Genomic DNA, 273,267 nt, shown 5'->3' with positions numbered 1-273,267 from the left:
TTAGTTTGTTCTCACAGGAATTGGTAGTAGAAAAAATTCAGCTAGTGGGTTCATCCATGTGATAAGTGTTGAATGTTCCCAAGGATAAACTTAACTGCAAGTTACAGAAATTTTTTAAATATATTGCCAATGTGTTTGTTCGGAATTCAGCAAGTCTGATTGTTTTTGGACTTAACACATCATTGTGGAGATGAGAAAATTCCCCTTTAATGAGCTGTTACATTGAATTCCTGGAGAGAAGTCCCTGCCACTTTAAGGTCAGTTGCCAATATGCAGATTCTGGTAATGTAATTACCATGCCATGGACAGAGTTTTCAAGTGCTCCTTCAACATGTCCATCACCCCTAGATACTCTCTAAAACATCATACTGCAGCATTTTTGAAAACTGTAAATGTACAGGCAAGTTGCATTTGTCTCATGTTAGTTTATCTTTTTATGGTGCAGCATATAGACATCATATGTTTTCACTGCAATAGCCATTGAAGCTAATGAGAATTTACAATTTAGCTCCTGATGAAAAAAAAGATATATGTATTGATTCCAGGTGTTTCCATGATTTAGGCTCACAGAATTGGCAGTGGACATGAAAAATATTAACAAATTGTGATCTGCCAGTGGATATACCACGGAATTTCTCAATTCGTATGTTTTAGGTGAAAAGAAATCCTTTTTTGTTACATTTCTTATCCCATGGCATCTGGCTCAAGGAGCAAATCAGTTTTTTCTGAGGAATGCAACAATAATGAATGCAGCTATAATAAAAACCTATTGAAAAAATAGTTTTGTTGCACATGTCATGCTTTGCACTCATATTATCTTCATTTCACATGCTAAAATTTGTTTAGACATTAATTAAGAAGCTATACTAATGGAATAATTGACTACTTAAGTACTATTTATGACAAAGGAGTAACTAAGAAAATGTATGTTCCTTATTAATTTTCTCAGTACACATTTCTGTCTAAGAAAATTCATTTTGACAATTTGTGAATGAAGACTGATAGGCAATGATAATTCTTTCGGTGGTTATAACATTATAACTTGTGAACTATTCATTTTAGTAAAAAATTGTAATCAAGGTTTTGGCACATTTAAAACTTTAGGGTCTAATGTTGCAAAATACTGGGGATTCCAGGGGATCGAGATGGTGCGGGGGCTAACGTACTGGCTTCCCACCCTGAGGGCGCGGGTTCAAATCCCGGCGGTGTTGAATATTTTTCAGAGGTATCTCGATCCCTACTTGAGGTGCTTTGTGGAGGGCACTTTGAGGGAGTACGCCGTCCGTCGGATGGGACGTTAAACTGCGGACCCCTTGGCGCCTTTCGTAAAGAGTAGGCTAATGCCGACGCCGGGTTTCTCTCCACCCTTCATCCTTTCCTGTCCATCCCCTATGGCGCAAATGACCTTAGCTGTCGGTCGCCTCCCCTCAAAACTACTACTACTGGGGATTCCATTTCCTAAAGAATTAGCCTAATTATTGAGTTAAGAGATATTTAGTGCAGTGTACCAGGAATGTATTTAAGAGAACTCTCTCCTTAAGTATAGAGCCAATGTCTACACTCACAAGCAAGTGAAGTTACTGCAATTTGAAGAATATTATTATGACTGGATGTGATTTCTTTTTTGAATGCAGTTGAAATTTGTGCCGTGCTTCTGGTGTTAATTTGCCAGCAGCACATTTTTATCAAAAGTGTTCATTTTTTCTATTCCATTAGACTGGATGTGTTTTCCTCTTCAGATTCTGCCCATATTGTACTTCATGAATACCTCTTTTTGGCCTATATTGACTTCTGTCTATCAGGCACTCTTAGCCACAAGTTCTCTCTAATATTGCAAAATAGGTACCCATCCATTTATTTCTTGTTGCAATTTTGAAAGTGTCTTGAGTGAGAATTATGGTTGAAATACACTTGGATATAAATTAAACAACCTTAGGAAAGTTTATCACCCTTTTTTTTCATTTCATTGTTATGTTTGCTTGTCTTCGTGTTGTCTAAAAAGCCTACTCTCTTGCTTCCACTACCTTACTTACCAACTTTTGCCCTTTTGTCATGGCCTTCAACATACCACTACCTTTCAATGTTTCCTCCACCCACTTCCTCTGCCTTTTCTGTATTTCCCCCAGCCCCTTCCTTTCTTTGCCCACCCGATTCAAAACATTGGCGTTTGTCCTCCTCTCTGTTCTTTGCCACACCCATTTCTAATAAGCCTCCATTCTGTTCATCCTCTTACCTCAATATTAATATCTGTAAAGTTGACCCCGTTTTTCCTTACATTTACAAATTGGAATACCAGCATTTTATTCATATTTTCAATCTAAAATTCAGGCACTCTGCAAGATTTCACATTTCTCTTAAAATTTCTCTCCAGTGTGTAACACTGAATCTGAACCATCTTTACTTTGGAGGTGACATTGTGTGCAAACAGATAAAAAATAGAAATCCCAGCATTTGGCTCAAGTATTGGTAGAAGTTGATACAAGATTTTTTTAAATCTATGCATCCAAAAGTAGTTTTAACCTCAGCTGAGCTAAAATAATGTCGTTTTTCTAGTATCTTTTCATGATGCTGTTGGACAATGTTTCCCTTCTGCTATCTGATACTGATGAACAATTCCATGTAGTTATCATAGAACTGCATGCTTGTCTCTTGAAGAAGTTCTCATAGGAGAGTTGCATCCCAGTGAATCTGCAGTGCACTTTCATTTAGACTTAAAGCCATCTAGAAGTCCCATCTTTTCAGTAAGCATTGAATTCGATCAATTTTCTTTTCTGCAGACCACACACCCAAACAATGTATGACAAAAAAATTCATGATTGGCTTCTTAGAAGTTTTACAGTGGCTACAGTGTTATGGCTTGATATCTATTCTGGTTGCTGTGTTATATCCAATTTTCAACCATGTTTTTCCAGCATTGCAGTCAACCTCTTCACTTATTGTAGTTTGAAAAATTGCAGCTTCAAGGCCCAAAGATGCCAGCTATAATCTTTTCAGTTTCAAAGAAAACTTTAAAGTACTGTTGAAATCCAAAATAAAATACGAAGCTAGTTTCTTAAAATGGTCAAAATAGAACAGTTAGGTTATCAGTGCAATAATCAATGTAATGATGAATATATAAAAATCAGATAACTCAGAAAAAATCACAAAAGCTGCACAAAAAAGATGCACACAAGTAAAAACGAATGGTAGGAAATGTTTAATAGTGTTATCACATTGTTTCTTAGTAAAGAATCAAACAAGCGTCATCAGCACTCGAGGTGTACTGCTGGAGTAGTTCATTATAAAAAGGAGACATCTGATTATTAGTATATTTTCCTCTCAATTTCAATGTCAGGTGTTTTAATGAAGGTTTGCCTGTTATATTTGGATGACACTTGAGTCTAATGCAAGTGGACAACAGCTCTACATTTAAAGTAATTTAGATTGATGATCATTTTCTTTTATGATGGCGTATCAAATTCAGGGTTGAATCAAGGTACAGGTCCTGTATATATTTTACATTTTGTTAAGATTTTTTTACTTTCTTGCATTTACACCTCTGAAGAGAGATCTTGTATGGCCAATTTTTGTGAACCTGTATCATATTACCTGTAGGTAATGAAAACATTGTTTTTCTATTTAACATATATTATTTTTATGTTATGCCTGTCAATGAATGTATCTACGTACATATAGCAGGCCTATATATTTTTAATGGCTTGTTTTTAAGTATCCAGTAACAAGTGCGATATATTTTGTTTGGAATCCTGAATGCCTTTTACCTTACATTAGAATTAATCTCACTACTTGCTGGTATTGAAAAAAGAACTGGTAATTTTTTCCATTCTCCAATATTAAATATTATTTGCTTAGTGGCTGAACTTTTAATATGGAAACCCTACCTAATACCATTGTAGACATCGCCTCTTCAATAATTCATTGTATCTAATATTACAATTACATAATTGATATTTATTTACCCCTCTCTAAGACATTGGTTTACAACTACATTGATAATAATCAGGTTGCCTTCTCAAACAGGAAATTAAAAATTTCCAGCATTGTCATGTCTGTGGTCTTGAATTTTCAGCTTCGTTATTATTTGAATGATGTATACAAGGTTAGACCTGTGCCTTTTATGATGAGCAGTTAGGATGTCTCTCAGAAATAGTAACAATAATATTGTGTGGAAGGAACTTATTTGCAATTATCATCTCACCTCATTAAGCTAACTGGTAGTATAATTTAGGGAAAGTAGTAGCATAGTATCTAGGGCATTTGGATACTGACTGGAGGGTCTTGGGATCAAATTCGAATGGATACCTTTGCACAATCCCATCTGTAAATTCTGTGCAATTTTGAGGTTATTACAACTCCATAGTGATACAGGAAATACCCCCATGAACAATGAATTTGTTCCACCTTGAGGCTTTGCCTTCAGGGTGGCCTCTACTCTCACCCATTAATACCTTCCTTTAGTTTGACTAATGTGGATTATTCATGCCTTACTTTGCACTTTAATTAATATAACAGGGTAATAATACTGAGCAAGTATTCTGTAATTTGACTAGTGACCAGTAATTGGAAATATTGCTAAAACTTTGAAACCGGAGACAATTGGTCCTGTTCTCTACCACTTAAAGGAGTAGAACACCCCATGCTTCAATCAATATTTGTATTGGTTCCTATATTCATTATTTGAAAAAGATAAGAGCGCGATTTTCATCAAAAATTCTGCCATTGAATGAATCATTTAATGAATTAGCATTTGCAAAATGTCCTAATATGAAAATATGGCGTGAGAAATATCTGTAACATAGGAGATAATGGTTTATTGTTGAATCTGAGACTGTTGGGAACATTCAGTTATGTGCTTGATCAATTTTGACAGCTTTTTTTAGTCGCAATGAAATATTCAATTCTGCCTGACAACTTTTAATGTCAGTGTCTTCACAGAGCTGTTTGTATAAAGTTAATATTTTATATATGTACTCTACATATTATATTTTAATCTTATTTATGAAGAAAACTTTTAGAATATGCAAATTAAATGCCAATGACTTTCAGAATCATAGCTGCAGTTGCAGGTTCTAATATACTTAGGTTTTTTGGATGACTGCATGAATATTCCACCCAGATCGAGTGGTGACTCAAGTTATTTGTAAGGCCTAATGCTATTTCTATCTTTGTAGTAATTTTTGAGAGTAAAACTCAGGCAAGAAATAGCAGTATTGTGGCTGTCTCCAGGCCACAGTTGCACGTAAGAATTGGAACAGAAACTAACCCCTCTATGATGTTATTTGAATCAGAAGTAATCAGTTCACAATCATCCAGTCTATAATTTTTTCCATAGTTCAGTTTGGTGCCTTTAGAAGATAGTGACTCATTTTTTATTATTAACTTTGTGTTTAATGTGTTCTAAAAATGCAGCTGGATGTATACAGAATTTTATAATAATCAAGTAGGCGGAAAAGATTCATGCAACAATTCCTACTAATAATTGTTTTATGGGTGTCATTAAAAACGTTCTTGCAACAGTGGCATAACAAATGAACTCTTAAGTTATATATGTAATGTTCACAATGTAAATTTTTGCACAGTGATAAAATATACGCGGAAGAAAAATGGTATGGGAAAAAATGGAGGTGGGGCTTCCATTTCTGAGACTTTATATAGGTATTAGGGTACTTGTAAACATACTAAATACCCATGTGTCTTTGCCCATTATTATGAGGTTTCCCTCCCAAGTTAAAAAAAAGCATACTTTGTTCCTTAACCCATGATAATTTATTCTTAGAATGTATTATTATCTCAATCCACATGCCAATATGAAAGTTTTATTACTCAGCATTTTGATAACTTAATGGTGCATTTGAATTGATCCTTTCACTGTGATGTTTCAGCACATTGTATTAATAATCAAGAATATATATTACGATCTCAATTGTAAATGAAGGGTTCTGCCGCACCTTGTTAGTAGATATGCTATTTAATTATAAAATTGGCACCTTGATGAAACAATCACTGTTCAGATGAGATTTTAGAAAATGTTTTATATGATATAGCCAGAAAATGTGCCCTAGGATAATTGTGACTGAGCCCTTCATTACTTTTTTCTCTGCTCAGATATGTATAGTTTGATCTCATATGACGATTTGTGCTCAACATAAATGGAATATTTTATTCATTATGAAAATTGTAGAAACTTATATGTTAATAAATGTGATGTAAATATTCCCATTTAATATCATCTTGTAGCACATAAATGCAATGATCTGTGGACATATTTACCTATTAAATTTTAATGCAAAAACATTGTTTTGTAATATAATTAGTGGTGCTTGCATTGATCAAAGAGTGTAAATCCTGCTGTAATTGTCATTTGTTATGTCTTCACTTTTTAGGTTTTAATAAAATTATTTACAAAAATATTGCTGTCGAAATTTGTCACAATTTAATATTTATTTTCTCCTATTTTCAATTGTAAAATTAGGCTGTATGGGTAAAATAAATTCCATGTAGTCAGTTCATCCATTTCTTACTTTGTATTTTCCTAGTATTGGCTCTTATGACTTTACAGATTGCGGCGGAGATTAACTGCAACTCAAATTTAGACATAAATATAGTATCCATTTATTCTGAGTACCTTATAAAGGCTAATTAAATTTCGATTTATCGTCGCACGCAAAGTCGTGCTATGCAACAGCTGGTTCACATCTGGCTGTTGGTGAGGTGCACCACCATCCGTGTTCGTTCACCTGTAAACCCTAGATTCCCATACTGTTACGCACCACAACGCATATCACATTATTTCAGTTGCCATCAACAAAACTCCTAGGGCAACCTTCACTGACACTTGGGAAATTATTTCATGAATATCATGAAATATTTCGATTCACTATAATTTTCTTAGTATTTACAATGCGAAGGCTACCATGTGGAATCAAAATTTGCCACTATCTAATAAATCCTTAGCTTCGTTGATTTTTGCCGCCATCAAAGGCGATCCTCCTCTGTCTGGATGATTCAATGCCATCAATCTTTTATGGGCTTCCTGCAATTGGTGATGCAATTGAATTAGCACTATTGCGTAATTAAAAACCATAAATAACGAATTTAAAGGACTCACTTTTATCTTTGTTTTACTGGCACTAGGAGAGATACCGAGTATAAGACATGCCTCCCTCTTCGTCATTTTCGGTTCAAACCCTCCTTTGTAATACCTACTGTTGGCGAAAGACTACACCAAGCATTTGTTAATTATCTTTCTAATGATCACACCTCGAAATACCAAAATTAATCTACCTGTGGATCCATTTTCGGCAGAGATTTCATGGCTTCATTCATTTTCTCAGTCATTTTTGGTAGCATTCGAACAACCTGCCTCCCAACGACTCCTACTGCAACAAGGCCGAGGCCCACTACAACTGCGGTACTTGCCTAACAGAAAGTTTAAGCGACACATTTACGACAATTTTAAGTGTATAATACAGGCTTATAAGAAATCTAATAGCATTAATAATTCATATTTACCATACGCCCAAATAAGAAAACCCCCGGCGGAGTCTCGCGATGAAAATTGAACGACTGGTTGTGCCCATATGACGTAAATTATCGCTAATCAAAACTCCTTTGTTTATTTTAGTTTCCAATATCACCGATAAAACATGAAGCGCTAGTCGGTCTACGCTGTTTTCCCGCCGTTTTGATGAGAATTAGAGCCTACCGTTGGTGGTTGTTGTAATCGGAGTAATTAAACGATAATATCGATTTGAATCGCGGAGTTAGCATTTGAAGAAAAGATCAATTCCATATACAATGTCGGGAAAAGATTATGCTGTGGAGAAAGGTAACGCAGAGAATATTGTAATGTATTCAATGTATCTTATACCCCCGTGCAATGTACCAAAGAATGTTATAATAATTAGCAAAGAATTTGCATTCTTTATTCTGTTTTGAATTTTTGCTATTTTGAGTGAGATGATTTTTTCGGCAAATACCAGATATTATAATTAAAGTTTTTATTGCAGAGAAGTTACATCAATTTCTCGTTGAGTATTACACTACAGGTGATGATGGGAAGAAAGATTTTAAATACGCACGACAGTTGGTCAAGCTTGCCCATAGAGAACAGGTATTTGTATTTTCAAATAATCACATGCATTTACGATCAATGAATGTAATAATTATAAAGCCACGATAATTTAGGTCGCCTTATGCATCGAGTTAGATGACATGTCTAATTTTGACTCTGACCTTGCGGAATCTGTGGTGGAAAACACCCGGCGATATACCGCTTTGATGTCAGACGTCGTGCACGGAGCTCTGCCCGATTTCAAGCACAGTGAGGTTGGTAACTTGAGGATCTACTTATAGTTATTTTATGATTAAATTTTCAAATAAATATCTTACCACCTTCTGTTGAAGATTATAACCCTATTAAATAATATTTGTCGCAGGTTATTGCCAAAGATACTCTCGATATATACATTGAGCACAGACTTCTAATGGAACAAAGAATGAGACAACCTGGAGAAACAAGAGACCCACATAACCGGTATCCATCGGAACTTATGAGGCGATTGTAAGTAAATCAGGGAGTTGTAATTATTGTTGTAACTGCCATACAACTATTACATGAATATGTAAATTATTTTGAATGCCACAAAATCATTTTTTCCACACTATTTCCTAAAAATCTCATTGTCTACCAATAAATCTAAATGAGTGCATGCATAAAGTATTATGCTCAAATTATTATAAGCTAATCTATTAGTTAAGGTAGGTTTATGGATGGACACAACTACAAAATAAATATTTTGTCATTCCTAACAAAACAAAATCTAGCAACCTACTCTACATCAGGTCCCTCTTCATCTCCAAGTACTTCCAAGTCATACAAAGCTACGCTCCGTATCAAAGTTTTCACGAGTCTTTTCTTAATATCCTTACTCAACGTCCCTCTCATCAACTCCCCCCTCCCTGTGAAAGCCTCTTTTCCTAGCGCAGTTCTTCTCCATATGTCCCTACTACTTTGACCGTGTTGGTTCAGAACACTTCCGAGATACGTTAACTGTTCTACCTGCTCTAGTTTTTGCCCTCCTATTTTAATGTTTAGCTTAGCCTTTAGAAAATTGCATAACCTTTGTTTTATTAACATTGATTCTCATCCCATACCTGTCGCACTGAATTTCCAATTCACTAAGCAATGCTTGCAGCCCCTTGGCTGACTGACAAACTAAAGCTTGGTCATCACCAAACCTAACTGATTTTACGAATTCCCCGCCCACTTTCATTCCTACCTCCAGTTCTTCCCATGCCTCTTTAATCATTTCCTCTGCATACAGATTGAACAGCAACGGTGATTAGGGGCAACCCTGCCTTATGCCTCTTCCTAACACTGCCCATCTGGACTCCCCGTTCCCCACTCGCACCTTAGTAGTCTGAGACATGTACAGGTTGTGGATTAACCTCCTGTCCCTCCAATTTATTCCTATTTTCTGCAATACGCTCATTTGTTTTTCTCAATTCTCTCTATCAAACGCTTTTTCGAAATATTTGAAACAAGCAAATACTTCCTGGCTGTATTCTATTATCCTATTGATTAATAATCTCATTACTGCAATGGCATCACGTGTACGTCTCCCCTTCCTAAACCCAAACTGTTCATCCCCTATGTAACAATTTGCCCTACTCTCTGTCCTATTGTTCATGTTTATGCTCAAATATAAATTAATAATTGCTTCTCTGTATACCATGTCTATTACAGTAATCTAGGGATTACGTGAAATTACCTTGCTTGAGACATTGAGTTGTATTATTACAAACACAACCAGTTGCATTTAGTTAATCATATGTGTGTACATGTGTTTTTCTTTGTATTGTACTTTTATTTATATTTGTGCATGAGCATCAATTTGTGTATTGCTGGAGCCTTAACTCCTTACTTGACAAGGTTTATAGTGTATTGTGTATGTGTGAGTGAATAAATCTAACACCACAGTGACTAAGTTGAGGGAAATTTAATGCAGAACATATTATTACAAGGATTAATTTTTCCCTCGCACATTTTGGGACCACATCAATGGAAAAAGGAGTAAAAAACACATAATAATAATAATACGACAATAATACATTTTATTTGTCCAGAGACCAAGTAGCTACAAATGTTACACTTGATATAAGACACGTCAGGGGAAAGTGACAAAATTCATTTGTGGATACAAGACATATCAGGCATTATCAAGAAATTCAGCAATTGAATAAAACATTTTCAGTTTCAAGAACCTAAGTACGAGGGTCATCCGGAAAGTAGTACCCGTTCGTGAAATAAAGACACAAAAGTAAATATTAACAAACATAAAAAATTTTATTTGAAAGAGGATACTTTAAACTACTTCTCAACATAATCTCCAAGCAAATTAAGGCATTTGTCATAACGTGTGACAAGTTTCTGTATTCCTGCTGCATAGTCCTTCGCCGCCAGCTCATTGAGATACGCGAGGGACCCATCTTGCACAAATTTTTGCATAATGCAGATGGTGTTTAACAATTTCATGAACAATTGTTCGAGAAACATTGGGAAAATGCTCACAGATGTCATCAATTGTGACGCGCCGATCGTTCCTCACGAATTCGTCAACTGAGCTCACCAGTTGGTCTGTAATGACAGACGGTCTCCCCGAACGCTCATCGTCGTGTGTGTTCCCCCTCCCCATGTTGAAGTTGCGACACCACCGCCGAACAGACGACTCGTCCATTACATTGTCTCCATACACCTCCTTTAATTGGCGATGAATATCACATGGGCGAACGTTTCTTGCATTGAGGAATTTAATCACTGCCCTCACTTCACAACTGGCGGCGTTCTCAATTTTTTTAAACATTGTAAACAATCACAGAAACAACACAGGCAATGCTAGCGTCACGCAACTTGGCTCAGAGAAGGCAGACAAGCCAATGAAGCTATCTGACCTCGTCCAGCGGCTACTCGCGTCGTCAGCACTTCATGCGGCACGAACGGGTACTACTTTCCGGATGACCCTCGTAGATTAACTTTCAATGCAGCCACACTTTTATGGGCTTTAATCTCAGCTGGGAGTTTATTATAAAGTTGAAGGCCCATAAAATTTGGGCCAGCGCCTGCATTTTTTGTACGCACATATAAAACGTGCAGCTGCTCATTCTGCCTTGTAGAATATTTGTGGATATCACAATTTTTCACATACTCAGATAGATTTCTTTTTGTATGTACTACTACTTGAAAAATATAAATACATGGCACTGGCAATACATCCAATTGTTTAAACAGGGGATGGCAAGGGGCATTGTGTTTTGCAAAACTCATTAGCCGAATGGCTCTTTTCTGGACCCTGAAAATAGCCAATGCCTTAAGATGATGAACCCCAGTAGAGGATACTATAGGCTATGTGAGAATAAAATTCACCATAGTATAGTGCACAGAGAACAGCCACTGAAACTGTGGATCTAATGGACCTTATTAAAAAGCAGGCTGAGCTTAACTTACTGGTTAAAGTACTTATGTGTTCATCTCAAGAAATTTGAGAATTGATGTGGAAACCCAAAAATTTGGTAATTTGTACCTGTGGGATCACCTTCCCATCAACTTCAATAGAAAGTACTTTGCTTGCTTTATTTTTATTTGCAAAATATATTAGGTGAGACTTCTCTATATTCAAATCTAGGAAATTATTACGACACCAAGAGAGTAAGGTGTGGCTAACCTATTTACACTTAACTATCAATTCATCAAAAGTAGGCGATACAAGAATAATGTTGGTGTCATCAGCATATAACAAGGGGGTAGCACCGTTTATATGTTGAAAACTATCAACAAGGTCATTTATATAAGAAATAAACAAGACAGGCCCAAGAACAGAGCTTTGAGGAACACCTCGATTAAGGACCTTACTTGGGGAAACAAAAGATGTACCATTTTTAGAAACGTCCACATGTTGTATTCTATTAAATAGGTAGGATTTAATCCAAGCATAAGGTATGCCACGAATACCCATCCTTGGGAGTTTCTTGAGAAGTAATTGGTGGTCAACACAATCAAAAGCTTTTAAGAAATCAAAAAACATTGCAGCGACTTCCATTTTTTTATCTAGAGCATTTAAAGTCTGGGTTATTAACTGATAGTTGGCAGAAGATGTAGATTTATGCTCCCTAAAACCATGCTGAGATGGTGAAAGGACTAATTAATATACATATGACTAATTAATTAAATATAATGGTTGGTAACGAAACCACAGACTGAATGCCCTTGTGGTGACTTGCTGGGCAAGCTGTGAATGTGTCTTTTACCGTCATAATCTTCCCAAGGCTGAGCCATATCATTGCAGCCATTGGTCTCTCTCCATTGCTGTTCTTTTCAGTTCATTGTAGGTTGTTACTCTCATAGTACTTTTTATTAAAACACAGTAATCAACCCGAAGGTCAATTTGGTAGATGATGGTAGAGTTCAGCCAGTACTATGCCCAACTGCGTATGAATTTCACACATTAAGGTAGGGGGGCCAGTTCCTTTCCCTGTACCGGCTATGGTTTCCCAGGAAGATCAGGTACCCTAAAAATCACATAGCTTGAATGGAGCTACAGGTACCCAGAGAGGCTCGCCTGGGAATCAAACCCTCCAATAGTAGTCCAATGCTCTACCCCTGGACTACCGCGACTCATAGTATTTTATATATCATCTATAAATTTCTTTCTTTTTTTAGTTTTATTTTCCCCTCCATTATGTTTTCCAGGAAGTTATGTCTGAAAACATTAATTGATCAAAACATGTCTTTTTACATTAATTTTTCAAATTCAACAACATTTGTTCAGTTTTACTTAGTAATGGACGTAAGTATTAGTTCCAAAATTATGTAAAAATGTTTATATTAATTTCATCAAGTCTAGATATAATGTGATTAACAAAGACTGTCAAATATTTGCATCTAACTATGAGAGAAATTATTTTAAGGAGATTCATTGGTGAATCATAATTTATTTGATCCATCATTTTCAAAAATTTAAAACAGCCATCCTCAAAAACTGTTGTGATCTTTTCAACTCATGTCATCTGAATTTTGGGTAAGTTTATCATTAAGAAAAACACAGTAATCAACCCGAAGGTGTTAGCAAATTACTACTTTCCATGGTGAAATTATAATCTTTAGTGCCTGGAAATATTTTAATATTGTCTCCTTTATATTTATGAATTTATTAAAAAATTCCATTTAATTTTCAACTCGATAGCATCCAACAGCATCCCATAATTTCTCAGTATCTATCTCTCACTAACCTCCTTGTCGTTCACTTAATCTTTGACACTGCTTGGTTTGATTTCACCTTGAATTTTTTAGCGTTGTCTTAAATATGCATTGTAATTCAAAATGTCACATGGCATAGTAGTTCAATAGCGTGGGCTGATATCATTTGACAACACCGTGATCACCTCCGTACAAGAAATTGCAGGAGCATGTAGAGTGCATTTAATTAGCTTTAAGAAATTTAAATTTTTGGGAGATCGAGATGGTGTGGTGGCTATCGTACTGGCTTCCCACCCAGAGGGCCCGGGTCCAAATCCCGGTGGAGTTGAATATTTACAGAGGTATCTCAATCCCTACTTTAGTAGTAGTAGTTTTGAGAGGAGGCGACCGACAGCTAAGGTCATTTGCGCCATAGGGGATGGACAGGAAAGGATGAAGGATGGAGAGAAACCCGGCGTCGGCATTAGCCTACTCTTAACGAAAGGTGCCAAGGGGTCCGCAGCTTAACGTCCCATCCGACAGACGGCGTACTCACTCAAAGTGCCCTCCACAAAGCACCTCAAGTAGGGATCGAGATACCTCTGAAAAATATTCAACACCGCCAGGATTTGAACCCGCGCCCTCTGGGTGGGAAGCCAGTACGTTACCCCCTGCACCATCTCAATCCCCGATACTTTAGGTGCTTTGTGGAGGGTACTATGAGTGGGTACGCCGTCCGTCAGATGGGACCTTAAGCTGCGGACTCCATGGTGCCTTTTGTTTAGAGTAGGCTAATGCCGACGCCGGGTTTCTCTCTACCCTTTATCCTTTCCTGTCCATCTCCTATGGTGCAAATGACCTCAGCTGTCCGTCGCCTCTCCTAAATACTACTACTACTTTAAGAAATTTCATGTGAGGTTTGTATTGTGTGCCAATAGCTTAGTCAAAGCACATTCTTTTCATAGTGCTGACCAGTGATGGAAAGGCCTTTTTTTTAGGAAAATATTTTGCTTCGGGAAGAAACAAACCTTTGAAGAGCCATGATTCTCAAGACCAAGGTGTTGTCTGAAATGTATAGGTTCAAAAGAAAAGGGAATGGGCATAGATCCCCTGAAAATTTGAAGAATATGTTATAGACAAATATTGTTACTGTTACACTTAACACTTTCAGGCTTCACTTCGTGGAATTGTTTGATGCCCATATTAATAGAGTTTTTAAGTTACCACAGACTTTATTTCACTGTACAATGCATTTCACCGACTTGCGGCTTTGTTACTGTTCACTAAAATTCCATCCCTTTTGAAAATTTTTAGACTTATTCCTATATGCAGGTACTGGAAACCATTTAAAGCAAAATAATTAAGAGCATGTGTACATCCATATACTGCCACCAACTTACCTTTCCATTTCTTTCCCATCCAAAAACATTTTAGTTTTTTAAATGCTTTTCCTCTGATGGACTATGACTTTGTCATTGTGGAAGGGCTGGTACATTTTGTTGACCCCCCAAAGCTGTGCTGGTGAGTGCAATGATACTGTAAGGGTTACCTATGGAATGCATCTGGCACTCTTGGTAGGGTAGGGTTACCCATGCCAGATAGGTCCTAGGGAAGAAATCATGCAAAAGGTTGTCCATTCAGCATCTGTTCCTCACTGAAATAAAGATATGGGAGAGCATTTACAAAGAGATAGGTGGAAGAATGTACAGAGCTAAACAATTAAATTACGTGAGAAACAAATCATGCCAAGGAAATGTGGTGGAAAGATAAAGTGCTGTAATATGGAGAGATTCCATAGACTAGGAAAGGTAGAAGTTTTATGTAATAAAGTCAGAGAATTATTATGATGTATCAAGGGAAAACTATTAAATACCATTAGAGATAAGGTAGGGAACTTATTAAGAAAGGGGGAGGAAATTTGGGAGGACGGTGGGCAGTTCTGCAACGTAGAACCTTCCATTCTGGTCCGTGAAGGAGGGGGATGGGGAGTCAGGGCTTCCCACCTTGGTCGGGAAAGCATGGTCTCCATATGCACTGTAGCTAATTATTATAAGAGATACTTAAGAGTACATGTAGATGGTATTTAGGTAGCACCGAAAAACCTACCTTTATACGTGGAATATTTTTCAAAATGAAAGTTGACTGATTATTATGTTCAGCTTCAAGTAATTTTAACAGCTCATACTATAAGTGGAAAGGTTGATATCTTGTTTTTTATTTATATTGTGTGTTGTATGTTATAGATAATTTAAGCATGCACTGTTTACAACTGTTGTGTCATTACAGTGAAATATACTTCAAAGACCTGACCACAAAGAAGACCATTCCCATCAGGGATGTTAAGGCTCAGCATGTAGGAAAGTTGGTCAGTGTGCGAGGTATTGTTACCAGAGGCACTGAGGTGAAACCGTTGATGGTGGTGGCCACTTACACCTGTGACAAATGTGGTGCTGAGACCTATCAAGTGGTAAGATATTTCTGCTTTTCGATGAATTTTGATGTGAATTTGTACTTGGTGCTGATAGGTTGTGTTTACAAAAGAGTAAATCAGTGAATTAGCTCCTAATTGCGTGTCAAATTTGGAACAAGAATTGAAGGCGAGTTGTTTTCCTTTGTGTTAGAAAAAGCATGGTCAAAAACATAGACTCTAAAATTAACTTTAAATTTAAAAATCCAATTTTTCTTTATTTAGTATTTAAGCCTTAACCCAATTAATGGGGACAGATTTTTTAATAGCAACCCAGATGGTGGGGATTCTAAATCTGTGGATAAATACAATTTATTTTTGGTGGATTATAATGTTATTGAGTTGTTGAGAGAGATCATGGGTAAAACATTTTTTTGCTCATAGCTTGATTATTTAAACAATTATTGTTAAAAACAATTTGTTAATGTCATGTTTTTTCATGCTATCGAATTGAAAAAAAATTGTATCCAATATGGCTATTATTTCATTATTGAATTCCATTGATAGTAGTTTATTTTCAGGTGTAGTTACACTATATACACTCTTTCATCTCTCACCTAGCACTTTGCTTGAGTATGGTATGCACAGAAGCATGGAGCTGCACAGAGTGGAGCACTCTCCACAGCAGTATATTGTTTACCTCCTCTGCTTATGTGACAAACACACTACACATCTCATGTGAATTTTATTTAGTTGTGTTTGGAGATTTTAGTTCTGGAAAATGTCTACCTGATAATCGCAGTCTAATTTGGAAGTCTTTTTGGCACTGTGGAAATAGCGCCTCTGTATTTGTTGAATAACGGGTAAATAAGATCTAAACAGAAATTCAAGTGATTTTCCTTCCCTCCATGTTTTTTATGAATTACCTAAGAATTGAAAGTGAATGGATCAAGGAGGTGCCGGAATATCTTCTGATAATATTTCTTGCAAATTTTTACCAAAACTACACCCATTTCCCTTGGAAAGGTGGCCAAGGGTAAGTGCGAGAAAATGTAATCTAAGGGGTTACTTTGTTTCGAAAAGGCCATAAAACTTTCACGACAGTAAAGAACTCCTCTGTGTTTACAACACTATCGAGTTTAAAACAATTACATTAGATGGTAGAAGCATGCACACCATAGATCCAAAAGAAGTGTCTATAGACGCATTCCATGAGGGGGGGAAAAAAATCATTTTATGTGGTGCGTCTATGGACGCTCTCCCCGTTTCAGCTTCGTCTCCGGATCTCATCTAAAACCGTCTTCCCCATTAAAGGGTTTGAGATTGATTGGTTATATTGTGATTATGATTCACTTTGAGGAAAACAAAGACAACTTTGTTATCTGATTTTATTACCTTAAATGCATAAAAGTTTTAGAATCTTTCATTCGATAAAAGCAGAGTTTTGCATGAAATACAAAATGTGTTGCAGCTATACTTACCATTGGCTATGGGAGTTAACCCAAACTTAAAACCACTTCATTTCAAAAATTATTTCATTTAGGAGGCTCCAATTTGACAGAATTCCTGTGCTGTATATTGGGTGTCTTCCCAGAGAATATAATGCAATCAGAGTGGCATGTTTTCATTTTGAAAAATATTGGTTGATTTGATGTAGGCTGACCTTATAAAGCGTCCCCATTCTTCCTATTTCACTGCTAATTTTCCCATGTCCCACCACTTTCAATGGCCTTTGTGGGTACATGTCCATCTCCTTGTTGTAACTTCCTTCCCTTTTTTTCTGTAGCATTCCCAACTAAAAATTTGTATAATACATTTGAACGGACTTATAATATTGTATGATGTTCCAATGCACCTTATGAATGTCTGAATAATTGATATTTTATTGCTCGTTTTGCTGTTCTTATCCTCTTCTTGAACTAGGTTTTTAATTTCTCAATTCTTCTCCAATCAATAGAGTGCCTAACTCTACATGGAAACGCCATTGGTTCTTCAATGTGAAGATTGATTGAACTCAGGCCACCATTCTTCTCTAACTCATAAATTCATATGCAGTAATTGCTCTTCTGTCCCAAATTCATCTTTATTAGGCCACTCTTGACCTTTCGTGTAAGACTTTTCAATCTATAATATTCTATGCAAATTCATTGCCTCAAGGTGTATCTAATTCATCCTGCTCTTCTCTACTTTTAGGTGATCTCTTCCTCTTCTTTTCTTCTGTTTTTCCATTGATCTATCCAGATAATATTTAGCATTTGGCTCCAGCTCTCAAGTTTTTAAGGGTTATTATTCTCCTCAACTTGTCTACATGCTTTATTTTTCTACTTCTATTCTACTTTTCCTGCAGTCCCTCCTTGAAATGCTTCACTCCATATGAGTGTTTTCACAAATTCATTTCTTATCTGCTTTCATATCCACTTTGAGCTTAAATATTGCCTTATATTCATAGTTAACCTCTTAGCTGTAGCTATTCTGCTCTTGGTAGCAGTTGCACTTCTCCTGTCCAATGTTATGATGGTTCCAAGGTAGGTTAATGCTTTCACTTGTTCCAATTTCTGTTATGCCGATGTAACATTGTCTGTCTTTAGCTTTTCTCCACAAATTAGGATTTCTGTATTCTTCTCATTTGTGTTTAAGGCTGCTTGTGAGTATTCTTAATTCTCCACCTGCGGTGTCATCTATGAAGCGAAGCATGTTAATTTCTTCTTCATCATAACTTCTTTGATGTTGATTCCTTGTGCTTCCACTATTGCTTTTTCTCAGTACATTTTAAGTAACACTGGTGAGGGAATTTATCTTTGTCTTACCGTTTTATTTCTAATTTATTTTACCATATATTTTTCTTCCTTTTTATTTGTATCATAGTATTTTTATTCTTTTAGAGTTGATAGTTACATTTTTGTTGTAGTACTACATACATCCAAAGGTTTCCCAGCAGATTGAGCACCATATTCCACTCAACATTATCAGTCTTCTCCAAGCCCATGATTGCTGCCTGCAGAGGCTTGTTGGCATGCATTATTCTCAACTAGAATCCTTAACTATAGCCTACCTTGACCCCTGTTCTTCCTGAATTCAAAATGGTTTTTTAAGTTGTCTTCAATTCTCTATTCCTGGAGTTGATTATTCTTATTAGGAGGATATTACGCATTATTAGCTAGGGAGGTAATAGAAAGACCAAATGTCATCATTTGATTACTTGCCTTAGGTTATCCTTTTAAACAATATTGTGATTCAAGGAGTGAGATAAATACATAACTGTTTCTCTGCCAATTAGTTGTCAGCAATTTTGCCATATGGCATAATTTTCCATTTGACTCTGATCTCAAATGTGATTTTTAGAATTATTATTTATTCTCAGGTGGGCTCCCTTACGTTTATGCCATTGGTTATGTGCCCTAGCGAGGACTGCAGAGTGAACAAGTCTGGGGGTCGGCTTTACCTCCAGAGCAGGGGTTCCAAATTTGTTAAGTTTCAAGAGCTCAAAGTGCAGGAGCATGTAAGTACCTACTTTATCATGTAAATATCTTTCCGAAATTAGATTGGGCTTGATAGCATATTTTGTTTACTAAAGCATTCATATTGCCCATGAATATTTTTTTTAATTTTATGTATTTCATTTTTATCTTACCATCCTTTTATAATATATGGATTTAATGTATCACAGCAGGTCATCAATTGGTTGTTAGTATAGTAATTAAGTATAAACAATATTGTCTGTCCTCGGTAATATTTAAATTTGGTGAAAATACCATTATTTTGATATCTTACTGCTCTTCTTACTTGTGTTTGAGGATTTAATTTGTTTTCTTTGGTGATTTTCCTTGGGCAGAAAAAAAACAGTAGAAATTTGTTATTAGTCTGTAAATTCCTTTTGTCCCAAGGACTAAATTCAAGCCAAAAACTGAGAGAGGGGGGAGAATGCTCCGCAAATGAGCAAGGGGTATGAATAGGATGGGCATGTTGTATGAAATGAAGGAAAAAATGAAATATGTGGACCTGAAAAATGATTTATTCTGGTGTGGGATTTCAGGTTGTCTTACTAGGTAATGCTAAGAAATGTAGTAGTGTTGTTTGTGTTCATCCGAAACCTACCTTAAACTGTAGAATACCGCGTAATAATAATAATAACTCTTATGGTTTGTGTAATTTCAGCATTATCTTAATTGACAGTAAAGTTATTCCAATAAATTACCTGAATCCATTTTCCTTGAAGAAATGAACATTTACATGACACCATTTCAGTGACTGGATACTGCCAGAATTTTTTCAGTTTCTCGCATTTCATCATTGTTCATTACTTTGTGTATTTTGTCAAAAATTCCAAGAAACTGCGGAAGATGTCGCAGCAGTAACTTTTGATGGAGTCATTCGCTGAGTGTGAATTACAATGCAACAATTACAGAGTGTAAAAATCATTCGCCATGACTGCTTCATTTTCTTTTTTCTTTAGAGTGACCAAGTTCCTGTGGGGCAAATTCCTCGCACAGTCACAGTGTTCTGTCGAGGAGAGACCACTCGCCAGGCCCTGCCTGGAGATCACGTCAGCATAACGGGAGTATTCCTGCCTCTTCTCCGTTCAGGATTTCGGCAATTATCCCAAGGATTGCTTTCTGAGACTTTCCTCGAAGCACATGTAAGTGAACCTTATGTTGTATATATGTATGTTCCTAAAGTTGGCTTCAGTAATTGTGCTGCCAGTGATGATTCATTCTGTGATCTCCCTTAATCTAAAATTCATATTCTCTTTCTCCCTATTTCTCGCTTGCGTAGCTTCCTCCCTTCCATCGATTTTACCTTTTTCAGAAATTTATCACTTTTCGTTAACCTCCGACTTTTCTATAAATACGTGGAAGTCTTTATTTTCATCAGCAAAAAATTTTTAAGCAGTCTCTGTAAGTTTTGGAAAACATTCATGAATGTGGCCCACACTTTGTTCATATAGTGGTTCAATCAAGCATGAAACGTAAGAGCACTTGAGATAACTTGTTTGAATTTTAGTGGGCCCTATTCTTTTCCCCTTTCTGTAATTTGTCTATGCCAAATCCATTAATTTTAGGACATTTCTAGTCTCACAACCTAATTTTTAGGCCTATTCTTTTATGTATTTTTCAATTTTTGTGATCACCCCTCGTTAGAAAGTGCATGTAATTTTGTTGTATTCCATTTTTTTTAAATATTTAATGCACAACTTTTTTGCCGGTTAATTCAAGAAATGTGATCTCTTAGGATGTTTTGAATCACTGCATTGTGGAATGGTCATTTTATAGTTAACCTTATGAGCTGTCTTGCTGCTATATTTCAACATTTTTTTCTGCTAATAATGCTGATTTAATTATCTACTATCCTGAAATTTTCATTAATTATCATCGACTGTGACTTCAAATAAATTTTCCGAGTGCATCGTAAAGGGAAAAAGAAATATTTTGAATGATTTAGATTGCGGTTAAAGATTAAAAATTATTCATAGGAAGATTCCCTTGTTTATTATACTATTTACTTGATTGACTTGCAGCATGTGTTTCGAACCAGCAAAGCTCGTGAAGATCTATCGGAGGCTGAAGAGCAGCCAGGGTTGACGGATGAAGAGGTTGCCCAACTTTCCGAGGATGACTTCTACTCAAAGCTGGCTGGGAGTCTTGCTCCTGAAATTTACGGCCATGAGGATGTCAAGAAGGCCTTACTGCTGCTTTTGGTTGGGGGTGTGGACAGAAGCCCTAGGGGGATGAAGATTAGAGGTATGGTTATCAAAATCTTCATCTCTTTCATAGTCCCTTTCTGAGGAGTTAGTTAAACTTTTCTTTTCTTCAAGAAATTTTTAAGCACATATTTTGTTTTTTTATGAGCAATGGTGGTAATTGGAGTGATTTGCCGCAGAGTTAATTCGTAATTCATTGCTTGGGCTGTTGCCTTAAGGTAGTAAAATTTGTCTCCTCTTTGCAATCATGGGAACGCACAGTTTTTAAAGTTACTTAATTGATGTTCATTCATGCACTATAAGCAAACATTTTTCAATGAGGGTTCTCTGAATGAAAAATTTTGAGTGCATTCTTGTAAAAAAGAGAATTGTATCGGGTTGCGTATTTTTTTTAGAATGTTAAGAAATGTATTGGTGTAAGTAATTTAAAATGAGTAAATATTGATATGCCTCCTACTATTTTTTACCATACCATCATAGGAAACATAAACATTTGCTTGATGGGAGATCCTGGTGTGGCCAAGTCTCAGCTACTTTCCTACATTGATCGCCTTGCACCCAGAAGTAAGTTATTTTATTTGGATTAAATTGAACATTGAATCTTGTGGTCCATTGGCAATGTAGTCACTTGTTGAAAAAATAATGAACAACTTTGGAATAATTCAGCATCTGCTAAATTTGGGAAGAAATGGGTAATTTTTCTGAATTATTTGAAAATGTCTTGAATATGATAAGAAATTCGTGAATTCCTAATGGGAATAAAGGATAATGGAAGATTTTTATTTGTGAGACTAGTTATTGTTTAGTGTAGGACATTGTGATGTGGTTAAGTAAAAAAAATCTGTTTAGTCTCAATCTCTCCTTAATAAAAAAGTTTTTATTATAATTACGCATGCAGACCCCGGAACAAGTCAAAAATCTAACAAACTGGTGTCAATGAAATCAATTTAAGGTTCACCAATGAGGTGTGATTTTTTTGAAGAACTTAATCAAATTCAAAACACAGAGAAATGAGGATTTTGTGAGTTCATCTGGAAAATTAGAGAAGAGTTTATAATTTTCAAATTGAAAACGAGTTACCTCCCTCGTTGGTAAATTCAATTGTATTCCCTGCCTCTTTAAGCTGCTTGGCTCAAGGCTTGGAATGATCATATGTAATAGTCCATCCATAGAACATTGGAATCTCAATATGACCCCTCCTTATTTGAAGTTTTAAGATTATAATAGTTAAGCCTTAATGCAGAGCGAGGACTTGAGTGAAGTGTGGTTTGCTCATTCCAGCAATTTCTAAATCAAAATTGCAGGGGCAAATTTTTAGTTTTCATGAAAGTTAGCATAGCAGTAGTCCCTTATCAAACATTTCAAAGTGAATTTTTGAATCTTGTTCCCTTTGCCCTGAAGTCTCTCATTTCTAGTCAAGTGCTCGTGCTGATTTAGATGCTTGCTGAGGTCCACTAAAATCGATATTTCACAAGTTCCAATGGGACTGCAAATGTAATTGTGGTTTCATTTAAAGGCCTTAAAAGCTTAGTTTGTGTAATAAAGATAGATGAAATCTTTCTATTAGGACCTTCAAGGTATGTCCACTTAAAGTAGATTTTTTTCTTTTACAAAATTTACATGTTCTCTAGGGTTATAATAATGTTGTTCATTTAGGAAAAATGGTTTGTATTTTATGGCTTAGTTAATATGGAATTTCCCCAATCGTAGTGAAAGGAATCACTCACTACCCAACTTTTTATTTCATTAGCATCAATAATCTAGCTTTGTTGCCTGGGTATAATTAGAGTTAAGGAAACTGAAGAGCTGTAAAAGTGGTGTGCTAATTAGCATAACTTTACAATAAGATGGATAGTGTAGAATGACAGTATATCTATGTATTAGTCAAGCTGGACTAAAATTGAATATTGAGGAAGTATGCTGCATAGCATTTTAATTATAAAATTGGCATAACTTGCTCATATTATGCAATGAAAATAAGAACTTTGAGTTTTTCAAGTGATGTCTTGGTTAACTTTTTTGCTTTCCAAGTTATCTTAAAAGTTTTTTTTAAACATAATCCAATATCCCTATGCATTCAATTTTCTCCCCCATATTATTTTAATACATTTTTAAGGTCCCATTTGTCTTCAATAGATTTTTCACTACAAGGGTAGTATGTGCTTCATCAGTGCCGCTGCCATTGTATTTATTTGTTTTACACAAATATTGTTTCCTTCTAATCTCCAAAAAGGCCAGTACACTACCGGGCGTGGTTCTTCTGGTGTTGGTCTGACAGCCGCTGTAACAAAAGATCCCCTCACTGGGGAGATGACCCTAGAAGGTGGTGCTCTTGTCTTAGCTGACCAGGGTATTTGCTGCATTGATGAGTTTGATAAGATGGCAGACCATGATCGAACTGCAATTCATGAAGTGATGGAACAGCAAACTATCTCCATTGCCAAGGTAATGGCGTATGCTCTTCACGCTTTGCTCTTGTATATTCCACGCTAAATTTTTGCATAGTGATTAGCATATTGGTACCATGGAGTAACACTGTTATAACGGCATTCTTAATACTTTTAATCCACTAGCCTTAGTGTTTTGCATGACATCTGCTGCAATTTATCAAATCATCTTTCAAGTTGATGATTTTATTGTAGCTTGATGATTTTTTTCTGGATTTATCTCTAAATACATGTGTATTATGAGTGCTCAGAATTCACAAGTTTGTGAATTGCTGCCCATAATTCATTTATATAGAGATTTATGCTCATTTTCAAAAAGGTGAAGTAGGAAAAATGAGGTCAAAAATTCTTTCAAGGAGCTTTGCTTGCAAATACAAAACTGGCTAATTAATACAAATACTGTAGTTAATGCTTTTCTGAATACATAGCTGTGGAAATATGCTCGTAAGAAAATCATGTTTTTTTTTCTTGTCCAGGCTGGAATTATGACCACCCTCAATGCAAGAGTAAGCATACTGGCGGCAGCTAACCCTGCCTTTGGACGATACAACCCTAAGCGGTCGATTGAACATAACATCCAACTGCCTGCTGCTCTCCTGTCTCGTTTTGACCTTCTGTGGCTGATTCAGGACAAACCAGATAAAGATAATGACCTAAGGTATGCTTTGTTTTGAGATGCTTGAATAAAAGTTTGTTTTAAAATTATCATGAAGTAGGATGACTAAGTCAAACATGTATGCTGGAGCGTAAAAATTAAGCCGTTTACTAGTTTCAGGCTTAACTTTGTGGAAACTGTCCACATTGGAGAGAAATGATATTTAACATTTGTGATTTCCACCATAGTATTTTATTTCACGTGACCCCGGTTTAGGCACTTCGTGTCATCTTTAATCCATGTGAATAAAAAGAGTATAGTGGAAATCACAAGGCCTTCATATCATTTGTCTCCATATAAAAATTAAAGCAATACTTGAATGTATTGGAGGAAAATAAGTGTAGTAGCTGAGAAGGAGCAAAAGTACCTTTTATTTATCAATCAAAGCTAGTGGGATTTTGCTGCTCTCTGGTAATTCCTTGAATGGAGTCTAGCTCAGATCCCTGGAGAAGCTTACAGGTAGTGCCATCTAGAAACATTTCCATTTCAGTTGAATCCAAATGGGTGGAAGTAACCTTTATCATAAATGTATTAATTTCACTTGGATTGAGTGTAACAAGAATTCAGAGATCTTTTTAATGCTGTAATGATATTTCCACATGATATTAAATTATATGTAAGCCATATTGTAAACATCATAGTGGAACCAAGATGTGTGCATTTTGAAAGATAATATGTTTGTGTCGAGACACTGTTATAAATGTGGTTTGTATTGTGTATAATGCATAGATACTCTAATTGATGAATATTAACCCCACCTGAGGGTATCAAGTTAGGAGCAAGGTTTGATACAGCATATGCATAAGAGATGATATCGAAGAAATTACTTTTTGAATAGGTATCATTTGAGTTATCCAGTATCAAATACATTGAGCATATTTTTCTTTGTAAGTACACATGTGTCGCAAAGCATTTAGTGTGAAATAAAATCTAGGATGATCATAATGGACTCCATGAAGAATGAAACACTAATGCATTAATATGTGAAAATATTTAATCAAGGAAGAAGTTATGCAACCATTGTAAATGTTATTTAAGTGTAATTTTAAAGTTGGTATTTGTGAAGAAGATTTTTCTTAAACATAATGCAAACATACTCTTTTTATTTTGCCATTGTTTAAAAAGTATGTTAATGTAATATGTAATTATTTTCCACTTCTTGCTGCTGGATAGATGGGATAGTGGTAACTGAAGAGCTGTAACAGTGCTGAGCTAATTAGCGTAAATTTAAGATTAAGGTGGCTAGTGTGTAATGACAGTATATCCATGTACTGTAGTAGGACTAAATTTGAATTATGAGTTTTGCATGTTGCAAATCCAGTTTTAATTATAAAATTGCCATGTTTTGGTCATATTAAGAGGCTAAAAAGAAACTTAACATTTCTACAATATAGATTTAATATTTCACGACCACGGTTTCGATGATGCACAGCATCCCTCATAATGAAGGAATTCCACAAATTTAAACCTTTAACTGTTATTTTGGTCATATTAAGTAAGAAAAATAAGATCTGTGGATGTCTTAAGTCATGTCTGGGTTACTTTTCTGCATTATTAGGTATTATGAAAAACTGAGTTTATGGATAACTGCTAAAGTTTTTCCAGCTTCACATCTTCAATAAACTTAGAGAAACTATGCTTTACAGGTTAGCACAGCATATCACCTATGTCCACCAACACTGCAAGCAACCTCCAATGCAATTCCAGTCCTTGGACATGAGTCTGATGCGGCGATATATCGCCTTGTGCAAAAAGAAAATGCCTTGTATTCCAGAAGATCTTACTGATTACATAGTTGGTGAGTAAGGGTCAAAAGTTGGCCTCCGGTTAGAATTATAATTTTGCTTAATTGAAGATTTTTATATTCTTTCAATGCATATCTGAGTTATGTAGTATAGCATTGTAATAATATACATGCAGAGTAGTTTTCCTCAATTTCAATTAAATTTTGGTTAAGTGGAGTTAATTTGAACCTAATCTAATGGCTTCCTGCAATAACAAAATTTGATAGGGTTACCTGAGAAGGAACATGATGCATATAAACATAGTCATGTAGAAGAAGATTCTTTCTTGTGTGTTGAGACTTAGATGTCAATTGCACTTATGCTTGTGAAGTTAATAGAACATGCTATAAAAATTAATGTAAACATAAGGGATTACTGTTACTAAACGGTAATGCTTTGTACATTGTATTATAAATAACAAATTTTAGTCAATAGCAAGTTACCTAAGAAATAATATGACTTATTGACACTCAGCTGAGATAGAATTGTTGAGAGAATTTGACAATATATGCCATGCAGAATTATCATAATGATTTAAAATTATGATTAATATAGAGAATGTAAGGCATTATGAAAAACTGATTCTTAACTTGGCTGAAAGAAGCTTCCTGCACCCTGGTTGAATGTAACCACTGGCATTTTATTTTAAGCCTTCTTCTCTGTGTTATCATCATGTTTATTTCATGATTTTCAGGCAGTGACATGTTATTTTTGCATCACCTAGAGGTATATTACTTGGATTTCATGGCTCTGCCGTGGATGGTCATTGAGAAATTATGACATCATATGTGGCGCAAAGAGCTGCAAAATATTTTTAAAATCACAATAATGATGTGAAATGAAACAATCTTTAGAAAATGAATGCTTCAAAAGAAGCTTTCCAAAAGAGATTACTTCAAAAGAAGATTTATTTCTCGCTTCTATTGTGTTGATACGTAAATGTAATGATAATCATACTTACTTCAATTTCAATTGAAATAAGTAAGATTGTCATTACCTTTACTATCAGATTAGATATTTTTACATCAGCAGTTATGAGTTTCACAGGCAAGGTTTTATAGTTTATAACTGATTTTTGGTAGAATTAAAAATTCTACTGAATGTAAGCAGATAAGATTTTTTTCATTTTGTTTTAATTTGGTCTGATCGATTTATATCCAAAGGGATAATTTCTTTGTCCTGCAGACTTGTGGATAGTTGAAAAAAGGTAAAATCATTTCACCTGTGTATAAATTAGTATTGGAAAGATGAAAGTTTTAGGCTTATTCAAGTTATTTATGTCTCTAAAATGATTGTTTTGTGTATCTCCCTGTATTCTATAGGTTGCTATGTGGAGATGCGCAAAGAAGCCCGTAACACTCAAGATACAACATTTACCTCTGCTCGAAATCTACTTGCTGTTCTTCGTCTTTCGACTGCCCTGGTAAGTTTTCAAATCTGTGATTCAAATAGTCCACTCTTAAAGACAAGTGCCTCACTTTCATTTACTTCTCCCATCATTTTTGTTTATTTCTCTACCTGATTTACCTACCTCAGCATAAATGATGTAGCTTCAGCAACTGAGCAAATCTGATTAATTCCACAATGGATTTTTGATGAAATTGTACATTTTGTAGTAAAATTTTGTGTTTTACACTGTATGTACTTAGTCATCTAACTTCTAGTATGAATGCTTGTAGTTACTCCTTGGGGCACTAAGGCGTAGACTGATAGTTCCTAAAAGAAGACAAAAGTCTGCCTATTTGCTTATTGTTTGTCCAAATTCTCTTTCTCTGTCTGCAGAAATTTCTCCAGTATATTACTTATTAAATCTTACACAATTGTATTAACTCAGTCATGTGTGGCAAGTTAAACTTTTTAAAAATATTTATCAGAAGAAAAATTAACTAAATTATTGTAATTGATCCTTAAATGTTTACCTTGAGCTGCCATTTATTATGAAAAAAAAAGGAGTAGTGTGATGTATGTTAGACCAAAACCTGCTGGTTTTAAAAAGGTATAGAGTCTTACTTCTGCAAAATGTCAGTGTTCTTACAACAACGCACACTGAATCACATAGAATGAGAATACAGAATGACGATATATTGAGACTCCAAAGTAACAGCAGGGTGTGTTGCACTTAAGTCATTCTCTGCGAATGAAGAGCCTTTTGACCAAATTGTTGACTCCCCCTGTTTTAAGTGAAACTATTATGGCATTCACATAATTGTTAGATGTTATCAGAATTGTTGGACTGATGTCATCTGGGAAGGCTCTCACTAAGCACCAGCATTGTTTTACCATCTTTCTCGAATGTTGGGCTGGACATCGAATATAAATGCAAGTTTAGGAAATGAGCAAATTCTATCACCCCTTCAAAATCTGCGAAAAGTCAATGTTAAATTTGCTGGGTAATAAACTATTGGCTGTATGATATCAGTGGGTCACAGTAATAGTGGTTGTTGTAAGGGCATGGTAGAGTAGGGTCGGTCAAAAGGATGTACTGGAGTATATGATTCATCCATGACATCTGTCATCTGACCTAGAAACTGCTTACCTCAAGTGCAAGGTGCGCCTTAAATGGCATTTGGTTGTGCCAAGGCATGCTAATACATTGGAAAGTTTTTGTGTTGTTGATCTACGTTTGTTCTCTCACTTTGTCTCTTTGATTTGTTTATATCATTTGACTGTCGCAGAATGAGTATATGGAATGTACAAATGCTGTTTATATGAATTATTAGTATTGTATGTGGTATAGTTAATAGAGTTTTTTCAAAATCACTGATTTTGATTCTTGTAAATGATGCAAAATGTTTTTCCATCACAATTGATGTAACAGTGATAGTCAGGGGAAGCTAAAAGTTTGTCTTTGATTTTCAATTTTGTCTTTAGGCTCGTCTTCGTTTGGCAGATGAAGTTGGCAAGGATGATGTGAACGAGGCTGTGCGACTGATAGAAATGTCCAAAGATTCTCTGAATCATACAGAGGAAAAGACTGGGCGGTGAGTAATTTAATCTCTAAAAACAGCATATACTTTGCAACTACCATCAATTAATTTATTAATTTTTATTGTAAAAAATGGTATGCCCATTCAAGGTGACAGTGTATGACACCAGTGCTCTCTTTTGTTTAATATTATGCTGGTCATAATGTTGTGTACGTATTCTAAGACTAAATTACAAACTGTCATACGAACTGTCAACCATTATATTTCTTTTGACGAAAAAGGGATAGCTTATTCTCATTCAGAATGGACTGTGTGCCATAGGTGTTGCTTAATAATAAATATAAGTTTTACCTCAGGATGTGGGATTACATATGAGATTTTACATGGGTTATTCAATAAGTCTAGGAAACTTGAGCTATATGGCCTTGTGAAATAACACATGAATTTATTTATTTTGCATTAGTCCGAAAGCAGCACTTTGACCTTTACATTGTACTTGGAACATTGATATGACAATTGACAATTACATACACCCCTGCCCTAGGTGAAGGAAAAACCACCTAGGTGGGAATCGAACCCGTGACCTCTGGTTTGGCAGACAAGGACATTACCCTGCTGCCACTGGGGCCGGCAAAATTAAAGGAAAACTCCTGCAGCCGTAATGAGTCAGCACCACTCGTCCCATAAAGGAAACTAAATTTGTTCTGATGATTTGTGGGAAAAGAAATTCCATGACAGTGACCAACCACAACCTCTCAACCAGAATACCCTTCTGTAGTAGTTTGTAGGAATGTTACTTTCTTGCCAGTTACCAACTAGAGATGCACACTCAACCCAAATGGGATCCATCAAAGGGTTAAAGGGACTCTGTTAAGGGTTCCTGGGTTTATGAACACATACACACTATCTGTGACTGTTTACGGGAATACATTCCACGCCAGGGACAACAACAGCTGACACACTCACAGGCACTCAGGAAAACATGCACTCACACGTTCGAAAAGGTCCTAACTACTGGGGGAGTATTACTCAAATTGAGCAACATCTAGAGATAACAACCAATAGGGAAAGACGAGGGTGTGCGGCAGATGCATATTGTGGGCACTAAGTGGCACCCCTCAGCAAAATGAAGGAAAATAGACACTTGTAAGAGAAGGTTGTAAGTGACAGACTTACAACCTTCTATTAGAAGTGCCAATTTTTCCACACAATCTCCTTAGCAGCTTTTTAAGCCATCCAAAGAGTAGGATTGTTGAAGGTCCTCAAAATACGCATCTGTGCTGGCGATGAACTCCTCATTTGACATCAATTGTTTTTTGCCAGCTATTTTTCTAATTTGTTAATGGGGAGAAGTCCATGGGGGCCACATCTGGCGAATACAGTGGTAATAATTCAAATTTAAATGCCATAATTTGTGCCTTAAAAACTGCACAGGTGCACATGTCCATTATCTGGATGGAAGGGATTTTTTTCTTTGTTAAATGAGGACTTAGTTTTTTATTTCTAGGCTCAACCAGTGGAGTGATGATGCACAATATTCACAATTATTGTTTGTCAATTTTGCGAGTAAGCGATGTAGTTGATTCTACTGGCATTCCAAAAACCCTTGGCCATAATCTTGTCTGCCAATTTCACCTTCTCTACCTACTTCTTTGCCTTAAGAAACCGTTTTGATTGTTCCTTTGTCTCTGGAGTGTAGTAGTGTACATATCCATGTTTTGCCCAGAGTTATGTATCAATGCAGGAACTCATCAGGATTGTGATGGAAAAGTGCCTTAACATCCTCTGAATCGACCATACAAATGCATGTATTCTACACTGACAGCAAGTGAGGCATCTGTCTTGCTTAAATTTCCATTTTCATAAATAAACCAAAGATTGTCGCTTCAATTGACTATGAAAATAGAACCACTTGGATGGATATAGCTGAAACTTAAACAGCAATCTAGTGAGAGATGAGGAACTTACTTGCAATTAGTTCGTTTACTGATACTATGAGTACCATATCTTGGATTTCTTACAAGTTATTGAAAAACCCACATACTATGGATCAATAAACATTCATATTGTGTTTTGTCAAGGTAGGTAAACTATTTATTATTCAAAGTAGCTCATCTGACTAATAATAAAAAAAACAAGTTGTGTACGATTTTCTTCCTGCATTCTTACATTACCGTAGCATCCAAAAATTTAGATCTCAGTTGATACCTTAGAATACTCCAGGAAAGTGCATTTAAATAGTGGCATAATTTGCTTTTCTGTGGGAGTGCACTGCTTGTATTGTGCACGATACGGTGCATTTTCTATCTAGACTATGTCCAAAAGGGCAGTATTTTCCATTTTGCTGTGTGAAGGTGTTGTTTCAGATTTCCCATTTCAAAGAAGAATCAACTCAACAGAACTCTTGACATCAGTTTTCCATCTAGTTTCAAATGCTAACATGGCTCTGTTATGAATATCTATCACCCCATTTCAGGTATCAAATGATGTCATGTCTGGAACATTAGTATTTTCTCATTTTAAATGGAAATACTGCCAGTCTTAAATACTAATTTAAGGAAAATTACAATGTTTTCCTTTAGTTCTCTAATGTACTTTAAAATTTAACTCTGTTCCCTGTGGCATTATTCTTGATATTCTGTGTTCAAATAAGCAATCACAAACTGTATTTGATTGGCAAATTTTGAGAGAGAGAGAAAGAAAGTTTCGAGGATTTACTTTTTGGCAATTTTATGCATTCATTCTTGATTAATCTCACTAGATTTCACATTGGTATCATTTAACCAACAATGGTTTTGGAATGTTGTTGGAACAATGGTCAGTTAAATAAATGAAATGTGGAAATTTACTTAGAGATTCAATTAATCATAATTTGTGGTAGCAATGTGTGTTAGTAAGTTCTAGGACTCCTTAGTGCATTTATTTGTAATGGTATAATTTTGTGGTGAGCTATTCAAAGAATGGCAGTTTAATGTCTTAAGTTCACATACCACTTCAGCAGCAGTTGTATGTTTTATTGTACTACATGTAAGGAATTGATAAAATTAAAATATCTTTTGTCTAAAATTTGATTTTATGTTTTCCATGTATGGCATGGACATTTTGAATTTGCCCTGAAATAGTTTCTTTTTTTTACACAGGGCACAAACTATTGTGGATAGGATATTTGCAGTGATTCGTGAGTTCTCTGGAGATGAGAAGACCATGAAAATGTCAGATATTTTGGATCGTTGTGCCAGTAAGGGCTTTAAACCAGATCAGGTGGAGGAGTGCATTGATGAATATGAGGAGTTGAATGTATGGCAGGTTAATCAAGCTCGAACCAAAGTTACATTCATTTAAACTCATCGATTTGAAGTGTGTTTACTGGAAGCCAACCCTAGGTTGAATTGAGAATATATCAGACATTAAACTTTGTGATCATTTTCACTCTGAAATACATCGGCACTCAAACTTGAATGTGTTAATGGATCTCAGAACCAGGTTGATATTCAATGCTGGAAGAGCTGTAAGCCTGATCTAAATGTTAACTGGAATGTGATTTGAAAAATTGAAATGTTATCATATCACTGCCAATTTTTTGTGTCTCCACCATACTCCGCCACTCTCTTTTGTATTAGGTTGATCTTTTATGCCTTAACTATATTATTAATGATTTTGATTGATCATTTCTATACTCCTTTTGTAATAAATATAATTTTAATAGAAAATGTGGTTTTCTTTTTTTCAATTTATACTGAAATGCCTAATTTTATTTGGGGAAGGACTGTTTTCTGAGTTTTGTGAACCTCTGTAAATGTATTATGTATTTGTTTAAATGTGATGACAGAAATGAAAAGGCTACTCCCATAAAAAAAATCGTGATTTTAAAAATTTTACACAATTTATCTGGTTTTTCTTGATGGAAAATATCATATAGCTCCAAGAAAGTATAGATGTTAGGAAAGCAATTGTTATAAATTTAATTGATTTTCTCCCGACAGTAATTGAAAGAAAAGTTGCTTTATAACTATGTGTATCCTTAAGTGTTTGCCATTTGATGGTTCTAATTTTACACTGCACTGAGTCCTGTTTAATTCAGCGTACATATATCTTTAATCATCTGGGATATAGTTTGTCCCTCTACCCTTTTATTACTTATTTTGTAATTGAATTCATATCTCCTATCCATAGAAATGTGATTCGCTTTAATTCCTGCATTATATTGGAAATACTTAATCTATATTGAGTCATTATCTGGTTAATAGAGATTCATTTGTTGGCCGTGAAAATTTCTTGTTTGTAATAATTCTCTAAAACCTACAAATATTCACCCTATACTGTATCTGTATTTTTATTTTGCTTATTGTGCCAATCTCTTGTCCATGAGTATCTCAAAGATAGGAAAATGCTGGAATACCCATAAGTTGTCAGTAATCACCCATGATAATTTTAAAACAGCTGAGTTTGAGAGATGGTAAGGGCATTAAAATCAGTCTAAATATCCCATTGATCTTGCATAAAAGATATTTACAGCTAACAGTTGGTAAAATATTTTAAGGAAGTTATATAACCAAGATTCCAAACATTAATAATTAGTGGGTAGAGCAATTGTAAATGTAGGTAAACAATTGCTCAACCTACAAGTAAATATGTCATTTCAAAGTGCAGTGCAGGCTTTTGCCCTTGTAATTCTCTTTCAAGATCTTAAAGCAAATTTCACCTGAAACCAAAACCTGTGCCTACGTGGTTTATAGACGTACCCAGTTAGACAAATCGTCCCTGAAATCATGTTATGTGTGTTTTATTAATGAGTAAAACTGATAAAAAAAAGTTTGTACTTAAATATTTTCGAAACAAAAAGCTGCTTGGAAAGTTTTGGTTTTCAAAGAGGGCGGTTACTCCCTCCCTGTATAAGTGATTGGTCCATCGTATTCGTCAGTCGATTGTTTCGGGAAGTTTTCGTTCGAGTGAGTGGTATTGTGAGGCTGTGAGAAGTTTAAATTATTTAACTAATTTAATATTTCTACCTTTCCGTATTCTATAACGAAAGATATTGTTATTTGCTTTTATTTATTGGCTTGTGCAATAAATAAGGCGTAACTCATGATACTTTGGCTGCCAGTTCATAAGCTACATAACCCCTGGTGAAAAACGTAATTTTCGAAAAGGTATCCTTATCATCTCGGTAATGTATTCTTTAATTTTATTGATCACATACGAGCTTTTATCGTAAGTACTCCAAAAATACTACCGAACGTCTTTCCTTCTAACTTGCTTGGCGAATCCAGATATTTCCCAGCCCAGTTCATCATCTGGCGAGGATACGTCTCATCATTCCGGTCTGCTGAAGGCGTGATACTGTTGTCGCCAGTGTGCACACTCGACGATCAATTGGTAAGATATCTGGAAATCTATTTTAGTTACGAATTTCTATTTAGCGTAAATGAAATGCAAAAAAAAAACAGTCAGGTACTTCGACCAATTGGCACATTTGCGTAAGCTAGCAGCATACGTCATCGGTAATTTTTAAATAACAATGAACGTCAGTCAGTTATAATGATAATTCTAACATTAATTTTAACTTTCGTGTCGATTCTATGCCTATCTCCTAAATGTGTCTGTGTTATTAGCTGTCCCGCCATTGTTTTTTTAAATATTTTTATATGTACTGTTGTCATGTTTGGTGTTTTAGTTGTGGTGGATGTTTTTATTTTTTCATATGCTGAATTTATCTTAGATATTTATATCCAATGCGATTAAGTTATTTATTAAAATCTTGTTTTAAAAATTTCTGGAGGTGAAAAATTTTCTTAGGCTTTCATTTTGATGAAAAGAGTTACAAAGAAAGGTAACAAAGCTGTATGACGAGTTCTCAGGTTTCTCACTGGGTGGTAGTGTTAGTCAGCACCAATGTTTCGACATATTAGTTGGTTATTATCATCAGGTTGATTTTTCACTCACCCAGCCATGATTTATTTGTAGAGCCCTCAGGTTTCTGGTGGGTGGGAGTGTTATTTAGAACTGACATTTCAATTTATAAATCTGTCATCGGTGCTGAATAATACTACATTCTGTTGGGGAACCAAAGAAGTGGTAATCGATTTATTTGTTGGAAAAACCTTATTGGTTAAAAATTGAGACTCAATCGGGTTGAGTATTGTTTTGGGTGGGTGTAGTTATCTTTTTAAAATCTTACTGCAGTACTTCTTATTGCTAAAAGGAATGAACTTACCATGCTGGCTATTAAGGTACATATGCCTTTCTGTTAGGGGAATATTTTTTAGCCTACTGTAAATTCTAAAGATTTGGCTTTTTATTTATGAGCATGTGGATGAGTTCAAAGAAAATCAAATTTCAATAGGAGGCTATGCATTGGAGTCAAACTGTGGTGTTGCAAGATATTTGAAAATCTAGATGATAAAAATTATTTGCACTATGTTCCTGTGATCTTGAATGATTATATTTGGTTGCAGAGTGTAATTTATGAGGAATAGTATCAGAGCAGGGTAAAATAGTTTAGTTGTAAATTAGCACCGCTCTCATTATACATTAAGGCAAGAAGGGAATATGTAATAATATGGTCCTACCATATGTCCACTGGCTCTGCTTATTTATTATTCAGATGTACTCTTTCTAGCCCTACTTTTAACATGTTCAACTTGCTACTTGTTTGTAAAGGGAATATTATTTTCACAGAATTCCCTTTTTTAAGTGACGTTCAGTAGTCAGTGAATAAGATTAGATTTAATTCAGTGAAGGAAGATGATATACTTGACTATCATTGGTGGGAGTAAGAATGAATGTTGTGTGGAACTGGACCAAAATAGCATTGAAAGTACATAAAATTATTGGTCTGGATAGCTGCAAAAATGCACCACCAACTTTAATAAACTATTAACATTTTGCTTTTGCCATTAATAGTTAATGTTTTCCCCGTCACCTCACTGCAAATATCTTGTGCTGAGCTGGTCAAATATTGCCCAAGGCACAGAGTAGACCTTTGTCGGTGTCATCATTATGCTTCCCTAATGTTTAGTTTTTCAACATTTTCTGATTGTTCTCACTTTGGATCATTTTTGTTGTATCTTAAGCAGTAGCCACTGCAAATGCTTAAGGTAAATTTCTTGTAGCTTATCAAATCATGAATCCATAAATTGTCAAGAAATAAAATCCTTTAATTGATGATCATCAACATGACATGACATTATTTTGCAATTTTTCATCCAAAAATCTATGTCATCAGAGAGTTGTCATATATTTTGGCATCTTAACATCGGTCTCAGCTCGACAGAAGTTTCATTCTGCATCAGATATATTCATTCAGGACAGAAATAATGTTAATTCAAGGTAACGAAAGCGCATGACAAGAGTTTATGACACATTTGATTCAGTCACTGGAGGGATTTATTGCAGCTGATTGGGTGATCAGGGCATAATACATCAGCGACCAAGGAGTTGAAATGTTTTTCAAGTATGCTGTTAGGGCTCGATACCGATGATTTTAGTTCGCCGTTCTTGTTTTTTTTTGTAATTATTGAGAAACGCTTGTCGTTAGAAGGTGTCACTGGGGCGTTACTTTCTAATTTTATCCATGGCTTGCGGAGACGGCTAAGGATGTTTGTCGAAGGGAGGGTTGTTCTCCAAGCAACCCTTAAATGGACGACCTCTTTCCACCCCAGGGGAAGAAGTCTGCACCGGTGGCACGTCGATTTTGTCTCGCAGGCTGGAGATTGGCTGCCCGCCACAGTGCAGCCCATCTCTTGCGCTCCCATGGTATCCCGTCAGTAATTGTTGGATCTTCCCTGTTAGAGGCAAATTGAAATCATAGTGTAGTCCTGATCTGGCCCATCTTCATGAAGCTGGATGTATTTAATGATGTTTAATGCAAATGTCTCTGCCCCTTCATAGTTTTTTTACCTCAACATAAGATATCCTGATTTTACATGCCATTAGCTCCTGTTTTGTATTTATGCTGAAAATTTTAAGACCTACCAGTAATCATTGTTGCTTGAAATAAGTTAATGTACCAATATTTCAATGAAAATATTGATTTAACTTATATTTTTTAATTAATAATAATCAGGTGATATAACAGAACGTACAATCGTAGGTGTAGGATTTCTATACATTGCCAGAGTGACAAAATATTTTTATTCAAATGCAAACTGCATTTTTTGCCCTCTTTTGTTTCAATATAGCTTTTAGCCCCATGAGCGTGGGGGGTGTTGATGTGTACCATTGGGAATTTGCTTTACTTTGCGGATTGAATCTATTTTCCATTGCCCAAAGAACTGGCAATTTTAAATTCCATGGAAAATTTTGGTATAGGGATTAGTGCTCATTATTAAAGTTATGGTTGATGCTATTCATTTATCGTGATATTCAGTCCAGTGACAACAATTATTCCAAAACGTTTCATTAGTTAGAACTGATGATGATTTAGTTACATTGAAACCGGTCGTAATTAATTTTATTTTGTGGTCAATTGCAAAATTTTAATTAATCATGATATTCCACCATGTCATGCCTGAAACGACTCTTTTTATTTTTTTCATTAGTTTGTACAAAAGAGGAATATAACGGTAGCAATTATTACAACCTCATACTATGCTCAAAAAAGCATGAGATTAAATTTCTGGACAAAAAAATATGAATTTGTAATGATATATCATACCCACAATTGGAACCATAATGTCTACTAAATGTCAAGGATCCATTCTCTGCTAAACCAAAAGATCTTCCTAGTGGTGTAGTTACTCAAAAACATATGTTCACCCCTGAGTGTGACTGGACAAAATATTTTCAGGAATGTAAATAAATGAAATTATGTTGTTTAATGAATTTTAAAATTTCAATAAGTGCATCTAATGTTGTATAAGTTTCTATGGAAACAACTGAACCTAGATGACATTTTGAGAATGCATGAAATCATCTCTGAATGGTTGCACATGTTTATCTAGCTTAGAGATTTCATCAAATTACAACCTTATGGAGACTAGAATCCATAAAATTGGTATTTTCTGGATTGACTTTGTGGAACTTATCCATTATGGTAAGAAAAATTGCAGCTCTGTTAATGCCGCTGATTGTGTCCTATCACCTGAAGATGATACTATATATTGGGTTATAAGATGGCAACATCAAGTGGAAATAAAATAGCTACAATTTTTCATTCTGCACTAGAATCCATACTTCCAGCACTCATTATTTCATCATCAGTTAGACTCCCCACCCTTCCCAGGCTTGTATGCAAAGACTTAGATGCCTTAGAAAGCAGACATCATTCGAGTTCATTGATACTTGAAACCTCTCTATTTTTCATTTAGCTATGATTAATAGCATGGTAATGTCATGAGAATTTTGTTGGTTTACATAAATTTGTGCTCGAGAGATGTTTTATACTCTTTTATACTTTTCCTATAAGGCTGAGTAATTATATTCTCTTTTAACTATAGAATATCTAGTTAAAAACTTTGAGCATAGAAATGCACCAAGCATAATCTATTAATCTTATCTGATTAACAATACTTGAGAGGTTGATGTGGCATTGAAATCGTTTTTCATGAAATCATGGAAACGTTATTCCAAAGTGAAGGGCAAATACATGTTAACTAAGGTCTCATATCCAAACTTGCATACATGTGTAACCATGCACTGTTGATGTTGTATCTACATTTTCACTTAGTGGTGTATACAAATTAGCAACATAGAAAATTTTGGCCAATGAAAAAGGTTTAAGTTTTGCTGTTTGGCGTAAAATTTTGGGCTGCAAAATCCCTTGTAGCTTAAGTGTCATTGGCAACATTTGTCCTTAATGACCTCAGAAAATCACTTTTTTGGGATCTGGAATACACTGGAGTTCAAATAAGCTATCTCAATTGTTTGACAAATAGTCTGAGATGCTCTCTTAAAGTTTCATTTTGGTGAAGTGGTACTCTTCCATTCCTTTCTTTCATTGTTAGCTGTTGGTAAGCATGCTTTCTGAGCATAGATAAGGAAGGTCGTAGGTTTAGTCCACAGACCAAAGAGACTGCTTGCATTTCATAACAGGGTGTGATAAAACCTAAGATGTTGAAAACCCCAAAAATTAATAAGGTACTGCTAGCATTGAATATGAAACAATTAAATTCGAGCATAAACATTGAATTTAGAATTGATTACATGTTGCATAAAAAATAAATGATTAAACTCAATAAAGTGAATGATTTGAGAATATGTGCAGTTAGTGGCTATGTAGTAATATTTTATTTCAACTAATGGACTGTGTCCCTCAAGAGGGTTCTTACACAGTGGCTATTAGGCGATTCCTAGTAGAGGATGGACTCCTGCGTCCTCTCCCGAAAGGTCGCCCCCATGCCTCCCCAGCCTCACCCTCGCCCCCCTCCCTGATACCAATATATTCCTCGGGCTGCCCGGAATAAATCCAATCCACTGACCCTGTTGAGGAAGAGGAGAGAGGAGTCTTTATTTCAGTAACAGCATGTCAAATGGTCATCGAACAATAGGGAGAGTGGAAACAAATGGGAAGACAAGGGTAAGGGAATAGGAAAGGGACTCTATCCGCAAGGGATAAGGAGGGAAATATGGGAAATAATGTGCAAGAATATATGTAGTCCTTAAACAAATAATCATTTCAATAATTTAAAACTCAAACCATAGTCAAAAATAATTTAATTTCAATCATTTGATAATGTATTTTTTTAATTGGAAATGCTCAATTTTTTGTGCTGAGAACAGATTATACTTCAATTTTGCTTTCAGTAGTGATTTGTGTTAAAATGTTATTAGATTATTTTCATATTTTATTTTCCAATCATGAAAAATCAGGATAGAGGGCCAGTTTATTTCCCTGTTCCTGTAATGGTTTCCTAGGAAGATCAGGTACCGGAAAAATGACACCGTTTGGACGTGGCTGAGGGTGCACCCTCAGTCATGGTCGGAAGTTGAACCCGGGCCCTCCGGTCAGTAGTCCAACGCTCTACCTCTGGACTATCGCGACCCCAGATCAAAATCAGGAAATAAATATCGATAACCCCTGGAACCAGCCATTTCCAGTTTTTTGACCTTGTTGGAAGGGAGGGTTTTGGGTAAGCTAGGTAGGGGGAATTGGTATGTTGGATAGAATGAAGGGAGGTAGAATGTATGCCGAATAAAAACTGTTTTATTGCAATTTAATTTTGTTGATGTTTTAGGCGGGCCTTATAAGTGTATCCTTAGCGGTTCCCACCTCTGACTCCCTCATCGTCCTCCGCCGCGTCAGCTCCGCTGTCCCGTTTTCCGCCCCATGGAAAGAACGCCCTGGGGGCCTTGTACTCGGGTCCCCGCTTCCCACCCCAGGCCGAGAATCGGCTCCTCTTACCTCCCCACGCGTTGAACCCGACCCGCTTGCTGGTCTCCTCCGCGGACCCCGCCGGACCACCCATTCGCCCCCCGTCCCTGCCCTGTGCCCATCCCGCCACCGCCCCCCTGGGCACCGTCTCCGCCGCCCTCTTGCCCCCCCAAGCATTGAAGCCCACCCGCTTGCCTCCCCACGCGTTGAAGCCCACCCTCTTGGTCGCCTCCCCGCCGCCCCCCTTGGTCTCCACCCCCTCCATGCCGTCTTCCTCCATGAGACGTACGGGGTCCTCGGAGGCGGCCCCGCCGCCGGGACACGGCGACTCGCCAGCGGACGCCGGCGTCGATGCGGCGTGCGCGAGGGTCGCGAGTGCGGCCAGGTGGGCCAGCAGGAGGCAGAGGCCGTGCCTCGGCTTCATGTCGCTCGTCTGCCGGTGTATGACCCGTGCGATGCCGACGGATGCCTGCAACTGAGCAGATTGTTATGTTAGAATCGACGAGAGTCGGGGGAAGTGTTGATCTTGAGCGGCGTTTCGCAACCATCTTTGGATCATGACCTACATCAACGCCTCAATGATTTTGATGTTCTCTTTAGTGTGATATGCAAGTTCTGAAAAAGTATGTTATACATAAGGACTTTATATAAAATGGTTACGTGGTAAAACTTTGTAAATTTGGTTTTGTTTAGTGGTTATACTTTCGACCGAGAGTTTGTTTTTTTTACTATATCCTCGATGCTATGTCAAACATTTCAATTCGAGGGTAAAACCTTGAGCCGCCAAGACATTTACCTATCTTGGAAGTGTTTTAGGCCAAGATGGTCAAAGCAGTCGGGACAAATGAAGAATTTCATTGGGCACCAAAGTTTTCAAAAGGAGGATGGAACCGATGACAGGAACGTTGAATAGGGATGTTAAGAAAAACTAGGGCTTATGCATGGGGCGTGGTCTGATACGTCGAGGAAAAATGGTCTTTGAAGAAGAATGATAGACGTAGTTCGGAAGGTTTTTAAATGTGGTTGTGTAGAAGGATGGAAAAGGTGAAGTGGACTGAAGGGAAAACAAACGAGAAAGTGCCAAGTATGGTTGGGAAAAGATCGAGTTGTTGGGGAAATCCAAAGGATAAAAAGAGACGTTTCAGGCGTAATATGGTGGAATATCATGATTAATTAAAAAATGGCGATTCCCCACAAAATGAAATGCGACCGGTTTCAATGTAACTAGATCATCAGGTAACAGTCATCACATAGACTGGAATCTGAGTGATGACTGTTACCTGATGATGATGTAGTTACATTGAAACCGGTCGTATTAAATTTTATTTTGTAGAAAATTGCCAATTTTTAATTAAATCCAAAGGAGGTTGGAAAGGCAGATGCAGAGCATTTTGATTGGATGAGTGCGATAGGGTAGGGAAAGAAAAGATTTACGAAAACTTTGATATGACTCATGATATTTTGTGGATTGGAAACTTGGTAAATGAAGCAAATTGATAGGCGTTTAGTTATTTGATTTCATTAGTTGGAGGTTTTCAAGAAGTGGGTATAGTGATGGATGGAAAAAGTAAAATGGAAGGAAAGGAAGCAAATCAAAAGCAAAAAGAAAATTATTGGGAGAAATCCATGGAGGGCATTTTGTCTGGCAACGGAATATCGAAGGCTGTAATAAAAGGAATAGGCGTAAGGTAAGCGATCTAGATAAAGGAAAAGTAAAGGTGTATTGAACGGAATGAAGGGAGGCAAAATGTATGCAGAATTGAATGGAAAACGGATTTATTGTAGTGCGGGGTGTCCGGTTGTTTCTTGTTAAACGATGCTAAAAAATGTGGGGGTGTTAAGTTTTCACCGGTCCGCGGTGCCGCCAAATATATTTCCGCAAGATGTGATGAAAAACATTTTATTCTCGCCGGAAAAGCAGGTAGTCATGTCGTAGTTTTTAAATCATAGTTCGGAGGGCACAGTGGTGTGGAATACTCTTTTCATACCATACGGCCTTCGGATTCGTGGTTAAGGCAATGACTGGGGCTCCGGGAAGGGTGTCGAACCTATGTCGCAGCGTCGGGTAGATGCGAGCCGCGGTATGTGGGGCGGAAGGGAAGGCAGGGGTGTCGAGTGGAGACGAAGGCTTACTTACATCCCCGAATTCCCGTGAGGTAAGCGGATGAAGAAGGCGGGATTGGGAGCGGCGTTGGATTCCGAATCCGCGCAAGGTGGTGGCCGCGACACCCCTGCGAGGGGAATGCGTGCGTGGAATGAAGAATTCATTGTGCGCGCTCGGAAATGCCAATGGAGTGGGGGTAGCACGCACTTCGTGAAACAGATTACCGTTCGTTGTTTCTCATTTTTTCGTGTATTCGTCCACCTGAATGGCAGTCGAGTTTCCCCGAACGTGCTGCTTCGAGTGAAGGGGTCGCGGGAGCGCTGGTGAAGTCCCTCTGAATGATTCCAGTGAGGAATAAAATATTTCGGCCGAAGGTCCACTCTGGGTGGGGTTTTTTCGAAGCAAGAGGTAAATAAACTTTTACTGCCTGATGTGCTAGATCAAAATCTTACGATAGTAAACAGGTCGTTTTAATTACAAAAGATAGAAATGGATTGTTACGCGGTTGATTCATACGAGAACTGAATCACGTAGGTACAAGTTACTATACCGATGAAGTTGTAGAAATGTTCTATCATAAACTGACGAAAACACTCTCCATAAAGCGCGAACAATGACTGGCTTGTAGAGTATTCTTTTCTCTTCAGATGACCAGAAAAATCACTAAACTCATGTTGCACCGTATTAAAAGGAACGCATTCATTTTGGATTGAATGCAGCTCTCTGACCTTTTCTTTCCCAAGAGTGACTACCCGTCCCTCCTCTCCAACCATTCACACGATTAAGTATATAATTGATAGTGAATGCCACTTCATGTTACCGACTTGCAAAATGGATGAATTTTCTTCCGCTAAGGTTTTTCTTGAATGCTGAATCCTTGTAAATATTGAATTTCAGGTGAGTGCAGCAACTGACCGAAGTAATCTGATTTTTTCCATAAGAAATCATTTTTCCAGTCTTTATTTTTAAAAATCAAAATGATCTCTTTATATGCATGGGGTTGGGGATCAAAAATCTTAAAATGAATATAAGTAGCTGCGGCAGGTTCTAATTTGCGTGAATTAAATATGTTGTGTGATAATCTCAAAAGCTTCTGTCTTCCTTTCGTGAAAGTGTTAAATATTCATATAAAAATACAGATGCAATGGTACCTTTCCAAATCTAATTCTGTGAAAGTACTATTATGTCTGTGTTTAAATTTAAAGAGTCCCAGTGTTCCACAGAGATGAATTCCGTACAAAGTGTTTCAATGCCTATGCATCATCATAGGGAGCTCATATTATGTACATGAAGATGCTGAGAGGCATTGAAATGCGTTGTGAGGAAAAATCGAATTAGAAAATACCAATTTTATTGCTTCGCAATGCATAAAATTAATACAGAGTACAACTATGCGCGGACCTCAAAAATCAGCAAAGATCCTCATCACTTTTCTTTCAGATATCGATGCCGTTTTCTTTTGGGGGCGTAAAAAATTTCCAAATTAACGTAAAATTTGTTCATCATCGTCCATTAAGATAAATGGGATCCGCTTTAAGTATTATTTCTGGTATTCGCGTGTTTTTTTCCGTCATCACAGGAGGTCGCCCGCTACCCTCCCTCGGGCAATGCGTTCAATACGCTCGGGGATGGAGGCCACGCTTGCTTTCATTACGCCCCCGTCGTCTCCAACTACATGTCCTTCGGATGCTCTACACTCCCTCCCGCCCCTTTCCGCGGCGTAAGCGTCTTTCCACGTCATTCGCGATTTGTGAGCCGAAAGGGGACATCTCTGACCCCTCCCCACGTATTCATCCCATCCACTCGGAATTTCATCTCGAAGATTTGTCTCCCATCATATCCCTCCCTCGCCGTCGCTCCATCAGTCTCCTCTCTCTCTCTATTTCTCCACCTCCCCTCACTTCTTTCCCCTTCCCCATTCCAGTCCGTTCCTTCTCCATCTCTCTTTTATTTTTCGGGTGAGTAGGGCGGAGATGGGGAGGGCTAGTGGTTCATTCCTTCACAGTCTAATACCCGCTCATCCCGTTCTCTTTAGAGGGCCATTAAGATTGGGTCAATCACATTTCATTCGCGTGGATCCCACCCCATGATGTCTCCACCCCCTCCTCGCCCGCCGACACGACCGGCGTCCTCCACCACCACCGCGCTGGGCCTTCCCTCTCCACCCCACCATGCTGAGCCTTCCGCGCAGACATATGGTCCATCCGCCCACGCCGCCTCCTCCACCGACTCGCTCTTTTCTAACCCCCTCCCCTCATCATCCTCCGCCATTCCACGTCCCCGTTGCTCGCCCCCATGGTCTCAGTTGCTGCCCCTTACGGTCGCAGTCGTACGATCGTCAAAGTGATGATCGTGAAGGGTGCTGTGGATTCCGCCAGTGATTCTTCGCGAACCGTTAGGGGAAGTGTTGATGGTAAAAAAGAATTTCTGGGAAACTTCGTGGGCGCGTGCGTCTTGATGCTCGACTGTAGTGGCGGCTAAGTTTCCTTCCCTGTTAGCCATGCATGAGCGATGAATATCGATTTTACGAAAGGTCAATTGACCCATCGGGTTGATTACACATTTAAAAGTAAATCAATTCGTTACAATAGAAGGAGATCGAGAGAAAAGGAATTTAAGGATGTTGGAATAACACTGAGTCGATTTTCGCATTTAATACTCCGGCAATGGTTTTTAAATCAAGCGAGTGAATTGACCTGTCGTTCTGAAATGGTATGCGGGAAAACATAGTCGTTTTGAAGAAAAAAATAATAGACTCCGTTTTGAGAGTGCATCGCAGTAAATGTAGCGGCAGTTGTACAGAATTGAGTGCTTTTTATTATGATAACGCGATTTTTAGCATGATTTGAAATATTGAAATGACGACAATAAATACTGAAAAATCTAAATATATTTCCCGCTACGGCTAGTTTAAACATAAGACTTCGACATTACCACCCACAAATATTTTAAAACGCTGTTCCATTAATTAGACATTGACTAATTTTAAATATCACCAATGCGTCGAAAGTGCCGTCATGGACATTGAAAATGAGGCCAGTAGTTCAATTTTTGTGCGAACTTTTATTGTTTCATTGGTGCACAGCTAAAACTCCTTCAGCGATGATCTGCAATTTAAAGTGACGAATGATTTTGGATCGCGCTCATTTACTTACTTTGAAATGTTTATTCCTTAAAGTTTGTAATTCCTCCAATTCTATCGTTACGACCACTTCAGATGTTAATATTTGATAAAATCAATATCTAACACTCAGCCGCAGTGGTTAGGACACAAATGCAATCATGTTCAGCCATTTCGGTCGATATATATCCATTCACATTCATTTTATTCCAGTCAATAAATTGATGTAATTCTGTTTCAGGAATGTTTTTTCCCGTACTTCCCCTCGAACAATTTTCTATATTTCGTAGTCACTGCTTTGAGTCTAATACCTTTGATTTTGATAGTAAGTGACTTCTTTTTTACGAAAATCAACTACGCGGTTGGCTGCAAAGAAATTATTTTTCACCAAAGTTTTGGCCAAAGTGCGACTAGAAGTTAGCAGAGTTCTTGGTCATCGCGGCTCACTGCCGAGTAATAAGTTGTTAAGTTGGAGTCGTGAAATTCCTATTTTTTTTGTCGCCTAATTTAAGTTGAGACGGTATAACGTATACACAATTTCATTCCACTTGCCTCCATAGGAAGAATCTGAAATGAGACTCGCAGGTGAGTCCTTCACAGTGGAGTCAAGACCCGTTTCTTTTTTTGTTAGTTTGTCATCGCGCTTTTTAGTTCCCACGATTTAATTTAGAGAAATACTGAATACGCAATTTCGGATGCCGGCTTAAAAATATTCACTTTGCTTGGATTCTAATGGAATGACTTTTCGTTGAATGTTATTTTCCCATTGAGGTAACCAGGTCGTCTACAAATGCTTCTGGGTGATTGTGAGCGCATTATTAGAACTGACACTTTTCTCTCGAAAACAGGGGCATGCCCCCCACAGGATTGGTGGGGATGGTGGAAGGATGCAGATCGCAAGAGCAGAAAAGTTTCCTTGACCATCAAGGAAACGTTTTTGCTCTTGTGATCCACGTCCTTTCACCTTCCCCACCAATCCTGCGTTGGTCTTTTATATCTATCTATTGTGTATCACTTTTCCTTATACATGTATCTACATCTATATGAATGGTAATTCACCCTTAAATATTTAATACTAGTTGGGTGTCAGTAATTATATTCCTGAATCCTTTGCCAAAAGGTGACTACTGATCTAAGTTTCTGCGAAAATTCTTGCCAATCCGCCCACCCTTCCTCACAGAAGATCGTATTTCTATCTTTGCTTTACCTCAAAACCGTGAAATCTGTCCAAAGGGTAGGTTTTCGGTTTCGATAGTTGGTTCTTTACGTCGTCTTTTCATTCTAGAGAAGGCGGTGATTTCAACGCTAGTGCAGCACTAGTCCGTAAGTACGTTTCCGCTGTCTATCACAGAGTTTTCCGCGCGCGTGCTTACTCCTTAGTCTTTTATCGGACTTATTATATGTATCTAATATTTTTTAAGGAAAATTTTCTCATATTACCATAGTGACGTAGACCAGTGCGATTGGCTGCGTAAAATATGCTTTGAGTCATTTGAATCACCGAAAAAGAAGCATACGCGTTCAACGAGGTTTAACCTGGACGTGTTGAATGGTTTGTTAGACGATAAAAATGATTGGAGATATGAAATTAAACGAAAGGTTTCCCTTCGCAGAAATTTCATCGATGAGCTCGTAACCAGTTATCACAAATGTTGGTCCGTTTTTAGACGAATTAAAGGGAGGCGATTATAACCATATATCATGAATTTTATCCCGTTTAAGGCGAATTTATAATTGTATGATTAGGAAAACTTAGTAAGCTATCAGGATCTCTGGATTCACGTGGCTTAGTAATGTAGGGGTGACCCATTTGTATGCATCTTTTGAGGGCGACCCCTCCCTTGAGAAAGCGACCCGAATGGCTTTGAGATAAGCCGGGACTCATTAGGAGAGCACCGCTGGAATCACTTAGGAGCGTGCTCTTAATTTAGAGTGTGCCGGTTCGGTCTCCCAAGCCCCATAACACCCTGAAATGTATCGAGTTTTTGCAATGCTTCTTCCCTGTTATAGCAGAAAAGGGTGGACGTTGAACATTTTTTTTTACTTGATAATGAATCTCAAATTTGGGTATAAGTGAAATAATTGCCAAACTTACCCATTGAAAACTATTTTTAAAACTTCTGAATGTTGTTTTTTAGTTATCTATGTATGTATAAATGAGTTTATTGCTTTATGTTCTTCTCGGAAGTAGTATTTGACAAAATTGCAGAATGCCATAAATATGCATTGCATTAATTCGCGCTCGGGGGTTTGATGTAGTAGACCTAACATTCTGAGAAGTTTCTTATGGATGGAAAAAATCAATGTTGGTCATGATAACGGGACGAACTTATTTCACATTTAAACTTCTTCGGAAATTCCCTTTGAGTCGGCTTTGGTATCATTAAACGGTTGACATATATCTTACCGACAGTCGGTCGATCCTAGTGTTTAGATCCTATTCGAACCTATTGTCTGGGATCCTAGTGTCCTGGGACTTACCACGAATAAATTGGAGCCTCGTATGAGTCGCATTTAATTGGTGCATTCTCACCCACAAGTTTATTATCAGTTCACATTCAGATCAACCGCATAGTCAAAATTTTATTGAGGACGGCTTAATATAGAAATTGTTAATTTTCTTTAATCTGTTATCGTTTTTCGTATTCCGTTATGCCGACCCCGATGGCGGCGCCCGCCAACCCAAATGTCGCGGGTTCGATTCCCGTCAAGGTGGGTTTTCCTCCACCTCGGCGGGCGGGTGTTTTTAAATCTATTCAATGTAATGTGAAGGGGTAGGTGGAAGAAGGGATTTCTCTCAATCTCGCCCCAATAAAGTCTTTAAATAAATATATAAATCTTGGGGTGATGGTGAAGTTCAAAATAATGATTCGGCTGCGTGCTCAACAGAAAGAAATTGGACGGATTCTGTTTTCGAAATTGTAATGTACCTATTGTACCCTTATCTGGGTGTTTATATCTTTGTTTCTTGATATTAAATGATCACTGGTAGTCAGGAACTACTTTCTGTGTTGATAGCTATACACCCGTGACGGCTTTACCATTAAAATGCAGTTTTTCATACGGTATGATTTATAACAATTCAGGAATTTTTCTGATTTTTCACAATAAGTAGATAGTAGATCATTATTTCCCAAAAAATTCTCAATATGAACTACTTCTTGTGGCAATTGTGCTAGTACGAGCAGGAATATTGCCGTCAATTTTGAGAATAGTTAAGCTCGCATAAAAGGGCGGAGTGACAGTGAGTTTCCGATTCGAATCTAATTTTCAAATTGGCACTTTTTTCTTATTAACAATGAAGTCGTTAAGAAGTTACTTTACGAGTTCGGATTAATTTCTGGGAATCCTTAATCTTCTTTTAGGTCTCATTTTTTTTTCAAGGACACTGCGGGTAATTCCACTAGAGTAACGTTAACGGATTCGCAAGCTTATGTGGATTTAAGAGCGAGAACTTTCACAGTGTTAAAAAATTCGTCGATCGGGTTCGAATTCCGGTCAGGGCAATGTTTCCTATTTCTGGATTTAACTCAAACATTTCCGAAATTTGGGGCGAATTTTTGTTGAGCTTAATTGATTTGCTGAACTTGATAGGAAAACACTTAAAGAGTAGTTACTGGGGAAATGCGACGAGAGGTAGAATGGCGATGTTATCTTTCACAAGTTGGGTGTCCCTTGAAATATATTGCTGGTGCCACTATCCTGGAGGTACGTACGTTTGATTGCCAAGTTAGATCGTTGCAGCGATGAGGAGCTAGGCTTGTAAAATGGTGTGGCCATAAATTCAGTAACGTGACTGTATTGTTAGTAGAGCTTAATCAGGCATCACTCACCGACAGAAGTTTAAGTTATAGACCAAAACTCTTGCATTAATTGATTGATACGGCTGTCTCCTTTTGCAGTCATGTTCAAAATGCTTAATCTACCCCGTCGTAGGATAGGTAGTGAAAATAAGATTATAAAGATCAACTGTAGGATGGACTGGTTTAAAATATCACGTTTTGCCACGAAAGATAAGGGGCTATTTCAATCAATTGCAATTGAAGATGCTCAGGAAACAATATTTTATAATAAGCGCCCTAGCCTGTATCCATTATACTATATAAAAAGGGGAATCGGGTGGGTGCGGTAGCTAATGTCCTGGTTTCCCACCAAGAGGGCCCGGGTTCGAATCCCGGCGGCGGCAGATATTTTTCAGTGGGATCCCGATCCCTGCTTGAGGTATTTTGTGGAAGGTACTCTCGAGTGACCACGCCGTCCGTCGGATGGGACGTTAAACTGCGGACCCCTTGGCGCCTTTCGTTAAGAGTAGGCTAATGCTGACGTCGGGTTTCCCTCCTCTCTTCATCCTTTCCTGCCCATCCCTAATGGCGGAAATGACCTCAGCTGTCGGTCGCTTCTACTACCACCCACTACCTGCTATCTAACCATTATATTTGAAACATTTCTAGTAGCTCATCTCGCATGCAGAGGTATGCAAAACTTTTATGATACCATTATGCATTTAAATATGTTTGTAAAAATTAATGAAATTTGTTGATTCTTTTAGCTTCTTCATTAGCCTGAAATATTATAGTAATAGCATAGAATTTTGACGGTGCGTGTTTCCTACGGTGGAATCACCCCGCCACGCACGCGGTTGCTTGCAGGGTATCATAGATGTGGATGAAGCGGCGTCGTGAAATTTGGAAGTCTTCCGCGGTGTGAGCCACCGCTTTTACCTGCGAGAACGTTCTGGAATATAAGCCGCGTTCAAGCTTAAGATTTGACTGATGGTGCATGCTGAGTATGTCCAGTAGGGGAAAGTTGTAATGCTACAGATTACACTTTATGATTCGTGTTTCACGAGTGTTCGTATAACACGAATACTCGTATTTCTCCATCTTGGAGTCGATATTCAGTCGCATGTTCATGAATAAAATCTAGAATAGGAGACGTGATTAAAACCTGTATAATTTCCCTAGCTGCTAGTTCCTTGCCAATCCTAGTTTTCGTATAGAAATAAGTCCTTAATAATTTTTCCTCTCCAATTCTGTAGAGGATTTTTCACCAAATATTACTTTTCGCCACTAGACCTTTTCGTTCTACCACCACTGCCAATCTACGGAAAACATTAGTACAAAGATATCCAAAGTATGGAAATAATTTTTAAGAATAATTATTTTACCGAAGGAGATTAAAATATTATTTGCCGTGCAATATTTTTGCAAGCGCATTGTTTTTAGTACCTTGCTTGTAAGGGACGCTATATGTCGTATAAATGTAAACTAAGGCTGAATCATGATAAAATTTTAGTTTTTTCCTATAAGACAAAAAAAAGTCTGGGGTAAGTGGGAAAACTTATTCATGAGAGTTTTCCTCTACGACGCTTGGAAAACAATATGATATACTACTCGAACTCGGCTCTAAGGCTACTAAAGGCCCTGCAATAATTTCTTACCTAGTGATTCCTAGTTTCAGTTGCAATTTTGTTGTTGAAACTGTCGCGTTAAGGTTGAAGCTCGTGCCGCTAGTTTATTAACGGGTCGAAAACTACTAAACTCCTCATATTATCAAAAGGCGTTTATAAAAGGTTAACCCAGACACTGTTAGGCTCGGATCATTTTTAATAAAAGGGAAGGGACATGGTGGCTTAGTGAGTTGAGTGTTCAGCTACTGACCAGAACCTTGTTCTAATCAAATAACTCTGGACATCCTCCGCTTCACCTGAGCTGTGTAGTTTTTCGGAAACCATATTTTCCTGAGGACCTCGCGTTTTACAGGCAGTTCCCACATCCTAATATGCCTTATCTTCACATATCAAATCAACTTTCGGAGTGATTACTGCTATTGTCTCGATGCTATGAAATGTACCGTGTGCTCCCAAATAGTGTGAATGAGTGTATTTCGCTAAAAAAATGGGAATTCATCATGAAACACCGAATCCAGTCGTTTGGCTACAAACACCGAATCATTCAGATGCTCGGCTGAAAACCCCCCTGCATACACTTCGTTCCAAATCAAGACATATTTCTTCCATTCCATATTCTTTCTGATATATGTACTTTAAAAAAATTATGAATCCAAATCTACAACTTCGCAAAGTAAGAAAGGAATTGTTGATTTAAGATAATGTCGCAAAAATATACAGGGGTGATGTGATTTTAGTCTTTTCTGAAGGTAGTACGTTTCGGAAGTTGTTTATTTTGCGCCTGGATGAATCGACAGATTTAGGAGACTTAAGTAAAGTAATAAACATGTCTATCGATGTTAATCTTTATGAAAAAATCAAAATACAATATCTTCGATTGACTGATCCCTTTCGTCAGAATTGTTCGAGAGACGTTCGAAGCGTGTTAGACAAGGCCGGCCGAGGCAAGACTAAGAACACAGTCCCCTCTCTCTCTCGACTCCTCCGCAGCAACCGACCGGGTAATCTTCCACAAACGCCCCCTGCCCGTTAGATCCGTCCACTCGCGGCCCCCGAACCACGGCCGAGTCCTCCCCGTCGCAGCCCGATTCGCCGCCGCGGACGCCTCCTCGGACTGGCCGGGGGTACCCATCACTCACCCTTCTCACCTCCTCTTGCGCTGTCGGTCGAGCTCTTCGGGAGTCTTCCGCTGCCCTCCTCGGAGAATCCGTCGACAGCTCCGGCGATGGACCTCTTCCTCGGCTCTTTGACGCCAAACTCTCTCCTCGGTTGTGTGCTCCTCCCTTTGGTCCGCAGCCGGTGAATATATGGACCCCCCTCCGACGCCGCCCCCCAGTCACTCCCCTCGACCCCTTGTGACTCCCCCACCACCACCGTCACCAACCCCACCGTCAACGTCGACCACCACTCCGGGTGACCTCCTCCCGCTTCCCCTCGCTCTCCCTTCCGTCATCGCCCAGTTACCCCCCCCATCCTCCTAATCCTCATCAGATGCCTTCGGTGCTCCCCTCTCCACGAGTCCACCACTCCTCCTCCGGGCGTATTCCCCTAAGCCTCCGCCTCTGCTCTCCCCACCCAAGTCCGTCCGTCGTAGAGGGAGGGAAGGAGTTTCTGCAACCATTGGGCGCAAACTCGAGTGTAACCGTCCGGAAAGGTGGAGAGCGATCCTCCGGGGCAGGTCGCGAGGGGGTGGAGGTGGCGGCGGAGGTGGCGACGCGTTTTTATCGGGCGTGGGGAGAGTGCGAGGGGAGGAGGGGCGTGAGGAGGAGAACGCGCGTAGGCGGTACCGGAGGGAGAGTGGGCTCGCGTCGGGGTTTCGCGAATCCTTTCGCAGCGGATGGCCTTTCTCGAGTTATGATTTCGAATCAAAATTTGCCGGTTTCCTCTCTCTTGGGGAGTTCTTTATTCGTTCGGACTGTGAAATATGTACGGGGAATGTCTTTCTCTCTGGGGCGGATCTCGGGTCTTCTCAGAATGGTGGACGCCGCTTGTGGATTTATATGAGTTCATAGATTAGGGCAAGAGAACGGATTGTATACTTGTGCACCAGAGTGAAGTTTTTCGTGCGAACTCATGACCCAAACTATGTCTCCTATTTTGATGGAAAATTATCTTTTCGAGTATCCCATGACCGCTGCATTTAGTTGGAATGGAATCACTTTCGTTTTATTTTACCCGTTGGTTTTTATAAGTATAAAAATTCCTGTTTGATTTTATTATTTTTCTTTATAGAGGAAATTGTAGCGTGTAAGTGACCTATGAGTGGTGCAATATGACCAAAGTTATAGACTTATTATTAGGTAATTTACCGGTTAAGGTAGGGTTTTGGATGTACATAATTACTAATTAAAAAATTTGTGACCCCTAGCAAAACACAACATCCTACTCTACTTCAGCTCTGAGTACTTTCTTCCTCCCTTCATCCCGTCCAACATCCCTATCCTGTTCCTTCCCTTTCCTCGTTTTCCTAACATTCTCCCCTCAATTACAGTCTTCAACATCCCGCTGCCGGTCAATACCCCCTTCATCCAATTTTACTTGTAGACTAATCCATCCAAATTAAATACCACTAATATGACGTGTAATAATAACCCACTGCATTTAGTCTGAATTTATCTTTATTCTGACGAACGTACGTTTTTGCGGAGTTGAAACTTATGCATTTAGGGATAAGCATAAACATCGACTGAATAAGGTTTGCCTTGGATATTTGAGCTTTTGTGTTAAAATTGGAGTCATACCTGTAGGTTGAGGAATGAGTTAGTCGTAAAAGTATGCAGATTAGATGCATCGATCGTAATCGGTGTGAAAAAAGCGTGCTTTACCGATGTCGTCTAATTGAGAAAATAGATGAGATACGAATCATCAAACAGATTTTTATGGGAGAGGAGGGAATGATTTCAGAACATGCAGTAGTCCGTGAAAGCCACGAGTGAATGTTGTCAAAGAGAGTATCTTAGCCGGTGAATTTTATAATTCTAGGAACAAAAGTGCATAGATATATGATTATGATACTTTTATGATCATGCGATGTGCAATAGTTTAACAATTTAATTGCTTACAACTTTCTTATTTGTGGCGCTCTTTTTGGAACTGTAGATATCACGTATGATGGAGAAGTGATCACGGCATTTGTACAATTATTATATAATTTATACTCTCTGGGGTATACTTATACTGTCAACCCGAAGTGACTCGGAAACCCCAGTAAAGTGTAGCTATTGCACTATCGTCTCGGATGTCGCGAAAAATCAGGGAGATTCGTGTAAAAAATTGTGTTTTTACGATAAAATTACTAAAATGTGCACGCCTTTAGATAATTCTGAGAAATCTAATTGGCTAGATCGTTTTGTATTCAAAACCCTGCAAATCCAGGGAATTTAATGGTATTCTATGTGAGATACATGTCTTCTACACGCACTTTTTAATGTAGATTTCCTTAAAAACATTTCTCTGTTGACAATTTTCAGTTGAAACAAATATTATTTCATATGTTTTTAAAATATTTGCTATTTGGTATTTTGCTATTCGTATTTTTAAGAAGTTATTTTCCTGATATTTCTCTGTTTCCAAATCCGCCCATCATAAATGGTTTATAATGCAGCGAGAATGAATGCAGGAGCATCAAGTTCAAAGGTCTCCTAATTTTTCTGATAAACGTATTACATCAGGACAATGAAACCTCTGTTACTTCTCAACATAATATCCCTGTAGACGTACACATTTTTCACAAAGTTAACACCTACAAGATACCCCGCAAGCCGCCGCAAGGGCGTGTGGCGGGGAATGTTAGGTCACCAACCGTAAAAGAGAACGTCCACGCTATGATTTCATGTCCTCCGAGAACGCTTATATTGGCGGCTCCCTTTTTCTCGCTCTGGAAAATTGCTGATGTACCGTGGCCGTAACTTCTTGGGTTCGTTGTTAGACGACTTTCGACCTTCTTTGAACTGACGCGCCCACGAACGCAAACTTCTCACGCCAATCACATCACACTCGCATGTCTCAATTCACGATAAACTTGGGCTGATTTTATGCCACCCATGGGGAGAAAATGGGTGTGTACAAGATTTTCTAGTAGACGTTTTAAACGAAGCCATTTTAAGTATCAACGCGCTTCTCAATCTGGCAGATTGAATTTTTGGATTGCACTGAATGTGGCAAGTTTTACGAAACTCTTACCAGGATCACTAAACTTTTTGGCTAACCGGGAGAAGAGACTAGGGAGTTTCAAGAAGTGAAGACGCCGTGATTGGAATAGGGATTATCATTTGGTCGACATTTTTTCCACGAGGTCCGTCTCTTCTAGTCCAGTCGGCTCCAGATAATGTTGAATACCTTCCTCTGCTCGTGTAAACGTGAATGTCAGTTAACCATTGAATCTTGGCTAGACGATGCTGTAGTGTGTTCAGTTTCTATATATTGCGTTTGATTTCTACAGCTTAACTTCCATTCTTTTTCGAACTCCGATACTCTTACCCAATCGTTTCTAAACCAATGATAATAATAAAAATGCTATAAATAAATCGAACTTCGAACCGTAAGTTCATTTTAATTTGTTGAACCTGCGAGTATCAACCGGCGTGATCGGTGACTACGGTTTGCGACAATATGAAATTTCATATGTTAATTTTCTTAGTTCTTACTTGATGGTGAAAAGTTGTTACCAGGATTACCTTAATGGATTAAATACGGGTGAGTGTTGGGAAGCAGTGGGGAATCTCAATTTTCCCTCTCGGGCTCGGTCACAAGCCTACCAAAAATTTCGCTGAAGAAATATCGAATAGCTTTGATGTTATTTTAACTAATTTAAATTGTATTTTAATATAAATCTAAATCAATAACTTCTGTTCAGTGGCCGCAGTAATATGGATTGATATTTTGCGTCTTCGCAGATAAAAAATGTATGGATTTACACGAGTTTTTATTATTTGTACAGTCGGCTGTAGCTGGTGCAAATATACGAAAAACTGAGACTTAGTTTCTTTGGGGATGCAAAATAATGTGAAATGCAGTGACGTAGCTGGAGGACGCTTGGCAGATTGGTGATTGGAAATGGTTGTCGAATCTGGAAGAATTTTTTTTGCTGAAAAAATTCGGTGGCTTCAGTCTTCGGAATAAGAAATAGAATAGTGAAACTCAAGCGTGACTTAATGGATTGCGAAATTCAAAATAAAATGAAGACAGTCACTTTGCTGCTGCAGCAGTGCAACACTGACGACCTTCCAGTCGGCAAAGATGAACGATGCCCTAAAGATGTTCATGTAGTCATTTGTGTTAGCAATGCAATGATAGAGTTTCGTTAATATATTAAAAGAATAACCCATTTTTTGTTATGTGCTTCAGTATATGAGTGGTGTTAGTTCACCAGGCGAATTACTGGTGACCTACAGCCACATGCCCTCGTTTTGCCTTGCGGGGTAAGATGTAGATGTAATTTTTAAAGTTTTGTTCACTTCACTTTAACGCATCCGGCTGTTTTGTATTTTATAATTTTCTCGGAATGGTTTTTTAAAACAGAAACCCATAATTATTACAATGCGCTCTCAAATAATTTGCGACCGTTGGTTTAAAATTAATATGACCAAGAATCAGTTGATTCACAATCCAAATTCGAATATTACGAAATACAATAAAGGGAATCCAGAAGGGTCATTTCAAAACATACCCATTTCAATAAATTCAATGCGTACATTTCCTTTAAAATATGAAGATGAGTTTGCATTACAATAAATTATATGTTCCTGTTTTAAAGATACCATCCAAGAGATCCAATCGCGAACAATTTGGGTGTTATTTCGCACGATTTCCTGCATGATCCTTGGAGAAGGGTTGCGTTGTTTCGTCCTTAAGTTCCCGTTTTCAATGAAATCCACCGTTTCCATTGCACTTTGAGGGTTAACCTCTCACCAAGGACGTGACACATACAACCAAGGGTGCTCCAGGGCTCGGAGATCGTTAAGCTCCGCCGCGGACCCTTGTCATAAGGGCGCAAGCTCACATGTATACACACACACACACACATTCGCCACAACATGCACGCAGACCGAGGTGTTTTCATAGGCTCAACGTAACTTGTACACGTTGTGCAAAAGTTAGTCGTACGCCAATTTGATATGTATGGAAGAAACATATTTTTTCGTCCTGAGGGTTTTCTTTTCGCTATTGTAATTCCAGGATGTTCACCAAAATTACAACCTCAATGTCCGGCATTTTATGAATGGCGACTGAAGGATTTCCTTGCTTTGATATACAATCAGTATCTGGTGGATCCAGTGTAGTTTTTTTTAGCTCGAGTTTTAGGAATTTACTAATCCCTTCCCGAATTTTAAGTCGATTTATTTCCTATCGAACGCGTGCCTTGAATTAAAGTTAGGAAGATATCGGCGTATGTTGGATACGTATGCTTCTTTTTATTTATTGTCATGTAGTCATGATAAAAGCGACTTCGGGTTTCTGAAACCAACTCTCTTACTCCTATTCCTACTCAATTTTGCAAGAACGGGGTGCTTCAAACATTTGTTTAAATTAGGATGTCGAGTATTATTTTTGGTGTAGTTTTTTGTGATACTTAAGTTTTGGGATATCATAGTGATTGAGATGCGAAAAATTCGTTTTTGCTTTGAGAAATTTGAGTACATTTGTATGTCTACTAAATAATAATATGATACGAAATTCATGCCCTACTTCAAAAAGCATATTAATTCCAAACCAGGATAGGAACAGAGGAAGCTAAATATTTATTGCAAAATTTTTTTCTATGATATGTTGCTAGGTTAGGTTCTACTTCAAACTGTCTTTTTTGGGGTGTGCATAGAGGCTAAGTCATGATTTTAATTTCATCGTAAAAATGTTTGCACTGTTTCCTGTTTGGATCGATTATACGCAGGTCGTACAATAAGTCTTTGGGAAGAAAATAGAAAAAAAACGAAGTATTTTGGTAGATTTTTATATATATATGTGTTGGCGATGATCCCCTCGTTCGACTTGAATCGTTTTCCACCGAGTCATTTTTTCCAGTTTGGAAATAAAAATTATTCATTGGGGGCCAAATCTGGTGTATACGGTGGATGTTATAATGATTTGAACTTCGATTCCTCGATTTTCGCCATCGAAATGCACAGCAGGGCACCCGTTCATTGTCTTGATACAAGAGAATTATTTTCTTTGCCAAATAAGGACGTTTCTTTGTTAATATATTCGCTCAGCCGGTGCAATAGCCACGCCTCTCTAGGTGTACTCTCCATTTGTCGTTTGTCTTATTTTGCTAGTAATCGATGTACGAGCGTAGACCTGGGTTCAAATCCTGGAGGCAACAAATGTTTTTCAGTGTTATCCCTATCCCTACTTGAGGTGCTTTGTGGAGGGCATTTTGAGTGAGTACGCCGTCCGTCGGATGGGACGTTAAACTGTGGACCCCTTGGCGCCTTTCGAAAAAAGTAGGCTAATGCCGACGCCGGGTTTCTCTCCACCCTTGATCCTTTCCTGTCCATCCCATATGTCGCAAATGACCTCAGCTGTCGGTCGCCTCCCCTAAAAACTACTACTATGAAGCCCCGCGAAAATAGATCATTCGTTTTGGTTGCATATATGATAGAGCCGCCAGTCTGTTATTTTGCCTTTCACATATTCGGATGAAGTATGATCAATATTTTGAAAATTTATGAACATTTTTTAAGGTGACCAATGGTATATATACGAGGTAGGTGTTTGTTCATGTAATACCACAAATTTGAGCCAGTAACCATCGAATACAGGTGTTTGTCATTGGTAATGACTTAGTGAAGTCAATCTAAGGGATCACATAGCCATGTTTCAATGAAATACGAATATGAATACGTAAGAGAGGTACAAAACAGCTGTTTCCTCGCCAAGAATAATCAATTATTTTAATTAAAATATATAATGACGAATTGCCTAAACAAATTACTATTTTCAAATAATAACAATATAATCATCAATTTTATAAACTCAAAGGACGATTTTTATAGACAAGGGTAGAGTTCACACAGAACTAAGGCCTTGAGGCATGCGGATTGCACAAATTCAGGGTCAGTTCCTTTCCCCGTGCCATCAGTCGCTTTGACCAGAAAATTGCATCGCTTGGATTCAACTGGAATTTTCCTAAGGTATCACATTGGATTTGAACCCTCACGCTACAGTCAATAGCTCAACGCTCTATCCAGTAGCCTACTATTTCCCTCCTCCCTACAATAGTTTGCTTAGTGGCGAATAATGAGATGAGAGTGTGTGATGACAAAACGAATCATGGCTTACAAGGGGATGAAGGCAAAAGTTATACGGAATTTCCTGCCGAAAATTCGGACTCTCATTTCTATTAAGACTAGGCCGTCGTTTTAGAAATACTCGATAAGTGCACAGTTTGCTACGTCCTTTAGTCCTATGGATCAGACAAATGTGAATAAATTTCAGTTTATGATGATAGACTATTTGTAGATCATTTTAGGGATAGTCCCAGGTGTGTTTTGCGTAATTTCGTAAATTATTTTACTAGTGGTTATTTACCAGCTAATTAATTTGAATGTGCCGGCAATGAACGTAAAATGTTGCTGTCATTGCTGCATCAGTGTGCTTAAAGTAGTAATAATGTCTGAATTAAAACAAATAAATTCCCAAACTCTGTCCACGTGCTGCATTGCATATCCTGATAGAAGGCCAATGAGGCTGATGGAATATTTCATATCGCCAATAATGAGACACCATGTTTTTGCGCTTCAAAACCATTCCTCGTTTAGTCTCGTATTATCCGGTGTTTAGTTAATCCTTCAATTTGTTCTTAGGGTGAAGGAGTGAGACAAAAATGAGATTGTCCACTTCGAAATTAATGGAATGTTAATGGGTAAATCTTCGCGGACGAACTATATTTGAAATTTTCGAGATTGTCAATTTCAAAGGAAAATGGGCTTGGAGCTTCAGTCTCTTATCTTATTGCGATAAACATTAACCCCACTGCTGCCATCGTGAGAGAAGACCATCGAATAAAGTTAACAGCAATATCAAAAATGTTTAAAATTTCATTGGTAACACTGAGCTAAGTTAAGTTAGTTACAGAAAAATTGCGCATGACACGTGTTTGGGCGCGGTCGTTTCCGCGAAATCGTGATTATCTTGCGAAAATCAATCGAGTTTTCTTTATCCTCCATGTAGTTCAGATCAAGCCATATGTGGCTTATTCTACGCCTCAATGTGAAGAATTGCAAAAAACATCTTATTGGAAAGCGTTTTTCATGAGAAAACGGCGTAGGTAAATTGAACCTGTTCCAGCTTGCAACGGTTGCTGCCGATGAAATACTTTAGCCAATTCAATAAAACATATAGCACATGTACATTAAACTTAAAGCTAACAATGTTTCATAAAGTAGAGATTCTGCGTAATATAATATGCGAATAAAAAATCATAATCTCTATTATCGATTAGCCCTAGTGAAATTTTAATTTGTCTAGAACGATAGATGTAAATCTACAAAATATAGCATAGTAGGGGTAAACAAATGTGATATACAATTCAACGAGAGGGTGAGAGTTTATGAAGTGAGACGCAGTGAGATATTTCAAAAATGCCACGCCGTTGACAGTTGGACAGTGTCGTGATCGTTCCTTTAGATGTGTTGCGATAGGTAACTTCCCCACACTCTATCCTGAAGAGGCCAGCTATCTTATTACCGCGCAACTCTCGTCCAGAGAGTCGCATGCCATCGCGCAAAATGACACGAATGTCACTAATTTTCAAAAGATCACTCCAATCGACTGGGAAAGTGGGATTGAGCAATGAAAACAAAGTCAAAAGAGGCTAAAAAGCTTTATTATCATTCTTTGTCAAAGAAAGCGAGCGGTTTGAGCTCGCGGGGCTCGACGGCCTCCGACAATTGGTCATGGTGTACGTTGTTGGTGAAATTTTGAGGGCTAGTTGGTGACGGGCACCACCTCCTCGCGCTCAAAGGCGCACCCTGGGTTCCCTCGCTCCCGTTACGACGTCCTCCGCCTGCCCTCGCCTCCTTTTGCCCCTCGCCGCCCAGAACACATCCTCCTCGCCGCCCCCGGCGTCCTCTGACTCGGTGCCGCCGCTCCCCGCGATTATCTTCGCCACGAGCGCCTTGACTCGGTCCTTGCCGTAGCCCCTCTTCAAATCCACTCCTCCCTTGACCTGGCCGCAGCACCGGCGGCCCCGCTGCTCCCACCCGTATGGCCCCTCTTCTTCCTCCGCGGTCACCCTCTGCGGTAGCGCCCACCTCGGCCCGTACGGCCTGAGGATTATGGGGTCGGTGGGTCCCTGCTGAACTTCCGGCACCTCTTCCGGTTCGCCCAGATGGAAGCGGTGTCCTTTTGCAGCCCAGATGGCGTCTTCCTCGTCGTCCGCGGAAGGTATTAGGTTCCCATGGGCTCTCTTGGCTCGCCTGCTCTGAGAGGCGCCCGCGAGATCTTCTGGTCTCATCTCCTGCGGGGAGAAATGTTAACCCTTAGTCCATGAGGTTAATGGAAAACGGGATTAATACAGAAATGTTTGAGGCAAAGGCTTCGGACGAGAAGGAGATTTTTGCGTTCCCATTTCTATTCCATTTGTCAAATAGGATCAGTTTATGATGTGTTTATTAGTGCGAAAGTGACTTGTGTCAATTCACTCTCTACTCTTCAATCGAAAAGATCGGTAATATACGCTTAGGACGTCGTTAACAGCAGGTCTAATCCGATTGTTATCGAGTAAATAGGCCTCCATTGCTGCATTTATCGATTAACGCTCAAACTTATGTTATGAAATGCAAATGAATCTGCGACTTTTCTAATATTATCCATCTAAATAACAGTACCCGCCCCAACAGATTTTATAACCCGATTTTATGCATTAATTTTCTTTCCTTTGACAAATGCACTACTAATTATGTCTGTCCCAAGTGGGAATCATCCCTGTTTCACACCTTTCCTGCGTCAAAAAGACAGGGAGGGAAGGAAAGGTGAGTCAGTATTGAAATATAATGCTTTCAGTGGAGGATTCGTCTACATAATACCCCGCAAACCGCCGCAAAGTCGTATGGCGGGGGATTTCTAGATTGGAAACAGCTCACGATTCAGTTTGCAATGAAAAATGGCCATCAATGGGTTATTTTCTCGTAATAAGGATTATGCTGTTTGATCTTTACCAGAGTGATACATGATTTTCGTGAAACGCGATCACTTTTCAAGCAAAGTTTTTTTATCTTCGCGCTCACTGTCTAAGGGGCCTTTGAGATTTTCCATGCGATCACCTTGAATGAAGCATGACTGCTTAATCAAAACCAGAGCAGAACTTCACCAAGGAAGGTTTGGGGTTATGCCTTGGATCTAAGAATAAAGTGAGATTAAGGGGGCATGACAAAGTGAATGCCTCGTGATGGCATCATTTGCTCCTTCCCCTCTCGGGGTAGGCACCTACCTGTGCGGGAGAGGCCAATTCCCCTTTGTGTTCGCTGTCCGAGTCTTTGGGTGCAGTCGCAGCCGCGCCGGCGATGATCAGCACCACGAGGGCCAATGTCAGCCCACTGATGAGAACCATATCGAGGGAGAGGTGTCCTGAAAATAGTGTATAAAACTAAATTTTACTCTCTACAGCGTACCATAGCAAAGGGTATTTAAGTCACACGTCGTCCGGGGAAATTTGGAGTTTGGTCATCAGTTATTGATGACGCTCTGGTATCTTTGTACACTCTAGTAATTTGAATTGTTGTATCCATTGGTATCCACTGACGTGGTCGCAAGTTCATGCATAGGGAAGAGGTTTCACGGTATCATTTTGAACGACAGTCTATTTTCCTTTTCTTGCCGTGTTCGTTTCGCTTACCGATGCATCTTGAGGTCTTAACTATTATCAACTTTAACTCTTGTTTTCCAAAGAATTATGATTCTTCTTGTTCGTTCATAACAATGTTTCGTCCATCGGATATCTTTTAAGGAGAATGTTACTTATATGAGCGGTAAGTACTGTTGGTAATACTACTTTCTGAAATAGAAGAATCATGGAAGTATTAAAATAAATTGATTTTTATACTGTGCAAACTAAACACATGTTGTACTGTATTCTTAGCTACGAGAAAATAGTGCTAGGCTTTTCTTGCTAGCTTTTTCGCTTATTCTACGAAAAAATATCCACTTGTTTTTAAATTTTTTCGTATGGCAGTTCTTTACGAAGTAATTGCACTTTTACCTTTATCCGCACTGAAAATACGGCTTCAAAAACAAATGGAAAAACAAGTGAAGTGGAAGTGCAAAAGGGAACGAATTTCTATAATGGACCCATCAATAAGATACGGTTTAAAGAAGTTCGTTCTTATGTGACTGTTAGGAATCAGAATGTAAATTCATTATTTTAAATGGTTTTCCCATGGTAAGTGTGCATATTATTGCGATATTATTAGCACAAATGTACGGGTTGCATATCAAATTGACCCGTTTTACAATAGCTTGCGTTTTAACTCAAACAATATTTTTGTTCGTGACAGTGTTTTCTTGCGAACTTGAAATACTTGCGCTTGTCATACTGCTCACCTTAAATTGTCTTGTTAAATCCACGGGTATTCTGCAGTTACCGACCGCAGGTTATGACTAATCTGTCCTGTTATGGTGTACATTTTCTTAAGAGCTGACCTCGGAGGTTCGGTCGGTTGAAATCCGAAGGTCAGAACTTCAAATCCTGTCTCAAGCATGCATGTTACGTTGTGATGGAGTACTGCTATGGCAAAAAAAAGAGCTCAGCAGTCGAGCAAATTGTGATGACATTTACTCTTTTTACTGCCTCAGTACTTTTTTTTCAATCGCATATCGTGTCCCTTCTGGAAGTTATATTTTAAGTTTTATTTAAACCTCTAGTTCCCTCATACACTTTACAGCCCAAACGTTTGTTCTATATACCTTCCCTCCGAGCGGCAGCCTTCCATTCTTTACTGTTACATATTTTCCTCTCAATGACTTTTTCCGTGGGAGTTCTTATCGTAATACCCATTGGGATCCGCTCTTATTGTTTTGACGAAAGCACTGTGAGGTCACTTAATGTATTTTTTCTAAGGCCAACACGGAATTCTACGAGATCAACAGGCTGTCGAGCAAACGCGAATATCATGAATGAAAACTTTTTCAGCGAAGAGAATACGCCTCCCGCAGACAGACGTTTTTACGTGAAATTTTGCTGGGAGATTTAACCTGTTTTGCGTGGCTCTTAATGGATGCGTCGCGACCGTAGGGGTGCGCCCGCGGAAGCCCGCCGCCCCCGACCGCCTCACTCACCTTAGCACTCGGGAAGACGGTTCTCTGTGGATGTCGGCCTCCGGAAGGGCCGAGCGTGGATGTGAGGAATCGCTGAAGTCCCTGGTACCAGGAGGGATACTGAAAAACCCTCTTATCTCTGCCTCTCGACGTCGTTCCTTCTCCACGAATCGTCCTCCGGGTGATAAAAGCGGACCTTCTTTCAAGACGGAGCTTTGCGCCCGCTGTGACTCAACTGGGACGAGGAGGCCCAATATAAGGAGTTGTGGTCTGCACCCTCCCCCCCTTCGTACCCCCAACAACTATGGGGGAAGGTGTTCCAAGGAACCAAGGGTGGGGAGAATAAGATCGTGATCGTGGTCCAAGGTACAGGTGAGTATGGGGGTGGGGGAATTGGGGGGGACTACCTACGCGAGACCGGCTTGGCCTCCTTCACGGAGAGCGGTCACCTGTCCGTCTTGGGCCAGTCAGCTACGGTGGCCCCAACGTGGGTGTGGGGGTTTGATAAGGGGGGAGGGGGGCGGCGACGGAGCAGAGAGCTGAGTTCCGTAGGTGGAATCCAATTACAGGGACCGCGGTGTCCCCATGGGTTACTTGTTATCGTTTTCTGTTTCCAGTCTCTCGTATTCCGTTCTCTTCCTCGTCCTCGTCCCTTCTTTACCATCTTGAGGGGAACTTCATTGGTTTTTTTCTCTATTTTTTTCTCATTTTGCCTTCCTCCTCCCTCTTTTCCCGCCTTTTGTTTACCCTGTGAAGTGTTATTCCTCCCCACGGTTGTATCTTTCGTTCGTATGTGCTTCTTAGCTGTTGTATGAACGTTTACAGCCCCAAATTGGTGCCGTTGGCGGGCTAATAATGGGTTTTCGTCAAAGCCAGATATAAAATATTTCAAAATTAGGGATAAAATGATTAGGTTGAATTAATAATTGTGAGCAGCGGCTCATCTTCCTCACCGATAATTATGAATTACTTGTCATAGGTTCTGGTGCAATCCCCTGTCTACAGCGCACGAATTTGCTTCATTTTTTAGTGCATCATGGATCATATTGACTCGTAAGCCTGGTTTCGGTACCACCAACTTCGAGGTTGTGGTAGAATTGATATCGCTAATTCCCAAGGGTGTTATGAACCCTTATACTCCTCATCTAGCCTACGACCGCTCAACGAATTGTGTTTTAAAATAACTGAAAATTTATTTTGATTATTGAAAACAATCACGTTAGTGTATAGATGAAGATTTTTTTCATCTTAGAATGAGGAAAGCTATGAATATCGTGGTCAAGTCACTAACGAAATTTTTAATCAAAATTAACAATTGAATTACGTTGTTACCTAAAACCTGCTTTTCCTTCTTCTTTTTCAATAGTATGATTCACCTAGATGTGGTTAAAGTCCTTCAACATTTTGATGGCTATTTAGATCATGAATTCTTTCATTATGTTTGTTATTATCAATGAGCTCGCCTTAAGCATTATTACGTTTGTGATTTCACCATTACTTCAGCACAAAGGTAGTTTTGTTTTATTTCGCTTTTTCTCGACTTGTGATCGGTGAAGTTCGCCGTCATTAAAGGGGGTATTTTTTTATTTCGCCGAGATGTTTTGCATGACAATTTAAACTTTCGTAGGGAATGTTTTCGTAAACATTTCAAGCGTAAACGTGTGAATGTGGTTTATCTAACTCCTCAATTTGTGAGACTTTAGAAAAGTTTAAACAATGACTGTTATATTTTAGTCTAATTTCTTCGATACTGTCACGCATTATGTCGATTACCTGTCGGAAACTGTCGCGAACTTTGGTATTCATGTCCTTCCATAGCAATTGTATCCGCCAAAGGTGACTGGAATCCATAGAGTGATGTGGATTCATTTCGCTGTTTACTGCCTGCATCCTAACGGTTATATGACCCGTATGGTAGGCACGCACTGCACATTCACTACCTTCCCGGCGGACTGGTTTCGAGGCAATTTTTTACGGAGCATATACGAGTAGTTTACCAAAATTATGACATAAGAAGGTACATCAGCGTATAATTTACACCAATTACCACTAGTTAGGATATTCGTAGTTGCTCTGAATAAATCGAGTAACCTGATGGTATCAAACCAATCTTAAGAGTTCATAACGGTTTTTGATGATGATTACTACCGTTTCTTGACTACCAAAATATATAACGAAAAAAAGCTAGATGCAAAAATTGAAACTTCTTTCTGGTTAGAAAAGTTTAAGTATGTAGCGCTGTTTCTCAGGCAATAAAATGAAGGTCAGCATAGCGTACACACACTGATGGTTTTATAACAATATGTCACACTAGGTACACCCTTATGACTTATTATGGAGCTAAGCATAATTTACAAGGTCTGTCCCAAAATTAGTATGCATAACTTAATTTTCCCGGATAGACGGACGGACGGTCGGCGGTTTCTCTAGCTGAGTTCGAGGGAGGGGAGTCTCAGGAAAGGCTGGAGGCCGGTGGCAGTTGGCTCCCAGCCTTTACGGAGTGCGGATCGTTCGTTTGCGAAACATCTATAAGGTGGCCTCGTCACGCTACGTCATGGACTGGTTATTGAAACAGCGCTACGCCATCAAATTTTGCGTGAAACTATGCAAAATCGGGAAAGGGACTCATGACATGCTCAAGGTAGTCTATAGTGATAACGCCATGGGTAGATTGGATGTTATCGAGTGGCAGAAGTTGTTTCGGGACGGCAGGGAGGATGTTGAAGGTGCTGAAAGTTCAGGACGCCCTTCGACCTCAAAAATTGACGAAAACCTGCAAGAGTGAAGGATTTCTTAGGCAGGGTTCGCAGATTAAGTGTTCGCATTGTTTCTGATAAACTTGGCATTCCTTAAAGTGATGCGCATCAACTTGTGATCGAAAAAATGGGCATGAGAAAGGTGTATGCGAAGTTGGTGCTGCAAGTGCTCTCGGACGAAAAAAAGGAAACTCGCACGCGGATATGCCAAGGGCTTCTCGACCATGCCTCAACCGCCCTACACCCCTGACATTGCCCCACCAGACTTATTCGTCTTCCCCTGCCTCAAATCCGTTCTGAAAGGACGTCACCACGGCTTGGTGGAAGCGTTACAACAGGCGGTTATGAGGGAGCTTAGCAGCATTCCGGGGGACGCCTTCCAGAAGGCGTACGAGGCGTGGAAAACCCGCTGGCAGCGGTGTGTGGAAGCATAATGGAACTAGTTCAAAGAGTTTGAGGGAATTTATCAATTCTTATTCAATTCTGGCAATAATTTTTCTTTTATCGAATCAGTCCTACTACTTTTGAGACAGACCTTATAGGTTTGTGGAAGCCGAGTAAATATAGTATTTCATATCATTTTTTTCCAGGGATCGTGATGTAAAGATTTTATCCAACTTTTTCTTTTTACTTTCCCAAAACCCTCAAGTGCACAAAATTTCCTCTTAGTTCACGTCTTTCATTTCAATTTTGATTAAAAGCGAAGTAATTGTTTTACACGAGCTCTAATTGTCTCTATTTTCTTGGGAAACCAAACAACTCTATTATCTGCGACTCTGCCTCGTACAGTGAGTTCGTGGAACTCGACATTCGGAGGACGCCCGGCTTACTTGGTGTGGAGCGAACTTTCCACCGCCCACGACTAGGAATTGTAACTCAAGGAAACGTTGAATATGTTCTTTCCAAACATCGGATATGCATGTGCGAATCATAATCATTATCGCTTTCAAAGGGAACCGTTCACGATACGAGTGAATCGTGATTGGGTCTGAAAGGATCGTTGGCAGGTTACATACGTATATGCACGTGTTATCGAGCTTGAATGCTTATTTCACTCACGAGAAAACTTGCGTAACCATATGACTGGGTCTGATAGTAGCGACAGTTGTCTGCAATCCAGTGTTGTGAATCTATGATTCAAGCATAATTAGTGAAGGTTTGTGATTGAGAGTCACATTCCATCGAAAGATTTGGGTCTGGATATCGTTTGAACTCCGGCGTCATGGATGGAATAAATAAGCATGTCTAGTAGGTACTCCATCATCCCACATCTCACTCAAAATGCATGGTAAAAGTTTTAGAATTTGGAATTTACGGTGTGATAAGAGGAAATAACTTTTATGAATGGACACAAAAACCAAATATTTCTCTTGTCTCTCCTAACAAAACACAACCCAACATCCTACTCTATATCAGAGTCCCTTCTAATCTCCACATATTTCCTTCATTCCGTCCTACATCCCTATCCTATTCCTGCCCTTTTCCCATTTGCCTAATTCTCCCCTCTATCGGAGTCTTCAACATTACATTGCCAATCAATATGCTTTTCATCCATTTTACCATCTTCTTAGAATTTATCCTAGAAATCGCCTCTCCTCCCAACCCACTTTCTCCTATGTTTTCCTTTCAGTCCACTTCACCTTCTCCGTTCTTCACCACGCCCACATTTCAAAAGCCTCCGACGTACGTTTATCATCTTGCTTAAATTACCAATATTCCTGGCCGTACATAACTACGCTCCACGTCAAAGTCTTAAGGAGCCTTTTCTTAGCATCCTTAGTCAGCGTTTCTATTATCTATTCTCTCTTCAATGAAAATGTGATTCGTGTGGTTGGAGAAAAAACTCATTCGCGTGTCATCACCAACAAGCAACGGTCAGAAACACTTGTTTGGTTATCTTTGAGCAGTCTGAAGACCTTAGTCGTATATTGTGCCATCACTGATTGCGATATCCAGTTGTGATAATATTCCGAAATTCAGGAGCCAGATTCAGGATGGTTTCCGTAACTTTCTCAATTCATATTATTAATAAACAGTCAGTTTTTTTAATGACTGCCCTTTCCCCAGCATTACTATCACTGGTTATATCTGTGCTGCATTTTATTCATAAGCCATACTGAGTTTATCCTTAATTATTTTTACAAATAATGCATTTGTTGAGTCAAATTTAAACGATTTACCTTTAACGAAAACAAAATTTCACTGCAATTGCCCCCAATACTCCATTAACAAGCCATTTGCTGAGGAGGATGCTTGCTTTTTCAATTCCGTTTCTGGATATTTATCTGCAAATTATGAGGGGTATTCCGAAAACTATTGGCAATTGTCAAATAATGCATTTAAAACCTGTATGTGTGTCTGGTGGCAGATGTTCGTTGACCTGGAAGCGTTGTTGCGTGAGATCATCGAATTTGAAGAAGCAAGTGTTACCAGCTAATCGAAGCCAAGGAGATTCGAGGGTTGTGGTATTTATTTTTTCTCAGGCTGTCTCCAGTTGCTCGTGTATTAAAAAAAAAGATTTCCTTGTGGATAATTTTGTTTCAGAAGTGATTTTTATCATTCGCCAAACAAAAATAATAAACAACCCCAAGGTTTCCACCTTAGCTTCACCGTCGGGCTAATTGAAATGAACGGTGCCGCGAATATATTCTGTTTACACATCGCGGTCCACTACGGGTCATCTCCCAAGGGTGGCATCCGTCACAACTCTTCCGATTAGGGCTCCCCTCGCTTTCCCTTGTTCCCGGGGCTAATTGACGGGCACGCGTGTAGTAAAATTCAGACACGTCCCTGCCAGCGTAATGGCCGCGGAATGCTGGAGCGTGCTTGCGCGACCGAAGAGGAAATTACGCGTCCTTTTTTTTTAAATATAAAAACTTTTTTCTCGGCCACAAAGCCCCGGTGACCTCTCATTTCCCTTGGCGCTACCTCATTTTTCCATTTAAATGCTTAGTTTCCACATTATATTTAGTCTCGTCAAGGTTAGAGCTTGTCACCTACCGGTTTCCTCTTCGGTCACGTAAACTTAGAGCGTGTCCTAGGTGATTTCTTCGATTCGAAGGAATATAATTTTGCATTTTAAAGGTGTCTAAGAAGTATAACTCAGTTGAAGTAACTTTGAGATTTAATCAAGCCAACGTTTTGCCTCACGAGACATTCATAATGGATTATTTGGACATGGTTTATAAGGGCTTGAAGGAAACACATATTTGGAAAGTACTTCGGTATTATTATTCATACCCGCATAACCTTCACTTCGTTCCCTTTTGGAATAGGAAAAGTAAGAAATAAAGCAGCTTGCCTTTAAAATAATTTGTGTGAGAATTTAGTAACAATATTGCCTCATATTTTATAATACATTTCCTTTTAATTATTCCCTATGTCCACACTTGTCTTTGCATACTTATTTTGTCTCTGTCACTTTAATAAAGGGCTCTTAAATGACTTTCTGTGCATACAATTCCTAATACTCCTTGAAACAGTTATGGACTATTGAAAATTTCAAATTTGACCAAACTGAATTGAAGTAGTGAGAGCGAATACAGCGGGCAGGTTTAAAGAGTCTATAGAATATTTTCCAGTTTATGCATGTAATTGTTTGAACTTAACGACATACTGTTGAGCTGTGAACTCAAATTAGGGGCGTCTTGTCCGTCGCGCTCAGGGTTAGCAAGTTTTTAACAGATATGAACGTGGCCAGCATTTCTTTGCTCATAATTAAGAAGGTATGATAGCAATTTTCTACTAGATAAAATTTATTGTACGACAGGGTTTCGATGTATTACATCATCTTCAGGTACCAAAATGAAGTCAAGTGCCATCTTATATACAATTTTTTGCATTCCAGGTGGATATGTTAGGAATGGAAGGAGAGGGGAAGGTTGGCCAACCAACCAATAGGATTGCGAAATAAAATGCTTGAAACATGTCAAAAATAGTGCACAAAAGCTCTGAGATCCACTTGGGTGATTCGCCAATCACCGATAGGCAGCAGGAACGGCGTCGGGACGCTTAGGGGTGGCGGGGGGGGGGTGGATGTGGCTGGGAAGGAGGGAGGGGGAGGGATTAGATTACGCCTGGAACTACTCGGTTACTTCGCTCCTCCCGAATTTGGATTCTATTGCACCGGTCGGTTTGATGAAAAAAATATCCTTTCCAATATTTTAATGTTCAAGCATTTCTAGTGTAAATGGGGATCGAATGATTCGCGCAGATGGCAAAGAAACCGTCGTTCCGTATGAAAAAAAGGCATTCTGTGTTCCCTCATAATCTCATCGGCGGGGAATGAAGTTTCCCTCGTTTTCCCTGCTTCGAACTTTTACCTTATTTTATAGACCTAATAAAGAAGCAGGTAGGCCTGTAAAAGGCTGAAATATTTTCCCCTTTCGTATGTGAGTTTTGTAGGTGTAATCGTCCTTGGTCGGCCGTTGTTTTTCTACTGTAGCTTTTAGGGATCCATGTTGCTCTTAAGGGTGTGTACGTGGAGATTTGCCGGTTAATGGTTGTTTTTGATGAAGAATGAGAATTAATTATTTCTTTTAATTTAATAAAGCAGGGTCAGATAAGAATAGGGTCTGTTAGAATGGTAGGAATCCATGAGGCATGTCACTCGCCAAGCCTGAAGTAATAATTTTTGTTCTATTTTTTAACAATAAGAGTCCTTTTGGTATTAGCCAACCAAGAAATGATGCATATATGACGGTCCTTTTCTTTCGGCTTTCGAGGGGTTTTTATAATTCAAACAATTTTTCATTAATATTTGTTCTATTTTGGTTCATTTCATTACTGGGCTATCATAAGTATGTTTGAACTATTCTTGTGGAATTGCTGATGTCATCATTTTAATTTGGTGGTGGTATACTGTGTGTGTCGTGGAAGTGTTGATTTTTGCGAGTTTAGCTTTGTCTTATGAGTGCTAGACAAAGGAAACCAGATTTTCTTCGTAAAAACTGTAATGTTTATCTAATTTCGTTCCTGTCATTTATGAATTATCCATTGACAGCCAAGCGAAACCTGAGTGTGAAACACTAAATATAATTTGAAATTAGCGTCGTATAAAATTTTTAAAAGTACTCTTCAGGTACTGCAATGCCTGGTTATTGATTTGATGTGTGCTAAGTGTAAGTCCTGGTGATATAATTTTACAGTAATGTGTGTTATTCCGTTTTTACAAGATAAAAATGATTTATATATTCTCGGAAGCATTTATATCTACCCGGTTAACGGAACCGGAATGAAACGGAAGGAGTGTGACTTTAATCTCTCCTACGTCTTCTACTCTTAAGGGAAACGATGTTTTTATTTAATTACAGATGTCGATAATCCAAGACTTTGCTTTGAAAATTCATTAACTTAGCTTTAGTAAACTCAATCGCCAATCCCTTCCCAATTAAACCTTAAAGTTATCCAATAGGTCTTGCCGAGGCAATCAGTCGGTGAGGATACCAATATATCCCGGTGTTAATCAAGGACTGAACGGTTCTCTTCCGTTTCTTTCACTGCTATTTTTGTCGAGATTCTTCCGTTCTCTGTACCGGATTTAATTCTTGAATGTAATGGAAGAGTTAACAGAAAATAAAAAATGGCCAAGACTTTACCTTAATGGCATTTTGATTCTTGGAGACGTTTTCAAACATACCTGTGGTTAATTAAACGTTTCATTGCAGTTCGAGGAGTATATTTTTATTTTCAGTTATTGTTGATGATACAAAATGTTCTACTGTGTTAGAACTGTGGGCCGTTTAACATACACCTGGCATTCTATAAATAAGTATTAGATTTCTTTCGGTGATATATTTATCGAGCCGTGTAGGTTCAGAGATGTTGCTCGTAGTTCAGTTTTACTTGAGAGAACATTTCAGTGACCTTCTCTAAATAGCAGGGCAATGACACGCTCATTTACCTATCTTCCAAATTATTGGTAACGCTAATCTACGTAGCATACGTTCTAATTTATTGATAAATTGAATTTAGTTAATTTACGACGAAATGCATCTCTGACACTTCATTATGTCCACCATGCACTTAAAGTTATCTGTCTTCCACTTCTTTCTCGCCCATTTAAACTCTTACCTTCAACCATTTCGACTTGCTTCATATTTCCTTCCGTATTATGTCACCTCGTGATTCCATCCCTGAAGAAGTATTTTCCATCTCATGAGAAACCTGACATCAATTTAATGAAGTTATTAGTCGTAGTAGGCATTCCAAAGTGTAAAAAGAAAGGTTGAAAGTAACCAAAGGTAGCTAGATAACTACTGTGGACGGAACATTTCTTTATATTCAATAGTCATTCATTTACTATCATGGACTTCCATCTTGTACCTGTCAATTTCATGCTTACATGACTTTAGAGATTTGTATCAGAACAAAAACAAATGATCCAGTCGGTCAAACAGTTTGACTCCGTGATTAAAAATTTTGGATTGAATTTTCCAAATTATTTACGTTAGAATCCCGTTAAGACAGCATAGGAATGGTGATTTTTAGGTGAACCGTTCATTTTATGTCGAAATCAATTTTTTTAATCAGGGTAGTCAAAAGGTTGTAATGGTTATAGTTGGTGGAAATTTCGGTCGACGCGGATTTCTCTGGGCCCTTCCATCCTATTTCGAATTCATTTCCCCCATATCGCTTCACTCTCGAGTCCGAAAAATGATAAAATGGGCTAATTGGTGCAGCTGGTTTGATGGAGTCAAGTCTTCATTCAGATGAGAAGGGTGTTGGTGCGATTGCCCATGTAAAAAGAGGAACAGAAACCGCTCGATAATAAGTAGACAGTACGTATACTTGTGCCAATTGTGGTGCAATTCTCTCTCTTTCTCCTTGGCCGTTGCACCACTCTCCACTCCGCCAGTAGGAGTAATTACCGCCATTTCATGAAACCCACCACCTTTCCCAATTGTCCTATCCCCAAACACCCCTCTTTCCACGACCAATCTTTTTATGCGTGACACGTAACTACTGTTGTTTCTCAGTCATAGAAATCCTCTCTGTATCTACTAAAGCCGTGGGGTGAAAACTCATAGGATGGTACGCATTTTGCCACATAAAAGTTTTAAATCACCTTCTTCGACAGTATACGATAAAGCCGCTCCCATCCAACGCCTTTACCTTTCATTCCGTATCCTCCCCCACCGAACTCCGTGACCCTCCTCATATACTTTTTCATCCTTCCCTATGTTACCTAACCCTTCCTCGACCCCTTTTCGTAAGAACGTCACTCTTCGACAACTGACGAAGGTGGTCAGACCGCCCGAAACGTGTAGTGAGTTTCCATGTTTATCATACGTGTACTTTAACTATATATATCAACCTGCTGTGCGTTTAAGTATAACATTACGACAAATGATTGATTGTATTAATTTTTAAGTGCTGAAAAAGTGACTTGTGAGTTTATGGTGACGATGCTGTTGATAGGTAAACCGTAAATCGATGGTTAGTAATATTTCGTGGTTGTCAGCCTAGAAAAACCATAATTGTTGATGAAACACGCAGCGGACGTCTGATCACAACCAGAGACGATAAACATTAAACTGGTCGAAGATTTGATTCAAAATAACCGGCAAATTACTCGAAAGCGTACCATATTGGAATATTCAAGGAAGAAGTTTGTCCTGCTAAAGGCAGCCTGGCGCCAATAATCTTGCAACATGACAACGCTCAACGATGAGGTGAAGGCAAAAATTTGATAAGAGCACGCTGTTGAACTTGCGTTGACATAGCACTAGCACACGTCTCCATACTTCCGCTCTGGATAATACACTGGATGAATGTAACGACCTGAAACTGACGCATGCGTGCTGAGGGGAATGTTACTTCCACATGCCACCAGGAGTGCTTCTGAAGATTATTTCAATTGTGGTCTACAAGCATGTGTGCATTAGTTTTCAGCCCGCTCTCGTATATGCATGCACACATATATTGATGTATTGAACTTGAAGATATGCGTGAAAATGGTTGCAGATGTGTAATTGATGATATTTTCTGCAAAAAAGTTTCGTTGTGGGAGCGGAGTGAAGAAGCGGCGTGAGGATGTGTGGGACTGGGAATGGTAACAGTACACACAAACACACGTGCGTATCTGAATTCGAATGTCGTTTTCACCGTTAATATTATTTTTGAACGTGTTTTAGCCGGTGAAACACAAGATGCAATGACATTGCACAAAAACGAACGATCATTCAATGACAATGAATAGGAAAACATGTGATGTGTGTATTATTTTTTAGTCTTGTAGATTCCGATATTAGCGGCGTGTCCTGCGACACCAGTTACGACGCTTCCCAGGCACTATCATTTGTCGCTTCTCGGAAACTATTTACTACTTCCCCGATCCAGCTGTGCGGAAGTGTTCCGGAGGCGCGCGATGGGATCGAGAGATTGATGCCGAGCGCGTCCCCATGATGGCCGCCGCTAATGGCGCCCTTTCTTCAGCCCCCACCGCGAGGCGAGGGCCGCCCCCCGCACTCCCATCTCACCGCCGTCCACACCACTTCGCTCCTGCACTCGTGGCGTAATTGGTGGGGGGGGAGGGGTCTCCGGAAGAGGGGAGGGGGCTAGCCCACAATTTTCTTCGGGGAGGAGGGTGGGGGAGAAGTAGGGGCCGATCTCCAATATGAGACGCGATTCAAATGGATAAGTTTTTGTTCCGCAATGTGTCACAAGGTGTGGCATAATAAGCGCAGCAGATCTCCATTTTCCTCGAAATGAGGAGAGGTATTATATCTTTCGTATGGTCAGGTTTATTCTGGTCGAGTCTTGAGTGGTAAAAAATGTAAATTTGGGAAATAAATAGGGTAGGGCATGAGAGGGAAACGATTTTCGGCCACTCCGCATTTACCTCACTGGCAAAAATTTGTCTTCCAGGTCTAAAATAGCTATATTTATTTGATCGGCATTATTTTAATGCCGACAGGGGGTGTACCCAGTTACATTGTCCTGGAATTTAAGAGAAATTGAAAGGAAAATAGCACAATTGAAATTATTTGCGAATGACCCTTTTATAGATTACATCACAAATAGAGTACCCAATAACGTCCTCTGAGGATTTGCATTTCACGAAAACTACATTTCAGAGTACTCGAATATAACCGCAAATAAAAACTATCCTCAGTACGTATCTTGAATGGCGATTGGGGCTAGGCAAAAGATGGAAGTAATTTCCGGCAATCTCACAGTCGCTTTACTCGCAAAATGTCTTTCTTGTACCAAATAGTGATATTTATTCGTTTCATGTAGTTGTAATGCTTTCGTAACGTTTCATAGCTTGAATTAAAAATAATCTCTCTCGCTAAACATTTTTTTATTAAATGAGCCGCCTAAAAAGAAAACTCATTTCAGGAATCCCACAGGGTTAAGTATACAGGTAATGTTACCAAATACCTGTAGTAATGTTACCAAATATCTTTCAACCATTAACAAAAAAACTGAACTAGTCTTCATCAGTTGTATCTGTTTATTTTTGTCTAGAGTAAATTTCAACGCGTACTAAGCCAACGGCGAATTACAGCCATTTATTCTAGAAAGGGGTGTCTGTTCCTTAGCCTCTGCTGCCTAGAATTTTCCAGAAGTTATGATAATCTTAGCTAATCGTACAATTTGGGTTTCGTAAGGGTGTCACCTTAAGTTCAGCTGGGTAATATTCTATTCTCTATGCTACCCCGCTACCTACAGGCCTAACAAGCCTAATTATCAAGAGTAGTCTATTTGGTAAGATAGGTTTTTGATGAACCGAGGGATAAACTTGACTCTGTGCTGTAGCATCCAGCGGCATTATACATTATTGTATAACAATACACACTTCCTGCCTCCCTTCATTTCGCCTAGCATGCCTTATCTTTTTTCTATCTCTGCATCAGTTACCCATAATTCTTGCCTCCATCCCACTCTTCAACATTTAATTACCTCTGCATCCTTTTCCTCCTTTCTTTGACTTATGTGAATGCCTCCTCTCTCAGGCTTCTCTCCGTCTTCATCATATTTTCTTGCTTGCTTCGATCACCATCTTAGTTCTTCATTCTTCACACCTACATCTCGTATCCCTCCAATTACACTTATTCTCTTGACTCGACCACCTGGATTCTGAACCGTACAAAACTGCGCTCCCATATAAAAGATTTTTACGCTCCATATTAAAGCTTTCACTAGTTTTTTAATTATATCCTCATATAAGATCCTCGTCCTCAATTCCCTCATCTTTGTAAAAGATTCTTCATTAAACATTTCTTGTTTTAGTTTTCTTACTACTTTGCCAATTTTCTTCTGGCAGGCTTAATAAATAAGTGAAATGTTTTACATGGTATAATAATTCCGTCCTATTTTTCGAGAACCTCATTGTGTAATTTTTATTACGATTGTTTTCCATCGTATACTCTGATCATGTAATGTGCCTAGCTGTGATTGCAATCAATTGTCTGACTCGCAAATGATATGTAGAAGCGGTAACATATTTTTCCTACCCATGAGGTTTTTTTTACGTTGACATTAAATTGGAATTTATTTTCCACGCACTAATTACCTACGTTTTCATCGTGATTCAGACAACCTTAGGCTTGGGTGCTATAATGCAATTTATTTTGAGTGTTTGGCGTGTTATAGTAATAGATAGATTAAACAAAATCATTAATTAAATCCTGTCTAATTTGTCTCCTTGTTGTACGTGACTAATTTATGAATACAAGGAAATTCGCTTGTCGGGACGTGCAAGTTGGACTGCGGGATATTTTGGAAAAATTTCATTTTCAGATTTAATTGCCCAGGTTTTCCCAGAAATTTGGAGACAAATGTTAAGAGAACTCGAGTCAGGTTGTCCGTCGACCCTGAGAGTAATGATACTGTTTTGAAATACGTAGGAGCTGAAATTATATTTTCCTAGGTTTTGAACCTGGAAATACGTTATAATTCGTAGGAAAGCGGGTGGTTTAGTGTAAATAAATGAAGTCTAGGATGAAAATGAAGTGTAAAGATTGATACATTGTGGGAAAGTTTGCCGTTAAGTTTATGTCCCATTGGATGCGGAAGGTATCAACAAAATGCATCCAAGTTTTTCAATTTTTATCGGTGTTTTCACGAAAAGGGATATTTTTTCGACAAAATTGGCGAACGCCGATTTGGATCCATTTTGTGCTGGCCTGCACACCATATGTCACCTCTCTCTCTCCTCTCCGAACCACCTGCGGATTTAGCGCGGACGGTTCTATATTCTGACCTTAACTCTTCGAACAGTTCTTTTCAGCCCTAAGGCTGATTAGGTATATTTACAGGGAATGTACGCATAAAATCTTCAATGCAATTCCATAAATGCAAAAATCGAGAGAATAAAGGAATATCTTGGGAGAAGTTAGACAAAATCTATCGGTTGGAATGTGGAAGATCGCGATGTTCAGTTGAAAGGTCCGAGCGTTAGAAAGGAAACATGAGAGAAATAAGAAAATAATCTCCTTGGTTACAGTGATTCAGAATTCATAAACCGTTTGATTCTCTTGGTAGAAGTGTAGGCCTGTGGTATTTCTCCACAAGAAAGGCAGGCTACTGATACGTACGTAGTGAAATTGGAGCATATTGTATTTCATTACTAGCCCGAAGGGATCAGCACTAATCTAAAATTAAAATGAGATACACTCTTCTGATACTCTTTAATGATTTGGGCTGGAAATTACGATTAATGTTAGCATAATTTTTTTATAACAGTGTTTTTTATCATTGTAGGCAGCATCGGAATTTATCTGAATATTTGTTTATAAATATCTGGGCAATAAATAATTAATACAGTTCATGATGACGAAAAAATTCCATTAATCCATTGTAAAACTATTTTTTGATTAAGTGTTTATTTTATGTTCAGATATAGCAAGCAGTTCCTTATCCTGTAATAAGTGGAGCTTCCGCGGAATCAGAAAATGTAAAGGATTTGAATGACTTGTATTGTAAATTTATATTATACCTGCATACGTAATATTGCGTTCCATAATCCAAGAAATCCCTTCAAGTCAAGTTCCGTAATACCATATTTTTTGTTCCGCTCAAAGTAAGTGCTGTTTAGCATGCTTTACTCAAGCTAGAATTACCGTTGAAAGACTGGTTATTTGTAAATGGAAACGCACACGACATACGAGGTGCACTCGTATGCAGGTTTGGTTTTCAATTGCAAACATAATCTTTGCAAGGATACATTTTGTGTTATTTTGCAGTAAACCTCCCTAATATGGTATCAAGACTATGCTTTTATGGCACCATACATCAAGGTTATTTAAATAGTAAAAGACTTCTGCCATCAATGACCATTCATTTGTCTTCAAATCCGAATTCTCGAACTTTTATGCTTTTGGTTAAAAGTGTGACCGAAGCACACGTACTTGAAGCCACACTTCCCCATTATATATCACTCTTTATTTACTTTGCTAGATCTAGAAGCGCATTACCTTGAAGAATTATTTTTGTGTAGGAAATGCCCAAGTTCTCGTAATGTTTTCTATGGATTCATCACACTGGTGGAATCTGTGTAACATCCGTGATCAAGCGAAATATATAGCGTACGTTTTGGGTGAGATATGGTCCAAGTTAAGAATGATAAATTATGGATTTATCTTTCTCAAACCTTGCGTCATCTCCGAAGGGCACTGTGCGTTATTTCAGCAGAATCCTGCGCTAGATATCCGAATCTTTCCCCGCCGTTGGGAACTCGTGAATTATTTTCCATATTATCTCATTAGCGATCAGTGTTTTTGAGCTCGGGGTCGGCCTATGCGAAACTACAGCGAAGTGAAGCCACTTGTTCGGGCGATTACCCGAGGATGAACGCATTGGTTTGCCTCCCCTCTCGCAGGCTGTTCCGAAAGTTCTTCCACCAATGATGTGGCTCTCGGAGGATGTGTAGCGAGCGGTCCCTGACATCGGGACAGCCGGGCGCGCGCGGAACGAATACTATAATCGCGTCATTTTCATGGGGGGAATGTGCAAATAGCAACACATCACAGCCGAAGGATTGTGAGCGAATTTTAGAGGAAATAAATGGGAGGGAATGCACTTTGAGAAAGGGGAGGAAGGGTCGCCCAGGGTTAACGGGGAAGGAGGGAGGAAGATGGGCGAGGGGTACGTTTGCGTGGGCAATGGGGGGTGGCTTCACTCTACGCCGCGGCGGCCGGTCGTGATGCTCTTACCCCCTCTCCCTCGCCGCTCCCCCCTCCCTCTCCTGCTCCCTCTTCTCCCTCGCGGAGTCGGGGAGCTTTCCCCGGAAGTCCCCGAGGATACGATCGGGTGAGGAGGGGAAAGCGGGCGCCGGGTCGGTCAGGGAGGGAGGACGTGCACGGGGGTCCGTAGGAGGTGCGCCGTCGATGGACCCAGAGAGCCTGGGGGAGAGGAGCAACGCCCTCCGGCATCCCGGGACATAAATTAGGAGGCGAGGAGGGACGGAAAAAAATAAGCTACCCGTGCACAGGTAAGCGACGGTAACTCCTCGTTCCTCCTCGCATTAAGCAGGGCCTATCGAGCCACGTAGCGGAGTGGCGCGCGACGAATCGAGGATGTTTGTAGTGCGCAGTCGGCCATATTGAGTTACTACTACACGATTTCCTTGTCGGTACTCGCGGAGAAAGAATCCAGGCGATAGAATCTTTTCATTCGGGACTTAATAGAACCCCGCATTGTTTGTCTCACGATTACATACAGTCGCATAGTCCTAGTTGCAACATTACTTTGAATAATTATTTTGATTTTACAGTTAAGGAATTAATCAAAGTGCCAATGAGGTAATTTACGGCTACATCATACTTACATAAGCTGTGCTATTACCTTAAGGATACAAAATAATTTTTTACTCACCGTCACGGTCTCATCCGGTTTTAGTTAAATTTCTTGCCATGCTCCGGAATGAATGATGACAAAATTGGGTGCATGTGTATACGTGCACCCAATTCCATATGTATCGTTCGATAACTGGCTAATCGGTTGCCCCCTGTTTGTGAAAAATAGGAAAATATTGAGTAATAAAGGTGTAGGAAGAATTGGTGGCATTATTGTTCTTGTTCGTTTGAGTATTTTTTCTATGAATTTGGATGTATTGTGTCAATCATGCTGCAGAGATATGTTTGGGGTAGCAAACATGAAAATATAGGATCAAATGAGAGTTGATTAGAGGGACATAATTCGAAGAATTCTGCAGGAATCAGGTTGCGTAGTTGAGATAAGGTAATGGAAGATGTGGACAGAGTAAATGGGTGACTGATGGGACGGAATAAATACGGAGAATGAATGCTGAGTGCTTGTAGCCAACAATGAGTCTGGGAGAAAAGATTGTCGGAGTAAGTGAGCTGAACTAGTGGATGACAGTTTTGTGCATGGCTAATCTCTATCTTTTCATCCGGCCGGATGAATTGATTCGCGATGATCTCATAACATGACGAGATCGAAACGTCTAGGACGAAGAAAGTTACGAAAAACAAAGAAATGAACTTCTTAAGAAGGAGTATGAAATTGTACTTGAATCGATTAATGGATGGCATAAATCAGAACTGGTAGAGCATGGCTTGTACTCGTATTAAGGAAGTTCTCCGTTGATTGGTACTTGTTTCTGGAATAAAGTCTTTCGTGGACACATTTTTGCCATAAACGTAGATCACCTCAAATCAAAGGCCTGGAGGTGTAAAATTTGAAAGCAATGTTCCATTTCCCTCGGACGTCTGTTCATACAATCTCTGCGATGAATTCCCAGCTGGCTTAGTTTTGGTCAGTATTTAGAATTTCAAATATCAAAGAAGCATGAACGAAGGGAAAAATTATACATTATACCGAAAGCGAGTTTGATATTTTTTCTTACATTTGAGACTACTTTCGTAGGATAAAGTAAATTGACTTGTAGCTTTGCGAAACGGATATCATATTTGCAATATTTAAATCAAGATTGGGAGAAACCGGGTACCCTCCTCTAGGAAATGCTTAATCGAAGACGTATGCATAACGAGAAGATATTCATAAAGCTTCAATTTACTAGAGAGTTAGTTAAGAAAATAGCCATTACTCTGGAAAGAAGCAGATAGTTGTAGAAAGATAGTGAAAATAGACTGAAGTGCTGGGGTATTATGCTCGAAAATTGTCGTGAATGGAAATGTGGTGTGGACTGGAGACTGTTGCGATCGGGACATGAAAACAATGCAGTTTTGATAAGAGAGCTGAGAAATTAGTGTTTGAGGAGTAGCAGGACATAAAAATATTTCGCGTGAGGGAGAATGTTAAGACAGGTGGCAGGTGGCAGAGACTTTATTTTAGACTTAAATGTCTTTGTTAATATTTTTACAGAAATTTATATGGCGGTAATTCAAAAAATAGTTCGCGAATGGATTGAGAATTGGTTCACTTTTTTTAACACAATCTTTTAGTGAAGCGAAAGGAATTAAACGTCTTTGATTCACTTAATCCCAGGCGTGGTTTTCAATCTAGGGACGCCACCGATCCTTGTACGTGTTGGCGCAGATTGAAGCTCTGACGTCGTTCGACTCATTCCCACCAGCGAACACCGCTGCGGAGAGTCAAGTCTTCCCGATGACGTCAGTCGTGTGCCAAGTGGGCGGCCGCGGTTTCGTTTTTTCATCTTCATTTCCCACTGAAATGGCTGATTGTAGGGGGGCTACACGCTCACCGACAATAATCATTCGGTTCCATCCTTTGCATTCGCCAATACGATTGCGATGTGTCATCACATCCATTCTCTTTAATCCGCGATATGATTAAATATTTTTGCAACAATGCGGGACCCAGTATTTCCCCATTCAGGGAAACTTCATCTTACGTTAATTATTATTCGAAGTAATTTTGTACAGATTTAGATTTTTTTAAACTATAACCGTGCAAATTTGCGTTAGCGAGAAAGTAGTTCATCATTGCAAGAAATAAACAATCGTTAACCCCACTCAAATTTTAAAGTATTCCATCAGATATATAAAAAAGGTGTGTAACTAAATTACCCTTGGGTACGATCCAGCCTCGTTTTGTCATACTATGAAGAATATTTTCATTAAATGATACCTTGAAGCTCATTTGAAGTATCTTTATGTCCCGTACAGCGTCATGCAAACCTTCTTTAATCATTAGTGATTGATTCTTTGATAGTATTCCTCGCCGGACTGTTGTTGCAGTCGTTGCAATCGAATGCTATGAAATACATACACCGAATAAACTACTGCATGTGGTCGTAATCGTTTTCTTCTACTGATGAATAAATATTCAACATCATCAAAGTTATAAATAAAAGGAGTAGTTTACAGGAGCTCTAATTTACTCTAAACTATCTTGTTCTCTGCCATTCATTTTCTTTTCCTCCTAGCTCCATCCAATGAAATTTTCAATCACCTCTTTCGTTCAGCCTGTAATTCATTCCCTCCTTCCATGTTTCCTTCAATCGCCCTCTTACATAAACTTTTGTGCTCCAAAATCTACCCAAGGGCTTGGCTTCCCTTCTTCCTTCCAAAGCCTCTGGCGTCACCTACCTTTCGAAGTATTTCTTCGTTTGTCAATCCGTCGATCAATTTTATTTAAATAATTCCTCGGTAGAACTATATTTCCATCGCTTCTTATCTTCCTCTTACAGCTGCTTCCATCGTCCATGCCTCCCAGTCACAGAATAGTGAACTCCATGTAGAAGTTTTCATGAACTTATAGGTATATGGACTTTCATACGCTTAGACTTGCTCACCGGGATTCCAACCCGGATACCGCATTATTGTGCTTATCGACGACTGACTTCGTTATTTTTAATGTTTCGACATTTCCCGCAGTTTTAAAAAATTTGTATTAGGTAAACACATGTGCATGTAAACGTTGGGTTAACCACGTGGGCAATGGCGATATTTCCACCGCGAAGATTACCTCTTGGCATTGCATGGGAGGTAATTCATCTGGACATCTTGTTCCTAGAAATTCTTTGAGGAAGAGGTAGCTTACCTGGTTTAAGTTCGACTGGAAATCGAGGGATCCGAGTTCGAATTTCGGTCAAGACGAATGATTTTTACACTAAAAAACTCTCGCATCCGTGTATATCTCAGCGGATGTCCTGGTCTAAATTAATCTTGCGTCATTTACTGTGGTTATTTTTGTTGTTAGCTTTATTCTACCGGATTAGGGAAGTTTTTCGACGGACCCTGATACTATGTCCACACTACTGGTTTACTAAGCCCTGAGTAACGAGACAAAATGTACCTAAACCCTTCTCCTTATGTGAGAATAATTCATTCGTTAGGTCTGCATACTCTCCATGTCCCTTAATTTCATCCAAAAGACCCATTCTTCTCCTCCTTCTTTACTTTCCCAGCATTCTCCCCTCCATTAGAATCTTCAGTGTCGTATTGCCTTTCCGTGTACATACACTAGCGCCTCTCCTATTATCGCTTGTCCTGACTTCATCGAAAGTTTTTACAGCAGCCGTCCCACTGCCCCTATCATACCCAGAGCTTCTTTTTTGCTTTCCTTTTCGTCCATTTTTCAAAATATTCCGATAAAATTTTTATCCTCTTGCCTTAACGGACTAGGATCCAAGCCATACAAATCTACGATCTATATCCTAGTTTTAACGAATCCTTTCTTAACTTCATTATAAGGTTCTTGTCATCAACTCCCACATCTTTGTAAAAGCAATTTCTTTAAATAAATTAAATACTTACGATTCATCATTTCGGGGAGGGGGGAGAGAAAGGTCGGACCAGTGGATACTAGATATACTGAAAGGCGGTGGGATACTGAAAGCGATAAGCGAGGTAGAGGAAGGGAGAGACTAGACATTTTGAATGCATTTAAGGAAAGTAGAATGTGTACAAAGATAAAGAATGAGGTATTATAATATGTGTTATGGGATTTAAGGATTTGTTGTGTCATATTAGCTAGACCTTAAGAGTATAGTAGTGTGTAGCGATAGGATCCATCCAAAGTCTGCTCTAAATCGGTAGCCTGTTTTCTAAATAATACCTGCGAATGAATATTGAATACATTTGTGAAGTTATGAAGTATGGCACTAAATCTGAATGTATTATTTGTTTTTTTCCCGTGGATGCGCAAGCAACTGGTTGATGTGTGTGTGTTTGGAAAACCGCGGGAGCGACGCCCATGTGCCACATCTCTCTCACGTCCTTCCTCTACCGTTTGCGAGATTTCATCATGTCATAGGGCCCCACTCCCTCTCCCCATCCCACATCTCTCCCCGCTCTCTGTTTCTCCTTCCCTCCCTCCTCCTGCTGCGACCCCGCCTGACATATTTAATTTCACGGGCACTCCCACGTGATGGGGCCAACCTCGTCTCCATTCTCTGCACCGAGACCGAGGAAAATAGATGGGGAGGAGTTACAGTCCTAACGCAATTTTCTTATCTCTCTGTATCTTTCTCTTGCATCTTGCTCTTTTGTTTTTGTTTTCCTGCGAGGATTCCCACGCCTGCGAATCTTTTCGACGCGTGTCGAAGTTTTCCCATGTCATCAAAGTTCGATTGAGCTTCAATAGTATCTAGACGATGGGTGCGTCGAAATGAATGTCCGTGCACTTTGGGGACCTAATTGGAACGAACCCAATTGAAAGGCAATCGGTGCACCGATTGCCTTTCAATTCAATTCAGCCTCTTTATTTTCAAAACTGCCTAACATTGTTGTATGGCACATGTTTTAAAGGTTTCTTTCTTGAAATCAATGATACGTTTTTATAGTTTTTTCCACTGATTGATTAAGTAACTGTTTGCGTTGATTTAATATGGCTATTATTATTCAAACATTTGATATATAGCGTGATTTTGTAAGGCGCTGAAGCGTGGTCGTTGAGACAAGATGATTGGCGTAAATTGGAGGATTTTGAAGTTTTGGGTGTGGTTGAAGATGGATGGATAGGTAAAATGGATGGGGAAGAAAGGAAACGAATAAGTACTAGGCGTGATGGGAGAGGAGACGGTTGTCGAGTGAGACCCAAAGAAGATGTAGAAGAAGGATGCAGAGACTTTTGAGTGGCAATAGAATATTGAAGAGTGTAATAGATGAGAGGAGGTTTGGGAAGCGATGTACGGGAAGGAAAAGGGATAGGCGTATTGGACAGAATGAAGGGAAATAGAATGTATGTGAAATTGAAGAACGGTTTGTTGTAATGTGTGGTATTTCGTTGTGTCGTTTTCGTGTTATACTCTAAGGCGAGGCCTAGAAATGTAGCGGTAGTTAGACTGTGTGTCCATTTGAAACTACCTTAGATAGTAGACTGCCATAAATATAATGTAATTAGTAATTTATTAATATAATAAATGTAGTTATGTGTATTATTGAATTCCAGGTATTATGTATCCGTCTAATTTAGAAATTACCGCAATAAACCATTGACCTTTGAATTACATTTACATTTGTCCGCTGAGTTAAAGGAAAAGGTTACCTTTTTGTAGATTTTTCTAAAAATAATGTTGAACATAAGTTATATCTAGTTTCACATATGCTACCTACCTACTAAAATTCCGTGCAGCTTGTTTCTATACTGAGAATGTTCAAAGTCGTCGCCTGAATTCGAACCCGCATGCTCCGTCAACTGCAGAACGCTCTATCCACTGGACTGCACCGAAGTGGCCCTTCAAAGCGAGCCCACCACATGAGCTTTATAATTCCATTAAAATGTTTTAGTTGTTATTTTTGAGGACAGGAAAGTGGTGTAATATTGAGGATTAATGGTGAAAAACTAATTTTTTTAATATTTTGATTTTTAATATTGATACATTTTCTTTTTTGAATTACGGTCTCCAGGTTTTGCGTTAAAAGTCGTGAATCTACCAATGAGTTTTGAAAGCCATGGAAAATCATTATGTCCACCGAGAATTTTATGTTCAAATCAAGAATGTTTGTCGTGGATAAATTTAAATTATTGGTTAATTGACTAAATTTTCATCGTGTTTTTCCTGAAGATGTTTCCGATCCGATCAATATTACCTAGGGCGACAGCGTTCAGTTACAGAATATCTGCGATGATCGTCCAAGAACTATTTTGTAGTGCATCATATTATATTTTTATGAATTTAATTTCACTCTTATCAAGTTTTCATTTTATTTTGGCTGGGAATCCAGGTGCATATATGCTTTGGCCCACGTAATCGGGGTAATTAAGTAATTTCAATATACTGAAGTGATTTTCCCACCTCTTAAAGAAGACGATTGACAGCAGGTAGTCCACGCACGGAATATTAATTTACTTTGTAGTATTTACTTGTATTTCATAAAGTAGAACGAAGCCCGGCAATGGACGTAAGAAATCATGTCTCGTTACCCGATGGTTTCCCAAAGTAACCATATAATCTTGTACAAATGTGAGTCATCTTCGGAAATGTCAGCTTTTTATTGTGGACTTTTGTTGTGGCTTTAATTGGAATTTCGAAAGTCGTATTCACCGATTTCTAGAGAAAAAATTACTATTCATTCTCTTCGCAACAATCCCGTTTACCGCATTCTTAATTCATTTGTTTTCTCTCCTTCAACTCTTTTTACTTATACCCGGTAACGCGTGATATATTTTATAGTACCACAAATTTTGTTATCGTTTTGCATCGCCACAATTCCTTATCATTTGCACTTGAAATGTGATGTATCATAATTATGATGAATTTATATATGTACGTGTGTTAACTAATGACTCTGAGGTGAAAAATTTGGCTAGAATTCGTACACTTCATTGCTGATATTGATGATACGCCGATTTCAGAATAAATTTAATTTTCTGAGCCTTTAATGATCCCCATGTTTCAGTTTGTTATGCTTCACAGTGGCTCTTTAGGCTCCATTGCTAAGTCCAAAAAATACTGGGAAAAAGCGATCGTAGCCCCGAAAATATGGCCATGCTTGAATTTGAAATCACTCAACGTGTGGCCACCCTCGTACAAGATCTCTACGTTCTGATGAAGTCTTAAATCAAAGTGATCCAAAGTCTCCACAAAGATTTCCACAAAGTCTCGGCCTCAACCATCAGTCACAAAGTGATCCAATTATAAAGTTGTCGCGTGTATTCACATTACTTACAGTATTACTCCTGCAGGGTCGTGTTCCGATTTCAGTGAGGACTCCGGAATATCCGCTCTTCACTCTGGATCTGAGCCCTTACATTAAGGCAGAGGGCCTGGAATGTCATCGTTGGAACGCTTTGAGAGGTTGTTAGGGCAGTATTATTGGAAGGAATGGGCGGCTCTCCTTGGGCGGCAATTAGGGTTTAGGGACACTAGGGTTTGATTAGGATAGATGGATTACTTCTCGACCCGCTAACTCCAGCCTTATTTTTGTTCCTCCGCTGCTTTTAAATTGTGGGGAAATAAATCAACGTTATTTGCCCTCAATTAGCAGGCAGTAGTGTCTCTATAGTCGTCCCCTCTGGCATGGTGACCAGTAATGACGAAGGAAGCCGTCTTTGAGGCCGCGAATTCCCTGCGGATTCCTAGGGGCCATGCATGTTGACTTCCCTCCCCGCTTAATCCAGGCTAACCGTTTGGCATGCAGTGAATAGTTTGACTCTCCATCTCACATAGATTTGTTTCATCTATGAATTATATTTAAAATCCCCTCGTGATCTATTTAGAGAAAAATGGTATAGTTTATTATTAGTTGGCTCATTGATTCTGTTGAGGAAAATTATCTTAGACTAATGGACCCAAGCCTATATTTTGCAATAAAACGCTATAATATATCCATGGGGAAAACAAAATTCGCACTTTTTCACAGGTTTTAACCTGTGATAAAGTGTAATTTTTTTTCTCAAGATGACGCACTTCCCCTGCATCTCGCTTGAATCTTTTGAATGTATAATATATGTAAATGAATTATAATATGTGAATTTTATTTTGGTCTCTTCATTAATTCTTATTGTGATAATCAGAGGTTTACTGTTAATAGATTAGTCATCTTAAAAATAATCGACTGAAATATTTAGTCTCTGATTGCATATTAACCAAATTAAGTAGTAGTTGTATTTAGGGGAGGCAACGACAGCTGAGGTCATTTGCGCCATTAGGGATGGACAGGGAAGGGGGAAGGGTGGAGAGAAACCAGGTGTCGCCATTAGCCTACTCTTAACGAAAGGCGCTAAGGGGTCCGCAGCGTAACTTTGCCTCCGCGGGCGGCGTACTCACTCAAAATGCCGTCCACAAAGCACCTGAAGTAGGAATCGGGATACCACTGAAAAATATCTACCGCCGGGATTCGAACCCGGGTCCTTTGTGTGGAAAACCGGTACGTTAGCCACCGCACCATCGCGATCCCCTTTACCAATTTAAGTAGGCATGAAAAGGATTGGTCATAAGTTCAGTGGATAGCTGCTATAAACCTATTTAATTAAAGTTATGACGTGTGTTGATGATTACCAAAATCTGTATTTGTATGATATTGGTGAATTAGTTACTGATCTGGATTGTTAGTTGGGGATATTCCGAGCTAAATTTATTTCTTTTAATTACCTCCAATTTTTTCTACAACCGCCAAAATTACCTTGTTTTATTTCCCCTTTATATTTCAGTCGTGAATAGTCTGTTGCATTTCATTAAACCACCGGCGATACATAATTGATGCGTGTTATATTTTTTGGCACCGCCGAAACGTAATGATAGCTTAAACGTCCCCTGCATTAGTTGGTGATTCTCTGTGCGGAGTGAATTTCACAGTGTCAAACACAAGTGTTTACGTAAATGAAGTAACGTTTCGAGGATTTTACATTGATCTAATTTTTTATCCTGGTTTATTGAGAGAGATTATCCACTTGATAATTTTCCGACATTTTAAAACTTTTTGTGCATTCAGCTGTAGGACAATTTACAAAAAATAAAGTCGCCAGTAGAATTCAAGATCAGGTTGTCGCCGGTATTTGTAAGTGTTGCGTTTGTCACTTGGACGTCTTTAATTGTTTTGACTTTGATTTGAAGTATTTTTTATCCTGAAACAGTAACGTTAGTGACAGTTGCAACTTCGCATCTGTTATCATAGACTAGCTTTTTATCAAGTCAATTGGTTTAAAATTTAGGTTTGTTTTTATTTATAGAAGGTAATTTAATGTTAAATAACGAATCAAGTTCGTTGTAGCTGTTATCTAATAAAATGTGTTTCTATAATTGAAATTAATGGATTGCAATAAACGTGTCAAATTTGTAAATAAGGCTGCTTTGACCTTGAAGGAATTTCCATTCTGCTTTTATTTTCTTTGTACGATTCATTCACTCCTGTTATGATTAAATAAAAACTTTTTTAGTGTCCGTTAATTTGTACATCAATCATTTCCAAGCAGTCATTTTCCTCCATGATTAGCACTATTCTTCCGTTCCATGATGATGTATAATATCCTGCTTCCTAAGAGAACACATTTTTTTTATATGCTTGATAGTGAATGTCTCAAATTTAGCTCATGAGATTCACTTAGGATACGTTTATATAGAGAGCATTGAATCCCCATTCGTCAGGTAGTATCTGGGTTTACTTTGATTTGAGTTTAAAATGCATGGTAATAAGCGTTTGTATCGTTATGATATGCCTTCCTTACCAGTCCTTGGAATTTGTAAAAAGAGTGCTGGGTAAATGTGACGAAAAAGTGAAGGAACGATGTTTTCTTGCCCTAGTCAGGCCCCATCTAGAGTATGCTACCAGTATATGGGATCCTCAAGAGATAAATTTGATTTCGGAATTGGATCGAGTTCAGTGAAGGGGGGCTAGATTTGTCAAAAATTGTTATGACCAACGCAGTAGCGTAACTACTTTGCTAGAAAATTTAGGCTGGGATTCCCTTAAACAGCGGCGTTTGCAATATAGATTAAACTTATTAAAAACATTTAAAGATGGGTCCTTTTCCGATGACATCAAGAACATAATACGAACCCCAACGTATTACGGCGGAGGGATCACGAATATAAGATTAGAGAGATAGACTGCAAGACTGACAGATTTAAATGGTCATTTTTTCCAAGAACAATAAGAGACCAGAATGCTTGTAATCGAAATCCCCCACTAGTCGGCTCGACATAATAAGTATTAACCTACAAGGTAGTGACTGCGCATGGTTAGTATATTTATATATTTTTTTGCAGGTTCCCCCCACCTTTCCCCATCCATTTGAAAAACCCTAACCCCCTCATCCCTTACCCTTTCCTCCTGGTGCTGCACCCCCTGCCACACACCTTTTCGGTGACTCGCAGGGTATTAATGTAGATGTAGATCTTTGGATACTCATTGATTATTTCAATGAGTTTTGACTCTTTTATTGTCACACCGAGAGCTTTTAGCAATTCCTTTTATTTGTATGCGAGTCTTTTTACTCGCCGTGAGACGCTTGACTGCCGTATCCTAGAGGTCATGTGACCAGCACGCTCGGAATGTGTTGCGCATTCATCTTGTACACTGCGTGTTTTAATATTTGTTGCTCCCTGTGCCGGAGTTTCTTTGTTTCCTTGGCTTGATGATTTTTGACGTGGAAACAGTCAGAGCTGGGAGGCAATTATTGACGCAACCGTAAAACATTCTCTTGTAGAATGGAGGTTTTTGAGCTAAGGGTGTAGAGAATAATGGAAAACTTAAAATGGACGGAAAGAAAAACGGACGGATAAGTGTTAAGCATGATAAGGACAGAGATGAGGTTGCTGGCAAAGATTCAAAGAAGGCAGGAAATTTTAAGTGGCGGTGGAATTTCGAAGACCGATTAGAAGAGAGAGAATGTTAAATTCTGAGAAACTGCGGGAGATGCCGCAGCAGTAACTTTTGAAGGAGTCATCCACTAATATACATTTCAATGCATCAATTTCAGAGTGTAAGAATCATTCGCCTTGACCGGGATTCAAACCCGGATCCCTCGATGTCCGGCCGAGTGCTTTAGCCAGTTAAGCTATCGAGGAGTCGTTTTACACTCAGAAATGTTGGGGGCTCTAAAGGAACAAGATGGAAAATTTCGGAATGTAAGAGGACGCCTCGATAGCTTAACTGGCTAAAGCACTCGGCTGGGCATTGAGGGATCTGGGTTCGAATCCCGGTCAAGGCGAATGCACTCTGTAATTGTTCCATTTAGAGAATGTTAGGCCAGCCAAATAGAGGGAACAAAGGCTTAGATATGCTGGAAGGAATGAATGGAGGTGGCAGGTATTTGGAGGTGAAGGATGGTTATCGTAGTGTATGATTCAAGAGTATTAGATGAAAATTAGAATTAGAGAAACTCTCTCACGATGGGGCTGTCGAAAACGTACCTCAATCGATGACTAATGCTCCTAATGGCAATGATATCTACACCCAAGATTTCTGCAGTTCTTGAATCAGAGGTGGAGAATAAATCACCACTGAGGATTCTTCCATGGTCCGTAAGGTCGTCACGGAATTAGCCAGTGATGGCCAAGCATGGCTCCTCGTTCCACTTGGCTCTTGCCGCTAAGATGTACTGATTTTTGCTTAAGTTGGAATAACTCTATTTCAGACAAAAATAATCCATAGCCATAACTAGACCTTGAGCGAATGTACTTCTTCTGTCTAACTCGCTCTTCAGGTTCAATTCCCCGGTAGAAATTTGAATGTGCGATACGTAAAAATATTTGTTAACTTCTCATTAAAACGAAGGTGTAAGAACAAATGGTTTCGCAAATTTTTGCAATAATTGAAGATTTATAAATGTTACAACTAATCATAAGTTTGCTGTGTTTCCACTCAAAGGTCTCATATTTTAATGGAGACAGATACTGTGGGCAGGGACTTATTGTTTAGAGATCGGGTGACATTTTATTAAATGACCTGTACGATGTTTGTAGGCGTAGGCGTAGTAACTTTTAAAATACCATTTAGAAGAGTTAACCGACAGATAGGACCTCTTCTGTTTAGAAGGAAATCACACCCGAATGCTTTTATCAGATAGTCATTCCTACATATTACTTATTTATAATAGGTGTATTAGTATTAGCTTTTCCTAGCCGCATTAGCATAATTATTATCCCTAGTTTTTTTTCTCATTCTGTTTTATTCAATTTATTTTTCGCCAATGTGATGGATAGTTTTAGCTTTTATTAGTATTTGATGAGTTATTTTTTACTTTTTTCCTTAAAAAGGATTTTTTTTATATTTCCTGTTTTGTTTTTTCAAAATTGTATTTAATTCTTGGAGCTATGAAATGTTTTGTAGCTAGAAATATTGAAATATTTTAGGATTGTAACAGGGGTCAGTTGTTGATACTAAATAAAATATTACCATTATTAAAGTTTCCTAAATCATACAAATTTAAACGAATTTAGTGAGACCTTTATTTTATTTTCATTATTATTATTAACATAAGCTGTTTAAAGTCTACCATTTGGTTGAGTGGTGACGCTTCAAACAATGCGTTTGATGTGAAATTAAAAATGCAAATAAAATCTAAATGTAAAGCCAATTGAAAATGTCCCCTCTGTGCATGGTAAAGATCGAAATCCATAAGGGTAAAGGTCCATTTCAGGAGGTGAGGAAATATGTCGAGCGTCATTCCAAATGACATAGTTTTTTTATTAGCCGTCTATTGAATGCTGAAGTACGTCGTCTTATTACGTAGACAAAGTCAGGGTGAAATTAGTTCCGAGAGATTCCGCCACTCATCGTCTTTGCGTGGTGATTTATTCCTGGACGAATTTCCGCCGTGAGTTAAAATGTCCGCCCTTTCCGTCCAGCGTGCGGCATAAACCTTCAATCGCAACCCGGCCGGCGTCGTTGGTTTGGTGCGCGCGGGGGTAGGCAATGTAGCTGCCGCTCCGAAACGGCCGCACTTACTGCCGTTTGAGCCCACGTCTCCGGGAGACGCCCGAGAGCGCTCTGCCAATTCATCCAATTAAGCCCGAGAGGAAGGGGGGGGGTCTTCCCGAGGACAGCTGTATTACTTCTTGCTGTTTCGCATCATTTTGATTACGATAGTCGACGGTAATAACAGTTTAAGGATGTGACGCGCGCGTGGGACGGACCCGTCCACTCCTACCTCACCTCCCGTTCTTTATGTACATATCTCTCTTTCTCCCTCGTAAAACCCCTACCTCCGGCGACCCACGTCGCCCACCTTCCCGCGGCAGAACCTGCGTGGGTTTCGGGGAGACGGGGAAGCGGGTCGTGTATGTTTGTGAATGGGGAAGTCGAGAGAAATGGGATGGTCGTAGCTTCCGATCCGTTGGCTTTACAGTGTCGTCGCCGCACGCTCTCTTCGAGAGAGGGAGCGCCTCCCCCCCCTTCCATCCCCGTATTTCTCCACTCGCCTCCCCTCCACTGGTCGGAACAGTCCGTCAGGGATTGAAATCGTCAGCAGGGAGGGGGGATGCGATTGCCGTCGTATGGAAAGGTGGCGCGACGGACTAGTTCAAGCGAACACCACTCTATTTCGTCCGACAAAACCCTCATGCTTTACGTGAGTTAATCGGCCATCTTCAAGCTCCCATGTGCGCCGGAGAATAACACTTACTGATGTTCAGAAAGAGTAATTTCATTCCATAATAGAATGTATCAGCAGAGTGAAAAACTTGTTCAAATATTGTAATCTTTGAGTAAATGAGCAAGGATTGGTGTAAAACTGTGGCGAACAACGATGTCATAGTATGCGATTATGTTAGCTTGCTCCGGGTAGATCCTCGAATGAAAATAATCCTGGCACAATCTATAATATTCAAAGACGAGCTTCCTCCATTCAGGTTCTATTTTGTCTCCAGGAGGAATCAAATTTGATGTCATTTAATGCGAGGTATTGCATATATCTATTAAAGGTAGACTTTGGACGATCCCTAATGTTATTTATTACTGGGATCCTTAATGAGAACAGACGGAAGTGAAAAGGGCTATTCTTTGGCCATTTTTGTACGTTACTTTTTTAGTACTATATTGAAGCGTGTTATATAAAAAAATAAAATAAATGTATGATGATTTACTGGGAAATGGTTAGACGTGTTGTTTAAGCCCGCGTTCGCATACAATTCATGACACCGCCTGGGAAGTGACTCCCTCTTCAGTTAATGAACTCACGAATGGTACAAGCAAGTACCGACACGCACGTGGCAGCATCGCGCGCGGTCCATGGGCACACCCTCGAATTTGAACTCGCTAATCTCCAATCAGGAGCCGAAATGTCAAAGGTGGTTTTCATCGATATTTGTTTAAACATTAGTGATCTATGAGTATAAGTCCCCTCCGTTTTTAAAATTATCTTTTCCGATCTGAATTGATTTAAAATAAGGTTTTATTCTTCCCCTTCCAATTTTTCTTTTCCTGTTCAAAATTGATGGCAACGTTGTTATCAGTTCATAAAAAGTAGAAGCTTAAGTAACTGAATTGAAACTTTTATTTTTAATTAATTTTTAAAATTACACTGGAATAATGTTCAACCGAATTAAATAGTTGGTTTGCGCGTGAAGAGACGGAAGTTTACATTAATTAATTCCAAATTATTTTTTCCTGTTTGAATGATAGCTAGGAAGGTGATCATTACTGGAATTCTGGGATGGAAGGTTACGTTTTATCGGAGTGGTTCGTGCACTACGGGATGCTCAAGGACTTTTTGATTTAGCGTACTTTATGCAGTCAAAATAACCAAGAATTATTTCTTCTTTTCAAGCGTTTTGGTACGAGAAATTGGAATGAAAATGGCGAAATCCTAGCGATAATGTTCAATGGAATAATTGTCTATTCCGTGATGAATTTCTTTCCGTTGTTGATTGTCTATACTTGTTAATGCGGTTGTCATTCTCGTGTTTATGTTCGAACCCCTCCATGGTAATCATATTGGCATTAGGTTTCCACTTGTCGTCTGCTGGTGATCAAAGCGGCACTGTTCTTATCAGTGACTTTTGGATCTTATTATAGCGAAGTCAACTTCATAATTAAAGTCTTGGTGAATTTATCACATGAAACACGTTATCATTCGAGACGTTCAATTTCTCTAGTCAAAGATTCACTCTGCCGTATGAATTGGGCTTAGGGGTTTGGTGGAAAACTGTCGTATCCAGCTCGGAATACAATGTTAGTTATGGACATGAACTATTTTAAGGTTTCCTAGCGAGCATTATAGTCCTCTCTATCCACCCAATCGGAAAGGAAGAGGGCAAAGACTATCTTCTGGTCGACTTGGTAGCAGTCAGATAATAGCCGTCCATAAAGCGATTACTCGAGATTGGCATGTGAGTATAGCAGTAGGATTTTATCGATGCCGTCAGGCAGTGTAGGTCGATACGCTTATGCACCTCGAAGGTTATTATCGTTAGAACGAATGAAAACGATGATTCTGTAAGCCGACTGATGTCGTATATTCGTTTTTCTGTTCCATTTTTGCGCGTAAGACATACATCCATTTTTTGCCTCACCCAGGAAAAATTTATTTCATCACGCCGGTTTATAGTTTTCGATGAAGATTACTTTTGTGCGGTGATTCCGCTATAATTATTTTTTTAATCATACTTAACTGTTTATTCCTGAGAAATTATTTATTCAAAATAAATATATTGTTTTTCTTGACAACATATTCCTTAGATGATGTTAGTGATGGAGTACTGATAGGAGGCTATTCACATCGTATTGACTTCTGAACGTTATGTTGGTAATAAGTGGTAGTGGTAGTGGGATACTGGTGAATCATTTTGTTTTACTGGTGAAACATTTTGTAATACGTTTCGTAATTTTCCCTCTCGAAATTTTTTGACCCGTATGAATGCCCGTAAATGATTTGCGCTCTGCCCCCGTATGTAGGAAGGACGAGAGCACCCAGAAAGTGGCGCCTCTTATCTGATTCCAAATCTGCACACCTCTGCGGTTCAATTCCTAGCTCAGTGTGACCTTAGGAAGTCAGCTTATATGTACATGGGCGCATTGGCTCATTTATACGCTAATAATTGAGTTCATGCCCACAACCCCTCTTCAGTACGCGTAAGAGTGAATAGGTAATATCTCCCGAGGTTCATATGGTTCTCATTATTCCTCTTTTTTTACTTCCAGATCCAAAATTTCTTCCATCATGCTATTCATTAAGCCTTGCTATGATCAAGATAGGTATGATGAAAAGTAAAAGGCACTGTTTCTAACTTAAGTAACTTAAATAATTAAAAAAATTAATATGATAATCTCATAGTCTTAAGATGTTTTCTAAACCTGTCAATACGAGTAGCAGCTCGTACTCCTAATTTTTTTCTATTTTAATAATGTTTATTCTTTACTTCAGGCTGCCTTGCGGGTTGACTCGTCCACGTCTCCTTCCAAGTGACATTTGCTTTGGAGCCTTAGGACGTTGAATCCAGCAAAATGGTAAGTACATTTTTGAACCAGAAACTGTTTAGTAACGCTATGGCACTCATAATTATCTAAATGGAGTGTACATTGATCATTATAGTTTAATTTTGTTCTCATTTTGATTGTAGATTTTCGCAGCGACTCGATGATGTTTAGATGTCTTTCAGGCATTGCTTCGTATTTAGTATTTTATGAATAAATGTTAAGAGTCGCGTTGGAGTCGATTATCTTCTCCCTCCTCAAGACACTCGCAACGACTCGAGATATACGAGCCAAAACCTGCTCAATACACATTCCAAAACTTGAAGGGCACCTATTTAGCCATCTATTGTCATTTATTTGTGTAATCGTGTTTAGGCGACATAATCTGTCCTATTGTCAAATATTGTAAATATGTATTTATTGCGTCATCTTCATCAAAGCTTTTGAATATTATGACGCCTAATTTATGATTCTATGGCTCCTAACTATGCATAATTATCGTTGAATATTTTTTCATGAAAATATCCCCCAAAATCTTATCTATCACCTTATTTATATGGCCACCTTGTCGCAGGACGTTAAATAATCTATGCAAGAGTGCCTCAGTCCTCGCTTGAATTTGTGTCATTTATTAATTATGTGGATAATAGGAATATGATCATATTGTTCTAATTCTTTGATATTTGCGTGTTAAAGCTATTCAGAATGAGCTATTTTGGTCGGTTTAAGTTGCAGGATTATAACCGTAGAAGGAAGACTGCATTTATGAAAGTTCACTCTGAATAACCTCTAATTTTGTAATTTTCCGGAAGGTTTTGTATTGAGTACGTTTCGAAGTTTTGCAGCGCAAAAATCAGTTATAATCTCTACTTGTATGTCAATATGTTCTTTATAAATGTCCGGAAAATAGAGCTTCTAACAATTTTCTTTTGTTTGAATGAAGTTGTTAGTGATATCTTATTGGCCTCAAGCGGTCCTTGGAGTATGTGGCGATAAAACAAATTCACTCTGTTTAATTAAGGTTTACTTTAATTTTCCCTGTACTCTAGTGTGAACAATTTCCAAAAGTTTGCTTTTTCATTCAATTATAATGTATTCTAGGATTAGAGAAAGGGCGTTCCTTCCTTTTGTCTTTTGAGTTGAAATCTCCTGACTTAAAAATCAATCCAATTCTCAGGTTCTGCTTTTTATCGAATGCTCGAAAACTTATGTTCTAATGTCACTGTTTCATCTTTTCTCTCTCTCCCATGTTTCCCATTTCTCGACTTCCCTTCATGAACCCTTACTTCCTTTATCCATATTCTTCTTGCCCGGATATTATTGCCGGACAATTGTCGCCTTCGTCGGCCGCTGTCTCCACCGCCACGGACAGCGCTTCCGGTTCTGTGGAGACTTGGACTGCCCCGACTGGGTGCTCGCCGAGATGAACTCCCTTTCTCGGCTGGTGAGTGAATTTTAGGTTTTTGCATTATTACCGTGAAGTGAAGATGCCTCTAACGTCTTTAAGTGTTTTGAATCCGATAAGAAATCTATCTAAGCTCGAAATAAAAATTTTAATTCAAATTTTTAAGTCTTATGTTTTAAATGGTCACTCATTCAAGTGTCCTTTTCAAAACCGCTGTCCGTTTCAACATTTTTATGCATGTATGCATATATGTTTTAAAACTTGCCAGGTATTTCGACAACTCCGGTGAGAATTCATATACATCCATATTTGTGTGAAGCTGAAGAACGAATTGTGCGTTCTTCAGCAATGAGTTGGGTGTCCTTTCTCAACCTTCAATGTGCTCAGCGTATTATGCATGATGTATTATTATTATTATTATTTTACAATTACGTTGCAATTAGGCGATTTTTCTGGTGGCAACGGTCATGTTGGTCAAAGATAACTCTTACAACGAAAATTACATACGAGGGTCATCCGGAAAGTAGTACCCGTTCGTGAAATAAAGACACAAAAGTAAATATTAACAAACATAAAAAATTTTATTTGAAAGAGGATACTTTAAACTACTTCTCAACATAATCTCCAAGCAAATTAAGGCATTTGTCATAACGTGTGACAAGTTTCTGTATTCCTGCTGCATAGTCCTTCGCCGCCAGCTCATTGAGATACGCGAGGGACCCATCTTGCACAAATTTTTGCATAATGCAGATGGTGTTTAACAATTTCATGAACAATTGTTCGAGAAACATTGGGAAAATGCTCACAGATGTCATCAATTGTGACGCGCCGATCGTTCCTCACGAATTCGTCAACTGAGCTCACCAGTTGGTCTGTAATGACAGACGGTCTCTCCGAACGCTCATCGTCGTGTGTGTTCCCCCTCCCCATGTTGAAGTTGCGACACCACCGCCGAACAGACGACTCGTCCATTACATTGTCTCCATACACCTCCTTTAATTGGCGATGAATATCACATGGGCGAACGTTTCTTGCATTGAGGAATTTAATCACTGCCCTCACTTCACAACTGGCGGCGTTCTCAATTTTTTTAAACATTGTAAACAATCACAGAAACAACACAGGCAATGCTAGCGTCACGCAACTTGGCTCAGAGAAGGCAGACAAGCCACTGAAGCTATCTGACCTCGTCCAGCGGCTACTCGCGTCGTCAGCACTTCATGCGGCACGAACGGGTACTACTTTCCGGATGACCCTCGTACATACACGCACTATAAAAACAGATAAGAGACAAAATATTTTTACGTACAATTATGGCTGCAACGCGCGCAAAAATGACTATTTTCCGCGTCAAAAAGCAATCTCGGTGCAGGCATTTTACGATCAAAAATAAAATCAATATTAAATATTCTGTCGACGTTATTTTCATGTACTTCTATATTTCGAAAAAAATATCATTAGTCGAAGATGACGTTTTAACTTTTTACTCTCACAGACTTATAGATATCGAAATAAACTTGCTTTATAATTTTTTGTGATGCTAAAACTGATTTGCAGAAATTAAACTAAGCGTATTTCTTTGGTAACCCATGATTGTAAAACTGTTGAAAGGATTTCGATAGTGATTGCTTAGTTTTTTTTATAATATAGTGCCAGTCACTTATTCCGCCCTAGAGGTAAAACAAAGGATGGTAGTTTTCCGTTCTCACTCGTAGAGGTAACGACACATTTATCATTGAAAAAATTCAGATCCATCATCATTTAGCGTAGAATAAAACAAGTTTCACGCCAGTTTTGCTATTCTATAAATTCGGAATGGCCCGTTTTCGAGGCATTTACTATCAATTTCAGATTACCGAGTTTTGAAATGACCTGTGAGGATGGTCGAATGTTTAGGTTTTCGAATCGATTTTATTATTTCGGTAATAAATTTTTGAACAAGAGTGTACCTTTGTATTCGTAGCAGCCAGGTGGGAATTTTAGAAAAATATCCTAGATTCAAAACCAGCTGATATCACGGGATTTAATTCGTGATGAGGCCAAGGCTTATCGTTCGTGAAAGCCTCGCTTATGAATTCAGGTTAATTACTCCAGTTCAATTTGTATTTTGGGAGATTATTGTCGGGTGGGTTTTGAGAATCTGTTAAACTTAAATAAAATATAAATTTCGAACGATTTATTTACGACAAATCGAAATCAGCTTGCCTATAAATAGTTTTACGGTTACTACTTCGTTTAAATCATTGTTTTTAAGTATTCGGATATTCTCGCCAAATCAATTGATATTCGTTTAGCAATTACAGTTCAATCAATATCGTTTTAAACTGAATCATAAAGATTTTTTAATTAAATTAAATCGTCCTAAAATATTTAAAAAATGGATTGAGTACAAGAGAAAAGTCAATCGTGAAATAAATGCGATTCGGTGTTTAATTAGAAGACATAATTGTCAAACCTGTGGTAGTTAATATCTTCGTTCATGTTCTTTATTTTTTCAAGTAGTAGTAGTTTTAAGGGGAGGCGACCGACAGCTAAGGTCATTTGCGCCATAGGGGATGGACAGGAAAGGATGAAGGGTGGAGAGAAACCCGGCGTCGGCATTAGCCTACTCTTTACGAAAGGCGCCAAGGGGTCCGCAGTTTAACGTCCCATCCGACGGACGGCGTACTCACTCAAAGTGCCCTCCACAAAGCACCTCAAGTAGGGATCGAGATACCTCTGAAAAATATTCAACACCGCCGGGATTTGAACCCGCGCCCTCAGGGTGGGAAGCCAGTACGTTAGCCCCCGCACCATCTCGATCCCCTTATTTTTTCAATTAATCATGTTCGTGTAACAGGCCATCTGTCTGCCTATGCATATTATGCTTGGTGAAAAATCGAAGGAAATTCTCAACTTGAAAATATTACTCCATATGAAAGCTCGGATAGATTATTGATATATTTTGAAGATTTTTCTGGTCGCAAAAAAGGTTTATAATTGGTTTACCACAGTTATAGGAAAGCATGTACATATTCATAAATCGTCATATTATTCATTTTAGTTACTATTGAAAATTAAATTTTACTTGAATTGCTATAAATTGATTTTTAAATTCTTCTCATCCATTTGTATCGATAATAATTTTTAATTGCTGAGGCTGGAAGCATGAGGAGGATAAGAATGGAATTAAAAATGTTGCATTAAAATGTCCCTAATTTATTTTTATTCTGTCTAATTGTGTATGAAGTCATTATTTTCATTTTAATAAATCAAAGTGAAACGCCCTTTTTTACGTAAAACGTACAAAAAATCACTCATATTTTAAAAACTATATGATATTCACATGCAACCTCATTTCTCAATGCTTGATGAGTGAGGTACCTTACCTTATGAATAACTCTTGTACTGATGCATGTACTACTAGTATGTTGTGTCGTAGCACTGTAGTTTAATGTTGGTAGAGTTTTATCTCATGATTCAGAAATTTTTTTGCAATTTCACCTTTTCTTTATATATTCCGTCGTTGCATTTCAGACATCGGTGAAGATGAAGCTTCTTTGTCAAGAGGTGGTCAAATCGCTTGCTGGAGAACCTTTGGATGTAAGTAATATTCGAAATGCATGTTATAAATGAATACTGTAGGGTATTATTATGTTTCAATGACAAAAAGTAAATTTGAATGTAAAATTAGGATCCCTACATAATTCATTCACTATTTTTCTTTTATGACTCTTAAGAAATAACTCCAATAATAGAACTAGCCAGTATTCTTGCAAGCTGCATATTGTCGATATAATAGGTTTGTATTTTAACCATCTAGCCCATTGAGGCTATATCAGTATCTTAATTTAATTTGTATAGCGGCTTGGGTTTTTAATGTGCGTGTTCAACTTTATCATTATTGTACATGTCAAGTTCAAATGTGGCATTTTATTTGAATTATATTCTTATCAAATTATTTCTAAATAATGGTTATGCTATATAATGTTGTGGTCGCTAAAGCGTATCTTATGGTGCAGAAAAAATATGAAACTTAGTCGTTTGAAAACTAAATTTTTAAGGGTAAAAATAATTCGCTGGTGCCCTATGAGAATGCATGCAAGTAGTTACGCTATATCTCCGGATAAATAACCAAGTTTAGGCCAATGACAATTATTTTTATCCCAGGGTAATCTCTGGAAGTGTGTTGCGTACCGGTGAAAATTTTCCCGCGACAGTATTTGGTATATACGAGTGGAGTGCCGCGAATTCATTCGTATGGGAAATGGGTATGCATTTGCTAGGGAGGCATGCTTCGGGTGTTGATAATGCAGAAGGGGATCCAAGGGTGAATGTAGGGGAAATCCCTTAGGGAAGATTTTTAGCTTTAATAAAATTGAAAATGAATATTACGTATATGCCTGACATTACTTCGTTCTCCTAGAGCATAAAACTATCTACTGCAGCGAGCGTTTCGGTGTCTAAATCAGGGGTAGTAGTTCGAAATTTAAGATAATTTTCAACTCTATTGGTAGGAAAAAGATATTAAAATTATTGTCGTTTATATTAAATGGAACGACTGAGTGAGGAACGAGAAAGTATGAAGAAGAGCAGAAGAGGAAAGGACCATGTGGAGAGCTGTACGTCAAAGAAGAATGAGGTGGATTGGACACACATTGAGGCACAGCGGATTAATTAGAAGGACAAATTAAGAACTACGTTAAACAGAAAAGCTATCAAGGGTCGAAGGAATCAAGACTGAATAGTGAAGAATAGAAGGCTGAATAAACAAGTCTTAGTACTTGAATAGTAATGGTGATGATGATAGAGATATGAAAATGACCCCCGCCTTCTTTATAGGTTTTATAGATCCACTACTGCTGTGAGAATGTGAACAGGAATAGTCAAGTCAGCTCAGTCAAATGGTCCCAGTTTGATGTCATTTACTGCGACCTGCAAATCAAAATTTATTTGAGAAGCTACCCGGAAAAAAAATGGAACGGTACTGAGAAAAAAAATAGATTTAGAATGAATTCCGTTTCGTCCCATCCGTTGAATCACTTCAGGGTGTATTCTCGTGTCGGTAGACTACAGTGGCGGAAAAAAGGTATTTTTTTAAATTTCCAAAAACTTACCTACACAACCACTAAAATTACACTTTCACCTCCCGTCGAACAGTCATATGATTCGCGGTACCAGGGAAATACTGCACTTGACTCCTTTTCATTTGCCTAAACGGCAGATATGACTCTCTTTTTGCGCAAACCTCAGGTTATGACCCGCTAGGACAGGTCATAAGTATTGGTGGACGACGGTGAATTATGACTCCCCCACCCCAATCCAACAAGCTGATCTATGCACTGCATTCTCATGTTCCACGGTGTATGGAGAGAGAGAGAGAGAGAGAGACTTGAGTAAATTATGGAAGGTGAGAACTCTCCGACCCACTTCCAGCGATGGGTACTGTGTCCTCGCTCCCGCCTTTTGTGTCCCCGCCCGCGATCCCGCTTCTGTGTGCTTCTCACGCGAGGGCGCGTCTTCACTCGGGCGCGTCTCCCTTTATGCGCGTCCACAATCTAATGGAGGCGCCTACCCGCTCCACGTCCACGCTCACCCGCACCATCTCAAGAGGATCACTTCTTCGTGCTTACACGTGGAATCCCTCCTCAAAGTGCGGATGGTATAACATTTCCCTCGGCAAGGACCAGATTTTTTTAAAGAAAGGATGGATTTCGAAGGCGCATGTTGGGGAGCGCCAAGTCCAGGCTTCTCATTACCGCTTTGGCATAGGAGGTCATAGGCCATATAGGAGGAGACCATAAGCTATCTCAGCCATGGGGAATCAGTGTTTAATTTGCGATGAACACTGGCCGAGAGAAAATTGAGAAATTCTCGAAGGAGGGGCGTAAAACGTGTTTACCTCTCTCATTTCTGCCGGAATCGAGTTAATAAAAGTTTTATTTGGATCATCCACATCGGTCTTGAAAATATAGAGTAAAATAGATAATTATTCCGGTCTGGGTAAATACACAATGTGCGATTACATATGCGCAATGTTCTAGATTATCAGGGAATTAAATGTACAGGGTATCCTGTATTCGTGGAACAGTTAGTACAGCAAATTGCAAAACATTAGCCCAAGATATTGGCGTAAACTTTAGCATAACGCATTCAAAGAATAACATTTAACAAGGGAACATTGCAATAATTAAATATATTTGTGTACGTGGGCGATTTGAAAAGTTAGGTCTCCTATTTTTTTCATGAAAAATCAAATTTATAATCAACTTTGTGTGCATCGTAGGGAAGGCTTAGCATTTAGCTATTTTTCTACATTTTCGCCTTGACGATCACTCACTTTTTGCATCCTTGTAAGCAGCTTTTTAATACCGGCGTCGTACCTTTCTCCAGCCGGGTCACGAAGCCAAGCCCTCGTACATGCACATACACGACAATGTCTGAAAAGTTTCCGACCTCATCATGTTGATTAAAATGTGTCTGAAACATTCTGCTGTGGAACGCATCTGAAAATGGGGATTTCTCTTGGCAACGCGTATAAATACGTACGATCAAATATAGGTTAGTTTATTTATACCATAAAAATAAAAGTCTGTTATATATCATGCAACCGTGGTATTCGTTTTTCGCGTGAAATTTCATCCCATTTGCGTAGATGAGAGTGAGTGACTTGCGGAATCCGATCGAAATATGGGCGCCAAAGGTAAGAATTAAAATTTTAGAGAATCAAATCCTATTCCTGCCGTTCGCCTTTTGTTTTCCGTGTGGCCGATCGATGAGGTGTCCCCAGGCGTCATACGTTTCATTATCTTCGCCCCATCCCCGTTTTCGTGAGTCTCAAGACGGTCTCTCATTTGGCACCCCCCCCCCCACTCTCTCTGGCCCTCCCCTCCTCCCCCAACCTCATTTTTAAGTCCTCGCCCCGCCCACTCCATTCGCCAAGAACGCCCCTCCCTATAGCGCGAGCCTTTGGGCCGAATTCACGTCGTTGAAGATGCCCTCCATAACCTAATGCCGCGGATTTCATTTCTCATTACACAACCCTCGCTCTCCTCCTCCGAAGTTTCCCTTGAAAATCATTTCAAAGACCCAAGGGCGATCGCAGAGTAAGACGGGACGGAGCGCGCGCCTTCGTTGATGAATGCTTTTCTGGAGGCGCACTCTGGTCTTCATATTTTGGCGTTTATAAATTGGAGGAATGAGTCATAAACAGGCTTAGTTAATTAAGAATATGCGTGATGAAGTACAGTTTCATCTGAAAAAACTAAGTAAATCCATGAAAGGATGTGCCATACTTGAACGAAAATATGCTAAATACGCGAAGTATCCACAATAATATATACTTCAAACCAATTATTATCATAATTAAAACAAACTATATGATACTTTTAATATGAGAAATTCTTTTCACTTGATTGATACTGAATTCGAAAGTGTCATTTCTTTTATGTGCAATTAAAAGTCAGTTTTTAAAAGTAAAGATGTTTCCTGCTCATCTGTTTTCGCATATGCTACTTTTTTACGAATTTTTGTTATTATGTCGAAGAATACATAATACAAATTTTCTGTATGCTTTCGTCTCCGGCCTTCTTTTAAAATGAATGCTTGAACAAAAGATTCTTTGTTATTCATGCAATTACCCATTCGCTGCCTCGGTAATAGTCATGACAACGTGAATTCCAAACAAGCAAACATCTCGCCAGCGAGATGAAGCGAACATGCACGCGTCGACGTGTTCTTGCGGTGTTCTCCAATTGAATAGGCGTCGCGTTTTCGAGAGATTTTTAAAAAAGTCGAGATATCGCGGCATGCATCGTTTGAACTCAAAAATGCCTAATCCCAGCGGATCGCGACCCTTGGACACCACCGTCGGAACGTGGGCGGAGATTCGGTCACCGCGCGGGAACGGGAAATCCCCACCCTCGCCTCAATCGTCACCTTTTGACCGCGGGGGCGCGCGCACCACAATCCCCTCTCCACCCCACCAGGGGCCGCCGCGCGGTCCCCGAGCGAGTGACCGCCTTCCCCCTATCCAAACCCCGCTCTTGACTGGCAGGAACCATTTCTTTCCCTGACAGCAAGAGCGCGCGGCTCTCTTTCCCTCACCGCGCTCCGCAAAGCCTCTTCTTACTCTTTCGTTCGTCTCATCAGAGGTCCCCGTCCCACTCCTCCGCGTACGAAAGTATATCCTCTCCTCTCCCTCTCCAGCCGTTTCCTTTCTCCTTCCACATCTGCTTCTCCTCCCCTCTCCCATCTTCCCCGAAGACGACGCCAAGTTCGGCGGCCAGGTCGTGTAGGATGGAGAGGCAGAGGGTTAGGCGCCCTCGCTCGCGGTGGGCGGGGTGGTCGTGTTCGTCCATTCTTAATATCTTCGCGCCCCTCTGGGAAAAATGTCGACATTTTCGCGAATTTTTTGCAAACCTTTCATGAATTTTATGCCTCACTTGACCCTGTTGATGTTGATTTTTTTTATCTTTATGATATCTAACGTTTCATAATTAATATGAAGTAATCCAATAATAATCAGCACCTATTAAGCTCATGAGAAATGTGAACGATTTTATTGGCGCACTAAATTCAATTTACAAAGGATTCCAATACCGTTTTATTCAATGCATACAAAATATTCTAGAAATAAAAGCAGTACAGTAGTTGGACTTGACACAACACCTAATGAAAATGTACGCATAAAATGTTGCGTAGTTTTTCTTAATCCTTCCATTCCAACTTTCACAAAATGTGTATGCTGTCCGATTAGTTGCTGAATTGTGTCCAATATTCTACGATTTCGATTCCGAGCCCGTGTCTTGAGGACTCCTCATTGGCCTGGAGAGCTTATCGTACACATACATAGGCTTATCTATAAGAGTAGTAATGAAATAGCCAGCTGTAAGATATTAAAGTGGAAGAGATAAGAAGTGAGCCTTGCGAGGAGATATGTAAGAGACAGGAGTTGCAGTTGCCAAACTTAGGATTCGAAAATTAAAGATGATTAATATTTTTGCTCAGATAAATCATTTTTTTCATGACTTCAGTTGTACAGAAAATGTATCATGACTTCAGTAGCTCTGTTATGCAGTTTGTATGCAAATATTTAATCTTAAAAACTTCCAATCAAAATGCAGTCATTTATTTTACGACGATAATGAAACATGCGCTTTTGTTTTTGTGTTTCATTGTATGAAAAGGCATTGTTTGGATACTTATTGCGTGAATCAAATTGGATAAATGGAATTGAAGTATTCCGTATTCGTCTATTCCATCTATTATATGAAGGATTTCCTCTATGATTTAATGATGGGATATTGGAAATTATACCGACCCGACTCCTTATAGGTCTTTTATTTAGGATTTATATTCACCATTTATTGTTTGACAAGAAAAATGTAGCGGCTAAAATAATTTGGTTAGCAATCTCGCTCAGAGCTTTGGCGAGCAGTTCTTTCATAGTGTTTCTTTATGGTGTAAAATGATTCCGTCTTCTGCACGAAATGGTGAGCGACGGAGATCGAATCCGTTGGCCTTAGACATAGATCCTCGTGACGTATCAACAATTATCGTCATCTGGTCCCTCCGCTTCAATTCATTCCCAGGCCAAGGCTCATTTGAGGTGTCATGCCTTAAAGACTGACCAGGGAATTCGCCGGGTCCTGCCCAATTTTAAAGCACATCGATCACGATTCGTGTACTGCATTCGCATCCCGAGGACGCACATGCCCTGCCTACGTGCCGCGAGGTTCCCAGCGATTTATTTTATTCACCTCTCCGGCATACTTCCTATGACCTCCCCCCCTCCTCTCTCTCTCTCGCTGTTCACATAAGCCTCCCTCCATCCTCCTTCCTTCTCTCTCCGACCTCCTCATCTTCCAACCCTCCTCCCACTCCCCTCGCCTCACTGTTCCTCTCCAATTCTAATCCTCTTTATCTCCAAGAACCCTCCTCTCGTCTTCTCCCGTGAAGATGGGTGTTGTTGCCGTTATGGTGTGAGCAAACCTTCGCCAAAGGTAAACCGAATGTGCACCGATTTCCCTCACGCCCCTCCGATCCCGGCGCGGGTACCGTGATGGGGAAAGCAGCCCGTGAACAGAGGTATCAAACCTTTTGAGCCTATCCTATGAGAGTTGTATGACCCCCATCAATCTACTTCTTACTATCTTTTTTACCGCTCTACCTAGGCGAAATTATCTTTCAAACTCCTGGTTTTCCTTCGGAGATAATTCTTATTTTTCGGCTCTATCGAGTATAATATCGATTTGTGCTATCATGTCTTCTTCGTTTATTTGCTGAAATCCTTTTATTGCGATGACTACCGTGCCACGGAGGCGACAGATATTCGGCGAAAAATCAAATAACTCGATGATATCTCGAAATGTTAACACTGGAGTAGATGAAAGTTTGAGCGAAATTTTTCAGAAGTAACGTACAGACGAGGAATAAGGGGAGAGGAACGGGATCAGTAGATTAAAAAAATCAATCTTGGTTAGGTTTTCGAGCATTGTCTCATGAAAAATTTTAACTTTTTTTTTTAATTTGTTTTAAGAGCGTCTTCAAGTTTTCGATACTCTTGTCGCAAGTGAAGAAGGATTTCTATCGGGACGAAAATCGCGACACCAATTAACGGGAAATATCTCATTGTTATTTCGCGGTAGGAACATTCTGTATTGCAGTGGCCGAGATGAACAATTTATTGAAAGAGGGTTGTGTGATAATTAGGACTCAAAGAGACTTTTATATCCCTTTCTGTAGCCAGCATACGCACTCAATTTTTCATTTTCTTCAACATACTCGTCTTCCAACTATTTGCATCTCGTGAAAACTCCTGTCATGTTCCTCGCCCCGAACTTTAGTAATCAGTAATTTCTGCGAAACTCGGTGATTTTTTCCAGTTTCTCTTAAGTAACTACTAATTCCGTGTGTTCCACTCTCTCTGTAAGGCCTCACAGTCGTCGCTAGAAAACCATTATTACCAAATTCTCATCACCAACAGATACTGCCTATTAAATGAAGAATACAATGTATCTTCCCACTCTTCTTTATTCACGTACAACTAGTTTCACGCTTGAGCGTTGAAACTAGTTGTACGTGAATAAAGGAGAGTGGATATTATTTACTTACATTAATTAACATGAATTTCCACAAAGTTGAGCCGGGTACAATTGAATAGATACTGCCTAATTTATGTTCGCCTACCACAATTACTTAGAAATTTAATTAAACGGTTTTTAAATGTTTCCCTTAATTAACCATTGGGTCTCAAGGAAGAGCAAGGCGTGTTACTCTCTGTGATATATCAAACAAATATATTTTTTTTAATGTTCCATGCTTATTTGTTGGTGCAGTAATTTTGACCTTATCGCCCTCATCATTTTTTTATTCCGTGCTCTTTTTAGCCTCCATTAATACCTGTTAATTTAATTTTCATTTCAACCCCCTTCTTTTTCTTTAAGTGCCGTTTTTCACGAAAATCTTCAAATCTGCTCATATGTACTTCCGATTTTACTTCATAGGTCAACACGTATTCCTTTCCCTTCTCAAATGGAAACAAATTAGGGGATATTACTCAAAAGTGAAAAATGGATCTGGAACGACCTGGAAGAGCTCATCAAATTTTACGTATCTGCTGAAGTGCAGGGCGGTTTGATTGGCGATGGAATGTAAAAGAGAGACAAGTATCCGAGAGGAGAACGATGGGTCAGGCGACGTAGCGGGAGGAAGAGAATAGGCACCTTTGACAAGATTAAATGGGAAAGAAAGAATGCGGATATAAGAAAACATGTGTAATAGAAAAAAGATTTATAGGGTGTCACATTGTGACGTGTTAGGTGAGGCTTAGAAGTATAGCGGTGATCAGTCTTGTCTACATTCAAAACTTTCCTTAAACGGTAGACTGCCATTATTAATACTACCTTACGATATTTTTCAATGCCAGTTCGGTACGGGTAATGATTTTTGCGAATTATAATCCTCAAAACTCAGTTGGGTTGGTTTTCAAATATCCCCAGGGTCTCCACCCAGGGTATATAAAAACCTACAAGTTTTTGGTTGTTTGGTGGTACTTAATACGAAAATGAATGATTTTTTTCTACCGTACAGCACTGATAAGCTCACCAGCTAGCTGCTCACTCCTTAAATATGCCCTGAGCTAATATTTTTCGAACCTCGTTTTCCCTGTCGCTCATTCTCCCGACGTCCCTCTCTCCACCCCGCCCGCCTTAGGCTTTGCATTCCCTGCGTAACCTTTCCCTCAGTCTGTCATCTCCCTCTCAATCTCGTACACTGATGCCGTTTGCCTTTAACCTTTCCCCCGTGCCTCCTCCCTTCCCCGCACCCGACATTTTTGTTCCCCGCCCACGTGTCTACGACGCCCTGATGCAAAGGGACACAAATCCTGGGCATTTCGAGGCGGGAAAGAGAATGAAGACGGAATCGGACGGGTCGGGCTCATTTTGTATTGAAGATCCTGGTGAAAACCATTTGTAAAATTGGGGAATAAATTGTGTGTTAAGTGTAGGAAATAGGGCACTTCACGTCTGATTCTCTGGGAATACCCATATTTTAAACCTAATTCGTGTGGTTAACAGTGATTTGAGTTCTCAAAGATGCTTTAAGCAATCTTTCGCGAAAGATTTGCCAATTTTGTTTGATTTCCACAGGTGTTTTAGATCCGATCAATTGTTTCACATGTACACATTTCGCATTTATATCCATCAATTTTCGATTAAAAATTTCCACTTGGGGGAGTATCAAAATAACGCTTGAGATTAAATAAACTTTATATTTCAGTATAGCTCAGTAATGGTAGTTTTTTTCAAAATAGTTGGTTCAAAACTCCATTCTCCCTTTTCGATAATGGTGTCAACAAGTGAGCAGCATGAAATTATAACTAATCTTAAGGAAATACGTAATTATAATTGTAGAAGAGTGTATGCGTTGGCTGTTTTCAGTTTACAAAATATTTTGCATTGCTTTAAATTCATTCAAATCATGAATAGCATGTTATGACACGGTTGTGCATTTTGCTTATGAAGGGAGCGAAGTCGGGATAAGTGAGGATGGGTTATTTAATTAATAGAGATAAAAATAGGAGCGCTGGATGAAGAGAGCTTAGGGAATCGAATGTACTTCGAAGTTTTCCGTGTGGAATGTTTGTTAGTTAAGAGACGAGGTAGCAATTCAAGGGTAGAAACGGGGGCGCTCTTAAGGAGTTCGGAAGGGGATGTAAAGGCGAGAAGGGAAGCGAAGGCAGTAGGGTGACCGAGTAAAGGAATATGTGACATTAGAAAGGGATTGCGACGGAGGGTGGAGTATTCAAAGGGTTTGCTCCTTGCTCCCAAGGCGAGAGCTTAGAAGGCTGTGAGACCACAAGAGGTTCATTACTGCACCAATTAATCACGCCTTTTAAACGGATACCGAGGGGTGGTCTGTTAGCCATGTGGGTCGAATGTTCTCATACTCACTGGGGAGTCACTAGCTCAAATCCGGGATATACATCCGGGCAGCCCCACTTCAAATCCAAACGGTGTGGTTTTCTGGTTCTCCCAACTTCGTGGAAAAACGCGGATCGGCACAACTATGACTCGGCCATCGCTGAAACGTGCGAAGTAGTGCTCTGTCTCGGGTGACCTCTGCTCTCACCCATCAGAGATGTTTTCAGATTGTTGTTTTTTTAGGTGTATGGGTGTGAAACTTCGGAATGGTCGCATCAGTTGTACTCCTTGGGTTTGGGTTGCTCCCGACTGATGTGCTCAGCTTCCATAATGAAATCCCTCCGCAAGGAATACGACTGCCTACTTTACCCTTCATTTTCCTTGTAATCATTATGCGCTATTTTTTTATTTTGGTTTATTTTTGTTCAATCCACGGCGTAGTTTAGTACGAAATTCAACTCTAATCGACGATTAAAAAGGCAAACACATGCCAAGGATGAATTTTGATTCAAGGATATCGGGTTAATCGGTGAGCATTCTTCCGCCAATATGTAGGCTTAAATCTTCAAGCTTGAATTTTCAATGAGAAGACTGATAAATGAGGCTGAGGCACATATAAACATGTGGAAGATTTTTGCTATTTGCGCATTAAGGTCACCCGCGATGGCAGAATCAAGAGGGATATAATAATAAGAGTAATAGCTAAAGCAAAGAGGGCATTCTGTAAGAATAACTTTTTGACGGAGTTATCCGCTAATACGCATTACAATGCAACAATTTCAGAGTGCTAAAAATCATTCACCTTTACTGGAATTCGAACCCGGATCCCTCGGTGTCCGGCCGAGTGCTTTAGCTAGTTAAGTTATCGAGGCGTCATCTTACACTCCGAGATTTTGGGTGCGCTAAAGGAACAAGATGTTGTGACGAAATACCTTACATACAATGTCACAGGCATTCGTAGTCGTGCGCGATGGCTTAACTGGCTAAAGCACTCAGCTGGACATCGAGGGATCCGGGTTTGAATCCTGGTCAAGGGGAATGAGGCTCTCTGAAATTGTTGTATTGTACTTTTATAGAAGACTTTATTTTTTTAAAGCATGCCTGTGGTTCATTAAAACAATTGTGGAATTTACTTTCCCAAGGGTTTACGAAAATAACGACTGGAACGGTATAGATAATAAGGCCATAAGCGATATAAAGGTTCTGAAAGTTATGAAAATGAAATGTATAGGCAGATTAGCTAAAAACCAAGTCCTTCGGAAAGTGGGTGAAGAGAAAAGCCTGCGGAGGACACTTAACAAGAAGGAAACTAATTGGGCTTATCCTGAGGCATGATAGTAAATTTAAGACGGTAATTAAAGGAAGCGTAGAGGGTAATAATTACAGATGAAAACCAAGGATTAATTACGATAGAATTTATGTAAGATTCCGTTCAAGAAACTAAGAAGAAATGAAAAGATTCGCAAGTCACAGGATAGCTTGGAGAGCTGCTACATATCAATCGGTATGATGGTCTACGACGGTTATGAGATGATACAGCCCATATACACTTAAGTCGATTTCCCATTTGCTTACACGGTAGTGGGCACCGATGTGTATCCAGGAACGCAACCTAAATGTTTCTGCCATGTTTCCGAGTGAATGATTCCGATGCCTATTTGCAAATGGAAACCAAATGTTCTATTTGAGGAAGTTTCAAAAATCCGTTTTACCATTATTTCGTAATGAATGTTTGAATGGGTGAGTATGTAGGGATGAGTGCATTTTTATGCCCTTATTGAGTATATAAGTGAGCAAAACGCCATAGAAATCCTGCGGGGAGGTCACAAAGGGAGTGTCATCCTTTGCTGTAGAGCACTTCGGTTTCCTCGATAGGGATACGATATAATTTTGTAAAATTTCTTTGCAGTGCAATGTGGGACGTTTATTGAAATTAAAACTCGCACCCAAATATTTTACTAATGCTAAAAGTTTATTTTCTGTTGAACATAATTCTATTGTAGGTATTTGTACCTACATGCCCATGTTTCTGTCTAGGCGAATGATTAAATCAATATGGAGGAGTGAAAATGATATGTAACACGTTCGTAATTCGATTCAGCTGTATGCATCTGCGTTCGTGCGTCTCGCCGCTCTACGTAAGCCTGACTGCCTGTTCGGTGGGCTCTCGCATGAACTTAAATCCGTGGAGCTAAACTTGGGCAGAAATTCAACTCCCACGACTCCCATCGACCTCGTCGTATTGCAAAACCGTTATGTTATTTTTGTAATTCGCAGAGGTTTTACAAAGAAGCGGAATGAGGCAGGGATCTACTTCCTGAAAGTGCCCAAACTTCACGTAGTTTCGGATGATTTTCCGTTCTGTGTCATATTTTTCAACCTATTCCACGCGCTAGTTTATACTATATCGTAACATGTTATTCGATAGTACCATGCTACTTGACAGTGTCGAATGCCGGAGCAATTTCCGCATGTCAGACGAAAAACAGTAGATGCGTCAGATGCTTGGACAGTGTTGAATTTTGTTCCATCGTCTGTGCGACACGTCCATTTTTCTCCATAAGCCTAGTTCAGTAACTACTACTATGTGGCAATGGTGTTGTATCATCCTCTTCTCCATGTTGCATTTTACGTTCTAGGTGTCGGAGTTACTCTTTTTATATAATTTTTAAACTACCTCGTAAGGTACATCTTCTTGCTATTGTTACTCACCTCAATCATTATGGTTAATAATCATAGCTGGTAAATTATTTAATTTTTTACTTCGATTCTCTTACATATCTACTAAAAAAAACTCGCAAAATCCGGTCTAGAAATACGATTTAGGGAAGGATTTTTATTATCCATTTGGTTACTGGTGATTTCCGTCGAAGAGGTTGCAGTTTAAAGAACTTGAAAATGGTATCTGTTTTTCAATGAGAACCTAATGCCGTAAGGGGCAATGTACGCTGTATGTTTTGTAAAGATTGATTGAATATTAGGGTGTTTTAATGTATTCACTAATACCCAAACACGGTATTATTTTATAATGTATTGCTTTTTGCAAGGTATCATGGGCATTCACCAATGCAAAATAGCCATTCCATACATTCCCAGTAATCTGACCTTTTTCCAGCATGGCTTAAGCAGCTATTGAAATGTATTTTACGCTGCATCGTTTTTAAAGGTTTGAAAAAATATATTTATTATTATATATTAAATTTTATAAATAACAAGCAAAACGTTGCTGCAATTCCGGAACTTCATGTTATCCAGAAATCCGAGGCATTCGGAAATTATGTTCTTACTATAAGGTTTGGGGAACAATCCTCGACAAATTCTCCGCTCCTGTGATAAACGCAAAGCGTCAACCGCTGTTAATACATTTGACGCGTATTCATTCTTGGATTGTGCATGTTTGTATGCATGTATATGTGTGTTTGTGTGTGTGTGTGTATGCACAAACACACACATACTGTACCGACTGCATTTCGACGTGGCTGCAATTTTTTGGTCTTACGGTGGTGCATGGATTGCTAGAAACAGTTCATGTTTTATAATTAGTCATATCTCTAAATTTTTACCGAGAAAAAAGAGAAGTTTGCATTTCGAGACTTGCAGCAACCCAATGTTGGTGATCGCATACTGGTTGTCTAATGTTTTCTCTCTTTCTCTCCCCCCCCTGCACCCTTCGATCCTGCTTTTCCTCCCCCTCTCCCCTTTTCTGCATCCTATCCGTTTCCCTCTCCTGCCTGATTATTCACTCTCCTCCTCGCATGCCATCTTCATCTCCTCATCCCCCCTCCCTCCTCATACTCTTGTCTGCCCCTATGCCGCACGCCCTTCCCATCCCAATAACCTTCCGAATCTCATCCATTCTTCCCCCCTCCCCATCTCTCTCTCTCTCTTTCCATTCGCAGTACGAAGCAGTTAAGAAGCTTACGGCGGATGCCAAATACGGTGAGTCAACCACATTCCCTTAACACGCACGTCTCCGGGACGTATTCTTCCGCCAACATGCTCGAGCCTGGCGCGCATCTTATTCATTCGCGACCAGTCAATTCGTAATACGATCTCGCTTCTTATCCCTACTTTTTTTATATTAACTCCCCGCACCGCGACTGCCAAAGGCTTGATGCGTTGACTACTTTTCGGTGACTGGCAACAAAAATATATACGTGTATAGTATCACGACGTTGGGTTATTCTAGTAGGATGATTGTGTATGTGAAAATTGCGGAAGTAACATAAGTTACCGAAATGCGTCGCCGCTTCCCTTTATGTAGCGTCGCTGGGAGATATTGTTGATAAATGCATGTATCATCTTGGTTTTCAACTGAAATCACTTTGAAGATATTTTATTTGGAAAGAAAATTTATTCTTTAAGAGACGTACGTTTAAATGATGCTACGAAGATTCTTTCGGGCCTTCAAATTGCCATCTTTGCCTTTAGAAACCTTAGATTGTAATTTGCAAAAATTCTAGAAAAGGTGACAAAACTGGGAGCGTTAGAGAAAAAATATCCTAATCCTGCAAAAAGTTAATAATCAATAATTCAGTGAAATTTCTGAAGTTGGAGACTTTTTAGGGTAAACATTTTAATAAATATTGCATCGCTTATCGCCTGTAATTATAACGAATTCGCTGTGAGTCGAATGTTTTTTTGTAAAGAAGCTCCGTTTAATCATGAATGTCGCAGCATTTCTCCGTAATTTTACTAGCGCGACTGTACTGTAGTGGCCCCCATTCGATTCAACTGGTGCGTAAAGCGAATTGGAGTGACAAACCTACGCCAGTAATTCTACCTCGCGTAAATTTTCATTTTCGTAACGACCGCGCCCCGAGGTACAACGAAGAGCTGAGTTCTGCACCACTTGAATTCGAGATTCGATCACGGCCTTCCTGACTATACCATCGCTGCGTGCGTGATGACGGGCAACACGCACGCACGGTACTTTCGAGGCTTCGTGTCCGTGCCCAGGACGGACGGGCGAATAATCGGCCGGAGTTGACCAAGCGCTGCGAATGCCTTCGCACGAACACGAATCGCCTGGGAATTCCAAAGGAGTTCCATCAGCACTCCTAGGTATCCTGAAACCCCAAGTTACGCATCGCTATAACTCGTTCTTTTGTTCTGCATACTTTATACTCCCCTTAACTCCGTCCAGCCTGCCTATTCTCTTCCTCCTTGCTAATCCAAAATTATCCTCTTTATCACAGTCCTTCCATCGAGCTCTATTGTATTCAATCAAAATTCCTTGCATTCGCTTCAACAACCTCCTTTGAATTTCTCCCTAAAACCGTCTCTCTTCTTCCATGCCAAGTACGTTTATCTACGTGCATCCTCTAGTCTCAAAGCCCAATGGTCCGTTCCTAAATTCACTGCCAGTACTTCATGCTCGTTTCGAAATCGGCCGAGGATACCTTGCGGTTATGGATGATGATGTCTTAGTAATTTTGTTTCTTGCCGTTAAATCTACCGCGGTTTTTACCGATCTCTAGCTGAAGTTTTGCGATAAATGTACAAGCTGGAACATCCAAAAATGGCGATCATAGAAACGGTCTAACTAATATTAAAAACATACAATATATCATTGTATTTAAGTTTTACCAATAGTACCACTTGGAACAATAATGAAAATGATATCGTCTCAATGTTTATCAACTCCTTGATTTTACAAAGAAAATTGAAACTGCTGTTTGAATAATAACTGTCACACATTGGCTTCTTCGTACGAGGAATACTCTATTAAGAGTCCTTAGACTTATCAAAATCTGGTACTGTTAAAAAGCAAACGGAAAGTCACTAGAAATAGAAGAAATTACAATGAAATATAATGTTTTCTGCTCATAAATTGGCTTTTATTGCCGATTCCTATCTCACGTAAAGCACACCTTACAGCCCACGTACATAAAAAGGCCTATAAAACAAATTAAATTCAGTTATAGCACTGCGGATAAATTCATTCGGCGATGCCGGACGTAACCGCTAGAAATAATATATTTACCCTAGCGCTCGTGCGCCTAGGCTATCTATCATAGAAGAAAAATAATCCAAGCACATAAGTCAGCAACATCGTAGCATCCCCGCCAGACCCGAACGCGTTGTCTACTTGAACTCTTTTTCTGACCAAACTAATGATTTCCTCCAGCTTTTCTAATTTACAATTATAGTGAAATATTTTGTCAGTTAAAAATACAACTGGGACGCGAAAGAATAATATAAAGAGGAGCAATTATATGAATTATTTTAATATAAATTACAGATTCAGCTGTAATGTGGTGGAACTGTTCCATAATAACAGGGACGAAGGCTATTACAATTTTCCACTTAATAAAGATTTATTTCCGACTAGTTTCGATGCACTACATCATTTTCAAGTGGTGATATCATGTACTGCATCGAAATTAGTCGGAAATAAATCTTTATTAAGTAGCAGATTGTAATAGTGTTTGTCTCTGTTATTATGAATTCTTCTATTCTTTCTTTGCCAATGTAAAGTACGTACGTACTTTGCTCTCACTATTATATATGTCGTATATATATCTAGCGATTTACATTATGATGTAAATATGTCAGGTGCTAAATTATAAATGTGCAAATATTTTCATATTCACATCTGGGCTATACGAAACGTATTGGCAAACCGTTAAAGTAAGCCAATTGTTAAGTACAAAATTATTATTATTAATAATCTCGAGTAGCAAATAAAAAATAATAAAGTGTGACGTTTATGTAGTTTCATTCGTTTTTTTATAGACAGTTTATGCGGTATCAAAATTAATGAATTTTTCACTCCTATCTCACCCTTGTCTAAAGTGGTCATTAACAATTTCCGGCGGAAAAGAAAGCAGTGCCGCAGAAATACGGCTTAGCATTCTTAAATATCTGGCCACTGTCATGGTGGCAGTACCGTTTTGCGTTCGAAATTAAGGTAGTACTGGCATTGAATTTCAGGACGCACTCCAAATTTCTGAACCATGCAAAGCCACATATTAAATTGTACCCAAGAGTTTTTTTTTGCCGCTTTACTTAAGATCCCTGTCATCAACTCGCCTTCTTCCTAAAATACTATATTCTTTACTCAATGCAGTTCTTTCAATATCCTTACTATTTTTTCCCATTTTCGTCTGAAAAACTCCATAAATAGGTGTAGAGTTTTGCCTGCTCTTTATCCAGTTTATGCCATTCAAGGTAATGTAATGTTTACCTTAGCCTTCCTTCTAAAATATAAATATTTTATTCAGAACAGTTTAGAATTACATAAGGAGCGAACGGACCGACTTTTTAAAATATTGTATGCAGATTGCGTTGATTATAGAAGAGAGGTCAAATCCGACTGGAACTGCGAATGGCTCGCTCCATCGCCTGCCTTCTTACCCGTGAGCGATCGTCCCATGCGTGCCCGCCGTCCTTCTTGCCCGCCTCCCTTCTTGCCCGCCATCCTTCTTGCCCGATGATCCGAGATGTGGGTCGCCTTTCAGAGGAGAGCGACCGGGAGGGAGCCGTGGCGGCGCTGTCCTTCGTCATCCGCGGCTCCGTCCGTTACGGCGTGCTGGGGGGAGGTGAGAGGGGCGAGGGCGAGGAGGCCATGGTGCTGGAACTGACTCAGCTGGGGTTGCCCAGGGAGCTCGCCAAGGCCATCGCCAAAGCGGCCGCCGGGGGCGCCAACCAACTCCGCAAGCACTTCCGGGACACCAGTCTCCGGCGTGAGTCTCCCGCGGGGTTTCCATAAACGAATTATCCCACCACCCATCATAATAATCAGCCACCTAATGACTTAATAATACTTATTCACTACCCAGTGCTACATTTCTAAGCCTTGTCTAACATTACAATAAACACTTTTTCCGGAAGTATTTATTTATTTTACGTCATTTGAGGGGGCGAGATTGAGACTGTACATATAGCCTTTTCCCCCACCTGACCCCAAATAACCCCAAATAAGTATGAGGAATTGAGGAAGAGTTTATAGTTGTGTATGTCATGTTGTCTAGTGTTATGCGAGGCTTGGACAGAAAGCTTGTAGTAGTTAGTCTGTGTATCCATTCAAACAGACTTGAAACAGTAGAGACCACCTTTAATTAATAATAAGTCGTCTTAAAAATCCCAGATCAGGAACTCAATTTCTGTTCAACCAACTCCTGCGATGACACAAAAGAATATTACTTTTCACAAGCTGGCTAATCTGATGAGTGACTTACCTCTAAGCAATGATCATAATCTGGAGGCACACCTTGGGGACAAAAGTGATTTTTTGTCTACTCACTGTGCCATATGCCCTCATAATTTTGGACACCTTGGTAGGCCAATTTTACTTTCATGACCCAGGTGTGATAATTGATATTGAAAATGGAATCATGAATGGAAATAGCTTCAATCAGGTGTTCAAATTCACTATTCTGAATAAATATGGGAAAAATGGTACAAATTTGCCTAATTGCTGATGCTCAAGAATGTTTTCTCACCAGCTCTTGGCTATTCAAGTCAAATTACTTTGCTGATCTAATACTCTCAATTGATATTAGTTTCCATCTTATATTGAATATGTAGCCAAAATATTTGCTAGAATTTTCAGATCACGCATATTGGAGGACAGAAAGTTGTGCAAAGGTTATTCTAAATGATGGAATAACTATCTCAAAGATCCAAAGAAACTGCAGGAGATACTGCAACAGTAACTTTTAACGGAGTCATCCGCTAAAATGTGCATTTCAATGCAACAATTTCAGAGTGTAAAAATCATTCACCTTGACCGGGATCCTTGTCAAGGCGAATGAATTTTACACTCTGAAATTGTTGCATTATCTCAAAGATATTTTTAAAAATATATGTGCGAGTAAATTGTTCATTGTAATTTGGTGAAGTTTTCTTGTTTTGATGATTTTATCTTCCAAAATCCTTGGCACTGATTCTCACTGGCAATGGCTATTCAGATTTATGAAACAATTGTGCCAGTTGACTTGAGAAAAGAAGTGCAGGAAAGTGAATGTCTTCCACAACAGCACTTATGTAATTGGATCCAGAGCAAGTGTGCTAACCCCTTCCCTGCGGTTCACTCTCCAGAATCCTACTTCTCACATGTGGTAAAAATGGAGTGTATGATGTCTCCGTAACCTTTATTACTCCTGAAATAATAAAAAGATGGAATAAATAAAAATAGTGTTGTATGTTTAATTGAAATGTTTGTTCAGTGGAAAGTTTTAAAAGATTTATTTCGACAAAAATAATTTTCATGAAATTTCAAAGTATGATAGTGCACCACAGAAATGGTGTAAAGGTATGTTCACCGCAACTAAAGGGTTAAACAATAAATGCTGCTATACTGTAGAAAAAAATAAATTTTGTTTTAAGCAAGGGTAGGCAAGCTATTTAATTAATTATTCCATAAGATTTTGATTAGATAAAAATAACACTATTCAGCAATTGAATATTTGAAATGGTATACTGGTGAAATATTTTATGTATCGTTTTATGTAGTTTTATTTGTCTCTACTTTCAAGCTCACCATCATGTTCCCCATGTTTGTCTTCTTCCTAAGTGAAATGTATTCACAATAACTCACATTGAGTGATATCATCAATCCTTATGATGTGGCATTCTTTTACTGTCAAAAGTGAATCACCTCGAGTCGGCAGAATGGGGCCCAACTGAACAGTCAGGTGACCAGAGCCCAGGCGAAACAGGAGGGCAAAGGCTCAAACTAAAAGTGAAAGGACCAGTCAAATGGGATGGGCCAACAGAGGACCATACAAACCTTGAAATCATACTTAGACCAATCATTGTTCCCTCAATAATACAAGGTATGTTTTGTAGTTTCCTTTCTTTATAATTATATCTCATAATATATGTAATGACAGCAATTGGCAAGACATGAATGAAGGGATACCGTAATATTCTGTGAACAAAACTGACATTAATAGGAATGAAATAATGTCCGCAAAAACTCATTTATTATCCAACTTGGAATTGGACTTTGATAAAATTCATTTTCCAAATTTATGTAAGGGAGATTACTAAGTTTTTTCAACCGTAAAATGAAGGACTACAAAGTGATGTTTGAATATCAAGTTAAGTGATAATATCAGACTGAAAGTTGATTCACACTCTGATTTCAAGCAATAAAAACCGCTGATGGTTCATTTACTCACCCATTCCAAATCTTTTCAGTATACCTTGTTGTTTAAATTGGGCCATATTTTTTTAAAACAAGAAGCTTAAAAAGTTGAGATCTTCCTGCTCATCCTCTTTGGGCATCAGTGAATGTCAATGACTTGCTTCTTCAGAAGGAGATGGGTGGAAAACTCAGAATTGTATGGAAAAGAGAACAGGAGAGAAAAGATATAGCGTAAAGATAAGGATGAAGAATAAGTTGTCTTGAGTGCATGAAAGCTTTATGCCAAAAGTTTTTACTATCTATTCTAATTTTTTAAGCAGTGCTAAGTTCTAAATTATCACCCACCAAAATTTCATGACAGCACCCAAATCAGTGGTATTTTTTTGCTATTTTTAAAAATTCCATTTATTCATTCTATTATAAATTTATTTCACTTTATCATAGGTAATCAAAGGATAATTTAATGGATACAGTGATTTTTGGCAATTTTTTGCAGTGATTATGGTGGTATTTTCAAAATTCTCTGTTGTATATACACTAATTTTACTCTAAACTAATCGAAAAAATGATACTATAATGAGAAACTAAAATCCTTAGGGTGAAATAACCCATGTATGACCATGAAAATAATTAATTAGAATTACCTATTTCTAAGTATAATTTAACTTCCTATGTTATCCATTTCCTTCCTTAATGTTTCTAATGGCGACTTATTTTCTTACAGACCTGAAGAGGGTTCTAAGCAGAATGGAAGAAATGTGAAAAGTGTTCTGTGTTCTTCAATTCTTGCAATGTAATTTTGTCAACCTTTGTTATAAAATATCATTCATAAAATAGCATTCCAAATTTTACATTGTATGTATATTATGTGTATCATTACTTCTATGGCCATGTATCACATTTATAAATGAAATTAATGTAAGTTGGATGAGAGATCATACTACTATACATATTAATCTGTTCTAGCTATTGATATTTTTCAAAATTCTGATTTATCTTCCCATAATAAAGGAAATGATAAGGGTACCTCTCAGACAAGAGTGTGATAATATCTTAAGTGATTCCCCAAAAGTTTCATTACTTATCCTTTTTTTTTGAGCAAATATCAACTAAACACATCCCCTATTTTAAATACATGTTGTAGTTGGTGTCCAAATATTTTTGTGGGTTCACTAAAATTTTAGTGAACTTCTACCCATAGGTTAAGTGCCATGTTTAATGGAATATAACAGTTCAATGATGATGATGATCCATTATTTCAGGATAACTATTCAAAGTAGACTTTACCATCTCCAGTTGTTGAGGAATGGATGAAGGACATGATGGAAGGATGATTTATCTGAAGAAGGTTAATGAGCATTTTTACGATGTCATATGAAGGAAGAATTGATTCTATGGAACAGCTACAATATATAAACACCTCATATTTCAAGCCGTTCCTTGTAAACTTAATTTCCTTTATTCAACAACGCCTGCCCGATAAGATGGAATCCGTACTGAAAGTAATGACTTTGGAGGCTTGTATTGCTTAACTAAAAGGTAAATTTTAGTTTGACTTTATTTAAAAATGGTTGATGGATTACACAAAATCATTATATATATTTATACATTTTTTTAACTTCAACAAAATATTTTCTGAAAGAATAAATCTAAGAAATAGGTAGGAAATATGTTTATACATATTTCTGCGAAGTGAACTCTTTATCGAAGGAAAGAGTACAACTCTCATTCATATTACATTAATTCAAATTAAAGCAATGTGTAATGACTAACTGGTTAATGGAAGTAGAACCACCTGATCAATTGTATCTAGAGTAATTGAGGACTCTGGAAAAACATGTAAACTATCTGTGAGCATCAAAAATAAAGATACCTTTGAGGTGAGGCCCAGCAAGCCTCACCTCAAAGTTGTTTTGAGTCACTGAAGACTTCTCATTTCTCCCTAATGAAAAATTCAATTTAATACCATGCTCAACTTTTGATTTGAATTCAATGTTTGTTTTAATATTATTTCTTCTCTTCTGGTGCAAATTGGGTATTACTATGTTGGCTGTAAACTTTAATATAATGGGAGGATGGTGTCACAAATTGCCAATACCTTAGAAATGATGAAATTATGACCTGAAGCCAAGACCAGGCCATCATCTTCACTATATATTGTGCTTGAAGTAATTTTTTCAATACTTGAAAAAAGAAAGTTGTCCAATATACTTTGAAAAGAGTGCAAAACCTTTTTGCACATTTTATGATGATGTCCAATTTTGAGTTGAAAAGTTTTCACCACAATTAATTATTTATGCTATTTTAATTTAGGCTCCTCTGGGTTGAAATAAGTTTGAAAAAGATGGTAATTTACATCTGTTATGTGATGTTTTTAGATGGTTTGGAATATGAGCACCTTGTTGTAACATCAACAAAATCTTCTACAATTATGTCCCTTGTATAAAATATATACTTTTCCATTTTCAAACTCAAAGCATTATATGCAAATTATTCGGTATATGTGCATGCTTTGGATTAAATGTAATAAAAGATTTTTAATTGAAATACCCCTAATTAAACTCTTCAAGTCATGAAAAACATCTGTGACAGTAAGTAGGTGCACATGGTCACTCCTGTGAACTCTCATAAAAAAATTAATTGGGGCAGTTATGTTTTATAAAATCGATTCTGGAATGTGGATAAGTTTGTCCATCACTTCCTCATCGGCCAACATCCATAGTATTCGAAGTATCCTTTTATGTCTGATAATCAAAGATAAAAGCTACATATTTGAATTATCTTTAAAGATTTGTAAACTCTCTGTAACTTAGATTTAGACCATGGAAACTCACCGTCAAAGAGGCCATTGCCTCCTCCTCCTTCCTTGTATGAACAAGGATTACCTCATTCTAGCCCTAGTTACACATAACTGCCATCCATAGATGGTGCAAAGGCAGCAAAACTCACCCTGAGCTAGCCTTATGTAGCCTTATACATGTAGTGGCATGCCACCCTCATACAGCTTCCATTTATGCTTTATCTCTTTGGATACAGAATCTTTACCGAGTCAATGGCCTTACAGAGAATTGGCCTAGCAATCTATTGCTCACCATGTTTTAATATGGAAAAAGTAATCCTGATATAGTCAATCATTAATTGTTCTCCATTGATGTATGTTTAATGAAAAAATACTACAATGTAAAAATTTTGTATTTCAGGAAGACATTATCTTACAAAAATCTTTTACATGTTAGTAACTGCATCCAGTCTTTTAAAAATTCACCTGGATTCTAATGTATACCATGATGGTTAAAGGCAAGAAAGTTCATGACTGTCAGTAATATTTTTCTTTCTTCATAATTTCTTTCACTGATTTGTAACATTAAAAAAAATCACAATCAAGGTCACTTTAAAGTCTGTACTTCAAATGTATGTCTTGTGATGATGACTACATCCTTTGAAAGGAGTATTTATGTACATGTAGTCATTGATATCATTACTTTGTTTGAGCCCTGATTTGCCTACACTTCTGCTTGTCTCTCAGTACTGTGACAATTGGATCACCGCTGAGTTAATGCACTGCACTGAAGGTCTCCTTTGTGTCAACACAATCCTTATCTAAATTCACTTTCACACAGAACTCAAAATGCATATCTTCATCATAAAACACAAGATTTTCCTTAACTGTTTTAATGCCACTTTTCACACTCAGTACAATCTTGTATGATTGTATATTTCACTTTGAAAGCAATATATTCTTCTTAAGGTTCCCATTATTTGACTATATTTTTGTCGATGCTTTGGTTTCACCCTATGTCTCACAAGAACTAATGGTTTCAGTCTCTCCTGTTCAAGTCCACTGCACTGTTTGGGAATTATTAGACTGCAGTGAATCCCAGAGTCCGTCGAAGTAATTCCTCCTCTATTTCTTTGGAAGAATTCACTAGAAATAAAGTGTGAGCTCCCGTGACATTTGTTGGTCACCCTGCAAGGTAAACATATTTACTGAATAAGATTAAGTCAAAAAGTGCAATAAAGTAAATGCCATCAAAAGTCTGTAAATAAATAGGCAAATGCACTTCATTCTCATTTTATGAAGTGATGGAATATGCATTTTGGCTAGAACATTGTCTTAAAAGCTAATTTTAAGTATAATATAGATTTTTTGGTAGTGTAGACATAATTTTGGGCACAACTTTATACATGTTTGGATTTTAATTCTCTGGAAAGATTTTGTTTGTATTTATGAAGGATTAGCTCTCTTGTTTTCAAGGTAATTGTTTAAATCTCCACCTAAATTTTTCCCAGTGATCCAACATTAGGGGACCTTGAAATTTTATATTCTCATCAAAATTGGTCAAGGTGCTCAATGCTTGTTTAAATTATTTCATGTCCCAGTGGTAGAGAAGAAAATTCTCCCATCAGCACCATCAAGAAATGTTTCTTTACTTAACACTTATTGAAAAGTCATCAATTTTTGGCATTTTTTTACATTGAAATATAAAGATATATAAGTGTAAAGACCATCACAAACTCCCACATAAGCAGAGATCTCCGGATATTACCCTGATGCCACCGAGGCCAACAAAAAAGATTTTTTAAATTTGTGCAACTTAGATCCCATGTAGTAAAAAAACCAGTTTAATAGTCCCAGTATCACTCTTAAGGAAGATATTTTTGTAATCTTCCATCAAATTTTAACCTGTTGGACTCGTTCAGATTTTGCACAGAGGTATGTGTTTATCCTAACTCACCCCTGTGGAGGCAAGGTCATCTTCCCAGCTAAGCTTCTTTACCCTCCTCGGTATGGAACCCCTTGGCCATCCGATTGGCCTCGATCCGTCAATGGACCCAGAAGAAACTGTCATAGATCTCGGCCCTAGCAATGGAGGATGTCCATGAGGTGATGGGGGTGGTGGTGCAGGAGCGACTCTCTTGACGGAGGGTGCATGGTTGCCCTGGTCATGATTTTGACGGTTGCCATTTGCTGCAAAAGAAAATCAGTGTTCCTCATTACATTTTGTAGGATTATCTGAATCAAGGTTTCTATCTGCTAAAGGCTTTTAATGTTCTGTGGTCCTTGAAAATCAAGGACTTCCAGGTTTTTCACAGTAATTGTTCCTTGTCTTAGTGATGAAATTCATATCCATCGCAAAGAATACCATCAGATGAAGAGCTAAAATGATCTGAATTCAGCTCATAATGTAGAGATATGTCCAGCAATGAATACAAAGCATCATCTCCACAAAAATTAATCAAAATATGGAAAAATCCTGGAAATCCTTCATCTTCAATCGAAGGAGTTAAAGTTTCACATGACTGATTCCTGTAATCAAATACTATTGTACACTCATTTTTATAAATATTTGCCATTTTGTATGCTTGAATTACTTAGAATTCTTCTGGAAAAATCAGAATTGAATGACCCCAGATGTTCTGTCAAGCAGTCCTGCTGAATGATAATGGCAAATTTAGTCCAAAACAATCTCCTTATCATTTTTCTTCTCACCTTTCTTTTTCTCATTTTCTTTTCCACGATCTACATCGCTCCTCCTTTCTCCTCCCACTTTCTCTGTGTCCTTCCCATGGTTGCGAGAAAGAACTGCTCCCTTTTTCCATTTCCTGAGAAAGGAAATACTCGTTATCAAGTTTCTATTTAGTAGCATGTGAAGTTTGACCACTATACACTGCAGAGAGTGGTACTGAATTTGAACTCTTATGCAACATTTTAGGAAACCTAAGTTGTGACCAAAGTATGTCCAAGGATAGAAGTGACAGCATTATACACATTGAATTCATCACTTTAGTATTAACTTCATGTTTGATTAATTGATGAGGATTTACAGCATTAAATGTTTTGGTTAAGTTCAATGATGATAGGAGAAACACATATTTTTGTAATTTTGCTACGGTAAGAAACGGTATTATATCCTATTGTATGGACAAACTCATTGAGTCATCCACCATAATATATGAAGTTTAATTTTCCAAAAATTATAAATTTTTAAATGAAAAAATTGTCACTTCTCAGAATTTTCAATGGGTGACTTCCTTCTTCATGATTATTAACTGTTATAGTGGTCAGCAAGCACCTTCTGTTGTAGAGGTGAAAGGAGATACATTTATGTAATTTTTTTAGGATACTTTATTTCTAAAAGATCATAAATTGAAAAATATTCCTGTTTAACAAATACAATTTAGTCTTATCTACAATCATCTGCATAAGATACCAATCCAAGAATGAAATGGATTTGAGAACTCTCAATTCCACTCTTTTTCATTTGTCAAGTCTCTTTAGTTTTTCCTTTAGTAAAAATAAGCAATATCTATAAGCAAATAACTTTGCTTATTAGTATCCAAATCTTATTTCTTCTGGGGCACATAAGAAACCTTAATTTATTTTGGAATTGATGTATAAAATAAGGTTACTTTTTCTGGTCATATATAGCATATAGCTGATGAAAATATTATGTAATTAACTTTGCTTGTTTTCTCATCTTGGACTTCTACTTAAACAGCCCTATACGTGGATATCTTTTAAGTGCTTATGATGGAAGTAAAATGCTGGGCAGAAGAACAGCCGACCTTGGTAAACAGTATGTACTTATATTAGGGTAATGCCTCCAGTACTATGGAAAGCTCTTTGATACACCAAGGTACATATTTTCCTGAGAAATCACCAATTGGAAAAGGAAAGAAACTAGCCCTCCTACTCAGCATTCTAGATTTTGCATCAGTGAAATACAATGAGTGAAATGAATTCTCTCTCCTTTCATCTCAACAGCTTATAGGTTAATGACTAGAGTGTTTCTATTCAAATGAGGATGAAGTGTAATGATTGATTCAATTGTACTTACCCTCCATACACGAGTAGCAGGAGCAATAGAAGGGCCAGTAATGCAAACAAAGAGCCCAAAACGAGAGCTAAGAGAAATGCTGCACTTCCGGGAGACCACTGGCCACCAACAGCTCCACCTCTCTGAACTTCTGGGGGAGAGCTTTCGGGGAAGTGAATAGTGACTGGTACAGAAGCCTGAAAAAGATTTTGATTCCATGAATTAAATTTTTTCTCCAAAGATTAACAAAAGGTGTATCTTATCATATTTATTTTGAACAATTTTATTTATTTCCATTATATAGGTATGTTAATATGATGCCTAAAAGATGCATAATTATTCTTACTAGTCTTGGAGGCACCCCACTGTCTCTTGCTACCACCACTAGATGAGCCATTGATGATTCCATGGCAGACATATTTCGCAGTCTGAGTTCACCGTCATCAGTTATTGAGAACATTCTGAAAGAGAGGTTTGATTATTATTTTTAAAAATGTGGAAAAGCAGGGCCATAAGACAGTATTTTTTAGGTAACTGTAATTGCAGCAGTTCTAAATTTATTTTATTATCATATTTTATCAGTAAAAAAAATTCTAATATTAATCATAGAATTTATACTATTAAATTTGTATTTGAACATCTCAGCCTTAGGTGTACTGATTATTCAATATCTATTTGAAAACTATAGTTAAGTAATATCCTTGTACCATGACCAAAATCTTAAAATTGATTGAATTCAAAAAACATGCTTGCCTTAGAAATTTTATTTTCCGTAAATATGTATTTTTAACTTTGCAACAAATTGAATAAATAGGTATCGGACCAAATTATTGATTAAAATTAAATTTGTTGGTGCAGTTAACTGAAATAACATTGTTTAAAAGATAGTTCATACTGGTTCAAAACAGCCCATGTGGGGCCAAATGGTTCACCTGGGTAGAAGTGCTTCATCGCAATTCACAGAAACTTTCTTCATGAGCACACCTTCAGTTTTTGTTTATCATGATTGTTTTTCCAGGTACCATTAAACATTGTTAGGGCTCTAATTTGGGGAATGACTTTGAATGTCCAACTGCTACTAAGGTCCAGATTTATGAGGGTAAACAATACCTTTGCCTGACTCTATGCCCTCAATACTGCACTCCCAGGTCACTCACAATGGGAGATGAACCTTTAGAACAGTTCATACTCAGGTGCATACATATATTTAGCTAATAGATTGCTTTTCCTTGAAGATTGGTAGCTTAGTGGGTAAATTGTCCATCTAGGTCCTGACTGGATTACAGATTACTTCGAACACCTCAGCTTCACTTAAGCTCTGCAAATTTTGAAGTACCGTATCCATATGAAACCACAGGCAGTATAGAAAGAGGAACTAGGCTCCCTACTCTTATGTATGAATTCCATAAATTGTAGGACTTAGTACAAGTTGAGCTCTATCCTTATCCATCAAACTAACCTTTGGATTGGTATGGTTTAAAAAAATGCATTTCCTGAACCAACATTAAAAACAAATGACAGGTCTAGAACAGCTCTGATAAAATATCTTTGAATGCAGCTTCACAATTTTGTCCTAAATATTACAGATACATAGTTCAATGGATAGTTAAATGTGCATTTGTATGGAGAAAGTCTCAGATTTGTCTACTCACTTAGCCGATGGGCCTTGTAGCTCAAGGTAAACAGTATCCCCAGCATCGCCATCTGCAGCTTCCACTAGTCCAACCACAATGCCATCTGCACCCCATATCCCATCTGTTGGTGAAACTGTGAACTCATACTGTGGGAATCTGAACCTGGGATCCCAATCGTTGACGTTCAAGATAGATATATTCACCCTTGATGTGTCATTCTGTTGATGAAATGAGTAAGGGGAAGATTAGAATGAATCTGCTCTCTTAGTCAGTAAGACTGTGATAGTAAATCACTTAATAAAGCTTCAACCTTGATCAATTAGGTGAATTATGTTAAGTGGGAGGGTGTAAATTCAAGATACTGCATCTCATAGGTAACCTACTGTAAATTCAGGGGAAGAAGTACATTAAACTTTAATTTAAGGTTTCTACAGCTATTGTAATTGTCACTGTAGAATAATTTTAGATTTTCTTGCAGTGTGCAATTTCAGCATATAAAACTCAAAATTTTGTTCTACCTACTGAGAATAAAATTTTGTTTTGTCAATGTGCAGCAGGAAAACTAGGATGCATTATACAGCTCAAAAATTTGTCTAATATTGGGCCTTATATGATTTATTCATTTGACTAATGATGCAAAAATAACAATTGCATTTGTACAAAAAAAAGTAATCCTAGAGTCACTTTTACTGAGTAAAATTGAAAAAAATGTATTCAAGAAATTTATGAAATAAGGATAAAAATTTGAAGATACTGCATCTAATAGCTAATTAACAATAATTTCACAACAATTAATATATTATTATTTATTTTATGTCTTTTCAATTATGAAATTATATTAAAAAGTCTTCGGGTCTGTAGTTATTGTTACCCTAGAGTAGTGTATGATATTTATACATATTTGTTAAGTGTAATAAAGTTTCTGCACTTACTGAAATTCCATCTGAGGCATGCGCCAAGAAAGAGTACCCTTGGTGTTCACCCTCATAATCAAGTGCTTTCAGAAGAACAATATCTCCATATGGTGAGATGCCGAACACTGGACTTTTATCCTCCCTGTCAAGTGGATCCCCCTCTAACCAGAATCTTACCATCTTGAAAGGAAAAGAAACAATTTTATTTTAATAGCCGCGGTGATAAAATTGTCAAATCCATTTTCTTATCTTAATTGCCAATTAAATTTTACAGGAAGAGGGGTCAGTATCGTAGAGGCATTTTCAGGTGCTATGAAAATTCCTGATAAAAGCTTATTTTTGAAAAACAAGTTGATTCTTAAATCAAACTTAAGATGATACATAATGCATATATATATTGAAGTTTTTTCGTTGACTATGTCCAATAATGTTTCCAATCCCTAGTCTATATCAATATCTATTTTACACAGTACAAATATTTGAATTCTTTACATGACTTTCAGTAATGGATAACTCCTTATTATCACTTCTGCGATAAAAATTCAATGATTTTTTTGTATCGCATAATTTCAAATACAGCAAATTAAGTTAGATAGGTATGAATCTAGAATATGTTATTATACCATGACATGCTACCGCACTTGATTTCAAAACCTTGGGTAATTTTATTTTGCCCAGAGTAGCTTTTAGGAATTGGCCCAGTAATCATATTTTAGCAGAAAAAAATTACAAAACTGAACTTCGGAAAATCAGCATGCCTCATTTAAAAAAAAAACTCGTTTTGACAGCACATGAATTGGCCTGCATTTTTTGTATCAACAAAATATGGAGGCCATTGAAATAGATTTGGGTTTGCATAGAAAAAATCACTCTATATTGTGAGTTAGCAGTCCTTAAAAATTTTTTCGAAGAACACTCACCTTGTCCGGTGGTTTGTTTGTAAGTAAAGTCACAAGGACACTATGCAAAGGTGCATTCTCCAGGGCCGCGACGGCAAACACCCTCTGCAGAAATTGCAGTGCGATATGTCCCCCACCCCCAATACCACCTCCTATTCCAACACCACCCCCTCTCCGACCCACTGTCAAAGTACTCAGAGCATATCGGTCAGGGTTGTCAAACTGGGTGGCCTAAAAAATGAAGGAAGAATTTAACTTATTAATCAAACAAGGACAGCTATATACCATTCATTATAACTTCATTTTAATTTCAGTGCAAGCAAGCCTCAAATTTGCTTTGTTAAGCCTCAGTTTAAACCAGTATATTTTTTATAAAAAATCAATGGCATTCATAGATAAATTGAAATATAGCTAATGACTGTCATTTCTACATCGGTATGATTTCATTAAAGTTTTTTTTAGATGTCACTCCTTTTTCTGCCCATCACTTTCTTCCTTACCTATCTTATGTTCTTGAACTCCCCTACCCATTTTCCCATTAATGAGCAGAAAGTTACTTGTTGGTTATTTATTTCATTAAAAATAATTCACAAAATTAACTTAGCCAAAATGTAACTTGTTGAAATGAAGAACTTGGCAAAAATGATATTTAGTTGCATGTTAGAATCTTTTACCTATTAGATTCCCCAGAGAATTGAGTTATATCATTACACAATTGAGGAATTAAATTTTAAAACCATGTTTTTGTGCTCTCACATTGAATGATACACACCTGAAACACTTTAATACTGAAATTAATAAGAATCATGCAGGAAGTTATTTGTCAGTATCAATTCGCATTGTAAAGTGAAGAGGCAGTATTTAAAAACATTATTTAAGATATATTAAGAAATTTTGGAATAAGATGAATATATTCAAACTAGGATGATAATAGAACATTATACATTTCAGGTTTATCTGTTCCAAATAAAAGAAATAATGAAAACCTACACGGATGACCAATGTGACTGGTTGTAGCAGTTGTCCTCTGTTGATCCTCTCCTTAGCAATGACTCTTCCCGTTGACCTGCCAATTTCAAATGGGCCATACTCGGAAGAACCTGTGAGTATAATACATGAAATATTAATTTATTTGTCATTCAGTTCTTAAAATATATATCAGTAATATAATACACATAATATAAAGCATGCCTGATGAATAGGTGCAATTAGATGCTTTGGTTGATCTAAATAAGTATTGACCATGGCTTTAATTTTGGTAATAATATTTATATATATGTATATAATATAATTTGGAAATATAATTGAGGTAATTGAAAAAATTGGGTGTCATATGTTTCATTAATTTCCTTACTGGGTATCACTGAATGCCATGATGATACAATTCAAGGATTTAACAATATATTTTTTATATTTCAAGATAATGCCCATATTATAGAGGTAATGTTTTTATTTGAATATTTAATGAACTTTGTTTTCAGAATCATTTGAAACCAACATCATACTGTCGAATATTTTTGTAAATTCAATACAGAAATCAGACAATGGTAGAGAAAATGCCATTGCTTGTTAAAAACAATTATTGAGAGGTTTAAATTAGGCGTGATTTTCAATAGATAATGAAAATAAATTAAATTCTGTAATAAGTCAAACACAAATCTAATAAAGCAAAACCTGTGATCCAAAAGATAAACAGTAAATAACTGACCTGAGTCAAAAGTGTAGAGGATTGGGGCATTAATGCCGACATCTTGATCAAATGCCATTATCTCTTGGGGCAAAACCTCCAATCGAGTACCCTGAAATTGAAGCACAGTGAAGTTAGTGGAATGGCTGAAGGCCATGATACATTATTAAGCAATGTCTAATGATAAAAGTGCAATAATTATAGTTGTATGTGATGGTAAATGCTTCCAAAAATACGACGTACCGATAAAGACAAAAAAAATCAATTTAAACCTTCACCTTCTCTAGTTTATCTAGCAGATATAGAGTAAAAAATGTCCCTTTATATTGAATGAATATATTTTGCTGATTAGTTCAGATGGAACAGTGCCTGAGGTTCTTTAATTCCATGAATATTATTCTAAGGAAAAAGAAAGCACTCCTATGTTTTAATTAAGTTTTAAGAAACATTATTGCTCTTCTTATCCATTCAGCACATTTTTCCTGTGCTTCTTCAACATCAATATGCAATAATGTTCTATCTACACTCATCCTCTCTTCTCCAAGTTCAAGATTCTAATATGTTCAATGTCATGCTCAATTTTTAAGTTTTATCCCTGACTTCTTGTAAAGGCTTCTATGGCTAATTTTTCTCCTGATGTTCTTATTGCTTTGGCTTTTCTATTCATGACACTGATCAAAGACATACCTAGGAATATTGGTTTATCATTTCTAAATAATGCATAACTTTGTTAATATTTAATTTTGCTATATTATTCTTGATAATGTCAACATAAATATATGTATTTTTGTCATTATGGCTTCATTCCATGCATAAAAAATGGTTTAGATATGAGAAACCATTGCCTGATTAGGATTAAAGGCGAAAGGTGATAATATTACTTTTCACATAAGGTATTAAATGAAAGCTAATATTTTTCAGCCATCATGAAGTCAAACAGTTTAACTTTAGGGCTTGATTTTAAAAGTGATTCTCCTGGTTTTTTAATAATTTCCATCGCTAGAAACTGATTGCACTCAGTTATACAGGGCGTGGCAAAGTAACTTTGTTTTTTATTAAGCAAAACCCCTTTGAAAAAGGAAGTTGTGTTATTGCACCCTGTACTATGTCTAATCATAATTTTTTTCTCACCCTTAATCCTATTCTAATGATATTTAGGGATTCTATTTCAATGGATTGTACATTTTTTCTCTGCCAAAAATAATTTATTTGATACTTCTGTGTGCTGACTATAGCTCAAAATAAATGCAGTCAGCAACAAATTTACTTCATGAGTGCAATCCATATATATTCAGAGATAAGTTGGGGTATATTGGAAGTGATAAATCACTTATATAATTATTTTCTAAGCTGAAATTTAAACAACATATTTCTGTATGATGAAAGAAGCAGTACCTATTCAAAAGGTTAAAATATTCCATGGGAATTAAAAATGAATAATGGTTACAAATGGTAAATTTATTATATTTCTTATTGTAATTAAATAAATAATTTAAGAAAGAATTACAAAGGGAAGGATAATGAATATTAAAAGGCAAACAATAAGTGTACATTATAGCAATTAGAGGAATAATAATTACGTCACAGTTGTGGCATCTGTAAAATCCTTATAGATAATTTGTTTTCTTAACTAGTAGCTAATGAGGTTCATTCACTTCAAAAATTTTGTATTTGAAGAGTATAATTCATATATCAAATCATATGAGTATAGGAAAATCCTTAATTATGGAAAGAGATTGTCACAAGGGTTTTCTGGCACTTCCTCCATAAGCATAAAGGTTAGGATTAGTTTAGATTTATAACCCTAGGGTTTTCAAGAAGTAGCCTTAAAATCAGACATCATTTTTAATTCCCAATAATGTCATGCTATAGAATAAAAAACTTTTTACTAATTATTTCAAGAGCTCAATTATTTATTATATTATACTGTGTGAATTTTGAAATGTCTCATCAAGTGGAAATGTGAAATATTATATTAAATATACAGTAGTTATTTCCAAATTTACCACAAAACATTCTATAGCAGTCAGATTTTGCAATGCTAAGAAAATCTAGATTTTTAAAAGTATAATGATTAAATTAGTCAGGAAAGTTATTTACACAAATACAAATAATTACAAAGTCTCTGGTTAAATATTTTTGCCTCTTGTTGTATGAATATTAAAAGAAAAAAAATTGAAACCCGAGTAAAGGTCCTAAGTAAAATATTTTTCCTTCTTGATCTTTTTTTCAGGGCTGGTGAAGTTATGCTTTGTGAAAGGAATTTGAGATCTATTGATCAACTTAAAAAAAACTCACCTCCTCCACATCCTCCCCATCAGGAAGGGTGGCCAGGTACCTTTCATCCAAGAAGCGAGGATTTTGGTCATCAGCATCAATCACATGAACGGTAAGTGTTGTATCAGAATGTCGAGGAGGAACTCCTTGGTCCTTTGATGGAGAGAATTATGCATTACATTTATTCCGATGATCATCACAAGTTTTGTGTCAGAACCCTTCAGGTGCCGGTTTGGACAGTGTATGGCAAAAGTGGGAAGGTTATAGTATTTATTATTCTTCTAATTCAATATCATTGATGAGGTAATAAATATGTAAAGCTTAAATTTGTGGATTCTATATATAATCCTAGTGAATAATAAGTTTATTAACTTCCATAAGGATCTAAATTATGCAATTAGTATCATAATCATTATTATAATAACCATTTACTGTTGGTTTTGGATGGGCACCAACTGAGCAGTAATAAATTTCTTTGGCTCTTCTAACAAAACGCATTCAGTGTATTAAAATTATGCAGTACCAAAACAGGATTGAAAGCTCGTCAAAGCTCAGCATGAGAATAATGGCCTTGCAAATATATTCCCGATTAGAGTATTATTTTGAAATTTGGGGTGAAAAGATATGAATAAGATGCAATGAATTGATTTTAAAGAGTAGAGAATATCTTAGAAAAGAGCGTGTTAAAGTTTTATTATGGCATGCTTTAACAAAAACGTCGGGTATCATAAGAAATAATTTTATGAATGTATGCTAGCGGGTGACAAGTTTTTTACAACTGCGTTTACTCTTCGCGGGTCGACGGGTATCGACTGAAGCAGCGGTGGCCATAAATAACTTTAACATCCATGCACGGAAGAGGTTAGAACGTGCTTTCTTCTCAGCATAGTATTGTGTTAATAATAATTAGAACTTGCGGTTATTTACATAAACACCTGAGACGAAAAATGAGCTAAAATCAATGGCTGATGGTGTCACATTTATGTGGGGTGGATTCCTCGTCTTACTAGCGGTAATCATGTTCCCTCTCGCGAAAATCCTGCCTGCAATAAACACGGGAAAAATTATTTCAAATCGCTCAACATTCATTTTTAATTACGTATTCAAAAATGTCTCCATAATGACGATATTCCTGTAACTAACACGGTGTACTTTCCGTACCTCTTGCTAATAAGTATTTTCCTTTAACTTGAGGTCATCACTAACTACTACTTTCCAAATGGAACATACTAATCAACGTGAATGTTAGCTCGCCGGTCAGCTTAGTTTTGATATCAAGAAATAGATAAAAATATAGGAATATACCGTACACTTAAACCTACGCGTACCTTGCAGATGAGTACGTGACCACCAGAACTGACCCTGAAGAAGCCTCTCTTCTTTTACAGCGACCCCAAACTGAAGGCCTTAATACTCTTTCTCTTAATGCTAATCATTGATATTTCAGTTCCAAATGCACGCTTTCAATTAAAAGTGATGCCTTTTAGTGTCAAGGAATTCGTATATCCAACTCGTAGAGTCCATTTCTCTCCTCATATATGCTTATTTTCAACATTTTAACTTCTTCGATGCGAGAGAACAATTAACCTGAGGTAGAGAGGTGAAGGTCAACGTATTTGGTTTAAGGCCAGTATGCCTTAAACCGAAGCAGAATCAGCATCGGAAAGCTCTCGAATTCATGACGCACACAATGGATCCATTTTTTAAAGGTTCTGGAAATACCGTTTGTATCCGAGTTATATTTTTGAACGTCCTTCGTTTGAGATTTCATTGTGGTCCGCATGGTTCGAAGGAATTGCATGGCAGTGAATGTGCGGAGATTCCTATGCGTGGCGGAACTAATTAAGACTTCCGCAATGATTCTTAATTGCCTTCATTCGACTAATTTGGTATCTCGAAAGAAAAGCGCTACCTAGGGGTTCGGCCGCGCATATTTTGTGTTTTGAATTGTGTAATTAGGTTTCATAGCCGACGTGTCTGCAGAAGAGCGGTGGTTTGGACATGTATATGTTATTTCCCTGCCCAACGAAGCCTTAAATGACGAAAAATAGGACGGAATCTTTATTTCCGGCATTTGGGTTATTCTCTCGCGCTAAGAATTACTCGCAACATCATTCAGGAGATGTTTTCCGATGGATGATTCTTTGTAAAATGTTGACGTGTAGTACACGCACTTCATGTTCATGAAGTTAGATTCTTTTCGACGCATTCTTAAAGGAGGCTTGAGTTGACATCTATCTATTTGATGCACTAGCTTTCTCCAAAGACAGACCAGGCTTGATCACCAGCTGCAAATATTTCAGTGGAATTAAGGGTGCCGCCGCAGAAGAGTTAAGACTCCAGTTCCCCGTACGGAAAATTTACGACTTTTCGACAGGTCCAGCTAAGATTTTTTTGTTTAATATTTTAAACTGCCTTTATTTTTTTCCTCACGAGTTATCAATTAACTTTTAAAAGCGCAGAATTTGCTTTAAGTTTTCCTTTCCGTTGAAAACCTAACGACGAGGGCTGAATAGAAAGGGATGCACTCATAGCAGTTGTTTTATTACACACAACAGTAGAATGCGGTTTAAGGTAGGTTTTGGATGGACACACAAACATAAATTTGATGAATTTCCAAGCCTGAACGAGTACGACACGACATGACACCCTCCACAATAAAACAAACCTTTCTTCAATTCTATTTACTTCCTTCGTCCCTTCATCCTGCCCAATGTGCCTATTATTTTCTTCCCCTTATCTCTCTTGCCCAACGTTCTCACTTCTATCAGCCTTGAGCACATATCGCCAATCAAAATTCTATGTATCCACCTTTCCTACCCCCTTTGACTGTACGCCAATAATTCCTTCTCCTCACCCACCATACCCAGCTTTTCCTCGTTTGCCTTCCTTCCTCTTCATTTTTATTTGTCCATTCTTCTCAACATTACCATATCAAACACCTTCATTTTGCGCCTTTCAACTTGCTTCGACGACCAAGCTTCTTCGCCTTACAAAACCACGCTTCGTATGAAAGTTTTCAGTAATATTTTCTTAATCTCCTTACTCAAAGTCACCGTCATTAACTTCCTCCTCCTTAAAAATCCTTTGCCTAGGGCTATTTTTTTAATATGCCCCTGCTATTTTTACTAACCTCGTCACGTCGGATAATTCGATTGAAAATGATGACCGAAAAATGCTCAATTGGAAAAATAACAGAACACAGTTTAATTCGCAAAACATTTGCTAAGTTTTATAGCTACGCCTCCATTTCCTTGGTGGCATCCCTGTCCCTAATTAGGCAAAAGTCGAGGATTGTAGTGTCCGTCAAGATGCACGTGGAAATTATTAAAATCTCTCAACCCTCCCTTCCTCTTCGCTAGGCTATTTCCGTTTCAACCTAATGATCTAACGGGGTGTAAAGATTTCTCAACCCTGATACTGCTGTTGCTTAGCGAGGCAGATTTTACTTTATCTTTACTTTTATGGGATCGAATCATACAGAAAAATACTTTTCTGTAAGCTCAGTTCTTCGGTAGTGCCCTTGTCGGATTGACGGAACAGCGCAGCACAATATTCGAGGGTTTTAAAACTTGTCATAAGTATTTAAGTACATTTATCTAAGTAAAGTGCATCTCATTCACATAATTGTCATCTCATCAAAACACTGATCTACTCATAAAGTATATCTCAAAATTCTTCTGACGTGTTTTTTACGAGATTTTTCTTATATTCGAACCGATTACTTACCATTCGCAATCATTTAATGCAAACTATGTTCTGTGGAATGTCAGATTTCGGTAAGATTTGTGAAAAATAGTGAAATCCCTATTCGCTCATGATTGCATCGAGAGCTATTTTGAAAAATTTAACTTGACCCTTTAGTTTCCTCAAGGGAAGGAGCATTTATATATATTTTTTCAAAACTCGCGCTTCTACGTCGGGGAAAATAAAACCGTAATATTAAGCATTGTACGGGTCCTGAGCACACGGACATGCTTCGAGCACCGCACCCCTTTCAGAGACGACTTCGCCTTGCACCGTTAAGGGCAAAGGATTCGGTTCTGTGGCTACACGTCACGAGACCTTGGAGGAGATGGTCTTTATTGCTTACATTTGGGATAGGCGATTTGGTTAATCCGCGCCAAATTTAAAGGATATTTGGCAAACTGTCAAGGCGATATAAGCCCACCACTCACTGCGACGTTAAAATCTTAATGGTGTTTCGGCGTGAACTTTGGCTCGAGGATGGGTGTTGTGTATCGATTGCTTAATATTCGGAGGCATTCAAAAGGGAAAGGAAACCTTGCGTGATGAAAACAAGAAAAACTGCGATGTGGAGAGGACAAGTTGATTTGCTGTAAATGAGGAACGGTGGAAAGATGGATAAGCAATCGAAGCAGTCATGATATATCGTTATGTTCACTTCTCCAGGATGTAAAATCTTTTTAAAAAATACGAAGTCATATTCGCACGGAAAAATGACGATGCATGAATATTCCAGAATAACTTTGCATTTATGCCAATTTTTTTCCTTGTCGAGTGTCGGATATAAAGTACATGTATTAATTGAATGCGCCATGAGTAACTGACTTATGGGGTGACATAATGTTAATATTCAAAATGCTTTGGGGTCACTGAGACACTGATTTTATCGCCATCGTAACGTTAATTTGAACAGTGGTAACTAACTGCAGCTCTTCATTCTTTCCGTTGCAAAATATATCCACTCTCCGCTTTTCTTGCGCATTTTTTTCTTAATTTACCCAAAGTTCGCTTGTGCCTTGGACTTCCTCTCGTAGTCTTGCTTATCATTTTGGGAAATCGAACACGCTGCTTTGCTATAGGAAAAATGTCGGTATGAAATATGATATTTTATATGTCGGTGATAAATAATTGGCTATAGTTAACCATATTCCTTGTTTTACGTAATATTTCATATAATTCAATGATATTTTCCCAACTAAACGGACTAAATTTCGAGTGTTGAGTCACTGATCTCATCTTCAAATGTTTGACGATATGTCTTGAAAATTGGATTAGTTATACGTTTAAATATTTTGGTAACAACATTTATGATTCAAAGATATCCTTCCTTTCCCGTACTCTGCCAGGCTGGTATACACCTTCGCATTCGATATGCAAATATATACGTTTGAATTTGATATGTATTGCAATGTTCAAAGTAAACAAGAAAATCGATGTAGGTACAGTTTTATTACGTAATTATTCCACTGGAAAAGTTAATTTTAGACTTTTATGTGGACCTTATGACAATTTAAATATCGCGTCTGGCAAGTGCATTGGTTGAAACAATCGGCCTCCTTTCACTCCGAAATTCAAGGCCAGGACGTCCGCATTCAATCGATTACAAATGAAGCAGGAGTTACGGGTCAGAGATTTCACCGGAATATGTCGTAATTATCAGATAGTCACCTCGATTGCGGCCTTAGAAATGCTGGGTGTGCACTATTCTCCGCTACGTTGCTATTCAGTCACATGGTCAAACTATATGCCCCCAACTCATTTGTAGATGTAGGGAAGGCAACCGACGAATTAGGTTATTTTTGCGATTACAATAAGGTGGGAGGTTCAGGGAATGAGGGAAGAGTGGAGAGAAACCCGTCGTCGACACTGCTATTCACGAAAGAAGTCAAGGAGTCACAATATTTGACGACCCATCCTACAGACGAGGGCTTTCCACATGACGCCCAAGTGGGGATGAGGATGTCTCCGAAAATATGTCATCACCGGAATCGGAACCCGGCCCCTCGGGGTGGAAAGTCATTACACTAGACACCGCACCACCCCGATCCTCCCCGCTTCAGTTCCACAATAGTTTTGGGTATTCACTTAAACAGATCGTTGGGTTTTGCGATAGTTCGATGCTGGCGGGTGGCTTTTGAATGAGGTCGCGCATGGAACTAGTCGTGACGCAACGTTTCTCCCGTCCTTCAGGGAGCATCCTCAGGAGTTCGCTCCCGAAGATGACCTCATAAACGCGAGAGAAATGTTTAGCCAAAAGGTGCTCCATGCACAATCGCACTTAAAAATTACTTTGGAATCACTCATTCAATGTTTCAAAGTTAAAGAAGGTAAAAAGTTTATTTGAAAGTTCTTTGAAAAAGGAGAAATTCAATTTAAATTTGAATTTTAGGAATACAAGGTGCCTTGGCCTCGGGAAGTTAAGCACCCAACTGGCATTCAAACCGTCCGTAATAATCTCTCGACACTTTCGCGTGCAACTTACCTGCGCTCGCAGAGTTAAGGTGAAGTTGTTGAGGGATTCGTAGTCAAGCGGTCGCCTCAATACCAGCGTCCCCTCAAGAGCGTTTACGAACACGAAGAAGTCCTGTGCGTAGAGAAAGAGTGATAATTTTATCAGCACACTTACATAGTGTTAACTTTCCGTTTCGGACGAAATATGCAATTATATTTTATATTCAAACATGATGCCACGCGCATCACGTAAATAAATGAAAAAATTAATGATTAAGTGCTAAAGCATCGCTCAATAAAAAATATGTGAGACATTTGATAGACAATATGGCATAATAAGAATCGAATTTCTATTCAATGTCCTTGAAATTAAAGAATTAATTGAACTAGAGCGGTGAACAATGGGAAAATTTTAATTACTTGAGAAATTACAATTTATAGAATGGATATTTAATGATGGCAAGTGAAGCTAACAGTTTCAGCCTTAACTTTGTGGAATTCTTTCATGGTGAGGGTGAAAAAAGAGAAAAAAAAGAAAAACAGAGGAAAAAAGAAAAAAAACAACTTTGCACTTCCACACAAGTGCAAAGTTGTTTTTTCCCTTTTTACACCCTCACCATGGCAAGTGAAGACAAAGAAGCACAATGACAGGGATAGGGAAAATGTTTGAGCACATATTGGATGCATTTCCCCTTATATGTTAATGAGTATCTATTAAACTAATAGTGCAGCTTAATAAATTTGCATTCGTGTATGTGTGCAAACATAATCCAACTACACTTATGAGCCAGAAGGTTGCTTTTGATATGAAAAGATAGAGCTCACCTAATACTAAGCCCAACGGCGTGTTCAATATACACTAGGGAAGGGGGGGACCAGATTCATTCCCTGTGCAACCTATGGTTTCACAGGAAGATCTGGCCGTCGAAAAATCACACAGTTTGGGTGAAGTAGAGGGGTCCCCGGGAATCGAACCCAGGCCCTCCTGTTGGTAGTCCAAAGCTCCGCCCACTGGACTACCAAATAACTATTCATTAAAAAATCACAAAAATTGGAGCTACAACACGAGGGGTTGAGATGGTGGTGAGCCAAAATTTCGTGTTGCCAAAATTGTTGATCCTCTTCGCCGTGCAATTTACACGTCCGCATGCATTTCGGGCGTGCCCAGGGAGTGAATTAAGCGCATGAGACAGGCAGCATATTCTATATATAAATTCTAATCTATGAGAAGCAGGGTTTTAAGCTCTCAGCTGCTCAGGGGGGGCTCGCGCGTGTCTCCCCTGATGATCCTTACCTTCAGCGATAGTTTTCGGCGCCCGAGATCCGTGAAAATGGGCTGAGCAGCGTGAAAAATAGGGAAATTCAACATTTCCGATAAGGATCTGAGTTATATCCTGTTGATAGAATTCATTTGAGCACTCGATTGATTTAGTCTCCACCAGTTTGGATGCGATCACTGCGGCCAATTTCATCTTTTCGAGTTTGACGTTCGCTTATGAACATCCAAAAAGTACACGGTATCCGGGAATAATTTTCTCTCCTGCCACTGCAATTTATTCCACAAAATTTTCATTCAATTTAAGGAGTCGCTCCCCCAGAACGTATACAAGGATTCGTTTGTAGGCTTTGAATGATATCCATCAAGGCATTTCTTTGCGCGTAACTTCAAATGTGTCTTTATCCAGTAAATCTTTGTCTATAATGCCATCAGCTCTGCAGCGTTCTCCATCAGTTTTCAGGGGTGAAGTGATGGGGAGAGAGAGAGTGACAAAAATTTCCCAAAACTCCACTCCTATGCAATTATACTTATGCGTGGGAAAATTCGCAGCGAGTTAATATGAGGGGCTTTTCATGCCAGGAAATTTCAGTAAATTAGTACACCACTATTGTGTCGGATTCCTCAGTCCATTATCTCAGCTGCTCTTCTTCGGATGGAGTTAAATGTGTTTTTGGGATATTTAAAACTACGAAACTGAATTAAATGAACCATCAATTAGATGTGTTATTTAATTGTAATGATCCTTGTAGTGGAAACTCTTCTTTACTCATTAGTTGATATACTCACCGTTGCAATTATTCAATGAGCATATGTTTCAGCCTTATAAAACCCTTGACTAATTGTCGTAGAGTTTCCGAAAGTTCATAAATTTAGACTTGAAGGTTACTATATCTCTGTATGCAATAACTTTTGTTTCTTTGGAAATATCTAATTTGTTTAAAGCCAATATTTTGAAGAAGTACAGTTTTACATCTGCTTGAGAAATAAAGGGAAGTAGGATTTATGGTAGTATTAAATGATTCGTTTGGATTTTTATCTTACAGTATATTAATTAAACTATCGGAAACATCTTATAAGGAGGCACTTTAGATCAATATTATACCCATTTGTGTTTAGTTTTTAGTTGGTATAATCGAAGAATAATCAATTTAACTCGAAACAATACAAACTTCTTCTTCAAATCACAATGAGTATTTTTCAAATTGAATACATATACTTAATAAAATAGCGCGTGTGTGCAGTTGGCCAAAACTAGTAGACGTCTCTTGACAAGTACGTCAATCTCTTGCAGTCTAGAGCTGCTTCTGGTGACTGCCCCCATGGCCCCATCTCATCAACCACCACCAAATCGCCCCTGCTTACCGAATTAGGCCCGTGCAGCACCGAATAGTGAACGGTCGAGTAAGGTCCAGGTTGGTCGGCATCCAGCGCCCTCACTCCCTGCAAAACCCGCGTCCCCACCACTGTCACCTGTGAAAGGAATCGGAATGGCTCATTCATTGGGAAATCAATTCAAAGTATACATTTCGAAGAAGTTGTAATCCTTTATTACTCTGGGTTGATTCTCGGGGGACGATTGAATTCTATACTTATAAATTAATTATAATAATAATAAATGTGTTTCAATCCGTTCGCCAATTGCGAACATTGATTATTGTCAATCATGATATTATATTCAACTATAAAAAATAATAGTATAAACTTGTCATTTGGTAAAACATTGTGAAATAAGCAAGCCTTTAGCCATTGATAAACGTAGGCATCCGTAGCATTTTTTCATCAAGTACGTTTTCAGGTATTTCTTGAAGCTTCAAAAGAGGAGATTTTATTTCAGTAGGTATTTTATAATAGGTAATAAATTAAGTTTAATGGGGGCTCTTTTGGCTTAATACCGACGTGCACTCCTTTACACGTGTGCCATGTTTCCATCAAGTATCATAATGGTGCCACTTGGAATTTTTGGAAAATAAGTGGGGATATTTTCATACCATTCAAGCGAAATGGTGAATGTATAGGATTAGTATGGTGGGTATCCCTAAACATTGAATGAGAGGTTTGCCATGGTTCTGTAGTAGAACTCCGCAGATAATCGTTGCAGCAACAGAGAGGAATATTAAGAAAAGTGACTATCATTCTGCCCAAAAATGATAACATACGTTCAATGCGAATTCATTTTGCCAAATTAGGTTAAATTGAGTGTGTTTATGGGGAAATCACGCAAAATTTACCCTAGTATGAAAATTCCAATAGTCATTTTCCCATAATAAAGATAATAATGGGTGTTAACCAGCCTAAGATTTTCGTTGAAGCATAGGTCTAGAAATTCAATGGAAAGGGAACGTTTTATAGTATTGTATAATTTTGCCATTGGACTTAAGAAGATTTATTGGTAGGGAATTGGAGGTATATTGGCTCATCCATGTTTAGAGAAAAAGAATTAGCAGTACACCAATCGAACACGTCTTTAATAGCATTCCTAGTGCATTTCGTTGAATCTATAGATCGCGTTTATTTATGTTTTTATTCAACGATATTGAATTCGTTTAGTCCAACTGGTTAACCATCAAGTTAAAGAGATAACTTACTTTTCCTCCGAATTTATTTGGTTAGGTTTAACGCGTTTCACCGCGATACATCATCCTTATCACGCCGGATGCCGTATCACTGTGAAACGCGTTAAACCATACCAAATAAATTTTGCGGATAAGTGCTTTGTCTCTTTCATAGGATGGCTATGCAAAATTTCCACGAAGTGAGGTCTTTAACTGTAAGGTTTAACCACTTAGTTTAGTCCAGACTACCTCTTACATACTTCTAAAAAGTTGGGGGTGTAGCATTTAGATTTCAAGTAAAAATTACGTACCTTGACTTTTACTTTCAAACGAAATAGTTCAAGCCACATTTAATTTTTTTAGTAATGATATCATAAATTTTACTATGTTTGTGAGCAATTTACCCTTAGAACTACTAATTGTATCTAATCTATAGATCAGCTACAGCTATTTGCATAATAATGTGATTTCAATCAGTAAGTTATGAGTTTATCGAGGCTGTCGTGTCCTAAGGGCCGTCGAGTTATGCTTAAGGGGTGCATTTCTAATTTCTGTAAGGAAATGACACAGATTTTATGGAATATTTTGGCGCGGAATTTTATAAATCCTTAACTAAATATTGTTTCCTTCTTGATGGAAAACCATAACATATTATGTATTATCAGTGAAAATGTATAATTGTCACAAATCCAATAGCCAGATAAAGACAATTCTTATGTGATTGTTATTTGCATGTTATATAATTGGATCTGAACTTCGTTGTTACTCTGTATTCTACCTTGTGATTGATGAACCAAATACTCAAAAAAATTACTATGAAAATCATATCACATATAGTAAGTCGATATGGCCATCTTTCATCGGGAAAGTTATCATTTTAATTTTTCGATCTTAGGTATGTATCAATATATAATATAAACGATACGTTTTCTAAAACTGATGCTTCGAAAGCAATTGTTTTTATTGGCTTCTGTTGAAGGGAGACTATTGATGGACATAGACTGAACAACGAAACATTTCTTTGCTTCTACAAACAAAACATAACTTGGCATCCAACACTATAATAAACGTTTCTTTAATTCTGCAAACTTCCTTCGCCACGAAAGCAATAAAGACGCGAATATGAAGAAAAATCTTACATTTAAATGGCAATTACAAATTCATTCCGATTAGTCTATAAAAGAAAATATAAACGGAAAATAATTCACCTCGTTTTTTTCTACTCAAAGCATTAAATTGCGTCGTTTTATAGCTTTTTGTGAGATGGGAAATAATGGTCGCAGCCGTGGAACTTCATGCCCGAGACTTCCAATCCGAGAAACACGTAGGGGTGGGACATTAAGGAGGAGCATTGGCGAGAGAGAGAAAATCCCGAGGGTCGGCACGCAAAAGTGGGATGATGAGTTTGGAAGTGGTTAAGAAGGAACTCTTTGATTTCCCAATTATGCATTTGCGAGAATCCCATCGGGTCTTCTCCCAAAACCCTTCTTTCTCATCATGACGATTCGAGAGCTCCAAATGACGCCAACAAACACTCCCGAGGTTTTCCACCGTTCTATTTACTCGTCCCTCTCTCCTCCCCCCTCTCTCCCTCTTTCTCACCCCCTACGAATTCGGTTCCTTTCCGGGTTCTCTACTCAATTGACACCTCGTCAATCAGTCTCTCGAGGGAGGAAGGAGTAGTGACCCAAATAAGGGATAAGGACTACTCTCGCCCTCCACCCACCGTCAACAAAGGCAAAGGAGATTGATTCGCTTGCGGGAAACGGTTGATACCCGGTACAGTCCGAAAATAACCCGAGCCCAAATTCCTCGCGCTTCCATTTTTACATGATCAAAGAACTAAGCCACGGGGTTCCAAGAGTCTTGATAGAGTCGGCGGACTATTCTCGTCGGTTTAGGCTGAAGCATTGATTTTAGAACTCTAAATAAATTAAATCATACATAATAATTCATGAAACAAAGGTGGGAAGAGACCGAAAAAAGAATGGGTAGATATCCCCTGAAGCGCTTTAAAAAAGAATTTGACTTATTGGCATAAAGGTTTGGAAACTGTCCTTTTTTATTTATCATAGAGTTGCGTCCATCATTTATTAAAAACGAAAAAATGGGTCACTTTACCTATGGATTATGTCGATATTGGAATGTATAAATTGGATTAAAAGTTATTAATTATAGTTCATAAATGAACCCAAAATAGTATCAATAAGTTCAATCTAAGGTTATACATTTCCCCTAATTTGCACCCACCCTGACTAAAATCACTGTAATTAAGGTTTACATTCCTCGTAAAAATGTCTAACGTATTGGGGCTTTCCCACATTGTACCGTATCGATGCCAGGAATTAAAGTTTTCTCGGTCAAAAACTTAAAATTGTGGTATGACACTGTAATTTTTAAATAGCTCCCTCTCTAAATATCCAATTTTTATTTACTTAACATCTTCGTGGAATATAAACTAGGATTTTACTACTCCCTGAAAGTAAACTCTATATTGGTGAAATAATTTTAGGGCTTTTAAAAATTGTGCTAATAATGATTGTAATGGTCTTAAATTGTGGTAAGTTGTATATTTAAATAATAACTCGTTAGTCTTTAATCTGCCTCCAGATAGTTAAGCTACTCAACCGGGGCAATCTCACCTACTTAATTCTGTCATCCTGTCTCGTCGTGTCTTTCATAAGGCTCTCCCGCACCATATACCTCTGTTTATTCAGCGGGCCTTGACTCATTCAATTATTTCTTATGACCGTTTCCGTCGTGACTCCTCTGTTTTCCATGCACGACAACGGCACCATTTCCTCCATGTTTTCTTGTTCCGTCTCCCTTTTTTTTCTCCCGGCCTGACGCGAAACTTTTGGCGAAGGCAAATGAAAAAAAAAACTTCCGGTCATCCCTCCTCAAATCCATTCGCCCTCGGCCTTCCGACAAAATTTTCACGATTCCAACGCAGGGGAGCTCTCATCTGGGAGCGAACCTCGACTCCGAGCCAGACTGTAATTATAGGAAGACGGTGAAAAAAAAAGGATATAATCGGATCGACGCAAATTGAAGGGTCAGCGCGGGGGTCGGCGGGAGATGAGTGCGTGGGGTGTTCCCTTCGTGACTCCGTGGGAGCGGAAGTAGAGGATCGGCCGCGGAGGGGAAGAGGTGGTTGTAGGGGTGGACCTCGGGTACTCTTATGCGGAGTGAAAGGGCGAGGGTTGATTGCGAGGGGTTCGTCGGAGGGGATATGCGGACGAATGAGCAGAGGGAGGACCCAGCTTCGGGTTATAGGGTGTGAGAATCGGACGGGTAATATTTGGAGGGGGATGATGGCGGTGGCCCGCTTAGCCGGCAGACGTCGGCCGAAGTGAGCGGTGGTAGTCAATGGGGAAACAGTCATGGGTGAACGACGGATGGGGAGAGTAGGGAGGATGGAAGGAAACCCGGCGTCGGAATCGAGATGCGTTTTCATGTACCCGATTCTGCGTCCCCGCAAAATGCTCTGCCAATCAGGATGTAGATCTCCAACACGCCAGGCTGCGACCCCGTAGTTGTTGGCATGTGCTCGCATTAAATTTTACCGCACAACGCGTCCAGTGAATATAGAGACAATGATATTCGCAATGTATTTACTCATTTCACATCTTTTTTCATGAGGTAGGGGTTTTACAGTCTCTAGTGTATTGGCTTCAAAGACCCCGATTTCAAATCCCTTTGAGAGCAGAGTTTTTAATTGGTATCCCGGTCCTCACGTGGGTGACATCCGGAGAGGTGTTCTAGTGTAGTACACCGCACGTCAGAGGAGACGTTAAATTTTATGACCCCTTGGCGTCTATTCTTAAGAGTTGGCCAATTCTGTAGCTTGGTTTTTCTCCACCCTTCCACTATTCCCTGAAAAATCTACCTCTATCAAATTGCCCACCTATCCCCAATGTCGAAAATTACCTCAGCTGTGTGGTACCACCCCCCCCCACCTAATAACTAGGACATTGAAACTACTTCGGTGACCTCACGGATATTTTTGTTGGTTTCCTCACGTGCGCAGACGAATATTACTTCCAAAGGAAAGAGTACGTGTTCGATTCCAGTTCTGCGACAACTTTTCTTTTTTTCACTAGGTGAATAATTTGGGAGTAGATAGGTAAAATATCACCTTTATATTTGGGGCGAGACTGAGACTTCTCACAGCTTTTTGAGCATAGTTTAGGTTAATTCCAAGAAACTTCGGAAGATGTCGCAACAGTAACTTTTAACGGAGTCATCCGCTAATATGCATTTCACCGGTCAAGGCGAATGCTTTTTTACACTCTGAAATTGTTGCATAGTTTATGTTCTTGAATAGGTTGAAGGAGGGCGAAGAGAAAGCACTTCCGTCGGTATTCACCTTCCCTTACCGAAGGGCAACATAGGTTCCAACACTTCATCGGCCCATCCGATGGACAGTGCACTTCGCTCAAGTTTTCTCCTTCTCCGCACGTAAGTCTGGATTCGAAATAACGCTGACGATAATCGCCACCGTTGGGATTCGAATCCGGGTCTTCGGCGTGCGATGCATTTGAACCACATTAATGTATTTATGACTGAGTATGCTACGTAAAATCGGGGTGATGGATATGGGATGAGAATCAACATAAATAAAACAAAGGTAATGAAGTTCTTTTGACACTTAGAGGAAGGCCAGCAAAACGTTAGCATTTTATATGGCATACATCGGATCAGGTAAAACCGTTTATCAACCTGGTTAATGTTTTGGATTGGGATGACGAAAGTAATGGCGAGGTAAGAAGGAAATTTGAGTTAAGCAAATGAGCCTTTACAAGAATGAATGGATTGATGACAGGAACTTTGAGTAAGAATATCAGTAAAAGATTAGTGAAGACTTTGGTTTGGAGAATGGTTTTGTACTGTGCGAAAACATGGCCATCGAAGCAGGATGATAGAAGTAGATTGGAGGCTTTTGAAATGTGGGTGTGGAGACGGATGGAGAAGGTGAAATGGACCGAAAGGAGAGTAAACAAGGAAGTGCTAGGTAGGGTGGGGAGGAGAGGGGATTATTGGGAGAAATCATGGATACAAAGCATAGAAAAATGGAAATGGATACACATGGAAAAATGGATATAAAGGATATTGATTGGCATTAGGGTGTTGAATACGGTATAGAGAGCAGGACGTTTGGCAGGGGGGAAGAGTTAGGAAAACGATAGGCATATTAGACGGCATGACGGGAGGAAATTAATTTGCGGCTATGAAGAAGGGTTATTTAGTAGTATCAGAAGCAAGGTTGTGTTTTGTTAGGAGAGGAATGTGTCAGCCTGTGTCCATCCAAAACCCAACTTCGATGGTAGAATACCAGTATTAATAATAATGTATTAATGCACAATTAGTCCGTCACACGACCTCAACCTATCTTTCGCGCGAACATTTCAGAATTCTCTCCAAATTATAATCCCCTCCGGTGTCTTCTTCGCACGAAAGCGAGAAATATTAGAGAAAAGAAGACTCATCGGATCTCCTTCGATGAGCTTTCGTGCCGATTCGGATTCCAACGTCACGATTCTCTCCGCGGATCGAATTCCAATATTATTTCTTGCGGTTGGAATCATTCACGATTGCCGACGAGTTCACAAAAATACCCGAGAAGGTTTCTCTTCACACCTCGACACTCAGGTGCAAGGAGAATCCAATAAGCAACGAGTCTCTCGTTCTGGAACGATACTCATTCATCCGTGTCCCATGTCTCCCTCACTTCGTGCCCTTCAATAAATGTGGGAAATCTGTGCATTATCGGAAGAAACTGAAGAAATCGTCTTCAGACATCGAAATAATTTCTAAGAAGTCGATCGATAATTTGTTCTCACCCACGAAATGACTAAATGTTAATCAATATAGAAATGACCAATCATTTGGTGATAAAACAAATTTCATTGTTTTGCGATAGTATCATTCTGCGAATTAAGGAAGATCGTTTTTGTAGGCATTTAATTGATTCCAACAGAATTTTACTTCCTCAGTCAGCTTTTCAGCCTTTTCTTCAACATTTCTTCTTTTGGAGAAAGTATGGAACATGAGATATATGCGCACTTGAAGCAAAATTTCTCAGTATTCACAATATAGAGAGGTAATTTTAGTGAAAGCTGTTGGTTTTGGGTTTTTGCGGAAGAAATTTACTCTCGTCAAGGACTCTTGCGACAAGGATTGTATTTGCTTGAGTTCTCAATTTCCAGATCAGAATAAAAAAGTGGGAGCCTTCCTTCGATCAGTGCATCAGACTTCTCTTGCTGAAGATTCCCTATAATTTTCATTTGAAATCACCAAGTAATCACTACTTGTATATATTCAAAGAGTTTGAGAAAGCGATGCTTAGTGGGAAAGGAAATGATGGGAGGCTGTAAAAACGTGGCAGTAATTTCTTCTCCTTCGATGCCTGTTTGATGGGGGGTGAATAGTCGGGTTTTCAATTGATCATCGATAATGTTCGTGCTTCTATTGGCACTCCTGCCTATACAGTCGCAAAATCTCAATAACTGCTATACTTATAATATTGTACTTTCTTGGGAAATCCGCGTTGAATTAATAAAAATGAAAATATTTCTCCGATTTTGCTGTGAGCAACTTAACATCAGAAGACGGGTTCAGGCACATCTCTAGTAAAAACGCCGACAGAAGAGACAGAAAAATGTTGTAATATTTTATAAAGTGAATGCAAGTTTCCAGGAAATATAATTATCGGCAGTAATTTTCGCGAAAGTCTGGGTTTAAAGATACCCGTTTTTTGTTGAAATGTACAATGCGCTTCAATACCCTAATTTCATGATCCGAAACATGCAAGCAACGAATAGCCAGCTTTATTTTTACCTGATAGGTATTTTTTTTAATGCAACCGAGTCAGGAGAAACACTGTGGAACTGTATTTGAGATTAATTGCACTCTGGTCGTGCTTTCCACTTTTTTATTCGAAATTCATTTCAATACCTCAGGGGTCCATTTCTCAAAGTTCTAAGTCGATTCACAAGTCCCTTGAAAGCATTCAATAGTTTCCGCAATGGGACTTTCAGGCTTTAATTTGTGGAACTTCTCCATTCCGACGAGTAATGAAAAGAATCACAGTTCCACCGAGAAATTTTATTCTACATCCGCGACTTAGATATCGAAAAACTTTGTCATCACGTCCATCACATGTCATCACATGAGGATAGCGAAATGTGTCGAAACTTAGGCCGTGGATTAGGAATCAAATCTCTTGGTGAAATTTTATGTTCTTATTCTATTCGGTAATCTTAAATTTAGTCAAAGAAATCTTTCAAATTTGAACTCTTTGTAATGTACGCCAGTACTTACAGGTAAGTAATGTTGTAATGTAGGAAAGTACAGGCTCGTTATTAGTACTGCATCATATAATGTAATGAATAGACCCAATGCGTGCAAATAACAAGGACTTGTAGATCAAATTGCAGCTTTGAGAAACATGCACGTGGGAGTGTGTGTTTCAGCTAACTCCGTCATCAACGATATTAATTACACCATCATTTAATGTAACTTAGGCGCAAACCACATTGTACATTCATCCGAGCCCATAAAGTGGGCGATAAACGGCGTTTAATTCAATTTTTTTTGCAAATATGTTCCAACACGCATTGCCTCATGCGATTTTATTTATTTTTATCCAAGTATAGTTTTTTAAGTCTGCAGCCGGGTGAGTCTTCCTCCGCGGAAAATTCCCCCGCATCGTGGAAACCTTTCCGAGTAAAATTCCACCCGCTTCCACTTTCGTAGATGTGGCGTGGGTGTGTTTTTCTCTCACCTCTGAGATGTTCAGCACGTAGGGCGAGTTCACGAAGACCGGAGCATTGTCGTTGGCGTCAGTCACACGGATGTTCACCGGGATCACGAAACCCTGCGTGATACAAGAAATGATTAGTCGGCGAGGAGGAAATAAAAAACAGGGAAACGTAGAAATAAAACAAAGAAAATGGAAGAGGAGGAACGCGTTGGGGTGGCGAGGTTGGAGTTGTTCGCGAGTCGGTGGGGAATGGTTTTGAGAGAGCAAGAAGGGTGAGGGAGGAGAGAATGGGGATATCGATATTAATATATTATTATTAAAAGAAATTGTTCAAATTTGCCAGTTTGCCAGGTGGTAACGTACGTACTTTTAATATACATTCATGAATAAAATTTCTCACATATTTATTGTTATTTAGTTTTTTGTTATCTATTTATTTATTAACCCTGCAAGCCACCGAAAGGGTGTGTGGCAGGGGGTGAATACACACCAGACTAATTTTGACCCCAATATGACCCTACCGCGGTCGGACAATGTTATCCTGACCCCTTCTCAAGTTCGTCGAAAAAATTACATATTAATTCCATCTGTCCTTCACTACATGTCTCTAATTTTATTGACATGATCCGTAGTACGTTGGGGATAATAATACATTTTCAACATCACCGCTAAAGAGACTCCCTAAGAAATTCAGGGCGGATTCCGAAAAAAATGTTAAGTGGTGCATAAAAATGCAGTTATCGCATAAATACTTTGCAATTTTTCATAAATATATTTACATTTCATAAATATATTTACATTTCATAAATATATTCAATGATTGTTTTCTTGAGAAATGAATTTTTTAATATTTGTTCTTTGCACCGGGCATTTTACCTCATATTCATGTTTATTTCTCCCAGTAAAGTTAGGATTTCTAATGTCCTTCCTTAATTCTCCCTTAGACATATGGAATATTCTACAGAGGCTGCTTCCTTTTCTTCTGATACAAGATTTAAATACGTATTTAAAGATTCCCAGCACAGTACATTTAATATTTCTGTCGTCATCTCCGTCCCCGTTCCTCCCCAATTCCTATCTGGCAGCTTTTCTTTATACGAGGGTCATCCGGAAAGTAGTACCCGTTCGTGCCGCATGAAGTGCTGACGACGCGAGTAGCCGCTGGACGAGGTCAGATAGCTTCAGTGGCTTGTCTGCCTTCTCTGAGCCAAGTTGCGTGACGCTAGCATTGCCTGTGTTGTTTCTGTGATTGTTTACAATGTTTAAAAAAATTGAGAACGCCGCCAGTTGTGAAGTGAGGGCAGTGATTAAATTCCTCAATGCAAGAAACGTTCGCCCATGTGATATTCATCGCCAATTAAAGGAGGTGTATGGAGACAATGTAATGGACGAGTCGTCTGTTCGGCGGTGGTGTCGCAACTTCAACATGGGGAGGGGGAACACACACGACGATGAGCGTTCGGAGAGACCGTCTGTCATTACAGACCAACTGGTGAGCTCAGTTGACGAATTCGTGAGGAACGATCGGCGCGTCACAATTGATGACATCTGTGAGCATTTTCCCAATGTTTCTCGAACAATTGTTCATGAAATTGTTAAACACCATCTGCATTATGCAAAAATTTGTGCAAGATGGGTCCCTCGCGTATCTCAATGAGCTGGCGGCGAAGGACTATGCAGCAGGAATACAGAAACTTGTCACACGTTATGACAAATGCCTTAATTTGCTTGGAGATTATGTTGAGAAGTAGTTTAAAGTATCCTCTTTCAAATAAAATTTTTTATGTTTGTTAATATTTACTTTTGTGTCTTTATTTCACGAACGGGTACTACTTTCCGGATGACCCTCGTACCTTCTCCAGTTTTGCAACATGTTCTTCTTCATGTGGATCCCACGCTTGTGATGGCTACTCTAAAATTAATCCTACCAGAGTTTCATACGCCTTTTCTTTATACTGGCGATGGTTGTTCGGAGAGAGGAATTAGGCGAGGAAACGTCTCTTTATCGAAAGCGAAGTCGTTCGGAGACACTCAGGGCGGATTTCATCTTCGGGAGAGGGAGAATAATGTTGGTGTGGATTCACTGTGTTTTTTTCACAGTCAACGCACTTTAATTTGCAAAGTCTGCAGGCAGGTACCGACACGCAGACGAATGGTGGAAGTTGAAATTCATTCTTAATGTTGGGATTCGTTGACTGGCTGATGCTTTTTTTCTGTGATAGTTTGACGACGTCGATCTGAGAGGCCGAAGGGCCTGCCAGCCACTAAATGCCATAATAACGAACGTTTTCAACTTCGCCGCGTTGCTGAATGCCTACCGGCTTTAGTAAATGATAGTAGATTGCGAGAGAATCACACCCGAGTCAGTTATTTCAGGAATTTGTGCTTGGTGCAAATTTACCATCAAAATTTCATATTAATCATCAGTACACTCAGGGCGTGCATAGAGTGGAAACAAGGAAAGAAATTTGTAACTTTTTTACCTTCTGAGTGCTACCACCAATCTGAAAAGCCTGTAATACGAGGGTTCCAGGCTTCCCTGTCTACATCTAATTCCATGTCTTTCACCACTTTGATAATATACGATTGTGTAGGTGTCCGGTGTTTTAAGGAAGATCGAATCGGAAATATTTTTGGGAGAGGAAATTCATTGGGTCTTTCCCATACGACCTTTCCTAAAATTATTTCATTCTTTACAAATTGGTTAAGTTTTAAGGAAAGGTATAGAAAAGCATGATATTTGGTCTAGAAGACTTGGAAGGCTCAGGGAATATTGAAATAAGAAATAAGTGACAGCTCTGTTTCTCCATACGCAAGAGAGCCCCATTTTTCCGCACGCTTGCCATTAATTCCTTTGTATTTTTATCCAATATCTTCTTTAGCATGAACGTTGTTGGTCGTGGATAGAAATTTTGTGGTTCATGAAATTCCCATAATTTTCAGGAATAAAATTCTTAGTCTTTTATTCCACATGTATTTCGGTTTTTATTGGCCAATTTGCAAAAAGTTTTGTCTCTATAATAGATATGACCCGAATCACTATACGAGTAGTATTTATTGGTGGGCACAGGAAAAAGTACGCTAACTTCTTGAAATACACCAATTAGTAAGATATGATCCAAACATTCTCTGCATGCTATGCCTCTCTTCTATAATTAACAAACCATACATTTAATCAACATTTTCCAACCTTGAAATTGAAATAAATTATTTCATTTCAATTTAAACTAGCAACCAAATGTTAAATTGTGTACAAATGAAACAAGAAAATGGGGATGTCAATATCGTGGTATGTGTGGACAAAATTATCTACATTTAGCAAGCGGGAGTAGGACTTCCAAAGTATAGAGATAAGCAATCATAACTTTTGTGGGGAAATGGAAGATGGATTCTCTTTTATTTCCATCTCGTGGTAATAATAAAAGAACTTTGTGGAGGGGACGAAGAAGGCAATTATCCAAGAACCAATATTGACTTCATGCTTCTTCATGATTGTCTTCAACAAATCAGTATAATATCGATAAAATATATAATTTCATCATTTTTTGTAATTTTGTGCTAGTACAAATAAAGTGGGGGAGAGTAATAAAGTATCGAGAAAGTAATATGTGTGTTGAAAGTAATTAAATTAATGTAAGACCGTGTGATTTTTTATCGAGAAGCGAAAAATTCATTGATTCAAGGTGTTCCACATGTGTAAACGTAGTTTGTGGGAGGGTCCTAAAATAAATGTGTCTAAGACGAAAACTTTCTCTTTCAGTGCCTCGCGTTATTTTCTTCTCCATTTTTTCATAACTTCTGGTTACCTCCATCCTTTCTAAAAAGCCCACTCTCTTCGAAATCCTGGTCAAGGCGAATAATATTTGCACTTTGAAATTGTTGCATTGTAATGCGCATCAGCGGATGACTCCGTTACTGTCGCGGCATATCCCGCAGTTTCTTTGAACCCACTCTCTTCCTTCCTCTACCCCGCTCACCCAACGTTCTCCCCGCTATCACGGCCTTCAATATGTTATATCACCACCTTTCATTATTTCCTCAATCCACACCTTCTCTGCATTTTTCGAATTTCTCCCAGGAAGGTCCCCTCTTCGCCCACCTTATTTGCAAAATAAAGAGAATAATTTGTTATTATAAAAAATTATTTTAACGAATTGATATCGGTAGTTTTCCTGTGGAAAAACAGATATCTGCATCATGGGGGTGAGATACGAGTCCCATCTACGGCGTCACGATTTACTCGAAGCCCCTGCTGTGTTTGCCTCAGCACGTGAGCGTCTCCATTTTTTAAGAGCTTGAAGCGAGCGACGCAAGGCAATTCGCAAGAGTAAAGAGCGCTCGGAATTGGCTCTCCGCAACTTGCGCTGTGCTAATTCGAAAACGTCCAATGCGCTGAAACATGAGTCTCGGCAAGAGGGCGTCCCTGTTTGTTAAATGCTCGAAGATGGCCACATTATTTGTACTGTTGCCATTTCCTTGCTTTTTTGTAGCACAGGATATTGAGCGCCATCTGGCTGTCGAATATTTTTAGAGCGCATGATGTATGTATGCTATTCTTACGTTTTCACATTGCCACACCCATCAGATTGAAACGTTTCATGAGTAATTCTATTGATAGGAGGGAGACCTTGGAATATACCGGGAGATTGTGGATCTCCTTTGGCTAATATAGTCAAAAAACAATACACTCATCGAAATATAAGGGAAAGCATGCGTAATTATCCGACAGTGGTATGCAGCCCATCAATTATTTTGATATAAATTACTATTATATTTATTAATCACATTTATTTCAACTGAAATGAAAACTCACACGTAAAAGAATTGAATTTGAATCCTGCTTCACGGTAATAAAAAATGCACCTTTGTTTATTCCACTTAATATTTTTTGAAGTACCTGAAGATGATATTATGTATTGAAACCCGTGTCTTAAGTTTAAAACATTAATTGCAATAAACGTAGCTGCAATTTTCCTTTCCGTAATAGATTCATTACACAAAGGTAAGCCTGAAATTATCAATTTCAAGTCCAGCTTTCTTTGTTTTATTTGGTGTTACAAGTTCGAAATTTTTCTTTGCAGGAAAAATATGTCAGAGTTTAAAGGAGGGTTAACTGGATTGGAGTGCGTGCGTTTTTGGGCGTCATCATGTATAGCTGATAGATAAAACCAAGAATGATAAATTATTGTACTGAAAAAGTAAACGAATAATTTTAGGATCAGTGAAATGATTTACACGAATATTATAGGAGTGGTAAGCTTTACATCACAACTAATAAAAGATTTCTTAGGCAAAAATTCGTTACCTTGGTAGCCATAGCATTTGTTTTAAGGGCTAGAGAGTTTGGGAAATGGGCAATATTGATTTTTACCAATTATACGATATACTATATAGCTATGTACTATACTATAGCTATATGTGCGGCGCGGAAAGTGGTCGTTGAAGCAGGAGGATAGACGTAGACTGGAGGCTTTTGAAATGTGGGTTTGGAGAAGAATGGAGAAGGTGAAATGGACCAAGAAGAAAACAAACGAGGAAGTACTTGGCATGGTGGGCGAAGAGAGGGGTTTGCTGGGAGCAATCCTATGGAGGCAGGAAAAGTGGATGAAGGGGGTATTGACCGGCAGTGGGATGTTGAAGACTGTGATAGAGGGGGAATGTTAGGCAGACGAGGAAAGGGAAGGAACAGGATAGGGATGTTGGACGGGATGAAGGACGGAAGAAAGTACTCAGAGCTGAAGAGGGACCTGTTGTAGAGTAGGATGCTGGATTTTGCTAGGGGCCACAAAATATTAAATTAGTTGCTGTGTCCATCCAAAAACCTACATTAACCGGTAGATTACCTAATAAAATAAAAATACGATATACTTTTCGGATCGTCTTGGCCAAGGATATTAACTTTAATCTTACTCACTGTTACTTTAATGACTTCGGGGTATTCCAGTTACAGTTACCAGTATTAGGTATCGTATTTGGCGTAAATATATTACTGCGGGCTCTTCCAATTCCAAACATTAAGCAATATATATTTAAAAGAATTTCAGAAGCAAATATCGCTTGCGTGATTTCGGAATGTTTGCCCAATGTCAATCAATTGTATCTCAGAAGAATGAACCTTTTTCTGTTTACTCTCATCATGCCTAATTGGAAGATTGCATTCCCTAAAAGTGTTATTATTCAAGGAATCGGATTTAACAAGTTCAACTAATTTTGCAAGTAGAACTGCAACCCTTTCCTATTATTTGCACCCTACAGTGGTTTATTCATAAGCGTAATCATCTAAAAGTTAAAAACGATTGTAAGTTTTTGGAGCTTCCCTACGGAACCGATATATGTAGATAGAATCAAATTATTAAAAAAATACAAAAGAAATTTTCTAACTATGAAAGAGTTTTATAGTAGTACATATTTGAGTTAATTTGGATGTCATTTTTTTTACTGGCATATTATAGTCATTAATAAGGATAGTCCATCGAAGCATTACGCTGTCTCTTCAAATTTTTATGGATTTACCAGTGACTTTTTACTTTTAAAATAATTACTTATCTCTCATTTTTTGCAGCGTGTAAGAAAATCGACACGTAGTACTATTCTATACAATAGCATTAAGAGAACATTTTATATGAATCAGTTATATTTACATTTTTTATTTTTAGTGTTAGTGTTATCTACACAACGTTTTTTTATGTAAATAGGCACTTAATTAGTCACAAAACTCATTGCCAACCCTTTTCTAAGCAAAGCTAGAAGAAACTTTCGATCAACAATTGAAAATCACTTTGAGTTTTCTGCCACTTATATGTAATGTGTGGTATGCAATTGAAAATGTAATTTAACATGCTTAGGTTGGGATCTCTCTCCTCCGAATACCCAGGAACTCTTCTTTTAGGGTTATCAGTTGGATGATTTCCACATTTTTCGGGCTGCGTCCGCGTATGTCGTTAAAATGCACAACAGTTTCGCCAGCTATCCTGCTGGCGTCCTCAGGTCAAAGATGAACCTACCTACTCATCTACTTCACCTACTCATCGCCGCGGAAACCTGCGAACGAACATTATCAGTTGTATTTTCGAGTCGTTTTGTATTGCATTCAAAATATGCACGTCTCGAGTCTTGAACGTCGTCATTTTTGAGTTATCCAGCGACCCTGCGTCTAGGTGGGTTACATTTACGTACTGCACACCACCTTTTCAGGTGAAATTGGTCCGTCACTTACGTTCTAGGTTTCACAACGCCACAACATTGGCGGAGGTCGGGAGGATTTAAGGGAGTTTCAGTTGGAGTGGGAAGCCACGAAACTTCAAGTACTTCTCGACCCATGTGACGGAATAAGATTCCTCGTGTAGTTTTCAAATCGTCTCGAAGTTCTTTGAGTATTCATTGCCGCTTCGAGGAACAATACAGAAAATTGTAATGAAATCACACCCTGTGGACGCGTTTATTGGCCAACGTTGGTTTATGATATGATGGCTTCCATCTATTTCCTGATGAATGAATGCCCTGGCGTTTCATCAGCTATAAATGTAATAAATATCGTAAACGTGTTTGGTACGATATGTGTATTACGAACAAACAAGTGTGAGTCTTACATTGATCTTCATTCAAAGTCGCATTTGCTCGTTTCTAGTATGCATGCGATATATTTAAGGACCGGTAAAAAGTGTTGCTATGGGTTTTACATGGTGGAGAGGAGCACAGCCAAGAAACCAGGGCAACAACTAGGGTAGAATAGAGTAGGAGTTTTGGTCACTTAAATAAATAGGTGATTTAAGAATCAGGTACACTAATATTAAGCAAACTTGTCAAATGCTTGTGTATTCCGCGATCAATGGCACAACTTTTGTGCAACTTGGCAGATCCAATCCGTGCATTTGCACAGGATTTTAAGTTCTTGATTTGATAACAAGTATACCTTGTTAAGTGGATAGTATGCGTAGTGAAATAAAATTCGCCACCTTAAAAAGATGCCTAAGCCAATAGTATAAACTGTATTTAGATAAACAACTCTGCTTAGCAACGCATTTGGTTGTTTTTGGGAAATTCTGCCTTTTAATTATTTTAATTCTCCACACCTTTAATATCTGAACTATCAGCATCTCTACCATATAATACTGAAAGAGAAACGCTTTCGTTTGACACATACGTACAGGTGCGACTGCAGCGTAGAGTTTATGTAAAATGCAATCATATTTTTTACCGTCGTCCTTTCGTTTGTTTATTGTCTCTTGCTATACAATATAGCGGATAATATTTCATAAACCTGGATCGGTGAATACCTCAGTCCATATTCTGTTTTAAGACCTCCGATCGTTGAATGAAGTTGAATTAAAGGGAATGAATTCCAAAAGAAATCGATTTCATGAACTCGTCACTTCCCGCGGACAATACATTTCGAAGCTCTTGTAAAAATGTCGAGTCGGCATAAAATATTTTTCGTAATCCTTAAAAGGCATATTCAAGGAGTCAATTACTCGCAAATTTACACTCGACAAACCCAATCCCTCAATTTTATTTCACTCGGCATTCGCTTCTAATGGCGCGTGCAATCTCTGCCATACATAGCAATTTCAGCGGAGGCATACCAACGTAGATACGCAAACATAACTCGTATAACGCAAAATCACGTTTATTATTTTAAAGCAGGTACTTCCTTCCTGATCTCTTAACATATACAAGTAGCTCACTTTTTAAATTCGTTCATTAAAGCTTAGTCAGAAGGAATTGTGGATGCAACAGTTAATTCTTCCTTCTTCTCTTCCAGAGGTAGTATTCTCCTATTCTTCCCTATGGTGAGGAATAGGAGAATACTTCCTTATATATTCGATGGATTTAGCGCCTGATTGCACCTAATCTCTATGTTTCTTAATTTTTTTCTGAAAAATTGCTCATTGATATTCCTCTTTTAGGTTTGTTTGAATTTTTTCCTCATAAGTTTCCCCGTTTCTTCCCTTTTATTCCGCGCTTACCTGAAAGTTTAATTTATTTCAATTATTTCAAATAAGCCACTATCTTTGAGTATCACCTCAGTCCTCTTTTACGGTCTTCTTCGTATTTCGCCCGCTTCACCCTCTCTCTCTCTCTCTCTCTCTCTCTCTCAGCCCACCTGCCCGCTTGCTCTATGGAAAGAACACAGCCCTATTCAAACTATATTATGCCTGCATCGTTATATGTAATGACTGATACTGTCACGTTCATTCCATTTGTACATACCATTTCCGGTTATTATAAATACACGCAACGTTTTTTAACTCGGGCACGACGATTTTTTAACTGGGGTCAAAGTAGTACACCCGAATCTTATTAAGGGATTTAAACGATAGACCTAAGTAAGATGTTAATCGGCTGAATATTTCGAAGAGACATCCCATGTTCTCATTTCTCTTGACATTTACGTCATTATTCTTTAGCGCACAAAAAGTTCAAAAACTCAGAAAAAAATTCTTAAAGACATGGTTCCTTTTAACTCCGCATTAAGTTACACGCGACTCACGTAGGCTCTTGCCAAAAATGCGTTCAAATTACCGATTCCGGTACGAAAAAAATGCAAAGGGATACGGCAGAACAAATAAAACTGTTGATGAAAAGGGAATCTTAAATAATTGGATCGCAGGAAATTGCGTGACTAAGCAACGAGAAGAAAAATCAAGTTTGAGGCCTTCATTAAGTATGCATGCCTCCGCCTCGCCCTTCGGAGCAAATACACGTAATACCTACCGCTTCGTAAGAACTCGCCCCGAAATTTATTTGAATCTTGAAATCCTGGCACTCCATTTATATCTCCCTCCAGTTGTAAACATTTTGACCGTGCCGCTACGCACAAGAGGTTAGGCACATAAGGAGGCTAAAGGCCAGGGGGTGCTGATTCAGCTTACGCGTTAAACTCGCTCCTGGGTAAAAGGTATGAAAACAATTTTGGGGATTTTTACACGATTAAAAAATCATGCAATGAATACGTAAATGATAATAATATAATTATAATTTGTATTATAACGGTTGGGGTAAGTTTTGGATGGATACAGCCTATACAACGGTATAAAGCTACAAATCCTTGCCTCTCCCAGCAGGACACAATCTGACATCCTACACTACAATAAAGCCCTCTTCAATTTCTCATTCTGCCTTCCTCCCTTCATTCCGCCCAACATGTCTTTCCACTTGTACCCCTTCCTCGTTTGGTTAAGGTTCTCCCCTCTATCACAGCCTTCAACATGCCATTTCCAATCAAAATGCTCTGCATCCATCTTTCTCGCCTCCTTTGGATTTCTCCCAACAATCCTCTCTTCTCCCCCCCATACCTAACACTTCCTCTTTTGTTTTCCTCTCTGTCCATTTCACCTTTTCCATCATTTTCTGCACCCACATATTAAAAACCTCCTATCTATACTTATCATCTTACCTCAATGACCATGTTTCCGCGCCGTACAAAACCACGCTCCATATCAAAGTTTTAATAAACCTTTTCTTATTAGGTAACACAATTACAGAAATTAGATATGACAGTTACCGCCATCGAACAACTCAACTTAATTGCAAATTCAATCCGTGGCATAAGAACTGAAGCTGTTTGAACTTTTGATTTGATGCATTTGAACCGAGTAGGTTAGTACAAACGTTCTAAATATTTTACTTTTAATCTAAATTTTATATTTCAACCTAAATTAACTAATGTTTAAATTGATATTGTTGGCTTTAGCTAGGTTTTGAGCGTAACTATGTACTTGTACCATATCATTTTCCGTAAATGCTTCTCGTTAAAATTAATAGCATCACTTTCGGGGCGGCATGAGAATTTAATTTCTCATTTATTTTGAAATGATTGGGTGGGCACGCAAGTGACAAGAGAAACTGTATGCCATTGCATGTCTTTCATGTAACGCGTTCGTTTGCTGGACACCAATTAACGTCTTACTTGCTTTACTCTCTCTCGCTTTCCCTCCCACTTTTATCTTAGCTATCCTACGAGGGGATTCTCCCTTCGAAGTGGATAATGCACGTCTGCCCAGAGGGTCAGGGTTCGAATCCCAGTGGACGCAGAATTATTTGGTAGTCTCCCATCCCGACTTGGGGATGCCATATGGAGAGCAAGTACACTACTCCTTCCGTCGGAAGGGACGTTAAATTGCGCGACCCCCGGGCGCGGTTTCGTCAAGGGTAGACTTAAGCCGGTCGACAGTTTCATTAGCTGAGAAAACGTCATCGACCGTTAAATACGCTGGATTTTGGTTACGGTACATTTTTTTGAATATATGAGAATGATCCTATTTTCTATTATTATTATGATTCTTAATACATCACAACCTCGATACGAGAGAGCAGAAGTTGGTTCATATATCGTTTCCTCTCATTGAGAAAGTTATGGAAGTAGACAGCACTTCTGTCTTTTAGCAGGACACGGTCTTCCATAGAGGTAGAGAAAGAGCCTCTCATATACAAGGCATTTACTGTTGTGCTCTGCTCTGACCTAATCAAGTTCACAGCAAAGAGTGTTTTGGGAAAACGGGTGACCGATTTCCCGCCGCTCGGCCCAAGCGATGAATATCCCGCACTGTTATTCGTTTGCAGTTTACCCTTCGATGTGAGGAACCAAGAATCGACAAGGGAAAGATCAGATGTTAAATTCTCCTGCCAGCCCGAAGGTGGTGCTGCTAATTGTGTTGAGAATAGTTTCTATTTCATTTTAAAATTCCTGAATTTTAATGCACATTTGTAATCCACTCCGTGGAAGCCGTCTACCGATTTTTTTAAATATTTCATACTACACTGATACTAGCATTAGGACCGGAATCAATCGATATGGGTGCTGTACTTTTGAAAAAGTTACCATGCTGCTAATAATCGAAAATTCCGGACCGAACAGCAAATGATGGCCAGTTTAACCCAATATTTATGTATGCTTAATTCTACCAAAACTTGTATTTAATTTTTCCTGTAGAGTGGGTTAGGACCAATATTTTTCATTTTTAATATGAAATTCTAAGAATACTATATTTACTTTTATGCTTCCTACTTTCTGCATTATTAGAATGAAATATGTTGAATGTGCGAATAGCAATAGTGTTTGTTTTAAGGCTGTTGCAATTACTGTCTCGTATTGTTTTTGCATTTTATTCCTGCAGATGGTCAATTGTAATACAATGAATTTTAGTGTTGATTCATTTAAATACCGTGAAAGTTGCAACCGAGTGCGCGTATTCGGTGATGAGCCGAGTCTCCTCACGTGTTACGTTCTGTATACTTTTAGACGCGGTATTGAGCTATGCAGGAAGAGGAGAGGAGGTGGACATTCCCCTTCGGAACGCATATAATGTTTACTCTCACGATAATGCTTGCCTGCCGTTCCATTGGAAAGGATCCACTAGTGACCGCAGCACATGATTCGAGTGACCCCACCGCCAAATGGCGTTTAGCAGAAAGAGGCCGTTGTGATTGCTGTGCCCATCCGTAAGTACCAATTTTCATCATTTATCTATTTTTTTTGGCTGCTTCATTGTTTTTTATATCGCAGCGGTCTCCTTTGTTTTATCTGCGGTCAAAGGAGTTATGTATTCTCGATCAAACAAACAATTAACTGAATTCACCCATGAGTTATCAAGGACGTGTACGTATTTAACGGAAAGTTTGAAGTTTCTAAAAAAATTATGTGAGGGTCGAAACGATTATCCTATGAACTTTTGACGTGCTTTAAGTTCGGAGCGCATGGGAAGCATTAAGGTTGGCTTTCAACAGTGACGCGTGCATTCAATCGTCAGCCAGATGCTTCTTCCAATACGCAAAGTAAATGAACATTCTCATCTACAATTGTGGAATAGATGTATTGCTTTCTGCATCTGATAATAAATATGTCATGAAGTATTTTTTTCTGACCCATAATTTAGCGTATCCGGGGGCTGATAATCTGTACCACATTCCCACTGAACGTCTACTCCCACATAAGTAATTTATTCAAAGCTATTGGATGCTTAGTAGACTCGCTATTTCGTGCTTCGTGTAATTTTAAGGAAATACGAGCAAGAAATAAAAATCACCTCAATTTTTATGTATAAAAACATAATTTTGCATGTTTACAATCACAATTTTTTTTATTTTAACGAAATAAGCATGTTTTAATAATAATACACTGTATTAAAAGTAACTCAAAACGAAGTAATGAAGGCGGGTACATTTTGATGGGTAGTCCAGAAACAAAGTACGTGAGAATACATCATTGACCTGAGCTTTTGAAGAGGAGGAATGACTTCTTCGGGTATAATGCTGTTGGCAGCGAAGAGTCGACATTAACCCCCTCCAAATTTATTTTCTGAATACGTGGTAACAGACCTATATTATTGTTTGCCTTATATTTTCCATTGAAACTAAAATGAATCATTACGATAAATTAAAAGATCTTTGATATATTTCATAACCAATAACACAGTAATAATCGGATATACTCCTGCTACCTAAGTGTAACGCGCGTAATGGTCACGATGTGTATCAAAGAAAAAGACGATATTTAAGGAATGTGTCCACTGATTGATTAGGAAAAAAATAGATCACGGTCCCCCTCCGATTTTCGAAAGGTTCAGACCAGATTAACATTTTTGGAGACACCAGTTTGCTTTTGATTGTTTGAACAGTATTTTTTTCGCGAAAAATTCGCAATCAAAGAACAAAAAGACTAGACAATCCTTCGTACGCGTTGCCGATTCTACTACTCTTAGAAGTAAACCTAATGTCTATATTTTCGTTTTTAAGGTCTCGGTAAATTAGGAATTTCTCAACTAATGACATGTTTTGTCACATTCTGCCACACATCATCGTTACAGCTCTTAGTAATTAACATTAATCTAGGAAAGAGTTCATAACTTCAACGTAATCACGTAAAATTTGTCGGATTAAAAAAACTAGTATTGGCATTGTCGTACGTTTCTTTCCGCGATTTTTATTAACCACTGACCACAAACAAAGTCGCTATAGAAAATATCGATATTGACGCGTAAAAATAAATCTACTGTTGGTGGTTAATATCCTTTAGAAAAGTACTGTTTATCAATCACAGTGTCATATTTCCACAAAGTGAGACGAGAATTTTGATTTCAGATCAAGGGAAATCTAAGTTAAGCAGTAAGATATTAGGTATCGATTACCCTGGCCACTTTTTGATTGAGTGTTCAAGTCGTTGAAATGGCTGATTGCTAAAACTTTGTGCATACTAAGGGCACGGTTGAATTCAGTCAATATTTCTTGTTGTTTATTGAATATCGAATTATAGTGATCGTCGACATCCAAAATGGAAGACGGAATTTATGATTGAGAATCTGAGTTACTTGATTTTTTTATGTTTTTCCCAAAATATTTAAGCTCATGAATAGTCTAAGACTTCTAGGAATCAGATAAATACTTAATACCACTCGGTCGCTACGATGTCGATTCAATTTTTGTAACGCGTCTAAATTATCTTGGAGAAAAATCTACATCGTTGATGCCAATGAAAATAAAAACGCCATTTTTTACAGCGGAGTTCTATTAATTTTTCTTTCCTAAGGGGTCAAATTTGCCATTCACCGTATAAATTTAGACACCTTTCATTTCACCTTCCCTTCTCATGCGGAGACAAAGTTCTTCCGAAATAGAAGTTTAATTTCAGTATCCAACATGAGACATTTTAATGCAACGAAATATGAATCTGATTTTATACCCCAGAAATGAATCTGCGATGTATGTATCGCCATAGATATAGATAGATACGATCATATACAGAGCTCATCACTTTTCTGAACTTTCGGAATGAAATATGAAAACACCACTCGAAACTCAAATACTTTAATGGGGGGAAGACACAGAGTACTTGCATTGCTGCAAAACACCCTATGATGAAAATTGATTCAACTAGAGGAGGTAGAGAAGGGGTCCCGTTAGGATATGGGGGGGAAATGTGAATTGGGTGGATACCGGACGAGGAGATTTGCTGCTTTCGGGCAAATCAATTTCAAGGCCCGCATTACACGAGGAGGGGTGAAGGTTGGTAAGAATCCGGCGAGACGAATGAAATGTTCCACAAAAGTGATTTGGCCCGGAAATTATGTCATGAAATGCCCTTCATTCTGAGGGATGCCTCACGAAGGCTGATGTTAACGGAAAAAATTCTTACAGAACAAGTAACAAACGATCTGAATCGTGTTTCACCTTCGAATTATTTTTTTGGTTGTTCCTGAAATTTATAGATCCGCATTATGTAGTAATATCGTGAAAAAATGGAAGTAAGGGCACTATCCAGAAGTATTAAAACCGTGAATAGAATGGTTTCAGGCGTCACTTTGTGGAAGCGATTCATTTCAGAAAATAAATGCATGGTTATTCCACATATATTTTTTATTAAACACTACCCGGGTTTCGACTTACCTGATGATGACTTTGTAAGTCGAAACCCGGGTCGTGTTTAATAAAAAATATTTGTGGAATAACCAAGTATATATTTTCTGAGATATTAAATCCGTGTGGTTAATTGCGTAAAGTAAGGGTAGCTAATTTTACCTAAAATAAAAACTGAAAAAGTTCGGATTTATCAAACGTTTTTTAAATACGAGTACGAAGCAGATTTCGATCGTAAGAACGCTAGGGACCCGTCAGCATAAAAAGTACATTCACAGATGGGAACCAATGACCGGAACCCTGAGTGAAAACATATTAGAAAGATGAGTCATGACCTTGTCACAGAGCGTTGCCTCGTATGGTTCAGCTACTAGCCGTTCGAGGAAAGGATAGGGCTCTATAGGGCTTAGATCGCTGGTTTCTCAAATGAGGATGTGAAGTAGAAAGAAAACATTGTGCTGGATGGAAATGAAGGAAAACGACGAGGGGTTAGATAGGGTGAGGGAAGGCAGGAAGTAGTTGGTGGGGAAAAATCAGAAAAAGGAGTAAATCTAGACAGTGAAGGCACCGAGAGGTAACGAGGTGTTGACGTTTCATTTGAATTTGAGAATGCTGGGTATTCTCGCGAGATGGTGGAACACAGCCGCCATTTTTGGACGGCATAAATGGTGTTAGAAGCTTGATAAAGGTAGAGAAGAGATATAGAAAGCAATGTTATTGAGCAGAAGATGTTAATGTGAGACAGAAGTGTTTAAAAATATGCCTAGACTGTGCAGTATTTACGTAGTAGGGTTGCTACAAAGGCTATATTTGTTCGGTCTACCGTTATGATAAACTTCTCCGAAAATCGTTCATACCCTTGAGTTGAATGAACTTTCATCATAGAGCATTTTGCAGTAACGCCAGTGTTATTTCTCTTTGCTTCATTTCTCATTTTCATTTTCATATTTTTTTCATTTTCAATCCATTGCTGGAGCTAAGAACCCGATTCATATATCCAAGCACTAGGATGTATCATTATGGACACTGAATTAAAATTCTCTTTCGAGAGAACTTCACCTCACCATTCATCGTGAAGGTGGAATAAATGGTATCTAAATTTATATAAGGTTAATTAATGACACAAGGAAAACAAAATGAACACATCGCCTGAAATAATGGTGTTGTCATGCTTTCATTTCAGTCAATTATTGTAAAAAACGAACAATTAATTATTATTTTAACAAATGGTTATATTGATAATTATAAGGCTCCTAAATCCGCTATTGCGTCAGGTGAGGTCATGCTAATCCATTGGTATCCATGGAATCTCTCCAGGTTCCAATGATACTGGATGATATTGGAACAACAAAAATGTGGAAGCATGCACATTTTTGGAATAATGAGGCAAAATTTGTTATTATAATTAAATTATTATTGAATTAGGTCAACAAATAATTTACCAACAAATAAATTTTGAAAGTAAAACTCGCTGCCGTCAATCAAATGTCGTTCTCCACATGGCGTTTTTCACGGACATTCATTCGGTAAGTAGTATGCGTTACGCATTTCTCAGAAAAGGTAACAGGCGTGTGATGTTAGCCTAAGCAAGACTTAGTTGAAGATTTCGGCCCCTTGGAGATTATTCCGGTGCTCTACATTTTTATAATATTCCTCAAAGTTCTTGTTTTCTAACAGAAAAATATCTAAAATCCTTCATTTGACCCCTCGATGCATATTTCTTACTGCAAGAGGACAAATCTTTTATCATCTAAAAATACTGAAAGGCAAACTGTTGTCAACTTCTAAATTAAATAACCTATATTTGATGAACATTATTAAAAAAATGCATAATTTTTTTTATATTTCATGATTTTTATAATACCGTGACCTTACGTGCGCCATACAATCATTTTTCTTAGCGAGCATTGGGTGCTGTATTTCACGTCGAACTCCAATTAATTTTGCCTAATAATCCTTACCACTGTAATTACACCGGCCGTAAGAAAGCATTGATTACGGCTATGTAACGCTTCTTGAACAGAAGACTCGAGTGGCTTCATTGTATCAGTTCATCCACCGCCATTGTTCGTGACTGCGACCACATCTGAATTTAAAACCCTCCCAGGGTGAATAAATTGAAGGGGTTGCTTGGGAAAAAGGCTTCAGTCCCGCGTCCAGAGGAAATCCCATTTCCTCACACTACGTCCATTTGAACACTTGTTCATCTTCGCGGGTAACTTAGATAATATCTCATGGCCATAATTTCCTCTCTCACTCCTCCGGTTGCATTCTTCGCATCACGCAGTTCTGAAATGGTGACTTAAGAAGGCTATGTTTATCAACGGGAGCTGTAACTCTCCACACCAACGCACATTAGTGCTCACTAGGCTCTGCTCAAAATTAAAGCATGGTATTTCAAGGTTTATCATTCTGTTTGAAATGGACTCGCGAATGAATGTCTAAAAATGACGAGGGTTCCTGCGTACTATGATTTTCTTCTTCGTATTCGCAGTGGAATGTAGGAATTGATGTAAGGGGCTGGATACTGTATCAAGAGCTAACCATCCTAAGTTTAAATGTTTTCCCTCTGGTATACTTCTGTGGAATCAGCAACAATCATGCTATTCACCATTTTAATAAGTTTATTGATTGATTGAAATCGATTTCATATGCTTAAAAACCTAAGTGTAAAAAAGTAAACAATAACCCTCCTTTCCTTTTTAATTTTCCTTTTTCATTACATTAAATCTAATTGGTTTCCGTCATAATTTTTACTGAAGAGGAATAACATTGGAGATGACAGGTGAGATACATACTATTACGCTGTCGGTCGGATGAAAATTTGAGCTTCTTGTGCAAATGCTTTTCGTAGGCGTGGATTTATTCTTTGTTCGATTAACTGAAAGCGGTTTTTAAATTCGGAGTATAAGGTTTCTAAAACGTTTGTCGAAGTATATTTTCGACAATTGAAAAATCTAATTGTTTTGAATAATTCTAAGTGAGAATTTCTCCAAGTTTTGGTGCCGCAGTTTTTGAAATGTTATTAATATTAGTGGTTTTTAGAAATAAAAAAGTAATATTAGAAGTTTTTAGAAAGCGAATTCCAAGTATTCGTTACAGATTAATGAAAGACAGTCCTTCTATTGTTGCGTACTGGCAAATGCGCACGGTATAATTACTAATATAATATAATATTACTGATTATAGATTTTCAGTGGGAGTTTAGAGATAAGAATTTTCTTTACTAGATTAATCTCCAGCACTATGATTGCTGTTTCGTGCACATAATTTCAGTATAATACGTGGGAATGCGAATAAATTACTCGCAAAATTGGATAGAAGCAAAAATAATCGAAGTAACTTTCTGAAGTTTATTTCACCCTTCTACATATTCATCCCCTATATTTAGACACTTATCCCATCTCTTTATAAGTAATTGATAGTCGGCAGCAAAGAAGCCTTTTTTTTGGACGGAGCCAATGAGTAACCTCTTGGAATACGGCATCATCATTTTCAAAAATACCGCCACCCAAATGATTTTTGAGGAGCCCGAACAGATGAAAATCACTGAGGACTAAGTCCTGACTGTACGGTGGATACTCCAAGCGTTCACCATGAAATGTTCGTCACAGCTCCAGCGTTTTGTTGTTTTTCTGACATTTGCGACTTATTTATTGATTTACCCTCGTACGTACTTATTTCAAAAGTCTAAAATCCTCAAACCCAGGTGGTTATTTATTCTGGAAAATTTGATAAATATAAATTTTCCAGAAAAGGTTACGCTACAATACAGTGGGCATTTCTTCGTAACTCCTTCTCTTGCTTTTAAGAAATAATCGTAAAATGCATATCCTTTGCAAATAAATAATTATTTATGGCACACAGATGGTGCTATAGTTACCATTACTGTCGATGGATTTTCCTAACGTCATCATCATCATGAGTATTTCAAACCTAGAATTGGTTTACTGCAGCCCTCCATTCTTCTGTATTAAATTTCAGTTCCCTCAATCCTTGATACCTTCTCTGTTTTACGTCCTTCTTAATTTGTCCTTCGTACATATCTCTTGGTCTTCCTCGTGGAATCTTCCCTTCTATTTTTCCTTCTATTATATTCCTAATCAATCCATTGTGCCTCAATGTGTGTCCTAACGACGTGTTCCTAAAGTATTTATTAAAATTTAACAACGTGCTGCTGCTTATGGACAGCTTCAACTCATTCGTTGACATTATCGTAAGGTGAATTTGACGTTGAGTTTCCTAGCTGTTTTGTTGCATGTGTGGAAGACCTTATTTAACGCCATCAGGTGAGCTTCCATTGATGGATACTTCACTGTTGGGGAATAAAAAATGAAGACGTTTGGAGAAACGGACGCGGGCCCAGAACTGATTTCACGCAATACCTAACCCGTCAGTCAATATTTGAGGTCCATTGAAGTGATTGGCGTTTCCGAATTCCAATTTAACATATCTAGGTTACCTCCGCAGGGTGCACTATTGACCAAAATAATAAAAATAATAAAATTAATCGATGCCAGTCAAACATCTGCAATCGGCTGGCATTATAGTCAATACTCCCGATACCTTCTCCCACGGCGCCACAACTCCGGCATTTCCCCTGAGAGATGACACCAAAACGTGTTGGAAACGCTTTCCGGAGTTATCCTTGACGGCCTGATTCTATTCAAGTTTTACATATCAAAATATCGAACACATGCATTGAAACGAAGACTGTTTCAACGGCCACAATTTTGATTTTCCCTGGCAATTAAATAATCGTTTCAAATGATCAAATATCAGTATTATTTCGATATGATTACATTAATTAATTTAAAGTATTAGGCTAATAGGATGGTATAAGTGGACTATATATATATTAATATTTTGTTGATTTCATTGCAATTTGTGAAAAAAAGAGAAACGTCTTCTCATCATGATTTTATGTTTTAATGAAATATTATTGAAACCACCCGCGGAAATCCTTGAGCAGAAGCATTCATAAAATACTGAATATGGCATGAAATAATTATGATAAATAACATTTTAATCCTATTATTACTGTAGAAAGCATGATGCGCATTTTTCCTTTCTTTCGGTAAAATTTTTCCGAAGAAGATAAATGCGTTGCCTTTAATTGGTCGCATTGTTTTCACGAAGAATTGAGAATCGTCCAAGACATTAAGCTTAAATTAATGGCAGGTGCTCATTGCATGTAGGAGGAAGAGGTTATAAATCCTCCCGAGGAAAATTTTGTTTTTTTGGCGAAGCGAGAGCATTGAGATTGTCGTTGAGCTAAATTTAACAGTCTAAGGCGAAATGAATTAAAGGACCCTTCAATTTCACCTTGTGTTAATTCCAGGGTGCTAAAAACAGCAAATTGCTTCTAAAATTTTAATTTTCCTACAGAATTTGTCGATAAAATTATTTCAATAGTTCGTTTAAGTAAAATTTTATTGGTAAATAATTAACAAATTGAAACAAGAAAATTATGACAAGCTATTGTGTCAGAAACAATTGATTTCGTTTATCCTTCAACCAAAATGGCAGCTGCCTCAGCTAAAACACAGAACAACCTAAGAACTCGTACGACTTACTGTGGCTGGGTTAAATTACGAGGCAGAGAGGAAGAGTTGTTGGGGGTAAATTGGAAAAAGTAGAGGCGGGCAATATGGATGGGGTGGTGGTGGAGTTTTGAAAGCCGTGACTGTAAAGGGAGCGTGGGAGAAGTGAGTAAAATGACAGGCATTTGTAGGACGTAAAAAGAGGGGGCGACAAAAACTATTAGAAGACAGGTATAGTGGCGGGTTAAAAGTTTTTGTGCCGTGCTGTGTTGAGGTGCCTCAGAACAGGGGCCGTTTAATTTAATCTAAGCCATCTGTTCTATGCGAATATTTTAATAGCCTCAGCGACCACCCAAAACCTTCTGCAAGTGGTGAGCTATCCGCAATGATAATTATTGTGAATTGATATGAACATAAATTCACGCCCTCTTTTTGCTAACGAACTAGGCTTTTATCGTATGCTGATCTTTATTTTTCTCAAAAATTGAAGTTTTGTGTAATAGAAACAGCATAAAATATTCCTAAATTGAATTTCATATTATGAAGGAATAGATTGAAATTAATTTAGCGGAGTTTAAGCGGCATTTTTTTAACTACCTTCATGATAAAAGAATTAAAAAATCAATTTTCATACTCCATTTTATATACCAACCATAGGTTTAACTTACCTTGTAACTGGTGCACACTTGATAATGACGTACTTATTTGAAGCCATGGTCGATGCATTAAATTTTCATTATTGCTTCGTTTTATCCGTTTATTATAATGGAAATTAAATATTTATTTACAATGTGAAGATAAAGAGACAGACATTATACTATTTTTGAGCTCTCATATAAGAAGAAACTTGGAGCGTGGTTTTGTACGATGCGAAAACTTGGTCGTTGAAGCAAGAAGATTGGCGTAGCTTGGAGGCTTTTGAGAGGAGTTTTGGGCGGAGGAGAATGGAAAAACGTAAAAGAACTGGAAAATAAAACAAACGAAGATGTGCTATGGAGAGAAGATTGTAGAGAGATATGCAAAGGAGACAGGAAAGGTGGATGCATAGCATTTTGATTGGCACTGAAATGTTGACGACTCTGACCGAGAGATAGGGTTAGACAGAAGAGGTAGGAGGAGGAAAAGGATGAATGAAGGGAGGGTAGAAAGTATGCGAAATTGAATAAGGGTTTATTTTAGCGCGAGGCGTCAGGTTGTGTCTTGTTTGGCGAGGCTAAGAAATGTAGGGGTACGGGGTGTACAATCTGTGTCCATTTTTGACCAACCTTAAACAGTAGACTACCAAATAATGATATACGTATAGGTAGACTGCAGAATTGGGTGATTTACTGTCAAATATTCACCGCCGGCATTTGATTGTGTATCATCCTAATCTGCTTCTCATTTTGTCCCCCCCCCCCTTTGATGGCAGGTACGAAATCTCAGAGATGGCCTCTCCCCTCCATTCCATTAATGGGATGGGATGGGATCTCCCCTCCATTCCATTAATTCGTGCGTCTTCAGCCAGGGAATATCGTTTCCTTCGGTGATTGGACTTTCGCTGTGGTTTACACGGCTCAGCGACTCTTCCGATCGAACCGAAGAGACATGGATGAGGGTGAATGATTTCTTTCCTTATCCATTATCCTTGGGTAATTTTCTCGACTCTTTCCTTTCTTCCCTGAGAAAGCGTCCATCTCGAGGTTTCAAAACTGGTTTTCGCGTGAAATTCAGTATATTTTTTGATGAAATGCACGCATCTCCAATTGAATAGATTATTTTACCACCAATTGAAAAAATATTATCAAGTGGATGTGATTGAAAAACTCTGCGAATTAAATGACTAATTCCGATTAATTACTCACCTCCAAAATTGATCGGATTTTCATCATGCCTCTGTACATCACTGCGATCACAACATATGGTTTATCGATATTTTATTAAATAGGATATTTGACCTTATATGCTACATATTGTTATACACCGGAAATGAATGTGAAAAGTTTTGCCATCCAATTGATTAGGCATGTGGTATCACGGAGATGCACCTTGGCTTCACAAGCACCGAATGGATAGAAAGGAGTGAGTATTTAACTGTTTTAAAAGTTATATTATCGTGAGAAAGAAAATAAAATCATTTAAAAAAACGCAAGCATGATTTATCCAAGACAGTGAATGGTGGAGTCGGGGATCCAAGTAGGAGAAGGTGAATTTAGAGGAGGTAGAGCATACAACTTATTTAAGAAGTATTTAAATCAAAAATAGGCAAAGTATTAACCATACAAAGAGTATTACTGTGTTAGCCTAAGAATGAAGTATTGACGAAGATGAGGAAGCTTATGACGGGAAACTCAAATAAAGACGTAAAAAAACTGAAAACTTTAGCATGTTGTATGGTTCCGTAATTAAGTCGTTGAGGAGAGAGAATGAGCGTGAACCTGATAGGAATGGAGAGATAAGAGAGGAGTTCCTGGGAAGAAACTAAAAAATTCAAAGGAAAAGTGTATTTCGGAGATATTGAAGTGCTAATGACGTGATGAAAGCTGTGGTAGAGGGGAGAAAATTGGGCAATCGAGGAAGAGGAAGGATACGAATGGACATTTTGAACGACATGAAGTGAGGTAGTTCTGAATTTTGGTTGGTTTTTAAATGAAAATCCATCATGCTTAAAATTATTCAGTGAGAAGTTTTTTGGATACACTGTGTGAAGCTGAAAAATCGTTAATTGTAATGTGAGGTGTTTAGGAATTCATTGCTGTGACAGCGGGACTTGTAAGGTTAGATATGTTTAGATCGTAATGATCAACTAAACACTGCAGTACTTATTCGTATTCCATAAAAAATCTATGTAAAATGTACTGATTATATTAATATTCCGGATGAGTGGATTAAACATTACCAGTAGATATTGGAAAGGACCTATATTATTGGCCAAATGGGAATACTATTTCGTGAAAAGTTTTCAATGGCTAACGATAGCAAGCTTTATGTACTGTGTCGGTGAAATAAGTGACATTAGCTATTGGAAACCTTTCAAGAAAGGATGAATTGTAGAAAAAGAATTATCACACCTCTAATATAGTAATCATGGTATCCTGCATAACAATATTGGCGTAGATTGAAGGGCTTCAAGATGTAGGTGTCCAGAAGAATGGGGAAAATACCATGGCGTGTTCTACGTAGGGTAGAGGTAGAGAGACGGCTGTTGGAAAAATTTAAAGATGGCAGGACAGGTGTATGCAGGAGATGTTGAGAGGCAATGCGATGCTGAAAGCAGTGATAGAGGGGAATCCTGGAAAAGTTATTCCACGGAGGAAAAGAATTGGCATTTTGGATGGCATTAAATGAGGTAGGAGGTATGCATAGCTAAAGAATGAGTTATTTAAAAATATAATATGCGATCCACGGATATTGTGCGTCATGTTAGTTAGGGCTTGAGAGTTAAGTATTTTGATGTCTCAAGGTCCAACGACGAACTACTTTAAGCTGATAAACTATTACTAATCAAATTATTGCTAGTGAGATTAATTGCCTCAAGTTTGGTTGCGCTACGACCACCGAATGAAAAAAATCATTTCCTTTATTGTCCATCGTGGGCATTAAAAAAATCATTCGATTTGAAATACACATTACTTTCATTGCTCTCTTTATGCCTTTACAGAGGGAATTCATGCTTGGTTTTTAAGAGGCAAATAAACATGGAAGCACAGTCATAAAACCGTCTGCCTATCATGTCAGAAGAATGCGTTTTACGAAATAGGGCACAAAAAAGTCTCGTGGAATGAAAACACTCCAATTGGTTTCGTTTCGATTTGGTTTGCACATTTCTTTTATTGTCTTCGGGAAAGTTTTCCTTTTGTAAGAATGGGGGAGGAGAGAAAAAAAGCGATCGCCATGTTCACTCACCGGATCGGAAGTCCTTCTCCTCTCGCAAATGACGTTCACGAAGACTGAAGAGGGTCCATCGACGCCCTGCGGAGGGAGAATGGATAAAGTTATGCCAACGTCCATTTGATCCTTCAAAGCAGTGCTACCTTCTTTTTCAAATTAACCACAGAGCACCAATTTAACATTTGTGTTTTTTAGCATGGCAAAAAAATTCATTTTAAGTAATGATTTATTGAAGATTGATATTTTTAAATGAAAATCGATTTCCCTGAAATTTACCAAACAAGTTTCTAAGTTTTTCTGGTGTGCACAAAATATGGTTCATTACTACCCTTTATAAGTCATCTCAGTTTTTAAAAATTATTCAACACAGGTTAATTCTATGTTTCGACTTTAAATCTTTGCTTTTGCATATTCACAATGAGGTAAGATATGCCTACTTATAAATTAGCATTCATTGGTTTTATGAATTAACACAATGTTTGTGAAGAAGCATAATTACATTTTCAAATTTTACCTGACACTAAAAGACTGAAAATCACTAAATATAACCATTAATATAACAAAATATACTCACTGCATGAAGTATTATGCCAAAATTCACCAAAAATAATGTTTAAAAGATGTATTGTCACTAAACCAAGGGCAGATTTCTCCGTCAGTGAAACTGCAAATACAGGAACCATCCTCTTGTGGAAGGATACTACAAATTTCACCAGGCAAAATGTTCACTATTTCTATTAATGAGTTTTTTTCAACAAGCACTACACATGTGCCTAACCAGTGACTTATTTTGTGAAAACTTTGGTTTTGGTACCAAATGAAATCCATCTTTATGTGTATGCTACATATTATCTTTCAATTCTCATATTTACTTATTATAATTCACCCAGCAAAATATAATTACTTCACTTATTTTAAGTGGGTAAAATAGATCACACTCACGTTGCTTTAATAATGTATATATAAATATATATATATATATATATATATATATATATATATATATATATATATATATATATATATATATATATCCCTCCCCGGACTACAACCATGACGCGGTGGAAGGGCTTGTGCGTTCCGATGACCCCTAGAGCGGTGGGAATACTAATAATTGCTCCTGGTAGGGTCATATATATATATATATATATATATATATATATATATATATATATATATATATATATATATATATATACAATGCTTGAAAAGGAGGAGGGGACGAGGAGAGAACAACCAAAGGATAATGGGGGAGAGGGGAAAGTGGGGAAAAAGGCTGGATCGGGGGAGGGAAGGAAGAGGATAAGGGGCGAAGGGAGGAAGCCTGTAGGAATATCATAGGATGGTCTGCCAGTTAACGACATGGTGAAAATGGAACAATAGTTACTTTGTGATTCCACAGAAAAATTTTATTACGATATGACCCGGGTTTCGACGTTCAATATCATCTTCAGGAAACAACTCTTACAAACATCCATCTACGATGGTCATCCGGAAAGTAGTACCCGTTCGTGCCGCATGAAGTGCTGACAACGCGAGTAGCCGCTGGACGAGGTCAGATAGCTTCAGTGGCTTGTCTGCCTTCTCTGAGCCAAGTTGCGTGACGCTAGCATTGCCTGTGTTGTTTCTGTGATTGTTTACAATGTTTAAAAAAATTGAGAACGCCGCCAGTTGTGAAGTGAGGGCAGTGATTAAATTCCTCAATGCAAGAAACGTTCGCCCATGTGATATTCATCGCCAATTAAAGGAGGTGTATGGAGACAATGTAATGGACGAGTCGTCTGTTCGGCGGTGGTGTCGCAACTTCAACATGGGGAGGGGGAACACACACGACGATGAGCGTTCGGGGAGACCGTCTGTCATTACAGACCAACTGGTGAGCTCAGTTGACGAATTCGTGAGGAACGATCGGCGCGTCACAATTGATGACATCTGTGAGCATTTTCCCAATGTTTCTCGAACAATTGTTCATGAAATTGTTAAACACCATCTGCATTATGCAAAAATTTGTGCAAGATGGGTCCCTCGCGTATCTCAATGAGCTGGCGGCGAAGGACTATGCAGCAGGAATACAGAAACTTGTCACACGTTATGACAAATGCCTTAATTTGCTTGGAGATTATGTTGAGAAGTAGTTTAAAGTATCCTCTTTCAAATAAAATTTTTTATGTTTGTTAATATTTACTTTTGTGTCTTTATTTCACGAACGGGTACTACTTTCCGGATGACCCTCGTATATATACTACACTCAGGTAAGGGCAGGGAGGTGAGAATGTCGGAGGGTGGGTTGAGGATGGAAGTAAGCAATGACTGTTGGAGGGAAGGGTAGAAAACAGGAGGCTCCCTACAGAGTTACTATTTTTTCATATTCAATATGAATCGATTCCATAAAGTTACGCCGGAAACCATCAACTATGATGGCATGGTGATTAGGCATAGGATCACGAGAGAAAGACTAATGCCCTGATGTAGGGTGCGTTGGTCGGGAGGGTGGGGGGGGGAAGTTAAAGGGTTGGTCTTTGGTAAATGCAACAATTGGGAACGAGAGGGGTATTAATATTTTTATTTCCCTCTCGCCCCCCAGAGCACAAGATCATAACTATGGAATGAAATAGCAATGCTCTGAGCAATCAATGTTTAAATTCTGAAGATGTTTCAAAAACTTATCGTGCTATCATAAAATATTAGTGAATGCACTTTAAGTATTTAGTACCAAATGCATTTAGTCAATTATGTCAGTGGTTCATACTTTCTAAATAAGAATTCAGGTTTTTCAAAAAGTAAGGGTTTAAATAACTGCGTGTACATTTTCCTACACTGTTTCTCAAATGAATTTGGGATTTCTTCCGAATCCACCCAAACCCTGCTTCGAATATGGCAAACCTCGGTCAGAACAACGCTGAAAAATACTTAAAAACCTCGCACGCCTTGATTAGACTTTCCTACTCGTGATATTTTTCCAGGTATTAGTAAATGATCAAATGATAACACAGGAAAATTTTCAACGAATGAAAATTTCGCTATAGATTCAATGTTTAGGAGAATTTAATATACAGATACTGAAGTCCAAACGAATTAATATATTTAGAAAATGAATACCCTGATATTCAATCTACTCTTTTGAATCTTATTTCGACAAGAAAGCTTTATAAATGAAAATTATTTCACTGAATTCCACGTGGTCATTTTTTTCTCGCAAAAAGTGGCGATAAATAAAATTGATATGACTACCTTTGAGGGAGTCGTGCCGCCTGACAAAAGTCTGTTTTCTCCTTATTGTTTTCAGTGAACGTCCCGAGTGCTTCGCAAAAATGACCTCTCGCGTGTTCAATTTTGGTGCGAAATTTCGTCCTTCTCATTGCAACGCGCCCAAGGACGCGCGTTTGAAATTTTCCCACGACTCTCGCCGAAGTCCTCATTCCTCTTGCCGAAAAGATGTCTTAAGAGTCACGGAGATCATTGTCCACGAAGAAACAAAGCAAGTCCAACATTTAAAAGTATTGGAATGCGCGCTTTTTTCTAAAACCGATCAGAAATAGGTGATTACGAAATAAACATGCATGGATTAAGTTGTCCTCACGTCTATTGTGTATGGATCAAAATCACTGTTCGATAGCGGTTCCGAAAGTGCAAGTTACTCTCGAAATGAAATCAGTAGAATAATTTCTGGTTGTCACGCTTTTTTAGTCTCCCATTGGTTTTTTTATTTCATTTTCTCCTGCGTCAGTGGTTGCGACAGGATAGGGAATTAAAGGATTTAAATCAAAACCTTTTGAGTGAAATATTTACTAGAAGTGCGACAAGTACTTCACTGGCTACTTAATTATTCGTTTCATGCATATTCTATCAATTAATTGGCATATTGGGAAGGAGAGGGGATGAATTTCCAAAGAAACTGCGGGAGATGTCACAACAGTAACTTTTAACGGAGTCATCCGCTAATGTGCATTTCAATGCAACAATTTCAGAGTGTAAAAATCATTCGCCTTGACTGGGATTCGCCAGTCAAGGCGAATAATTTTTACACTCTGAAATTGTTGCAAAGGAGAGGGGATATTAGGCAGAGATTCAAAGGAGATAGGAAAGATGGATACATAGTATTTTCATTGGTAATGGGATTTTAAACACCGTGATAGACGGGAATACATTAGGCAAACGTGGAAGGGATAGGACTAGGGTAGGTTTGTTGAACGGAATTAAGGGAGGAAGGAAGTTGTGATGAGAGGTAAGTACGTAAATGTATCGTTGTACCGTTTTTTAGGTTGTGTCCATCCAAAACAAATCTTAACCGATTGAATACCAATAATGATAATAAATGAAAAAGAAAAACTTTGTTCCAATCCACCACTTTATTTCAGGTACGACTAGTTTCGACGCTATGGCGTTGAAATGTCGAGGTACCTGAGGATGACGCCATAGCGTCGAAACTAGTCGTACCTGAAATAAAGTGGTGGATTGGAACAAAGTTTTTCTTTTTCATTTATTAAAATGAACTTCCACAAAGTTGACGCTGAAACTATTGAGATAACCAATGATGATGTTTTATTCTATTATTATCCCCAAGGTTTTCATATACATTAGATAATTGACACGCTTTGAAGATGTGCCAGAAGTTAGGAATTATATAGGCAACATCATTGGGCTGAAGCTATACTATCCACAGTTTTGTATCGCGACGATCCGAACCTCCCAAATCCTAAATATAATGCCTTCGGATGGGACTCGCCCTTGGTTTACAATCGGCAACTTTTGTCAAGGGTAGGCTTGTAAGGGAACAGAGCTAATCTCCAACCTTCCTTTCAACCCTGAAGTTCCACCTGCCACAAATCATTTCAGTATAGTTAATGCTAACATTATTGGGCCTACGTTTCGTTTGAGAAGGTCCCCATTGCTGTTAAATTCAAAAGTATAATATCATTAATTAAATATCAACTAAGGATTATTATTGTTTTTATAGGTAATCTATCGGTTAAGGTAGGTTTTGGATGGACATAAACTACCAAATAATTCTTTTGCTTCTCTTAACAACTCTCTTTGCCCAACATTCTTCCCTCTATTACGTCCTCAACATCCCATTGCCCACCAAAACGCTGCCCACACATCTTTCCTGCCTCTTTTTGATTTCACCCAGAAATCCTCTCTCCTCCCCCACCGTGTCTAGCACTTTCTCGTTAAGTAGAAGAAAAATAGTCGTCGTGGACCGTCCTTAATCTAGCTTTAGACAGGTAAAATACCTTGAATGAATGCATTTTCCGAGAAAAAGTTCGATTTCAGCTTTGAAAAATTTCCTCAATTCATGCACGATGTTCCTGAAATCATTGCAAATAAAATAGAGAGATTACTCAGAAAAAAGATGGAACTGTGGCCGTAAATTATTGTTGTTAATATTCCTTGAGAGGCCTCCGTCATTGTCGTGACCTAGTAAGTGCACGTATGAATGAAGAGAAAGAATCAATTAAACTTAACGTAACAAGGACGAGGAATATAATTCTTTCAGAGTAAAAGTACCAATGGACGGCGCCTGTAAAGGGCATGGGCCCGAATGTCGTTGGCCGAAGGTCGAATGCCGATGGCCGAAGGTCGAATGCCGAATGGGCTTCAGGAACTAGTTTATTTCGTTCGTGAAGCCGCATGTTTCAGTCCCCAAGACCGCATCGCTGCATGCCGTGGATACGATCTTCCTCAAGCAGCAATTCTCATAGTGCGCATTCATAGTGCTGCTTGTTCCTCTACGCGACAGTCTCATCAGATTCCAGAACCCAGATCTTTCTTTGCACGCTACGGCGTGAAATGTACACCTTTCACCCCTCCTCCGTGTCCATTATTTTACAATTAGGTCATCGGAATGATGGTAATCTGGTGTTGCGGCATGCTCGGCACACTTCTGTTGGCTCATTCAGTTCGTTTCCCCAAATTCCCTTGGCCAATTCTCGGTAATGGCAAGCAAATCGTTGTGTCGGGTCTGCTTCCTCGTGCATATTACGAAAGTCGCCGAAAGGTTCTCTCGCCGAACGCGGGAATTTTAAATTTTTTTGCAATATTGTTCGAGCTAAGTGTCGAAAATAATTTTCCCCGTTGCCAAATTTGGTAATTAATTTCGGAAAGATTTTCCGTGGTATGCTATTTTGGCATGATATTTGGTATGCATGCCGACTATCTGAACTGGTTTTCCGTGGCTCAGAGTTGGGGAAACTTTTCGGGGAAAGAGCCTTGCAGCCTTTTTGGTAGCCGGGATAGGTTTAATGTGAGAAGCATGTACTTCTGTGAGTACTGTAAGAGTATACATATTTCGATAAGAGGATCGTTTTATGATCCCTTTGTGGACCGGATTAAAAGTCTCCATTTTAGTTTTCAAAACCTTACCGAGTAATTATAACTATGGTGCTCCGATTCTGCTTGCTAATATTATAGACAGATATGTATTTTATAATACGTAATAATCAGGATGTGTCAGCAGTATGTTTCTGGTTCTCCGTTAGCAGGGCAGTATTCTTCACTGGTCAAGTTCCACCGTTCTGCGCCGCAGAAATATGTAATTTTTGCCATGGCGTGAGCTAGCGATACTAGAAGACTACTTGATCAAACTCAATCAATTTTACGTGATTCCAACACTATATCAAAGTACCTCCATGTGCCAAAATTTATCTCTGAGATTTATTAGTCAAGTATCATCGCATGAGTTGGTTAACCTTGTTATTGGATTTTTTCAGCGAATCGAATGATCGCCGTATAGAAATGACTTTCTTGCGAGGGAAATGAAAGCCATGCTTACACTCGATTTAATATTGTAACTATTGAGAGTGATTATTACGAGTGAAATCCGCAGGTACAGTAATGTTGAGCTCCTCATTTGGATGGTAGATACCCTTACGAAATGTAACCTAATACTATGTAACACAAGGAGTCACCCGCTCGTGAGGTCGAATAAGCATCGTTTGCCAACAACAGAAATACTTCATTTTCGAAACAATTTCGCAGTAAAAAAAATTTCAACGTCCAAAAATTAACTTTTCATTCTACATGGAAACTGGGCTGTTTATGTTCCCATCCACCTGTATGCGAAACGCTTGTCACCCAGGCACAATGTGCCGCAGTTAAGATTTTTCCCTGAGAAATTGACACCTGGAGCGGCGAGTGGCTTGCCGTCATTCCCGCAGAGCCCGTGATTGAACGCCGCCGATCGGATTTTGGGCGCGTCTTCCGCGCCCGTCACCTGAAAATGAAGTCGTCCGTTTTTTTTCATTCGCCCTGAGTTTCCCCTCAGCATACCTCCTTGTCCAGTCGCCTCGTGAGCGTGAGATTCTTGGTGCCGGGATGGATGTGAACGGGACCATCCCTCTCCTTCAAGTGCAGCGAAATTCCACCCGCAGCGCCAGCATCGCCGTGGATCCGCAGCACGCCTGTGAAAATAGGGAGCGGGTTCAAATTAAACACAATTGCAAGGGCGAAGAGAAAGGGTCGACGGAGAAAGGCACACAAGCAATGGGAACACGGAACTAAACTTTTATTGACCGTCGAATTTCACGTGAACATTCGTTCTCTTTGGGAGCTTTTAAGATGTATCGTAGGTGCGGAAAGAATGGAAAAAATAAGACAAAAGGAGAACAAAAGAAAAAGTAAGGGAAGAGAGAGGGTATTTGGGAGAAACTGGAAAAATACAAGAAAAATTGGATGCAGGATACACTGAGAAGCAATGGGATGCTGAAGGACGTAGCGATGGTTAAATTACATAAAATTTCTTGCATGAATTGTAAGGATGTTTCTTCAGCAATGATGTTGAAAATTCATTATTAGCCCTATCCTATTGTGGTAGGAGAGATTATGTGAATAAAATTAGAGAGCTTAAGTATAGAACAGATAGATTTAAGATGTCATTTTCCCCACGAACGATAAGGGATCAGAATAACGTTGTCCGACCGCGTTAAGAGGGAAAAGTATTTTGGCTCAAAAGTTATCTTGCGTGTAATAATCCCCTGTCATACACCCTAGCGGTTATTTGCAGTATAATATGTAAAAAAAAGCACATAATGCTGGTCACTTGTGGTAGAGGGAGAAAAAGGATAGGCATTTTGGATGAAATTTAAAGTGGTAGAAAATGTGTGGAGCCAAAGAATGACTTGTTGCAATATGCCATATGGGATTTAAGGATATTTGTGTCATGTTGTTTAGAGCTTGGGAGCAGAATATTGTGTTGTGCATGAGTACATCGAAAACCTACCCTAACTCAGTAGGCTACTGCTAATAAAAATTCGTTCTCTAGTATTTTAATGGCTTAAGTAGCCGAACTCTCTACCCGCTGGTAGAGAGTTCGGCTATTCAGTTACGGAATGTTTGGACAACATGATCTAAATTCCACGCGGGACTATTTTCTGATCACGAAAGCTTAGTGGGAAACCGAATTTTGGCACAGGGAAGGAGGGAACTGGCCTCACTGAATATATGAACATCACTCGCCGCTTAGAGCTCTAAACCTCACCTGTCAAACCAGCCTTCGGTTTCATTACTGTGGTTTGGTGGATCATCTTTTACCGGCAGTGTCTTACTTAAACAAATATCAACATCAATTGATCATATAAATTTTGATTGTCGGTTTGGTGAACCCTTAAACTCAGATTATTTTTTCTTCGTTCATTTTTCAATTACTAACACCTTCTTACCCACGGGCGTGGATGGAAGGTAATCAAATAAAAGTGTACATTTTATTTACAGAACACCGTGTATTTATTATTTACATTTAAAGGAGGCCTAGATGGTCACAACGATCCTCATGAATTCTATGTACAAGCGCCGGAAACCCTTCTACTTTGTCGTCAATATTCCCTTCGAAGTGTTACAGATTATGGGTGGTGCTGCCCCATATGCAAATGTGCTCGGGAATGTAGTTAGAAACTTGAAAAATGGAGCGTATGTTTTGCGAAAGTAACTAGTTTCAGTATCATCCTCATGTATCTTAAATCAAAAAAAAAATGCAGAATATTAGGGAGATAAAGCGTGTCATTTAAACTGTCGATGCATTAGATGGAGCTACATTTTATTTAATGAAAATAGGAAAAGGTAATAATTATAACAAATAATCGGGATTAAAGGCGTTTGGTTTTAATGTTCATTTTTTTCTCTAAGATTGTATTTAGTCGATTTTGTGGAGTTTATTATATCGATTCTGGTAATAATATTTCGTCGAATGAATATCGCCCTATTAGTGTTACCCACTCGTCACTAGAGGTAAGGTACCGGCTACGCCTATCCCATAGCAATAATAAATCTTGTTAACTTACCCGCAGTTTACCCTTCCAAGCAACTATCCAAATATTACCTCGGTAATTATTAAAAAGAGTTGCTAACTTATTACGTCGAAAGGAGTTTTTATTTTATTTTTATTAATTAAAAAGAGCATTACTCTAACCGGGGAACATCATTCCCATCGCTGATGCTAGGAAATATTTTCAGGGTTAAGAGCATCGATAAATTGGTAGGATTATCTCTAAAAAATATCCCAGCCAAAAAGTCCCATTAGCTTATTGTCTCGGGACGTCTCGTCACGGGAAAACGAAGAGAAAAAATCCCAGGGCCCAACGCCTTACCGGAGAAACCTGGCGCTTATTTAATCTTCTTGGAACTGAACAGAGGTGTTTATCTGTCCGTAAAGGACAACGTCCTTTCGAAAGTAAGGATGTTCCCGCGGTTCAAGATCGTGCGTGTCAGATCAATTAATCTGATTGTTTAATCGTGGGATTTTCTTTGCCTGAAAAGCGGTGGAGCATAATAAAGCGCGGATTTTTTGTCCACGATGGAAGTCCGATTCACTCACGGGAGGACCAAGAATGGAAACTTTTAGGCCCCTGACAGAAAGGCGTGGGCTGTGTTCACCCCGCGTGAATCATGGGAACTAAAAAGAGAAAAATGACACTCGAAGTCGTTTATGTCCAGGAAGTTCCTAAGCCTGGTAATTAATTGACTTCAAAATGATAACTAACTTATTATGGTGAATATAACTGACTTAGTCAAGGTACACTTAAGCAAAAATACTAACGCATAGTAATTACCAGTAGAATCAATACTCAATACCTACGAGTAGATTATTGAAATGCGTTTTCAAATAAATTACGTTGTGCATATATGGTGAGATCGGTGGCCTTATAAACACCTGTTTTGAAACTGCTTTCTAAATATTTGTATATTTTCTTTGATGTTCCAATTTACTACGCGTTCAAGTGCTACATGCATGTATCGTAAAGTCTACTTACATTTGTGTTTCCACGGTAAAGGATGACAATGCAGGACGAATTTGATAATAAGAACTGAGAATTGTCGGTAAAAAAAATTGGAACTAATAGTTATGGGATTAGTCAATAATGCATCAATAATAACGTCGTAAAATGCGATTATCTTAACTGATAGATTGCTGTGTAAACCGCTTAATAAATGGAGTTTTCTCATTATGGAGGGAAGTTGTAGTGCTAATAGCAGAAGAAAAGGAGACTCGACGTCAGCGAACTGTCAATCCTCCATCGTCTCGATATCAGCGAACCGTCTGAAGCTTTTGACGCGCATTTTATGGTTCCGATCAACCGTGAGTACTTATTTTCTAAACCAAATACTTTTGGAAAATATTTTTTAAAATATATCAGTTTTAAGGGACCTAACGAAGTAGTCAAACCTGAATCCGTATTAACGTTGATTATATATGATTATATAACACATCGTTTCGTCTAACTCAAGTGAGAATTAAAGAACAAGCGCGTAATCCAAGCTGAAGGCAGAATTCAAACCCGAGACGTTAGACTTACTACACGGGCGCATTGACCATGGGAAATACCATCTCTACAGGTGCTTAACTTGCGTAGGAAGCAATTATGCAAATGACCGTGGCGATCTGAGCCTCTTTGAGATGTTTTGATTGAACTCTTAGAACATTTGATCGAGTCGTACCGGGAGGAACTAATTACATGAAAAGAATTGCACGTAAAACACTCCAACATATGTGCACTTAACCAAACTTGACGGTAACTCATAATAAAGAGAAAATACTAGTTTTTAGAACGGTAATTTTTTAACTTTTTTGAAGGAAGAACGTAGGGCAAGCTGTGCAGAGGAAGGAAGAGGCTTACTTGATGGCATGGAGTCAAGCAGAAGTTACGAAGAAATGTAGAGAGAAATAACGTCGGGTCCACAATTTCAAGTTCTCATGGTACATCATTAAATTAGTTATTAGGGACCGTCGATAAACCTTCCTTATTAACTATTATTGAAAATTAAGCTCCAAAGAATAGTTGTTGCCATTAATATGGGAAAAGATGTAACTTATTTCAGTAGTTACTTTCAGATGAAAGTAGAGATGGCTTCCAAATAATATCTACAGGTGCGTGTGTGTCAAAAAATAGAGTAGGGTCACCAGATCTTTTGCACTTGCCAGCTATGTTCTCTTATGAAATTCTGGACATCAGAAGAGCGCACCGCTGATATTTTCGATGCGGTTGTCCAGGCAAAGGCACCTCCAAAGATTTGAACCTGTACCCTCTGATCAGTTATCAAATGATTGATCCTATAAGCAACGACGCCTCAAATCATACCTTGGTAGTACAATTCACATTTCTCTCGCTTCTCTATCTTCATATATTAATGGAAAACGTTCTTGAATTCCAAAATTTGGAATGAAGGTTGAAAATAATCACGGTTAATCAAATTAAAAAAGACAATTATTTAATTTCTAAAAGTTACAACTATGAAAATTGTGTAATCATTTTTTACCTGATACGCAGAAGTCAACAGTCAATTTTTATTTGGAAAAAAGATATTTTTGTCAAAATAAATTACATCAAATTAAAATTTATACAAAACTGACTAATATTAAATCAGTTCAAATAATAGTAGTATTGGACTTGGAAACCCAACCCCAAAATATCAATAAGGAGCTGGGGAAAAATAAGATACGGTGAGAAATGAGAGCATCAAAAGTATCAAAACTCACAGAAGAAAACAAGTACGTATAGAAAAATAGAAATAACGAAAGGTAGTAGTTAGAAACCATGAAACGAAACATAAAATAAAATATTTGTATTATTTTGAACAAAATGTAATTCTGATATTCATGCGAGTTTTTTCTGAAAAATATTCCTGTCAATATTTTAAGAACAGTAGCATAGGCAATACGTTTACTCCCAGTAAATTATCGAATAAGGTGATCGGTAATTAACCACTTCTCTGAATGATATGTTGGCACTTAAGTGGTCTGAATGGTACTTTGGGCATATGAAATTCTCCTTAATGGTCCCTGATTTTTTACGTCCGAAAGAAAAGTTGCATTACAGTATTTTATGTAGCAAAAACGGCCTGAGAATGGAAATGCGGTAGCGTGTCTCATTCCAAGTGTTAAGGCGTTAGCATTTACGCTTTATTCTGAAGATTATATTACATCAAAAACTTGATTTTTGAACGTTCAACATGGTGCTCTACGAGTCTGAGGAAAAAATCCACCTACTTAGAGGTTAATAAGTTTATATGCATATCAATTTTGCGAGAATTTTGACGAAAAATTTTTCTCGGGGTCCCAATATGCACAAAGGAACCATCATAGGGTGGGTTTGGAATCATTATAGAAAAGAAACTTCAACTATACTCGTAACTTGGAAAAATGTATTGAATTAAGAGATTGCGGTTTCAGTTTCTGCCCCATGGAAATTAGCATATCCAATCTGACCACAAGCGTATATTAGGAAAAAATAGATAGAACTACTCATTAATGAATTAATGGGTTCCATTTTTCCGCGAACAATACGTGATAGTAACCCCTTAGTAGTTCACGCTCCTCTTCCGTTTTCTTAAAACCACGTGCCGGAGGGTGGAATTCAGGATGTACTCGTAGATTTAAGAATCTTGCCGCAATTTCTTTTTCAAAATCAAGTATTTTATTTTTTCAGATTATCGCACCAATGGTGCGCCAATCCTCTATAATGAGGGAGTTAAAACGTTGTCATATGTACGAGTATATCCAATCAAAGTAGACTGTTCGGTCCGAAACATTTCGGGAACAAATAGTTCACCCGCAAACAAAAAACCAATGACACTCGATGACGCCTTATGGCATTTGTAGGTGGACAGATCTCTCGCCTTGAACCTTTCACGTACAGATGCGGGCCTAATTTATTTTGGGCGTCCCCTCCGCGGTCGCTGAGTCGCGGCGGATGCGATTGATTTCGGCGACCTGTCGCGGCATCGCTCAAACGTCTGCTCGCGATGATGCAACAATGACACGGGGAGAGAGGAGGGAGGGGTTTAAGGCGTCTCGGGGTGGTCGCTGGGGGGGTGACGAGAAGGAGGAAAGTAGTTGAGCGGAGAGGGCGGTTCCGTTTCGTGAAACGGCAAAACTCCATTCGGCTGGAGGACCGGAAGTGATACGGAGTGGGCAACGCCTGAGGTTACGAGCGGATTGAACAAGCTCTGAGTCGTCCAGTCCCGCCTCTCGCTCCCTCTAAACCCCTCAAAGGTCTCCCACCCACTCACCCCCCCTCGCCCCACGGAACGAATCGGCCGCGTAATGCGAGGGGGAGGTGGGGTTTTACTGGGTAGGCAGCTACGAAAAGAATGCCTGCCACGGTCGGCGGATTAGGCGATTATCCACTTGCTCGATCCTTCCACCACGAACCACCAACGCCCAGAAACAAACGACGGGAGGGACGCTGCAATGCCTCCAACCCCTCCTCCCGAGATATTATGATATGGTGTGCGCCTGGCGTGATTCGGGACTATCTGTGTCAAGGATGAGGCAGCTCCCTGCTTTTCGCCCATCCATGTGTTGTTTGGAGGCAAAAAAAATAGGGAGGCGTGCTTTTATGTTTGACATCGGTTCAATTTTCATTGGTGGTGCTTAGGCATGCGTCCCATGTTTTATTACTGAGAATGAATTACAATGTTGGTGCTTCGGGCTCGACTACGTGAGGATCTAGGAATGTAAGTTCAATTTCCATTGGCTGTACTATACTCGTAAGTAGGCGCAGTCTATCGGTCAAAGGTAGATCTGTAATATATCCATTTTCTGATTGCTACTGCAGTACTACAGGTATACGTTCCAAACGGGACACTAAATGAATACTTGTCCTATAAAACCCTTCATTACGATATACCCTATTTCAATTGCACATACTTTCTACCTCTTGTCACGCATTCCAATATGCTTATCCGTTCCTCGCTTGTCTTAACTAACTCCTCTCTACCATCATCTTCAGCGTTCCAGTTCCCTTAAGTATCCTCTGCGTCAATTTTTATTGTGATCTTAGATTTCCCTGAACAATTGCCTTTCCTCTTCCAGTATGCCTAGAACTTCTTCGTTTGTTATTATTCTTTCCTTTTCATTCTTTCTATCCTCCTCTTCACACACATCACAAAATTCTGCAATCTATGCTTGTCCTCTTGCCCGAATTGACTTGCATTTGTAGAAAAAATTAGAACTGATTTATCACTGGGCAATGTGACAGTAGTTCGTTTGTAATGTTACCAATTGACGATATTATTGGTATTGCGGTAATTTAATATATGAAATACGATCGTAATGATGTCACACCTGTTGCGAAATTCGACCAGTCCTTGCTTAGGAATCGAGTTTGAGAAGGAAGGGTTGAAAATGTTTTTGTGAAGATACCTTTGCTCATTACTTGTAAAAAAAATTCTAGTTGATATTTTGTTGATACGTGTCTGAAGTTAATCCTAAAAATATGGTCCTTATTTTATAATAAAAATCACAATTGCTCCTTGGGGGTCAATAAATAACATTAATGGCTCTAACTATAAACCGAATATATACGCCGAAATTAGCAACAGAATATCATGTTTGGCGTCAGGAGGATTTGGAGCGTCTTTTATTCGAATATAAAAACCATAAACAGAGTAATCAACCCGAAGGTCGGTTTGGTAGGTGATGGTAGAGTTCACTCAGTACTAAGCCCGACGGCGTGTGAAATTCACACATCAGGTTAGGGGGGGGGGGCTGCTGTTCCTTTCCCTGTGCCGGTTATGGTTTCCCAGGAAGACCTGGTACCCGAAAAATCACATGGCTTGCGTGGAGCTGCAGGTATCCAGAGAGGCTTGTCCGGAAATCGAACCCGGGCCCTCCGATCAGTAGTCCAACGCTCTACCTCTGGATAACTGCGACCCACTATATACATGTATACGTACATATTTCGTTGTAGGTATACGTTTTATTACAGGGATAAAAATATACGGTGTGTTTTTGTAAGTTCACGAATACGATCCCTGGCAATAGGATTAATTTACTTGAAACCTATTCGGGAAACACCCCCTCTGTAAATGAGAATGCCTTACTACTTTGAATGTTTCAGATCACTGGTGAAGGGATTAACTTTCCCACAAATCACCTCACTTGGTGTAAGAAAAGGCTTTTTGGCTTAAAGAAATATTATTTGAAATAGTCAGCCTTAAAAAGGCCGCAAGAAACTCAAATTATCCTTTTTAGTGAAACAATCTTAATTTGTTATCTAATTACACAAGACTAGCAAGCAATAAAAGTATTCACGCGAATCAATTATTAAGGAAGATGAGGTAATTCAGTTATATGGCATTTTAATTTTCTCCCTGATTTTTGAAGTTTCCATTGAGAAACAATGATTTTTACTCGATAATGGTCCAAACGCCAAGTTCACTCGCTGAAGGGCATCACGAAGAGTGATTCTCTCTACGACCATCCCAAGTTCACAGTCTGTCCTGCTACCAGGATGAACTCCTGACTCGAATTCATCATTCATTCAATTTAGATTAAATATTTTTCTCACATTTTTTAAATTTTATTTATTTATCACCATCGTTCATGTTTTATTCTTATAAAAATATAATTTTTCAAATATAAAAATTCAATACAACAATTTCAGAGTGTATAAAAATCATTCGCCTTGACCAGGATACGAACCCGGATCCCTCAATATCGAGGGATTCGGGTTCGAATCCTGGTCAAGGTGAATGATTTTTACACTCTGAAATTGTTGTATTGAAATGAATATTAGCGGATTACTCCGTTAAAAGTTACTGTAGCGACATCTCCTGCAGTTTCTTGGAATTCATTAAATTTCACTTAACTACAACTCCAAGCCTTGAACTACATGTTTAAAATAAACGATCCGACACATCAAATCCTTTACACACCTCATTATAAGTTACTAAATAAAAGAAAATTGTGCGATTTCAAATATGAAACAGGGGTGGTAATTCTAGGTCTGCATTGCCTTGCTAGATGAGACCACAAAGACCGTAACGCATTCAGGTATGATAGAGTATCACAGTAGAACGCGTCGTTCCAGTGAAAATTCCGTGGAAAAGTGCGCTAGTCCTTCCGATATTATGAATATAAACAACTTCCACGAAGTGAAGCTTGGGACCAATAATCTAATTTTTCAAGTCTGTGATAGTTAGAATAATTTCTCTCACATTCAGACATAAAAATTCTGTCATCTTGAAATAAGTTACTTCCATGTCCCAATCAAATAAACTTCGGCAACAACGCATGAAACAAAGAGAATGATAACATCGATCAGACTGAAAATATAAAATAAATTTAGTCAGTTGCTGCTCTGCATTCAGAGGTACTACATCACCTATTCTTCATCTTTGAATCACTTTGAATCGATAGCAACTCTGCGGGAAAGTATTTTGTTCCCTCGTATCCTATGAACTGAAATATATGAGGGGCAGTCAAATGAAAACCGAACTCGCCATAACACACATTCCGCGCAAATGGTGGCAAAACTGTTGTTACGTATCAATATTGCCATCGCTGCGTTTGGAAAACTGCATAGTAACAACTCCCGGTCCAAAACCATTCCACAGTACGGTATAGAGGGTGTTCGGTTTTCATTTGACTATCCCTAATAATTACCGATACTCTAGTTTTTCCGCCTATGCCAGCCTTAATGTTTACGAAAACATTTAAGCTATTGAAGCTCGAATTGAATATTTGCGAATAATTATGGGAAACCACATGCGAGGCCATTTTCAATTGTGTGTGGTTCTACTTTACCCAGTCTTGATTTTGAAATTGTACGTGATGTACACACTACGACAGAAATATCAGTAGGATACGCGTCTCAATAAAATTCCTATATTTCGTAAACAGTTTGATTGTTCGTATTATTTGCACGTAATAGATCCGTCTCAGTACCGTTGTTTTGTACGTATTAGATATCTGATTCCTGATGCGTCTCCACCTTCCATTACATGCATGGTCATTGAAAGTCGCATACGACCTTGGAATGGTAGTTGAAGCGCCTTTTTTTTATCGCCAATGAAAAATCAGGACGCGGATTTTTGGTGTTTAAGAATGTGTGTCAAAAGCTAAACTCTAAAAAAAAAGAAATGCTATCCCGTCACCGTTGTAAAAATTCCTCCTGCGATAAGAATTATTGAGAGTTTCTATATAGTACCTTTTATGGATGAAAAATAATCTTTTCCTTGTTTATAATTCCGACGGCGTCATGGGGACCTTTTCAAGTATAAGTGAGTCCTATTTTCTTAAAATTAGGTTTGAATAAAACATTGTTTCTTGCACCCGCTGCTGTATTTGGCGACCGCGACTCCCCTTAAAAGCAAACGTCTAATTGCGCCGGAGAGAGCTTTAGCAAATGAAAGATCAAAAGATCCTTCCGACTGTTTTATTTGCAGACGCAGCCTTACGACACACTTGCATGTATGCCTATGGATCAACGTCAGCCTAACCCATTTTCAAGATAGCAAAGGATGCCTTGATAGGGCCGCCTCCGTGACAATTAATTCTCGGTGCAAATATTGACCGTTTCTCGTAATTGCTGGGTTTTGAAGTAGGTATTTAACTATCATTTCCTCCCTTAGGCGGCTTAATAGGTGCAGCAGCATCTCCCGATGTGCCGACAATCGTCGGTAATTCAGAAGGAACCGGTATTACTTTCTAAATTCTCGTGCTGGGAAGAATGCTAACTTCCTAAAAGATGTCCGCCTAATCACATGAACAGCAATTACAAAACGACTCTTGAAAGATCGCGTGATCGGAAGATAAAATATACGCATTCGAAGGGAAGAAAATATCGTGCCAAGTCTACTCTTAGAGCTATCAAGAAGAGCTTTGTCAGAAATTGCCCCGGAAATGCGGTGGAAGCTATCATGCATTTTACACCCACTTTGCAAACTATTTTATATGTACTTTTATTACCATGGTACCAGTGAATGTACCATGGTGAATGTTCATTTACAGCATGCACACTAAATATCGTTTTCCTTTCCATTAATTTATCCCTATCTGAAATCTTCTTCTCCTGTTCCCTCAACAACCAATCATTTACAACCCTTCTGTTTACCATGACCCCTGCCTAGTATCTCTTCTTCTTTTCCCCTAATTTTTCCATCAGTTGCTTCTGATACTCTTGATGAAGGTGGCTGGAACCACCGAAATATTAAGTCAAAAGTGAGTATTTATAGATAGAATTGAGCTCTTACGGCAAGTGGTATTGATAAATGAAAAATTCCAATAGCCGTAAACAATGCTTACAGCTATTGGGGTTTTTCATTCATCAATCATAAGTGAATGTTTTTATTTTCCTTAAATACGATTCTATATTTGCGTGCGCATAACGCCATCATTCTGTCGTTTCATCAAATTATACAAGATAGCTAAGGATGCCTTGTATATATAGACACGCATACGAGATATAAGTGGGATGGTTCAGCCATGGCATTCAGATATCAAGTTGACCGTATATATCTTAATGTGGGCAGAATTAAAATATTTAGCTACAATCTCACAATTTCTTTGTGAAAGTGATACGTGCTACAAAGTGTCAGCGTCATCACCCAGTTTGAGGTATTTTTAAAACAGCTATGTTTTGTAAGTAGAGCAATCCGGAGAACGACTCTGATTAATTGAAACACGCGCCGAGTTTTTAACCAAATGTTCTATATTTTTGCGTATTGTTTCCGTATTCAAAATAATCGTAATTATTATGATATTTTGCTCCCTATACGACTTAGATAGACCGTATGCCGCTGAGATCTCAATTAGCCAGTCTTGGCTCGGCATCAGGTTTCCCAGGGGCTCAACCACCAGAGTTTGAAACAAAAGCCAGAGTTATCCGAGGTGGGAGTCGGACCCAAGACCTTTGGGTTGGCAGGCAGGTGCGTTATCCACACGAATAACCCGCCCGGCGCTATGAACATTAATTATAAATGATTCCCGCGATGCAATGGGCCCTCTTTACTCACCGATGATTGAGCCTACGGGTACGTCTTCTGAGACGAAGAAACTTTCAGTTGATCCTCCGCCTTCGAGGTAGCATCTTGAATCGCCAACTGCAAGAGAAGAAAATAAATATTCGAATAATTGTAAAAAAATTAGCAACAAATAAATCAATGATTACAATCATAGGTGATAGGATTTATGCGTTTTCAGGTAAAAGTATAAGTGAAGATGTTCATGAAAAGTCTTTTCCTTGAGCATCGTAACTGATAACCCAATTTTGACTTATTACGTGTAATGCAATGAATGCTATTCTACCTCTGATGTCACATCCAAAATTATATTTTGCTATTTCCGTAAAGAGGTACCCATTTCATTGTCGACAGAATTAAGTAGACAGACAAAAAAAGTCTTTCGCATAATGCCATTGAATCTATTGCCAGGACATGTACAAAAACTAATAATTTATCCTACCAAATTGATTTAATTTGGTAGGATAAGTTTATTTAATTTTAATATTAATTTATTCTTGTACTTGATCCTACCAAAGCAGTAAATGATATTCTGAATTAGATTGTGGAGGGTAACATTGCGAAATTTGATATGTTTTTTTCAATTTAGTTCACCGTTTGCATCGAGAAAATATAGAATGGTGGCTTGGATTTAACCCAAGTTCGAATAAGGAGATATTGCCTGGTGGAACGCACCCCGTTTGAAAGTTTTGTTTGTTCCCTCTCTCTTTAGAAACTTGTATTGAAGCAATATTAACGAAGTTACTATTTAATTCCATCTTCACAATTATATTAGCAGCAAAAAATAGGAAGGGTTGGACTTTATCAGTGACCAGTGCGTTTTCTATCCACTGGATTTCATCCATCGGATCTCCAGGTGCCATTTCATAAAAATCCCTCATCCGAGTTTTTTCTCCCCTTCATCTCTCTGCATAACAACTACCTAATTACACAATAATCCCAGGAACCCCGTCTTTTACAGCAATTAACAATTCAGTGGACATTGCAATCGCTAATGAAATAATATATTTGACTTCATTTTCTTTGTTTTAAAATTTTGATCGTTTAAGCATAATTCGGTTCTTCCTCTTCGGCTGCCTTGTCCGCCGAGATAAGTACGGCAACCACGCCGACATCCATCAATTTGCCAACTTTGGCTTTGGAAAATGACACTGGTTGCTCGAAACAGTTCAGCAGGTACTTCAGCCGGGATTTCCTTGTTATTCCGACTTTCCTGAAGTATATGGGATATAAATAAAACTTATAACTATCAAGGTGTCTCCTAAGTATGTCTATTACATATTTTAACTGTCCCTACATTGTCTTGGCTATTCTCCGTCCTCTCCGACGATCTCATTGCACGCTCTGACGAATAAACTGCAGCAAAACATCCATCTGTAGATCCACTCGTAAAATAGACATCCACTTTTGAAGTGTTACTTTGGTTATAGCTCTCGCACGCACCAAATTCATTTTTGTGAAAATGTTTATGGTGAGATGGGTATAATTGTCGACTGAATGCGGTGAACGTGGATCACCTACTTACGAAGTGTTTGTTGTAAAGAAAAGATAGATGGAGAATGAATGGATGGAATACGAAAGAATGTGGATCAATTGCAAAGGTAATAGACGATCACGAAAGAAGAGTGCTCCACAGGTTTGGTCACGTTGAGGGAGTGTATGAGAGTCGAATCATCAAACAGATACGAGAGAGAAGAGTTAAATGGCATGAGGGGAAGGAGTCAACCGAGAAAGTCATGGCTGAATTTAGTCGAAGAGGATCTCAGAACGATGAACACTACGACCATCAGGACAGCAGAGCACGTCTGAAACAAGGCACGGACGTAAAAGAGTTGGTAGATATAGACAAGAACAGGACATTATGGAATGAATAAGTGAAAACAATCACTTTCATGTACAAAATTAAAAGCAAAAGAATTATTACACTTTGCCTACTCCGAAAGGGAAAAGGGCAAAGTACGTGTGCAAGTTTTCTATTGTGTGTTGCCAATGCATGCATGTACTTGATTGGAGATTCGTGTCTAGAAACAAGAAAGCCATTTGTTCAACCTAATCAGCAAATGTCAACTCGTCGCGCCTTATGCCTTCTCCGTCTCGCTAACGACGTTTTCAGTTTTATTCCCGCCCTTTCCCTCAACTCCTCGTCTCCACGGAGCATTGAAACAATCCCGCCATTTTCTTTCCCCGGGACATCCCGTCGCATCCTTTTTTCTTTAACTTTCTCTCCCTCGCTTTCGCCCCCATCCCCTCAGCCATTGTGTCTCGGTCATAACTCTTTGCTCCTTTTATTCCTATTATTCCGAGTTTAGCCATTGTCTGCATCCAGGACCACTTTCTTCCAGAACAAACGAAGCAGCAAAGGAGGCGTAAACATTCTCTCGAGACTCAAGGTAGTATTCCAGTACAAGTGAACCCATAAAATGTTCGCAATTCGGTCGTTTCGATGGAATATCTTCTTCGAGAGAGACGCGTTTCTTACTTAATGCCGGTTAAACATGCCAATAAAAGATGAAGTCTTATTGATGAATGAAGAAGTTGCTACTGTACAAAATCGTAATTTCATGAGGATTTTCGTTGGCGAATACGGTAATGGAGAGTGAATCGCCAGTTCCTTTAAGCTGTTCGCTGTAACAAAAGTCGCATTAGTTGTTCGTTCAAGGTGTAATTCCACCACGTTCTTATTAAGTTCAATCGTACCTTCCCCATCTTGTGGCTAAATATGTCCAAAGGAAGTATTGCAAAATTGAGCAAGTTATTTCTTTGTGCTTGCAATATTGCTATCTCAATTTATTTTATTTAGCATTTTGTTACTCCGGTTCTATGAAAACTACGATGCATATTCTTTATTATCTCTTTTCTTGTTAAGTTTTCTCTCACGTAGAAATAGGAATCGATTAGATTATGTTCATGTGCTTCAGTTGTGAAAAGTTAATTTTACTCAGATATACACGGCCTCGTAGCGTGAAGACCTCATGGCAAAATAATTTGATGTACCCTTGTAAAATGACTTCTTGTTCAAGCTTCACTAAAATTAAAAAAAAAACAATTTCAATACTCCCTCGATATTTTCTGATGAGCATCGCTTCTTGTGTTTAATTTCGAACAAAAAATTTTTTTGAAAAATACGACTGCCTTCGTGAGGTCTAAGCCCCAACTCGCTGATTTTAACAAAGACCCTTCAACAAAGGCCTTTTCAATCCTGGAGGATATTCACTAACTAAAGTATAAAGAAACGCAGAGTCAACGATCTATACATCGAACGATAAACGGTAAGTTTCTTTCACATTCAAATCCATTGAAAATTTTAGTTAAGTTGAGCTCGACGGCATACAACGAAGACTTGTAAACGAGTTCTACTGTTAGATGAGATCTAATTTGATTCAGACTTGATCATCTGTCGATCTTTGCCTTGATGTTGCTTTGTAATTCATTCCCGACCTCACAGCTTTCTGCCGACCTATCACATTCGATCTACTGGACTTCCTGTTTGTCAACAATGGAGGAAGTTGGCAGCGACGTGATATTCTCTGATATAACGACTTGTTAAGACCTTTTATTGGCCACCAACATGGATGCACTCATGGAAATCGACCGATGCCTCTGCATCCCGTACGCATCATTGATCGGGCTCTTTACTCCATCATTTCACTTTACGCCTTTTTTGTTAGACTTTAAAAATTAGTCGTTTATTATAGTAGCCACTGATGTAGTCATTCTACAAAAAAGGTGATATTTCTCTATTTTGGCCTGTTGCTAATAGCAGACATGAACTATTACTGAAATGACCACCCCACTGGGGTCAGACTGCGGTGGCCTCACGTAAGGACAGACGCTTGCGCGGTCCACCTTTTCCGTGGCTCCTACCTTTCGACCTGTGGGTGACCCTACGAGGAGCAATTTTCATTGCACCTGCCAGCACATCTAGAGGTAATTAGAATGCGCAAGCCCTTCCACCTCATCAAGGTTGTAGTAGGAAGGAAACTAAGGAGTATGTGATAGGCATGGTGGGGGGAGGGAAAAGCGTTATTGGGAGAAATTCAAAGGAATTCTAAAAAATTGAAAGAAATTCTAAAAAAAAAGAGATTCAGGGCGGTTTAATTGGGGATGGCATGTTGGAAACTGTGATAGAGAGGAAAATATTAAGCAGGTAATGGAGAGGAAGGAAGAAAAAGGCAAACTTGGTCAAACAAAGAAACAAAGTGGAAAATCGGAAAATAAAAAAGTTTGAAACGGAAAGAAGGGAGAGACAGAAAGTATGCAAAATCGGCCAAATATGTATTTTTGTGTACGGTATTGTCTCATGTTAAATGAAGCCTAGATATTGCTAGTTAGTCCGGATGTCCATACGAAACTTACTTCAACTGGTCGACTACCATTAATAATCCAGACTTGATTCTTATTAATTACATGATTTACCAGTGAGTGTTTGGTTTAAACCTTTATCGGTTTAAATTTAATTGAAGTTACAGCAGTGTTTTGCAGTGAAAGAATTCACAGGTCCTCTGTTGTCATTTTTTGGATGTTATTTTTTTAAAATTATATTTAATATGAACCCAGAGTAAAATCCAGACTTAGGTTTCGACCCAATGAACTTCAAGTCACTCACAGCTCCTACATACAGGGCATTTCGGTCCCGATCTGGATTCTATTTATTTCTTGGCAGGATAAATATTTTTTTGAAATGCCTAAACCACGTAAAACTTAACGACTTCAAGCTTCAAAAACGTATCTTAAATTCTACGAATTATATCTAAAGCAGTAGTAGTTTGCAGTTCTAAGTCTTGGTAGGGTACGGTCGTCCAGATATTTTGCATTTCATTTTTACTTCAATTATGTACTTGGAAGTGAGGAGAATGATTATTGATCCGAAAACAATGACCTCGAAAATTACTCGCCCAACAGCTTTCGAAAGGTTTGTGTATTTTCGCTCAGTGTTCAGTCCCAACTTCCAAATTTTAAGAAAAAAACTCATAGGTAGCACAGAATTGTCATTGTATTGCTTCTTCGGTTATATTACTCCTCTTTAATATGAATTATAATCGATTTGTATGCTCGTCTCTGAAAATGCTCAAAATTAATATTCCCTAAAATTATTACTTTTCAGCAACTGCCCTAAAAACTTGTATCCAGCATTATTTCCGAAACATAATTCGTTTCCACATAGAATGCGATGCTAGCACGTCTACCTCGAAGAGAATCGAGAAGATTACATGCTTTGGTGATGCTTCCGAGTATATTCCTGGTTTATCAAGAAGTTCTGCGCCAGACTAACCTATAAATGAGCCAATAATTATTCCCATAGAATAAAAATGGAGCCAACATGCGCACTAAGGCTGCCTTGGAAGTGGAGTAGCCGCTATCAGTTAATGAAAAGATGCATTCAGATTAATCTCCGGTAATTGGTAATGAATTCCAATCCAGAGAAACGCTCTCCAGTCCAAGGAATTGATTCCCTTGAGGGTTTTTCTGCGTTAATTGCCATCTCGGTAGCGCGTTGCCATTGAGAGAGGAGGAAGGAAGTCGTAGGGGGCGGCTCTAGGGCTCGAGAAGAAGAAAAAGAAGGAAAATGGGTCATGGTATGTTTGCAGATGTATATAATAGGAGAGAATTTCTAACAATTGACTGTGAATATTTGAATAAAGGAAATTTACTTGAAAAATTCCTCCAAAAAGAATTCCCAGTTCCGGCCATGGACGATTTCAGTCTCAAGGAACGGTTATAAAAATAATTACCATATTTTAATTTTTTTCAGCATACCAAGGCCGTCAACTAACACTTACTTTTTCGCCTCATCACTCTCTTCAATCGGCTATTTTCTTATAGGTATCGTTTCGTCGCGTCATCGTTTTAGACACTGTATATTAGCCAGTTAGGTTTTGACGGTGGTTTTACGTTCAATTCATCTAGGCAGTCATCTTTAATACACTCCAAGTTTAATTTCAAATAACTTTATGAGAATAATTGTTAATGGTACCGGATTTGGGTATGTTTTTGATGGACCCTGGCACTACACACTGGTGTATTCCTTAGTTCTGGCTAACATGACTCAAACTATCCCTAAAACCCCATATTACATATTGTAATAACTCATTCTTTATCTTTTCATTCCTTTATTCTTTTCCTCCCACCACCTCCCTTTCCCAGCATTCTCCTTTCCATCACCGTCTCCAGGATTCCACTGCCTCTCAGTGTCTTTTGAATCCATCTGTTTTGCTTTCTATGAGATACACCTCCAACAAAAACTGTTTCTCACATTATATTACAAAACATTTGAGGCACGCAAAGAATTCCAAATTTCGTATTAATTTAAATTGTCATAATTAAAATTAATTTTCGCGTCAGAAAAACCCAAGAGTAAACTCTTTAGCGTGAGCACTGCACCCATAAATCATTAGTGGGAACATTTTGATTGCAGGTGTGCGTGCGTTTCCAGTTTTGATACTTATAGCTTTCTAAAGTTTTTAATGGTGTATAATATTTCTTCGATCCTTGGCTATTTTATAAAAATCCGCAGGGATTTTCTATTCCAATGTGCAGTAATTAAAGATATATTACTTTTTTGAAAGCCTAGGCCATTTAAGCAGTAAGGAAGGCAAGCTCTTACCAGTTTTCCAATCTCCTGTTTAGTGAAAGAGCTCTCCTGGACTGTGTTTTCTTTAAGACTCCCGAGTCTTCTTAAGTGGCACTAATCTTACGCGAGAAAGGCGAGGAAGTTTTCTCCAATCGGCGGCGAATGACTACTAATGCTTCTTATTGCTCAGCTATCGCTCCCTGAAGCAAACTATTCTAGGAAGGCGATGATTCAGAGGGTATTTCGATTCCTTTTTTCTGCAGCTAGGTTGAGGAAATGGTTGATTGTCAACAAGAAGTTCAGTCGCGGATCCGAGAGGAGATTATTTCCACTTGCTCCAAGTTGCTAGATCGCCCCGCTCTGCGGCATCCGCCATGAATATGCACGAATAAGAAATGGGGAAGAGAGAAAGTTCCGTCCGAGGTAGTGGAGCGCCAAAATGATAATGACATGCAGCGGATGTCGAACCGAATCCGCAACACTAAACCAGGACAGATGCATGGACGATTAACAAATTCAAATCCATACTCACCTCATATACTTTCATATTCTATTCACGTTTCAATCACAGTGTGTGTATGCACATTGTATGTAATTACCAAAGGTGCTGTGTACACCTATAGCTTTGTTTAGTTAGACGAGACGCTACACATACATTCGCATATAAAATACAGGGTCGCACCCAAAAGTGGTAGGACTGATTTTTTTACAAGAATATTATTGACGATATACTTAAATCGACTTAATAATCGTCAAAGTAATTAAAAAAACTTAAAATATCTTCGGTCTGTTGCTAAGAGCCCCCTCCAACTTACCCTGCCAGGCAGACCCCCCTCCACCGCTCCGTTCGCGCCAGAGAAAATCAGTCCTACCACTTTTGGGTGCGACCCTGTAGTGTTTCACTGATACCTACGAGGGTCATCCGGAAAGTAGTACCCGTTCGTGAAATAAAGACAAAAGTAAATATTAACAAACATAAAAAATTTTATTTGAAAGAGGATACTTTAAACTACTTCTCAACATAATCTCCAAGCAAATTAAGGCATTTGTCATAACGTGTGACAAGTTTCTGTATTCCTGCTGCATAGTCCTTCGCCGCCAGCTCATTGAGATACGCGAGGGACCCATCTTGCACAAATTTTTGCATAATGCAGATGGTGTTTAACAATTTCATGAACAATTGTTCGAGAAACATTGGGAAAATGCTCACAGATGTCATCAATTGTGACGCGCCGATCGTTCCTCACGAATTCGTCAACTGAGCTCACCAGTTGGTCTGTAATGACAGACGGTCTCTCCGAACGCTCATCGTCGTGTGTGTTCCCCCTCCCCATGTTGAAGTTGCGACACCACCGCCGAACAGACGACTCGTCCATTACATTGTCTCCATACACCTCCTTTAATTGGCGATGAATATCACATGGGCGAACGTTTCTTGCATTGAGGAATTTAATCACTGCCCTCACTTCACAACTGGCGGCGTTCTCAATTTTTTTAAACATTGTAAACAATCACAGAAACAACACAGGCAATGCTAGCGTCACGCAACTTGGCTCAGAGAAGGCAGACAAGCCACTGAAGCTATCTGACCTCGTCCAGCGGCTACTCGCGTCGTCAGCACTTCATGCGGCACGAACGGGTACTACTTTCCAGATGACCCTCGTACATAGTAGTCTTTGCTATTTACTAACTGCCTTGTGGTGTTTGGCAGAGGGAGGTTCCACATCAAGCATGTAACACCTTAATTGTGTTGCTTAAATTTTGATTACATATTAATATGTTCAACAAACAATTTAAACAAAGAAACAAATTATTCCCGCTACATACGGTATTTAATAGATGTAATTTTTCTCTAAGCGTGCGATTCGAGGTGCTAGTACCAAGAAGATAAATAAAATATGGGATTGATAAAGTAATGACGTACTACACTACTTAGAATATTCTTTTTCGCCTATCGCCGTTGTTTGCAGTTAATTTGATCTCTTATCCTTCGCGGTAAAAATGGCACATTAATATGTCGCTCCCACAGTGGTTCTCTATCATCTTATTTTCCGGGTCTCTCTCACCGTGGTACGATGGATACCGTAATGCATTTTTAACATAAGAGACCTGCTTCCAATTTCTGCTAGGGGTCTGATCTTTAATTTCATCTTATCTCCGTGAGTGATTCCCAGCTTAGTTGCTTTGATGATCTAGATACGCTATAATGTTTATCGCGAAAAGGTTTCATGCGTTTCACTGTCTACATGCATCCAAGTCCAAAACTGTTGAACCCAGGAAGTTGAAATTGGACAGCCTGGTAGCTTTTATGTCACATCTTACATTTAAATTTCGAAACCCCCGTGGAGTCTCATTTAACTCCTGGCGTAATAAAAACAATTATTCATTAACAATGCGTAGGAGCTGCTATGGATAAACTCCAAAATGTAGTCCTCCACTGATTTGGAGATTAAAATATCTAAATATTAGCTTATGGCTACGTTAAACGCCTAATATTACGCCAAACTCACTGAATGTTTTAATTCTTCTTATACCTTGTTCCATTTATGCATTGTACGCTCCAAAACTTAACCTTAAGTGGAAAATGTCTTAGTATTTTGATGTGGTAACCACGAAAAATTATCCCATTTTGTTGTCCACTTCACCGCCACATACGAGTATAAGATAACTGCAAGGGAAATTATTGAATTACATATATAAAAAATAAAGCCCAGCAAAAATTTCTTTTCAAATCGTTGTTTGAGCTATTATCAATTGCTAATAATCTATCTCGAGGTGTAAGGCTCCGGGAGTTCCTCATTTACAGTCATCGGTAATATACATGGGGAATGATAAAAATGATTTTTTGAAATTTATAACTTTTCAGAAGCAAAGCTGCTCACTATCGCTGGTAAGGTCCTTTTCTCCCATGAGAAAGGTGGTCTAACCACCGTAAATTCAGAATACGAGTGAGTTTCATTTGTGTGTGTTTCTCTGAGTTTTTGTTCATTAGCACCATCTTGATATGCGTATGGGGCTATATGATATTTTGTGTCTATTAGTTAGGGTTCAGGAGTAGCGATACTGCGTAGCTCCAAGGTCTATCGAAAAACTGAACTCTTTGACTCCTGCTAATAATCACGTCTACGTACTTTGATAGGGCTTCATAGTTTAGTAGTTTGTAGGGCTAGGGTCCATTGAAATCCTACTCTAATTGGCCGGATACTGATTATAATAATAATTTTGATCCTCGTGAAAATAATATGTTGAAACTCCTGAAGATGTCGGTACACGGTGTCAGCGTTTGTTTTCTCGGACTGTCTATTCGAAACTAATATATAGATTTCGTGGTCACCATCCAAATCCAATACCAGATATTTCTTTAACAATATCAAAACGGCAATCCACGGTTCTAAAATGCTCTTTCCTCGTCCCTGAGGAGAGCTAGCCCACTAATGCAAAACTCTTTCGGTGTGAACTGTACACTTTCGGGGAATGAGTCACACTTCCTTTCTCCCTGTCGCTTGAGGTTTTCCAGAATTTTCTGTTATCCAAAGAAATCGCACATATTGTCACACGGATTTGAACTTTGTGGACTGTCCGGTTGATAGTGAAACACTAAACCCGCCGACATGGAAAGAAGACGGATTTTTTATGAGAAAATTTCGAAAAAAAATATGCTCTAAAAATTTCCGTGAAATGCCTTCTCTTTCCGGCGGTGACACTTTAATCTGAATAGTTCGGAGATACGAATTTTTTTTCAGTTTTTCAAAAGTAATTCGGCGAATTTGGACCCTCAACGTCGGAGAAAGTGAGAGAAAGGAGGCGCCCAAAGAATTTCAATTAATCAATCATGAAAAAATACGGGAAGGGCACCTTTTGCATGTTTTCACATTGATGTACACACAAATGGGATTGAATCCAGGGAGAGACGAAAGATTTTTCTTTACAGCTACATCTACATAATACCCCGCAAGATGTCGCCAGGGCGTGTGGCGGGGGGTGTAAGGTCACCACCCGTAAAAGAAAAATATAACCGCATGCAAAACCAACGAATTCATGCAAACCTGTGCGATTCTTTGTCAGAGCGCTTCGCAATGGCTTATTTGCGAAATTGAGCTGCGAAACTCGTCTCGAAAATTTCCTCCCTCTCCCTATGATGCACCATCCTCGATGACATCTCGAAACCCTACTTTTCCCGTCGTAGTAAGTATGCTTTATGAACGAGAATTTTTCGCATTCACTCCGCGTATCGAGACAAAGGAAGCCCCAATATTTCCAATTGTCTTCCTTCCGATCCCAGAGAACAAAAGGAGGAGACAAACATCGACTTTTTTATGAGGCGATCGCAATTGGTAGGCTATTGAGTGCCGCCCCGTGGGAAGTTCCCATCATCCGAGCGCCCGCCGAGGGTGTTATATCCGACGCACCAGCTTCCTCGGCGATCGTGAACAGTTTGTTCGGGCGAGTTGAATGGTGGTCACGTGACTGGGGAGCGAGGGGGGAGAAAAAAAAGGAGATTTACCGGTGACGATGGCCGTCGAAGAAATTGGAGATTAGATTGCGAGAGTTGGCTTCGCGCTTACGACTTGTGAGAATACAACACCTCCAGAAGCAGATCCTCTCCCCGAAGGCCATTTTAACCGACTCTTTTGTCCAACCTCATCAATTCTTCGACGGCAATACCCCTACCGTTAAAATACAGTGGCATTCTTAGTCTTCGAGATGGGCATAAATGAAAATCGATTTTTTGCGACACCAGGAGAGTATTCATCTCTTATTCCTGCTCACCCGATTAAGTGTCGAATAATCAGGTTATGAGAGAAATATAAACTTGAACTTAATGGCATCATAAGTGACTCCGTGGAAATTATGGATATTCATAACAAAAAAAAATACTTTTGTGTCTCCCACCATTTTATGATTTAAACGGCGACTTTCAGCAACTGCATAGCACATGAAAATGCTGCAGTGAAGCGAAATGCGTTCTGCAAAATACCAGTAAAAGTTTGGTGAATTCGTCCAAAGTAATTTTTTTGTATTGAGATATAAAATTATTAAAAGGCGTACTTTTACGCTTAAAATGCATTAATTTCTTAAAATCAGTTCATTAAAACAACCATTTATTTTTATCAAAAAAGCATATGATATTGACTAGTTATTTTTACTGAACGCGTATTATTTTGACTGCACGACTTAATTTGCTCAGCCCACGAGCTTTGACATAAAATGTACATTATTATTATTATTAGGTAATCTACCGGTTAAGGTAGGTTTTTGGATGGACATAATTACTGATTAAATAATTTGTAACCCCTAGCAAAACACAAGATCCTACTCTACATCAGGTCCCTCTTCAGCTCTGAGTACTTTCTTCCTCCCTTCATCCCATCCAACATCCCTATCCTGTTCCTTCCCTTTCCTCGTTTGCCTAACATTCTCCCCTCAATTACAGTCTTCAACATCCCGCTGCCGGTCAATACCCCCTTCAGCCACTTTTCCTACACAAGGTATATTCGCAGCCAATTAATTTAGACTAGACGTTCATGTAGTAGAAGTATTTAGGGGAGGCGACCGATAGCTGAGGTCATATGCACCATAGGGGATGGACAGGAAATGATGAAGGGTGGAGAGAAACCCGGCGTCGGCATTAGCCTACTCTTTACAAAAGGCGCCAAGGGGTCCGCAGCTTAACAGCCCATCCGACGGACTCAATATTGGATACTCACTCTAAGTGCCCTCCACAAAGCACCTCAAATGGGGATCGAGATACCTCTGAAAAATATTCAACACCGCCGGGATTAGAATCCGGGCCCTCTGGGTGGGAAGCCAGTACGTTAGCCCCCGCACCATCTAGATCACCCTAGACGTTCATATGCAATGATCGAATTCTTAGCGGTTTATCATTTTAACTCTTGAGAGCAATTTTCAAATTATGATCTAATGGGGAATTGAATGTTCACGATAAAAATAGCCTTTTTCCATGTCCTCATTCAATTTTCGTTCATAAAAATCGAGATTGTTTATTTTCCACCAACCGTTTAGAATATTTTAATATTTCTCACTCATCCTCGACAAAGTCAAGCGTGTAAGATCGGAAGACGAAAAGGATTGATTCGCCACCTTTGGTGTGCGTACCAGCTTTTCACTTTGAAGACCAGCTCCTCTCTTCTCCAAATAAATACCTCGAAAATGATTTTGGCACTAAGAATACATTAGAAACACTGAGACAAATGAATGCACTGAATTTGGGCATTCATCCAGGTTATTAATTGCATGTATCCTACTCTGAGCAAAAAAAAACATTAAGACTCGGAGTAATTACGTTTCGCAATCAAGGAAAATGACAGTTCAGAAGTTCCGACGATTGTTCTTCACTTATTCTTGATATGACAATAATACTCAGGCTCATTAATTATTACCATAAAAATTTGCGCATTCGACGGCAGGTGGTTTGCTGAATCATTTCCAAAGGAGTTCACCCGGAAAAGATTCATTAGCAAATTCGATACGAGTGAGTCATGATGATGTTTTGCTATGATACTACAGTAAATGTAATTTTTTGTTGCACTCCCATAAGGCATTTTCTTTTTCTCCAGCAGCAGTGAACGAAATGAGACGATTAAGTATCTTTTCAAAATGGAATCTGGCAACTTTCAACGCGTTGATTGAGGAAGTTCGCGTTGATAAAAGAAGGGGAAAGTTACAGGATGGGGAACGAAAAAAAGAGAATGAAAACTAACGTAGCCTCCGCATGAAGGACGAAGAAATTTATGCTTCAATCCAAGGAAAATCTTTAGTGAATGCGACGAAAGCCAGAAAATGTTTTTTTCGAAAATCGGAACGTCAAATTACCGTGTCCTCGTATATCCGGTCCGATCCTCTTCCACCATCGACTCCCCCTATCCTTTTGTGAGGACGACTTGCAAATTGGGAAACATTGGGGGAATGTATTTATTATCTACATACAATGAAATCGAATCTTTAAAAAAAATCCATTCCTCCATTGAGTTGCTTTCCACATTGAATAAAAAAATAACAAATTTCTCGTTAATTCCACGGCCTCGTCCGGACAAGCGATTTCATTTTCACTCTCACCCACCTTTTCTTGACGTCATGACTAAATGGCTTAGAATTACGGATAGTGGTTTCACCACGCATAGACCTCGCAATAAAAAAGCTATCTTCTGGTAGTAGTAGTAGTTTTTACGGGAGGCGACCGACAGCTGAGGTCTTTACTCGTATTAGGGATGGATGGGAGAGGAAGGGTGGAGAGATACCCGGCGTCGGCATCAACCTACTATCGTCGAAAGACACCAAGGGGTCCGCAGTTTAACGTCCTATCCGACGGACGTCTTACTCACTCAAAGTGCTCTCTACAAAGCAACGTAAGTAGGGATCGGGATATGAGACCGCTGAAAAATAATTTTTGTCTCGAGGATTTGAACCCTCTCGGTGGGAAGCCTGTACGATACGTTAGCCACCGCGCCATCCTGATCCCCCTATCTTCTGGTTTCATAACAGAGAGAGAAAGAGGTATTCCACTATCTCCATCTAATGAATATAATAATTCGAACTCCCAAAAAATAAAATGGTACCCATTAATAATAAACACCGAGTACTCAAATTCCTGAGAAACTATCACTCCCTGCCACACGCTCTTTGACGATTGACGGAGTAATATTTAGATTTAGAATAGAAGCAAAACAAAAATTTTAAAGAGTTAAGATTTTTTAACCACACGTCCTATTATTTCTCATACCTTTACAATTCAAATCCATATCATTGCTAGTGTATTCATTAAATGCTAGTTTTTGGACGGTTCCCAACAAGCTTTACGTATCCCGTGAGCTTTAATTCTTATTTGACTGGCATTGTTTTCCTCTACAGTCCTTAATTAATGTAACTCCATGCCTTGGACTGCCTAAAAATTTTAACTCAAAAGTCATCTTAAATAGGGTTACCATCAGGGATCCATCCATTCCTCAAATCTAAAATCCCTTTTACAAGTCCTTTTAGTTTAAGAAGCTTAATCTAAGCCTTAATCTAAGCTTTAAGAAGCTTAATCCTGCTTCAATGACCATATATCCAAGCCTTACAACACCACACTTCATTTCAAAGTTTTCATTTGTCTTTTACTCGCATCCAAACATCTACATCTACATAATACCCCGCAAGCCGCCGCAATGGCGTGTGGCGGGAGGTGTTAGGTCACCAACCGTAAAAAGGAACACTATCACTTGTAAAACTTACTCAGCGTCCCCGATTACCAATTCCCTCCTTTTGAAAGCTTCCTTGCCTAATGCAATTTTTCTTCTATTGTCTCTGCTTATTTGACCATCCAAAACACTGTTACCTGCTCTAGTTTTTGTCCTCTAATTTTAACGTTAAACGCGGCTTTATTAATTCTCGAAATCCTCATAACCTCTGTTTTGTTTACATTGATTCCCATCCCAAAATTATCATGCTGATGGAATAATTTTCTCTCGCCAAATTCAAAATCACAATTTCATGAAATATAATATACGAGGACTCGTATAAGGACTTGTACTTCATGAATCCCTTTAATCATTATTCAAAAATGACTCTAATAGCTAGCGATGTAACTCCCACTGTCACACACCACCCTCATGGAGGCTTGCGGCGTAAGATTGAGAGAAAACGTCAATGGAAGACTTAAAAAAGTATCAGGGAATTTCCGCTAGATTTGTTAAAAATTGCAACGAGAAAAGAGCGTAATTGTTATTCGGAAAGAATTAGAATGGGAACTCATAAAGTGACGAAGAGAACAGGTTAGCCGAAGACTATCCTACATAGCATACAAGTTTACTCTTGAGACCGAGGGAATAATTACGGCCCCATTTTGTATTGGTCCACCGGGATCAAATACTAGACAAAGATGCGAGAATTGACAAACTCGGGTGCTCATTTTTTTCTCTCGTAAAACTTATTTTTACACTTAATAATAATGTTATGAGCCATTATTATATGATATACGTCGATAGGTGTAAGTTTACGCATATTTATACATGTGCAAATATTTATCTATGAATTTGTAAATATTTCTACAGAAAAAGTATATGTGTCAATTCAAATGTTTTTTTTTGTACATGAAATATATACTTATGGAAAGTGAACATTTATCATAAATGGCTACTGTCCCCACGCCACACGTCCTTGTTGTGGCTTGCGTGGCTATCGCGTAGACGTTGATTTTGTAGAAAAAAATGACGCGTCTGGGGAAAACAGGACGCCTCGTAAACCCAGTGTTAAAAAGTTAGGGGAATATCCCAAGCATGAATCTGTGAATGTACGCCCAAGCCCAGTCGACTACGCACAACCCTCGGCGAAACCCCACCCCACCGGGAGCGCCCGCGTCACCTCCCCTCCTCCCCCCCACAACGACCCCTCTCCGAAGGAGGTCCCCCCACAACGACCCCTCTCCGAAGGAGGTCCGGCCACTTCCTCAAGCGGAGACCGGCTCTACGCTCTCTGCTTCCGTTTCACCGCCCTCCCTCACTCCTCGAAGAAGCAACAGCGGTGGAAGGGAAGCACTCGACCAGCTCCGAGCACAACGAACGCACCTGCCTCACCCGGTGACTCGTCTCCTTCCCTCTCTCTCCCTTCCTCAAGGAATCCCCCCCTCTCTTACTGGTCTTACCTTACGTATCAACCCCCGCCCCCGTTCCAGGTTGGAGCACACCCCTCCCCGCTCCTCTCTCCCTCAACGACCCGTCCACCCCAAGACGTTACGCTCGTGAGGGGTTTGGAGGGGTTATGGCTGCAGGCCGCCCGATTAGCGGAAGTTTTAGAAGGAAAAGTCACTTGTGTGATTGTGAGTTGTTCTACCCTCCTCAGTGACTCATCCTATCCATCCCTTTTCTCCCTTCTCTCCGCGCCGGTTTTCGTTCTCTCCGCACTTAACCCGAATCTAGGGTGAACGGAAACGGAAGGAACCAAACAGATTTTTGACAGAAACACATTCTGTTGATACATCTACGTACACAACGCCCCCACAAGCCTCCACAAGGGCGTCTGGCGGAGGGTGTTTATTATGGATGGCAATAACCTTTTCTGTATTAATACGAACTGATACATAAAGACATATTTGCATATGCAGAAGCACACGTGCACTTGCACGCAAACATATCTATCTAAAACGTGCAACAGAAGTGTTTTCGAGGGAAATTTTAAATACTGTTTTTCCTTTTAATTTTAGAAAGTAGGAGCGGTCACGTCTGATTGCGTTATGATTTACGCATATAACGCGCGGGGGTATAACGAATACTTTAATCTGTCATTAGTAGTATCTATCTCTCTTATCTTATCCTGGTGACCTCCGTCTTCCAATTTAATACGTCAATTTCCATTTTGAGCGTAGTTGTGGACAGTGTAAGGGTCGTGTGGGTCAAGCTGTTTGAGCTTTCGGGCGGAAGGCCCAAATTAAAATTTAAGCTGACGATGGCAACCATCGTCTTCGCCCAAACTCCACTACATTTTGCGTATCAGTGTGTGTCATGAATGTTACTTTCATGATAAACGCTGCAATGTTTGCTCCTAAGACGCTGAGGTTTAAAATAAGGTAGCAGTTTTGAATTTCAGTTCTTCCTGGGAATGTAACTGGCCCGCCCACCCATATGTGCGAATTTCACATGACGTAGGGGATATACTAATAGGTGAGCTCAATGCTCATCTATCAAAACAACCTTCTGGTATATTAACATTGGTTTGTCAGTATTGTTTTCGAGGGGCTTGTTATCCTAACAATGTTTTCCGGGTTCATAATTTATTATAGAATATCACAATCAAGCTCTGCTTGATACTCGTATTCGAATTCATCTCCTATCATAGTAAACAATTCAGCGTCCTACGCATGCGTTTAAACTCGCGAAATGGAGTTTCCTGCTAGAATGTGGTGGTAGAAGTTTCCAGGTGGAATTAATTTAGATTATAGATGTAGCCACATCTTCTGTTAAAAGATAGTTGCATACCCGTGAGACTTGGCAGTATTTACGTAAATTCGAGTACTTGATAACGGAAACAATAACTTCATAGAATGGTTTTTTATTGACTTACGACAATGGTTTCGACGCTGAGCGCTATCATCTTGTGATAATGATGCTCACCTGATGATGTTGATGAAGATCAGGGGATGATGACGTCACCTGATGATGACGATTAGCGTCGTAAATCAATAAAAATCATTCTGTGGAATTGCTGTTCCTATTATCAAGCTCTTGATTGAATTCCACACAGTGAACCCTGGAGCTGTATCCTTTAAATTGGATTAATTGTAATATTGAAATCAAGTAATAAAACAAAGGTCATGCGATTTTCTAAAAAGAAAAAGGGCAAGCTTAACATTAAAATAGGAGGGCAAAAACTAGAGCAGGTAGAACAGTTTACGTATCTCGGTAGTGTTTTGGACCAACACGGTCAAAGTAGTAGGGACGTAAGGAGAAGAATTGCGCTAGGCAAAGAGGCTTTCATGAGGAGGAGGGGGTTGATGACGGGGACTTTGAGTAAGGATGTTAAGAAAAGACTCGTAAAAACTTTGATATGGAGCGTAGCTATGTACGGCGCGGAAACGTGGTCATTGAAGCAGGAGGATAGACGTAGACTGGAGGCTTTTGAAATGTGGGTGTGGAGAAGAATGGAGAAGGTGAAATGGACAGAGAAGAAAACAAATGAGGAAGTACTTGGTATGGTGGGCGAAGAGAGGGGTTTGTTGGGAGCAATCCTATGGAGGCAGGAAAAGTGGATGAAGGGGGTGTTGACCGGCAGTGGGATGTTGAAGACTGTGATAGAGGGTAGAATGTTGGGCAAAAGAGGAAAGGGAAGGAACAGGATAGGGATGTTGGACGGGATGAAGGGCGGAAGAAAGTACTCAGAGATGAAGAGGGACCTGGTGTAGAGTAGAATTTAGGGTTGTGTTTTGTTAGTAGTCACAAAATATTTGTTTGGTAGTTGTGTCCATCGAAAAACCTACCTTAACCGGTAGATTACCTTAAAAAAAATTGAAATCAAGGATGCAAATCGGGTGAATGGAACCGTGGAACAATCAACATTCGTCTAAATGTTGGTCGCGTTGGAGTCAATATGAGGAAACGGAGCAAGCGAAATAGTTAATCTTCATACTGCTTAGGAAAAAGTATTTATTTCATTTTTCGTAGATAATTTATTATTATTATTATTATTAAAAATACACATGTGCTGATAGACATTGTCAGGTGGCACACAAGTCCCAAATAATTGCAAAAGATAATACATAAAACTAGACTTCAAAACACAAATCTCTTTAACAAAACAAGTGAATCCCCATCCCATTTACAACCATTAATCAGCAAGAAAAAAAAGATAAATTTAAAAAAATTAAGCTATTACATATAATACCATACACCACACATCAATCAAATTATTACATATATGCCTTACATCTATTCTTAAAAGTATACACTCTGTTAGGAAAGGGCTCGAATATTTTTGCAGGTAAAGTGTTCCACTCAACAATTGTTCTATTTAGAAAAGAAAATTTTTTTTTATTTGTTCTCTGTGCCCGGCATTTTATCTTAAATTTGTGATCATTTCTGCCTATAAAATTTGGGTTCCCCGCCTCTTTCCTAAGATCTGCCCAAGCTTTCTCCCCCTGATGATGATGTAATTTCCATTCTACAAATCTCCCATGCTTTTAGATTTTCCTATTTTCGTGAATTTATCTTTACCTTTAAGGTGCTCGCGTATTTATTGTAATTGATGAGTACAGTGACCTCATCTTTCCAAAAATTGATTCTAAAATTTGCGATACGAAGGACGGAAGAACTATTATTTTTTTCACAACTAAATTTTTTCGTGAATATTTTGAATTTTTTTAATTTTATTATAACTTTCGGATCGTAAACTTCTTTAAATCACGCTTAATATATATTTTTATCTTGCTTGCAATAATCACCCTCCTCTTGATAGGCGTCAATCGCTGGATTCGCTCTCTTTCTCCGTGTCCCTGATATAAGGTAGTTTTTACCTTCGAGTGATTTATTGAATTGGATCGCGACGTTTCAAATTACGTGTGGCCAGCCATTTTTTTCCGTGCGAAACAATGAATCGGCGGGTTCATTTTTTCCAAGTTTTCAATAAATCTCTAAGACCGATTTTTTTTAAATGGTCATTAAAATTCCAGCGTATTTTTTGGGTCGCCTCCATTGTTCCTTAAACTGCCGTTTAAAGTGAAAGCCTGAAGCAAATTAAGTGAAGAATAAAACCGTAAAATTTGCTTTTGCACGTCGGTATTCTCTTGACAAGAGACAATTTCAGTTTTAAGATCCATCCAACACCCCATTCGCAATTATACTCTTAACCGGGCTGCGGAAAAACTATTCTTTCCTCGCGTCTTGGCGAAAGAGTTCTCTTTCGTTCCCCTGCCCTTTTGTCTTGTTTTCATTTGACGGCATGTATTATCAGTCAACTGCTTCACAAACGCAGGAATACGTCTTCATCGCAATTTTTCTTATTCTCACTTCAGAATATTAAAATGAATCATGTAGCTGTGTGTATTCGCTCTTAAAATATATTGACATGAAATAGGTAACTTTTTAATTCCACGCACACAGAAAAATCCTACACGTACATATGTTCAGCAATGCTCTACATATGTTCAGCAATGCCGAGGATACCTACCTGGCGGGAGAGGGATTCTGTGGTTTGCATTACCAAGTTACCTAGTTCATTTCAATATGTAGTTTAAATTCCATGAAGTTACGCCGGAGGCAACCAATTTCTTAAAATTTAGTTTTACAACACATCATCTGATAGAAAACGTCCTCGAATTGATAACTTTGATTTTTTAAATTATTAATAAATTTAATTTTTGCGGAATTTGTACCTAAAATTGCCAAAGATCATGCCCATATCTCATCAATGAATTTACGTAAGCCATCCATGAACCAGAGTTGGAGAACAAATACTTGAGACTTTCCGTGGCGTTACAACTATATCTCTTAATTTATCTCGGTGCTGGGAAATACCAACATAATTCAATGGCATAATAATTCCCTCTGTGTTGCGGTTGCTCAGCTCTCCTATGCTTTTCAAGATGAAGTCCTTTGGCATTTACTAATGAGAACTGACCTACTATCCTTGCAGAACCTAATCCTAATGACAAATCTGACGTCGATGTACCTTCAGGATGTACTGTCGTTAGCAATGTGCGGTTAAGCCTTCATTTTGCCTTTAAATAAAATAAATATAGTTGTCTACAGCTCCACAATACCTCGCAAGACGTCGCAAAGGCGTGCGGCGGGGAGTTCAGGGATACCAGCGGTAAAAATAGAGTGAAACTACGAAATGCCAACACAAAAATGATTATGCGCTCCCACGCAGACAAATGTTTATATTATTGGGTAATTGATTACTTAAAAATATGCAAAAACATACACAATAAACTAATATATACTTATCAAATATCAACAAGGTTATCCAATTTGAATATTTCCACCTTATTGCCGGGGCAATGAATCATTTGGACTTAACCTAAATCCACCGACTGTTATCCTCCATTGAGGTTTTACGGAACCATGTGATTCGGAATTTTTATGTCTGGATAAGGCCAATTTTCATTCGCAAATGATTTCTTTTCATTTTTCAATGTCCGCCATACCCTACTGCTGATCCTTGTATTCTTCCGCTATCATAACGGTTAAACATCCAGTTTTTTCCTCAGCTTTCATAATCATATTCCATACCCCTTAGTTCTCAAGCCCACGGTCGACCGCGAGGGAAGCGGCAATGCTTGAGCTGCGTCGTGCATTCCCCTTGCCCTCTCGATTCGCGGAAGAGTCCAAAAAAAAGTATATATTCGTCGGATGTCCGTTGAGGCAACCCGTTCCATTTTTTTCTATACGTGTTCTTGATATTTTTTGCCCGAATGCTGTGTTTTTAATCCTTTCCCCGCTCCCTTTCGATCTCCCCTTTCGGTCGTCATCCTGTCTTCACCGACGTTCGAATGAATCGTATGCAATGATGCCACGCGTGTGTCTCCTGAAGCCCTTCAACTTCCAGTCAGGAGTACTTCTGTGTTTGAAAAAAGCAATAACATTGTACTAATTGTTATTCATTATTCATCTTAAATAAAAATTCATTAATATTTTTTTTAATATCTTTAAAAAAATAAATAAAAAAACATAAACACAGTAATCAACCCGAAGGTTGGTTTGGTAGGTGATGGTATAGTTCACCCAGTACTAAGACCGACGGCGTGTGCAATTCACATATCAGGGTAGGGGGGCCAGTTCCTTTCCCTGTGCCGGTTATGGTTACCCAGGAAGATCTGGTACCCGAAAAATCACACAGCTTGGGTGGAGCTGAGGGTGCTCAAAGAGGCTTGCCAGAGAATCGAACCAGGGCCTTCCGGTCAGTGTTAAAAATCAATAATCAGTCATAATTCACTGCATCGTAATCCAAAGATGGATGATTCTAACCCAAATACAAAAAATACAAAAAAAATACTTTATCCCCTTAAATAATTTGACGACAAAGCATAGACTTTAATGTTAAAGAAAATGATTATTTATCATTTTATTACATTTATTTCTTAAATACTGGATACCTTTGTAAAGGAATGAGATCTCTTTAGAGACAATTTTTGTCGATACTTGCATCAGTAGTAAACAAAACTTTGGAATCATAAAATTGAAAAATAACCTGAATAAAATAAATCATCATTCCTAATAGAAAAGGTGTAAAAAAACGTAGATATGGGACTCACGGAAATTCCTTTCGCGGTTTAAGGAAATATTATTTATAAGTTGGTCTTCAAAAGGCCGAAAGAAGCTCGACCCCTATCGTTTTCATAATTCAATGAAAAAAAGATTCGTAATATGTCAAAATTCTCTCTCGGGACTGCTCTAATATGATTAACAGCAGTGTTTCCTGCACAGTCTGAGGATACAGAAAGATGATATCAGTGATAGTAATTTACTAATTGAAAAATATTACTCGCAGACAAACACTTAACCAGAACCGACCCCCATCTTAATTCATCTTTGCACTTATTTAATTTTGTGCCAGTGTCTATGAATAATTATAATTTTGTTTTTTGTTGTTTTTATCCCCGTAGGAAAAGGTTATGAAGATTTGAACTATGTGCTTATTAATTTTCCTGAATTTTGACCCGACTCAAATTCTCTTTTCCATCCATCTGAGTGTGTGAGGTGTGTGTGTGTGGTGTAGCCTTTTCAGCTAGTGGTGATCTTGGAAATCCACAGCCTCAATCAAGCTTTTAGGATTTTCTGGTCCAGATCTTTCTGGAAAACCGCAGTCGGGTCAAAGAAAGGAACTGGCACCCCTTACCCCAAATGTTGGCACTCACAGCCATTCAGGGTTTAATGCGATGTGACCTCTATTCTCGCCAATGAAATCATCCTTCGGGTCGGATTTCTGTGGTCGGTGGTGGCCATGTAGGAACGTGAAAGAGGGACATCGCCATAAATGCAATCTCACGTTCTCGCTGGCCTGAATCGGGACAGAGTGAGCGTGGCTTATGGTTTACCCCGTCGTTGCCTTCTTTCCCGCCCCCCTGCTAACAATTCTGACTCCTCAAACTTCATTAAACCTCAAAGAGCATCGCGCGTGGTCGTTAGACGACGTACTCGGGGGACATAAGATCAGTCACAGCTTCGTAGTCCTTTTCGGAAACGTACTTTCGGATTCAAAATAATAGAACCAGTTACTCTGGTCACTTTTGTCACGGAACAAAGTGTTGCACAGATTTTGAAAGCTACATGTATTTTCTTAATGCATAGCCCCACTATATTTATGTAAATGCTCCTCGAATGGATTTTAACTTGAGAAAACCACGCGAAGGATGTGAAAAATGATAAAAAATGCGCGTTCTATCAAACCTTCAGAACCATGCATGCAAAACGTTTGTCTTCAAGCTAATGAAAATTTCATTGTAAATAAATGAAGCTATATTCGTAATCACAGTGCTCGAGTGGGAAATAAATATTGATTTCTTGAATTTGTATCGTTGCGTTTTTAAAATGTATATCAAAACCCTCAAGTTGCCCATTTTTGTCGTAAAACTCCACACACTCGTAAAAAAATATTTTGTAAAAAAATTACTAGAGCGAAAATCGCACAAAAGAGTTCAAATTACTGCATTTGGGAGTTGTTTTGGACCCAGCCCTAACGTGCCAAAAATGGCAACCATTCAGTGAGGCTAGGAGAAGAGGAGCATTTGATTTAGGCTTACGAGGACTTTTGTAGTGGTTCATCGCTCCATCAAGGCATGCCATTTAACGCTTATCTATGGCTTTCTGCTTCTGTAAAATACTCTGTGCTCTACGGCAAAACTTACCTAAAGTAGTGAACTTTCCGAAGCCCACGGCTCTATCATGTGGAATACGACAGTAGGTTGATGTTCAGATACGGGCGGATCAAAGGGAGATGTGGCATAGGCCTTCACGGCCGGGGGCAATATTCCTGCTTCGGAGGCAATTCAAAATGCCTCGGAGCATAATTATCTATGAGTAATATAGGGTATATATCTCTCGGTGAATTGGTGAGATTTTTCAAAATAATATTGTTTTCAGCATAATTCCAAGTACAAAAGGCTATAAAATTATTTTTGATCATTTATGAAAATGCTCCAACCCTTATAGAGTTATCCTACATCCCCTACCGCCTTCGGAGAAGGGTGTTCGATGTATGAAAAACAGGCTGGACTGTCAATTCTTTCTGAAACAATGATGACTAAAATTTAAAAATATGAAGTATTTTGGGATTGAAAATGTTGGACAAAAAGTTACATGTAGAGAAAGAAGTCTAAAATAATGTGATGCACCTAATATTACCGAATCTTGGAGGCACCTGAATCGGTATCAGAATAATATTTGCCAACAGGTTTCGTACGGTCACCTGTTTTCATTTGGTAGCCCTACATTATTATGCAAAAAAAGAGATAAAATGACCTCCCTAACGAGAATACTCAATGGAAATAGAATTCAGCGATTCAGTACCGTATACCAGAGCTTTTAGACTCCCCCCTCGGAATATTTTCGTCAAATAATGAGGCAAATCAGTTTATACAGGAAGAAGACCTCGCAAAAGTCGTCAGTTTCAGCAGATTCTGAGAGTAGTATCTTCACAGAGACTGTTCGACTCAATCGGCGATTTGAGCGGGAAATACCCCGCAATCCGATGAATTCTGATTTGTCTGTCGCCTTCCCCTCCCCTTCCCCCCTGGGGGCGTAGGAGAGAGAGAGAGGTCATGACTTTTCCAGACTGGGTTTCGGATCCAGTCCACTTCACCGATCACACGGAGAGTAAAAGAGTGGAGAGAGGCCCGTGAAACTTTTCTGCGCTCTATAAAGTCGCATCCCCGTTACTTTTTCCCTCCTCGTTCGGTGATTTTTATTTCGTTCTCTTCGCCTCCTCATCTCCCCTGTAATTCTCCTATTCGGCTCCGAGAGTGAGAGCATCGAGAGGCGATCGAGGCATCGTTGCACGATCATTAGACCACTGCCTCTAGGCATAGGTACTCAGCTTTATTGATCCCCATTAGGGGTAAGGTGAAAGCAGTGACTCGGATGTTAACGCTCTAGTAACTTGTTCTTTTATGTTAGTCTGGGCATATTGCCAAAGGCAATTAATATTGACCGATTGATATGGGGGTAGGGTGACCAGATTAAATAACTGGTTTTCAGAGGTAGGCTTTGGGTCTTCAATCATCTTTTAGGATAATCGCACTATCATATGGAAAATATGAGCAATTGTAATAAAATTATATTGAGTAAAACCATATCGTAAATCTTGAAAATAGTGATGTGTACTTCCCACTTGCGAGTTTCCATATTTGTTTAAAGTTTTCGGATGTATACGAATGCTAATCCTTTGTACAGTATAATTATTGACTCGTTGAGTACGTCTGGCCTACCTCACCCACTGTAAAGGCAACATTCAATTTATATATATTCATTTAGTACAGAATACTGAAAAGGAACTGTGTCCAAAGCGCTCAAAGAGGAAATTTCTCGTACCCCCAGATTTTTAGAAAGGGTTATTTTATAGATTTAATTCGGCAAATACTTCAAAATACATACCCCGAAATGAAGTCTGCCTGACCACTCTAAATGGGGGATGGAGCTACTACAGTCTTATTGATACTAATTCCAACTTGGGTATTATTATTATTGTTGAATTATTAGACGTCCTATAATGGGGAAAACAAATTTACGGCTATCGGAGCTTAATCCTAATTGTCGCATTTAACTTACGCTTAAATGTATACAGTGTACAATCTTTACTATGCTATTGTAAAGCTCAATGCAATGCCACTTGTTTTTTCTCTGAATTTATATCCATGAGTTAAGCGAAAGAGTGATAACTTATTCAATATTTATTTGGAAGAGATCATGAGTGATAAAAATTGTACTAACGTATTATTAAATTGTACTCTACGAGTATTTGATATTTGGACACGCCCCTCAAGGAGACAAATGCTCCAATACCATACGCTAATTACCGAGTTACTATGTGAGGTCACATGGAGGACTACTCTCCCTGAGGGGGCCTTTCCGTTTAAACTCACTGGGTTGCTGAAGTTGCATTAGATAGTATCGTTTATACATTAGAAGCCGATTTAATATGGCTAAAGTTGTATAGAATAATTAAGCACATAAATATTTAGCGATATCATCTATATTAGAAAAACATACTTTATTCCTTGAATAGAACAGCTATTGAACCCAATGAGACTGGGACACTGGTTCCAACTGGTATTCTCGTTAAACGATCTGAGGTAAAATCCATCCAATAGCTTTTGAGAATTGAGATAAATATTATTCTTTTGATTAGTGCTCACTATTTTTACGTTTAATTTGCAAAAAAATTGAAATTTCGAGATTATATGTGGTAAATTTAGGAATTGCGGGCTTGCGAGCGTACACTTCACGTTTCTCTTGATGCGCCTATTACATAGGCACATACGTGAGAGGGATAGACTTAAGTCACGAAAAAAAAAACAAAATTTTTGATAATATATCTTCATGTAAACTTAAGCGTTTATATTCTGTTACTTGACCCTCATGCCCCACCGTAAATTCCACCCGTCGAATGCACTGTCCATGTCCAAAATGTCGGCGAACAACGGGATTCCAACTCGTGATATGTGGGGTGATTCCCACTTGAGGTAGGCGGGTGAACTCCTGGGGTAAGTGAGAGAATTCTTCTGAAAAATAGCAGTCTTTTACCCGCGTTTACACTAAAAACATCAGGATTTGACTCGCGTGATCTCGGGCATCCGAGCCGTACCCCGCGCCCCACCAAGAGGATGCGTGGCATGTAACGCTAGAATATGAACCTTTAGCTATGTTATTTGTGCTATCGCAGGGAACTATGATGCGTTCTAAATGAAATACCACACGCCAACAAGTTCATGAAATTTTGTTCGGGTTCTTAGTCTTGGTTTTGATTTGATGGAGGAAGAATATGTGCGCGAGAGAAGAACGCGTAAACAAATTGGAGTCTTTTTATTTTTGGATCTGGTTGGTGTAACCTACCAAAATAGAGTGTGATATTATTTTTTTCCTCCGTGTCTGGATTACCAAGATATGGAATGATAAAATATTTTTTAAATCATGCATGTACTCAATATTGAAATCCTTTCAGCTGAGTGTCTATATTTCGGAGTGATAGAAAGGAAATATCGGTTGCAGTTAGACGTGAAGGGTCGTAAAATTTTGGCTGGGAAAAAGGTTTTTCTTCCGCTGAGGGTCCATTTATCTCGGGGTATAGAAATATGAAAATGGTATGGTCAAATATTCATGTCAACGAGAGATCGTTTGATACAAACTTGTAAACAATTTTTCATATCAGGTAAAGAGATGAGGACGTGACAGTGTAGGAAGGTTCTCTTGTCACGGAATATTCACTAGTGACTTGGGCAGATGAAAAATGTTACATTCACTTTATGTATCGACAAAATTTCAATCCATGGCGTCATGACGAGAAGTGATAGAAATTAAATCGAAGAAAAGTAGAGGGAAAGGAAGTTACTCGTCAGAGATTAGAAAGTGGCAACGCAAACTACTAGACAAAATGGCCCTTGGATCGTTATTAATGTAGTTATTTTGAAGGTGATTATTCAATGTTTTTTATTTAAACTATCAGTAGCCAATAATTATTAGCATTACATTATTATTATGATATTAACTCGTACTTTTGTCCTGCATACTTTCTACTTCCCTCGACTGTATCCAAAATTTCCATTCTTTTCCTCCCTCTACCACGCTTTCCCAGCATTCTCCCCTCTATTACCGCCCTCAGCATCCCGTAGCCTCACAGTATCCCCTACATCCGGATTTGCCCTGCCTTCTTCGAACTTCTCCCGACAGCCGTCTCTCTTCCCATATCATGCATCGAACTTCATTGTTGGTTTTCCTTTCCATCCATTTTATTTTTGTTTTTTATTGTATTATTGGTGGTATAATACGAAAACCGGAGAGATTTATGGATCATTCCGATGAAAATTCGCTCCCTTATTTTATTCCCCTATCCTACTCGTGTTTGATGAACTTGTGACATAGCATCTCAAGTAACAGGATCATACCAATATTTTTCTGATAGAAATTCTTCGCAAATTTTCTTCTAATAGAAATTCTTCGCAAATGCAGCGCAGTGGTTGCAAAAGATTCGGATATCACTGTCACTAAAAATAATTTTTGAATCCGTCGAATAGCTAAAATGAGTTTTTTTTTAGAAATTCAAAGATGGATGAATTAATTATTATAAAATTTTCACTATATCAGCATTAATTGTTAATTACACGAATATATCAAATTAAATTATTTAAATTTTGTGAAAAAGTACATTCTATCTTTCATTTGATGGTGATACTAAACTTTCCCGAAGTGAAACCTGAAAATTGTAAGGTTTATCTATTACACTTGTTTAATTATTATTAAAAATTTTAATGACTTTAATTTTGCAATTTTTTAAAATTTGTAAAATTAAAAAAATGTGTTAGCGTGATATTTTTTTGCTGCTTGTTTAAAATATCTCTGCGGACCGATCACCGGTTGGCGACCGCTTATCTTGCGGAGAACGGACGGAAGTCTTTTTAACTTCGGCGAACGTATAACTTTGGCGAACACTTTCTCCGACAGGTCCCAAATGCATCATCTTATTGCATTCCACTACTTAGAATTACAGTTGAGACCCGGGTTTGAGAACGTGAGGCAATACCCTCCGCATATTTCAACCCCGCTCAGCCGGCCAACTAGCTGCACATCCTTGCGAGGAGAAGCAATCACGCGAGAGAGAGAGAGAGATATATATGGAGGGATGCTGCTTCCCCCGTTTCATTTTCCACCTCCCAAGAGGGAAGCCGTCGCATAACAGTATACGTGTTCTGGAAAGAGAGTAACGTACCCATACGGCAATGCCCGTTGTTATGTCCCTCCTCCTCATCCCCCCCACCATTTCTTCCTCCCAACTCCCGGCTGCCACTTCGCGACTACCTCCCCGATCCTGCCCGCCCACCCTCCCATTCACGTGTCACAGTGAAGAGATTCCCCTTTCCTTTCTCTCCATCCATCACTGAGATCCTCTGTCCTTTCCCGTTTCCTTCTCTCCCACCTATTCTCCACCCCTCCTAGATGTCCGTCCTGCCAAGCGCAACGGTCGAGATTCAGACGCCGAGATAAATCTCGGCCCCTCCTAATGGACGATAATGCGTGTCGGTATTTCATCGAACCGACCGAAGAAGCCCTGAGGATCAAATCTGAAACAACTACTGAAACTGAGATCATCCCGAGGATCTTCGAGGTCCAAAATTACTTTGTTGAGACCTCATCTATCATTTCCATTGTAATAACTGGATAAAACGAGCCAATTTTTACACTTAATCTGATGCATCGATCATCGTTTTAACGTTGCTTGTTGAAATCATTGGCTCTTCCTCATTAGAAGATTCTTATCATTATCAACTTCATGTCTTAAGTGAAACTATGTTCCAACTTTGGACTTCCAAATTCTTCATCCCGGACATTCGACTCATTTGCTGTCTTTACGCGTAAATTTTCTTCCTCCGGTTGCTTTTCCAATTTTTTGATTATTTGCCAGTAGCCGGGGCTTATACGATTATTATTTACATTATTCCTTTTACTTTCCAACGGAACATAATCAGTGCATACGTGAGTTTGATACGCAGTGCACTGTCCATTACATTGATCAAATTCATTATTCCGACAATCAACACTTTAATTTATTGGGTAAACTCACCCCACATGCCCTGCTCAATGTTTTATATTTTAAGCGATGATATATTTCATTTGAACACTGTTCTCTAGCTGGTATCAATCCTTTCATCTTCTTTGTGAGACCTTTTCTTCTCCTTTCTCGTCTTTTATACCCTGGTATTTACTTATGTTATTCTTCTTTTCTGTCTAGTACCACATATTGGCTTCCCTCTGCTATACCGTTTTCTTCCTCATTTTTTCTTTTAACTGTCCATTTTAGCTCCATCATGTGCCTCAAACATTTAGTTTCGAAGGCACTTATTCATCTCTAATCTCCAATGGTCCTTGTCCCTGGCTCAACAAGTGCTCTGTGCGGGCGTTTTCACTACCTGCTTCCTGTTTCGGAGTCGGTATTTTCTAGAGCGTATTAGTTGCCTCTTCATCATGAACGTCTTCGCAGCTTGTGCCATTTTACTCTTCACTGCCGCAGAACTCAAGCAACTATAGAATAAATGGCGCCATTAGGTAGCATGGTGTTAATTGGTACGTTTCCTTTTCTGTTTTCTTACTTCATTGCTTGGCGTAAGTGTGGGTATTAACCTACGTTAACATCTATCACCTATTTTCGAAGTCGTCCGTAGTTTTTTCTTTTTTTTCCATGCACAGTTGAACTCCGTTATATGGTAGTAGTATTTAGGGGAGACGACCGACAGCAGATGTCATTTGCACCATAGGGGATGGACAGGACAGGATGAAGGGTGGAGAGAAACCCGGCGTCGGCATTAGCTTACTCTTTACGAAAGGCGCCAAGGGGTCACCAGCTTAACGTCCCATCCGACGGACAGCGTGCTCAAACAAAGTGCCCTCCACAAAGCACCTCAAGTAGGGATCGAGATACCTCTGAAAAATATTCAACACTGCCGAGATTTGAACCCGGGCCCTCTGGTTGGGAAGCCAGTACGATAGCCACCGCAACATCTCGATCCCCCATATTCTGGACACAACCCCTTCCATTGGTTGTTTTAATGTACCTTTCTCATATCGCGATCTCATTACGGCAATTAATTTTTGATCGTGCATAAAATTTTGCGTTTAAGATTTTACTCGTAGAGAATGAAAAATGTCATGTCTGAAAATATAGGGACAAAAATATAGTTATAATATCCCTTTGTGTTCCGCCCATGTCTCTTACGCGTATTTTAAGGCTCTGCGTACGGGACTCGCTTTTCGAATCTTAGTATCATTTCTTTACTCGTGCCCAACGCCATTTGTCGGATCGTAACATACGTGTAGACTATTTTTTGTCGTTACTACGGCTTTGGCTACATCGATGGGCCATATTGTGTTTCTAACCCACCTACACTGCGTTTGGCGTTGAAGAAGCCATAGAAGTAACCCATTGGGTCCTCGCTATCGAGAGGTGACGTCGAGAACTCGCTGGGTCACTGACGACGCGTCGGCGGCCTACGTTGTGTCATGCGAGCTTTTCTCCTCGACAGCCGCTACAGTATCACTAGCTTCACTCCCATGGATATAATGAAAGGATATGTGTAATCAAACTTGGCGAGACATTGCGGATGTATATGTCATCTGAAAAGGCGTATTTATAACGCGTGAATATATGCACACGACTATTACGCATCCATATTAGCTGCTCATTATTTGTTTATTTTATTTGATTAATTTTTAAATATGTTTGCCTTGGGTTCAACGATTTGGCGACCCCAGAGTTGCATGTTTAATATGACCGGGGTATAGCCTACTCAGCGTGGAAACATATTCCGTCTCCTAGGCTTAACTTGCGTTCATGTTCCAAATTTTTCTCGATGAAACGAATTTCATATGTGAGAATATGGTGGGTATTTAGAATTTAATAGAAGTCAGTTTATCAAGATTAATACGTCCAAAATTAGTTCACTTAAAACGTCGGCTTTGCATATATAGAATCGGTAAGTTTCATCACTTTCGGAAAACTTATCACCTGTGACTCAATGGCTGTCGCCATATTTTGCAAAAAGTCCCTTGCTCAAAATCAAGGACGGATTTATGTGCGATGGTGAGTATGTACTCGTAATAACGCTAGCCACTATAACTATTACGTTTATATTTTTCTAATAGTTTTCAATTGTACCATTGGTTAGTTCATATTCCTACCTAACTGCTTGGCCTATCGCGAGCTGGGCAATCTGGTGGCCCTGACGCGGACTATAGCCCCGCCCACTAGCGGCGCTAGTTGTCTGAGACCCAATGAGCCGTCTGTGCTTGGCGGATCGTCGAGCTGTGCGTATGGTGCCAGTTATATTAGTCTCTGTTGTACTTGATTTTTACTGTTTGAAGAAAATGGAAATTGACGAAATCACGGAGCAACGAATCAACGTCAAGTTTTTGGTGAGGTGCGGTAAATGTTTTCAAGAAATAACTGAAATGTTGACAGCTGTTTACGGTGATAATGCTCTGAAGAAAACATCCGTTTTCAAATGGATTAAGCATTTTAAATGTGGCCGACAAGACGCCACGGATGATGCAAGGCCAGGACAACCTTCAACCACCTCTATTGACGACAACATTGATCGTGTGCGGCCCCTTGTCGTTACCGTAAATGCTGCGTTTTACCTTAGTTCTCAAGCGTTTGAGAGATCGTGTGCGTCGTGTGCGACCAAATTTGACTCAAGGCGATGGATGGATCCTTCACCATGACAATACACCTTCACATTCAGCACATTATTCCCCAGTTTCTGGCAAAAGTTCAATCACCATCCTTGATCATCCTCCTTATTCGCTAGATCTCGCCCCCTGCGACTTTTTCCTGTTCCCAAAATGCAAACATGTGATGAGGGAACATCGTTGGGAAGATGTGGACACAATAAAGCAAGAAACGGCGAGAAAACTAAAAATCCTGACTGCCGAGGACTTCCGAGGGTACTTTAAACAGTGAAAAAGAGGATGGAACACGTAAGTGCATATCAACGAATGGAGAGTACTTTGAAGCGAGCAAAATCGATGTAGACTAAATTTTGCAAAATAAAGGTTTTATGGCCTCAGTTCACGTATTTATTGGACAGACCTCATACGCGGTGGCAGAGGCTTTTCTTCATCATTTTCTCACTAGTTCTTCACGCCTCTCCTAGGTCACCGACCCCCCTATCGGAGTCAGGGCTCTTAAGAATAGGCATTTTATTTCAATGCGCTATTGTTGTTTGGCTACTCACTGATCACGACTCCTGATGGGGCTTTACAAAAGGAGTCGTTTTCTTGGTAAGAGAAAAGGAAATCACGAAAGGATAATCTTGCTTCTGATAACGGTGTATGAGTTATCCTCCGTTGAATAATTTATTGCCAGGACTTAGGTTTTCAAGAATTGGGATCTTTAATATTTCCGAGCATCTGGAATCCACCTCCTATGCGTTCGAGGTGTTTGATTCACTCATCGCTCTTAGTTTTGCGTGAATGTTCATGGTCCCAATTATCGGAATTTCGGTCTCGTGGTGGCTAAAATCGTTTTGCACCGTAAGCAGTGTTTACGTAGGTCACATCAGATAATCAAATATTCATATGTTTGCAGATTTTCACCCATTCAAGTCCATGACCTTCGGATTAGTTGAGAGATACTGAACTGAATCACCGGAGAGACACCTTAGACCTGGAGACGGCCATTACAGAACCTTAAACTAATTATATACATATATATATATATATGTGTATGTGTATATATATATATATATACACACATACACATACATATATATATACAAATATATATACATATATTTATATATATATATAAATTTACAGTGTTATTAAAAAATCGATATCCTTTCCGTACTAATAGTTCAAGAAAGAGGACCGAAGCAAGTGCTGTGAGAAACATTTAGTGTTGTAAAAAAATAAATCATAGATATTGAGAAGAATGGAAGCTTCAGGTCATTAGTATTTTTCAGGTAGAAGCCAATGACTATGAACGAAGGAATTGGCTTACCAGAATTTTTCCAACCTTCGATATCTTGCGAATGTCATCATTTTCGTTGTATTGCGTTTAAATCTTCATACCATACCTCGCGTGTAGCCCTTGTAAAGCTCTCAAAAAGAACTGCAATCCCTTGGCTGTCTGACTGTCTTTAACTACATAAACAATCTGCAAGTGTAACTGACTTAATAATCTTTATTATTCAACTTCCCGTGTACCTGGAGTCAATGAAAAACATCCAAATGATTTGAGATTTGTTAATTCGCGCGAATGGTTACTATACGGGCGAAAGTGCTTCCATTGGGGTAGGTGTTAACGAAAGGGGGAACGACGAACACAGCGGAGATCATGTCGGTGTATCAGAGTCGATGCCGCGCGCACGCCGTCGGTCAACCATCGTTTTCGTCTCGGCACGATGCCGGGTGTCAGTTCCGTGATTCCCCTCCTTCTTGACGCCTGAACCACGAAAAGTGCGTGAAATCAGCTCCGTATATTCATCACCTGCCGAGCTGATCGTTAACGGACCGTGACTCCTGTGCCGTTAAAGTGGACCGCGTTGCGATCCGCGTGGTGGCTGCGCTAATCTCACTTCTGAGCACCGTTGACTTTTTTTTCCATGGCAGACCAGCATTAATCTCATTAAATTTGACTCACGTTATGATCGAATGAATCAGTGGTGTCATGATATTTCAAGCAAAAAAATGAGCATGATATAACAGCATGTAGTACACTCCGATTCGAAGTTTTGTGGTTATTGCGATAGAATGATTAGTTTGAAACTTCACAAGAAGGGCCAGATTCTTACAGTAACGTCTGGATTCATTGCTTCAGGAACGGTGGAATCGTAATTTCCGGTGAAATTTATTTTAATATAAATACGGATTAACGATAGAAACCAGAGCACAGGCATATGACGCTACAGTTACAATCAGAGTTTTGCAAATTACTCGTATTATATTTAAGTTTTCATAAAGGGGATCTTAGCATTGGCAGATGAGGTCGTTACCCAAGAGGTTATCCTAGCAGGTAGTATTTAAAACTGTAGGAGTCATGCAGACTTCTTTCCCCCAGAATAGATGACGTTCTTAGAATCTAAATAAGTAGAAAATTAAACAGTATTTGACCTTAAATCCTTTGCAATAGGCATAATTTGTCAGTAAATTAATGAAACCTAAGTACTAACAATATCTCCAAAATAATTTCTACCTGTTTTCAAAATATTTAATTTTCATCCCATTAATTTCTGTATACTTTACGAGTATTACCCGAATCGCACCCTATAACTTCACTAGCGACAATGAGATCTATTGGAGAAATATGTTTCGTTACGAAGATACACGTACGTAAACGATAATCCTCGCTTCTCTATAAGAATTTGTCCTAAATGTTTGTCACAGGTACGATAGAAGATAAATCGCTATATATATGATATTCCACTGATCCAGATAATACATTCTAAATAACAACTTTTGTTGAAAATTATTGCTATCATTTCCTTCTCCATGGATCCAATTTTCTGAAGGATGCATTTATTCCAACCGCGTACTGAAATAAATTCTTATGAAATGGAAAGACAAAATATGAACACTCACCAAGGTTAGGAAAGGTTATCAGTGACCAAATTTGGCAAAAGTAGAAAAGAAGCTGACATAAAAGAAAAGCTAACTAATAACGCATTATTCATGATCAACGTCGGAATATGTGCATACAAATAAATCAAATAAGAGGAAATATAAAATGCGGAGCACGGTACATATGTGAGGGACAAGCATTTCCAGATGATGTAGGCATAAATGTAATTTCAAAGAAGAAAAAAGATCTAAGGAGGACATTTGCCTCGGGATGAGGGAGATAAAAACTAAAATCAAGCTATAAACAAATATAAAATGAAGTTAATGGTTTTTCGTCGGAACCAGGAAGGTTTTTTTTTTCAATTAAGACGATGAAATAAAGCACTTCAGCTAGTGGGAGAGTTTCGCTTGCCAAGTTAGGAAGGTGGCTGGTGATGGAAGAAGCAGGAGGGAAATAGTAAGCAGAATAACTCAAGCGTAGAAGCATTTCCATCGGAAGAAACAACTACTGACGGCAAATGGCACTAGCCGTGGCACCAGGAAGTGGTTTATGAAACCCAATATTTTGGATATTGCTTTAAGGCGTAGTTACAACTAGAGTTACAGCAGAGAAAGTAAGGAAAAGTCATTGTGGGAATGTGGCTCTAATAGTCGTAATAATGATGCATATACGTAGAATCCCTCCCTTAGACTACAACCTTGACGTGGTGGAAGGGCTTGTGCGTTCCGATGACCCCTAGAGCTGTGCTGGTGGGAGTAATAATAATTGCTCCTGGTTGGGTCACCCATGCCAGATAGGTCGAAGGTTAGGAGCCAGACGAAAGGTAGTCCACGCAGCGTCTGTTCCTCAGTGAGGCGGCTGCAATGGCGTCTGACCCCAGTGGGGCGGCCAGTAAGTGATGGTGTCACGTTAAAAACACTATTGAGGAAGGCAACGGGAAACCACCTCAATTATCATTCCCAAGATAAATATGATGGTCACTACAGAGATTTATTTATTAGCTGTGTCCATCCAAAAACCTACCTTAACCGGTAGATTACCTAATAATAATAATACGTAGAATGAAGAGACCGAGAGACGAACGTGCAAGTGTGAATTATGAGAGAGGTCTACGGATTATGCTGATAGGAATAAGAAGATGCTTTTTGTTTGCGTTCATGAACGCGGTATTATTCTTAAGATGAACAATAACGGGAGGAGTTATGCAAAGGGAAAACTTAAGAGGAAAAAAAGGACGAAATATGAGAGGGAAGTGATGGAGGGCGTCAGCGCACGTGATTATTATGTAGGGATCAAAGATTAAGAGCCCAGTGGAGAAATGGAGAGACTAGAAAGCTAAAGGACAACTTAAAGAGCGACTAAAAGCCAATTCCAGATCGATATAAATATTGATAAACGCACACTCTTGGAGAAAGGGTCATATAGTGACCACCCTCGTGTTCGTTGTGTATTAAAAACGTTATGAAAGCATAGACACCAAAGGAAAGGACACTGACATACTGTTAATATGTATTATAGACATATATGTGGGTGTGATTTCAGATGTGAATATCCTTTTTTGTACATCTGATTTGTATTTTGTGGGTATAACGCATTTATCAGTACATGTTTTAATACATTTCGTCATCAAATTAATGTACACAATTGAAATGAAATGAAATAATTGACTTTGTAATTCCACGCACTAAAGTGTGGGGAATTACAAAGTTAATTATTTCATTTCATTTCAATATGATATGCAAATTCCATAAAGTTACGCCTGAGATAAGAAAATATACACAATGGTTGGGTTTTTATACACGTAGATGGGAATAGAGCTCACCCGGTTCCAAACTCCTTAGACCGAGAAATGCACACACAAAGTTTTCAATGACTGAATATTTACTTCACTTTCTCATCGCTATTAAGTGCTTCCATGTTTGGAAGAATAGTTATTTTTTTCAAATCGCTTGCTGATTCAAATGTCCTGTCTTTATGGTGAGCCACTTGTGACAAATTTCATTTTACTCCCAGAATTTTCCACGCCATATTGTTCATTTTCAGCATAAATTCGTTCAATATTTCAGATGCTTTGACAAAATTTACTCTGAATCAAATAACTGCAAACTAAGCAGTCCTCTTCAAAGCAATCACATAATGCATCCCGCATAGTACGCAGTCAATTACTTCAGTACGTTTGAGGCATCGATTTAATAATGCAGCCAAGGAACAATGAGTTCTTTCAATTATTTTGATTAGCTGTTCACAAAGGTATTCAGAAATCTCGGAAATTCTTCTTCCAACTGAGTGTGTCTTTGAGTGCAATGCTGCGTGATAATTTGCCTACAATTTTCTCGGCATTACCTATCGCAGCAGACGTTTTTTCATAATAATTATGTAACTATAGAGATTCGAACATTAACTTAGTAAGAGGCAAGCGTCGCTTTGGAACCGATACTCATCGTTTTATTCTGATGTTTTTCTTTGTGTTTGCAAATTTTCTGCTTATCTGCTTTTCAAAGAAATCCTTTGTTATTCAGTCTGCAGCGTTTCGTAATGTGATTTCACTTTGTTAGACTCCGTATTGCATTTAAGATAGTCATCTTGACACAGACTGAGCCCCAGACAGCCTCTTTCTTTCATTTTTTAGTGCTTGTCATAAAAATAAGTAATTATTTCTTGTCATATTTTTGATATTACGTATATGTAGTGGTCAGGGGACCGCAAAAATAGCCCAAATGGGATAAAAATGGAAATTCCTGGGGTAAGAAATTAAATCAACCTAAAGATTCAAATTTGCCATGTATGCAGATTCAATATAGCCTAATTATTGTTAATCCACTTTCCACTCGTTACTTTTTTTCCGACGACGCCTTATGACACGCCGTCAGTCTTTCATAAATCATTTGCTTAAAATTGTGAATTCGTTGGTATGAATTGGACCTCTCTAGCGCGTCCAAATTATTTTTTTCCCACACCTTTTCAAAATTGAATTTTGCTATCACACAAAGTAACATTCCTATTTACGTTCTAAGGGATGATTAGAAGTGCATTGGGAAGTGAGGCAAAATCAAGGACCGCCCCAAGGACAGACACAAAGTGTTATCCAAAATTCCACCCTCCACCTCAGTCTTTGACGGTACATTGCCACTCAATATGCTCCGCATCCAATTTTTATGCCTCCTTTGAATTTCCCCCAACAACCTTATCCCCTTCCCCACCATGAGTGCATTTCCATCGTTTGTTTTCCACTCCATTTATTTTTTCCATTCTTCTCCATACCCAGGTCTCAAACACCTCAAAACTACGCTTATCCCCTTGTCTTGATGACCAAGTTTCCGAGCTAGACAATACCTAGCTTCACATTCAAATTTACACCCTTATTTTAACGTCTTTACTCATGGTCTTATGTCATCAGTTCCCGCTTCTTTGTAAAAGGTTCTTTACTTGATGCAATTCTTCTTTTAACGTCCTTATTCCTTCTCTCATCTCACATAACTCAAAACAAACACTTCCCCAGGATTTTCTGATAATAGATTCGAATGTAAGAGCTGCATCACACCAATCCTAGTTTTGATATTGACAGTCTATTGTTATGAACAATTATTTTCGTTCACTAATTTGACTATTAATGGACGAGTGATTCGACTATTTGAAAGTAACAATGGATCCATCGGATGAAATCAAGGGGATTAAAATTTCGGATCCGTGTTCGAATTTATCTCCTTGAAGAATTCGGTCATCCGAACACTTGCTGCGCCAGCTCGGTCGTGGACAGTATGGGAAATAATTCCCGTCGATGTGTCGACGGAGTGCACCGTCGTCGTGATGCGGGCGGGAGGGAGAATGTCGGGCGAGGAGGATGATGGGGAAGTGGGTTATCGCCGTGGGAGCTCCGGCTGCGGACGTGTGGGGGTATTTGGGAATTTCATCGCGGTGCTCGCCATTGTGGGAATGCGAATCGAAGCGTGGGGAATTCCGGAGGCGGAGTGCGATGAGGAGTGGGTGGGATCGAAATTCCGAGGAAAGACACCAGGTGGATCGGTGGTTGGAGTGGCTGTGGAGGGGATTGAAGGGGGTAGGGAATACGAGGCTGCTAAACTGAGAGACTACCGAACGATCCTTGGCCAAAAGTTTTTGATCGAAATGGAATTACAAGAGTCTAAATCTGCAACGCATATCGTGCTGTTCGCAGATTTTTTTATGAAACCAGGGACTAAACTCTGCAACACCTCTAAGCCTTGCCTAATAGCTGTTTAAATATTTTAACATCCTAAAATACCATATACCATTTCTCAATTCCTCATAATTTATTCTTTCCTTCATCCGGTCGAATATGTCTATCCTTTCCTCGCCCAACTCCACTTTCCAACATTATTTCCTCCATAACAGTCCTAAGCATCTCATTATCTCTTAGCATCTCCCGCAATCACTTGTTCTGTGATCATACGATTTCCCCAACAATTTAGATAGCTGATAATGACAAGTTGTAAACGATATATAAAAAATGTAACTTAATTGGGCAGCTTCAAACACGCTCGTAGAGGATTGGAATGTTTATGTTTATTCTAATAAAGAAAGAGAGAAAAACATTACTTTTTGTTTAATTTTACAATGTGATTGGAATCTTAGCTACTCGTTTGGTAAAACAAAATAAGCTTCTCTCTTCCTCTATGTACACGGACCCTTCCCCTCTTACATGCCTAGCACTTCGTTTGTTTTCCTTTATGAACGTATCATATTTTTCGTTTCAAAAAATTCCATGAAACTTAACAGTATTGTACGGAATTATTAACTGTGCAAAATGTGTATTGTCTTAGAAGGAGTATTCGCGAGAGGAAAGAGGGAAACCATTGTGAAAATATTGTTAAAGTGTGGTTTTGTCGTGATTACATCTTGTGCGTGATAAATTTTAGACTTAAAAAAGGATAATATGAAGTCAATCATCCACGCGTTTCATTTCTCCATTGCTCGCCTCTTTTTGCGAATGGTCTCCTCTACCGGTATTTTGCGATATCCTAATTTCAGAAGGTAGTGGTCATTACTGGACTCGAGTGTCCTGTAGGTACTTATATAAAGGTTTTACTCCGTTTTTTTCTTCATAATTGTACGAATCCCATATTCTATGTTATCCTAGCCTTGAGATATCTCTACTGAGTTTGATCTCGGGTATCTACGATAGAAAACTGCAATAGAAAAACTTGCAAATATGAGCACTATAAACCAAATGATCATCCAGGGATGATTGACTCACGGTTGTGCATTTGCGTGGTAGTAAAATGTGTTAATCCTAAGTTCTTGAAAGCGACACATACATTCCCACGTTCTTCGCCTTTCTCCGTTAGGACTACAAACATTTGCTATTCGTGTCGGTTAGAACGTTCGAAGTTCGTCATTGATATGATTTCCACTCTTCACGTGGCACTGAAATATTTTAATTCTAAGTTCTTAATATCGATGCTTATATTTTCACTTCCTGCACCTTTCTGTGCAAGGCTTAGAAATATTTTCACTTTGTATGCGGATGAAGTGCACTTATAATTTGCACTACCAAGTTCATAAAAAGTGCTAATGACCTTGTCTAAGAGAGTCAGTATATTTTATTCTACTGGATGGGATATATGCTGCGGAGCGGAGCGTCCTGATTTCAAATCTGAGTGATGTCCCCAAATTTCCCAGATAAATCGACACTGAGTGGATGCCAGAAGTTTTCGAGGGAACAGCAGATGGCAGAGAGAAAGGATCCGGTGTCTCTCTCTCTCTCTCTCCGAATACGTGAATTTCTCACACGCTCTTGGACCCCGTACGAGATTTCCCCTTCACCTCACAAACTCATCGCTGGGTTGAAAACGGGGTTTATTTGAAAACAGTTCTTCAAAAGAAGTCGTAACCTAATTACGCCTCTCAGAGAGTGTTGGTTAATGTCTTTCGAACTTGGTGTGGAAATAAATATAAATTTTTTTATGCCGAGTCAATGACATGAATAGCAGAAACAATCTCGTCGATGAGATTTTTTTTCTGTGGTACATGTATTAATTTGTTGAAAGAATTTGAAAGACTGTATTTGCAGAAAAACACGTATTATGAACTCATTACTTTTAAGCATCACTTGGTGGCCTTTATTTTCACAAATGAAATAAACTAAGTAAAACCAACAGAATCTTTTCTACTTTCCGATTTACATTAAGGTGAACTTGGAAATGACTTGTATGAGTCGTACTGTAGTCCTGGGCCAAAGAATGAAAACTTTTTGCGGATGTAGCTAAATTCATTTCATTCATAACAATAATAATTTGCCCATGCTAAACCTGCAAATATTGGTATTCATAATATTAAAATTCGGTGTATTTTTCAAAAATCCTTTTTTAATAAATAAATATAATTTTGCACCATCAACTCCTAAGTTAGTTATGACACGTGAAGTTTTGAAGCATGTTAAACTTATTTTAACTATGCTTGAATCGCAAGACGGTGTTGTGCTAATATGACATTTATAATATTGCAACTTGAACTGACAGGTATTTTTGTCTCATTACTTCTGAAAATATAACAATAAATAGCAAAAAAGATAGGTGTAAATATAAATTCCTTCTTTTTGGAGGAATATCACGGAGGCTTGTGATTTGTTTACATGGAAAGCAATAAAGTGTGTTTATGAGGCGTAATTGAAAGTTATCAGATGATATGTTAAATAATTCTTGGCATAAAATTCCTATAAACTAAACATTTTCTGGAAAAATACTACGATGTTTTTTAATAGTAATGCCTAACGAGAATAGCAATGTATTGTGTGTAACGTAAAATCCAAATAGTCGTCAATTCATTCCATTGGAAACTTTGATGAATTTCATTCGTTAATGATGTGTCGTTTCTTTATTTTCGGAGTATTTATCTTAGGTATTATGTCTCGTATTTTCGAAAAACTTCAGCTTTCAATCATTTTATCCTTAGTTTTTGTGTAAGTGTTTTCTTTTCGTAAGCAATAGTCAAGAGATTCGAAAATGAGGAATGAGATGAGATTTGTTCCTACATTTTCGAATTGGACGTTACAATGAATTGTGTTTTAAATATTAAACAACTCTTCTTGAACGCTCTTTAAAGCCTTCTTAACATTTATTTAAAAATCCTTCGACCAAAAGTAGGTCAATGGAGGAAAGTGTTAACAATGCTTCCTCCGTCCAATCCGCTTTGCATTTGAAAGAACGATGAGTTCACATTTTTTTAGAAAGATGCATGTTCGTTAAGATTAAAAAATAAAGTAGATTTCGCTTTAAATCAAGGCCCAATTATGCAGAAATTAAGGAGGAGCAGAGAATTTCATTAGGCCATCAAATCACAAAGGACGCATACGAATGAGCAAATTAGTAGTTGGTTGATAGACAAAAGACCTATTTTTCTCCGAGGGAATAGTGAGAAGAAGTAATGAGCCAAGTATTTGAATTCTTAGCGGTGTTTCTGAGGAAGAAAATGGAAAGATTTGGACGGGAGGTGGCGGTGGGGAATACTGAAGATTAATGGGTGAAAGTGGAGTGGTATTAATTCTCAGGATGGTGTGCGCGTGTTTCCGAATCCGTAACTCTAAAGGGATAGGAAAACTACCGGCTTCCATAATCTGACGAAAAACTCGACCGGATGCTAATATGACCAACTACTTCTCATAGTCTCTTCCTCATCCCAAACACTGCTCTATTCATCCGTGTGTATCCCTGTTCTTTTGCGGCTTTATAATTTCTTAAAAAAGATTGGTGTGACCTGAATAACCAAATGACATACCCGAATATTTATTTTCCAATGAGAAGTAGGTGTTGGAAGTTCTCGGACAAGCATTAATGGACAGTTTTTTATCAATTAAATTACGAGTTATATTTTTAAACTACTAACGTACTTATTAACCCGAAGTTCGATTTGATAGTAGAGTTCACCCAATACTAAGCCTGACGGTGTGTGAAATTCATACAACAGGAAGCCAGTTCCTCTCCCTGTTCCACCTATTGTTTCCCAGGAAGAGCAGGTACCCGAAATATCACGCAGTTCGGGTGAAGCTGAGTATGCCCATAGAGCCCGGGGATGGAACCCGGACCCTCCGGTCAGTACTCCAATGCTCTTTCTCTGGACTAACACGTTCCCATGAGTTATATATAAATCACCATTTCAGAACGCAACACTCTCAGCTTTCCCTGCGTATTCCACCATTTCCTATCCACGGACTGATCTCAAATAACGCTAAGTTCATTTTAAATAACTCATTATGAATCATAGTGGTTGCTTAAAAAGAGATCATGATCATATGCATGTTTAAACTCAATTTGAGCATGCATGGCTGGTACCCTAACACTTCCCCGCAACACGATCTCGCGGCGGCTTGAAGAGCATCTATTGTATAGATGTATAAAATCATGACTTATCTTCTAAGCATTTTGCAGGTGAAACTTATGAAAAGAAGGCATTTACTGTGTGGATTTCCCCATGCGATATACGCGAAACGATTTAAAAGGTGAATTGCTAATCGCATTCCAATACGTAATAAATGTAGGAGTAATACAACGTGTCAACAAAGGAACGCACGAACTAATCTACATCTACACCTGCAAGCCACCGGCAGGGTGGGTGGCGGGGGGTGTTATATCACCAGCCATGGATGCAGAATCCCAATCATGTCACTTCTACGAAAATATTAGTTTAATCATGCACTCGAAAAAATATAAATCGCATGAAAGAAGGTACTCACATACAACAACATTAAATGACAGAATACGTATATTCAAAGCATGCGGTGAAACTGTTAAAAAATGGGTCTATTAAATAAAAAAATAGCATGCGGCATATCGAAAAAATCTATACACTGGCAATTTTAATTGTCTCTTACGCGATTGTTGTCATGTTTATTTTGATATCTAATGATGCGAGGAAAAAACGACATTTTAAATCTTTCCGTTCTACAATCTATCTCCCTGAATTTACGTTGGTGTTCCCATTTACCACAGTAACTCGGGGTATGTGATATGTATTTAACATCCTTAGATAAGTAACTTGCCTCAAATTTTTGCAGTAAATTTAGCCTGCATTTAAATCTACGATCAATTAGTGGCTCCCAACTAATTAGTCTCCAGAAAAATTTCTCCACGAAAAAAGTATGTCGTACGAATGCTTCATTATGAAATTTATCCCGCGTGACAGAGTGCCGCGATAAAGCCGAATCACCTCCCGCCGCCTTCTAAGTAATTCAATTACGTTCGATGGAACGCTCCCTTACTCAAGTTCTCGCATTTTTTCTCCTCCGGTGTTACCCCGCCGCTCAGTATATAAAAAGATCCCCACTCCCCATCTAGTTTTTGCTTCGCGATTCCCAGGCGCGAAGGACACACAGAAAGAAAAATTTAACAGCGGGTATCCGCGCGGATAAAAATCGTCGCATCATTTTTTTTACCCACCGGAGGAGAAAGATTCTTTCTTGCTGGTTTTCTTAGTCATCGGATGAATCTTCTTGAGAGGAAAAAAATGTAAAATAAAACAACCTTTTGTTCTCAGGACCAAGGTAGGAGTGGGGTAGGGTAGGGCAGAGGGCGTGCCAAAATCGATTACCCCCCTCTCTCTCTCCACCCGGAGTGGCATTACGACGGCCACTCAATCGAATCGATCTTCAGCCGCGTCTCCCCCACGCCCTTGTGCGTACGCCACTTCCTTTTTCTGCAAGGGGACGGATCAGTCCGCGTCTTGGCGGCCGCGGGAGGCGTGTCTTATGGCTCTTCACCTCCTCTTTCGTGTGGGAAGGGGGACAATGGGTCACCGGCGTGGAACACTGGGGGAGATGGGAGCTGAGGAAATGCCGGTCGAGGGAGGAAATCACCATTTTGTGGGGCGATGCTCGATTGTTCTCTCCCTCTCACTCAGGTTCCGCCCCTTCCACCCTTCCTTCCATCCTCCCCCCCTCTCCCCATCCCTCTATCTCTACGGGGGGGCGGGGGGCATGGTTTCGGTGAGTCCTAACTAGTAAACTGTTCTCCACTCGGACGTGAAAAATAACAAAGGTCCCCCCCCCTCACTCTCTCTATGAGGCAAGTAATTCTTTTTCTCGTGGCGTAAACGCGAAAGGATACGCATCTCCATTCGTTCTTCGTTGCGAAATTTTCGTCCAAAAGACTTATGCGCTCGGTGACCACAAACGCGTATGGAAATTAAGGGACGGAGAAGTTGACCCCTGTGTTGAAAATCGGTAGGGAGCATTCTGTTATCGTTTGGAAGCATCGCGAAGGAAAGCGTTCCCCATAATAAAAATTCGGTCCTCTACGCACGGTAGCGAAGAACGCTGTTAACGATTGGCATCACACGCACGCTCTCCTGGAATTAAATCTCTCGAAAGGAGGACGGAGGTGTGAATGCGCAGATGTGGTCATCGTGTGCATTTAATAAACAGTTTTCTTTTGATTCTCGAGATATTTGGGTTCGGTAATTATAGAGAATGGCAGTGAGTGGAAATGGAAGGCATTGGAGAGTTGAGCGTGAAATGCATACCTTTTTAGTGTTACGTCATTAAATTACATTGTTATGCAAATGCATGGTTGTGCAAATTATTTCTAAATGTTGTTTCCGCCCCTGCGTTTTTGCGTTGTATAAATGCTGTGCAGAAGTGAATCCACCTCCGTCTTGTCTAATTTTCGAGTGAAGAAAATGGAATCGGTGAGAGGTTGCTTACGGACAGTTTGTGGGACGTAATTAGTAAATATCATATGTCCCCCACCGTGATATGTCAATTTCAAACGCCGTCGGGCTTAGTACTGGGTGAATTTTATCATCATCTACCAAACCGACCTCCGGGTTGATTGCTGTGTTTATGGTCTATATGTCAGTTACTCTTCTTAATCTGATGAAGGTGTGTGGGACCACCGAAATATTAAGTGACTGCTTTAATTACAGATGACTAAAACGGCATCCTTTCACTCTAAGGCTGTGTAATTGAGAAGTAAGAGGAGAACTTTCCCCGCCTCTTCAAACCGTGTGAAGTCCACATAGAAAGGTTAGAAAGGTCAGTCAGAATGTTGCCTATGGTTTCTAATAAAATTCAGATTCCCATAAAATCCAGCAACCTGATTTTGGTGTCCAGAGGAAGTACTTTGATACGAATTGGGTCAACATCCGAATTCACATATTAAAAAATAAAGAAAGACTATTGTTTTGGAAAATGTTTTGATTCAACGTAAAATATTCTCCAACCGTGTGATACCAATTGACCCTCTTGGAAGGTTTCCAGATGCAACACGGATTTGATGAATTGTCATGTGACTTATTGGAATTCTTAGCTCATTTTTAAAATTGCATATGTTCATGATATGCATGACGTTATGTCTCGGAGGTGATTATACATAAATTTTATATACAACCATAATTTAAGTTTCACATCCCTATAAAATTCATTCACACCCATTTACTTTTACATGATTTTTTTTTCTTTTTTATGGCCATTTTATCTTCTCTAACTTTGGATTTATGCTTAAAAATTGCTTGTTACTTTGCTTAAAATTTGGAGAGAGTCCGCAGAAAAAAAGAGACGCAAGAAAAGCAATGGAGGAAGTGAAGTGAAGATACAGGAGATGGGGTTGTTGGAACAAATCTAACGGAAGCAGGAAAAATGGATGCAAAGCATTTTGATTGGCGGTTATAGTTTGAAGACTGTAATAGAGGGGAGAGCATTAGGTAATACAAGTAGGGAGAAGAAAATTATAGGTCTATTTTGGGTATGAATGGATATAGAAGTTATGCGGTATTGAGCAATAGTTTGTTGTGTTTTAGGGTGTCTTGCGGTGTCTTTTTAAGTGAAGCTAAAAAATGGTGCGTTGGTGACTCAGTGGGTCCATCCAAAATGTAGCTTAATTGGAGGCCTAATAATATATTCAAATGAGATTAATAATCTAATGATAATTCGGACTCATCGACCAAATAAACCTACATATTGCGAAGTGCGTCTTCATAATGATCGGAATTCATTTGGAAAAGTGACATTATATATTTTATTTTAACACCCAGAGTTTCAGGCTTGACGTGACCGAAGTAATCACTTAAAAATATAGTACTTTTTCACTCAATGAATTGATTAATTATTACACACGTTTTGACTCACTGAGCCCTCGTCTGGTTTTGCCGTCTTTTACCTGACAGTGCCTGGGTGAGCAAAAACGTGGGTCATAGTATATCATTATGTTTATCAGATATGTGCAATATTTGTTATCTCTAATTATTATTTCTTAGGAGACATAGCCGCGAGCATTGAAAATGTAGTCTTAATCCCGTGACCTCCTAGCAGGAGTAGAGTACGCTGTCCACTGCGCACATTCAAGTCGCTCCATTATTATTATCCATTTAGCGCTTTGGAGTCGTCCTGACGACAAGAAAATTTGCAGAGTTCAGTCATCGTTCCACAATTAGGGATTCGCAACTGAATATTTATGAGGACCCGTTGAGAGAGACGGTTATAAATCCTTTTGAATTGGACAGATAATATACTCTTAATGGTGTGACTGAAAATTATCCAAATCCTCATTTTGCCTTCCAGAATATGTTGAACACTTTCGAATGTAGTCTACTTATGAAATAATAATCGTGAAATACAAAATGAAAATTAATGTCCCATCAAATGAATTTTCTCTTTGCACTCTCCTTGAACTGGGTCACTATGGGAAAGCCAAGATTTCGTAATTTGGATAAAATTCAGAGAGTTTATTGTTTTGGCGCGTAAATACTCTGGGTTCTGGTAATCATAGAGGTTAATCTAAGAGCCATTTTCGGGTTTCAAAAATTGACCGGATGAATGAGTGTTATTCCGTTACCTCTAACGTGAGGTGTTGGGAATATTAATATTCCATCTATTTTATTTTCTCTATTCCAGCCATTCCATATCTTTGCCATGCAGTGTGCCAAAAGCTCAGATTTTCTTTTTTGCTCCTAAACGTCTTTAGAGTTCTTCGTATAGAGCATTGACTCCCAAAGAAAGCCTCGCGATTTCGTAGCAGGTGCGGAGATATCTCAGGCTGGCCTTTGTAAGAAAACAGAATTAATCGGTCATAGATTAAGCAATATCAAACCAATTTAATTTCAAATTCAATCAAACCTTAGATGTCCAATTTTCAGAAAATAAATATTTGGTTATTCCACATATATTTTTTATTAAACACGACCCGAGTTTCGACTTACAAAGTCATCATCAGGTACTTTTTACCTTGACTTGGTAAGTCGAAACCCGGGTCGTGTTTAATAAAAAATATAGGTGGAATAGCCAAGTATTTATTTTCTGAAATGAATCGCTTCCACAAAGTGACGCCTGAAACCATTCTATTCATTAGATCTCCAATCCCGAGGACAATTTGTGTGGGATTTTGTTGGACTAGTACTTTTAAATTGTGAAAATCAACTCTTGTGATTTTTATATTTTATTTTTACACCCATATTCTATTGTGTTTCTAAAGTTTTCCACTTTTATATGCATAAATTTAGGCATATATGTGTGTACACATGTACAGAATAATATTTTCTGAGCTACCTTTTACCATTATAATGAAGGAATTCCACCAATTAGTACTCAATTCAGTATCCTACATTTCGGATTTAATCTCGAAAAAGTCAGATCGAATAAATTTTAATAAATATGCTAAAATTAATGATGGTATAAAATTAAACCACAGCTATGAGCTTTCTTTCAAGAATAGCGAAGTCATAGACGGTTGACTTGAGGCTACAATAGGGGGCTTACTCCCTTTAAATAATTTCTTCGAAACTACCCTAATCTTACATACTTCTGCGATGATATCAATATAAACTGTTTTTCTTTCACTGATTTAAAATGTGAGAAATAAATACCCCTACCCCTTACCTCCCTCCCCAATTTTAATTACGTAGTTTGCGTCATATACTCCTCCTTACCTTCCCTGTGAGCAGCCCTGAATGTATCGATTTGGAATAGAGAAATATTACCAGCTAGTTTGTTGGAATAAGGGAGATGATTGAGCTCTCTTCAGATTAATCTTATCGTGTGTTAGATGATTTACGGGGATATTTCCTGCCCTATGCCGTAAATATTCTCCGTCCATGAGCGCGACTGGAGAACCTTCCCATGTTAAACTGCTTACTCATCCCAATAGGGATCTTTGGTAAATACAATATTTCCGCTGCATACATGAGTGTCGCAATACCATGTTGCCATGGTGACACAGGAGGATTGATCGGAAGTCCATCGAGAAATAGGTTTTGGAGAGAGCCCGTAGCAAATGATGAGCGATCAATAAAAAAATGTGATTTTCCAGAGGATATTACTTTTTATCACAATCTAAGTTTCGATGCATTACATCGTCATCAGGATGTGAGACATCGAAACCTCGGTCGCAAAATAAAGTTAATTCCATGGGAAATTCTATTTGTTGGATGTGTTTCAGTTCCATTGAATAACTCCTGAATGATTTCAATTGGTGATCAAAGGCTTCATGACTTTCATTATCTTAGAGTCTGAGATATTACGCAGACTCGTTTATTCTTCGGAAAACAAGCCGCCTGACTGAAATAGTTCTCAAAAATTGGATGGCATTTGTAATAATCACTGTTAAAAATAAAAAGTTAAATCTATTACAGGCATGGAATTATTTATAATATTCATAAGCACTTTCTATTGAAATAATAAGTTGCATTCCAGTAATAATAAATTCAGTCGAGGAGAAGAGTATTACAATAATAATTCTTAAAAGACTGAAACATATTTTCTCTGATGAGCCCCTGAGTATCTTGATGAGGAAGCGACACAGATTGTGCTCCAAAGACAAAAGAGGGATACAATGGGTGTGTCCAACTCGCTTTCAATATAACTGTAACAATTGATGTACAAATTAATAATATATGAAGGCCTGCTCAACGCTATGTGTTACCTTCGATTACAAAAGTACTGATTAATTGATCACAAGTTTAAACAAAGTGAAATCGTGAATTTTAATTTTTCTGTGAAAGGAGTTCCAATTGCTGGACAACGTGTTTCCGTCCAGAGGTTTCTCGACGTTAATTCTAGTCGACAATTGTGTTAGAGAATACGAATGGGCCAATATGGTCAGGCTGGACTCCAGCTTACATTATCCGAAAAAAAGAACGAACTGTACTTCATGGAACCCACTGGAACGTGGGCGAAACTGAAGTTTTAATTATCATTACGCGTGGATGAAATATCCAAAGGAAAAGTATTCATTAAGCGTAGAGCCTTTCTCATTCATTAATTTTTGACGAAAAATCTGATGAAATAAATAAATATGGAAAATAATGATGCTGAATACGTTTCAATCTATAATGAATGTAACCATGATCAAATAGCTCAGTATAAATTTTTGTTCTGCAATGGCTGCTGAAGACGTGATTTTATGCCGTGACGTGAAAACATGACGTCACCGGTTTTACATTTCTGGTGAAAGTTGAAAATAAAAAATTCTATTGAATAACAACTATGTTGCCAAAATCCAGACCCAACAAGGGCTTTTGCCTTTTATTTGTTTCATGAATGGAACGCGCACTTTTTATCCTTCGAAAACTTTTGTTTGCGGACCACAATTAGCACGTCTCTGAATAAAAACTTGGGCACTAATTGCCTTCAAAAAGTTGGATAAGGCCCATGAGTAAAAACTCATAATGGTACCGTGCCCGGGGCAGTTCAAGTTCTTGAGTGAGCCATCCAGCCCACGCCTGACATCGTGCGAACGTTTTTTTTCCCCTAAGTTAAACCTGACACTGGCCCCTCTTCCGCCCATTTCCAGTCCTTCCCCTATCAAAGATCGAGCTATCCACTCCGATGATCAACATCTCAGCTTTCTATCAAATCAAATGGCACGTTTTTTGTATGCAAAATCTACTTCGATCAATCCGAGCGCTTTAAAAAATCTCGCTATTAAAAGGAGGCTAAGATTTAATCTGAAATCGATAATTATTTCTCGTCGATTTTCCCTTTTATACGGTTGGATGAACGTCGAGAGAAAGTTCAAACGGGGCTGGTATGGATATGGTGTAATGGATACGCCGACAGGCTGTAGCATCACCCGGAGAGCGGAGTGCGTGAATTTAGTAATCTTTTTTTCTTTCGGGGAAATCATTAGCGAAGGGTGACTACGCATGTACGTATATAGAGTGACCGGCGGTGTCACTTCAAAAAATCAAAATAAAAACCCGTTTGGAAAATCCGTCCATTTGCGAAGAAGACACCGCACGTTTCCTCGGATGTCCGATTGCAGTCATTACCCCCAAGGCTTTCACTTGACTCTTTGAACTTCTTTGAGCTCCGATTCTCGTCAAAGCCGGTTCTGCCTCAAGTCGTCTTGCCCAGAGCGTCAAACACACTATCGAATCCTCGTAAAGCGGAGTAATCTGACCGTTCCCACGCCCCCAAATTTTTCCACGCCAAACGTGACAAACAAAGCTCCCGGTATTTTTTTCTCATTCGCTTCGTCTCAAAAGAAATCTTTCAGCAAGAGTGATATGATTCAGGAGTTCATTGAGGAAGTCGGTCCATGTTTTTCACGAAACTTTGGAAGGAGTTTGTTTTGAAATAACTTCTTCCCACCGAGATGGTTTCGCTCCAACCAATGCAAATCGTCTTCAGTCAATCCACGCAACGTGAAATGGGTAGCCTAACGAACAATCCACAAGGGTTGTTTAAGAAAAAATAGATCTCGCAAATGGATGATCGAACTACCTAATGCTTGATTGCCAATGAAGGTAATTTTTTTCCAGCCCCCTCTGTTCTCCTTTCCATTTTCAGCACGGTTTCATTGGTTTTACCATCTGATGTTTCCTTTGCTTCTCGGGTGTTAAGTGATGCATTTTAATAAGGGTGAGGGTGCATCAAGCAGTCCAGCGTTTATACAGTATACCTGTACAACGGGTCCAGTGTTTGTAGAACGTGTCTCCATGCATTGGAACCCGTTTACGGCTTTCAGTTTTCGAAAGAGCCTCCTGCTGCACCTCGCCTTCATCGTTTACATCAAATGTTGCTTTTATTGGATTTGATGAGAAATCTCCAACAAAAACAGTTTTAACTTCGTCAAATTCCCGTTACCATTATAATATTCATTATTTTTTCCAACTTTAAGGAAGTTAGGAATGGGAAAACTGCTATTAGTACTAGTACTAACTGATGATTTGTATAAAATAGTACTGTTTCAGCAAATTTTATACTGTTTCTAATATTATTTCGGTCAGGAGTGGAGAAACGTTCCAGCAAGAACGATTTGTTTGCAAATGTAAATATATTTATTATTTTATTGTCAACAGCCAGGAGTGAGGAAACTTTTTCAGATCACTAATATGTGCGTATTTTATTATTTTTCCAATTTTATTGTAGTCAAGGACGAGGAAATTTTGCCACAAGAATCGTCTTTCTTTTCAAATTCGGGCGCCAGATTGAAGTGCGGGATGTGATTTCCACGACTGTGTCCCGAGAAAACGGCTATCCCCGTAAGCTATAGCCGACTAGCCCGGCGGCTTAGCTTCTAAAAATCATTCAAGCACTTGGGCACATCACGAGGCACTTCCGAAAACTAGGAGAAATTTAGATAAGCCCTTGTCCTTGAGTATTTTCACATAAATTTTAATTATTTATTTAGCTAAGGAGTCCAAGGTAGAACGTAACAGGCTGCCGTTCTTTTCTTCCCCCCTCGAACTCTTTCTTTCCCTAAAACCAGGGAAGTTCATCCTGGCCAGACTCTAATAACATCTGCATTGCCTCTAATCCACGCTGTGCCATTTATGCGCGCAGGAAGTTCCGCTCCTGAAACACCCCATCGTGGAATTTATTCATATAGAATGTTATAAAGTTTGTACTGTTGCCATGGAGAAGACTGGGAGAAAATGTGACCAAATTAGTTAAATATTTTACTCTGGAGAAACAGTTATAATTCAATCAACATCACGTAAAAGAGGATAACTGGTTGTTATCTGGATAGGAAACTGTAATACGATCATCAATTTTTTTACTGTTAATTTTCTTAATTGAAATTTTATCAATTTTTGACTCCAAGATATCACTGTACTGTTTATTACGCATTATGGTGGAAAAGAACAAATTGTTTAGTTCAATTATAAATAAAAGTGCTCGAAAAAGTGAAACCTGACGCTTTAGAAACCTTATTGGGTTATTTAATTAATGCGTATGCCTTTATATGGGCAGTATTTCAGAGAAACAAAGGGCAGAGTAGAGGGGGCTATTAGAGAAGAATTGCGTTAGCGAAAGAAGAATTTGCAAGAAGAAGAGAATTGATTGCAGGTACACTGAGTGAAGATTTGAAAGAAAATTAGTAAAGATTTTAATATGGAATGTAGTGCTTTATGTTTGTGAGATCCAGTCTTTGAATTAGGAGAATGATACTAGGATACAGGCTTTAAGATGCGGATGTGGCGAAGAATCGAGAAAATTAAGTAGGACAGAGAGGAAGGAAAACATTGAAGTTTTAGATAGGGTGAGCGAAGAGAGGGAATTTACGGGGGGAGATTCGAATAAAAGAGAGAAATTGGATGGAGGAAATATTGAAAAGTGGTGGGATATTGAAGGCCTTGTTAGAAATGATATGGGGCAAACAAGAGAACGTCTTTTTGATACGTTGAAGTAAAATGTCTTCGGAGACCGCCCAAGAACCTACCTTAAATTGGTTTAACACCTTGAATGAATCTACCAAGCAAAGTTAGTGAAATATTTTTTCCGGCTCTCATTCGGAAATACCCCAAATTTCCAATTATTCTTCATCACCGATTTTGCACGAGTTCGAAAAAAAAATGGCGGTGCATCCTCATACTTTCAACTCGAAATATGCTCTGCATGACTTGTCGGTGACGACGGCCGCCACCGACTAAAATGGTGTCAACGAACGAGCGATGCAACTCGCAGACAATGGAAAACCCACAAGTGGCCCTTCAAGGCGAATGTGATTCTCACGCCTATCTCGGCTAGTAATCTCGCAAACCGCACGGAGCAAAACACGCAAGCCGCACGTCACTTACTTGGCGAACCCCGGCTGTCTCTTTTGAGCCCCGCTCTCCTCTTTCGCCTTCGTGCCACTGGCCACACAACCTCATTCTTCCTAACAACCCCCCCCCCTCATCCACTCTCTCACTCAATTAGACCAAATCGAACGTTCTCCAATGTCGGACGGAGACCGAATTTTTATAATGGTTTCTCACGTCCCGTGTGCATTTGTTCCATCATCAGTAGCGTATGAAGAGCATGATGGCCTTTTGAAAGAAGAAAATGCTGTGAATTCAGCTAGTTTTTTTAATCATAACACCACTAACTCAAGACAAGAAATAAAGTAATAAATCGGTCACACTTCAATAATTCGAAGTGCTTAAAAATTAAACTCGAAATTGGGCACGAGATTACGTTTCATTCGTGATATTGAATTGGAAGCGCAGTGATGTACACTGCAGTGTGAACATTCGAGTTTAATACTACCTGTGGTTATTATGGTAGGTGGACTACAGCTGAGGAAAATTAAGCCGACAAGAATAGTAGGGTAATTTTACAGGTTTTTTTTGGTGGAGGTAGGATTTTCAGGGAATATTTAATGGGTGTAGATAAACCCTGCTAAGGCACTGGCCTACCCAAAATGAAAGACGCCAAGAGGTTCACACTTTAGCATCCCATTCGATGAACGATGAAATCAAAGTGCTCTCCACGTAGATCCCCTATTAGGGTTCGGGGTAGGTCCGAAACATTCTATAACCGGTGGAATTCGAGCAGGGACCACTGGCATGGGAAGCGTGCTCACCTGATCTCCAATGTTTGTACCGTTCTTGATATTGGGGACTTTGTGAACATCCATACTGAAGGGAAAGAAATAAGAAATGAGGAGCTTCTACGGTATATTGAAATTTTTAACTACAACATGTTTCAATGCACTGTAGAATACCTTCTGTAGTTCTTTTTGGATATTTAAGCGTTGGGAAACGTTATAGTTAAATTTCTGTGTCGCATATAAGTCAGATTTTATTTATTACATCGTTTAGTTGCTCGACACTCATTCGGTTTAAGACGACTTCGAGATGCATAGAGACATCATTGAATCTCAACGCAGAAATATTACCCAGCATGAGCTGAAATACCTTTTAAGATGGATCGTGCCACTTAATTGGAGAAAGCATCAGTCCATGTAAATGAAGATTTAAACAAAACACTTACCATATTTAAATAGAACTATTTGTTCAACCAATTTCGGAAAGAAAATATCACTTTGTTTTCCAAAATAACTCTATTGAAAGTGGATAAAAGAATCGAACGAAGCATGCATCAAATAAATCTCTGGATTAAGGACCAGTAATTACGACCCTGATTTATGGGCGTCCTTATAATGGATTCAAGAAGGATGAGCATCATTGCGGCGATCTTAAAAATGTTGAACTAGAAGGGTGCTCTGTTGTTTCCCAAGTGGCATTCAAATGCACATACTTGTACACATCGGAATGCTGCTGGCGAATTGTTTGGAGAATTGTTTCATCTCATGTTTTCTGTTGCTATTAATTCATAATTACATATCTGGCCAAAAATAATGTAGTTTGGGCTTATTTCCATTCATTTTCGCACAGCAAATTTCCAAATATGAAACTTGAGATTACACAGAATTCATGATTTTTAACTTTGTTATTATTTTTTGCCCTTTTTATATTATTATTTCTTTCAGCCTATATTTTCCACCAGTTTGCTACATTTATACCAATTTGTTGAAATACATCATCATGTATCATCTTGCGTGTAAACGTAACTCTGGTATGGAAGTCATTAATAATGCCCGGTTAATAAATATGTCCGTAGGATGGAAATATTTATACACGGTTTATCGGTTTTGGCTCTTCGGAATCGTAGAATACAACCCAAGATTCGCTCTCGGTTTTCTCACCGGGAATAAATTATCGATATGTTCTGTATCACTTACTAAATTCATTATTAAAAGCCACGATAACTAGAGTATGTCATTGAGAGAGCTGTCCAAAGACATACTTACTGCAGTTATTTTTTAAATTGAAATGATTCATCAATTATGGTACTTCATAAATGGACCAATTTCATACCGCTTTGAGGAATAAATGGTGCATGGGGGTAAATAAAAATAAAAAAAATTAATTTGAATGTTTTGAATGACTGAATGAGATACATGATAGTCAAAATTCCGCCAAATATGGGTAGGTATTAGTAAAAATGGCCTGGAATACATATTTTCCGTGGCATTAATAAAATCATATTTCTTCGTGAGGAAGGAAATCCACTAAGTGGGATTTAGTTCGATGTCTCATATCGGGTCACTAAATTCTTCGGACAACCCACCGTCAACTTGTGCCTTTAAAGAACTCTTAGTGAGAATGTTGCCTTATTTTTCCGCGTAGGATGCGTCAGAATGACAAACCTGAGTCTCAATTGAAGGACTGACTGCAAAGAAGTGGATGAAAACCAAACAAAAGGAAAAACACATTACCACCTGTTACCCTCGCAAAGGAAGTAGATGAATCTCAAATTCCATGGTACGACAGATGGAGTCATTTCTTGGCGTGAAAACGATGACCTATATATGGTAGGGTATGGCGCCTCCAAAGGGTGTTGCGAATTAGTTGGGTGCACAGAGCTACAGGGAAAGATGGCTACATCAAGAAAGAGCATAGCTGAAAGAAGAGCAGAACTAAAGGGTCATTCATCGAGGAACGATAGCCTGTTAAAATAAGTTGCAAGGAATGGTTGAGGAATTATGGAATAGGGGGAGGTCAAGGCTACAACGTCTAGCACAAGTGAAGAAGGATGCAGGAGTAATATCTCATGAAAACTCAAAAAAGGAAGTTAATAGGTTGAATAAAAACTCCAATGGTCGTAATACTTGTAAGATTAACACCAAACATGGAAAACAAGGGGCATTGCGCAGTGATTTACGGGAAACTAAACATTGCATCAGGACTCAGCTAACGCTTGGATATTTGTTTGAGTGGATGTTTAATGGTTAATGCGTTTTTTTACTACTCCCTCATGTTTTCCAACGTTTGGTGTTCATATCATTTTCGCCTTTAGGGCTTTTCTTTCTACCGATTGATAACATTAAGCCCGTGCATCTCAAATGATATCATCAATGAAAAAAGAAATGCTCATAACATTGACGGGTGTTGTTTTAAATTTAACCCAATCCGGGGATGGATTACTCCAATGATAAGATGAAGGTGGAAGTCTTTACGCATGTCAATAGTAAACTCACTCCTCGGAAAAAAATGTGTTCATTAACTGGTTAAACCGCTCGAGTCTTCGCGTTTTTAATTTAAAAATAAGATCGGCAATAGAGTCAGTTACACGACGCAGGCACGCGATGGCGACGTCCTTCACCCACTTGATCGGCAAACGGGACCAGGTGGGTGGGATTCATTTAGGACGTCGCGCCGACCCCGCGGCCACCAACATTGCTGTGGCTTCGGCGTCAACCCCTCTCCCCCCACTCACCTTGCGCCGCGGTGGGGCGCGGCAGGGCGAGCGCCGCGACGACGAGGAGCAGCAACCTGTGGTCCAAAGGTCGCCCGAGCCGCGAGATGGTGGTCAGGAGGGCCGCCATGCGTGCGTGGATGGACGCCGTGCGGCCCTCCGCCTTCGGACATCGCAAGCCTCTCATCCGATCTGGAAAATTGGAAATAGAGAGAGATATAGAATAAACATATATATCTCGTATATAGATATCTATGTCAAAGCGGGAGGAAAATGCCTCCCTCCTCATCCTCTTTCGGCTGCACGAGCGGGAATGGGGGATGAAAAAAATGGTCGTAATCCCAGTCAGAGGAAAAGAGGATTTTTTTCCAGCGAATTGGTTGGCATGGTTGGAATCACATAAAAAATATCGATAGTACTCATAAATCGAGAGGTTTTCGGTTGATCGCCTTAAGCCTTCGGGTAAATTCTCCGTTCCAATTATTCGAGCCCCTTTTACCAGTAGAATTATTATTATTGTTTTGAGGCTTTCAGTGACACATGGCATGTTTAAATGTATACGTCCCGGGGCGAGACGTCTCCCTTAGAGAACACAGATGACTTCACATAGACGTGACATCGCTTTACCGAAGAACAACATCAAGTAACCGAAAATTATACGAGCAAGTAAATGGTCACAAATGATTAAATATAAGAAAAATAAACTCTTTCAAGTATAATAGCGATAAACAAAGTCCGATGAAAATATTGAAGTTTAAGGGCATGCGAATGCTGTATTTGTCACTGGAAAAGTACCTCGGGTCAGCAATTAAGTTCCGTTCCCCCGATTTCATTGCCACGTATTAAATGTGAAAAGTTGTTTTCACTTAATTTCTTTTCTTTTTATGCATGGCAAGGTATTCCATTGCGTTTCCAGGAGCTTTCTATCCCAGGAAATTGAAAAAAGTCGAAGAACTACTGAACGTATCGAGGGGATAAGTAAAAAGCTAGCTGCTATCATATATGGTCATGGACTATATGGTGCAATGGAGTTCCTGAAACCACGTCCAGCTGTAGTCTGAGGACCGTATATCAGTTCGTTGTATCTCATTTAATTATATGACTTAGAGTTGCCGCAAAAATGGATGGGGAAAAACATTATCAAAATAAAAATACGCCATGAGGTCCTTACAATTAGACTCCACATGCATATACACTTACTTGCAAATGAAACCAAATTAAAGGTCAACAATTTTTGATTTCATTTCTTTTCATATGAATTATGAGCCACATTTTTTTCTTTTCATGCCGTCATTTAATTTGTTTCTTTTAATGCTGACATTCCCCGCCAGTCACATTTTTTTCAGGTACTTGTCATGAAGCTGATATCCTATAACCAGCTTTTTAAATGGATTTTCCACAGTGAATTAATGATGTGAGCATTCTTAAACGTTTAGCGTTTAGTATAAGAATTTCTTTTTGCATATTTCCATAATTGCTATCGAGGTTCCTTTATTCTACAACCAATTTATCACTTCGGACTATAATTTAGCCAAGAATCATTTTCTCAATGTATACTGAAACCCACGTCTGTCTGGTAGAAGGGACATAATAATAATAATAGTTTTATCTACCTATGTACGCCAAATATCTATATTCTCGTCCGATAACCTATGATAAAAAAGGATCTTAATTTTGCAACTGGGAATTGGGTAACAACCAATGAAATTATTAGTGTGTCAAGTGGAATATTGGGAAAGTGGAGAATGTTGGTAAAGGGAGTTAAAATAAGGAAACGAATAGGGGAATACGTATTTCTTTCTCGACTTGTTGAAATTCCGCTCTGAAGAATCACTTCACAGAATTTATTGAGGTAAATAATAACGATTTCAACACGTACGTGCTATCCTGAGCGTAGTGGAGAATTTGTGCTCTAGGATGACGCTCATACACTTACATACGAGGATACATGAATAAATTGTGTTAAATCTGGAAGAATGGATGTTGGCAGAAAATACTCAAATCTGAATAACTGATGCTTGTAATGCAAATGGTTTTAATATTAAACTTTGTTCAGAAATTGAATGTACATGTACGGCATTTTGAAGAATAAGTTATTTCAATTGAAATAGTTTTCATGTTAATGAGCGCGTAGACATAAAAAGTGTGATAAACTGAAGAATAATTTATTTTCCCGGTCTACGGGAATGATTTTTACACTGCGAAATCCCTGCATTTCGGTCAACATTAGCGGATTATGAGCCCTTAAAAGTAACTGTCATCTGTGTAACTGTGAAAACGTGACATCTCCCGCAGTTCTTAGAATAATCTCTTTCATTGGAAATAGTTTTCATGTGAAATACTCTTAATAATTGCTGTGTTTCTTCCAATTCCACGAAGTATTAGTTATCAAGGGGACATCTTGGCATAATGAGAGTACTACTACTATTACTGCTACTATAATTTTCATTGCATTCCATTGTGGAATTTTGTTTCATAAGGTTTCCCTTCACTCAAACGAGGTTGCTGCCCTTTCCCCCTAACAGGAATTTCTTCCGTATTCCATGGATCTGACCCCGTCTTTCAAATTTTCATCCTATTGGAATTCGTTCTATCTCTAATTAGGGATCATGGACACATTCAATCGGGTGAATTCCGCGGGAGTAACCTCAAACTGAATTCGTATCCTTTATACTATGGTCCATGTTCCGGTGAATACGTGATAAGTTTCAGGTCGAAACGTCGTCGGGCAGGACGGCAAGGAGGGTTCCACTGCGCGTCGACGGTGACCGGCGACGATTCGCACTTCACTCGCAAGTCACTCTTGTGGAAGAAACTTCGGCGCGAATGCTCAGTAATAGTGTCAGAAGAACTGACTGGAGGGCTGGCTGGGATCGCACGGCAACGTTTCGTTGAGGAGGGGTGGGGGGAAAGGCAAGGTCTCGGTCGCCCGGGGATGGTGCGGGAGGTTCGCGGGCCGCCTTATTCCCTCCCGAGAGCGTTCCCTCTCGGTACTTTCTCAACCGACAATTAGAAGTGGAGAGAGTGCAACAAATGGGACGTGCTCAGGAAGTCATGATCTGGTGATGACAGTACGTGACGGTGATGATAATTGTGACACATGATCCATGAATTGACTAGGGCAAACTATTGGCTTAAAAACTGATCTAAACCTTAATATCCCGAGTTGATAAAATTAGTATTGATGATGGAAGTAAGTAAGGTTTTGGCTGGGCACAGACTCACCACCATTACGTTTCAAAGCCTCAACTAAGACAATAAACCCACACCACACTGAACCCTTCTTCAATCTCGCATGCATCCTATTTCCCTTCATTCCATCCAACATACCTATCCTTTCCCTCCTACTCTCTCTTCTACATATCATTCTCTTTTCTACTACTGTCTCATACATTCACCTCAAATCAGAATGCTCTTCAGCCACCTTTCCTACTTCCCTTGGATTTCTCCCATCAACCCTCTATGGTCCCCACCATGCCTATAGCACTACTTCGTTTGTTTCCCTCTCCTTTCATTTTACTTTTCCCACCCTTTTCATCAGAATATCCATGTGATAGTGGTATTTCGATCAACATGTCTATGCATATGAATATCTTCATTGAGTGTTGTCGAAGGGCCTAAAGCTGTTAACAACCAAAAGAGGTCTGCGTTCAGGAGGATTCGAACACGGGCCCTCTGTGTGAGAAGCCAGTACGCTAACCACCGCGCAAATTCCGATTCCCCTTCTTCCATCATTTTTCACAACCAAGAAATACTTAATTATTATCGTAGTTTACTGTTTTAGATAGGTTTTAGTGGAAAACATTGATTGGCCACCGTCCTTTTCTGAGTCTCACCAAAACGACACAACGTGACACACTATACCGCAATATACTCTTTTTCAATTCTGCACATATTCTATATCTCTCCATTACATCCAACATGCCCATTCCCTTCTTCGCCCAGACTTTTTTCCGTCTGAGTCGGAGTCTTCAACACTGATGTGTAATATAAGCATTAAAATTCGTATGCTGTGTAATGTGGGCAATCAGTAAGTTCTGACCGTTTACTATTATCAGTGGATTGCGTGAGCGTAAATAACAAGGTAGCTTCAATTGACTTGTAGCTGTGAGGAACGGACCCTTGGTATAGAACTCGAAAAGCTGAAAAGTATTTTTGTCATATGTCATCCATTCCCAAGATTTTGGTCTAATCTGGCCGTTTTTATATTTTTTGTTACGGCTCCCGTCCGTTTAAGCAGCGCAGGTTGTCTGCTCGCCACATTTAAGTCACCTTGTGGATACATTTCTTCTCGTTTATATACATTTTTTCGCCGTCATTACCTGCCCATGGTGTTTCACGGTGATGCGTCGTTCCGTGCGAAGCATAAATTGACGGCTTCGCAGTTCATCCGCTAAGCCGCTCGTCCGAGCAGCAACGTGTTGAACTGTGTCCGATTTCCGACGGCGTCCTATGGTGTGTGTTTTTTTCTTTTTTTACCCATGGAATTCTCGATTTTTACCCCGCCTTCTCCTCTACCTTAAGGTCTTTTCGCACGGTTTTCCCACCTCACTCGTCGCAAGAGAAATGAGATAAATAAAACCGACGTAAGCGGTCTTCGAACTGATGAGAAAGAACTGGATGAAGCGATTATGTCAATCCTTGAATCGTAAGATATTGCGATGAGTGATGTCCCTTGGATGTCTCGCCACGATGTCAATCCTTTTAAGTAATACAATGCACAATTCTTTAGTGCGAGTTATGCGATAATCCATGGAAAACAATCCATAAACTCGAGTCAAAAAACATTACGATTACAAATCCCTTGATAAAAACGAGTTGGATGGTGGCTGACCGATTCATATCAAATCGAATCAGGCGTACCTTGGAAGGCCTTCTAAACCTTCGTTCAAAACCATCACGAGCACTTTTCAATGGTTAACTATATTGAACTGTTTCATTAAATTAACAAATTAAATGGAAACTCCTATAGCCGTAATATTCTCCCAGTAGTGAAGCCCTTTTTGAATATGTGATGTGAGTGTTTTCCTGAGTGCTCGTGAGTGGTTCAGCTCTGTGGTTGTCCCTGGCGTGGAATATATTCCCGTAAAAAGTCACGGATAGTGTCCTTGTGTTCATAAACCTAGGTATCTTTAACAGAGTTCCTTTAGCCCTGTGAAGGATCCCATTTGGGTTTGAGCGTTTGAGTCTGTAGTTGGTCACTGGCGAGGAAGTAACATTCCCGCAAACTTCTACGGCAGAGTATTCTGGTTGAGAGGCTGTGGTTGGTCACTATTGTGGAATTTCTTTTCACACAAACTATCACGACAAAATTTGTTTTCATTGCGGGACGAGTGGTGCTAAGTTATTACGGGTATTGGAGTTTTCATTTTATTTGTCAATTTCCGAGGCCGTAGAGCTCAAGTTTCCTAGATGTTTCATTAAAATTTAATTAATTGTGTATTAATGCGTGAATAAAATGATAATGTGATCGCGTTTACGGGAACAACAGAACTTATTTGAATGAATTCTTGACGATTCTTACTCCATTCAAGTATCGAACAAAACCGTGGTTGACACTGAGCTCTCGTAGGAGTAGCTGTGATGCACTTAAATGCCGACCTTACTCCGATACGACCCCCATAACGTCCAATGTGTTTAATCGTCTCTTGGCATTATGGTGCTAGCATACCTTCGTATCGACACTCTTAAACCTATATCGATTCCTCCTACAAATAGAAAATAGTAAGGAGTGAATTTGCATAATGGGATCGCATGCATTATTTAAATTCACTCCCTACCGCATATTCCAGGGAAAGCTTCTCTGAGAACCTGCAGCTGCACCCAAGCTACGTGAATTTTCGGGTACCAGATCTTCCTGGGAAACCATAACCGGCACAGGGAAAGGAACTGGCCCCCGTTCCCTGATGTGTGAATTTCACACGCCATCGGGCTCAGTACTGGGTGAACTCTACCATCACGTACCAAACCGACCCTCGGGTTGATTACTGTGTTTATGGTTATTTTAATGCATTTAAAATGTTACCAAGTCCCGCGACACTATGTGTTCACAATAATTTGAATATGAAAATAGTTAATTGGCATTGCACGTGATACCTTCCATTTAAGCTTCTCACAGACACAGAACTTGACATTTAACTGGTCGATTTTTTATTGAATCGAATCACTAAATCGTTGATCATGATCGATCGACATAAGTATTTTTTCTAAATTATAATATATCCCAATTTTGGCCAAAACCAAAGTCTCATCGACGAGTTTCTTTTGCGCTAGTTCTGACATGATATGCTCTGCGACGGCTGAAGGCATCGACTTCCTTGCCTCCAGCGCTCTTTTATGCTCCGTCAGCTTGATTTTGATCGGCATTTTGGTTTTTCTTACGTAGCTTGAGTCAAAGGTACCAAGATGGAACCTCGGAGTATTCACCCTCTGCTTGGAGATGTGGAACGGTATCTTTCAATTGCAGCAGACCTCCAGTGCTCCTTGCCGTGTGAAATCTGGTTTCAAACTTAGATTAAAATAACTTCGCTATTCTTACAATCACATCCCAACGACTTGGTGGAAATCGAACTCTTATTCAACGGCAGTTGGGTTGGCAGGCTATTCCATCCAAGAATTTAACTCGGCCGTGATCAATTTCGGACTCGTATGGAAGTAGTTAAGTATGTTTCTCTCTAAAAGACGACTCCAACGCGCGTGCGTGTAATCACTTGTTTGAACCGAAAACATGGTGGATCGGGTTGGTACTTTGGCTAGGGCACTGGGTAGTTCTTGTTATAAGAGGGGGCGACCGAAAGCTGAGGTTATCTGCGCCATTTTGGGAGGGTGGGCATGGGTGGGTCGAGGCAGCATGTTCAGGGATTGGGAGAGGAATGGGTGGGGAGAAACCCGGCTTCGGCGTTAGTCTACCCTTAAGGAAAAACGTTAAAGGGTTCACAGTTTAACATCTCATCCGACGGACGGTGTACTCACTTTAAGGTCCTCTCCACATACTATATATTACCCCACGTAGAACTCGGGATACCACCGAAAAGTCCTGCCGCCCCACGGATTCGAACACGTGCCCTCAGGTGCGGAAGCCAGCACACTTCATCCATCGCAGCATCCCGATCTCATAGTGTACTGGGTTCGTATCTCTCGGGTCTGTATTCGTATTCCGACTCTTCAGAGGCATCGCTATTCCTGATTGGGTTACTACTTGTAGACGACCTTAAGTGAGTTCGTCATCCGTCGGATGGGACGTTAAATTGCGACCCCTGGGCGTTTTTCGTTAAGAGTCGGCTAACGTCGACGCCGGGTTCCTCTCCACCCTGCAAACATTCTCTAAACATTCCACCTCTACCGAGGCTAATACCTACGCATGGTTCCTCTCCACAAAAAACCTGCAAAGCCCACTTCCACCAAATTATAGTCATCCATCCCTAATAACTCAAATAACTTCAGCTCTCGGTCGCTGCTTATGATATCTACTACTACTACCACCACCACTTGAGCGACATTCCGTTCAGCATCACTCGGCACCGCTTAAATCGGAGTATATCCCAGCGTATGGTCGGTCCATAACCCCGACCCGCAATATCGCAGCTGCTGTTCCTAATCGTCCATCCCGAAGCCGTCATTCGGGACGCACGCGTTGGCGGTCGCGGGTCGTGACGGAGTTTGATTGAAGCCAGAGGAGCGAAAAATGACATTTCGGATAGAATGAAAAGAAAGAGAAGGAGGGAAAGGAAATGGGAAAATAAATGACTAGATGTAAGGGAGTTAGAGAGAGAGAGATGGGGGAATAGTGGTCGCAACGCTTTCGCAGAGTACCCGCTTTTGAGATTTTCACGGTCGCCCGGGCGCGGCGGACTGTGGACGTCACACTCGGCGAGAGTCGATCGGAATTGCATTGTTGGGAGGCCATTAATAGCGCCGGCGGCAAAAGGTGGTTTGGCTTGACGGCTCAATTCTCTCTTACGACGATATTCCCACAGCTTGATCCCCGGGGGGGTTTCGGTAACGGACTGAATATCTCGATCGGGATGGAAGAGTTCATGCACAATGAAGAATCTGAACCCCTTTGCCCCCCCCCTGAAATTTCCTTTTTAACAGCCTTAAATCGAATTCGGCTGATTTCTTAGTTTCTCGAGGAGTGGGGTGGGGGGGGAGAGAGTGAGAGTTTTTGGGAACCGCATTCGATTCGCTGCCAGATCGGTTACTGTCTCCGAACTGCTCCCTAACGAGGTGCTCATAACATCCCTCACCAGTCCCTCCCCTCTCTTACAACCCAAACTTGTATTGAAGACGGAGGGTATTGAAGACTCTTCCTCTACTCCTCTGACCGAGCCTTCCATGGAAAATCACAGTCACTGCAGAGAGGCATTCGGAATTCAATCGTGAGCCTCCATTTAGGAATGTTTCCACCGCTTAGAGTGAAAGGCGTCCGCACTAGCCATACGTACTGCAACTTATGGCCCTTCATTTCAGGAGTGGATCGATATTTTTGGCAGAAGAGAGATGAAAATGGGCATTATTTTACTCGATACTCTTACAATGAAAAGCCTTTCGGCAAATACCTAGATCTCCTTTGAAATAATAAGGGAGACACGTCGGAGGAAAAAAATAAATATACATGCTTCTCCTTCAGAAACAATAAAAACAAATGAGGAAGTACAAACAAGGCGAGAGGAAGGGGAGAGGAAGGTGATGTTGGGAGATATTCAAAGGAGGAAGGAAAGAAGGTTAGAGTGCGCTTTGATTGGTGGTGCAATGCTGAAGACCACTGATCGAGGGTTAGAAAGGAGAGGTAGGGAGAAGTAAAGGATGAGTAGGTTGGATGGTATGAATGGAAGCAGAAAATATAAACATTGAAGAATTGAGGGAATGTCTTTTTAGGCTGGATTAAGACAGTTAGGGTGGTTAAGTTTATGTCCATCCAAACTTCAAGGGTTTCCAAGAATGAAGGAAAGATGGAGGAAAAATTGGAGCTTCTCATTATTAACGGGAAACTCCTACGGTGTCCATTTATAACTTCTCAATCCGGTGGTGGGGTAAATGAGGCACTTGAACATTCATCTACACAGCACTCAAATAGGGACTGAATAATCCTTCGCTGAAGGGTTATGAAATAGATTCTCAACGTGGTATGTGTATATATGTACGATCAAATCAAGCAGTTCCTCGATTTTTGGTTCAATTTTCGTCCAACTTGAATCTTTCGTCTAAGCCTGCTTCCCTAAGCGATCTCTCTCATTCGAATGCATCCAACAATATTCGTCAGAGCTTTGAATCAAGCCCTCTCGACATGTGAAATTTTCTTCAAAATGCGAGGACCTTTTCATGGGGTATGTACCTCATATTGTGTTTCTTCATAAGAGAGGGATACCAATTCAGAGATCGGTTTTAAGCTTCTCACCAAACTAATCTGTAACCTTTTCTTTTCCATTATTTCGTGCCAGATCCATTCATTTCTTCATAGTTCAATTCTCTCATCAGTAGACCTTTCATTACTTACTTATCGTTGGTAATTCAACTCTAATGTTTTCCCCCGACGTTACGTTCAGTTTATTTCCGCAGCAAACTACAGTGTTGAAGGGTTTTTAAGTGGTAGCCTACCGTTTGAGATGGGTTTTGGATGGACAAACTTAACACCCCTACATGTCTACACCCCGTCTAACAAGACACAATGTGGCACGACGCACCACAATAAACCCTTCTTCAATTCCAAATACATTTTACTGCCCTTCATTCCCACAATAAACCCTTCTTCAATTCCAAATACATTTTACTGCCCTTCATTCCGTTCAACGAGACTTTCTTTTCTCTGCCTCAGGATATGCCAATTACTTTCACTCTTCTTCTTTTGTTTCCTTCTCTTTTTACAGAAGCACTAGAACTATCGGAAGCTAATCGATTGCTTCTTCATTTTTTACCCCGTGTTTAGCGTATTTATTATTCTGCATTTTAACTTTTCGTTAAAGACGCAACTTTGTGGAATTTCTCCACGGTTAATAATATCAAAATAAAACTTAATGATTCCTAATATATAAAATAAACTTTATTTTATTATTAGGTAGTCTACCGGTTAAGGTAGGTTTAGCTGAGTAAAAAATTGAGGAAGGCAACGAAAAAAAAACACCTCAATTATCATTCCCAATATTTAAATGATGGACAAAACAAAATAAACTTTAATGCGACCTAATTTTCACTGCGGCACAACATCATCAAGCTAAAACATTACACTCAAACAAGTATATACATCTCAATGCAACAATTTCAGAGTGTGAAAATCATTCGCCTTGACCGGGATTCGAACCAGGATCCCTCAATGTCCGGTCGAGTGCTTTAACCAGTTAAGCTATCGAGGCGTCCTCTTAGTATATACATGCAAGGAAAAAACCTTTTATAGAGTAAATTTGGTGGAATTAATGAATATATACAAAAAATATGAGTATATTGGAGGGTTAGGACACTTATCCTCAGCCTGTACATGTCTCAGACAGCTCAGGTGCGAGTGGGGAACGGAGAGTCCAGATGGGCAGAGAAAGAGAATAGTTAAGTGATATCAAAGTAGTGCTTCATGAATAAGAGCAGGATGGACAGTTTACCTATCTCAGACATGTTTTGGATCACAATGGTCAAAGTAGTAGGAACGTTAGAAGAATAAGTGCACTGGAAGATGAAGCTTTCGCAAGAAGGAGGGCATTGATAACAGGGATATTTTAAAACTTTGATATAGATTGTGGTTTTGTACTGCATGGAAACATGGTCATTGAAGCAAGACAAGAAGCATAGAATGTAATCTTTTGAAATATGGTTGTGAAGGATTAAAAGGGCGAAATGGACAGAAAGCAAAGCAAATGAAGTGCTAGGCATGGTGGGGGAAGAGAAAGGATTGCTGGGAGTAATCCAATAGAAAGATGGATGCAGAGTATTTAGATTGTCAATTGGATGTTAAATTTTTTTCTGAGGAGAGAATGTTAGGCAAAGGAGGAAAAAGTAGAAGTAGGATAGGTATTTTGGTTATAATGAAGGTAGGAAGAAATTTTGTGGAATTGAGGAGGGCGCTTATTGTTGTGTTGGACGTCAGGTAGTTTTGTTAGGAGGGGCAAGTAAATGTATCATTGTACCATTGTACATGTAATATGACTGTAGGGGTGGACCAGTAATTGGGAAAGGAGTGGCTTGAGGATTAAGGGAGGTTGATTCATCTGAATCCACACATTTCCACCGCTTCCAGTCTACTTTTTTTGTTTCTCCCATCGTACTAATTTCACTGCTGAATTCGTAAAAGCGGAATTCGTTCGCTCTATATGTATAGTTTTCAAACAAACGCTTCCTCGAGAATAATTTATTACTATTTATTTGCCTTTCGCTAATATTTATTCTGATGGAAGGAATTTTTGATTAGCACACAAAATGCTTGGTAACTTGTGCACTTCACAATCACTATACGAGCTTCATTTGCCGACAACGGCATCCCCTTACGAGTAGAAGCGATGGCAAGAGGTGGAATTCCTAAGTCCTTATCATTCGAATTACATTCAAAACATTTCCTTTTTTCAGGATCATCGTTTACTTTTCGATTAAATGCCACAATCTACTACTTCCTTGTAAGTATAATTCAATGATCGTGTGAATGTTTGAAGCACGGCTCTAATATTATTATGTTTCGTCAGTGCTACCACATACAGACTCACTAGGATATAAGATTTTATTACATACATTAATAATTATCGTGTGATACGGCTTCATGGGATCACTTAATGATTGTGGATTAAACTGAAAAAAAGGCATAGAAGCGGTACAATTCGGTGTACTTTTCGTGAGTTTTACGTTCAATACAATAATAATCTATAGATTCATCATTTTACCAGTACTAAATAGACTTTTTCATGTTTCTACTTAATTCCTTGACATCTCCTAAATGGTTATCGAAAATTTTGACCGGAAAAGTTAAAGAATTACCATGAATCAGAAACCTAAATTCAATTTTGCGGTCACGTTCCATGTTCATGTCTGCACGTAAATCAATCTCGTTAGACACAGGTTATTTCTCGTGTTTTCCCTATCAAGAGTCGTTTTTGCCTGCATGAGAGATGCTCCTTCGTTTAAATCGGCTCATCAAGTTGTGTAGATGGCGTAGGAGGAGGAAGTGTTTAATCTTTACCACCTTGCATGGCTCCCCTCGTTTAGTAAGTGGCAAGCGTCTCGCTTTAGTAATGTCCTTATTGCTCTAGTACTTCCACCTGGAGATCCAAAAAGTATGTCGCAGGCACTTGTTTACATGACGCTAAGACTTCCGGAAAAATTAACTCGATGTGATGGAACTCCACTGAGGCTTAAAGCCTGCTCCACTGACCAAATTGACGGCATAACAACTACATACAAACATATATATATACATATATATACATATATATATATATATATATATATATGTATGTATGTGTGTATGTAGTTGTTATGCCGTCAATATATTTAAAAAATGTGTATATATATATATATATATATATATATATATATATATACATATATGTGTGTGTTTATATGTGTATATACGTGTATATATGCGACTAATGGAAAAAACATTTTCTGGGCTTATTTTCACCCAGAAGTAATCTTTAATTTCCGGTGTGTTTAGTCTTCCTTTTTGAAAATAATTTACATTTACTTCTGGCTATTTGAGAAAGGTGTGTCAGGGATGGCATTGATTCCGGAAGGCTTGGGAATGTAAAGTTCACTTACACCGTTAAAACATTAATTAAGAAGAGGCAAAAAATATGGAAATAACAGGCAGAGAAACTCGGTGCCGGTTGAAACCTGTTATTGGCGTACTCACGGTCCCAGATGTTCTGTATAGGAACGCAAATCAGATTAGCATCTCTGACAATTGCAATCAGGCCCTTCCGTGTGGGGAGTGAGCACAGTAGATATGAGAGCTTCTTTGCTTAAAAACAAGACTCCAAATTAAACCACGCTACACTTTTTGCACTCGAAGGCGTGAAAGCATTGCTTTGCTCACTTCAAATCCTAACTCGTAATTTCTCTTTGGGGTTGGAGGGGGAGAGGGGGTCATTACAAGTGTGTCCTCCCTTGCGCTTAACCTGGGGGTTTATATTGGAATACCCAATTAAAGCGTTTTTTTATGCATTCTTGTTGTTGAGTATCAATCAGAAACGAAAAATCAGTATTGATTAATACTCGATGGCTTGGTTGAGGATTACTCTCAAGGCTAGAAGTACAAATGTTAATAGTATTGTTAATTAGTGCCTTGTGTGTTATTAGGACATACTTGGTATGACTGCGGGGGATCAGGTTGGTGAGGTTGCTATCGTAGTTGCTTCCCTTGCTCGAGGGTTTTGGTTCGAATCCTTGCGTTGGCTGAAATTTTAGGGGTTTCGGGATCCCCAATCGGGTGCCATGCCGAGAGCAATTTGAATGGAGTACGGCTTCCGTAGGATGGGACGTTATATTTAGCGACGCCTCAGCGCCTTTTGTTAAGAGCAAAATTATTCCAACGCCTAGTTTCTCTCCAACCTCCCTCCACTCCCAAAATATCTTACCTCTACCAAATTAACCACCTATCCCTAATGGGGCAAATGACCTTAACTTTTGGTCGCCTCCCCTAATAACCACTATCATTACTAACTGAAAAGTGTTGAAAATTTTGATCCCAATATATTGAACGCGCTAACTTGTTAGGGCTTAGCATGTATATAAACTGATAAGCCATTGTTCACAACGTTCTCGCGTTATCTGCCAAGAACGCCAAGACTCCCATTAGTAAGAAATCCATTCAAGAGTTTGTTAGAAGGACCAACCATTTTTATCTGTAATCTGAGATTGAATGATGAGATACATAGGTGCCCACCGTCCGGGTGCCCATTATTTTATCAACTATCTTCTAAGAGATTACTTCTTGAGACTGGATATTCGATACGTATCTAAGTACCTATCTAAGCTTCCGGGTGGGGTCATCTACTCAAATGGACTAGGGTGACTGATTACGGATCCATTTGTCTACCAACTATGGTTTTTGTCTTAAATGAGAAAAATAAATAATGGAGTGATGGCGAATTGCCCACACAATTATTGGTTCTCAAGTTTTATGAATTTATATCCAATATGCCAAATGAGAAAATTTCCTTCTTTGGTCGCAATTGTGTCGGCTTGTTGACTAACGACGTTGCTATGTTAGCGTGTTTTTAAAATAATGAATATGAACGCCTTCTGCGTCGGAAATGCCACGAATATTAAAATAGGAATATTATTGTGATGCGGTTTATTCGATTATTAATGTAAAGGTACAATTCCCTAGACGGGGACGTGCATTTGGTCCATCTGTATTCAACCCCGAAGGATATGGGTCTGAAGATGAATGGTGAAATGAAAAAATTAGGTAAAAATGCTAAGTCGTGTTGAGAAGGGTGGTGAAAGACAGGAGGCAGTAATGTTTAAATCGACGTAGATTGGAAAAGTATGAGGACGAGATACTGAGGGATGGCAAGATAGCAAGGAAGTATGTATATGGCAAGCGGGAAGGTGAGGAAAAGTATAGATGAAATGAGTAGAGGGGGAGCAAAAAGTAATAAACGAAAGAGTAAAATATTGTAACATTTGGCAGGAATAATTCAGGAATCAACAAGAATAAATAATAGCTTTCAAGCCAAAAACTACATCTACGCGTAACCTCTATGGCAAAATGATTCATCTACTACTGCCACTAATTAATAGATAGGAAATCTGCTGCATGTTTCTGTGTCAACAGGGACATTCATTTGATTAATGTCATTAATAGATTAATTCAGCCGGAACGGTGGGAAAGCGTTTCTCGTTATGATGAAGCGATAATCACGCATGATGTTTGTTTATTCTTACGTTTCAGGTTGGTAAAAGAAGAAGGAAAAAAACGTTGAGATTGGGCGAAGGGAGGAGTCACTGGGGCGAATTAAAAAAAAGAGAGGACGAACACACATAGAAAGGACGAACACAGGAGAGGTGGGGAAGGCGGAATCAAGCAGATCACAAGTGTAAAAATATTTCCATTTATACAAAATGTTTTATGCTAGTAAAAATACAAAAATATAGTATATATTTATATGCATCAGGGTTGATTATTGTGTTAATGGTTATATATATAATATATGTATAACCATTATTATAAGATATAAATAAACACTATATATGTGTGTGTGTGTATATATATACATATTGTGTGTATATATATATGTGTGTGTGTGTATATATATATATATATATATATATATATATATATATATATATATATATATATATATATATATATATATATATATATATATATATATATGTGTGTGTGTGTGTGTGTGTGTATATATATATATATATATATATATATATACATACACACACACACCCACATATACTATATAGTGTTTATTTATTTCTACTCTATTGAAATAAATAGCCTGTGCACGATATGCATCGAAGCAACGCACTTCTAAAATATGTCCATAATAATTTTTTCAGTACGATCGGAGGGATATCTTACTGAGGAACTGTGCCCGCAAACACCCGAGTGAGTCCGGCATACCTGCGGCATCGACAAGTGAGTACCACCTTATAACGGTTGTGTTCGTTTTGCCTCGCCATTTCATAAGGGCATTTTAATAGTAGTTATGTACCATTATGCATGCGGTTAAGTAATGTGTATATTTTTCGACCGACCTTGGCTCCGTTTTCATTTCCCTACATTTGGAACATTGCATAACCAGCTCGCTCAGGTGGCGTGCATAGGTAATCGACGGGAAGGCAACGACCGGGCCGCCGTTGGCAATAACGAGGGGGAACCACGGCAGGCCCCCGGAGGGCCGACGCGGTGCGAAGGAACGCCTCACGTGCGCCCTGATGGGATGGATGCCTCGAACGATCGCGGAATCAGGACGACCACTCCAGAACGGCGCGCGGGGGAAAGTGGGCGCGTTGCGTTTCGACGTTTCGTGGGCCACGATTGCAGCGCATAATTGGTAAATTGCTCGTGCAGGGAGTGCCGTGGTTTTCCAAATCCGCATTTCATCCTGTTCCAGAGCCGCCACGTTGTGAAACACAAGGATACCTACATCTAGGCGATATCCCGCAAATCACCGGAATGGTGTGTGGCAAGGGATGAATCCAAGCCAGGCATGTACTGTACGTGCGTACGTGAATTGCTGTGATTACATTTCGTGTATAAAATACCGACAGTCACATAAACATGTTATATTGTGCGGTGGAAAAAATCAGCTGTTTCCATTCGTGGAGAAATTGGCCATCACCATAAGCAGAGGGACGGTATACATATCCCTAAGAAAATGATTCTAGTATGTTCAGCATGAGTATAGTCAATATCAATTACGCGAGTAGAAAAATAAATCAAAGAAAAATTACCGATAACTTTAATATCAGGTTTTCTCCCTAGAAAAACAAATTGGTTTTAGGTATATAAGTTTACTCCAATTAAAAGAATGAATTCTAGTAAAAAACTTCAATGGCAGTGATTTATGCACAGGTTTCTTATTCTTTGACTTAATTTTTTTTATCATACCAAGACGATCACTTAGTGATTGTACTTCGCACTAGATTTTACAATACGTTTAATTTATTAACTATTGAGAACTTTTTCCATTAATTGAAAATCGGTTGGTGGTTTGCATACCTACATAAGTCATAACAGAAGAGACGAGGTATATAAAAAATTGTTAAAATTGGCGTCTGTGAATTCCGGAAACCTGGCCCAGTTTCTTATGCTACATTACGTCTGAAAATTTCAGTCAAATGGAAATGAAAAGCCTATATATTTCACAGGCTATGCCGCTGCTCAACTGTTAACTCAAGTTAAATCGTTCCAAGAGTTTATATTGTTCAATAGAAACCAAGATTTTCTGAAGGGCTCACCTTTTGATGATCTTAACAACTGGAATACACTCTTGTGCTTTTTAGTGTAACGTTCTTGATAAAAAGATGATGAAACAAACAAGTATCTATCCAGTGATTCATTAATATAAATCGCGTCACCCTCTGTTCTCTCCAGTAATACCTATTCCACAGTTTCAATATTTGAAAATAATACGCCGATGCATTATCCAAATTATAGCTGTATTGATTTTGTAACTCAAAGGAGTGTCTAATCTCCATGTTTCCCGAGCAGTACTTTCGGTTATAAAATTTTGCAATACATGAAAAGGCGTGGTATTTGAATGGGCTGAGCTTTCTGTTGCTGAAGATTCTCGCGTTGAAATTACCCGATGTATTTGGACACCACCAACTTCTGCCAATCCGTGTGAATTT

At 38.8% G+C, this 273,267-nt stretch overlaps 5 protein-coding genes and 1 long non-coding RNA gene across 7 annotated transcripts; 2 read left to right on the top strand and 4 right to left on the bottom strand.

Annotated features, from left to right (window-relative positions):
• Positions 1-6,418: 6,418 nt before the first annotated feature.
• On the bottom strand, positions 6,419-7,597 carry LOC139686777 (mitochondrial import inner membrane translocase subunit TIM14). Its single transcript, XM_071583816.1, has 4 exons — positions 7,513-7,597; positions 7,285-7,419; positions 7,109-7,219; positions 6,419-7,033 (listed from the first exon to the last, which is right to left on the bottom strand). The coding sequence occupies exons 1-4, from the start codon at positions 7,513-7,515 to the stop codon at positions 6,923-6,925; spliced, it is 360 nt and encodes a 119-aa protein (XP_071439917.1). The 5' UTR covers positions 7,516-7,597; the 3' UTR covers positions 6,419-6,922.
• A 152-nt stretch (positions 7,598-7,749) lies between these two features.
• On the top strand, positions 7,750-32,814 carry Mcm7 (minichromosome maintenance 7). The gene is made up of 15 exons (XM_071583815.1): positions 7,750-7,828; positions 8,010-8,113; positions 8,188-8,328; positions 8,439-8,563; positions 15,521-15,701; positions 19,003-19,140; positions 20,095-20,277; positions 21,157-21,379; positions 21,820-21,903; positions 23,573-23,784; positions 24,263-24,444; positions 26,088-26,239; positions 27,548-27,648; positions 29,097-29,206; positions 32,293-32,814. The coding sequence occupies exons 1-15, from the start codon at positions 7,798-7,800 to the stop codon at positions 32,492-32,494; spliced, it is 2,169 nt and encodes a 722-aa protein (XP_071439916.1). The 5' UTR covers positions 7,750-7,797; the 3' UTR covers positions 32,495-32,814.
• A 1,283-nt stretch (positions 32,815-34,097) lies between these two features.
• LOC139686845 (COMM domain-containing protein 4) lies at positions 34,098-124,127 on the top strand. 2 transcript variants are annotated; one of them, XM_071583921.1, is made up of 10 exons: positions 34,098-34,302; positions 34,423-34,528; positions 97,250-97,332; positions 98,672-98,743; positions 102,221-102,286; positions 116,010-116,049; positions 119,574-119,798; positions 121,707-121,892; positions 122,931-122,999; positions 123,469-124,127. In XM_071583921.1, the coding sequence occupies exons 3-9, from the start codon at positions 97,330-97,332 to the stop codon at positions 122,966-122,968; spliced, it is 630 nt and encodes a 209-aa protein (XP_071440022.1). In that variant the 5' UTR covers positions 34,098-34,302; positions 34,423-34,528; positions 97,250-97,329; the 3' UTR covers positions 122,969-122,999; positions 123,469-124,127. The 2 variants fall into 2 exon arrangements, with proteins under 2 accessions (XP_071440022.1, XP_071440021.1); XM_071583920.1 differs by having other exon boundaries at positions 122,931-124,127.
• LOC139686844 (uncharacterized) lies at positions 36,349-40,488 on the bottom strand. Its single transcript, XR_011700565.1, has 3 exons — positions 40,362-40,488; positions 39,421-39,571; positions 36,349-36,936 (listed from the first exon to the last, which is right to left on the bottom strand). It is a non-coding gene; the product is annotated as an uncharacterized lncRNA (long non-coding RNA).
• On the bottom strand, positions 61,054-64,557 carry LOC139686880 (uncharacterized). The gene is made up of 3 exons (XM_071583956.1): positions 64,371-64,557; positions 62,527-62,663; positions 61,054-61,554 (listed from the first exon to the last, which is right to left on the bottom strand). The coding sequence occupies exons 2-3, from the start codon at positions 62,644-62,646 to the stop codon at positions 61,054-61,056; spliced, it is 621 nt and encodes a 206-aa protein (XP_071440057.1). The 5' UTR covers positions 62,647-62,663; positions 64,371-64,557.
• A 1,900-nt stretch (positions 124,128-126,027) lies between the features above and the next one.
• LOC139686878 (protocadherin beta-9-like) lies at positions 126,028-256,108 on the bottom strand. Its single transcript, XM_071583954.1, has 18 exons — positions 256,000-256,108; positions 198,224-198,310; positions 186,263-186,393; positions 179,009-179,074; positions 154,251-154,343; positions 145,275-145,382; positions 142,665-142,766; positions 136,466-136,588; positions 134,180-134,270; positions 133,462-133,571; positions 132,493-132,702; positions 131,591-131,752; positions 130,677-130,876; positions 129,371-129,485; positions 129,046-129,221; positions 127,698-127,810; positions 126,943-127,175; positions 126,028-126,173 (listed from the first exon to the last, which is right to left on the bottom strand). Exons 1-18 carry the CDS (start codon positions 256,106-256,108, stop codon positions 126,132-126,134), a joined length of 2,271 nt encoding a protein of 756 aa, XP_071440055.1. The 3' UTR covers positions 126,028-126,131.
• Positions 256,109-273,267: the final 17,159 nt, after the last annotated feature.

This window comes from Hetaerina americana, unplaced genomic scaffold (assembly GCF_022747635.1).
Source record: "Hetaerina americana unplaced genomic scaffold, ioHetAmer1.1.p SCAF_15, whole genome shotgun sequence".
Classification (NCBI taxonomy): domain Eukaryota; kingdom Metazoa; phylum Arthropoda; class Insecta; order Odonata; family Calopterygidae; genus Hetaerina; species Hetaerina americana.
Note: the sequence above shows the minus strand (reverse complement) of the source record. Positions and strands in the feature narration are given on the sequence as shown.

Excerpts from the sequence above, each read along its gene's own strand:
- LOC139686777 (XM_071583816.1), bottom strand. Across the intron at positions 7,220-7,284 it reads TGCCGAAAATGGATCCACAG|TCTTTCGCCAACAGTAGGTA; the intron begins GTAGATTAATTT and ends TGCTTGGTGTAG. Across the intron at positions 7,034-7,108 it reads CCAGTAAAACAAAGATAAAA|GAAGCCCATAAAAGATTGAT; the intron begins GTGAGTCCTTTA and ends CACCAATTGCAG.
- Mcm7 (XM_071583815.1), top strand. The coding sequence starts at position 7,798 with ATGTCGGGAAAAGATTATGCTGTGGAGAAAG. Across the intron at positions 21,904-23,572 it reads TGATCGCCTTGCACCCAGAA|GCCAGTACACTACCGGGCGT; the intron begins GTAAGTTATTTT and ends ATCTCCAAAAAG. Across the intron at positions 24,445-26,087 it reads GATAAAGATAATGACCTAAG|GTTAGCACAGCATATCACCT; the intron begins GTATGCTTTGTT and ends TATGCTTTACAG.
- LOC139686880 (XM_071583956.1), bottom strand. The coding sequence starts at position 62,646 with ATGGTTCTCATCAGTGGGCTGACATTGGCCCTCGTGGTGCTGATCATC. Across the intron at positions 61,555-62,526 it reads AATTGGCCTCTCCCGCACAG|GAGATGAGACCAGAAGATCT; the intron begins GTAGGTGCCTAC and ends TTCTCCCCGCAG.
- LOC139686845 (XM_071583921.1), top strand. Across the intron at positions 116,050-119,573 it reads TACGGCGGATGCCAAATACG|AGGAGAGCGACCGGGAGGGA; the intron begins GTGAGTCAACCA and ends GTCGCCTTTCAG. Across the intron at positions 119,799-121,706 it reads CCGGGACACCAGTCTCCGGC|TGAATCACCTCGAGTCGGCA; the intron begins GTGAGTCTCCCG and ends TACTGTCAAAAG.
- LOC139686878 (XM_071583954.1), bottom strand. The coding sequence starts at position 256,108 with ATGGCGGCCCTCCTGACCACCATCTCGCGGCTCGGGCGACCTTTGGAC. Across the intron at positions 129,486-130,676 it reads CTACAAGGCCCATCGGCTAA|AATGTTCTCAATAACTGATG; the intron begins GTGAGTAGACAA and ends CCTCTCTTTCAG. Across the intron at positions 127,811-129,045 it reads CTGCTACTCGTGTATGGAGG|GAAATGGAAAAAGGGAGCAG; the intron begins GTAAGTACAATT and ends TTCCTTTCTCAG.